Source organism: Rhinolophus ferrumequinum (genome assembly GCF_004115265.2).
Source record: "Rhinolophus ferrumequinum isolate MPI-CBG mRhiFer1 chromosome 15 unlocalized genomic scaffold, mRhiFer1_v1.p scaffold_54_arrow_ctg1_1, whole genome shotgun sequence".
NCBI classification, from domain to species: domain Eukaryota; kingdom Metazoa; phylum Chordata; class Mammalia; order Chiroptera; family Rhinolophidae; genus Rhinolophus; species Rhinolophus ferrumequinum.
In genome coordinates this window covers 3663295-3930218 of record NW_022680357.1, presented here as the reverse complement: position 1 = coordinate 3930218, position 266924 = coordinate 3663295, and the positions used below count along the sequence as shown (strand labels likewise).

Sequence of the window (266924 nt, the reverse complement as noted above, 5' to 3'; positions counted from 1 at the left end):
CAGGTAGGGAGACCCAAGTATATCACAATATCCACAGCAACCGTTTGTCGAGCACTTACTAATTTCTACTGTAAAGTGTTTTATTGATAGCATCACAATGAATCCTCAAATAACCTAAGGGGAGTAGCATTCTTACTACATTTTACAGAGGGGAAACAGACTCAGAAAGACAAAGTGACCAGAAAAACCCAGAAAGAGGCAGAACTGGGACAAGTGCAGAGGCCAGTGAGGGTTCAAAGCTCAGACTCATGACTTGGAGACTCTGGGACCTCAGGTGAGTCACTTGACTTCTCTAAGCCTCAGTTTCTTCATCTGTAAAATGGGCACATTAAGTCCAAGCTTATCTATGAAGTGACTACCATGGGTTCCTGACCCAAGATAGATGCACAGGAATTGGTCACAATAAAGGATTGGGGAAGGATCCTTGCATTTTAGGGACCCCTCTGGCAGCCCAGACCTAGTCTTGCTCCCTAAACTTCACAGGAGACCCAATGGAGGCGGGGTGGGGAATGACCACCTGCCTGGATCAGGGGATCCCAGTGCCCACCGCTTCCCCTCCCCCACCCTCTGGTCACCTTCCTTCTGGAGGTGCTTGATAGTCTGGGCTATAAGAAGTGGGGAATCAGGCCATCATATGGGCGAACTTACCAAATGTTCCTAACGGCCTTGATCTTCCCCTCCGTGCAAATGAAACTGAGCCTGAGCCAGAACACAGACCCCAAGACGGCTGTCTCTGGAAGGCTGCAGCCATGACAAGATGAGGCTTGTGGCCAAGGAGGTCAGAAAGGTGAGACCTCTGTATGTGCATGTAGAAGGGGGTCAAGTGTCTGTCAAGCAGGACTGTCCTGTCTGGCGATGCCAGAGTCTGTGGTTGGAGGCTGGAGTATAAGCAGGGTTGGATGAGGGCTCAGTTTGCTGCTGGGCTGGCCTGTGACCCCATTAGTGCTGGAGATGGGGGGTTGAGGCCCCCCCTTAGTAGGTGGGGGGCTGCAACCGTTGGGGGTGCTGCACTGGGGTTGGAGTTCAGATCGAGTGCTGTCGCCCTGTGTTGTTTGTGGAGAGAGCCCAAGGCGGCAGGGGAAGGTGCAGTTGTTAGTGGTGGTGGTGGGGTGGGGGTGCGGGTTCCCTGACACTGAATTCATTATTGGGAGATTCCTCTTCACAGTCCCGCGACACCTCCCACGGGCACCACGGGCCAGAAATGTCTGACAGCCTCTGGCGGGCCGATTCCCGTGCCGCCTCTGGTGCCCGGGTCTCTCTGTGCCCGGGTCTTCGCCTGCCCACTGCCGCCGAGTCCCTCCCCCCATTGGGTCCCGCAGCCTCTGGAAGCCTTTCTCAGGCTCAGCCTCGCGCCGCCGCTGCCGCCGCCGTGTCGGGGCTCGGGGTCCATTCTCGCGGTGGATGATGTCTCCAGCCCCCGGCGCTCGCAAAGGGTTGCGGTGTGTCCGCAGAGGCCGGGCCTGACCCGCGCTGCCCGCACGTGGGGAGGGGGCGTCTCGGGAGGACGCGGCCTGATGTAGGGGTGGAGCCAAGGAGCCTGGCGCGCGGCGGGCGCGGGCGAACGGAGGTCAGCGGCCGCAGGAGGGGGACCCAGGCGTCCGGGAGGCGGCGCCAGGTGCCGCGCCCCAGCCCCGCGCCCGCCGCCGGCCCCCGCCCCCGGGCCGCCCCCCGCCCGTGACGCGCTCCCCGCCCCCTCCGCGCCCGGAGCCGGAGCAGGAGCCCGAGGACGGCGAGGGGCGCGGGAGGCGGAGGAGGCGGCGGGGGAGGGAGGAGGATGCAGCCGGCGCCGCGGGGCCGCCGCCGCCTCTGAGCCGCGCCGAGCGCACGGAGCGCAGCCGCGTCGCTGCGGCCCCGACCGCGCCATGGGGAAGGAGCAGGAGCTGGTGCAGGCGGTGAAGGCGGAGGACGTGGGGACCGCGCAGAGGCTGCTGCAGAGGCCGCGGCCGGGGAAGGCCAGTGAGTGCGGGGGGCGCGGGGTGGTGGGGAGGGAGCCGCGGCACGCCCGGGGGCCACCTCCTGCGCCGGGCCCCTCACCCCTTCTGGCGCAGGGCGGGGAGGGGGGATGCTGTCGGTCCCCGGGGGCGGGGCGGGGCCAGCATCGCCCAGACCCTCAGTCCGCATCCCCGCCCCCAGCACTGAAGAGGGGCGGCACCCAGCGCCGGGCCGTCACCCTGAGTCCCCCCCTGCGGGCACCTGGGGCACCCACCTCCCCGGTCGCAGGTGTTTGCATCCCTCCCTCCTGGGCTGCAGGCTGACAGCTGGAGGTCTCTGCTGGGCCTTTAAAGGGCGAGGCGGATGCCCTCCCCATGGAGAGAGGGAGGGGGCCCTTGCGGTGAGGGGCATCACAGGGCAGACGGTCCCTGTCAGACCCCCTCCCCACCCCGTGTTTAATAACATGCTTTTCAGGGAAAGGGGGGCAGAACCATGCTGGGGGTGTGGCTGTCCAGGCATGGCTGGCTGGGGGCCATTTAGTGATGGGGGAACAGAGACCCAAGGTCGCCCAGCCCAGGGCAGGCTAAGCTCCAAGCAGGTGCAGACCCTGGTCCTCTTTGGCTTCCCTGCTGGGAAAAGGGGTTGTGGGGGAGGGGGATTCTCCCACTGGCTATCCGGAGCTTGCGCTGTAGGGGCCCCAGGGAAGGGTTGGGAGCTTGGAGCCCTGATCCCAGCACTCATCCCAGCTCAACCCGGAGCCTCCCCCGGGGGCTGCTGGAGATAGATGGATGGGCGTGTTGACCAGCTGCTTGTGCGGCTGCGCACGTATGGCTGCACGTATGGCTGTGTCAGTGTGTCAGGGCACCTGTAGGGGTGCGGGCAGGGCTTTGCAGGATGGCACGTGAAGTCTGGGCACCCCACTCCCCACCCCACCCCCACGGACTATATGTAATCCAGGGAGGCGTCCTCCCCACTCTCCAGGGGGGATGCTGAGAACAGACTGCTTTGGGACAGGTGGGAGGTAGATCCTAGAGCCCCAGGAGGACCCTCCTGCTGCAGCCTGCTTGGCGAGCTCCTGTCTGCTCTGTGCAATTAGAGAGCCGCACATCGGTGCCTTGCAGGCATGCATACTCAGGCTGGCTGTGCCTTCCACATCTAGTTGGGGCTGACTTCAGGGCCTCAGGGCGCAGAAAGGGAAGGCTTCCAGCCAGAGGCAGCCTCAGCTGAGCCTCCGAAGCAGGTGGAGGGATTGAGAGGTGGAAGGCAAGGTCAAGGCCTCCACCTAGTGGCGGTGCAACCTTGAGCACAGACAACTTCAGCTCAACAGGGTTCAGTCTCATTACCTATAGGATGGGGATGTTTGTGGTCCCTGCCTCCTAACTTTGTTGTAAGGACGGTGAAAGAGCGCACGTAAAGCCCAGGCTCTTACTAAGTGCTCAGTTAGCACTAACTAGGACTATTTCCTCAGCCCAGAGTGGGTGGGCCAGGCAAGTGGGAGCATCAGATTTGGGGGTTCCTCCTCCCTTCTACTCTGGCCCCCCAGGGAAGGTGTGGGGACTTTTACCATTACCTGGGCCTCACCTGGATCTCGACATCCACCCCTGCCTGGCCTGGTCTCTGGGCTCTGACTCACAGGGGCGGGCATAATAAATCAGACAGAGAAATCCCTCCATGAATTAGCTCAGTTGTCATGGCAACACTGGCCTGCTTTGGAGTAAGACTTATTTTGATTCAGCAAAGTACAGCTAGAGTTTGGGCCACGGGGTGGGGGGCACCCAGCAGTGCTCCACAGGGCTCCCCAGACTCCAGAAATATTCCCATGGTGCTCGTTCCCACGATCTCCCCATGCTGGCACCTTTCCTCCACCCCAGCCCCCAAATGTGGGCCCAAACTCTGTCAGTCCCCCATCCTGCCTTGAAGGGAGCTTCCCTTTACACACAAGGGCACTAACGAGCATGCTTAGCAGTTGTTCTTGGTGGGGAGAAGAGACTGCTCTGGAGGAAAAATGCCGGGTAAGGGCTGGCCATTTGCTGGGGGTGGGGGTACCCTACCCTTTTTTCTGGCCCAACCTCCCCTTTCCATATTCCCTGAAGACTTAAGGGCAGCATTCCTGTGCTCTCTCACCTGGGCCCACTAATAGTTCCCCTCCAGCATCTGGCCAGGGGCTCCCTGTCCGGGGGAGGAGGCAATGGGGAGCTGTGAGGAGACTGTACTGGCCCTGCTTCCTTGGGGAAGCTGGGAAGGTGCCTTGTCCCTGGACGCCACAGGGCTCAGCCACTCTGAGATGGTGCCAGAGAGAGCCAGGACCACATCCCTGTAGGGGACTGAAGTGGCCCTGTGCGGGTTACCTATGCGTGGTTTCTGTGGTTGGAGGAGCCTCTGGTCAGAGGGGTGGAAGGAGTCTGTGAGGGTAGGGTGGGAAAGGGGCTGGGGCCTCTGGAGTCTGGAATCTAGAGCGGACCTCAGAAATCGAGATGGTTCCAGGAGAGCCGTTAGAGGGCGGGGGTGACGAGAGGCTGGAGAGCCCAAGTCGTGGGGTGGGTTGTGGGGCAGTTTATGCGCTATGACTGGTGTGGAATCTGTAGGACTTCGTGCCCTTGTGGGAAGGGAAAGGGGGCTCCTGAGACTTTCACCTTGGTTCCTCCCCACTTGCCCCTTTCTCCCCCATCTACCCAGGCCCCCTCAGCCATGCTTTGCTCCAGCTTCATTCAGAGCACCTGTCTCCATGGGTTGTAGCCTCCCCAGGCAGGTTTCAGTTCTGGGACCTTCCTTGATATCGAGTGTTTCCCACAGGAATTGGGGGAGTGCTTTAAGACATCAAGCTCCTCTCCGTCCAATGCCAGTTATTTTCCTCCTTCAGGAGACGAGTGACAGGGAGAGGAGTGAGGTGACTTTAGCAGTTGCCCCTCCTCATGTGGGGATTGGTCCCCTTCGGGAAGGAGACTCCTCCTCCCCACTGGTGTCTGTGCACTTCCTGGGCCTTGACCTCCAGCCCTTCTCAAATTTCAGTGTCTGCAGGTATGGCCAAGTGAGCAGGTGGGCCTGGCTATGGGTTCTACTTGGAGCACCTGGCTCAGCAGCTGCCTGGGGGGCCCCGGATGTGAGAGAGAGGAGAGGGGCCCAGGCTGGCCAGTCTTGCAGGAGAAGCTGAGAACGGGCTACACTGGAACTAAGAAAAGTGGGGGTAGCAAACATTAGAGTTGGGCAGAGTGTTCCAGGGCCAGTGGTTGAGAATGTCTGAGTGTGGCCCTGGGCGGGGCGGGGGGATCCCACAGGACAGTCATGCTTTACTCTCTTCAGCTTAACAAGTGACTATGGCAGGCCAGGCTGCATAATTCACAGGCCCTAGTGCCACAGGAAAACATGGGTGCCTCGTTCAAAAATTAGGATTTCCAAGATGGACAGCAGAGCATCCAACCAAACCGGGGGCCCTTCTGAGCAACTACGCAGGTCATGTGCCTGAAGCTAGCCCTGGCAGCTGGACGGAATGTGTGGCACTAGGACGTGACTTCAGTTTCCAATTGACTGAGCACCTTGTATGCACTGTTTCAGCCACCAAAGTTACAGCAGTGAGCAAAATAGATACAACTCTTGTCTTCTGGGAGCTAGCAGTTTAGTGATAGAGGTGGATAATAAACAAGGTCCGTGGTGGTGAGGGGGGCTAAAGAGAAAAATCCAACAGACGTGGGGCGGGACACGAGTTATCGATTTAGATGGGGAGACCAGGGAGCCTTCGTCAAGCAGGTGACATTTGGATAAAGACGTGAAGGACATGAGGAAGTCACGGGGATCATGTGGAAGAACAGCTCACACACACATACACAGCATGTGCAAGGTCCCTGTGGCAGGGCGGCCGGTGTGTTGGAGCACCATCGTGCGGCTGGCACAGGGGTGCTGAGGAAAACCAAAGGCTGGATCATACAGAGCCATTGTCCAATGAGACAGGCTGGTGGAGGGTCTTTAGGAAAAGATCAAATGGATCGGATTCATGTTCTAACATGGTCTCAGTGACCTCGGTGTGTATCGCGGATAGACGGAAGGGGGCAAGTCGGAAGTGAGGATACCAGTGGGGAGGTGATGGCAGTGATCCTTTGAGAGATACTGGCCTAGCCAAGGGTGGTGACCATGTCGGTGGTGAGAAGTGGGGGGATCCTGAATGTGCTTTCAGAGCGTTTTGAAGGTAGAGCCAACAGGATTTACCAGTGGATAAGATTTAAGGTAGTCAGGAAGGGACCCATGGCTGACTCCAAGGTTTTGGCCTGGACCACCGAAGAAGGGTGGCATTGCCTGGACCACCAAGGAAGGGTGGCACTGCTGCCAACATAGATGGACTTCAGTGCCAGTAAAGTGTCTGAGCAGTGGGGGAGGGACAGGGAGTGAAGACACCTTTCTTCCTGGAGCCCCCGCCCTCCCTCTGCAGAAGCCCCTTTTGCTGAAGGGTGGGGGTGGGGCACCTATAGAGCTGCTATTAGTCATCACCACTTACTGAGCTGACTCTGTGCCAGACCCTTCCTGCTTTGTGTCTGGAAACGTCCTTAGACCTGAGAGACTCGCTTTGAGTTCCCTTAGCCCCCTTGGCGCTCAGTGCCAGGGCCATCGGGCTACTACCGTGCAGAGTGAGGATTTGAATTCAGGCCCGTCTGACTTCGTGCGCTTTGTGGGCCATTGGGGGACCCACATCCTGCCCCGAGCAGCCCTGCAGCAGCCCCTCTGTGACTTGACTCCCTCAGTTCCCCGCCCTTGGGCCCCCTGCCCCCATCTCTGTACTGGGTTTGGACAAAGGGGCTTCTGTCCTGCCAGCCCCTCCCTCACAGAGCAACTGACCCACAAATGGGTTATGTAACCATGGCCTAGACAGGCAGGGGCTTGGCCCGAGTCCGGCTGGACCTCAGCCCATGGGGAGGACGTCGGGGGGCTCCCCTCCTATGGCAGGCAGCTGGTGTGAGCTAGGACCAGGGAGGCCCCAGGAGGAGACTGGAGTCCCAAAGGGAGGGCTTAGGCCCCTTGGGCTTCAAGTATCTGACCCCATAGATGAGGTGGCCATTCTCGGGTGGTCACCCAGGGGCACTGGGGCACTTGCCTGCCCTCCCCTTCCTGCCCTGCTGTGTGGGGCTCGTCTATACTGGCCAGGCCCAGGGCTGGGAGTGAGGGGAGGCTGCATCCTAGAAATGCAAATCTTCTCCCAGAGATACCCTCATTTCCGGGTGTCCCAGCCTTCCCAGGCCACCCCCAGCCCATCTGGGTCCTTCTGAGAGACAGATTGGGCTGGCTCTCTCCCTCCCACCATCAGCAGGCGCTAAGCCAGCGTCCCAAGGGAGGGGGTACATGTGCACATGTGTGTGCGCCTGTGTGGGTACACAGCCCTGGCTCCTGTCCTCAGGTGGGGATAGACCTGGAGACCTTGGCCTTTTAAACCTCCCATCTTAGTTTAGTGGGAAACCAAGGTCCAAAAGCTGGTACCTGGAGCTGAGTGTAGGGAACATAGTTGAATGAATGAATAAATGTTTCTAGACTAAAGACCTAGATTTGGCCCCGAGCCTGCCAGGGAGCCAGCCAGCACCCTCTGCCTGCTCTTAGGCTGCCTAGAGGGGGCTGGGACCCAGGCAGGCCTCAGGAGGGGCTGGACAAAGCCTCCCTCACGTGTCTCCTTCCCACTCCCAGAGCTCCTGGGCTCCACCAAGAAGATCAACGTCAACTTCCAAGACCCGGATGGGTGAGTTCTAAGCCAGGGAGATGCCAGTCTGGGATGGGGGCTGGTCCCTGGGGCAGGCTGGGTGCCCTGGTCCTTTCCCACATGTGTTTGTCGCCTGCCCTAGCTTCTCTGCCCTGCACCATGCGGCCCTGAATGGCAACACAGAATTGATCACGCTGCTGCTGGAAGCCCAGGCTGCCGTGGACATCAAGGACAACAAAGGCAAGGCCTGTCGGGAACCTTGGAGCCAGGGGCAGGTGGCTGAGGTCGGGACTTCCCAGAGAACTGGGTGGTCCCATGACTGAAGTCTGCCCAGGGTCTCAGGCTGGGTCTAGGCAGGTCCTCATGGGATCCACGTCCTGGAGGTCAAGGGTGAGCTTGGACAGAGGCAAGCTCCTAATGGCCCCTGTCTGCCCCCAGGCATGCGGCCACTGCACTATGCGGCCTGGCAGGGTCGGAAGGAGCCCATGAAGCTGGTGCTAAAGGCGGGCTCGGCGGTGAACATCCCATCGGACGAGGGCCACATCCCCCTGCACCTGGCAGCCCAGCATGGTCACTATGACGTGGTGAGGTCCACCTCAGGGGTGGCAGGGTGCCTGGGGCGGTGTGAGCCTGATGGACGCCCTGGGCCTGACTGCACTCTGCGGGCCCCGCAGTCTGAGATGCTGCTTCAGCACCAGTCCAACCCGTGCATGGTGGACAACTCGGGGAAGACGCCCCTGGACCTGGCCTGTGAGTTCGGCCGCGTTGGGGTAAGTCTCCCCGGAGCTGAGCGGCACTCCGATCTTCTCTGCCTTCCTTTCCTGGGGCTGGAATTGGAGACAGACCTGCAACCCCGCACCCCATTTCTGGGCCCCCCTACTTTGACCCCTCCTTCAAGGTGGTCCAGCTGCTCCTGAGCAGCAATATGTGTGCGGCGTTGCTGGAGCCCCGGCCGGGGGACACCACTGACCCCAATGGCACCAGCCCCTTGCACCTGGCAGCCAAGAACGGCCATATTGACATCATCAGGTATGGCCGTGTGGGGGCGAGGGGAGGGGTACCCAGCTCCGGGGGGTCCTGCTCCTGGCTTGGTGACAAGATGGGAGCGGTCAGGGAGCCGTGGGCACGTGGTCAGGCTTCTGGATGCCGAGGACGCCTCTAGCCGCCCATATAAAGGCTTCCTCATGGCCCTGCCACTTGCTAGGTGACCTTGTGTTTAACTTCCCTGAGCCTCAGTTTCCCCATCTATATGGTGGGTATCACAGCAGTGCCTGTGTTGGGATGAGACGAGATAACCACCATGCAGGGTTAGCACAGAGCCAGTCACTGTCAGATACCATGTGGTCAGGGAGGTGGGCAGGGCTGGCTCATCCTCAGGCCCTTGGAAATTGGGGCTCATCTGTGAAGTGCTGGGGCAGAGGGCTCCTGCTGTAGGCCCTGCCTGCTCCCCCTGCCTTCCTGCCAGACTCCTCCTCCAAGCTGGCATTGACATTAACCGCCAGACCAAGTCCGGCACGGCCCTGCATGAGGCCGCACTCTGCGGGAAGACGGAAGTGGTTCGGCTGCTGCTGGATGTGAGTTGGGAGCCCAGGGGAAGCTGGGGCCAGGCGGGGACGTGGGGGGGCTCCTGACAGGCCTTACCCCCTGGCACATGCAGAATGGGATCAACGCCCACGTGAGGAACACCTACAGCCAGACGGCCCTGGACATCGTGCACCAGTTCACCACATCCCAGGCCGGCAAGGAGATCAAGCAGCTGCTGCGAGGTGGGCCCAGGTGGGGCCAGGGGACTGGAGTGGGGCCTGGGCCAGGCCGGTTTGCAGAACTGGGGGTTCCACCTCCTGTATCCCCAGAGGCCTCAGCAGCTCTGCAGGTCCGGGCAACCAAGGATTATTGCAATAATTATGATTTGACCAGCCTGAACGTGAAAGCTGGGGACATCATCACAGTAAGGAGGGCCTGGATGCAGGGATGGGTGGGACCTGGGACACTCACCCCACAACACCCCCTGCAGCAATTGGGGAGTCTGGGGGTCTGGGAGGGGGCCCAGGTCACCCACCAGCTTGACCCAGCAGTCTCCCTGAGTGTTCCCCACCTCACCTGGCCAGGTCCTTGAGCAGCATCCAGACGGCCGGTGGAAGGGCTGTATCCACGACAACCGGACAGGCAATGACCGGGTGGGCTACTTCCCATCCTCCCTGGGCGAGGCCATTGTCAAGCGAGCAGGCAAGTCCCACCCAGGCCTGGGCTCAGGGGCCGGAAGGAAGCAAGTGCATATGTGTGTTGGGTGGCAGGGCAAGGACCGAGCTCTAGCCATTGCTGGGGGTGGGGTCCCAAGTGGTGTCCAGCAGTGCGTCCTGCCAGCTGTCTCCTTCTCGGTGTCCTTCTGCCCATTCCTTCACTTATTCAGCAGACTGCCCACCAGCCACTAGGAATAAACGGAGACCCAGGTGGACATCATTTCTGCTCTCAAGGAGCCCTTCCCCGGGAGGGAGGAGAGCACGAAACAGTGAAGGAAACCCAGAAAGAAATGTACCAACCAGTGACACAGAGAACGTGGTTTAGACAGGGTGGTCAGGGAAGGCCCTGAGAAACGGAAGGGACCGGCCACAGGCAGAGCAGTCCAGGAGGCAGGAACTACATGTGCAAAGGCACCGAGGCAGGAAAGAGCATGACATGTGTAAGGGTCCAAAGGCCAGCGTGGCTGGCGCAGAGTGAGGGAGAGGGGTGCAGGACGTAGTTACAGGGCCGTAGAGTAGTTTCAGACAGGAGACTAGTGAGATCCGGAGATGGACGTATGGGGTGAAAGAGCAGAGGGGTCCAGTTAGAGGGTGTAGCCAGCCCACCCATGGTAATCCAGTTCCCTGGCCTCGGGCTCCTGGGTGCCTCTTCCCTCCCTCTTGCCCTCCTGGCACAGAGGAGGTTGCACCCTCTGGCAATGTGCACCTACCTCCCACAGGACTACAGGGCCACTGTTAGAACAGCCTGGCTTAGGTCCCTTTCTGCCACACTCCTGCCCTCATATGTCTGGGGTGAGGAGGGGTTTTCCGAGGGCCTCTCAGCTCCTTGGAGACAGCCAGGGCAGGGGGAGGCTGCAGTGCTGACCCCCGAGCCATGCACGTGCTCTGCTCTGCCCATGCTCCGGGGCTGGGTCAGGGGACGCCCTCCTCTCGGTGTTAGGCCCCCAGGCCTGGGCTGGTCCGGGACTCAGAGAGGCTGTGCTCGGCTCACAGGCTCCCGAGCAGGCACCGAACCAAGCCCAACCCAGGGAGGCAGCACGTCGGGACCCTCTGCACCCCATGAAGAGATCTGGGTGCTGAGGAAGCCTTTTGCAGGTAGGTGGGGGTCCTCTGGAGGGCAAGAATGGCAGCACTTCGGCAAGGCACCCCCCAGGCTGGGCAGGGCAAGTACCAGCTCAGGTTCCCTCGTGCTGGCAGGCGGGGACCGCAGCGGCAGCTTGAGCAGTGTGTCTGGTGGCCGGAGCAGTGGGGCCCACACCCTGCACGCAGGCTCTGAAGGGGTCAAGGTAGGTGGGGTGGTGGCAGGGCCAGGGTGGCTTGGGCTCCGAGTAGCGCTGGCCAGCCGGCCTGTCTGGGTTTCAGCTCTTGGCCACAGTGCTCTCCCAGAAGTCTGTCTCCGAGTCCAGCCCTGGGGACAGTCCTGTCAAGCCTCCGGAGGGCTCTGCAGGTAAGAGCAAGGACACAGCACGACGGGCCTGGCAGGGAGGTGGCCCCTGAGCAGCCCTGGCCCCACCATATGCTCTCATCCCAGGCGCGGCCCGGGCCCAGCCTCCAGTGGCCCACGCTGGGCAGGTCTATGCGGAACAGCCACCCAAGAAGCCGGAGCCAGCGGCAGAGGGCAAGGTATAGGGCCTGGGCCGGCTGCATGGAGGGGCACCCGGGTAGCCTGCCTGGCCTGGCCACGGTTCAGCTGGGGGCCCTGACAGGCCAGCCCCGTCCTTCTGTCTGTCAGTCTGTGTGTGTAGGTGTTGTCTATTGTGCAGGCTGTGCGTGTGAGGTACTGTATCTAAGAAACGTGATGCAAGTGTGAGGTGCATGGGGATGGACGTGCATGTGCAGGTGGTGTGACCACGAGGTGAGCACGTGCGCCTGTGTGTGTACGTGTGAAAGGGTAAGGGTGTGAAATGAGATAAGGTGTGTACGTGAGATGGAGCCTGTGTGCGTGACCTGCGTACTGGGGAAGGCGTGAGCTGCTGGCTGAGTCCTGCATACCTCCGGGCAGAGCCCACCTTCCAGGGAGTGAAGGGCAGCGCTGAGGCCCCATTCCCAGAGCCCCTCCCACGGGGCCACATTGCAGGGTGTTCCTGGTACAGGAACGGGGGGTAGGGACGGTCAGGGAAGCTGGACCCTCCTGGTGGACATCACGGAAGGAGGCTGCAATGCTGGGAGATGCTTGAGACGGCGGCATCCAGGACCACAGAGTGGCGGGAGCACTGGTGCCAGACTGACCGGGGCCTAGCAGCAGATGGACCAGCGGACAGCAGACTGAGCTTGCGCAGAGAAGGAGGCACCTTGGTGGCTGGGTTGCGAGCCTGGCGGGTGGGCGGGCACGTGGGCGGGTGGGCCTGCAGTGGGTGCCTTGTGTCTTCCAGAGCGCTGAGGCTGTTAGCCAGTGGCTCGCCACGTTCCAGCTACAGCTGTATGCCCCCAACTTCCTCTGCGCTGGCTACGACCTGCCCACCATCAGCCGCATGACCCCCGAGGTGAGCTGCCTGAACGCTGCTCACCAGCCAGGACCCAGAAATGGGCCCCAGCCCCCAGCTAAGGGGCCTCTCCTCTACCTAGGACCTCACGGCCATCGGGGTCACCAAGCCGGGCCATCGGAAGAAGATCACAGCAGAAATCAGTGGCCTGAGCATTCCCGACTGGCTGCCTGAGTGCAAACCCGTAAGGCCCTCTGTACCCTGGTGGAGGGGCCCAGGATGGGCAGACACACAAATCTGCCTCCCTGGCTACCGCGCTCCATGCCGTCTGGGCTCCAGGCAGAGGAGAGCAGAGGATGGCTCCCCAGCAGTGACCCGCCTGGACGGCCTCTGTCCATCACAGGCACTGGGGCCAGCCTCCCTGAGGCAGGGGCAGGGGTGGCAACCTGTGTGGGCTGTCAGGGCAAGGGGAGAGTCCCCCTCTCCACTACATGCTCCCGCAGACCTCCTCCACACTCAGGCACCCATACAGGGACACCTGGCACCCCTGTGACGCTGCCCATCACACACCCACTCAGACACCACAAAGGGGCCTGCATCTATGGATGTGCTTGCTTGCACACACCTGGGCACACGTGTGGGGATGATGTGTGTGTGAGCGTGCTGCATGTACCCAGACAGCACATGTGCACTGAGTATATTCAAGGTGCCCATTGATGATGGCACGCATACACCCACACACGCAACTGCACGGGCCGGCTGCACCGACGGCTGACACCCACATGGACTGCAGGCTGTGCAGTTTCTAACAGGCACCCAGGTGGTGGGACAGGTTCTGGGCCAGGAGAAGGCGGGCCCAGGGCCTGTTGCACTGATGCTGCCTCTCTGGTCCTCATGTCGAGCTGTGGTTTCCCATCCATCGATGGGGGAGATGCCATGGCCACCAAAAGCCTTCAGGGCCATGAGTCAGGACAGCCAGGTCATGCCCATCTGCCCCACTCAGTCAGCGGCTCAGGGGTCCTCCCAGCAAGCAAGTCTGGGCCTTACTTTGCTCCATGCACCCAGGGGTGACCGAGTATGCTGTGTGTGGGTGTACGAGTGATGTCCAGCTGGGAGTGTGGACAGGTGGATGCCATTCAGGAAGCCACTGGGTGGTTCTGGGTGAAGACCGTTGTGGCTGTTTGCACACGTGTGATGTGGCTGTATGACCGTGCCTGATGCAAGTGGAGAAATGGTGAGGGTGTGAGTGAGACACAAAGGCGTATCAGTGCCTGTGTATGGCTGGAATGTGGGTGTGTGTGTGTGTGTGTGTGTGTGTGTGTACTGTGTGTCTGTGTCCATGATGTGTGGGGTGTGTCCACCTGGGTGCTGTCCCCATGGCTGTCTCGGCAGGCGAGGAAATATATTCTTCCCCATCCCCTAAACGATGTCCTGAGCACAGGGTGGCCTCTGTGTGTGTTTGCGTGTGTTTGCATGTGTGTGTGAGCTGGCCGTGAGCTCCTGCTAAGGCTGCACTGTCTCCAAAGCTGACACCTCTGGCCTGTGTTTGTCCTCTGTCTGTGCCGGGCTGGCCCGGTGCCCCTCCCCCAGCAGCTCCAAGTAGCAGCCAGCTGTGGCTGCCCTCTCTGTGTCCTGCTCTGTAGGCTAACCTGGCCATGTGGCTATCCATGATTGGCCTGGCCCAGTACTACAAGGTCCTGGTGGACAACGGCTACGAGAACATCGACTTCATCACGGACATCACCTGGGAGGACCTGCAGGAGATTGGAATCACCAAGCTGGGTGAGGCCCTGGCCCCCGCCACCTCCCAGTCCTTGTCACCCTCCCCGGCCTGACCTGCCCCGTGCCCCACTCAGGACACCAGAAGAAGCTGATGCTGGCAGTGAGGAAACTGGCAGAGCTGCAGAAGGCAGAGTACGCCAAGTATGATGGGGGACCCCTGCGCCGGAAGGCGCCGCAGTCACTTGAAGTGATGGCCATTGAGTCACCGCCCCCACCTGAGCCTGCCCCAGCGGACTGCCAGTCTCCTAAGATGACCACTTTCCAGGACAGCGAGCTCAGCGGTGAGCTGCAGGCTGCCATGACTGGCCCAGCAGAGGGGGCCACTGCTACTGCTGAAAAGCCCTCCAATCACCTGCCGCCCACTCCAAGGGCTTCCATGCGTCAGGAACCCAGCCTGGGTGGGCGGGCACGGCACATGAGCAGCTCGCAGGAGCTGCTGGGTGATGGGCCCCCTGGGCCTGGCAGCCCCATGTCACGAAGTCAGGAGTACCTGCTGGATGAGGGGCCAGCCCCTGGTACCTCGCCCAAGGAGGCTCGGCCTGGCCGTCACAGCCACAGTGTCAAGCGGGCCAGTGTGCCCCCAGTGCCTGGTAAGCCACGGCAGGTCCTTCCACCAGGTTCCAGCCCTTTCACACCACCCCAGACTCCCACTAAAGCTCGGCCAGGTTCCCCCCAGGCCCTGGGGGGGCCTCATGGTCCAGCCCCAGCCACCGCCAAGGTGAAGCCCACCCCACAGCTGCTGCCACCAACAGAGCGACCCATGTCACCCCGCTCGCTGCCTCAGTCACCCACACACCGCGGCTTTGCCTATGTGCTTCCCCAGCCTGTGGAGAGCGAGGTGGGGCCAGCTGCTCCAGGGCCTGCACCTGCTCCTGCCCCCGTGCCCATGCTGTGCCTGCCCCCTGAGGCCGATATGGAGCCAGGGCGGCCCAAGAAACGTGCCCACAGCTTGAATCGCTATGCAGCGTCTGACAGCGAGCCGGAGCGGGACGAGCTGCTGGTGCCCACCGTTGCGGGGCCCTATGCCACAGTCCAGCGGCGTGTAGGCCGAAGCCACTCAGTGCGGGCACCTGCTGGTGCTGACAAGAACGTCAACCGCAGCCAGTCCTTCGCTGTGCGCCCCCGAAAGAAGGGGCCTCCACCACCCCCTCCGAAGCGCTCCAGCTCAGCCATGGCCAGTGCCAACCTGGCTGATGAGTCGGCACCAGATGCTGAGACTGAGGGGGCTGGGACAGAGGATGGCCGGCTGGGGGTCCGGGCACAGCGCCGGCGGGCTAGTGACCTGGCTGGCAGTGTGGACACAGGTAGTGCTGGCAGTGTGAAGAGCATTGCAGCCATGCTCGAGCTGTCATCCATTGGGGGTGGGGGTCGGGCAGCCCGTAGGCCCCCTGAGGGCCACCCCATGCCTCGCCCTGCTAGCCCGGAGCCAGGCCGGGTGGCCACGGTATTGGCCTCAGTGAAGCACAAGGAGGCCATCGGGCCTGACGGCGAGGTGGTGAACCGGCGCCGCACCCTCAGTGGGCCCGTCACAGGACTTCTGGCCACTGCCCGTCGGGGGCCTGCGGAACCGGCAGGGCCTGCAGATCATGGCCATTTTGTGGAGGATGGCACTGCCCGGCAGCGGCCTCGAGGTCCGGCCAAGGGCGAGGCGAGTGGGGAGGGCCCGCCCCTGGCCCGGGTGGAGGCCAGCGCCACACTCAAGAGGCGCATACGAGCCAAGCAGAGCCAGCAGGAGAATGTCAAGTTCATCCTGACTGAGTCTGACACAGTCAAGCGGCGGCCAAAGGCCAAGGAGCGGGAGGCAGGTCCTGAGCCACCCCCACCACTGTCTGTGTACCAGAATGGCACAGGCACGATGCGCCGCCGACCAGCCTCTGAACAGGCTGGGCCCCTGGAGCTGCCCCCACCACCCCCACCCGCCGAGCCCCCACCCTCTGACCTGATGCACTTGCCCCCGCTGCCCCCACCAGACAGTGATGCCCGGAAGCCAGCCAAGCCGCCTGTCTCTCCCAAGCCTATCCTGGCTCAGCCGGTGCCCAAGATCCAGGGGTCGCCCACGCCTGCCTCCAAGAAGGTACCACTGCCAGGTCCAGGAAGCCCAGGTAGGTGAGGAAGCCAGCTGGGGAAGGGCCCCCACCCCACCTCCCCACTCCATGGCCTCAGGGTTCTTCCCCTTTTTGGATTTGATGGCAGCCAGATGGAGTGGGGTGGGAAAGTGTCTTCAGACCCTCTCATCCCTCCACCCGTAGGGCAATTCTGCCAGCCCAGAGTTGGGAGGAGAGTGGAGTCACGTTGCTAGAGGGAGGCACAGAAAACCATGAAGGGTAGCAGCTGTGGAGGGAGGACAGGTGCACAATGCTGGATGGATCAGGGAGGACTATCACCCGGCTAGAGAGTGATCCCAGCACAGGAGGAAGAGGAGAAGCTTCCGGGTAGAAGGATCAGAGGTGCAAAGGCCCTGTGGCATTCAAGCAACCGAAGGGCCAGTGGCTGCAGCTGCTACACCTGGAGGGGGATACAGGTGGGGGTGGACTGGGCCGGGTTTGAAAAGCAGTGACGCGAGCAAGTTTGCACGGGGTAGCGCGCTCCCTGGCGGCCGCGGGCCGCCTAGGGGCAGAGAGGTCGCACTGCAGAGGGAGGTATCTCAGCTCTTGGGTGCGAGCTGAGGCGCGGCGGCAGGGCTTGTGTCGGGATGGGCAGCGCAGCCTACCGCCGCGGTGCGAGTTTCTTCCTCCTACCCGCAGAGGTGAAGCGTGCTCATTGCACGCCGCCGCCCGTGTCTCCCAAACCGCCGCCGCCGCCCACTGCGCCCAAGCCGACCAAGGCCGCGGCGGGGCTGCAGTCAGGCAGCGCCAGCCCGTCACCCTCGCCCTCGCCGGCGCGTCAGCCGCCCGCCGCCCTCGCCAAGCCGGCCAGCACGCCGCCCTCTCTGAGCGCCAGCCCAGCCAAGCCCCCGTCTCCCGGCGCGCCGGCGCTGCACGTGCCGGCTAAGCCGCCGCGTGCGGCCGCCGCCGCCGCTGCCGCTGCTGTCGTCGTGGTCGCCGCCGGGCCTCCCGCCGCGCCCGACGGCGCCTCGCCTGGGGACAGCGCCCGGCAGAAGCTGGAGGAGACGAGCGCGTGCCTGGCGGCGGCGCTGCAAGCCGTAGAAGAAAAGATCCGGCAGGAGGACGCGCAGGGCCCGCGGTAGGTGTGGGGCGAAATCTGGCGTGGGCGCGGAGGTGATTTGTGTGCCGCTCCGGTCCGTGCAAATCTGAAGATGCTGTGTACGGGCTGGGGCGGAGTCATAGGTGGGCGTGGTCGGAGAACCCGCCCTCTACACTGCGGGGTGTGGCCGAGGTGGGTGGGATTTGCACTCCACCCCAGGTCATTTACATTCTGAGGCTGAAGTGTACGAGCTGGCCTCGAGGGCAGGGCGGGGCCGAGATCGTGGGGGCGTGGTCTAATGCCCCGCCCCTCGCACCGCTGGATTGAATGAGGGCGTAGTCTCTGGGGGCGGGGCTTGGCGCGAGACCCGGGCGGGGCGTTCTTCGGCCCCACGCCTCTCTTCGCTCACACTGCGCGGGTCCCTAGCCCATCGGCCGCGGAGGAGAAGAGCACCGGCAGCATCCTGGACGACATCGGCAGCATGTTTGATGACCTGGCGGACCAGCTGGACGCCATGCTGGAGTGACGCGGCCCACGTTGAGCATGCCCGCGCCACCGGGGCTCCGGCCTACACACTGACCTTTACCTCAGGATGGGCACCTCTGGGCGAGGCGCGAGTGAGCAGGGCGGTGGGCCAACGGGGGGCCGGGTGCAGAGGACTGCCCGTCAGACGGCCGTGGCTATGAGGCGGGGGCGGGTCGTGCTGCCCAGCCCCTGCACAAGCACAACTCCTGCCCCCTGGGCCCAGGCAGGATGCCCAGCCTGGAGGACTGCCTGGCCAGGGGACCCAAGGGCTCTGGACAGATGCTGCTGCCCTGTGGGTGCCCGTCCCTGTCTGCTGCTCCCTGTGCAATAACTGCTGGGCCACCTGCCCACGCCCTTCCAGGCTCCGCCCACTGTATGTGCAGGAGGGGCAGTCCCTGGCCCCTGTCCTGAGTACAGGCTGGGCCTGCCCTGGCAGGCAGCGAGAGGGGACAGCTGCTGTAGGCCCCTTCCCAATCTGTGGCAGAGCACAGGCCTATGCCCAGCACAGAACTGCCCATTGGGGACCTCTGCCAGCCACTCTGGCACAGCACAAGGGGCTGGGGTCGGGCCCCCGGCCCCAACGTACCCCCCAGAATATAAGCTATTGAGAGTATTAATTTATTGGGAATGAGCTGAGGCAGATTTCCCCAGAGAAACAAAAAGGTATAACTTTAACAAATATATATTTAAAGAAAAAAATATTATTGATTCTATAGAAAACCATTTACCAACTGCAAGGACACTGGAGTCTAGCTCGAGACAAAAGCTGTTAGAGGCCCTGGCCGTTGTCTGTCCATCCTTCCGTCCAGGAGTGGCCAGACCCCTGGCCCAGTAGCACAAAAAGGAGGCTGGGGTCTGGGGAAGGGTCCATGCACCACCAGGGCCTCCTCTGCCCTCTCCTAACTTCTCTGCGTCTGAAGAACTCAAAGGATGTGCCTTGCTGCTGGGCTGTGTCCTCCATGCCGTGGACATGGGAGGGCTCCCTCCTTTCTGGGGGGTGCTGGTGTGAGGGTCCTCCTGGGCTTTACGGGAGCTGTGCACACCGCGTGGTGAACATGGCACGTCAGCCAAGTGATAGCAGTGGGTGCTGGGCGTGCATGCCAGGCTGTGTGGCACATGGGAGGGTGTGCCGGACCCTCCTTCTCCAGGCCCGGAGCAGGCAGCCAGCCCACCCCCCCCCTCGAGTTCCCACGGACGCTTCCGCTCGTGGTCCAAGGCTATGTTGTGTGGTTGTTCCTGCCTCTTTCTCTCTCTTTCCTCTCCCCTCGCCCCTCCAAAAAGTATTGACTGGCCTCCTCTATTGTGTTTGCTGATCCACGTGTGTTGGGCACAACTTTGACATTTCTTAAAAAAAAAAAAAAAGTTAAAAATGCCAAAAACCAGCGATTGTGATGTGGGTGGGTAGAAGGGGTCAGCCGAGGTGACGTCTGGGCATGTGAAGCCCCTTCCAGCTGTCACGCCACGATGCTTCCCTTAGTGGATGCTTCCCCTAGTGGACGGTAAGCACCTGGCCATCCGCCCAGGCTGGGGCTCCAGCAGGCAGGGAGGGGGGTCTGGGCAGGGAGCTACTGTTGGCTGGCTGTCAATAAACAGCAGAAAACGGAGCTGCTTGGCTCACTTTTTGGGGGTTGTGTTGGACAGAGTGGGGGGCTAGTCCGTTCCTGGCAGGAAGGGGAAGTCACCGAGTGCTACATCCTGGGGTCGACAGACAACAGGAGCCACTTTGTGGTCCCGCCCAAGTCCCCCCCACACTGGTTGCTGGTGCCTGGGAACACAAGTGTTCTCGGGCAGCCTCTCCATCCCAGAACCGTCTCCACTCACAGCCACAGTCTGTGCAGCTTTTATTTCAATGAGGAAGTAATCAAATCTATGTACAATCTAAAAACAGTAGAAAAGGTAAGTAAAAAGGCCCCGAAGTCCATCAGGGGTGGGGATGGAGTGTGGGCCAGGTGAGCGTTATACCTGGAGTGTGGAGAGAGGGACCTCTGTCCTGGCAGCAATGATGACAGAGCCAGGCAGAGGGAGGCTCACCGGGTACAGGGCAGGGAGGGCACTTCCTGGCCGGCTGAGCCTGCCCAACTGTCCCCAGTGGGCAGGCAGAGAACCCGAGACCACCCATGTGGCCAGCCTGGCTTGGACAGGCCTAGGGTGGGCCCAGAAGCCAAGACCTGGCTTGAATTCTGTTAGCAAGTCCAAACCTGCAGAGGAAGGGTTCTGTTTCAGGTGCCCCTTTGGCCATCCTGCCCCAACACCACCTGCTGTTTATACCTGCCCTCCCTGTCATCCATCCAGGGCTGCCGGCTCCTCACCCCCCAACCCCTGCTCCACCGGTGCAGCCAGCCCCTTTCGATGGCCCCAGCCACGGCACTGACCTTCACAGTACTGTCCACAGCCCCTGAGAAGAGCCGGCCCCGGGACACAGCCAAAGCAGTTACACTGCCCTGGTGACGCAGCAGGGTCTGTGTGCAGATCATATTGTCCATGCTCCAAACCTGGGGGCACAAGGGACGTGAGGACCTGCCCATGTCGGCCACCCGCCCTGAGCCTCCCACTGTTACCAGGCCAGCACGGACCCTGAGAGACCGGTCATAGGACGCGCTGAACACTTTGGTCTGGTCTGGCGTTGAGATGACCGCCAGGGCATACACAGTGCCGACGTGGCCTGTCAGGGTCCGTACCTGCTCCTTGGACTCGATGTCCCACACCTGAGGTGATGGCACAGGCAGGTCAGAGATACAGACCGGGGAAGAAGGGGGCCCAGAGTCAGAGCCTGCCCCTAGGTGTCTGCCCTTACATGGATGAGGTTCTCGTAGGTGCCACAGACAATGTGGTGATTCGTCACGGCGATAGAGTACACACTGCCACCAGACGTCTGCAGGACATGGATGCAGTCTAGGGTCCGGATGTCCCAGATCTATGGGCAATCGCAGGCCAGGCACCTCACCCAGGGCCTCCAGGACTCCGGACACGGTGGGCAGCCCACTCCCCACCCAGGGTATATGTGAGGATCTCCCTGCACTGGCAGGAAGGGGGCAGGGCAGATGGAGGCCTCAGGAACTGGCCTGGGCAGTGCTGAGAGCGTGGTGCAGGGGTACCTTGATTGTCTGGTAGGAGCCACTGTATAGATAGCTCTGGGCGGCCACCAGGGCCCGTACCCAGTGGTTGAGGCCTGTGAGCTCCTTCTTCAGCTTCAGCTCAGTGCCCACAATGTCCCAGACCTGTGGGGAGAGCTGGGAGTGTGGGCTGGGCGGCCAGGCATTCGGCACCCCGACACCCCACATGCATACACACTGCCCTGCCTGACCTTGATGGCCTTCAGGGAGCCGCTGAACAGCATGTTGTGCGAGGAGACCAGCGTGCATACAGGGTTGTCATGGGCCCGGATCGTATTCACCTTCTGCAGGTTCTGGATGTCCCACACCTGGTGGGAGGGAGCACAGGAAGCCTCAGGCACCGGCCCTGCTGCTCTGAGCCTGGGGCTCCCAGCTCCTGAGGCGGCCCAACCCCTCCTATAGCCCCCACTCACGATGATGGTACAGTCTGCCGAGCCGCTGTAGAGCTTGCACCTAGGGAAACAAGGCCAAGGTGTCAGGGTAGGAGAAACCACCATCCTCGCTAACATTGCCCTGCAGGCCAGCGTAGCAGTGGCCACCAGGAACCAGCAGCTTGGGCCAGTGCCAGGGCCACTGCTGCTTCCATGAGCCCAGCCTCAATATTCTAGTCTCAGGGAGGGGAACTCGGAAGTGGAGGCCCAAATCCGGTGCCTGCCTGGCAAGTGTCTGACTGCCAAGCGGGGAGCTGATTACCCCACTAGCACTGCTGCCAGTCAAGCTGCTGTTTCCTCTGCTCGAGCATCCATCTCTCTCTCTCTCCCTCTCTCTCTCTCTCTCTCTCTCTCACACACACACACACACACACACACACACACACACGCCCATGACACAAGATAGGAGGAAGGTCTAGAAAGGGTCCATCCCTTTCTAGATGGGCAAAAGGGTGGCTGGGCCATCTGCTCTGTAGTCCTGTCCCTGAGCTGTGCCCAGGCCAGTGATAGCTGAGCTCCTGCCTTCACTCTCTGATGTCCCACCTTTGTCCTCTGGCCACCTGAGGCGCTCCAGGGCCAGGGCTCTACTTTGGGAATGTACGATGTCAGGGATGGAGGGCCCACGTGCCACCATCCAGAGACCCAGCCCTGCTCAAGGTCGAGAGTGCCTCATAGGAGGGGCCAACACAGCCGTGGGACACATGTGGCCACACGAGCATGAACTCTGAGCCCACGGGGCAGCAGCTCACGGTCTCCGGTCCCCAGCTCCATGCGGGCCATGGTGAGTGGGTAAACATGTGCCTGTACTCACCCCTGGATGCAGAGCGCCAGTACAATGCCGTCATGGCCCTCTAGCGTCTTCTGGCACTTGTAGGTGGTACACGTGTCCCACACCTGTAGAGACCAGAGTTAGAGTGGGTCCCAGCCGGATCAGCCAGGTTCCAGGGTGGCGGGGTAGGAATGAGAACATAAGCCATCCTCGGAGAGAAAGCCCCGCCCATGGGAGGAAGCCCCGCCAGGCTGCAGATGCCCCCTAGGCAGGACCCCAGCCACCTTGATGGTCTTGTCGGAGGAGCCACTGAAGAGCAGGTCCCCCATGGAGTAGACACAGAGACACCAGACGGGGCCCTGGTGGCCCACGAACGTTCCTTTGCACTTGAAGATCTGCTGCGGGTCGTAGGCTGCAGAGACAGAACGAGCTGGTGAGGGACCGGGGGGGCCTCCGGGATGGTGGGGGCAGCAGCGGGCCCATACTCACATCCGAGGATGCCCATGTTCAGCCGTGCATTGATGTGCGACAGCTCATCCTGCAAGGCCAAGAGCGAAGGGCATGGCTGTGGCTCCACAGTCCCCTGCCCGCTGGCCTGAGCTCGGCGGGGGCAGGGCAGGTGTAGCCGCAGCCCTCCCCAGCACAGACACCTAATCCTGAGCAAGGCAAGCCTCCTGCTGGGGACCCCGCTGAGGGACGGTCCTGTGTCCCCCACCCCACCCCACCTCCCGGCGTCTGTCCCTTGCACGCTCACGTTCAACATGGATGCATCTCTCCGGAACTCCATGAGGTCCTCGCTGAGCTTGCTCTGGTTTTCATCCAGGACATCTGAGTGGCAGGGGAGAGGGTGTCAGGGACCAGGAGGAGGGGCTGCACCCCCACCCCCTCTGGGCCAGGCCCTCACCGAACTTGAGCTCCAGGCTCTTCTCCAACTGGTCAATCTTCTCTGAGAGCTTGCCCAGCATGGAGCGCAGGAAGGCGATCTCCTGGTCCTTCTGGGCCAGGGCCACGTGCATCTCGTGGAAGCGGTCATCTGTCTGCTGCAGGAACTCCTTCAGGCCCTCGAAGCGGCAGGTCTCCAGGTGCGTCTCATACGTGTCCTGGTTCCCGATGAACGTGCACCTGGAGGGACACGACAGCTGCCTGCCGCCCTACTCACCGGCCCACCGGTAGGACCCTTCCATCTGCCTCTCCAACCCCAAGAATCTCTGTCACATCCCACTTTTGTGCCCACTGCACCCCAGATGGGCCACCATCCTCTCCACACCTGCATGCCCGCCCACCCATCCTATTCCCACCAGCACCTAGCACCCAGCAGGCCACTTTGCAAGGGATACCCAACCCCTTTGCTCCTGCTCAAAGCTCTTCAAGGGCTCCTCCACACACCTCGTCAGCCTGCCTCTTTTCCCACCCCCAACCCCCTTTGGTCTCAGGTCTTGCTCTGCTCAAGTCCGCCCCTGCTGGCCCAGAAGTTCTTGCCCTGGTCTTTGCCCGGCTCAAGCCCACACATGCGTTAGTTCTCAGCTCACGCCTTCCCTGACCACCCCAGCTCCCCAACCACTCCGCCCCGTGTTCCCATGGGGCTCAGGTCTCTCCTTCGCGGCACCTGTACCTCAGTTTGTAATTACATAGTCGACGGTGTGGCTCCCGCTAAGGTCCATCTCCCCAGGGACCCTGGCTGTCTCCCCAGCGCCCAGCACACAGGCGGATCTCAACAAAGGTTTGCTGAAGGAGGGACTGTGAATGGCAGCCCAGGCCCCCCCGCCCATCCTCCTGCCCGCCCACCCCCACCCTGGGGCAGCCCCCACACACCCACCCCCGCCCACTCACCCGTACTTGGAGTGGGGACACTTGATGTGCTCGCACTCCTTGAGGTGGGCCTCCAGGTTCATCTTTAGGAGGGGCGGGCAGCTGGGGTTGTTGGGGCACCGCACGGGCCTGTAGTCACAGCTGCTCTCGTGGTCCCTGTGAAAGGTGACACATGGGACGGGCTGAGTCCCCAGAGGTGCTGCTTTTAGCACCCCTGGGAGGTGGAAAGCTGGGGGCCCCGGGGGGCACTTACTTCCGGGCGCTGAGCTTGATGGTAAAGGGGCACCCTCGGGGGTCCACCTCAAAGACGGTGGGCTTCCCCACCCGGCTGCCCGACAGCCGTGCCTGCAGTGGATGGAGAGCTCCCCGATCTGCTCGGCCACTGCGATGTTGTTCACCACCACCGTCAGCTTGGCGTTGTCCACAGGACACTTCTCTGGAGGGGAGGGCATGCTGACCCCACGGCCCACCAGCCACCCTCTCTCCTGGCACCTCTGCCCAGGGCACTGTGGCCAGGCTGCGTGAGCGGGAGACTGTTCCCTGGTTAGCTACCTGGAGCCTGCTTCCCCCAGCTGGGGGGATCGAGCCTCTGTCAGGGCTCGATCCACCCATCTACCTGCCCTCTGAGGTGCCCAGAACAGTAAGGGGTGCACGCCCAGGCCACCAAGAATAACCACTGGGGGAGTGGAGGCCTCTCTGCTGACCCGGAAGTCTGGGACAGGGCCAAGGGTGCTGGGGACAGAGTGGGAGGGGACCTAGCCCCGGGCCCGGCAGGGGTGCTGGCTGACTGCTCATGCCTGAGACCCAGGCAGCAGCCTTGATAGTAAGGGTGCAGAGCCCAGGAGATCCCCAGCTGTGGGTCTTACTGCTTTGCTCATCAACATCTTGAGCCTGGCCCAAGCGCGCCCAGGGGCCACCGCCACCCGCAGCAGAGACGCTGTGCACAGGACTAGGGAGAAGCTGCTGTGCAGCCAGGGGCACCGTCAGTGCTGGGCCTAGGCTGGGACCTCCCTGGAGGGTCCTCCCTCCCATCTGGGGAACAAGGTGGCCAGGCCTGGGTCTGGGAGGGCCCTACCTGACTTCAAGGCGCATCTTCGACAGAATGTGTGCTGTGGAGACAACGGGCAGACTTGGGGCATGGCCGCAGTCACCCCCACCTGGTGCTCAATGCAGAGGGCACCTGCTGGGCGGCCAGACCAGGCCTGTGACCAAGGTCCAGGCTCCACATGGACGGGGCTGGCAGCCCACCTGGCCCCACGGTGCACAGGTCAGGGAGGGGACGGGCAGCCTCACCCCACACGTGGTGATCACAGGGTCCTTGAACACACTGCAGCAGAGCTGGCAGCACAGCTTCACCGAGGGCTGCTCGGCAAATACCAGCGGCTCCTAGAACCAGGCAGGGCCGGTGAGGGTGGGGCCCAGGGGTGTTGACATGGGTGAGGGGCACCCAGCCCCTCCCCCTGCAGGCCTGGGCTGCCCTCTCAGGGTAGGGGCACCTCAGCTGGGGCATGTGCCAAGAGGAGCCCGCTGAGGCCCAGGGCCCAAGCAGGGAGGACCCCTGTAGCCATGCCTTCGGCCCACCAATGCCCGATTGGCTGAGAGGGCAACTAGAAAGGCCCCACACAGGTCCCACCTTTGCCTCCCGAAGCTGGTCCCTGGGCAGCCCCTGGGGTGGGAGTGAAAAGAACATGCCTAGGGGACCTGGCCAGGGCCAGAGAGGATGGGGACCCTGACCAGATCCGATCACCCTGTCACTGTGCCTGAGGGGAAGGTGCCCTCCCACTGCCACAGCACAGTGAGGGTCCCTTGGGCTCAGTCCTCTGAGCTGAGCCCACCCGATGGCCACCACACCTACCGGCTCCTCCTCCTCCTCGGGCAGCGAGAACGTGGAGCGCAGGGACATGCTGGACTCGGAATGCAGCGAGCGGACGGAGATGGCCGAGTCGGAGCGGCGCGGGGTGCTAATGGGGGGCTGTGGCACGGAGACGGCACCGGTCAGCCAGCGGGGAGGTCGGGGCCGAGCCCCTGTGCACACCAAGGGCAGTGGGCCCCCCCGGGGCTGCCCCGCTCTCCGGGTGCTCACTCAGCCTGCCGGGGCCATGGTGTGTGGCTGGCAGCCGGTGCAATGCCCAGGCCCCCTCCTGCCCAGCGGTCCCAGCCCTATTAGGCCGCCCACTCACGTCTGCCAACTTTCTTTGTGTAAATGGAGAGACTTCCTGCTATTCAATTCTACGAGGACACGCTAGGCCTGTTTCCTGCTTCCCGTGAGGGAATGTGGGCTGCAGAGGGGGCACCTCCACCAGCCAATCCTGGGGCAGCCGTGGCCCCCGGACTGCTGGAGGGAAGGGAATGGGAGGCTGGCTGGGAGAAGCTGTGGGACTCCGGGTGCCTGCTAGACTCAGCTGCCCGCCTGGCCTCCCTGGCCGGGGACACTGGGCCAGGCCAGTGGGGCTCCCAGGGAAGGTGACGATACCCCCACTGAACCCTGACCAGGCTTCTGCATGCAGGAGGGACAGCCACAGGTGCCTGCCTCTGCCTGAGCCACCGAAGATGAGGATTTGAGGGAGTCCTGGAACCCTCCGGGACAGATCCTTCAAGAGCCCTTACTCCCACACACCCCCTCCCGCTCCGAAGCCTCATTTGTGAGCCACAAACCTCCTGCCTCTATACCCAGACCATTGGCCCCTCCTGGTCCCGGCCGCTCTGGGGCCAAGCTGCCTCTGAGCCTCCGTGGGTGTGGGGGCTGTTGGAACGAACCCCTCCCCACCAGCCCAGAATGTGAGACCCGCCAAGGACAGAGTGGTGCCGGTCCAGGCAATGCCAGCTCTGCAGAGCCCAGCCAGTTCCTGGCTTCCCTAAGCGAGGGCAGCAGACACCCCTGTGACCCTCGTGTACCCACAGGAGGCACCTCCCTCATCAGCACCATGCCCACCTCTCTTCATAGCCTCCCAAGTGGCAAGTTTGCATGGAAACGCCACATGAGAAACAAGAGGGGAAAGTCAGAGGAAGTGAGTCAAACCGTCCCCATGGGCAGCAGTGGAAACCAGAGGGCAAGAAGGTCCAGATGGGAGCTGGGCCAAGCAAGCTGGGCCTGGCCTGGCTCTGCTCTCCTGCCCTCCTAAGCAAGGGGCGGATGCTGCCAGCCACCCAGGGCAGGCGGAGAGGCAGCCTGCGTGGCCCCAGCAGCCCACGATGAGGTGCCCAGGCGGTCATGGCCTCAGGGTCCTCACAGCACATTTCCACCCCCTTCAAGCCACCAAGCGCCAGGATCACAGAAACCACAGACACAGGGTATTCGCTTCCTTGGTGGCCCCAGTGGGAAGGCGGGCCTTCTTGATCCCAGCCATACTCCCGTGGGCAGGCCGGAGGTTGTGGAGACGGAGACAGGCAGAGCTGGAGGAAGTAGGACATGTCGTGTGACTTGTCTTTACGGAGGGCCCAGGGCAGTGCCTGGCACAAGAGTGTTTTGTCAAATCATTAAAAACACTGTTTTCTTCCTATTAAATAGGAAACAAAGGCCTGGCGGCCTAGCATGAGGAGAATTCTTAGGTCCTGGGAGGCTGGCAGCACAGGAGAACCAGGGGAGTCCGTCAGGTTGCCAAGGGAAAGCAGAAAGCAGGACACAGGACAGGTCAGTGGCGGGAGGGCCCAAATGTGCCGGTGTCTCCCCCACAGCCGTGGGGCAAGTCCTCGATTCCCCAGGCAGGCCCAGAGCCCAGCGATGAGTGCCAGCGGACAGAAAAGCAGGGCATATCCACTGTGACCCCAGCCACACAGCCCCTACTCTGCAGAACCTTTCTCACTGCAGGACCAGCAGCAGGGCCTCTCCGGCTCCCCTGCAGTCAGCACGGGCCTTGCAGGCCCCCTCTGCTGAGCCCCCAGCTTGGGCCTGTCCACCTTTCCCCATCTGCTGGGTCCCATCTTCCTCATCAGGAGCCCCTTCTTGGGCCTCCTGCCGCTACCTGGCAACTCACACTTCAACCTCTACTCGGCAGCACGGAACTTAAAAAATGGGAATTTGATCTTGCTGCCCTCCCGAATGAACCTTCAGCAGCTCCCACCTACTCAAGATGGAGCCAAACGCACTGTGCCCTCTGGCCCAGCCATCCCTGCTGGCCACCTCTCCCACGCAATCCTGCCTCGGTGCTTGGGCCTCAGGGTGTCCACACACACTAGCACTCTTTGTCTCACCAGCTCCTTGGGCTCAGGGCTCCTTGAGGCTGAGCCTCCTACCTTCAGCTCCTCCTGGGACCTGGTCCTGGGAGAGAGGGCATAACGGGAGGCTCCTGCAGGGTGGGGAGGGGTGAGTCTGGCCCAGACCTACCATACTGTCCTCCTCATCCCGAGGGGAGTAGGCAAGGGTGCTGGAAGAAGAGGGTGTCCTGCGGTGCTGTTTGTACGTGCTGCTCCCATCGGCTGCCAAGAAAAGAGGGCCGGATGCCGTGAGTGTGGGACTCGGAGGGAGGCCTGACCTTCCGGGGTGGGTGGTGGGCCAGGCAGGTGCAGAGACTGGGCTGGACATTGGGCTAGTCGTCTTCAGGAAGCCTTCTTGCCCCTGTCCACTCTCACTGCCGCCTTTGGATTTGAGGGCAACTCGGCTGGGGCTGGGCTCAGGGGCACCTGGGAACCCCGTCTCCAGCAGGTGCCTGAGCAGGGCACAGCATGAACTGGCCCCGTGCCCCCAGCAAGGGCCCCAGCTTGTTCTGTCATTAGCTCTCAGCCCTCTCCAGGACGAGGCAGGCAGGGCAGATGCAGGCGGGGGCTCAGGTACCCCTCCCAGTGCCTGAGCCATAGGGCTCCGCCTGCCCTGGACAGTCCCAGCGCCGAGCGCTGCCGCCCCCAGGCTGGCTGGGGGTGGTGGTTGGAGGAGTCTTCTCTCAGCCTCTACAACCAGCTCCCAGCACCCAATCTAACCGGGGAGCCACTCTGTGCCCAGCTGAGGCCTTAAGCCAACACGCGAGTGATTACACCTATGGTCACTCGGCAGGAGCTGGGACATCATCCTGTCTGACCTTCAAGGTAACCCTGCCAGGTGGGTTCTCTGATAACCTCAGGCCACAGAGGAGGAAACTGAGGCACAGAGAGGTCTGAGGCCCTTCAGCTGGCATGTGGACAGGCCAAGATGGCAGCCTGGTGGTCTAGGGCCATTTATCTCCCACCTCCTTCCCTGGCATGGTCACAACCCGAAATCGGCCACTGGCCTCGCTTCCCCCTGGGAAGGCTGCTGGAGGCCCACACCCTCCTCTTACAGGTCACCCTGGCTGCCCCAAGAAGGGGCTGGTCAGGGGTCCACGTGGGAGCCAGAGAGCCCCCATCACAGCCCTGCAGGAGGAAGCCAGAGGCCGGGAGTGGCGGCCACTAGCCTCAGGCCCCAGCCACACCCAGATGTCACAACCAGCCCAAAGACCTGGGTTTATGATCCAGACTTCAACTGGCTCCCCTGTGACTGGGCCTCAGTTTCCCCATCTGCAATGAGAGGGACCAGGTGAGGCAAGTGTTCATGCCCAGCTCTGACCCATCACTGCCATCAAGGGAGTCACTGGGCGGGACGAGGACACGAGAGGCCCCTGTCATTCACTGCCCGGGAGCTTTCACCTGCCCTGACAGGGCTGTGACATCTCTGAAGGTAGATGAAGAATTGAGATAGTTACTTGGCTGGTGAGATTAGGGGTGATGTTTATTTTCTTTTCCCTCAGGGGAAAAAAAAACTCTAAGACGAAAACAGGGCTCTTTCAGAGCCCCTGAGGGGGTCTCTTAGTGGCAAAGAGGAGCTGGTGTGAGCAGCTTGGTGAGTGGAGCAGCCCGGTGACCGTGGCACCAGGGGTATCCAGAGGAAACCGTGGAAAAGCAACTAAAACACCAATTAGCAGCTGGTGTGCTCCTATGAGGGGCCCAGTGCCAGAAAGGCAAAAGAACAAACCATCCCTGGAACCCTGGTCCTGACAGGAGGGGCCCCACACCCTTTGGGAAGGAGGGCATGCCCTCGTGTGCCAGTTCCTCACCACTTCCTTGAACACACAGCACTGGAGCCACAGCTGTGGGACCAGACTCGAGAAAGGACCCCGTGAGCACATCGTGTCCCTGACCTATCGCATAGTCCCCAGGTCCTTGGAGGCTGCTAGGAGCCTGGAGCAGGGCTCAGCGGGAGTCAGTGTGACAGGGACAGGTATGTGTGGGGTGTCGGGGAAGCTGAGGCAGCCCTCCCTGGAGAGGTGACGGGCAAGGCACCAGGAAGAAGGGACAGGGGGAGGGCCCAGCGGCAAAAGCAGAAACCCCGGGAGCAGGATGGCAGACTCCTGTCCAGCTGGGGGAGGGGGCCTAAGCCGAGCGGCCTGGTCTCCAAAGCTAGCTCCTGCTCCCTGCCCCACCGAGAAAGGCCCCACAGACCCTCGTGGTGTTAGAGGCGCCCAAATTATGCCCAGCTGGGCTGGCCTGGACTCACAGGCTCACCTTTTGTGATAGTGGTGACAGCTGAAAAGGCGGGCCCGAAGGTCGTTTCCATTCTGGTCTGGAGAGAGAACGGATGAGACTTGCCCTTGACTCCAGAAAGGACGTGGACACATGTGGCCATGCAATGGCATGCTGTCACCTAACGCACCCACGTGCACATACACACGGACACACCCCCCCACACGCACATCACAGCCTGCCCACAGGACCTCCAGAGACGGACCCCTCTGGAAGCTCTGCTGGGGGGCCCTGGGCCGTGGGGTGTGCACAAAGAGCAGACCCTTGCCCACGGGGTGCCCCTTACCCCAGTGGCGACGTCTGGGGTATGAACAGTGGTAGGCCCTCCAGAGAAGCGGTTGTAGCGGGCGCTCTTGCCTGAGCTCATGCTCTAGAGAGGCACCTAGGGTCCCCCGGCAGTGTCCCCTGTGGGTGGAGCACAAAGGGGGGCTTTAGAGATGGTGGCCAGGCCCCTGTCAGCTGGCCGGGCCTGCTCCACACAGAAGGCCTGCTCTGGCCAGTCCACCATGGGGCACACGTCTGCCTCTCTGCATCACCGGTACCAACAAGGGCAGGTCCATGCGGGCAAAGTCCCTTCCCCTCCCTCCTGTCCCAGGTGCGACAGGCTTGAGGAAGGGAGGAAGCTCTGGGTGTAGGCAGGCAGCTGGCACGCAGTTTTACCTTCCTTGAAGTCTTAACACTTCGGAAAAGCCCACCCAGCTCTGCCCGAGGTAGAGAGCACACCCACCCACCGTCCCACGCTCTGTCTGCTCTTCTGGGGCTGAGGGCCAAGTTTCCCTGGAGCCACGGCGGGGCACACAACGTGACCGAGTTACATGCCTATTTCCCGCCAGGGCAGGTCAGGACTGGGCCAGCCCAGTCTGCAGGATGGTGGAGACGGTGGCCACACCCCAGAGAACCTGTTGGGTGACGTACCTGGAGCCCAACTCCTCACCAGCCTCAACACACAGAGCAAGCACCTTCTAGGCAGGGGGAGGAGAGGCCAAGAAGGAGCCGACTCTTCATCTTGTGCAGGTCACCTACCCCAGGACCAGAGGACACCTCCGAGCCCCTCCACTGTGACTCAGGGCTCCGGGCTAACTGGCAGAAAGAAGCCACAGTGCGAATCATCCCAGGCCTCCAACCGCTCCACTCCCCAGAAGAGAGGGGCTGGGGTGGCCCAGGAGTGCCCACGGGAGAGGGAAGGGATTAGAGCCACTGAGGACAGCCCAGAGAGCTGCCCTACTACCAGACAGAGCCCACCCTCTGGTGGTCCTATGGGCAGGCGCCCTCCGTCGGTTTTCCCACTGTCAGCACCCACAGCTCTCTGCAGCCAAGAGCCCCGTCTGCCCCCACAGCGGAGTCAGACGTGTTCAGAGCCACAGGTCTGGCTTGAAGGTGAGGAGGGTGGCCAGGCTCATCTTGCTCCCAGTGGTGGGATGGGAAGCGGGGGGCCCACCCCGTGGCCTGGAGGTCCCTCAGGGCCGAGAAGGCTGCTGAGCCCCCCACACTGTGGGAGGGGGCGGGAAATGCTCTCTGCTCCCGCCCCAGGTGAGTACAGCCCGGGCGCAACTGCACAGTCTAGCTGGTTCTGGCACCTTCTCCATCAAGCAGTGTCTGCGCCCCCACACATACGACAGCCAGGCAGTGTGACTTGGGGTCCTCCCAGCGGTCCGCCAACCCAGCCTACAGTTCTGCAGGGAGGAGCTGGCTCCCACGCCCTGTGTCCCTGCTTTCTCTTTGTCCTTCTCTCTCTACCTGCCCTTTCAAATGCCACCAGCAATTCCACCCTCCAAGCGCTCATGACTCAGGACTCAACAGGTTGGCTCTCAGGCCCTGCCCCCACTAGGCACCACCCCCACCCTCATGCTCTGTCCACCCTGTGGATCCAGTTACATAGGGGGACCTGAGAGCTTGGCCAAAGCCTCCCGTCCTGTCCACCACTCCCCCTGCCGTGACTCGAAAGGCTTGGCTGTGTGCCCCAGACCAGTCTCTCTGGTGGCCTGTCTTCTCAGGGAAGAATGCGCAGTGCCAGGCCCTCGGGCAGAGGTGTGAATGTGGCACTTCTGGAAGCCTCACCTCCAGGGCGACTGCTGGTCTCCTCACTAACCAGGAAGTCTTGGGGACCTCCCTGCTTGCGGTAAAGAGGCCAGGCCAGGGGGAGGCCCAGACAGCCCGAAGCAGGAGCTCCAGGACTCCACCAGCAGTAGGAAAGGATCCACCCTCTTGGGAAACCCAAGGGTGGCTCCTGGCTCAGCACCACAGGGCATGGAAGGGGCGGGGTGGGGGGAGGTGGTCACAGGGAGGCAGCTGGCCGGCACTGACCTGCATCTTACAATCCATCTGCTACCTCCACTGCGAGCTCCCAGGGCCAAGAGGCCAGCTGCTGGCTCCAGCGAACAGTGCCCGTGGTCTGGGGTCAGGACCCCGGCAAGCACTCCCCACCGCCGGGACCACGGCCAGCCCACCAGCCTCTGTGGGTCCCGCGTGCCCCAAGTACCGCAGCGCCTGTTGCTACAGTCTGGGAGAGCAGGCCTTTGGCTGTCCCTCGCTCTGAAGTGAAGTAAACAGAAAGGCATGCAGTGCTCACAGGGTAACATGCAAATAGGCTGGAAAGTCCCAGACGGCCAATAGTGGACAGGCCTGCAGCCCCACAGCTCCCACACACAACCTTCTGGGGGACCTACAAGATTGCCCCGTGAGCCAAGCTGAGCCAGGGAAGGAGGGAGAACCATTTCCCAGTTCACCTGGAGTGGGCAGGACCCCGGGATGCAGTCCAGCACCCCACCATCTGTGTGCCCCACCCAGCCTGAACAGTGATTGCTTGCTAAGCATCTTGGAATCGAGCAAGATGCTCTCAGCCCCGCCCTCAGCCCGGTCCCCCAGGGGCTGCATTTTGCAATAACAGTCTTCCCCTGTATGGTATCCTCTGGCGCAGGAGGCCAGAACCCCAGCTACAGGGATGCTGGAGGCAGCTGTTCTGGAGGGGGGTGCCCTGAACCCCCATGGCAGGTAGGCCTCTTCCCCACCCCATAGTCAACTAGAACAAGAATCCTTGCCTGCCCGAGGGCCTGGCCTCTCCCAAACTGGGAAAAAGCCACAGGCTGGGTGGGCTAGGCAACCCGGCTGGGGGTGGGGAGAGCAAGAAGGGCTTTCAGCTCCCTCCGAACACCCTGCCACGTCCCCACCCTGCCTGTTCCCAGGGGCCTCAGGGGAGCCCAGGGATCTTTGTCTACCCATGTCCATGTCCAAAGGGCTCCAGGGGCCCTGGGGTGTGCTCACTGTCCAATAAGGAACCAGAGAGCCACCTCTGAGCAATGCTTCATCTCTTCAGGAACGCCCCCGTCACCTCGCTTCTCTGAGCAGCCTGTGAGGGAGGGCAGGCCAGCTTGTCGGGAACCCCTCCCCAACCCACCCCCTGGAGGCAGCCCAGAATCTACTGCTCACCCCTTTCCCTTGGGAAGCACTCAGAGGAGGTGTGGGTCAGGCGTGGCCTGGGTCCCCACCCACTTGGGCCCTGTGGCTGGCAGCCAGTGGAGTGGGCGGCCCAGGCGGGCCATGCTGGAGTCGGGACAGTGGGGTAGCCAGACGCAGGTCCCCACTAGGGCCAAGCCCCACCTCGAGGCAGGTCCTCCAGCAGCCCCAGGCAGCGGATGTGGTAGGGTCTCCTGAACAGCAGCTGAGCCAGCGAGGAGTAGGTGTGCCCTGGAAACAGGTTTGGCCTTGATTGCCCCTGGGAGGAGTATAGGTGGCTCGGGACACCTCAGCCCCACCTGCCACAGAGGCCGGCTAGCTGGACTTCTGCCAGAGTTCCAGGTGCAGCCCCTGGGTCAGCCCCTGCCCTGGGATTCCCCTGGCCCAAACCCAGGCCGGGCTGCCAAATCCTATAGAAACAGGCCTGGTTGCCACAGCAAACGCACAGACACACACTTCTCTGGTGTTCCTTTAGCACATCTTTTCCGTCTCAAACAGGTCGAGTGTGACACTCGGGATCCCCGCAGCACCCAGGAGGCCCTGACCTGAGGCCTGCCCAGCTTCCCTTCCCTCCCAGCACCCAGCCCAGGCCTCTGCGCTCACCTCGCCTCCTTTCTCTCTGCACACGCAGCCCCGACTCCACGGAGGCCGTGAGGCCTGTCCTGGCCGTGAGGCCTGACTAGACACCTGCGGTGGCCTCCCCACCCCGGGACTCTGCTCCCTTGCACCCCCATCCAGCCTCCTACCTGTCTTGTCCAGGTCCAGCCTCTCCAGAGTCCACGGGCCCGGGCCTCTGTGCTGGAGGGAGGGGGTTCCTTGTGCTCAACCGGCCCAGCTTTAACCCTACTTGGCAATGGAAATGCCTTCACTTCCCCGCCTGCCTCTCGGAGCCAGCCTCATCTCCCCGTCCTTTCTCGCCCACACCTGAGGGCTGTGTACAGGGCAGGGACCTAGACCAGCCTAGGGGACGGCCAGATCCAGACCAGGGAGAGCCTTCCGGGAAGAAGTGGCATTTGTCACCCATCTCACTGCAGGGGCCCCTTTTTCCTGCCCATCGCCTCCCTCCAGCTCAGCGCCCAGCCTGGCCTGGCTGCAGGGGCAGCTCTGGGAAGCGTGATCCTGGCTGTGTCAAATCCATAGGTCGAAACTTGTAGAAACAGGTCCTGGGCCTTTGCCCAAGAGCCAAGTGGCCAGCAGTGCCCGGGCCTGGTATACACCTCCAGGTCCCCTCAGCCACTTCCTCACCACTCCGTATAGCTTCCGTCTCCCTGGCTTCCTCTTTCTCGCTTCCCTGCAGAAGTTGGGGAGGTACACAAAGTCCCCAGGCCACAGCCAGTCTGAAGGTGCACTGGGAGCGTGGAGGGCAGAGACCTGGCCTGGCCCGCTCCACAGTTCACCCCACGCCCTTGCGGTCTGTGAACCACTCCTTCTGTACATCCCTCAGTCCTGGGTTCTTGCCAGGCTGCTCCTTCTACCTGGTGCCCTCCCACAAGGGTTCAAACCCGCCATAAGGCTTCCAGATAGCTCGCCTCCTCCTTCTTGGGGTGGCCAAGTGCCAGGTCTGCATAGTGACTTTAGCACAAGCCCCCAGGGCCCATTTCCTCCTTCATCTGTCCCCCCTGACACCATGCTCCTTCAGGGAGCAACCACATGTCTTCTGCCCAAGAGAACCCCGTATCTGTTGGAAGTCAAGGGGTTGGTGGGCCCCTCAGAGGGCCTGGTGGAGTCCTGGTGCCCACCCACCAGTGAGGCAAGGCCCATGGGTACACAGGTTTAGAGCAGGTCACATCCTGCTGACACCTACCAGGGCTGGGCGTGCGCTGGCACTTCACACACATGCTTTACACTGAACCCTTCATGTGTCCGTTAGGGAGGTGGAAGAGTACCGTGGTCAAGGCCACAGGCGCCAGACTCAGACAGACCTGGGTTCAAATCCCACTTCTGCCACTTAACAGCTGTGTGACTTTAGGCAAGCTGCTTGTCCACCTGGGCCTGAGATTTCTCACCCACAAAATGGAGTGGACATACCCACATCTGGAAGGAACCGTGAGAGATGACGCGTGAGTAAACAGTGAAAGAGCCGCAATAGCAGTTCTTCTTCGAGAGCTGAAAATGCAGGGTAAGAGGCTGTCCCAGGGACATCCAGCCAGAGAGAGATCATGCCGAGGCTGACCAAAGCCCTGTTCCTTCTGCTTTCTCCATTGCCACCAGCAAGCCAAGGAGTCCCACCATGTCCATAGGCCAGCTCCATGCCAAGTTATACCAGGGAACAGCCAAATCGCAGGGTCCAGGCTGCTTGGAACCTCCTGACCAGCTCAGGCCCTTTCACCACATCTTATTCCACTTCTAAACTGTTCATCCCTTTGTTCAACAAGCTGGCTAAGGGTCACACTGAATGCATGCCAGGCTCTATGCCAGCAAGTGGGGACAGGGTGACACCTAAACGTGAGTCTGACCCTAGAGAAGCTAGGAGCCTGGTGTAAGGGGCAGAGAGGGTTATGAGTACTACTAAACACCATACCACCTGTCAAAGGCACTTTTCCACAGGTTTCTGTACCACCTAAGTCAATACTGAAGACCCTGATCTTTTCCATTCGTTTCCAGAAAGATCATGACACACAGCCCCAGAGGGAGTGACTCCACAGGGAACCGGCAGGTTGGGCCCCTCCTTCCTCGCTGGTCACCTCCCTCAGACAGGCTGCCCATATTCCTGCTTCCCCTCAGAGGGAGGCTCTGGCTTCCTGAACACAGGGTAACTATAGGACGTAGAAACTTCGAGACACAGAGAAATGTGAATGCCCAGAGCAGCAAAAGTAGGGATTTACGACAGAGGTTGTGCCTGCCACAGGCCCTCAAGGAAGGGATGTGGGAAGGGAGAGGCCTAAAGAAAGAGAATGAGGAAGAGAAAAGCCACGTGCTTGGTGAAGGCAGCCCCCAAGAGAGGGAGCCTGGGTGTGCATTGGAGGGGTCTGAGGGGTGGGGAGAAGGGTAGGCAGACAGGCTGGGCAGCAAGGAGCTCTAAGCAAAGGAGGCAGCAAAGTAGACTGGAACCCCACCTCTTCCTGTCCACCCCACTCCGCCCCAGTGCAGGGACGTATCCAGTAGGACCCCAGATTCAGCCCCAGCTGAATACCCAGACCTGGCTCAAGACAACCAGGCCCAGTGAGGAGTAGGAAATGAGGCCCCCAACCCACTCTTCTCTACACACAGGCCAGCCTCCTCGCTCTCTCCTGCTTCCCCACTGACCCCCGTTTCTCCTCCGCACACAACCAGAGGCTCCTCACTAGACTTACATCTGATGCAGGCTCTCCTGTGGTTGAGTCCTCCAACGGCCTCCCTTGTAAGCACAATACAATCCCTGCCACCTCACACACTGGCCTGGCCTCATGGACTTCGCCTCTCACCACGTCCCCGATGGACGCCAAGCCCTTTACCCATCTTGCTCCCTCTGGCATGCTCTTCCAGCAACTTCCAGGACAGGCTGCTTGCTGTAGGTCTCCCCCACCCCAAGCCTTTCAGGAGCCTCCAGTACTCTTTCTCAGCGCCCTGTTTCTTTCATAAGCACCTACCACAATTCCTCATGATTCTGTCTGTGTATTGTCAGTCCCTTCCCCCTCTCTAGATCACCGGTTCTCAAGGGGGAAGGATTTTGTTCCCCTGGAGACGTTTGGCAATGTCTGGAGACATTTTTGGTTGTCATAACGGGAGTAGGGACGGTACTGGTATCTAATACCGTCCCTACATCCTACAAGACACAGCAGAGAATGATCGGCACGAACTGTCAACAGTGGTGAGGCTGAGAAAGCCCACGAGTACTGGGATCACGCTCTCCGCAGTCTCCCGGCGCCTACAACACCCCGGCGGCGCTCAATAAACGCAGGAGGGAGGAATGAATAAAGGAGAGAAAGGAAGGATGGAGCAAGCGACGGACCCGCTGACAGGCAAAGAGAGGAGGAACAGGAGCCGAGACCCCAGCCCATCTCAGCCCCGCCCCCCAGGCCTGACCCCTCGCGGGACTCCGAAGCGCCCGACCGCCGCCCCACCGCGCGGTCCCGAGGCACGAGCCACGACTACGGCGCGGACACTCACCCGCCCGCGGCCGCCCGGGAGCGGCAGCGCCAAGCTCCCGCTTCATCGTGCCCCCTCGGCCGCCGGCCGGGAAAGGGACCGGACGCGCGAGCCGGAAGTGCTCAGATGCAGCGCCCGCCGGGACTTGTAGTTCCCCGGCTCTCATGACCCTGGCGGCCGCCTCACGCTCAGCTCTTCAGAAACTACGACTTCCGGTGGCTCCGATGTCGCGGGGCGGGATTGGCGGCTTGAGAATCACTCTATGTTGCAGATCGAAATCTGATTGGTCGTGTGTATCCGTCGCTCACAGTTAGCCTCTACAAAAGGGAGGATCACCCTCTCCACACCCACATCCAATCCCCAAGAAATACCATCGCGCGATTGGTGAAAACAAAGTGTAGAGAGCGGAGCGTATCAGCGGCGGGGATAGGGGGCGGGTACTTCCGCCTGAATTGTCCAATCGCATTGTTGGGGCAGTTTCTATAAAAGCTTGAGCCTGGGACGTTCCCGCTCTTTCGCGGTGGATTGCGAGCGTGTGCTTTTTCCGTGCGCTCTGTGCGCTACGCCTGGAGAGAAACTGGTCGCCCAAACCCGCAGGCTGGCCTAGCCTCGTCCTGTGCTCCACTTTGGTCCTCAGCGTTGTGCACGTTTCTTGCTCCCGCGGCCCCCAGTTCGGGCAGGGAACTCCGAATCTCCAGACCTACAGTTCCCTCCAGGTAAGGTTGGGCCGGGCCTGGTTTCCCCCATTCCGCTCGGAGCCTGTGATGAATTGCTTTAATTTCTGACACCTCGTATGACAACTGCACATGCAGTCTGATTATATTGCAAGACTGAGGCTTCACGGTGCGCCCCATGGACGGGTCTGAGGATAAAAACATGGGGGAGAGTGGGCTCCTTTCTCTCTACATTTCGGCGCTGTCTGCTTTTCAGGGCCGTCGGTGACTTGCCTGGAGACCTTGAATGTACGTCAACGTCAGTCAGTCCAGGGACCTGGTGGTAAGGCGGGAGTAGTTCATATCTATCTGAAGTGCTTAGCAATAAAGCAAAGGTGGTATGAGTTGATGGGAGTGCAAGTGTCTTTATTTTCACGCACCATTTGCACCCCAGGGGACTCCATGAATTCCTCACTAACAGGATTAACTGGCCACTGAGCATGGCTTTCTATGTTGTTGGGGTTCCAGGAAGCCCTGCTGTGTTTTTTCCCCCACCCTGGTTATGAGGGAGTGCCACCCTCTTAGTGTTGAAGTTGGGACCTGGGCTTTGCTGAGATCTCTAAAAGGGGAAATCAATGGACGAGACAGGCATTCCAGAAAACACAACTTTATTCACTAAGATTGAAAACAAAGACTCTTCATCAACAGACTTGAAGATTTTAGTATAAGGTAGAGGGTACTGCCGGCCTTTTTAGGTTGACCTCGCCAAGCACAGGCCTCAGCTGTGGGCAAGCCATGCCCGATACCGCGGCCTGCCAAGATGGTACCCTGGTCAGCAGGCAAGGGCTGGTAGTCCTCGTTTCGCTGACATTTCTGTGATTTGCCACATGGTATCCCCTGTATTACAAAGCCAGTCTCGGCATCCTTCAAGGAAACATGAGGGGAAGACCCTGGTGGTTGAGCCAGAGCCTCTTCGTTGGTGGGCTGGGAACACGCAGCCCTGGATCTTGGCACAAACGCATGTGATTATTGGTGAAGCCCACTACCCCAGGCATGGGCACGAGTCCTGCCATTCCCTGCCTGGGCAGCATGTGGAGCTGAAGACATGGCTTTCTAAGGGGTTAGGCACTGCACACGTGGGGTCACTGCAGCTTCGCCTCAAAGCTGAGCTTATCCAGGAGGGGGCAGCAGAGGGCCGTGGTGAGCAGGGGACCCGACATCCCAGGCTGGACATTGCAGGGTGCCCCTTTCTGTACAGAATGCACTCAGGCAGGTGCAGGTGAACTGGGGGCCACAGACTCACTGGTTCCCTGAAACCCGTTTGTTAGGACTGAGGCTATAGATTGTCACCAGGACAAGAGAAGGGCAAGGCTCAGCCTGGGAGTCCTGGAAATGGGCACCCTGGGATTGACCACCGGGTGACATGCCCGAGAGACCTGTAGACCAGACTTGCAGGGGCTGGGCTGAGCCTGGGCCTCAACAGCAGGAACCCTGGTGGCTGTGCCCAGCCAGTTTCAGGATCTGCAGCAGGAGGCCCCACGGACCTCCCTCTTGACATAGTCGTGCAGCTGGAAGCGGGGCTCGCTGGGGGCCTTCATGGAGCGCTGTTTCAACTCCCTGTGGGGTAGGGGTGACCATGGAACGGGGTAGCCTGTATCCCCAAGGGGATTCAGACACTGGGTCTGGAGGCCTACCTGGTGACAGCCAGGACTTACTTGGCTATGGCTGTGAAGGCCAGGTCCACGTTGAGGCCTGTCTTGGCGCTGGTCTCCATGAAAGGCAGCCCATACTCCTGCAAACAGCTGCTGCCAGCAGGGTGGCAGCCTGGAGGGGACAACCCAGGCCCTACTGCCCCAGGGGGGCACCCCTGGGACAGCCCCTCACCCCAACTCACCTTGGCCAGCTTCTCCCCGTCCTCCCTCTTCACCACACGCTCCTGGGTAGAGTCCACCTGGCACAGGGGTCTTGGTGAGAGCTGGCCTGGGGCTCACCCCCCTGCAGAGCCAGGGTGGAGAGGACAGGCAGGGGTGCCCACCTTGTTCCCTAGCAGCATGAGCACCACGTTGTGCTGGGCATACTCCTGGATCTCCGTCAGCCAAGCCTGTTGGGAGAGCTGAGACCAGACTGGAGGTACCCTTTGCCCCTCCAGGGCACATTCTACACAGTTCCTGTAGGAAACTGCCCCCCATGTGCCATGCTGGGGTGCCCCTGACAGATACTTTATCCAAGGTGTTGGGCTGATGGAGCTGGAAGGTCACCCAGGCCACCTTCAGCTCATACTGTCACCTTGGGCCACCAGGAGCGCAGAGGGGCCTTTCCCCTCCTTGCTGTCAGTAGGGTCCTCGGCACCCTCTGGGGCCCTCATGCCAGCTGCCTGAGGGAGGCTGGGGATGGATGGGATGCCCACCTCACCCGGAAAGACACCACTCACCTGGATGTTGTCAAAGGAGGCCTTGTTGGTGACATCATAGAGCAGCAGCAGTGCTGGGGGCAGAAGGCCAGTGAGGATGCCTGCAACAGCCTGCGCAGCACCCACCACCCCGTGTATCACCCTCCAAGTCTCGGGCTGGGACCCTCTGCCCCGGGGCTCACCATGAGCGTCGCGGTAGTAGGCGTGGGTGACACTGCGGAACCGCTCCTGGCCAGCTGTGTCCCAGATCTGCGGTGACAGTACGGCCAGCAGTTGGGGCTGCCCACTCTTTCCTGGGTGTCCCCTGCCTTCAACCCCCCCCTCCCCCAGTTGCCTTACCTGCAGCTTCACCTTCATGCCATCCACGTCCAGAACTTTGTTCTGAAACACAACCAGCCAGCTCCAACAAAGGGCCCAGTGCCACCCTCTGGCAGGGGGCTCCCAAGTGGGCAGGCTGGGGGAGAGGCGGGCAATGCCAGGCCAGGACTGAACCTGAAATGGAGGGTTCCCTGGCATGCCCTGAATTCATTCTTATCCAGTCTGCCTCTCAGCTGGCTGGGCTCTGCCTCCTGGTTCTCTCACCATCTCACCTCCCTTTACCTGCAGTTAATGCTCCCCTTGAACCCAAGTCCTGAGGTCTACCTATCTCCCCTCTGCCTCTGGTGAACCCCTCCTGATAACCTGTGCACTCAGGGCACCCAGGCCCCTCTCCTGCTTGGATGGCTGTACTGATGGACATGTCGGTTGCTGTCCTCCATGGCCAGCGGTGTCCAATTTTGGGCCAGGTTCTCCCTCTGCCTGCAGGCCTGGCACACGGCCCCATCAGCTCCACGGACAGTCCCCTTGCAGCCACCGACCCCCAGTCACTGAATCCTGTTGCTTTGCCCCTCGCCTTTCCCCCAGCACCTTAAACCCAGTCCGTTACCCTCCTCTCCACTCCAGCCCTGCCCAGAGTGCAGACCCCACGCCCCTTACCAGCCACTGACACCTCCCACAGCTCTGCATGTGCCGCTCCTTTTGCTTAGAGCCATTTGCATGACATTTGAAATCACCTTTGTGACCACAGGCCTGTTACTAACACTGCCTCAGTTTCCCCACCTACAAATGGGGATAACCAGGATGCCCATCACATGGCTGCTCAAATTATGAGTTACTATATGCAAAGCACTGAGAACCGTGTCTGGCCCAGAGTGAGGACTAAAAACGTCTGTTCTGATTTAAAAGCCGCTCTCCAGCTCTCCATGCCGGGAAGGCAGTCGTTCCCTGAGGACAGGGCCCAGTGTAGTAACTCTGCCTGGTACACAGTGGGTACTCACTATGTTTGCTGCTTGGCCCTGCAGGGAGTGGCCCAACCCTGGTTCCCATCTGCTGGCTGGGGGTGGGGGGTGGCTGTAACGTCACTGCCTCCCTCTTCCCCAGGCTCCTGCTGTCAGGGTGCTTCTGGGTCTCTGGGGAACTAAACACAGCCATCTGCCGGCTAGAGAGGGACAACCCCACCTTCCTCACCCTGAAGGGTGTGAACCAACTGGCCTCACCTCCCTCACCACCAGCCCCAGAGCCAAGAGGGAGGTGAGAAGGGAGAGTCTGGATGAGGACAGGCAAAGGGCCACCTGCCCTGGGCCTAGACCACCCCCACTGGCACCTCAACACTTACTTCATCTCAGAGGATCTGAGGGGACCTGGTCCCCCAAATAAGGTAGAAAATGACTCCCAGGCTGGAGGGAGCCCCCCTTTCCTGTTGCCAGAATGGGCCTCTCTCCCACCCTCCTGCCAACTGGGTCTAATTAAAGGGTGAGAAAAATGCAAATTTGGGATTTGCAGAGAACACCAGCACCTCAACAGCACCCCAGCACTGACACATGGAATTCAGGCTGGTGGGCAGAGATGGGGGCTCCGATGCCGGAGGCCCGATCATTTGCTGCTGCTTGGGGTGCTGGAGGGTCTTGAGAGCCAAGAGTCCACGGACACCCCCCAGAACTCCAGTCCACAGCCCTCCAACTGGGGGTGGTAAAGGGCTTCCGGCAGGGGAGAGCACTCAGGTGGGAGCATTTTCCATGAGCCTCCTCACCCAAGGGCAGGGACTTTTCCCCCAAGCAAGCCCCCAGTCTCAAGGTGACACCCTTTCTCCAGCTGCAGGACGAACTGTGTGTGTGCTCAAGTGCCACAGCTACCTGTCTTGTAGGTCCTAGGTGGCCCACCTGGCATCTCAGGGCCCTCTATGTACAGTGGGTCAGCGATGTGGGCCTCCCAAGTGGACCTGGGCCTTGAGTTCCCTCTGACAGCCACCACCCTGGGGGCACCAGTGACCACCAACCCCGAGGCACTGGATTCAGCTCCAGAGTCGTGCTGGCCCCAGGCACAGGGTTACCATCTCTGCTTTAGTCAGATACAGCCACCACCTGTCTCCAGAATCCTTGGGGTGTCAGAGGCAGGCGGCTTGGTGGTTAAGGCACCCCACCTCAACCACCCTGACTCGGAGACAGGTAGTCCAGACAGTAGCTCCACCTTGTGAGTGTGTCACTGCCACGGGACAATGGAGAACCAGCTGCCAGGAGTGCTAAGAGAACTCAGTGACTGGTGTTAGGGACCCAGGGTATCAGCCTCCATTCTCACCCGGAAGTCGATGCCCACGGTGGAGATGAAGGTCCCCGCCAGGAAAGCCCCATCCTTGAAGCGCACGAGCAGGCAGGTCTTTCCCACGCCCGAGTCCCCCACCAGCATGACCTGGGGTGAGCAGGAGGGGCAGAGGTGTTAGGAGCAGAGGGAACCAGGAGGCTGGCCTACCCAGAGGGATGCTTGGACTTCCCTGAGCTGGTCTGGTCAGAGAGAGGCGGGAGTGGAGGGAGGTGTCACCAGCCCACAGGTTCAGCAGGGCCTGAGGGAAACCCAGCAGCCTTGGTCCCAGCCGGCCTGCACCTCCAGCTTTCACCTCTACAAGGTTCTGCCCATCTCAATCCGTGGGGAGTGGGGGCAGCTGCCTCCATTCAGGGTCCTACCTAAACCCCACCCCCGGCCCTGGACACCATGCTTGATCTGGAAGGGGAGCATCTGGGGTTTGGTGGGGAGCACAGCCTGGGGGTTGGCAGCTAGGGACCTCCTAGGAGGCCTGTGGGGGCCTCTGTACCAGGGGACTTCTTCCAATCCCAGCCAAACTCAAGAAGAATTTGCCAAATGAGGGTCAGATCTTGGCATGAGGAGAGGCACAAGCCAGGTCTGTGGGCAGGGAGGGTCAGTCAGGCCTTCCCCTTTCCCACCCCTCCCCCAGCCTGCCGCCAAAGCCTCCCAAACCTAAAGATGGTCTGTCCAACCCCCCACAATTCACAAGATTTTGCCTTGGCCTGGAGGAGGTCCCAGTGCTTCCCACCGAACTGGCAAACCTCTTCTTAGTCTCCCTGCCCCCTATAAATTAGGAGACCCACAGACCCTGGGGGTGAGGGAAGGCAGCATATGGGAAATGATGAAACTGGGGCTCCAGCGGGGTCGGAGGCATTAGGGAGAGGGGAGAGGGCACCTGGCTCTGACTCCTACGGAACCCCTTGTCCGGTCCTGCCAGCTGGAGGTGGGGTAGGGGGTATGCCTTGCCAGCTGTTGGGTATCCCAAACCCAGCTGACAGCTGTGTGTGTGCATACCATGCACCGTCTCAGCTGTACCAGCTGCGGGGTACCGCTCCAGCCAGCTCCATGCCGGGACTCTGCAGGGCCTTGCACCCCCCGCCTTGAACCCCCTCCCCAATCGGCTCCTGCCGGACGCCACCTGCTGCGCTCGCATGGGGTGGGGGTGCCTCGCTCACCTTGAAGGCAACGTCGTAGAAGTCGCCGCCGCCACCAAGCAAGGTCCGGCTGGGCTGCGGGGGCCCGTTGTGTGGCGCCTGGAGGCCAGGGAATGCAGTCCCGGGGTGCGCCGGCCGGGGCCCATTGGAGGCGGGAAGCGCTGAGGTAGCGGGCGCGGGGGCCCCCTTGCTCTTGGGGTTCTTCTTTCTGGACATGGCGGGCAGGCGTTCAGTGCACTCTCGCTGCAGCCGCCGCGCCCCGGGCCGCCCTTCTCTCTGCGCCCTCGGAGCTCGACCGGGACCCGAACCCGTCCCGTGGCGGCGGCGGCGGCGGCGGCATCCTGGGCGCCCAGCTCCCCGCCGCCCCGCCCCCGCCGCCCCACAGCCCCTCAGCCACTCAGCCCGGGCCTCCCGCCGCCGCCGCGGCCAATGGCCGCTTTGGGGTGGGGCCATGCAAATGAGCCGGCCGCCCCGGGGGTGGGGTCAGGAGCTGGCCGCCCCTGGGTGAACCCCTGCCAGGTGGGCGCGTCTTAGTGGCCGCCTCCGGGTCTGGGCCGGGGTGTGAGGCGGCGGGCCTGGGTGAGGGAGCACCCGGGATCGTGTCGCTCCTCTGCGCGCTGTGTGCCACTTCGCCCCGCGCTGCCCCTTGCGCAGTGACCCCCCCTCCACTGGAACATCTTAGGGCTTGGGTCAAGGGGAATGCCCTGAAGTAGGGAGTGCTGAAGCAGTGGGCCTGCCTAGGGTGAGCACCCCGAGATTCTGTCCCTTGTCTACCAGAGATGCCACCTGGCCTGCTGTGGGCCTTCCTCTCTTCCAAGGCAGGCGGGTCCAGGAAGCTCCAGCACTCCACTCCGGCTGGGCAAACAAAGGCTTGGGGCTCAACTGACAGCTGGTTATCAGAGGCCAAATGTAGCGGCACCGGCACCGCTGAGCTTCAGGGCTGAGCTGGCAGGGGCTCTCCACCTCCCTGCTGGGCCGAAGCCCCGGGATCCTAAGAAAAGGGAAGTCTGTGTCACAGCCAGCAGCAGGCTCTCTGCCCCCAAGGGTCTGATTGGTGAAGGAGGGGAGAGACCCCCACGCCCAGGCTGTGTCTGGCCTTTGGACTTCCAGTGCCAGGTTTTGGCCCCAAGCCGGCCAAGTGCTGATTGTCAAAACCCAACTCTGGTCCCTGGCAGACCCCTCTCCACGGCCTGACACCTCCTGTCCACCTGGACTGCCTAGGGCTGTGTCCCAGGACCCCCACCCAAGATGCTCTGGGTTTTGAGAATAAGGCTGAGGTGGTCATGGAATCCTCGGAGTGGTGAATCAAGATGCCCCTTGCCTGGGGCTTGGGGGCAGTGGGTACAGACAGAAGGGCAGCACCCCTGGGAGCAGTCTCTGGTCCATGCTCCTCTGTGAGCTGGAGGGGTGGCCTTGCTGTCCCCCCGAGATGTGACAACTATCCCTGGGACCCTGGGCCCTTCAGAGGCCTGGGCCCTGTCAGCTGGCAGTGCCCAGAGCTCAAGTAATTATTTTGGGTAGAAGCTGCCTCTCAAGGTCAGAGGTCTAGGAAAACACAGATGGAGGGATGTTTCCCCACAGAGCTATTCCTCGACAGGGCCTGGCAAAGACCGACACCGAAGAGGCTGTGGAAAGCTGCCCTTCATTGAGCACCGTCGTGCGTCAGGCACATGTCATTTTCAAATCTGTCCTGTGAGGTGGGTGCTGCTTTGATCCCCAATGTTCAGATGGGGAAACTGAGGCCCAGGGAGGGGAAAGGAGCTGTCCAAGGTCACCAGGCCAGAAAGTGGCAGAGCCAAGATTTGCACCTGGGAACTGGCTCCGGAGAGTTGAGACTCTGGGCCAGCCATCCTGACTTGGGCTTCTAAGGGTGGATCACCTGGTATCCCCAGGACCACAGCAATGGGAGCCCAACAACCCCACCTTAGGCCCCACTACCCTCAAATCTGTCCCACGGCAAGATTGGCCTGTGGGTCCCCTGGAGACCCATCCCTCAAGGCCCTGTCAGAGTTGGGGGACAAACTTGAGGAAGCCCTCTCAGGCCCCCTGGCCCCCTTTCCTATCTTTCTCCTCTGGCCCCCGACTTCTTCCCGGCCAGTGACCAGATTTAAGGGTAGTGGGGCCTAAGGCAGGGTTGTTGGGCTCCCACTGCTGTGGCCCTGGGGATACCAGGTGATCCACCCTTAGAAGCCCGACTTCAGGATGGCTGGCCCAGAGTCTCCGCTAGCCAATGCCCACTGGCCCCAGAGCTCTGGGACTCCCTACGCCTCCTGCCAGCCGCTGACCACAGCGTCTCCAGGGCATGGAGCCACAGCAGAGTTTATGTGCCCTAGGGGTGGTGGCTGCAGGTAGGGCAGCCTGAGTTGGGGGAGGGGGTAGCTAGTCCTTTGGGGTAACCAGGAAGAGAGAAGGAGGCAGGCATGCTAAAGAGAGTGGAAGTCCAGGAGAGGAGGGAATCTGAGAGCAGCAGAGCCAAAAGGCTTGACCTTGCAACCTTTAAAAATAAGAGAGTATATGTAAAACTCCAGGTCTCTACTTTTCCCTGAAAACAGGGAGTTCTGGACCCCTGCATCACAGCACCCCTTTTTCTTCTCTTGCCTTCCAGCAATCCTTCTAATCTTGGATCATTATGTCTCTTGGTTCCTCTGTTTGCCATCTGTTTCACCCTCTGGAATGTAAGCTCTCTGGGCACAGGAAGTCTCTTGTCTTGGTCATTGCTTTATCCCTAGCAGCTGGCTCTGGGCCTCAATAAACAGTTATTAAATTGGTAAAAAAAAAAATACATATATGAGTAAGAAACATGGAACCCACTTCAGGAGGACACGTCATGGCTAACAAGGATTTAAGGCAGGATGTGTCTCAATGTGCAAAGATAACAACACTAGTGTGATCAAGCAGTGAGAGCAAGGCTTTGCGAAGCAGGGGCATTTTCACTGTGCTTTGAAGGTTGAGCAGGAGTCCAACAGGAAAGGAGACAGAGAAACTTGCCAGGTACAGGGAGTGAATATATGCAGGCTCAGAGTGCCAGTAGGTGGGCACTTGGAGCAGAAGAGGCCAAAGTGTGGTCCAGTTGCTTGGAGGAAATGGGAGGTAATCCAATTGGTAACCTAGGAGAGGGCTAGATTGTAAAGCGAACGTGAATGTTTTGCCTAGGAGCTTGGAAATTGTTCACTGAGAAGTAGGGAGCCATGCCTGGTTTCTGAGCAGAGCAACAGAGAGAGGACGTTGCTATGGGAATATTGGAGAGTGGCCAAAAGGGGATGATGGATGGTGCAGCCTGGGGGCAGGGAGAGAAGTTTGAGGGGGATTGCAGTGACCCAGGGGAGGTAATAAGGACAGAGGGGACCTTCAGGAGAGACAAAATCTGCAGGCCTCAAGGTGAGGCAAAAAAGAGTGAGAGCCCAAGGGATGTAGACAGTGGGGTGCTCAGGTGGATTAGAGATGGCAAATTCTTTGCTAGTCCTCCCAATCAGGGGGAAGGGTCATGTCCCCCGCCCTTGGGTCTGGGGGGAAGCTGTGATTGCTTTGACGGCAGAAGTGACCCAGTGTCCATTTGTGGACCCAGAACTTACAGACTGGCAGCTCCCCCTTCCTGTCTCCTGGAACATTCATTTTTGGAACCCAGCTGCCGTACCGTGAGAGAGCCCAAACAGCCTCGTGGAGAAGCCCACGTGTAGAGGAACCCACTTGCCAGCCATGTGAGTAAAGAAGGCATCCTGGCCGTGGATGCTCTAGTCCTGGCAGATTCCATGGAGAGCGGACGTACACCACCCAACTGAGCCGTGCCCCAAATGCAGATTTGTGAGCATTTGTGGGGAGGGGTGTTCATTCCATAGCAATATAGAACTAGAATAGGCTGCCAGCCAGGAGGAGGAAAAGAGCCCGTTCGGTGGGAAAGGTCAGGAGGGGGGCTTGGGCCAGATCTGGGGATGCCCAGAATCTTGGGATCTTTAGACGTAGAGAGGAGAAGACCCCTGCAGTCCAGGACAGGTCCCTGAGGCAGGGCATGAAGGTGAGGTGAGCCATGTGGCTGATCAAGAGGTGGGGGGTGAGGACTGTCCCTTTGAGGAGGGTCGCTTTCAGCCCTCCATTCTGCTGGCATAAGGCTGGCTCCCCTGGGCAGGGGAGGGCCTACATGAGTCCATGTCCCAGCAAAGGGATGGAGCAACCCCAGCCTCCTGGAGGCCTCACTTGTGGACCCTCACGCCCAGCACCCTCTGATGGCCCCGATTCCTGATTCCCTCATGCCCAGGGCCCCCTGCTCCAGTGCTCTGCCCTCTGACTTATCTTTCTGAGTGTCTGACCCCCTTGTCCTGGAGTGACATGTGCCATGAGTCCCCAGACATGACAACCCTCTGGGATGTATGGTCTGGGGTAGTCTCCTTCTGGAATCCCGTTTTCCAAGTCCTCCAGCTTCATCCCCACATTTTGCTCGCCCATAGCGCACAGCCCTCAAGCCAGGCAGGCTCCAGAAGGAATGATCCTCCTCCTCGAACTTCCAGGCTCTGCTGAGAGCCCCCTCTTCCAGGCAGCCTTCTCTGGCTCCTCCTACCCCCACTTCTTGCTCCCTGGACACTTACAGTTACTGTCCAGAGGTTCTCCGGGGAGTGACACTGTCTCTACACCAGCCTGTGAGCTTCTTGAGGCCAGTGCCCATCTGTCCCCAACAAGCACTGAATGGAGAGTTCCATGACTGAGCAGGACAGAGCTAGGCTGGACTTCTGTGATCCTTTAGCAAGGAGGGGTGCAGCAAAGCCCCCAAAGTTTGTGTCCCTGGAGCATCTCCCAAGAAGTCAGTCCTGTGGAATTTAGCTGCCTGCAGTCTCAAAGAAAGAGACCCTAGCTGGGCATGGTGCCAGAAGGCAGAGGCTCCGGCTGGGTCTCTGGCTTGCTGTGTGACCCTGGGCATGTGGCGTCCCCTCTCTGGGCCTGCTCCCCACTCTGGGAAATGAGGGGGTGGAAGGAGCTGATCTTCGAGGTTCCTTTCAGCCTCAAACACCTTATGTTCTATGAAATCCACATGAACGTTACCATGGAGACGTCAGAGAGGAACTGCAGCAGCACTGAATTCGACTTCCACCCCAAAGAGAAAAGAACCCAGTCATGCCAGAAAGCAGCTGGTGTCAGAGGTGCACTCCTCCACCCCCCTCCATGTCCAAGTGCAGTACTCCCCTTTGACGAACTGAGGCCCTGCCAAGCAGGTGGCCAACTATAGGGGTCTATCTGTTCCTGAATGGGGAAAGGACTGTTCCATGGAGGGCTGGAGCAGAGGGTGCTTTCTTTGCAGGTGAGATTGCAGGTCTACCCTCTGCCATCACTCTCCTCAGCAGCTCAGGTCCTCACACATGAGTGCTCTTGACAGTCTCAGGATGCAAAATGTGCCAGCTGCAGAGCAGGGGATCAGGAGGACGCCTGGCTGTGATCCAGACCCTGCACTGAGGCCCCATGTAGGTGAGACCTCTGGGCTTGGGCTGCACAGAACACCCCCAGTTGCCTCCTACCCAGGCTCTCCAGGCAGCCTCTGAGTGCCATTCCTGGCCTCATGGCAGGGGGCATCGGTGTAAAGGAATAAAACAGACCCCTGTGTAGCCATGACGACTACTAAAGCCTGTGTACCCGCTGACCCTGGAGTAGGCCAAGTGCTTCGATTACCTTATCTCTTCTTTTACTTACTAATAAAAATATTATATGATTTTTGCTGGCATGTCAACAATATAAAAGGTAAAGGCAAGAATAAAAGTTCTGGGACTCTCCAGATCCTATCCTTCAGAGGTAACCACTACTAGATTTGGTAATGGCACCTGTATGCATTTCCTATTGCTGCTGTAACAAATTCCCACAAACAGTGGCACAAAACAACCCAAATTTATTTTTTTATTTTTTTTATTTTTTATTTTTTTTTAACCCAAATTTATTATCCTACATTTGGGAGGCCAGAATTTGTGAAATGAGTCTTACAGGGCTGAACTCAAGGTGTCAGGAAAGCTGGATCCTTGTGGGGGCCTCCAGGGGAGAATGCTTGCCTCTTTGGCTTCTGGTGGCTTTCAGCTTTCCTTGGCTCATAGCTATATCACTTCAATTTCCATTTCCATAGTCACCTGGCCTTCTCTTCTGCTGTCAAATCTCCCTTCCATAAGGACATTTAGAGCCTGCCTGGATAACCCCTTAACTCAAGATCCTTAAATGAATCACACCTGTAAGGTCCTTTTTGCCAGGTAAGGCAACATTCAGAGGTTCTAGGGATTGCACCCAGATAGCTTTAGGATCCATTTTTTAACTTATGCAGAGCTATTTGACTTTCTATTTGGGGGTTTTGTTTGAAACAAGAATTCTGTGGCTGGGACAGACCTAAAAATCATTGGACTATGGATTTCTTTTTCTGTGCTTTCTTTGTCCAGTTTGTTTAGTTATCTGAATTAGGCTATTAATCTACATTGCATATTTATGCATAAATATGCATAAAATACAATGAGATGTGACCCTTGTTCTCTGAGTATAAGTAAAATCACAATTGTTTGATCTTTCCACATTTGACAGGATTTACCCATAGAAAGATCTGGATTAAAGATGTTTCCCTGGCATGGTTTTGATACGTTTTCAATTTCTTCCTTTATTATTAGTCTATTTGGGTTTTTTATTTCTTCTTGAGTTCCTTTTTATTGTTTGTGTTGTTCTAACATATAATGATCTTATCTAGATTTCAAAAGTTACATAATTGCACATAATTTTCAACTTTTTATTTCTGTAAACAAAACTTCGTTCTTAATCTTAACATTCTGTGTTTTATTTTTATCTTTCTCTTTTAGCCACACTTGTTAGCAGGGTTTTTAAAATTTTAATAGCCTTATATATAAAAAATAGCTCTTGATTTTATTAATCAATTCTACTCTTTCTTTTAAGATGACTAGTTTATACTCTTATTTTTCTAATTTCCTTCCTTTTACTTTGCTTTAGTTTATTTTATAGTTATTTACCTAGAATGTTGACATGAAAACTTAGTTTATATACTAGTTTGATTTTTCATGCTTAATAATAAAAAAGTGATGTTATCATATAACTTTGCCTCCTAAAGACTTAGTACAAGGTTTGCTCACTACTATTCATTTCTAAATAATATGATTTTAATTTTGATTCCTTTGGCCCAAGAGTTATTTAAAAGAGGATATTTCAATTTCCACACGGTTAGACTTTTAAGTTAGTTTTACTGAGGCATTATTTATGTACAATAACATTTACTAATTTTAAGTATACAATTTGGTGAGTTTTGACAAGTAAAGTCATTTAAACATCACCATACTCATGATATAAATCATTTTTATCACCCCTGAAATTCCCTCTTGTTCTTTTGTAGTGATTTCCTCCCTCCAGCTCTAGTCCCTGGCTACTACTGACCTGCTTTTTGTCACTATACGTGGTTAGATATTTAAGAAATAGTTGTATTGAGGGCTGATTGACATCCAATAAATGCACATATTTAAAGCGTACAAATGCCCTTTTGTTAGTTTTTAGGAAGGACTGTTTCTGGGAGTGTCTGTTAATCTACCTCTTGAAGCTAGATGGAGTCCTGTGCTTAGTCATTGAAGTGGTGGAGGAAAGAAAAGAGGAAGGGTGAATGGAAAAGCTCTTGGCTAGTATCTCCACATCCAGAAAACAGTTTTAGGTTAGAGTCATAGGTCTATATGTGCATTTTTGTTTGTTTGTTTGTTTGTTTTTTCAAGGGGGCACAGCTCAGCTCCAAGTCAAGTCGTTGTTTTCAATCCAGTTGTCGAGGGCGCAGGCTCACTGGCCCATGTGGGAATTCAACCGGCGACCTTGGTGTTATGAGCACTGCGCTGCCCCTATATGTGCATTTTTTTTTTAATTGGGGAATATTGGGGAACAGTGTGTTTCTAAAGGGCCGATCAGCTCCAAGTCGTCCTTCAATCTAGTTGTGGAGGGCACAGCTCAGCTCCAAGTCCAGTTGCTGTTTTCAATCTTTAGTTGCAGGGGGCGCAGCTCACTGGCCCATGTGGGAATCCAACCAGCAACCCTGTAGTTCAGAGCTCGCCCTCTAACCGACTGAGCCATCCGGCCGCCCTGTGTGTGCATTTTTGTAAAGGACCTGTGTTGTGGACAAAGTTCATTCTTTATTTTGCAACATCTGAGCTTTTTAGATGTCCTGAGGTTACCGATAAAAGGTAGAGCTAGTAAATTAACCAATTTGTAAATATCTTTTTGTTATAATTGATAGAAAAGAGGCAACTTAGACATGGAATTGTTAAACCAGCTCTGAGAAACAGACATCAGGACTTGTTCATGAGGTTGGCGTCAGAGGGGCTGAAAGAAGGATCCAGGGAGGGATGTATGAGTTCGTATTCACATTGTGACAATAACCACTGATATGCTTGAGTCTATGGGCTTTACTATAAGAATACATTGTTAAGTATTTCCGTGGAACTTCGCCTTGTTAATATTTTAAAAGTATAGATCATAATGAATTCTTAGAATACTTTGTGTACTCTGTTGCTTCATGTCTCATTTCTTATTGAACATTAAGGGAATGCAATATTTTCATTGTAACTCTGCCAATGTCTATCGTAGAGGCCTGTTGCCATTTTTGTCCTTTATGAAATTTTTGTCACCAGGAAAGTCAGGATTACATTTTTTTTTCTTCCAGATTGAGTTGGTATAGCGTGTTATTGGTTATCAAAATATTCATATAGCTTCGGGATTTTGAAATGGTAAATATTCATGATGTGTGAAAAAGCTTCATACATAACTGTACAATTTTCATGACATAAAAATGGAAGCTTAGCTGTGCAGATACACACAGAGGACCTAGAAGGATACATCAAACTAAACTGCTTGTGATTATGGTGACTTTGTTCTCGTGTTTTTCAGTTTCCTATTATATACACATTTAACTTTAAAAAAAAAATAAATGTTATTTTAAAATCCTAAAATAAAATAAAGTGTACAATTTGGTAATTTTTGACATATGTATTATACACCCATGAAACCATCATTACAATCAAGATAATGAAGATATTCGTCACTTGCATATTTACCTTTCAATTACCTGGATTGTCAGGATATCCAGCCTTGTCCCAAGATCCTGTGCAGACAGCTCTTCAGGCTTCTACTCAGGTGGGCATCGTGGGCTAGAGTGGGCTTGGGGAAGCCTCAGCCATTGTCTGAACCCAAGAAGCTGGGGTGGCGCGTTAGCTCAGTTGGTTAGAGCGCAGTGCTCTTAACAAGGTTGCCGGTTGGATCCCCACATGGGCTACTGTGAGCTGCGCCCTCCACAACCATATTGAAACAACTACTTGACTTGGAGCTGATGGGTCCTGGAAAAACATACTTAAAATAAGTAAAAGTTAAAAAAAAAAAAAAAAAAAAAAAGAAGTGGTGCGGTGAGCAGGTGAACGGACCCAGAGCACCTCTAGGGGGCGGTGTTGTCTAAGGCCAGTGGCTTGCCTAAACATTTCCCCCGGTTATGCCAATATACTGTTACGTAAAGTAGAACTCAACTGTGCTGTTCAAATCCTCTATATCTGTACTGGCTTAAAAAGATTGCTTCATTTTTAAGATTCAAAGTAAGGTGTAATAAAGTCTCCCACAATGATTTTGTGAATTTCCAACAGTTTAGATTTGCATGTTGATGTTATATTTTTGAGAAAACAATGGGTTCACTATATATGTTCTACACAGATTGTACCTTTAATTAATGTACAAAAAAGGTGCCCTTTTCCCCATTTATTATCTTTTGTTTAAGGTTCTATTTTTTTTGGAATTAATACTGCCACCCCACCCCACCTGCTTTATGTCTTCATTTTCCTATCTCTTTATTCTCAGATTTCTGGGTTATTTGTCTTAGCTTCTTCCTGTAAAGAGCATTTACCCAGATTTAGTATTTTCTTTCTTTATTTTTTAAATATTGGGGAACATTGTGTTTTTCCAGGGCCCATCAGCTCCAATTCAAGTCGTTGTTTTCAATCCAGTTGTCGAGGGTGCAGCTCACTGGCCCATGCGGGAATTAAACTGGCAGCCTGAGTGCTGTGAGCACTGTGCTCTAACCAACCGAGCCAACCGGCTGCCCTTAGTGTGTTTTCTTACTATGAGAATCCTTGTTCTTCAACAGGGGAATTTAACTCATTCACATTTGTTATGATCCCCCACGTGCTTCATCTTATTTTGTGTGTTCTGATTAATACACTGACTTATTTTTTCCTTTTTAATCCTTTCCTTAGGTATACTTGTTTCTTTCCACCCCTGTAGTTCTCATATTATGCTAATAGTTATCATTAACTATTAATAACAATCTTAAAATCTGTATTTTATCAAGAATTGAGCATTTCTCCAATGTCCCCATCCCTGAATCAAACAAGATCTTTGGCAAATTTTATTTTCTCTGTTTCACACAGAGTTTGTCGAAATAGTCTAGAATTTCATTTCCAGATCATTAATTTCTTCTTTAAACATATGTATTTTCTGTTCCAGAAATCCTTTCCAAACAACTGCATTTATTCCACAACCACCTTCCAACAATCATTTAGACTTGATGAGTCTCTTTCCCTCATTTTGCACTACTGTTTCTTATGGGTATATCTTCTCTCATCTGGAGTCCTTAAATTGTATCAGTTTGTCATTTGACTGGATTTAAAATCTTGGGTTTGGAATATAATCCTAATTCTGGCACTTACCTGCTGTGTGACTTGGCAAATTTCTTAACCTCTCTGTGCCTTAGTTACCTCACTTAATAGAGGAAATAATAACAGTGCTCCCATCCTAGAGTTGGTGAAGACTCAGTGGAATAAGGCAATGAATGAATGGTTAGGGAAATGAAGGATGTGGGTTTCCTCCCATCTCTCAAGAAGCATTCACAGCTAATCCTCCCACTCGCTGTGCCCAACCGTCCAACTTTATTATTTCTTCATTGTTTTAAAAGCCGTCCAACTTTATTATTTCTTCATTGTTTTAAAAGTCGAGATATAATTCACATACCATAAAATCCACCCTTTTCACAGCACAATTCAGTAATTTTTTTTAGTATATTTACAAGGCTGTGCAACCATCACCACTAATTCCAGAGTATTACCATCCCAAAAAGGAACCCCAAATCCATTAGCAGTCACTCCCCATCTCCCCGCCCCCAACCCCACTCATCTACTTCCTATTTCTATAGATTTGCCTATTTTGGATTCCTATAAATGGATTCATAATAACATGTGTTTTTTGTGTGGGTCTTCTAGCATGTTTTCAGAGTTCATCATGTTGTTTGGCGTGGATTCTACCCACCACGGGCATTAGTTTCGTAATTAAATCCTGCACACATAGAGGAACAAAAGCTCCCTCTGCAGAGCCAAGCACCGAGTACTTCGAGGCCAGGAAAGGAAAGAGTGGGCAAGCGGCAGCCGGAGCCGGAGAACTCGGTGTCCGGTGAGCAGAGAGCAGTCTCCTGCCCTCAATCTGCGGGCTGGTGGCAGCAGGATTCTGCGCTTCACTGGCCAAGGTGAGTCCCCCCCACCTTGGGCGCCACCTCCGTGACAGCGGGGATTAGCAGTCACACCTTTCCCGCCCTGGTGTAACTCCACGAGAAGACGCGAAGGGTACCTATTGAGCGCCTATTGTACGCCAGGCGCTCGGGGTACCGAGCAGATCGAGAGGGACAGAGGCACTGGGGGTGGATGAGCGCGCGTAGCCAGCGCCCGGAGATCTCAGACCGCGGTGGTTATTATTGCTGGTTTTTTCCGTGTGACTGTGGTGACAGCAGAGGGCTGGGAGGCGCGGACTCCGCGGAAAACTGAGGCGAGCGCGCGCAGCAGGAGCAGGGAAGAGTGCCGAGGGAGGGGTGTGCATGGGAGGGGCGGGGCCATACCGCCCCGCTCATCTCCCCGCCCCGTTCAGCCCGCGCGGCAGCCACACTGCAGAGAGAAGGGCGGAGCCTCAAGACATCCCGCCCGGTGCCGCGCCCGACACGGTGGCGCGGGGGCAGAGCCTGAAGACACCGCCTCCCCGCGGGCCCTGGACTCCACGGCGCAGGGGGCGGAGCCTGGTGACGCCCCGCCCAGCCCGCGCCGCGCGGGGAGGAGGAGGAGCCCGCGGCGGCCCGCAGTGCAGCGCGAGCGAGCGAGCGGGCGGCGGTGGACTCAGAACGCGGCCGGGCTCGAGCGCCGACTGGGCGTCGCGCACGCCGGCAGGCCGCGGCCGCCCCTGGATCCTGCCCCGCGCCCCGCGATGCCGACCGCAGGCCCCGCCTGAGCCGCGGCCGCCGGCGCCGGGCGGGCTCCGGGCCGGGGCCATGCGCACGCTACCCTGACGATGCTGCCCGCCCGCCTGGCGCTCGCCCTGGTCCTGGGCCTGTGGCTCGGGGCGCTGGCGGGGGGCCCCGGGCGCGGCTGCGGGCCCTGCGCACCCCCTTGTCAATGCGGCCCGGCACCCGGCGCCGCCTGTCGCGTCAACTGCTCCGGCCGCGGACTGCGGACGCTCGGGCCCGCGCTGCGCATCCCCGCGGACGCCACCATACTGTGAGTATCCCGCCGCCCCGCGACGCGGGCCGGGCGGTTGCCATGGCGCCGGGCGGGCGTGAGGACTGGGGGGCGGTGAGGGCCTGGCGGGCGCAGGGCGTGGGGAGGCCTCGGCGCGCCTGCACCCTCCAGGGAGAGGCCGGGCCGGGCAGGCCGCCGGCCTGGCGGGCCTCGCAGGGCGTGGGCGCGTCCCCGGCCTCTAGAAGGGGAAACGGAGTGCCGGCCAGGCCTCTCCCAGGGCGAGGCTCCAGCGTAGTGAGGTCCGCCTGACTAAATAAGGAAAACCTGGGACCACGGCCGGCTTGTCAGCCAGTCTGGCCTAGGCCAGAGGGAAACAGAAAAATCCCGGTTTCTGTGAAAACAGAGACATCCCACCCGGTGGGACTCTGCAAACGCGAACTGATGGGGGCGCCTGTGGCAGCGTGCGGGGGCGGGGCGGGGCGGTCTCTGAAGGGAGACTGCAAACACTTAAACGCTAATTAGACACTAATAGGATGCGGCCTGGCGGGTACCCAGGGCATGGGAGCCCAGGGGAAGGAAGCGAGGAGGTGGAGAGCTCCGTGTGGGATGGCAGAGAAGGCTTCCCGGTAGAGGTGTCTGGACAAGGGTTTGATGGATATGTAAGACTTGGCTTGAAACTTCAGAAGGGGCAGGAAGGTGGGTCCAGGGGAAGAGAGGAGGGAATTGTCTACAAAGACCTGGAGGCTGGACTTGGTGGTTTGTAGATGTAGGGTTTCACTCCCAGTGTGGCAGCTGCAGGGCAAGTGTGAGGGAATGAGGGCACGATGGGAGGTGGGCAGGGGTCCTGAAGGGCTTCACGTGTCCAGTCTAGGGCTGTGATGTTATCCTGGGTGGGGTTACCACAGAGGTGTTTAAAACGCTGAAGAGCTGTTGTTGGGTTTGCCCGTCGGAAGTAGTAACGATCACCTTTATAGAAAGCTGTCTGGAGCGAGGTCCTGTGCCAAGCTCTGGCTGTGGTCATTGCACCCTCACTCTAACTCTCTGAGGTGGAGGTACAGTGACGATCCCATTTTACAGATGGAAAAACTGAGAAGCAGGTGATGCAATTTGTCCAAGCAACAGTACCAAGTAACAGCCAGTACATGGCAGAACTGGTTTTGACTGAGAGGTGCTCAGGACCCAGAATGAAAAGGGTGCAGAGGACTGAGCTTTCCAGACAGTTTTCCCTGCGGCTGGGAACAGGCTCAGGGCCCCCTGATCCATATCCCTGTGGCCCCGTTTGGATTTCTTGGGTACTTCCAGGCACCTGAGGCAGGACTCCATCTCTCCTTGACCACAAACTCTTGAATCTGGGGGGTGGGCCCAGGCATTCAGTTTTGTGACATTGTTCCCTGGGTGACTCCAGCATGCGGCTACCTTAAATTGTGAGGCCCAGTGGTCAGTGTTCAGATGAGTTTGGATGTTGGGTGGGTGAAGTAGGGGTGGGCGCTTATCCTGAGTGGTCCAGATGTTCTTGGGGCTTTGCCCGGTGGGCTCGGGGGTGGGGGAAGAGCAGGTTCTCCAGGGTCAGCTGGGAGCCATGGGGGCTGTGCATGGGGGGGGCCTGTCATCTTGCTTCATGACCACTGAAGCATGTGCCATCGCTACTGTCCCTTGAGATGAGCCTCCTGGCTGCCACCAGCGTCCACATAATTGCGTCAGACTCTCCTTCCCTTTGTTTCTTGATACTGTGTCTGTCCCCGGTGGGCTGGCAGCTGCTGGGGGTTAGACTCCTGCTGGTTAGTCCTGGCTCCTGCTGGTTAGTCCGAGCTGGCCTTCAGGAGCTGTCCAGGGAATAAACGATGCCCCAGGGTCCGAGGCCTGCAGCAGGCAGGGCACACTCAGGAGGCTCTTGGAGACAGTGATGGAGCCCGAGCCTGTTGCCTTGCATGTGTCCCCTCAGGCTCTGCTCCTGGGTTTTGGAGGTCCTGGGAGCTGATGGCCTGGCCCAGCCTGAGCTGGCAGGATTCCCAGGTTGTTGCCCCTCTGTGCAGCAGGACCCTGGGAGGCAGGTGGATGAGGAACAGAGGAGACTCCATGCTCTTTACACTTGAAGCTGCTTCTGGGAGATTTCCAGAAGGCTGGGGGAATTGAGGACCCACAAGAAACGGAACCCTGGGGTGCAGATGATAAGGCCCCCGCTGGTCCCCCATCTGCACTCTGGGCAGCTCCAGCCATTCTGCCTATCGACCCTGCAAAGGGAGATGGGTGAGTCTTCTCTTCTCCAAGGGGGAAGGGCTGAGCTCGGAGAAGCCAGGGAGCCTTCTGGGCGCAAGTGTGCTTGTGCAGGGGGCCCAGTAGCCTCTTCTGGGGGGGCTTGGGCCTGGTACCTCCGTCATCAGTGTCTTGCAGCCCACCTGTCCATTTGAGACTCCTTGGCCAGTCTGAGGTGTAGCAGGACAGCTGTGTCTAGACCTGGGTGGGAGGCTGGCCCCTGGGGTATTCCGGGCTCCCAGACCCTGGTCTTTCTTGGGTTAATCGACGCTGCTGGGAGGTGGCTTCCTTACAGTGGTGATGTCATGCAGCAAAATGCTGTTGCTGCTCTGCTTTTAAAGCTTTATTATAGAGAATTTGAACATACACAATGGACAGATGAGCCTGGCGAACTTCTCAGACCCAATGCTCTGTGGCCTGCCCTGGCCCCACCATACTCCTACCCATTTAGAACCAAATTCCAGCATCCTATTCTTTGATCTGTAAGCATTGTGGAGTCACACCTACAATGAGTAATTCCCTGATCCCATTACGTGTCCAATTTGTTCAAATTTTAGTAGTTTGAATTAGGATCCAAATAAGGTCCACACAGTGCAATTAGTTTTTTAAATCTCTGTTGGTGTATAGGCTTCCCCTCCATCTCTTTTTTTCCTCGTGCACTGTGTTGAGGAAATGAGCTTTGACAATGCCTGGGATTGGGTTGCGTTTATGTCACCTCCCTGGTGTCATTCAATGTGACCCTCTGCCTTTTGTGTTTCCTGTAGATTGAGATCTAGTCGGGTCCAGAGCTGTGTTGTGTGGCGAGTCACATTTCAAGTGCTCCAGAGCCACTTGTGGCCAGTAGCTACTGTGTTGGACAGGACAGCACAGAGGTGGAATGTGTCACCCCAGAAAGTTTTTGATGTGGCAGCGTTTCTCCAGGTGTGGGCTGTCCGTCAGTTTCAGGTGTGGGTGACTTTGGCCGACCACTTCTCAGGTGTTGGGTGTGCACTGCTGAGTTTGGCCCAGGGCCCATCCTGGGTTTTGGGTACTGACTGTCTTGTGCGTGTTTCAGGTCTGGGTCTAGGCTTGGAACAGGGATTCAATAAGGGACTTGGTTTGCTGATTACAATACTGGGGGCCTGAATGTCTTCTGTTGGCTGGGAGCACTCAGGGCCTCCCCCTTCCCTGCCTGTTCCCCTAAATGATAGGTGATTAGGGGAGAGGCTCAGCCCTCAGTGTCTGCACAGGACATCGGTGTGAGGGAAGGTGAGCAGACCCCTGGACTTGACCTGGGCCTGGCGTGTGCGTAAGATGTTCGACTGCAGGTGCCACATGCACTGCTGCATTCAGGGCTCGCCGAGCGACAGAAGAAGGTCGTGTCTGTGAGCCCTCGGCTGTGGGGAGTCTGACTGCTGTGTGCCGGCTCTGTGCTGGGAGTCTTCAAGGCCCACCTTTCAGAGGCTCAGTTATGTTAAACCAAACACTCAGCTGATGGGAGGGAACCACTTTGGAGCCGCTGCCCAGAAAGACCCCAGTGTAAGTGGCATTGATTCAGTACTTGCAGAAGAGTCATCTAGGGGCTGGGGAAAGCGTCCCAGGCAGAGAGGATCGCCTGGTGGAGCCTCAGGTGGAGGAGTAGGTGAGGCCTTTATCGAGCGAGCAGCTAGGGGTGACACCGGAGGGTCCAGGAGGGAAGTGGTGTGCTTGGCGTCTTCTAGAAGGAACACTGGCTGCTGTGTGGGGTCAGTGGCTACCGGGAGGACTCAGGAGTCCCGGACATTCTGCTAATCTCACACTCACGTTCCCTGCACTGCATACAGTGGCCGGCGCTTGGGGATTCAGACTATAAACGCGTGTGTCATGTGAGTTTCCTGGGGAGACACAGGATGCAAATTTGCCAGCACTGTGGACAGGAGGGCACACATGCCTCATGTAGGTGGTCCCCCGAATGGGCACTGCAGAGTGGAGAACATGTGCCAATCGTATATCTGATGAGGCGCTTGTAGCCAGAATATATAAAAAACCTTATGACTCCATGCTAAAAAGACAAATGACCCAATTAAAAAATGGGCAAAGGATCTGAACAGACATAGCTTTAAAAAAGATATACAAATGACCAGTCAGCACATGAAAAGATGCTTAGCCACTAGCTTTTAGGGAAATGCAAATCAAATCATGGTGAGATACCATTTCATATCCACCGTGGTGGCTGTCACCAGAAAGACAGACAGTAATGAGTGCTGGTGACTGTGCGGAGAACTTGGAACCCTCCTGGGCTGCTGGTGGGGATGTAGAAGGGGACAGGCCTGTGGAAAACCATCTGGCAGTTCTGCTCCCAGGTATCTACCCAAGAGAAATGAAACGTGTCAACACGCAAACTTGTGTACAAATGTTTACAGCAGCATTATTCATAGTAACCAAAGGTGGAAACGACCCAACTATCCATCAGGAGATGAATGGATCACTCAGCCGTGAAAAGGGATGGAGTGCTGACACAGGCTGCAGTCGTGGAGGAGTCTTGAAAACTCGATGCTCAGTGAAAAGAGACCCAAAAGGCCACGTGGGGAATGACTTCACGAATATTAAATGTCCAGAGTGGGCAACTTCATGGAGGCAGAGAGCAGACTAGTGTTGTCTGCAACCGGGGTAGGCGATGGGGCCGGGGGATGAGGGCCAAAAATGTGGGGTTTCGTTTGGGGTGATGAAAAAGTTTTGGAATTAGATAGTGGTGACGGTTGCACAACCTTGAGAATATACCAAAACCCACTGAATTGCATACTTTAGAAGGGCGAACTTTATTCGTATGTGAATTATGGCCGAATTTTAAGAAATCTCGGAAGAAACGGCCCAATGGGCAGCCCCCTCCCACCACTGCCTCGTCTTCTCCCTCCGTGGTTGCCAAGTGCCAGGCTCCGTGCTAGGCCCTTTCTGTCCTTTACCTCAGGTGCCTCACACAGTGCTGTGCTGTGGGGGTGGAACCACTCGGTCCCACTCTACAGACCAGGACACGGAGGCTTCCAAAGGTTGAGTCATTTCCTAGGGTCACATGGCTGGTGAGTTGTGGCCGAGACGTGATTTCATCAGCACGCTCTGGGGCATATCCTGGCAACTGCGTGGAGGGGCCTGGGGTACAACAACAGCAACCTGCTTCGTAAACTGTAGAGAGGTGGCAGTGGGGGTGTCCCTGCGTGGACGGGGTGGGCTTTGGGCTCGGGCCCCAGCTGCGGCTTAGCCCTGCTCTGCCCTTCCCGGCAGCTCCCCCTCAGGCCTCCCTTTGCTGTCCCTGTTCTGGTCCTTCCCGCTGACTTATGTTTGGTTCCAGGAGGAAGGTGTGGAAGCCCAGGAGTCGGGGATTCAGGCCCTGGGTCAGACCTGGTTTATATCCCAGCACCTACACTTCCTGTGTGACCTTGGCCGAGTCACTCGGCCTCTCTGAGTTTCAATTTCCTCACCTACGAAATGGGCACCATGAGTGGATACACCTTATGGGGTCACGGGGCCTCCGAGGTGAGGGTGTATGGGTTCCTGGTGGTCCCAGTAATTGTAACTTGCCAAAGTGGCTCCCTCCGTCCCCTCCTCTATGCTTGGTCCCCAAGCACTGGCCACCGGGAGATGGACCCCTAGGACCTGCCCTGCTGCAGAGCAGACAGGATACAAAAGGCGGAGAAGTGCCCCTGAGCCAATGCACATGTGCCCGTGAGTTGCTCAGAGCAAACACTGCGACAGACGGGAGAAGCATAGCTGAGCCTGAGCAGGCAGACTCCTACACACCCCTCAGCGCCCAGGCAGGGAAACCCCACGTCCAGAAGCCATCTGGTCTGACCTCGGGCGCCTTCAACACAGGGCCACGCGGCTGTTGGGATTCATCGCTCCTGGCACGGTCCCCTTCTGTGTTTATCTCCGTTTTAAGCCTTTGTGTTTTTGGTGCTTTCACGTGGGGTATGTAACAGTTATGAGGCGTGAACAGAGCACCGGGAGCTGTCGTAGGCCCCTTGTCCTTGATGATGTGGCAGCCTCGGGACCTGTGAGCACGCGAGCCACTCGGTGTCTCCCACAGCACGTTGGTCCGGCTGCCACCTCGGCTGTCGCACACGGCACCTCTGTGTGATTTCTCTGGGGAAGCTGACTCAGGCGGTTTTGGAGAAGGTGCGCCTGGCGCCTGCCAGACTCAGTTTCCCTTGCCCGGTTCTCTACATGCTCCTCCCACCGTCCTCCTCTTCCCTCAGGCCAGGGCGCCTCCTCGTAGGCTGCCTGTTGGGCCTCCTTGTCCGCTCTCCACAGGCTGTGCCTGGGGACCACCATCTTGTGACAATTGGCGGGGCTGGGCGGTGCTGCCAGATGTGGCCCCACCCCGAGCCCCTCCCAGCGGCCCCTGTGCCAGGTGGATGGGGAGTGTGGAGACCCTGGCCCCGAGGGAGACTCCGGCTGGGGTTTGGTTTCCAGTGAAGGAGCCATTTTGGATGGAGACGCACATTTTCTTTTCCGGAACACTGTGCGGTGGCCCGCGCCAGCCGCGGGACCCCAGTGGGCCCAGCCCGACGAGCACTCTGGGATGAAAACATCCCGTTTCTCCTGCCACTGTGGGGTGGCGCAGCATCTGGGCTCGGGCACCCGGAGGCCTGGCCCGTGTGCTGGGTTGCTCCTCTCCAGCTGGCTGAGGCCGCATGCGGCGGGGGCGCTGCTGAGTGAAAGGCAGCTGGAAAATGCGGCTCACGTCCTTTTTCCCGGAACACCTCGTTCTTTATGGCTTGGCAGCCGTCTCCGCCAAGGGGCCCAGTGGTGCCCAGCTGCTGGTGCCAGCGAGGGGGCTGCCTTTGGGGGCCAAGGTGGGTAGGGCTCTTTCCTTTCCAGAGATGCCTCGTGGGCCCAGGCCTGACAAAGCGGGGTGCCCCCGATTTTAGCAGCCCCCATGCCTTCAGTACCCTTGGGGCCACTCTAGAAGGGGCTTTGTCCCGAGGCAGGGAGAGCCAGCTTTCCCTTCTGGTCGAGGTGGGAATGAGGGCCAGGGCTCAGGGCAAGGCTTACGGCACCAGTGGCCCCTGGGTCCTGCGCCTCTACACTGCTCTGTAGCCCCGGTGTCGGTTGGATCCTGTCATCGGGTTGGATGCCAGCGGCTGAGTGGGTGCTGAGATTGCTGGCCACACTGAACTGATGCTTCTGCCCCTGGAAAGCCAGAGGCTCTGTGCCGGCTCGGCTCCCCGGCCAGGGTGGGAAGAGCCCCAGCTGCCTTTCTCCTTCCCTCTTCAGACTCCGGGGAGGCGAGGAGGGGGTCTCCCTGAGCCTCAGCATTCCCATTTGTGGAGGGGATGTCGCAGCCCCTGCCCTGGCTGGCAGTGACAGGCCAGAGTGCTGACGGACACGTCTGCTGAGTGCAGTGCCCTGACGCCCCAGCTGTAGGTCCTTTTCCTCCCCTTGAAGGGAGGCCCCAAATCCCCAGCTGCAGGTGGAAGGGTAAGCTGGCCCCCTCTCTGGGTGGGCCCCCTCCTTCCTAGCCCCTGGCCACCACCCTGGTCTGTTTATGCCCGATGGTGGCTGGTCTCAGTGCCTCCCCTCAGAGCTGGGCTGTGTGGAGGGTCCCCCACGGCCTCATCCCCTTCCTGAGGTTCCCCTCCCTGTCCTGGCCTGTGGTCCCAGGGGGATCCTAGGCACGCTTTGTCACCATACCAGACACCCATGTCTTATCCTGGTGACAGTTCAGTTGTGGGATGGCAAAGCGCCATGAGGGAGCCCCACAAAACACCCTGTGAAATGGGCACTGTTTGCTGTTCCAGTGCCCTGGGGCCGGGAGGCTGGGGAGGGTGCTCGTGCAGGCTTTTCCCTCTCGTCTTCAGGGCCAAGACCCCCTACCCGCTTCTTGCCGATTCCTTGGGCCCTGGTTTGCAGCCAGGTGGGGGTGGGAGCTGGGGTGCAGCGCCCCCAAGGGTCTGGCAGGCCCTCCCTGCCCCTTCTCCCTGGCAGGCCTACACCCTGCCCACCTCCCCAGCTCATCCCATCCGCGTGTTTGTTCTTTTCAAATCAGCTCTCTCCTAAACTTGAATTCATTAATTTAAACGTCATCATATCCGGCCCTGGAAGCCAGCCTCACTCTCCATAAATAGAAGGGAATGAAAGCAGAATGAGGTTATTAGACTCAGACTGGCGCGGGTGCTGGCCTCCCAGCTGCCTGTCCCCAGTGCTGAAAGGAGTCATTAGTGAGGTGGTGAGGTGGTGAGTGCGTGGCACTGCCAGGTCTGAGTGCCGAGGTGTTGGCAGGGATCCCCTGAGGGGCCCCGGACCAGCACTGTGGCCTCTCTTCCCTTCTTCCTGCTCCTGGCTTCTCAGGGGCCGTGTTAGGCGCCCCCCTTGCTTTGCTGAGGGGAACCTGTTTCTCTTCGGAGCCTGTGGGGCCTCCGGCAGCAGCAGGGCCCACTGAGGCTGCATTTCCAGGAACCAGGAGGGCTGGAGGAAGAGGGAGGAGCCTGGAGCCCTGGGCCCTGGATGGGGAGTGGGGTGCCTGCCGCCCACTGCGCTGTCCTGTCCTGCCAGAGGGAGGAGGCAGCTGCTGGCTCTGGAGGAGCCAGTTACATAACATGTACAAGCTACCCCTCCGGAGCCCATTCCCCTCAAGCCCTGTTTCCAGCAAGGCAGCCAGCACCGGGGTGGGGGTGCTGGGCTGGGGCCTGGCAGTCGCCCCCACCGCTGACCACATGCGTCTGGAATGTGCAGATGTTTCCTTGGGGGCTCCAGCTGGCCCCCAAACCCCGCCCAGCATCTGGACTGGGGAGCAGGCACCCAAGGCCACTCTCCTCCTTGGCAGAGGAGGAAACTGAGGCTGCTCTGGGCTGCAGGACAGGGTCTGGGCTTGTCTGGGGGCTCTGTTTCCTCAGCTCTAAAAGTGACGGCCCCGGAGCCACCTGGGAACGAACGCTCCAGACATGATGTCTCCGGGACCCGACCCTCTTCTGGCCTCCACCTCCCACACCGACTCACTCACCTTCATACGTGTAGCCCCCTTCTATCTCTCCCTGCTGTGGCTCTGAGACTCCCTCTTCTCCCCTCTCCCCCTCTCTTGTCCCCCTCTTCCCTGCCCCCCTCTTCCCCTTCCTGCCTCCCATCCCCTCTGTGAAGCTTGGGATGTGAGCAGGGCCAGAGCCCTGTGTGGGGAGGGCAGAAGGAGCTGCCTTTGTCCATCACATGGCGGGGCCCTTAGCACCTTCTGCTGGGTACCTGCAGCTTGGTGGTGGAAGCAGAGGTCCCTGACCCAGCTCTTGTTTGGACCAGGCAGGATGAGCCGGAGGCACAGGGATGCCCCCGTGGGCGCTTGAGTCCCAGGGTAAGAGTGCAGGCCCGCGAGAGGCTGGTCGTCCTCCCCTTGGTAACGTCTCATCTGCAAGGCAGGGGGAGTTGGGAGCACCCCTGCGTGGGGACAGACTGGGTTCCCCCGTGACTGCTGGGGCACTGTGGGGGTAGGAGGAGGAGGGCCCAGGTTGTGGGGTAGACCAGACGTCTTTCCTCCTTCCGCAACACTTGCCTGTCCTGAGCAGGAGAGGGGACGGCAGAGGGTCAGACTGGGTGTGAGAGCACCCATCTCTGACCGTGGGGTTCATGTCTGGTGCAGCAGGCAGTGGGGGCCACTCCCAGCCCTATCCCTGCTGCCTGGGGAGGTGACATATGTCTTGTGCTTTCATGGGTGTGTGCCTGTCCCCGGTCACCCCTACCCCCCAGCGGGCCTGACCCCTCCAGCCTTGGCTGTGTGTGTGTGTGTGTGTGTGTGTGTGTGTGTGTGTGTAGGCGGGGGGGGGGGCCCTGGAAGTTGCTGGCTTGGGCCTTGCAGGGGCCTGGGAGGGTCCAGCTGGCCCAGAGGGTGGGCCCTGCCTGGCTCAGGACCTCTCAGGGTGCTGTCTGGCCAGGCTGCTGGCTGTCCTGTGGGGCCAGCCTCTGCTGCTTCTGCCCACTGTCTGGGCTCCTGTACGCTGCTCCTTGGGCCTGCTGTGTCCTGTCAGGCCCCTGAGTGTGGGGGCAGGACTTCAGATTGCAGTGATGTCACCTGGGGGGGTGCAGAGGAAGCCCGAGGGGCTGGAGTGGGGATGGGGCTGGCCTGTGGCCACCTTGGCGTTCCCCCAGAACGTGGATGGCAAAAGCAGATGGAGATGTGGAAAGTGGCTGTGCAGGGCCTTGAGGCTGTGGGCCTGGGTGAGGACTCCACACGGTCCCCTCCAGGGGCCCCCCATAACCCTCCAGTGAACATAGTTGCCCATGGCTTGCCCCATGCAGATATTCCCATACGAGGGGAAGGTTGGGGGGGGCTGTGGTGTGGCCCCTGGCTCTGCCCTCGGAGGGGTGGGCTGGGCAGAGTCTGGCCCGCAGAGTCCCTGAGGCTCTTTGTCCTTTTCTCTGCACCGTGGGCCAGTCAGGCCCAGGTGAGGGCTGGAGAGAAGGGTCGGGGGCGTGCGGTGCAGGGAGCACGTGGCCAGCACCCGTGATGGGCAGACGGTCTGCGTGTGTGAGGAAAGTTCCACGGGGCTGCTGGGCCAGGCCGACTTGGATGGAAGACTTAGCTGGGCTGTGGATGGCCTGGAGCCGTGGGCCAGGGAGCCCAGGGACGGCTCTGGCCCCCACTCCACCCTGCTTTCTCAGGCACTGTAGGCGGCTCCCAGCAGCTGTCACTCATGAGGAATTTTGCAGAAAACAGGATGTAGGAAAACACTTGAGGGGTTTTCCTTCTTTCTTTCCTCCTCCGAGGCCTGGGCTGGGCAGCTCTCCCTGGAGCCGTGGGTGTGTGTTTCATGCCTCCACGTCCCCTCATGCCACCATCCTGTCCCCAGGCTGTCTCTCTGGACCATCGTACTCTCCAGGGCTGTTGCGTCTTGGCTTCTGGGACCTGATTCCTCGTCTCAGGCCCGATTCCACTGCTGTCTTTACTTCAGCCACTGGGAAGTGCCCACTTTAGGTCTAACTGAACTCCAGGGTGCCATTGATCAAGAGGTAGGAGCGTGGCTGCCTGGCCGCGTCCCGGCCTGTCCCACCCACCCCGTGTGGACATGCCAGCGTGCCAGCTGTGGGCACAGTGTGCTGTGCAGTGCTGGAGGGCCTTGGCCTGTGCCGGGAGAGACCACATGTCCTTTCTTTTTTTAAAAAAGCACACGTGACTGTCCTAAATCGTTTATTAGGTCAGAGTTTTACACCCGTTGCTCATATGTGTGGTACCAGTGGAGCTGGATAGCGTCGCCTTCTGCAGGTCATAAGGCGGGAACCACTGGTGTGGGGGGACCTGCCCCTTTAAGGCACAGCTGCGGTGCTGCAGCCCTGCGCTCCCGGTGCTTGTGGGCTGGCTTGGTGATCCGCTGTTTGTCAGGGTTTCTTTGGATAGTTGGGTGGAATGGATCAGTGAGCATAACCTCAGGGAATTTGTGTGTGGTGTCTTCACCAACACGCTAAGAATCCAGGACTCTCAGGGCCCCGCAGTAGAGTCTAGCTTTTGGCTACAGACTGAAGGCTTCGTGCAGACGAGCTGGTTACCACCATGATGGACAGGCCTGCCGTGGGTTCCCTTAGGAAGTGGGAGTGCGCGCCCACAGAGTCCCTTACCTGACAACCTGCTCTCCGAGTCTTGCAGCTGATTGGCGGCTGGGGCGGGACCTGTGGTGGAGTCCAGAGAGGGGTGGTTCTGCCCACTGAGCACCCTAGAAGAAAGCACTGTGCCCCCTCCATGGCTCCTGGAAGCACTTGTGAGCGCCCATCTGGGCTTCCCTAACGGCAGCTACCGGACTGAAAGGAAAACGCCTCCCTGTGTGGGAAAGGACCAGGGAAGCTAGCCTCGGTTGGAGAGGGCAGAGGCGGCACTGCCAGAGGGCCCATCCCTGTGGCACCTGCCCCCAAAGTTCTCTCAGCTGCTGGAATTCTTGGAACCCGTGCCCTGGGCATGGGCTCCCTGTCCCACAACCCCTAAGGGGAAGGGACCTGCATGTGCAAACATACACACCCTGTCTCCACGTAGGAAACAGAGGCTGGGTGAGAGTGGCAGCGTCTATGAGGCGGGCGGAGCTCTGGCCCTGAGCCCACGGGCTATGGCCAGTGCCACGGCTTGGAGTGGAGGGAGCCTCGCGGCCCGGACCTCCTAGGCTGAGTGGCTCCTGGCCCCCCTTGTCCACCCTCTGGACGTCTGCTGCCCTCTGAAGCCCCCACTCCTGGCCCTGGGTCCCACCCCAACCCCTGCTCCAGGCCCCCTTGGGCAGCCTGTCTGTCTCTTCCTGCACTGAAGCCTCCACACCCCATTTCTCCGACTTCAAGAGCAGAAAGAGTGTGGAAAATCTAGGGGATCTGCCTGCTCTTGAGAATGGGGTTGTTTCTCTGCATCCCCTTCCAGGGCTTTCTTTAGTTCTCCGTTTGAACAGTTGCAGGGGGAGGGGGTTGCGTTTTGCACCTGCCTTTCTCCTGACTCTGTGTGCCAAGAGGGGGTGTTCAGGGCTCTCAAACGAGAAATCATGTCACATCTTTTCAGGTGAGGGGAAAGAGCGTCTGTGCGTCTCGATGCGTGTGGCTACACTGCTTCGCAAAGCAGTCAGGTTCTCAGTGCGGTGGGTGGCATGAGTGTGTGAGCTGGCGCCTCCAGTGCCGTTTGAACTTCTTGCTGGGAGGAGAGCTTTGCCAAATTAGGTGTGCTGGCATCCTGCCACCTGGTCAGAGCAGTGGTGGGGCTGCTGTGGGTTTTTCTGGCGGAAGCCCCGTCCCCACCTGGTCCCAGCCGAAGCTCTGGCCCACCAGCACCGCCCCTCCCCACGGGACGCCTGTCCGTACCGTGGTCCGGCAGAGGTCCCACCACCACCAGGAGGACCCGCCCCCTGTTCTGCCTGCCCCTCTGACAATGTCTGAGGTTCCACTCACAGCCCGTCTCGTGGAGCCCCCGGTTCACTGGAGAACCGTGGTCTTGCCCACCTGCTGCATGTACTCCCCTACTGAGGCCGCCTGTGGCCTGCCTCCCCAGGCCGCCCGAGGCCGGTGTCAGGTGAGCACGTCATGTGCACATGCCATCTGCTCAGCTCTGAGTCCCCCGACGGCCGCTGCCTTTGCAGAGACAGAAAGACAGAGAGACAGAGAGAGACAGAGAGAGCCCAGGCTCCGGGCGGTTGGCTGACTGTGTGTACAGTCCATCTCCGCACCCCCTTAGTGGGAGGGAGCTGCAGGGGGCAGGAACTCCCCACACTGGTCACTCCAGAAGCTCCTCAGGTAGCCCCCTGCTGTACCGGGAGCCCGGATAGTGGGAGCAGCCTAGCTGAGACCCAGCCCCCCTTGGCAGGTTGCGAGTATTTGGATATGGCGGCAGCAGGTCTCCAGGGAGGAGCAGTGGTCCAGGGATGGGGTGGGCATCAGTTCCTGACCCTGGTGCCAGAGGTGGTCCCGGGCCTCGTGAGCTGCGCAGGGGGACTGTGCCATGCATCCCAGCCTGCCAAGCCCTGGGACTCTGTCTGTCTCCGCCTTGCCCATGTCCTTGGGGCCTGTGCGTGTGGGGGCCCAGGGGCCTGGGCTAGCAACGCAGTGCCTCGGCTCCCAGGAGGACCTCGTTTGACACCAGCCTACTCTCACTAAGCTCCTGCTGTGTTTGGAGCAGGCTTGAGAAAGCAGGGCCCATTCCAGAGGGTGGCTGGTGGGAGCTGGGCTTTAGGACACCCCCCAGGCTGTCATTGGGGTTTGGACCAGGCTGCAGCTGGGGTAGGGTGGGGAAGCCTGCGTTTTAGGAGCTGTGTTGGCAGGCCTAGAGGAGGCACCAGTGGATCCCCGGTCTCTGTGTGACTGGGTGGTCATTGGTGGGAAGACAGTGCTGGTGAGAGGCATTCTGGGACATGAGAGCATGAGTAGTGACACCTGGAAGGTCAGGGGCTTGTGGGTGGGAAGCCCAGGCCTCATCTGTTTGGAGACCATGGTGGGAGCCTGGGGAGAGGACAAGGAGGGTGGGGTGGGTCAGGTGACCGGAGGAGCTCACCAATTCAGGGTGGTCCACATGTCCCCGACCCAGGAGGTGGATGGGTGACTGTGACCTCCACCTCCAGGCTGGGAAGGCAGGTGGTACTGTTAGCTAAAGAGTGTGTCCTTGACGTGTCAGTCCCAACTGTCTTTGCACAAATTCTTGTGGAGTCACAGTCTGTTTCAGGAGGTTCCCTTTCATTGGTCAGTTTGTCCACTCCGACACACATAGCACCGTTTTACATAATGTCAATCCACGTTTCAGCCCTTCTGGACGCTTCCCATGGGGAGTTACGCTTCGCATTGAACCTGTGTGTTGTCTTGTTGACTGGAGTTTTCACTGGGGTCGTGTTAACCTCGAGGTTTAATATGGGCTGTCATTGTCACTGTGGTATGGCCTTATCCACCAGGGCCCCCTGTTCACCTAGTCTGTGTGCCCCACTGGAGCCTTAGGGGCATTCAGAGGCCCCCTCAGCTGGAAGCAGCTGGCCCCCTGGCCCTGGAGACCCCTGGGCTGCCCTGGTGTATTTTAAACCCTGTAGGGGAGGTGAAGTCTGCCCTCCGTGGACTGGTCCTGCTGGGCCAGGGCACAGGGGACAAGTGGGGCCTGGGCTCTGTAGGGGAATGGGACAGGGCGTGGACGGAGTGCTGAGGGGCCCCAGCCTTCTGCCTCTGTTTCCCCAGATGTGAATTCATTCCGATTCTCCATCCTGGGCTGGGAATAGGGAGCTCAGAGGTGGGAGGCCACAATTGGGGGTGCTGGGGAGCTTCTGGGACAGGCCCGAGGTCGGCTTTGTGCCCCACCTGGGGCTCCAGCACTGACCTGTGACTAATTTGCTTCCCAGAGACGTCTCCCACAATCTGCTCCGGGCCCTGGACGTTGGGCTCCTGGCAAACCTCTCGGCGCTGACAGAGCTGTGAGTGTCCTGTCCATTGTGGCTATAGGATTCCACGGGTGGGCAGGTGGTGGCTGCTTGTCAGCATTGCGGTTATGGGGGCATTGCTCAGACCTCACCAAATCGCCCCTTTCTTCCAGGGACATAAGCAACAATAAGATTTCTACGTTAGAAGAAAGAACATTTGCTAATTTATTTAATTTAAGTGAAATGTAAGTTGCGTTGCTTTCGGTGGGTGTTAGTGGCTGGGCCCGTGGCCTCCATACGTGTGAGACCGGACCCTGGGGGACTGTGTGCTTGCCTGCTGGAGCCCCCAACCCAGGGCCTGGCAGGCTGCCACGGGGATGGGGGGAGGCTGTCCATGTCGTGGGGCCCTGGCCTCCCCAGGGTGAGGCTGGCCCAGACCCTTCCTCAAGGCCAGGCCTGGTCCCCATACTTGTCGCACCGTCCGCCGAGCGTCCGGCCCTGCCTCCCACAGAAACCTGAGTGGGAACCCGTTGGAGTGTGACTGTGGTCTGGCGTGGCTGCCACGCTGGGCAGCGGAGCAGCGGGTCCATATCGTGCAGCCCGAAGCGGCCACGTGTGCAGGGCCTGGCCCCCTGGCTGGCCGGCCCCTCCTCCAGGTCCCCTTGTCTGATGGCGGCTGTGGTGAGTACAGGTGGGGCAGGGCCAAGTCAGCACTTCCCCGCAGGACACCCCAGCTGAAAAGGGACCCCACAGGCACTCAGGAGTCACCTGCCGGGCGGAGGGGCGGTGGAAGAGGGGGACCTGGGCAACAGATACACTGTGAATAATTACAGGGCTCAGACAGACTGACCGGGTGAGGTTCAGCAAGGCCCTCTGGGTCAGGGGGACCGGGCGGCGGGGGGTGGGGAGACCGGCCGGGGGTTGGGGTGGGGGGATCTGGGATCTAGAATGGCGGCTGAGAGACAGCTGTCTGCCGCTTCCAGGTGAGGAGTATGTCGCCTGCCTCCCTGACAACAGCACAGGTGCTGTGACGCTGGTGGCCTTCTCAGCTGCCCATGAGGTCCCGCTGGTGCCCGAGGCCTGCAGTGCCTTCTGCTTCTCGGCCGGTCAGGGCCTTGCGGCCCTCTCAGAGCAGGGCCACTGCCTGTGCGGGGTGGCCCAGCCCCCTAACACCTCCTCCGCTTGTCTGCCCTTCTGCTCTGGTCTCCCGCTGCCCCCTGCCCCTGCCTGCAGGGGCCCTACCCTCCTGCAGAATGTCTTCCCTGCCTCCCCGGGGGCCACCCTGGTGGGGCCCCATGGACCCCTGGCCTCTGGCCAGCCAGCGGCCTTCCATGTCACTGCCTCGCTACCTGTCAGCTCCACACGCTGGGACTTCGGCGATGGCTCCCCAGAGGTGGACCTCGCTGGTCCGGCTGCTACTCACCGTTATGTGCTGCCCGGGCGCTACCCAGTGACAGTTGTGCTGGCCCTGGGGGCTGGCTCAGCCCGGCTGGGGATGGAAGTGCAGGTGGAGGCGGCTCCGACGGGCCTGGAGCTCGTGTGTCCCGCCTCGGTGCACACTGGTGAGCCCCTCGAGCTCGGAGTCCGAAATCGCGGCGGCTCAGGCCTGGCAGCCACCTACAGCATTGTGGCGCTGGGCGAGGCGCCGGCCCAAGGTGGGTGCCTGCTGGGCCCCGGTCACCCCAGGGTCTGGGGCACACGGGGCAGAGTCCTGGGTGGGCATATACTGATAACCCCATCTCTCTGCCTGCCGGCCCCCAGTGGTGCATCCGCTGTGCCCCTCTGACACCGAGGTCTTCCCTGGTAACGGGCACTGCTACCGCCTGGTGGCAGAGAAGGTGGCTTGGCTGCAGGCGCAGGAGCAGTGCCGGGCCTGGGCCGGAGCCGCCCTGGCCATGGTGGACAGTCCTGCCGTCCAGCACTTCCTGGTCTCCCGGGTCACCAGGTGCCTGCCCCCACCCCCAAGAGGCTGAGAGGTTTGGAGGGGGGTCCCCAGAATACTGGGGTGGGGTCAGAGCCTGAGGCCGTCAGGAGGACAGACAAGAGTGGCTGGAGAGGCCTCAGAACCTTCCATGGCTGGTCAGGGGTGGTGGTGGCAGAGGCCAGATGCCCACCTCCTGCGGTCCCTGTGTGGGAAGGGGCCAGGTGGACTGTGAAATCCCACCCTGGACATATTCAGTGTCTAGAAGGGGAAACCGAGGCCCAGAACGGTCAAGGCCCTTGCCCGAAGTCACCCCGTTAATGGGCAGTAGCTTGGCCCCGCCCTGGCTCTGCCCACAGCACCTTGTTTCTCTCCCTGTGCCTTTCCCTGTCTCTGCCTTTCTGTCTGTCCCTATCCTTCTCCCCCTGCCTGTCCTTGTGTCTGTCTCCACCCCTAGCCATGTGTCTATAAGCCCTATTTCTAGAAGGGTCTTTCCACCTTGGCAGAGCCCGTTTGGGGGCTGAGGTGCTGGTGTCTTGGTCCCCACATGCCACACCCAGGACCTCCCCCTAGGACATGATGTGGGTCTGATTGAGGCAGAGCTCCCTTGGCTGGGCCCCTAGCCCCATGGCATGGGCAGCTGGATGGGCACTACTGTGGGCCATGCCCACCAGGTCTTGTTTCTGAGTCTCGGTTTCCCTATGTAGGAAGCAGGGACCGGGCCCACCTGCTGGGCTGCTGTGAGGGGCCTGCCAGAGGGTGGGCAGAGGGGTGCCTATCTTTGGGGAGCCCCCCTGAGTCTCCGCCCTCCCTACCATCTGCAGGAGCCTGGACGTATGGATTGGCTTCTCGGCTGTGGAGGGTGCTGAGGCGGGCCCGTCGCCTCGGGGCGAGGCCTTTAGCCTGGAGAGCTGCCAGAACTGGCTGCCGGGGGAGCCACACCCCGCCACGGCCGAGCGCTGTGTGCGGCTTGGGCCTGCCGGGCAGTGTAACACGGACCTGTGCTCAGCGTCGCACAGCTACGTCTGTGAGCTGCGGCCTGGAGGTGCGCTGGGGGGCCAGGGAGCGCCTTCTGCCTTGGACCAGGGAAGCTGCCCCCCACAAAACACACATCTCCCTGGCCGCCCTGGAGCTCCTCCTACCCTTGGCCAGGACTCCGTCCCCTCCTCCCGCCCCAGGCTCCTTCCTTAGCCTATCAGTGTTCATTAGGTGTTGGCTGAGCACCTACTGTCATCCTGGGCTTGGCCTGCACTGGAGGAAACAGACAAAGGTGGAGGGAGCTGGGGGGCCGCCACCAGGTGGGTCAGTCCCACCCGGGCCCCCGACATTCTCTTCTTCGGCCTGGGACCAGTACCTCATTGCACACTCGCCACCCCAGGCGCTGTGTGGGACTCGGAGAACTTCCTCGTTGGGGCGCCAACTGGAGACCTGCAGGGACCCCTGAGCCCCCTGGCACAGCAGGAGGCCCTCTCAGCCCCTCTGGAGCCTGTGGAGGTAGGCCGGCTGCGACCCTGCTCCAGGGTGCAGTCTGGAGATCACCCTTACCCTGGCTGCTTGTGCCTCTTAAAAACAGGCTGCTTTTTGTCTGGGCCTTTGGAACATCCTCTGTGCCCAGTAGAGATGGTTTGCCAAACAGGCCATTGTGCAGGGAGGAGAAGCCCCTGTCCCAGGACCCAGGAGAGCTCTGATTGCTCCCAAACCTTTCCTCGGTGTCTGGATTTTTAAAAAAAACCATGGTGGAGGGCTTGCTGCTCTCGCGTGGTTTCAACCTGACTTTTCCTCCCGACTGAAATTCGTGGGAGCCTCATGAAGCCCCATCTGGCTGTTCCTTCCCCACTTGGCTGGCCAGGGCTGAGGGCCGGGGTCTGTGGAGCTGAGCCCCCCTCCCCGCCCCCCACCAGGTGATGGTGTTCCCTGGCCTGGGCCTGAGCCACAAAGCCTTCCTCACCGCTGCCGAATTTGGGACCCAGGAGCTCAGCCGGCCCGCCCAGATGCGGCTACAAGTGTACCGGCCCGTGAGAGGAGCAGGTGGGCCCCGACCTGCGGTGGGAGTTGGGGGGCTTGGGTGGACTGCACTGTAATGTCTGCTGGTCCCTTGGCCACTGGACTGGTTTCCAGCCTCAAAGTGGACAGAGTAGGACCCACAGAGACTGGGGCCTGCCTGGGTTGGGGCTTCTCCCGAGTCAGTCAGCAGGCCCGGTGTTGGGAGGGGTAGGGGCGTGATGGGGGCTGGGGACACTGCCTGGCAGGGCCTCGTGTAGTAGTGGGCGTCCCAGACTGTGGCCTGTTAGCAAATCAGGGCCTCCGATACCCTGCCTCTCTTTGCAGGGGTCCCAGACAACAGCAGTGAGCCCGAGAGTAGGTCCTTGGAGAACAGGACTGAGTCAGCCCCTGCATGCACGCCAGAGGGTCTCTGGTGCCCCAGATCCAATGTCTGCCTGCCGCTGGACACCCCCTGCCACCCTCGGACCTGTGCCAATGGGTCTGCATCAGAGCCGTGGGCCTCCTACACACTGTGGAGGGAGTTTCTCTTCTCTGTGCCTGCAGGTCCCCCTGCCCAGTACTCGGTGTGTGTCACTGGCCTGGGTGCCGTCTGTCCTACCCCCGCCACCCGAGATCTGGGTCTCCCCATTAAACACAGACAAAATGCAGATTCTTCCGCATAGCCCAGCAGACCCCCGGCCTCATTGGAGCCCTTGCTCATCTCAGCATGAGAAGCTCCTGCCCCAGGGCCTTTGCACTTGTTATGCCTTTATCTCAGGAGGACTCACTCTACCTGTCTTGACGTGTCTGGCTCCTTCCTGCCAAGTCTTGGCCATAGTGTCCCTCCCTGTCTAGGGAATCCCTACCCCTGCCTGCATCCTGAGGCTGTCCCCACCACGAGTGCCTAGGTGGGGGCCCTGTGCAGTTTGGTGGTGCGTGAGTGACTGATGGGTGTTGAGACCCTTGCAGGGGAGTCTGGGTTACCGCGAGAGGATCCTGCCCCCCTGTTGGAGCCCCTGGCCCAGTGCTCCCCTGCGGGCCCCTGACCATTGGTGGCCCACTGTGAGGACCTGACACAGCCCCACCTCCCTCTCCTATAGGTCGCCTTCCATGACCAGGATGGTCCCCTGCTCCCTGGTGACCTCATAAGCTTACAGCACGATGCCGGCCCGGGCGCCTTCCTGCACTGCACCCCGGCACTTGGCCACGCTGGCCCCGAGGCCCCATACCTTTCTACCAGTGTCTCATCCTGGCTGGCCTGCCTGCCTGCTCAGCTGGAGGCTGGCTGGGCTGGCCAGGCCTGTGCCCTGCGGCTGCTCGCTGCCACAGAGCGACTCACGCCCCTGCTGGGCCTGACGCCCAACCCGGGGCTACGCCAGCCCGGGCACTATGAAGTCTGGGCCTCGGTGAGCAACAGTGTGTCCAGGCGCAACGTGTCCTGCAGCTTTGACGTACTGTCTCCACTGGTCGGGTTGCAGGTTATCTACCCCGTCCCCTATGATGGCCTCCTCTACGTGTCCACGAATGGCTCGACCCTGGTGCTCCAGGTAGACTCCAGTGCCAATGCCACAGCCATGGTGTGCTGGCCTGGGGGCAACATCAGTGCACCCTTCGAGGCCACCTGCCCGGATTCGGTGGCTGCCCTCGTGTCCAGCTGCACCAGTGAGGCCAACGACACCCTGTTCTCTGTGCTGTCGCTGCCCGGGCTCAGCGAGGGCAAGCATGCAATGGAGGTCGTGGTGGAGAATAGCGCCGGCCGGGCCAACCTCAGCCTGTGGGTGAAGGCGGAGGAGCCCATCTGCGGCCTCCGAGCCATGCCCAGCCCCGAGGCCCGCGTCCTGCAGGGCGTCCTGGTGGTGAGTGTGGCCAGAAGGTCTGCCCAAGCCCTCCTGAAACAAGGTGCTTGCCCAGAGACCGGCCCCTCCCTGTGAGAAAAGAACTTGGCTGCTGGGCCAAGCGGCTCAGTGGTCGGTTACTGGGCAGATCCTGTTAGGTGGTACCTGAGATGGGTCACTCATTTCTAAATTAGTGAAAAGTCACCGCTAGAGTAGTAGTTTTGAGAACGTTTCTTTCCACTCTCACATTTCATGAAACAAATTGTCAGACGCTTTGGTCCGTCTCTGACCTCATCAAGCCTGGATGTTTTCAGGGCTCCTGCTGTGTTCCCACCTGTCTAAAGTGAGCATTTTTTCAGGTGGGGTCTGATGCCAGCTGGCCACTGTCTGTGCTCCCCGGGAAAGGGCTCTCCTTGGCTTGGGGTGCCCCCCCTTTGCACAGGGGCCTTTAGGAGGGCTGTTTCTGATGACCCTGCCATTGCAGAGTTGTGTCCGCTAGCTTCCCCTGGTCACACCTGTTCTATCAGGGGATGCAGGTAAACATCCAGCCAGGATATAAACATCTGATGTGCCTTGTTAGATGGCATTGTGCAGGAGCCCTGGAAGGGGGGTACAGACTCAGAGATGACAGGTAGAGAAACTGAGGTCCAGAGAGGTCAAGGTGTGACTAAGCCCAAGCTCAGCCCCATACCACGTGGCTGCCTCGGTGGTGGTGGGCCCTGGAGCTCTCCTCCTCCTCCCCATTCTTACCTTCCCCCTCCACCACGCTATCTTCACGTCCTCCCAGGAAGCCCCACAGGGAGACGTGTCCAAGTGGGCAGAGGGAGTGAGGGCAGAGTTGGTCCTCCAAAACCCTGGCCTGGGGCAGGATCACTGTTGGCCGATGCCGTTCTCTTCTTGCAGAGGTACAGCCCCATGGTGGAGGCCGGCTCGGACGTGGTCTTCCGCTGGACCATTGATGACAAACAGTCCTTGACATTCCACAACGTGGTCTTCAATGTCATTTACCAGAGTGCCGCCATCTTCAAGCTCTCGGTGGGTGGGGGCTGGGAGGTGCGGGCAGGGGCGGGGAGGAGGCGGTGGCCAGTGCTCACCCTTGCCTTCTGTTCTGCTTTGCTCCCGAGGACCCCACGGCAGCCGTGGGTGAGTGCAGGGTGGGGCTCTGCCCACGCTGTCTTGCGGCCCAGCCCGTTGGCAGCCTGCTCACCCCCACCTGTCTCCACAGCTGACGGCCACCAACCATGTGAGCAACGTCACCGTGAACTACAATGTCACCGTGGAGCGGATGCACAGGATGCGGGGCCTGCGGGTGTCTGCAGAGCCACCTGTGCTGCCCCCCAATGCCACGCTGGCGCTGGCGGCTGAGGTGCTGGTCGACTCGGCCGTGGAGGTGGCCTTTCTGTAAGTGCACCAGGCCCAGTGGGGAGCAGGGGCACCAGGTTTCCCCCCAGCCCCCCGAGTCCCCACCTCCTCGTCTGCCAGGACCTGCTTGTATGTAGGACCTGGGAAGGGGTAGCCGCTAAAGCAGGGCTGGGTGGTCCCCTGAGTGGAGGTACAAGGAAAGGGTGACTGTAGCCGGGCCGGGGGACGCCCGCCTCCAGGACAGTGGCCGGCCTTCCCCGCCCATCCTTCCAGCCACTCACTGCCTGCCCCCTTCCCTGCCAGGTGGCTCTTCGGGGATGGCGAGCAGGTGATCAGCCAGTTCAAGCCTCCATACGACGAGTCTTTCCAGGTCCCAGACCCCACAGTGGCCCAGGTGCTGGTGCAGCACACCACCACGCACACCTACGCCTCCCCAGGTGAGGGGGGCCCATTGCCATGCCAGCCCCCACTGGGCAAGCTCTGCCCTGGGGGCAGCCCCCCTCGAGCAAGCTTGCGTTTATGGCCCAGGGCCTTACTAGGGTGAAGGAGGGATGTCCAGGGGTGAGGAGTGGATTAGACCACTGAAACTCCGTGATTTGCGTCTGCTGGTCAGAAACTGGACCCCGTCCCCTCTTCTGAGCCTTTTTGGGGGGGCCAAGGGGGTTATCTTTTAGTTTGAAAATTCTGGAAGCCTTGTGCACAGAATGCAAAGTAAACTGCGGGGCCCCCACAATTCTTGCCTTGCCCTGGCATTTGCTCTGTTAACCCGAGTGCGGTCATACTTGGGAGACAGTCCGCTCCTTGTCATGCTTCTGCTGTAGCCTTGTGTCCTGCCCCATGCTGATGGCACCCACACGTCTCGCTGTGGGATCCCCGGGGTGGGACCCAAGGGCGTTTCCCGCTCACGTGTTGACCGGGGGCCTGCTGTGCCTTCCCAAGAGGCTCCTGTGCGCGACAGCCGTCATGGGGTTAGGGAGGGATTGTGCTGAGCAGGCGGGGTGGTGGCCCTGGCCCCATTCCCACTCCGGGCCTGTCCCTCAGGTGAGTACAACCTGACCCTGCTTGTGTCTAACGCCTTCGAGAACTTGACCCAGCTGGTACCTGTGAGTGTGCGCTCCTCTCTGCCTGCCGTGGCTGTGGCTGTGGGCAGCGCTGTCCTGGTGGCTGGCCAGCCCATCACCTTCTCCCCACACCCGCTGCCCTCACCCGGGGGCGTCCTGTACACGTGGGACTTTGGGGATGGTTCCCCTGCCATGACACAGCACCAGCCAGTGGTCAACCACACGTACATCTTGCGGGGCACATACCACGTCCGACTGGAGGTCAACAACACGGTGAGCAGTGTGGTCGCGTGTGCTGATGTCCACGTCTTCGAGGAGCTCCGTGGCCTGAACGTGAGCCTGAGCCCGGCAGTGGAGCAGGGTGCGCCCATGGTGGTCAGCGCCACCCTGGAATCGGGTGACAACGTCACATGGACTTTTGACATGGGTGATGGCACGGTGCTCACGGGCCCTGAGCCCGCGGTGGAGCACGTGTATCTGCGGGCGCAGAACTGCACTGTGACCGTGGGTGCGTCTAGCCCCGCTGGTCACCTGGCCCAGAGCCTGCCCGTGCAGGTCTTTGTCCTAGAGGTGCTGTGGATCGACCCTGCAGCCTGCATACCTGCACAGCCCCAGGCCCGGCTCACGGCCCACGTCACTGGGGACCCTGCCCACTACGTCTTCGACTGGACCTTCGGGGACGGCTCATCCAACACAACCATCTGGGGGGACCCGACGGTGAGGCACAACTTCACGAGGAGTGGTACGTTTCCCCTGGTGCTCGTCCTTTCGAGCCACGTGAACAAGGCGCATTACTTCACCAGCGTGTGTGTGGAGCCTGAGGTGGGCAATGTCACCCTGCTGCCCGAGAGGCAGTTTGTGCGGCTCGGAGACGAGGCCCGGCTCAAGGCCCTCGCCTGGCCCACATTCCCCTACCACTACACCTGGGACTTTGGCACTGAGGACGCGCCCTGTATTGGCGGCCCCGAGGCCACATTCACCTACTGGGACGTGGGCTCCTACCTGGTGACAGTCGCCGTATCCAACAACATCTCAGCTGCCAATGACTCGGCGCTTGTGGAGGTGCAGGAGCCCGTGGAGCTCGCGGGCATCAGGATCAATGGGTCCCGTGTGCTGGAGCTGCAGCAACTCTACCTGTTCTCCACCGTGGGCCGCGGGCATCCCGCCACCTACCTGTGGGATCTGGGGGACGGCAGGCGGCTGGAGGGCCCTGCGGTTACCCACACCTACACCAGCACGGGCCACTTCACCATCACGGTGGCCGGCTGGAACGAGGTGAGCCGTGGTGAGGCCCAGCTGAACGTCTCGGTCCAGCAGCGTGTGCGGGGGCTCGGCGTCAACGCCAGCCGCACGGTGGTGCCCCTGAATGGCAGCGTGAGCTTCAGCACCTCGCTGGAGGCGGGAAGCGACGTGCGTTACTCTTGGGTGCTATGCGACCGCTGCACGCCCATCCCCGGAGGCCCCACCATCTCCTACACCTTCCGTTCCGTGGGCACCTTCAACATCATCGTCACGGCCGAGAATGAGGTGGGCGCCGCCCAGGATAGTATCTTTGTCTACGTCCTGCAGCGCATCGAGGGGCTGCAGATAGCTGGTGGCGGTGGTGGCTGCTGCTTCCCCACCAACCGGACGCTTCAGCTCCAGGCCGTGGTTAGAGACGGCACCAACATCTCCTATGGCTGGATCGCCCAGCGGGAGGGCGGCCCGGCCCTGGTTGGCAGCGGCAAAACCTTCTCGCTCACTGTCCTCGAGGCTGGCACATACCATGTCCACCTGCGGGCTACCAACATGCTGGGCAGTGCCATGGCCAACCGCACCGTGGTCTTTGTGGAGCCCGTGGGGTGGCTGGCCGCCACCGCCTCCCCCAACCCAGCCACTGTCAACACGAGCGTCACCCTCTGTGTTGAGCTGGCTGGCGGCAGCAGCGTCGTTTATACCTGGTCCCTGGAGGAAGGGCTGAGCTGGGAGACCCCGGAGCCGTCCACCACCCACACTTTTCCCAGCCCTGGCCTATACCTGGTCACGGTCACAGCCAGGAACCAGCTGGGCTTGGCCAACACCACCGTCGAGGTGGTCGTGCAGGTGCCCGTGAGTGGCCTCAGCGTCAGGGCCGGCGAGCTGGAGGGCAGCTTCGTGGTGGCCGGCTCCACCGTTCCTTTCTGGGGGCAGTTGGCCTCGGGCACTGACGTGAGCTGGTGCTGGGCTGTTCCGGGTGGCAGCAGGTACGGCCAGCACATCGCCGTGCTCTTCCCTGACGCCGGCACCTTCTCCGTTCAGCTCAACGCCTCCAACGCGGTCAGCTGGGTCGTAGCCACACACAACTTCACGGTGGAGGACCCTGTGGTGGGCCTGGTGCTGTGGGCCAGCAGCAAGGTGGCAGAGCCTGGGCAGCTGGTCCATTTTCAGATCCTGCTGGCCGCTGGCTCTGCTGTCAGCTTCCGCCTGCAGGTCGGCGGGGCAGGCTTTGAGGCACTCCCAGGGCCCCACTTTTCCCGCAGCTTCCCCCGGGTCGGGGAGCACATGGTGAGTGTCCAGGCTGAGAACCATGTGAGCCGGGCGCAGGCGCAGGCACGCATCCTGGTGCTGGAGGCCGTGGGTGGGCTCCAGGTGCCCAACTGCTGCGAACCAGGCATTGCCACGGGCACCGAGAGGAACTTCACGGCCCGGGTGCAGCGGGGGTCCCGCGTGGCCTATGCGTGGTACTTCTCCTTACAGAAAGTCCAGGGGGACTCGCTGGTCATCCTGTCCGGCCGCGACGTCACCTACACCCCCGTGGCTGCGGGGCTGCTGGAAATCCACGTGCGTGCCTTTAACGAGCTGGGCGGTGTGAACCACACACTTGTGGTCGAGGTCCAGGATGTCATCCAGCACGTGGCTCTGAGAAGTGGCCGCTGCTTCACCAACCGCTCAGCCCGCTTCGAGGCCGTCACGAGTCCTAGCCCCCGGCGTGTGGCCTACCACTGGGACTTTGGGGACGGGGCCCCGGCAGAGGATACAGACGATCCCTGGGCCAACCACTCCTACCTGCAGCCCGGGGACTACCGCGTGGAGGTGAATGCCTCCAACCTGGTGAGCTTCTTCGTGGCGCAGGCCACCGTCACTGTCCACGTGCTCGCCTGCAGGGAGCCCAGGGTGGATGTGGCCCTGCCCCCGCAGGTGCTGATGCGGCGCTCCCAGCGCAACTACCTGGAGGCGCACGTCGACCTACGTGATTGTGTCACCTACCAGACCGAGTACCGCTGGGAGGTGTACCGCGCCACCAGCTGCCAGCGGCCTGGGCGTATGGCCCGTGTGGCCCTGCCCGGTGTGGACATGAGCCGGCCCCAGCTGGTGGTGCCTCGCCTGGTGCTGCCTGTGGGCCACTACTGCTTTGTGTTCGTGGTGTCGTTTGGGGACACACCACTGGCCCAGAGTATCCAGGCCAACGTGACAGTGGCCCCTGAGCGCCTGATGCCCATTGTCGAGGGAGGCTCGTATCGCGTGTGGTCAGACACACAGGACCTGGTCCTGGACGGGAGCAAGTCCTACGACCCCAACCTGGAGGATGGCGACCAGACCCCGCTCAGCTTCCACTGGGCCTGCGTAGCCTCGACGCAGGTCAGCCCCACAGTGGGGCTCAGGGCGGAAGGGGCGGGGGTGTCCTCCCAGCCCCACTCAGTTTGCGCTAGTGAGCCGGGCATGGGAAAGGGGTCCACCTGCTGGTGGAGTCCTGGCAGGCTTATTCCCAGTGCGGGAGGGGTGTCCCCAGCTGTCCCTGGGCCGGGTCCAGGGTCTCACCGCTCCTGTTGTGGGCCACAGAGTGAGACCGGCGGGTGTGCGCTGAACTTTGGGCCCCGTGGAAACAGCGTGGTCACCATCCCACGGGAGCGTCTACATGCTGGCGTGGAGTACACCTTCAACCTGACTGTGTGGAAAGCTGGACGGAAGGAGGAGTCCACCAACCAGACGGTGGGTGCCACCGGGCCTTGGCCTTACACCAGCAAGGTGGAGCCAAGGGCCCGAGCTGTGGGGTGGTGGGGTGGGGGCGCTGCCAGGAAGGGCTGAGAGTACAGGGCCTCCTGCTACAGATAGCGCCCAACACCCTTTTTAAAGGTTTTCTAGGTGTTAGTGCTTCTAGAAGCTGTTGGTTCTCCTCTAAGTTACTACTTTTAATACAAATTCTGTTTAACAAGACATCCTGTTTTCGTATTGCTTCCTTCTAAACGGACTAGGGCCGCGCTCCAAACCTTAGAGGAGCTGCACAGCTGTCATGATTTATGAAAAACTGTCCCAACAGCACAAAGGCAAATAGAAAACACATCTCTTCCCTGAGTGGCTATCCTCGTTTCTGAACTGGGTGGGCCTGTTCTCCCCACTCCATGGGCATGGGCTCTGCTCCCCTCCACTGGACTGGCCAGGAGAGTCAGGACCACCACGCAGTGACCCCATGGCAGCCACTCCAGCTGCTGTTGGACAGGGCCTGCTGGTGGAAGCAGGTGTGCCAGGCTTTGCTGGAGCCTGGGATGGGGAGTCGGTCCCCATTGCCACGCCTCTCCCTGATGGCCTGCCCAGAGGGAGAGTATGGTGAGGCGGGAGCTGGGGGCAGGGTCCAGCCCAGCTCAGCTGTCTGAGGGGGGCCCCACCCTCCTCACCTGGCACAGCCGTCCTAACCCCAGGCGTGCATTGATACGTGAGCACATATCAAGTGTTTCCTTCCTGTGTGTCAGGCCCAAGCTGGGCCCCAGATGCTGTAGAAAATAAGCCCAGTGTAGTTTCTGCTGCTGGAGATGACACCCCACCACCCACCCCAGACTGGGACACACAAACCCAGATTAATGCACTGGGTGAGGGCTGGGCTCACCGTCGCTTGGGGACCTGGGCTTTGGGCTCAGTAGTTGGCAGGGCCCAGAAAGGGAGCTTTCCCAGCAGGGCTACAGCACGTGCAGAGGGAGAGGCCCTTCTCGTGGGCCCGTGACTGCCCCTCTGCCCTGGGCAGACGAGGTCTGGGCCTTAGAAGCCTCGGTCCTGTCTCGGGGCGTGGCCTCTCTATAATCCCGCCCCGTCCCCAGGTGCTGATCCGGAGTGGCCAGGTGCCCATAGTGTCCTTGGAGTGCGTGTCCTGCAAGGCGCAGGCAGTGTATGCAGTGAGCCGCAGCTCCTATGTGTATCTGGAGGGCCGCTGTGACAACTGCAGTGGGGGTTCCAAGCGAGGGGTGAGCTGGGTGGGCCCTGGGTGGGGGCGGGGCTCCGGTGGGGGCGGGGCTCCGGTGGGACGTGTTCAGGCCCTGGAGGTCGCAGCAGCGCCAGCCTCGCCCCTGAGCACCCATCTGCACCCCGCAGCGCTGGGCAGCGAGCACCTTCAGCAACGAGACACTGGTGCTGGATGAGAGGACCACCTCCACGGGCAGTTCAGGCATGCGGCTGGTGGTGCGGCGCGGCGTGCTGCGGGACGGCGAGGGCTACACCTTCACGCTCACCGTGCTGGGCCTGTCTGGCGAGGAGGAGGGCTGCGCTTCCATCCGCCTCTCCCCCAACCGCCCTCCCCTGGGGGGCTCCTGCCGCCTCTTCCCGCTGGATTCTGTGCGCGCTCTCACCACCAAGGTGCACTTCGAGTGTGCGGGTGAGTGTGGCCCGGCTGGGAGAGGCAGGGGGCCAGGGTGACAGCCCGTGGAGGAGCTGCAGTGACGCTGTTGGGGTCTGCAGGTTGGCAGGATGCGGAGGACGCCAATGCCCCGCTGGTGTACGCCCTGCTGCTGCGGCGCTGTCGCCAGGGCCACTGCGAGGAGTTCTGTGTCTACAAGGGCAGCCTCTCCACCTATGGAGCTGTGCTGCCGCCCGGCTTTGCACCCCACTTCGAGGTGGGCTTGGCCGTCGTGGTGCAAGACCAGCTCGGTGCTGCCGTGGTTGCCCTCAACAGGTGGGCAGGGCCCCTGGGAACGGCCTGGGAGTGGGAGCAGGGGCTACTGTCTCTTCACCTACGGCCTCTGTGTGCAGGTCTTTGGCCATCACCCTGCCAGAGCCCCCGGGAGACCCCCTGAGCGGCCCCCCAGACCTCACCCCCTGGCTGCACAGCCTCACGGAGAGCATGCTGCCCAGGCTGCTGAGACAGGCCGACCCCCAGCACGTCATTGAGTACTCACTGGCCCTGATCACTGTGCTCAACGAGGTCCGTGCACGGGTCTGCCGTCCGCGGGTGGGAGTGGGCCCCAAGCAGTGCTCCTGACAGGGTCCTCGCTCCCCGGCAAAGGGCTTGGCTCCCGACACCCAAAATCTCTAACCTCTTTGAAGTGACTGCTCTGAACAGACCCGTCCGTGGGCCCTCCCCACATCACGTCTCCCTGGGCCCCAGCCCCTGAAGGGGTCCTGGGAAAGCCTCCCTTTGCCCTTCAAGAAACACACCTCATGTTGCTGCCCATGAGACAGGCTGCACTGTGCCCACCCGCACTGCTGGTGGGGCTGCCCGTCACCCCCTGATGCCTACCCTGTGCCTTCCACCCGCAGTACGAGCAGGCCCTGGCCGTGGTGGCTGAGCCAGACTCCAGGTGGCAGCTGCGAGCCCAGATACGCAAGAATGTCACAGAGACGCTGGTCTCCCTGAGGGTCAACACCGTGGACGACATCCAGCAGATCGCAGCGGTGCTGGCACAGTGCACGGTAGGGCGGGACCCCGGCCCTGCAGCAGCCCTGGGCCTCCGTACCCCAAGTCTGGCCAGCCATGCCCTTTCTGGGCCACCCCAGTAGGAGCCATAGGTGCCCCCAGGGCACCCCTGCAGAGGGGCCTAGGGCGTAAGGAGCAGCCTAACACAGAGGCCATCGTGTGCCCTCCCCCCTTGGGCCTGTGATCAGACCTGATCTGGCTCTGCAGCCATCAGTGGCCTCCTGCCACTCACCCGGGAGCCAGGCTGTGCGGGGCACAGTCTTGATGTGGAGGGCACTGTGCTCAGGGTAGGGGGGATTGCTACAGAGGAGAAAGGAGCAGAGAGCCTTCCAGGTGGGGGTCGTCTGTCTGCCACGTGGCTTCTGTGATGCTGTGTGCGGCTGGGGGCAACCAGCAGGGCCATGTTTCCTTGGGCTTCGCTTGTGGGTGGGGAGAAGCCCCAGAAGGGCGCTCAGCGTGGAGGCAGGACTGGAACTCCGTTTGGGGTCGTTTCTCCGGCTGCCCTACAGAGGGTGGTTTAGAGACACTCGGCAGGCGGGAGGCCGTGGCCCAGGCGGCGCCCCTGGAATCACAGCAAGTGTGCCGTTACTGAGTGGGGCCAAGGGGCGGAAGAGGGAGCTGCCAGGTGGGAGCGAGGCTGCACACGGTGCCCGGGTTCCCCACAGGTGTTCAGCAAGGAGCCCGTGTGCCGCTCGTGCCTGAAGAAGACACTGCACAAGCTGGAGGCCATGATGCGCGTCCTGCAGGCTGAGACGGCCGCAGGCACCGGCACGCCCACCGCCATCGCGGACAGCATTCTCAATATCACAGGTGTGGGCGCGGGCCGGGGGGGCGCACGGTGCTCCCCACCTCCTTCTGTCTCTCCCTTGCTGACCTCTGCCCCGCCCACAGGCGACCTCATCCACCAGGCGAGCTCAGACGTGCAGGCCCCGCAGCCCTCAGAGCTGGGGGCTGAGCCGCCCTCCCTGATGGTGGCCTCCAGGGCCTACCACCTGTCGTCGGCCCTCATGTGCATCCTCATGCGCTCCCGAGTGCTCAACGAGGAGCCCCTGACCCTGGCGGGGGAGGAGATTGTGGCGCAGGGCAAGCGCTCAGACCCCCTGAGCCTGCTGTGCCAGGGCAACGCCTCGGGCCCCGGCTGCCACTTCTCCATCCCCACCGCCTTCAGTGGCGCCCTGTCCAACCTCAGCGATGTGGTACAGCTCATTTTCCTCGTCGACTCCAACCCCTTTCCCTTCGGCTACATCAGCAACTACACCGTGTCCACCAAGGTGGCGTCCATGGCCTTCCAGACGCAGGCTGGCACCCACATCCCGATCGGGCGGCTGGCTTCGGAGCGTGCCATCACTGTGAAGGTGCCCAATAGCTCCGACCAGGCTGCTCAGGGCCACCGCATCCCTGCTGGCTCCGCCATCGTCCCGCCCCGGGCCTCGGTCAGTGCTGTGGTCGCCCCTGAGCACAGCAACCCTGAGGCCGGGCTGCACCTGCAGCTCACCTACACGGTGCTGAATGGTGGGTGCCATGGATGGGGCCCTGGGTGGTGGGGGGGCCAGGGAAGAGCAGGTGCTGCTTCTAGCATGGGGGTCCCTCAGCCTCTGTAGCAGGGACAACTCAAGAGGGCTCCCAGGGGTGTCCCCCAGGTGGGCAGTCGTCTGACCTTCACATGTCCCCCCCAGAGCACTACCTGTCCGAGGAGCCTGAGCCTTACCTGGCCGTCTACCTGCACTTGGCACCTTGGCCCAACGAACACAACTGTTCGGCCAGCAGGAGGATCAGCCTGGAGGCGCTGGCAGGCGAGGACCACAGGCCCTACACCTTCTTCATTGCCCCGGGGTGAGGGCCTGGGCACGGCTGCACCGAGTCACTGGGTCAGACAAGCCACTCGTGGGTGTGGGTGGGGATGGTCTCCGAGGGCGGGCTGGAGGGATCAGATCCGTATGTGCTGAGGTCTGTGGGCTCCCTCTGGGAGCAGGCTTGGCAGCCGGGGGGGGGGGGTGTGTGGGGGGGTGGTGGCTGGGCCTGGCCATGCATGGTGAGCAAGGCTGTCGCTGAGAGATGTTTGGGCCAGGACACCTCCCTGACTTGGGACTGGGAGCTGGGCAGGGTGTGACCGTGACACTCCCCACTGCTTCTCCCAGGACCAGAGACCTGGGTGGGAGTTACTACCTGAACCTGACCAGCCACTTCCACTGGTCAGCACTGGAAGTGTCTGTGGGCCTGTACACGTCCCTGTGCCAGTACTTCAGCGAGAAGGACATGATGTGGAAGACCGAGGGGCTCGTGCCCCTGGAGGAGACCTCGCCCAGCCAGGCCGTCTGCCTCACCCGCCACCTCACTGCCTTTGGAGCCAGCCTCTTCGTGCCCCCCAGCCATGTGCATTTCATCTTCCCTGTGAGTGACGCCACATTCCTGAGCGGTGGCGAGACCCCTGAGACGGTGAGGTGAGGGCCGCACCTCCTGTTCCTGACGGCTCTGTCTCCCCAGGAGCCGGCCTTGGGCATGAACTACATCGTCCTGCTGACGTGTGCTGTGTGCCTGGTGACCTACGCAGTCATGGCTGTGATCCTGCGTAAGCTGGACCAGCTGGACGTCCGCCGGGTCCGTGTCATCCCTTTCTGTGGGAAGGGAGGCCGCTTCAAGTACGAGATCCTGGTCAAGACCGGCTGGGGCCGAGGCTCAGGTGAGGGGCAGGGTCTGCTCTCCCGAGCCCGCAGGCCGCTCTCTTTTGCTGTCTGGCCACCTTCCCTAAGAGTGATCGTCGTAATCGGGGTGTAAAACAAGGGCTCACTTTACCTAAGGCCGCGTGGAGTGAAGTAGTAGCTCGTTAATCCTTGCAGTGACCTATGGACAGGTCGTCATCCTTCCTCAGGATAAGGATGGTTCCTGCGAGAGTCAGGTGCCCTCGGTGTGGGTGGTTTTGCTTTGGACAGTCGTGCGGGACCTTCTCGCGTGTGCAAGCTGTGCCAAAGCGAGCTCAACGTTCCGTGGGGGATATGGTGATTGAGTGATAATAAAATCACTGACAACAACAGTGTTTACAAGACGTCAAGCACCATTGGTTACAAAGGTATCGTTAGTACAGCGTAGCTTGAAACAGTACAGTGTACTTAAAACATTAGAGGCGCTAGGGAATTAAAGTGTTTTATGTCCAGCGTTACCATTTTCCATTTCTTGGTTGTGCTTTCATCTTTGCTGGCCAGTCCCCTCTTTTGTAAAATACCGTGTCCAGTTATTACGGGGAGACAAGGAGGTGGCCCCACTACATGCTTGGTGGTCTGTGTGGGAACAGATAGGTGCACAGTGACAGGTCACCAGCAGGCTTTGGAGGAAGGGACGTGATTGGTCACCAGTCGGGATGTACATCCCTTATTTACCTAATAGACTGGAGAGCCGGTAGCCAAGTTTACACGTTACACAGTTGCTCACAGCTAACATACCATCGTAACTGACATTTGAATCGTGTCGTCGGGGGCTGTGTGTATTCAACAAATTGAGATAAGTGACTGTGTTCATTAGCACAGAGCAGAGTGTGGACTCCTGCTGGGGTCACGTGTTGGGTGGGCAGCAAACCCAGAGTCCTGCCCCCTCCTCTGCCACCCGCTAGGTACCACAGCACACGTGGGCATCATGCTGTACGGGGCAGACAGCCGGAGCGGCCACCGGCACCTGGATGGGGACCGAGCTTTCCATCGCAACAGCCTGGACATCTTCCAGGTTGCCACTCCTCACAGCCTGGGCAGCGTGTGGAAGATTCGCGTGTGGCACGACAACAAAGGTCTGGGGGCGGGGGCATCTGCTGTTGCCCCTTGGTCCTGCCCGCGCCCCCACCCCGCACCCCCTCAACCCCGCCCCTCCCAACTCCACGCCCATCCCACCCCTCCCGCTCCCCCGCCCCTCCCACCCTACCCCTCCCACCTCTCCGCCCCCCCAGCCCTGACCCAGCTCCGCCCCCTCCGCAGGGCTCAGCCCCGCCTGGTTCCTGCAGCACGTCATCGTCAGAGACCTGCAGACCGCGCGCAGCACCTTCTTCTTGGTCAACGACTGGCTGTCTGTGGAGACGGAGGCGAATGGGGGCCTCGTGGAGAAGGAGGTGCTGGCAGCAAGTAAGGCCCCGCCCCTCCAGCCCGGCTAGGCCGGAGGAGGTGCCCGCGCCCCTGGCCTGCTGCAGCCCCTCCTGTGCCCTTTCCCTAGGTGAGGTGGCCCTTCGGCGGTTCCAGCGCCTCCTGGTGGCTGAGCTCCAGCGTGGCTTCTTTGACAAGCACATCTGGCTCTCCATATGGGACCGGCCCCCTCGAAGCCGCTTCACGCGCGTCCAGCGGGCCACCTGCTGTGTCCTCCTCATCTGCCTCTTCCTAGGTGCCAATGCCGTGTGGTATGGGGTCGTGGGAGACGCTGCCCACAGGTGGGTGCCCGTAGGGGTTCAGATGACCCCCCTGTCTGCCGTCTCCTGCCCCCTCGCAGCCTAACCCAGCCAGGTCTCTTCTGCCACGCAGTGCGGGGCCCGTGTCCAGTCTGCTCCCGCTGAGTGCTGACACGATCGCCGTGGGCCTCGTGTCCAGCGTGGTTGTCTACCCCATCTACCTGGTCATCCTGTTCCTCTTTCGGATGTCCCGGAGCAAGGTGGGCTGGGGACCGCGGAGCTCCCGGGGGTGGGACATGGGCCGCATTGCCTCTGCCAAAGACGGTGCCGTCCAGTATGGCAGCCCAAGAGGGGAAATGAGCAAGGTTTCCCAGCTAGACTGACCCGGGAGAAAAAGAGAAATACAGATTGTTGAAATCATGAATGACTGAGGGGACGCATTGCTACCGGTGGCACAGAAACGAACAGGACTCATCAGGAAATCCCATGAACTGCTACTCTAGGCCAGCCTGTTAGATAACTTAGAAGAAACGGACAGGTTCCTGGAAAGACAAAACACCAAAAGTGACTCAAGGAGAAAGTAAAACATCTGAGCAGACCTGTAGCAAGTAAAAAGGTGGAATTGGTCATTTAAAACCTCCCATGAGGAAAAGCGCAGACACCCTTGCTGGCGATTATACGAAGCGGTTAAAGAAGAATGCACACCAGTCAATCCTTCACTGACTGAAAGATACACGGGAGGAGGGAGCACTTCCTAACTCACCCTACAAGGCCAGCACTGCCCTGATGCCACAACCAGACCAGGACAGCAGAAGAGGGAGCCACAGACCACTCTGCCTTAGGAAGACGCAGGCACAACTCCTTACCAAAACAGTAGCAAATCAAATCCAGCAACTCGTAAGAAAGGACTGTACGTGCGACCAAGAGGGCGGCCCGCCAGGCATCCAGTCCAGTGATGTTAGCCAGAAAGAGCTATTTATATTAACAGTAATTAAAATGAAATAAAATTGACACTTCAGCTCCTCAGTTGCTGCAGCCACATTGCAGGTGCTCCATAGCAGCGTGTGGCTGTGGCCACCACGCCAGACAGTGTAGATGTAGAACATGTACACCCTTCTAGAACATTCTTCAGGCAACACTAGTCTAGACTCTGCCTGCTCAGGAGGTTGCAACCCTCCCCGGGCCCCCCCACCGGAGCAGGAGCCAGAGCTGCCTCCTCCTGCTGACGGCTTGCCTCTCCCTGCAGGTGGCTGGGGGCCCAAGCCCCACCCCCGCAGGGCAGCACGTCCTGGACATCGACAGCTACCTGGACTCGTCTGTGCTGGACAGCTCCTTCCTCACCTTCCCTGGGCTCCGAGCTGAGGTGAGGGCTCCCCGAGGGCCCCTGCCGGGACTGGGTGGGTCCCACTGCCTCTGGGCAGCCCTGAGGCTCTGTCTGTACTTCTCAATAGGCCTTTGCTGGACAGATGAAAAATGACTTATTTCTGGATGATTCCAAAAGGTGGGGGTGCCTAGAGAAAATGTGAGCCTTGGTGTAGGTCAGTTGTGTGTGTGCCGTGTTATGGGGATCTGGGCGGCATGTGCCGTGTCGCGTGTCTTCGTCCAGTGTTTGTTGGCCGTGTGTGTTCTCACATGCTGTCCCGGGGTGTGTTTGCTCAGGAGCCCCCCGTGTCCATGTGTGACTGGGTGTGCAGACGTGTTCCCCTGGGCTCCCCTTGCTGACCTGTGTCACCTACAGCCTGGTGTGCTGGCCGTCTAGCGAAGGCACGCTCAGTTGGCCAGACTTGCTCAGTGACCCCTCCATCGTGGGCAGTACCCTGCAGCGGCTGGCGCGGGGCCGGATGAGCCGCACGCTGGGCCCAGAGGAAGATGGACTCTCCCTGGTCAGCCCCGCCTCACCAGCCAAGTACTTCTCAGCGTCAGGTGAACAGGGGTGGGGAGGGTGGTAGCTACTAGTTCTCTCTGAGAGGTTCCAAGGCTCGGGGTGGAAGGAACTCCTGCTCTCCTTGACACGTTCTGCTCCCTCTAGATGAAGACCTAATCCGGCAGGTCCTGGCTGAAGGGGCCAGCAGCCTGGCCCCTACCCAGGACACACAAGTGGAAACAGACCTGCTCACTGGCCTGTGAGTGCCTGGCTCCCTGGGGTGAATGCATGGGTGGGGGGGCCCAGGCCAAAGATGCCCTGCTCTCTGCGTGGGACTAGCCTCATGTGGTCCTGCCCCATGTCCCCAGTATGGCGCTGGGATGACGTTGTTTGACCTCTGAGCCCTTCATCTGTTGAAAGGACCTCATGGGGTTGCCCAGGGCCCAGCAAACATTCCCTTTAGTACAGCAGGAATGAGGGACATTTGAGGAAAAGAGAGGTGACCGGTGTGAGGCTCAGGGCCTGGCTGTGATGAGAAATTATTGGCAGGTTTTTAAATAGCCATTGTTTTCTTTTGAGACTATTTTGATTTTACATTTTTTAAACATTTTCAAATGCTTTGGCTGATTGCCAACTTAGTAGCAAGATTCATTAGGAATTACCTTCTCCTTTTTTTCTTGACTATATCTATTTTAACATCTACACTTCCATTCCTTTTAACTCTTCTAATTTTCAAGCAACCAAAAATTGCTAAAATATACGAACTGTCCCAGAACACAGAGAAAAAGAGAAAGCTTCTCCAGTCATTTTACGAAGACAGATATCCATGACATGGTAGCATTTTTATGAAGCAATTGCCAACTGATTAAAAACTATAACGTGGGGAGCTCCTGGGTAGTAATTATAAGCTGGCCACCCCACGTGTCTCTAGCCCACCCTCTTCCTGAAATCCCAGTTCAGACATCAACTGTCTGCTGAACAATTTCCTGTGGGTTCTAGTGCTCAGTGCAGACATGACAGCTACACAGAGCCCTTGATTTCCCTGCTGAGTCATTTCTGTCCCCGGCTGCCCCATCTCGGGGAAGGGCAGTGCTCTCTCCAGTTGATCAAAACGGAAATCCTGGGTTCATTCTTGACTCCACTCTCCATCCTTCCTCACACAAGCCTTTTCCGTCTGCCTTTGCACCTTCAATCCAAGCGTCATCTTCTGCCTGGAAGTTTCCAGGGCCACCTGAGCTGCACCAAATAGCGCCTGCATCCTGAAGCAGGGCCTGTCATGGCCTCCCTGGGGCATGGTTAGCTATCCCTGTATAATGGGTTACCCCAAAACTCGGTCCTTAAAATAATTCAGACAGCAGCACCTTGGTTTGGGGTGTCGTTGGGAGGCCTCAGCTTCTCCCTGTCTGGTTCTCACTACTGGGCAGCTTGAGTGTCCTCACAATGATACCCAGAGTGGGTGTCAGATACAGCAAGGCAGCAGCCAGTTAGTCACACACTGTCATTCTGTAATATCCTCGTGGTTTCTCCATGGGAGGAGACTATGCAGGGCTGTGATGCCAGGAGAGAAGTGTCCTTGGGGCATCTTGGAGGCGGCCCACCATGGCTGGGGGCACTCCCACATGCTCCACCAGCCGTACCCGGTATGGCCCACGCCTCCCCCGGCTCTCTCCTGCCACCTTCTGTCTGCTCCCCACTTCCCTTCAGCTGCAGCGGCCCTCACTCTTCTGCCTCCGTGTTTTGTATCTGCCGCTCCCTGTGCCTGGGCTGCTCCTGCCCGAGACGAGAGCCTCGTGGTTTGCTTTGCTTCCTCAGGTCTTCTGTCACATGCTACCTAACCAGAGCCCTCCTTCCTGCCCTATGCAAATGTAGTAAGGTACAGTAACCGGGCGCAGGCACGTGCGCACTGCATGCAGACCCGGGCCACTGTTTCCGGGTCCTCCCCTGCCCCCTGGACAGGAAGCAGTGCCCACACTGGCTGTCTGCTGCCCGCACTGGTGCATGTGAATTCTAAGGGCATGCACTTGGTTTTCTTTGCTCAATGCTTAGAACAGTGCCTGGCATTTAGTGGGGGATCCACATACCTGTTGAGTGATTGAAGGATTCAGTGAGTGTTATCCGTTCACTGACATAGTCGTTGCTGCCATGTCGCTTAAAGTGTGATGTAGAATTCTAAGTTTCCTGTGCTGTAGCCGCTATATGACCTGATACAACATGTGTTTATGTCCATGTGTAAAATATACACACATGCATGGGGAGAAAAAGAACTAGAAGTAACTATTACCACTACTGTTCCTTGCATGATGGAAAAGCTGGTATTAAACATCTGTTCTCTGTTTATTATTATGCTTTCTACAAATAGTCACTTTTAAGAAAGAAGCATGGTTTTCGTCTGCTGCTTCTCTGATCTCCCACCTCCGTAGACGATAGTGCCTTTTATTCTCTAGGAGACGCACAAACCAGAAACAGTCAGCGTAGCTCAGTGGTAGGCGCATGCTGGGATTTGGGGGCCTGTTCTCTTCTGCCTCTGAAATCAGGGCACAGCTGTGTGGACACCCCCCTAAGTGTGTGCACTGTCTCCTCAGTATCTGCCTGTCCCGGTCTTGCTTCCCTTTCTTCTTTCCCCCCCTTTCCTCTCACACTCTAGGGGAGCAGCTCTGGAGCTGGAAGGCAGGTAGCACAGAGAGACGCGCAGTCTCTGGGCCCTATGGAGCGCTGTGCACTGTTGGAAATTGGACATAATGCGCGTGCTCTTGTCCAGACGCTAGGCTTAGGTTACAAAGCTGCCTCCGCACAGCGGCCCTTTGTGTACCGTGTGTGCAGCGGGGAGTGGGAGGGGGCGGGCTCGAGGCGTGGGGAGTGCTTACTGGAAGCTACTTGAAGTTTGCTGGCATGAAGCGCAGGCAGTGGGACGAGACTAGAGGCAGCTCTGTGAGATGCGATGGCTGCTGGAGTGGTGGCAGGACAGGAGAGAGGTGGAACAGGTCACAGACATGTGGGGCAAGGTCCATGCAGGGAGCAGGAAGTGAGGCCGACAGAGGGACTGGCCTGGGGGTGGGGGGCGAGGGGGGAGCACAGGCCCACACGGGCTCAAGGAACTGCCCCACAGATGAGGTGGCAGCGTGCGGGCTGACAGGTGAGTGCTGGCTGCTTCCCTCTTCCTGTGCCTCAGGTCCAGCGCTCCTGGGGAGAGGACCGACACGCTGGCGCTGCAGAGGCTGGGGGAGAGGGGGCTGCCCAGCCCGGGCCTGACCTGGGAGCAGCCCCAGTCAGCCAAGCTCTCCAGGACAGGTGCGCTTGTGTGTCCCCCGGGGTGCCCCGCCCTGCCCCTCTTTCTGGGTCCCCCCAGTCACCTGTCTGTCTTTGTCTCCCCAGGGCTGGTGGAGGGTCTGCGAAAGCGACTGCTGCCAGCCTGGTGTGCACTGCTGGCCCACGGGCTCAGCCTGCTGCTGGTGGCTGTGGCCGTGGGGGTGTCAGGGTGGGTCGGCGCCAGCTTCCCCCCTGGTGTGAGTGTCATGTGGCTCCTGTCAAGTAGCTCCAGCTTCCTGGCCTCGTTCCTTGGCTGGGAGCCGCTCAAGGTGAGTGGGCTGCAGGGGTGCCAGGCTGTCAGCCTCAGGCACTCGTGGGCCCCTCTGATGCCAGCCCCGGCCCAGGTCCTGCTGGAAGCCCTCTACTTCTCGCTGGTGGCCAAGCGGCTGCACCCCGATGAGGATGACACTCTGGTCGAGAGCCCGGCCGTGACACCTGTGAGTGAGCGAGTGCCCCGCGTGCGGCCCCCTCATGGCTTCGCGCTCTTTCTGGCGAAGGAGGAAGCCCGAAAGGTCAAGAGGCTGCACAGGATGCTGAGGGTGAGCTCGGGCCAGCAGCTGCCCACCCTCTCCACCTCCGGGCCAGTGCAGCCCTGTACAGGTCCTGCGCTTCTCAGGGACCCCCATGTCCCCCCTCCCCACAGAAGGGCCTCCAGTGGGCAGCCTAGGGCTCTGCAGCCATGGCCAGTTCCTTCCCGTCACCCCGACTCCTGCTGCCCCAGTCCTTGCTCTGTCCCTTCTCACGCCCGGCTTCCGGCTTCAGTGCCCTGGGCACAACTTCCTTGGCCTTCAGTGGACGGCATGTCTGCTCCCCAGCTGGGCCGCTGGCAGGATGTAGTGCTGCCCGCTGTCAGTGCCAGGTGCCCTGGCCATGGGCAATGGCTGTCCGGAAGCCCTGCCCAGCGGCCAGGCTAGGATCGGCTGACCCCAGGGCCATCCTGCCCCCAGAGCCTCCTGGTGTACATGCTTTTCCTGCTGGTGACGCTGCTGGCCAACTATGGGGACGCCTCGTGCCACAGCCACGCCTACCGTCTGCAAAGTGCCATCAGGCAGGAACTAGACAGCCGGGCCTTCCTGGCCATCACCCGGTACGGACACCCCTGTACACACGTACACCTCTGTCTGCTGGGCCAGGGTGGGGCAGATGCCAGCCAGGGTCCACCTTGATCCTGCCCTTGGTCCAGGCCAGGCCCCAGGGGACATTGGGAAGGGTCTCGGTAAGTTTTCTGTTATCAGGATGGGAGTGGGCGCTGCTGGCAATGGGTAGAGACCAGAAATACTGCTAAACACGCTACTGCACCCGGGACAGCCCATAGCAGTGACTGCTCCCAAACGTCAGGAGGCCGAGCTCGAGGAGCAGGCCCTGCCTCATCCCGTGGGTGGCGCTGGCAGCCTCCTGTGGGCTGGGCCAGGGCTGCAGTACCTCTGCTCCCTGGGCCTCCGACCTCCAGCACGGCAGGGAGCTGAGGGGTGCAGCGTGTGCCTGTGTGTCTGGTGTGGGCAGGTCTGATGAGTTCTGGCCATGGATGTCCCACGTGCTGCTGCCCTTCGTCCACGGGAATCAGTCGAGCCCAGAGCTGGGGCCCACAAGGTTGCGGCAGGTGCGGCTGCAGGAAGGTGAGCTGGGGCCCGGGTTGTGGGGGTCACTATGGCACTTGTCCCTGATCTTTTCCAAAGAGAAGCCTTGGGCTGGGTTCTGGGTCAGGGTCCTGGCTGTGTGACCTTTACCCTCTCCCTGCCTCAGTTTCCTTCTGTCAGGGAGCTCATGACATCTGTCTTCAGGGCTGCTGGGAGGCTTCGGGGAGACTGTGGAGCTCACCCCAGGTGACTGGTGAACAGTCAGTGCCCCTGGTTTGCTCATGCTCACTCCCCGGCCCTCTGCTTTCAGCACTGTGCCCAGACCCTCCTGGCACTGGGGCGCACACGTGTTCAGCAGCAGCAGGCAGCTTCAGCACCAGCGACTATGGCATTGGCTGGGGCAGTGCTGCCCACAACGGCTCGGAGACCTGGGCCTACTCGGCGCCAGACCTGCTGGGGTGAGGACCCAGGGAGCTCTCCCGAGGCGCCCCCTCACCTCGGCATGACCCAGGTGCCTGCAAGGTTGGGCCATCCCTAAGCTGCCTCTCACCCACAGTGTCTGGTACTGGGGCTACTGTGCCGTGTACGACAGCGGCGGCTACGTGCAGGAGCTGGGGCTGAGCCTCGAGGAGAGCCGCGCCCAGCTGGGTTTCCTCCAGCTGCACAACTGGATCGACAACAGGTAGGCGCTCAGGAGACAGGCAGCCTCGCTCTGCCACTGCCTCCCCTGCCCTCGGTGGTCCTCCCATCAGTGGTCCCAGTTGACTCCCACCCCCAGCTTTCAGCTCCTGATCAGTCCCCGAAGTGGCCTCCACTTCCTCCCCTTCACACGCAACCCCTGCCGCCGGAGGCTCCGCCTCTCACCCTTGCCCTCCGCGCAGAAGCCGTGCCGTGTTTGTGGAGCTCACGCGCTACAGCCCGGCCGTGGGGCTGCACGCCGCTGTCACACTGCGCCTCGAGTTCCCTGTTGCCGGACAGGCCGTGGCGGCCCTCAGCGTCCGCCCATTCGCGCTGCGGCGCTTGAGCGCAGGCCTCTCGCTGCAGCTGCTCACCACGGTACGCTCCGCCCTCCCAGCCCCGCCCACACCCGCAGCCCCACCCCCCGCCCCATCCCACCCTGGCAGATGCCTAGCTCGCCCCGCCCCCAGTGTATCCTGACCGCCCCGCCCCCGCCCCGCCCCCGCAGGTGAGCCTGCTGCTGTTCGCGCTCTACTTCTCCTTGGCAGAGGCGCGTGCCTGGCGCAGGGAGGGGCGTTTGCGCAAGGCACGGCCCGGGGCCTGGGCGAGGTGGCTGCTGGTGGCACTGACGGCGGCCGCCGCGCTCGTGCGCCTGGCCCAGCTGGGAGCCGCTGACCGCCAGTGGACGCGCTTCGTGCGCCGCCGCCCGCGCCGCTTCACCAGCTTCGAGCAGGTCGCGCAGCTGAGCACCGTGGCCCGCGGCCTGGCAGCCTCACTGCTCTTCCTGCTCTTGGTCAAGGTGAGAGCCGGCCGGCGGGCTGGGTTGGGGCTGGGGGAGCTGGGCCAGGGTTGGTCGGCTGACGCCCCTTGCCCACAGGCCGCCCAGCAGCTGCGCTTCGTGCGCCAGTGGTCGGTGTTTGGCAAGACGCTGTGCCGGGCCCTGCCGGAGCTCCTGGGCGCAGCCTTAGGCCTGGTGGCACTCGCTGTGGCCTACGCCCAGCTGGCTGTTCTGGTAGGTAACAGTAGGTCCTTTGGGGGTGGCTTCGCCAGGGGCACGCCCGACACTTACGCCACCTTCCCTGCCTGCAGCTGGTATCCTCCTGCGTGGACTCACTTCAGAGTGCTGCCAGAGCACTGTTGGTGCTGTGCCCGGGGACTGGGGGCCCCGCCCTGTGCCCTGCGGAGCCCTGGCGCCTGTCCCCGCTTCTGTGCACAGGGCTCTGGGCCCTGCGGCTGTGGGGTGCCCTGAGGCTGGGGGCGGTCCTCCTGCGGTGGAGGTACCACACTCTGCGTGGGGAGCTCTACCGCCCTGCTTGGGAGCCTCAGGACTACGAGATGGTGGAACTGCTACTGCGCAGGCTCCGCCTCTGGATGGGCTTCAGCAAGGTCAAGGAGGTGGGTACGGCCCAGTGGGGGGGAGAGGGACGCGCCCTGGACCCAGGTGAGCCCAGGGCGCAGCCGGACTGACCGAGCCCCTGTGCCGCCCCCAGTTCCGCCACAAAGTTCGCTTTGAAGGGATGGAGCCGCTGCCCTCCCGCTCATCCAGGGGCTCCAAGTCATCCCCGGACATGCCCCCGCCGAGTGGGGACTCGGACGCCTCGCGCCCCTCCACCTCTTCCAGCCAGCTGGAGGGGCTGGGCATGGGCCTGAGCCGGCTGGGGCCGCGGGGGGAGCCCGAGCCCTCCCGCCTCCAAGCCGTGTTTGAGGCCCTGCTTGCCCAGTTCGACCGACTCAACCAGGCCACGGAGGACGTCTATCAGCTGGAGCGGCGGCTGCAGAGCCTGCACGGGCCCCGGAGCAGCCGGCCCCCGGCCTCTCTTCCCCCAGGCCCCTCCCGAGGCCTGCGCCCAGCCCTGCCCAGCCGCCTTGCCAGGGCCAGTCGAGGCATTGGCCTGGCTACAGGCCCCAGCAGGGCTTCCCTGCAGGCCAAGAACAAGGTCCACCCCAGCAGCACTTAGCCCCAGGGGCCCTGCGCTCATGCCCCTGCCCCACGGCGGGCCTGTGGCCTCACTCCAGCCCCTTGGAGCCGGAGACACCGCTCAGTATTACCTTCTGCCGCCCTCACGGTCTTGGGCTGAGCAGAACAGCTGCACGCAGGTCCCCCAGAGTGGGCAGCACTTGTCTGAGTCTCTGTGGGCTTCAGCACTTTAAAGAGGCCACGTGGCCAGCCAGGGCCCAGGGTCCCCTCCCCGGCTCCCTGTGGGAGGACACAGCAGTATTGGAACAAGTGCCCAGCCTCTGAGACACTAATTTATTTCCCGAGTCCTCAGGTACAGCGGGCTGTGCCCGGCCCCACCTCCTGGGCAGACATCTCCCCCTTGCTAAGGATCCAGGCTGCGGGGAGGGAACCTGCACTCCCGTTGTCCCCCCCTAAATTATTACCTCTCCTGTCCCCTGCTGAGTGCACTCTTTCCAGCTGCCGTCTGTGTGTCTATTGTCAGTAATTTATATGGGGTTAAAATGTATATATTTTTGTACGTCGCTGTATTTTTCACCAGGGCCACGGGGCCTGGTGGCTGACACAGCCCAATGCCCACTGTCGCCTGTATTGAGGGGGAGCTGGCCGCCCTCCCCAGACACCAGCCCACGTGGCCCTGGGCAGGTGCTGGGATGGGATAGTTGCTGGAGGGCACAGCCGCCTCCCAGGCAGTTCTTATCACCACCGTGGCCTTGTTCTCCTGCCCTGCTGGTGTCGGGTCTGGGTGAGGAACAAGACTAGTGTGTGTGGCAAAGGACCCCAGCGTGGTTAGGGGGAAAACCCCTCCTTGGGGCTGGCTCCCGGGACTGGGGAAGGTGAGCGTGAGAGCACGTGTGAGAGGCTTTCCTGAAGGGGCAAGGCGTTGACAGCCCCCTGTACCGCTTCCGTGGGCACAGCTGAAGCTACAGCCTTGTCCCGCCCCCAAGAGACGAAGTCAAATAAAGGAGTTGGCTGACTCTTATGTTGATCACTGAGGGCCACGGGCACAGCGGCAGGCCTGGCGGGGCCGCACAACCACTTTATTCATGTGCACAAATAAATACCGCCCAGTACCTGGGAGGGGCAGGGAGAGTCGGCCGCCTGGCTGCTCACAGCCACAGGGGGCCCCAAGGGACCAGGCACCACCCAGTCCCAGCCTCACACAAACTCGGTGAAGTCGTCCACCGAGGAGATGAGGCGCTTCCGCTGGCCGGTCTCGTAGGTGTGCGTGGGCTCGGCTGGGGCCTGCGCCGGGGTTTTGGCATGGCCCGGGGGGTGCATCAGGGGCAGGCTGGGGTTTGAGTACTGGGCTTCCTCACGTATCTGCAGAGAGGGGGTCTCAGCAGCAAGCCCAGAAGGGCGCCGGCCCCCACCCTGTGGGGAGCCCCGGGCCCATCCCTACCCGCTGACGGAGCCGCTTGATGTGGCGGAGCCTGGCAATCCACTTGGACGGGTAGATGTCGGTGGGGTTGGAGCGACTGTGGTGCACCTGCGACGCCATCTGGGGGGGGGGACAGGGGTGAGCCCGCCGTGGGGAGCAGCCGCGCTCGTCCTGCCCGCCCGATGCCACCTCTGCTCACATTGGCGTGCAGGGCCATCTGGCGTGCCACGAAGGGCAGGTTGCGGTCGGACGCGATCTTCGCCGCACTGGGGTCCACAAGGCCCTCCATGTCTGGGGAGAAACGGCGCTCAGGGGGGCTCGGCGCCCCGGGGCCGCCCCACCCAGTCCAGAGCCTCACCTTTCCTGCACTGCAGCGACACCAGGTTGCACTCATAGTCCAGGGGGGTGATAATCACGTGGACAAAGTTGAACTGGCCCTGCCGAGACAGCAAGGTCACCAAGGGCCACTTTCCGCCACTTCCTCATGAGGGCGGCAGCTCGGTCGGTGTTAAGACGCCTGCCAGCTCCACAAGCTGCCGTGTTCACCACCCCTTTGCACCCACATTTTCTCCTACCCAGCCTGGGGCCGCCATCATGTCTCCCTTTAACTGCCTGACGCCCTGAAACCCCACCTACTCCACACCCCATCCCAGCACCTGAACTGCCCGAGTTGAAATTCACAGGACCTCAAACAGAACTCCCCAACATGCACTACCTGGGACACCGCTGCCACTCAGCTGACACCTGCCTGTCTACTGAGCAGCGTGTGCAGCTCCCAGTTCCTGGCACCGATGTCTCCACATGCTGACAGCTCCCAGGAGCCTCTCTAGCCCACGTGTCCGAGTCTGCTCCCCCGCCAGTGACAGCGTCCCCCAGGGCCCCACCTCAGGACGGGCTCCACCACCCGGCCCTCGGCCCCTCCCTGCTTTCCCAGCTCTGCAGGAGGACGCGCTGGCCTCCCCTCAGGTACCCCTACCCTCCACCAGATTCTCCATCCGGCAGCCCGGGGATCTGTGTTTGGAATAAATCTGAACCGCCCTGAGCACCAGCGCCCGGCTCCCTGGCCCACTTGGCCTCGCGGCTACCTTCCACATCCCACCGTGACATGTGCCCACCTCAAGTCCTTGTCTAGGAAAGGGGACGAATACCAGGGCCTCCGCCAGAGCCCCGGGCCGTGTGATGACACGAGGAGGTACGGAGGGGAGAGGGCTCAGCATTGAGCACACTGAGCACCTACTACGCACCACGCCCTACTACGCTCAGCACATGCAGTCAGTCATTCCTCCAAAACCACAGCAGGTGCCACAGGCTCCACAGGAAACTGACAGGCTTGTCACCCTCATTACAGAGAAAGACTCAGGCTCAGGGGGACCTGGCCCCTCCAGCTGGCAGTGGGGGCCACTGAAGCGGGTCAGCGCTCCTGCTCGACTCCATGCTGCCTCCACCCACCGTGCACCAGGGGGCCCTTCCCCAGGATGTGGCCTCCGCCCCTCACTCACTTTGATGGTGCCCAGCTTGAAGTCCTCGCCAGAGTCATTGTACACAATGGACACGAAGTCATTGCCCAGGTGGCGCTTCTTGTCGCAGCGGTGCTTGTCCCCGTCCTTGGTGGGCATCAGGGTGGCGATGTGAAAGACAGCTGCGAGGCAGAATGGGGCCAAGTGGAGTGGGCACGGCCTGACCCAGGCAGGGTGCTGGCAGGGCTTGTTGGGATGGAGGGGGTGTGGCCAAGGTCGGGGGGCAGCAGGCCCTCTGCCTCTCGCCAGGGGCACCTCTTGGTTCTCCCAGAGGCTCAGAGCGCCTGCAGGGGCCACATCTGGTGCCCAGCCAGTAGCACTTGGCTTCTCTCCCCAAGGGCAGAGCTCCTGGAAGCAGAGCTGCCAGCCCATTCACTGCCTCAGTGCCCAGGCTGGTGGTGACCTTGGGCACCTCCACTGCTCCCATAGGTGGGCCAACAGGAATGGGGTGGGGGGGGGCACGTGCCACAGGAAGGCACGCACCTTGCATGATGTCATCGTGCCAGCAGTAGGTGAACTGGCCGTCCTCGCCGCACACGTCCAGGCCGCCCAGGTACACCTTGTCCGGCTGGCAGTCCTTGAGCTCGATGAGCTTGCCCAGGCCCGTCAGGAACTCGGTGTACCTATAGGAGCCGTGCTCGTTGGACAGGATGGCGAGCTCACTGTTGCTCTGCAGGGAGACAGAAGGGAGGAGCACGGTGGCACCTCTCCCAGGCTGCGCTGCCCCCGGCATGGCTCCCAGATGCCCCGAGGGCTTGTTGCTGCTGGGGCTGGGGTAGTGAGGGTGTGACTGGTGTGGCCTGGCAGAGTCCCGCTTCCATTGGCAACCCAGACTCGGTGCAGGGCAAATTCACCCCAGCAGCTGCCCAGGTGACTCCTGGATTTCTCTCAATTAATCTGCCAGCAAATTTCAGAGCGCAAACTGCACCCCGAACCCTAGCATTCCTTGGCACCCACTGACCCACTCTGCAGACCTGCCCCTCTCACTTGGATTGTCACCACCCCACTTCCACCGGTTCTCCACACGGCAGCCAGAGGGATGCTTTTGAGACTGGCCGAGTCCTCTCAAACCCTTGGCTCAGAACCATCCAACATTCTCCTGCCTCACCGGGGGCAAAAGCGCAGCCTCCAGCAGCAGGCTCGGCCCCTCCCCATTACGCCTGCTCCCCGTGCCCGGCGCTCGCTCTGCGGGCCCTGGAGCACACAAGCTGTGCCCGTCCCCGGGGCAGAGGCACAGGACACCCACACACCTGCACGCACACTCACCTTCACTTCCGTCACATCTCTGCTCAGTGTCACCTCCCTTGGACCACTGACGTGGAGATTCCCTGCCCCCCACCTGCATCTCCCAGGCCTGCTCCCTTCCCCGGCCCAGCCCCCTGCACTCGGGCGTAGCCTGTGTCCTGGCACCAGAACAGTACCTGGTGTGGAGCTCAATAAGCACTTATGCTCCTGCAGTGACAGCTCTGCGAAGGCTGAGGCTCAGGCCCCCGCCCCCACCCTGTTCTGCCCGGGCACCCAGGCCGGCCCCCGCCATCCCTGCCGCCTACCTGGCCTTCTCCCACGTACAGGACGGCAATCTTATGCGTGTCGTAGGACGGGATCTGGTCAAGCAGCTGCACTGATCGCTCGAAGGACTGTAGCCACAGAGTCCTGCCTGAGTCCGTAGACAGGCTGTCCCCTGCCACCAGCCCTGCCTAGCCAGCCTCCCCACCCTGGCAGATTACCACAGGCTGCCACCGGGAGCTGAGGGCTACGACCACCACTACCCAGAGCCAGGCATCCCACTGTGCCCCCCACCGGCCCCAGGGTCCCTCGCAGGGAAGAGAAGGCATGCCCACCTCATTGGGCAAAAGGATTGGCTTGTTGGACTCGTCACCAAAGAAAGGCGAATGGTAAAGCTGCAGAAACACGAAGCTGCGGAGGGAGAGCTGGTGAGGCCGGGCCTGGCATGAGGGCCCGACGAGTCCCAGCCCACCCCGAGCACCGCTGAAGGCCTGGCCGCTCCTGGGGCTCCGACAGCCCCAGGCAGAGCACACGCGGACCTGCACCCCGGCCTGCTCTGCCCAGGGCCTCAGGCGCCACGTCCCCAGCAGCGTGTTCAGGAGCCCAGCCCAGAGGCGAGGCTCACCTGGGGTTGATGCCTGGCACCTTCTCGGCATTGGAGGCCCCTGTTCTGCTCTTGAAAGAGTCCCTCTCCACCCTCTTGCCCCTGCGCGATGGGGCAGAATCGGAGATGGTGTAGCCTCGGGGCCGCAGGCCGCTGGGGGAGCGGGGACAGCTGGAAGGCAAGGGACCCTCGGGCTGGGTGGGGCCCCGGCTCTCTTCGCCGGGGGCTGACCAGGAAGTGCCTTCCCCATCCAGGATCCCCGACTGTGAGCGGGCCTTGGCCTCTGGGCTCAGCCGGCTGACGTCAGACTTGTCCCCAGGGTCCCCGAGGATGTCCTGCAGGGTCTGCAGTTCAGGCGACGAGCTGGACTTGCTCAGGGGCTGTGACGGCTGGAAGGAGAGGTCCACGGAGGGCCGGGCGGCCTTGGAGGCCACAGCCTGCTCGATGGGGATCCCACCAGAGGCCAGGTCCTCTGCGCGGAACGACTTCTCCTCCTGGCTGGAGGTGGAAGACGACTAGAAAGAACACATCCAGAGCACCTTCAGCAGGAGGGGCCACTGAGGCCACCTGGGGTTTTCCTGGAGACGACGAGGCCCCACGTGCCCTCCAGCCCAGGGCCACAGCTGCCCAGCACCAAGCTGATGGCTGCCACCGCCACCAGGGCAGCACCCGCCTATGTCCTACGCTGAACAGAGGAGCTGAGTGCCCCACAAACCAAAGGACAGCACCAGTGAGGAGCAAGTCAGTGACCCGCCACAAAGCCTGGTGTGGAGGCTGCCCTCTGCCTGCCCTACCCCACCCGCTGGCCCTGACCCCACCCCTCTGCCCCTCAGCCCCGCCTCTCAGCCTCCCCCCACTCCACGGAGCCCTCCCCCCACTCCGTGGCTCAGGCTGAGGCAGGCACTCGCAGGGACAACTCGGGCGGGCAGCTGGCGCCCAGCGGGACTCACCCTGCTGTACTCTCCAGCACCCCGACAGCGCCTGTCTGTGCCTAGCGTGGCCTCGAAGTCCTCCAGCTCCGGGGGCTCCACCGGCAAATTAGCCTCGCCTGGACTTCCCTCCTCCAGAACCACTGCAGAGTCTGGGTGGACAGACAGGGCTGCTGGGTGCTGGCCTGGCCCTGGGAGCTCACATGGCCTCAGAGGGACCAGCTATGCCCTGTGGGAGGCCACAGCAGCCCCCAGCAGAGCCGCTCCCAGGACCCTCCTTGCCTGTGGCTCCAAGCCACCCCCACCCATCAAGCCAGCTGGAGGAGGGCATTCTGAGGGGCCTGGCTGTGAGCCGGACACAGGGTGTCTCCGGCACGGGCTACCACGGGTCAGGACGAGGGGGCATGTGGCTCCTTTCATCCCCACCCGCCCAGCCCGGCATCCACAGAAGCTGCCTCTGCTCCTCCAGCCAGGCAGGCAGGCGAGGGCAGACGGAGCCCAAGATGAAGGAGCAACGTCTAGACGAGGCCTCAGCTCAGGAGGAACGGCTGGACCAGCCCCAGGAACCAGGTAAAGAAGCCTGAGCTCCTCCCTGACCGGACCGGAAGAAAGACCGACATAGGAGACGTCCCTGTGTGCGCACAGCCTCGGGAGCCCCTCTGGGAAGCCGAGACGTGCCTGCTGAGTCCAAGCCAAACCCAGAGCCAGGTGCGCTCAGGAGACGGCACGATGCCCAAAGCAGCCCTGTCTGAGCCAGCATCAGGGCAGGGGCAGTGAGAAGCAGCCACCGAGGGTTAGCACAGCCCGCGGCCACCTGCACACAGCCCTGCACGCGCGGTCTGTTAGCTGCTGCCAGAGCCCACTGCACACTGCCCTTTCCTCACTGGCTCCGGCCCACACGTGGGCATCCAGACAGGCCAGAGTCAAGCAGGTCAAACCCTCCCTGCCAGAGCCTTGGGGCAATGGGCCAGAGCCGGTCTGCAGGGCCCTCAGCCAGGCCATGACAAAAGGCAGATGCAGCCCAATTTGTGGGTTCACAAAGCCAATCAGACCATCAGAGACCAGGGCAAGGTCAGCTTGGCTGAGCCCCAGGGCCAGGCTCCCCTCCAAAAAGGTGTCCCCAGGCAGCATCTGCGGCTCAGCTGCCCTCTGTCACCTCCTCGGGCCTGAAGAAGGGGCTGGGAGGACCTGTCTGGCTTGGAACAGAGTTCAGCCACAAGGGTGCGAGGCAGAGGGTTTCCCGCCGGCAAAGCAAAGGCATTCTGCACAGACGTCCTCATGCGAGTCGGGGCCCTGCTCCCGGACGGTGATGAAAGGCTGACAGGATCATGACGGGATGAGCGGATGAGGGACAGTGAGAACAGGACCTGTGAGGCAGAGCAGGGCTCTGCAGCAAACAGCGCTTTCCTAAGGAGACGCACGATACCTGCCCAGGAAATGCTCCTGTGCAACTTTCCTTGGCAACTGGACTGGTACAGGGAGGAGAAAGAGGCCACTGCAAGGGAAGCCGTGAGCGGCCAGTCAGCAGAGAGACTATGCACATGTTGAGCAGAGAGGACAGGCACCACTAGTCCTGCACAGCCCCCGAGCCTGGAGAGAGAGAGGGGAGGGCCAGCAGGGTCCGGGCGGGCGGGCGGGTGGTAGGCAGGGCGCATGTGGGGTCCCAGCTCTCCAAGACGCTTAAGCGGACGACTCGGGGAGGGGGTGCGGCCCCCCTCCTCAGGAACAGGATCCTCAGCCTCTAAACGCCATCTGTGGCCAGAGGGCGGGCCTAAAAGGACGGCCCCAGGCCCACTGGGCAGGGACATGAGAACACGCAGGCAGGCTCAGGCTGTTCGGCGCATCCAGACTCGTCCCCAGCAGAACTGTGGTCACCCCTGGAGCCCTGAGCACTGGGCACCCTGAAGAGGGTGCAGGGCAAAGGCTCCTGCCCTCCACGGGTACTGCGTCTCCAGAGCCCCTTCTGCTGGAGTGGGCCCCACTCCTACATGTCAGAGGCCAGAGGGCAGGCGTTCTCCCACAGGCCAGGCTCCTGTGATGCCCAAGGCTGGTGGTGCCCAGGGAGGCTGAGGGACACCGCACCAGGCGCATCCACAAGCGGGGGGAAACCACCTGCCGTCACAGTTTGTACCTGGGCGGAGCTCGGCCAGTGCTCACCTGTGTTAGAACGTGGGGGTGGGGGGGGCTTGGCCGAGCCGGCCGTCGGCATGGACAGCGACTTGTACAGGGCCGTGTCGCGACGCTCCTTGAAGCGCTCGGCGGCCATGAGGGCATTGGACAGCTCCTGCAGCGGCATGTTGTTGATGTCCGAGGAGAAGGGGCTGAGTGGGTTCTCCAGGCTCATCAGCCAGCTGGTGTTCCCTGGGGAAGGCGGGCAGCGCCCCTCAGGCCACAGCCCCACGCATCCACCAGCCGCCCCCTCCCCACCCGCCCTGGGAAGCCCGATACGCCAGCCTCAAGGGCACATGCGGGGGCCTGCAGGGCTCCTCGTGCTCAAGCAGGGAGCGACATCGGGGGCAAGGAGCCGGCCCTACACAACGCCTGCCCTGGCTTTGTCCTGATGAGCCTCTGCTGCCCCATGTCAGGCTCAGGAGGCAGCAGACTCCTCCCTGAGGGCTGGGCGGGGCCCTCCTCTTGCCCACAGGGCACCGGGCCCCGCTTTACCTCAACCTTCCCTACCGAGCATCCTCTCATCCCAAGCGTCTCACGTGACCCAGACTCGCCTCCTCCCGACCCACCTGGACCTTCTCACCTGGTCTTCCTGCCTCCCGCTTGCCCACTCCCTAACAGGAACCAGGGGGACACACGAGGAGCCTGTCCTGGCCCCTCCCCCCACAGCATTGCAGCCCAGCACCCCGTCCTTCTCATCTCCCGGTCACCGTGACCGAGGGGCCTCCTGAGCCCTGGGCCTTGGTTTGTAAGTCCTTCCTTCAGCCTGAAATCGCCATTATGGGCTGAGCTGTGTCCCCAAAATTCACAGGTTGAAGTCCTAACCCTTACGTCTTCAGAATGTGACTGTATTTGGAGATGGGATCTTTAAATAGGTGATGAAGGTAAAATGAAGCCATGTGCGTGGGCCCTAGCCGATCTGACTGGTGACTTAGGAGAAAATGTGATGTGGACGCAGACACACACAGAGGGTTGACGACGGGGGAACAGGAACCAGCCCTGTCAACACCTTGACCTCAGATTTCCAGACTCCAGGACTGAGAGGAAACACATTTCTGTTGTATAAGCCACCGGCCTAGAGCACTTTGTTACAGTGCCCGGCAGACTGTTGGGTCCCCACTTAGCCTGCACACCTCCACTCTTCACCCCTGGGGACTTCACTCGAAGGTCACCTCCCAAGTGCTCCGGTGGGCCATTCTGCCTGCTGCTGGCTCCTGTGCATCCACAGCGCTTATGGGTTACTGTCCCACACTCCCTATGAGTAAGAGAGGCGCAGGCCAGCCGAGTGCAGGGCCACCCTCCGTACCTGTGGGCCTCCGGACCAAGATCTCCGCCCAGCCCTGGGTCAAGAGGGGTACGTAGGCTGCCAGGTTCGTCTTCTCTTTCTGCACCGGGAGCTGGGTGCCGGCTGAGGCCTTCTCAGGTTTGCTGACGGGGGCAGTCTGTGGGCCTGGCAAAGTGGGGCCACCTGGGAAGTGGGAGGCTGGAGCGTCCAGTGCACCAATGCGAAGGCCATGGCCCCCTGAAGGGAACGAGGGCAGAAGGGCTGGTGACCACTACTTGCCCAGTGCAAAGCCAGCAGCACAGACCGGGCCAAGAAGCCCGAGGTCAGTGCCCAGCATAGCTCAGCCCTCCTGGGCATGGCCCTCCTATGGTACCAGCCTCAGTGGACCCAGAGCCACAGGTCCAGGAAGGGGCTCCAGCACCTGCCCAGCTGGACCATGGCTCTTTCCAGCTGCACCAGAGAAAAGCTCCAGGGGTGGGCTGAGCTGAGGGCCAGGCATCCTGAAGGCTGGGAGGAAACATCTGCCTTCAGGAGTCCTGCAGCAGCAAGGTGACCTCGTGCCATAGCTGTGAGCAAGGTGCGCCCCCTCACACACACACACCTGTGACGAGGGCTCAGAGACAGCACCTGAGTGATTCAGGAAGTGGGCCAGGCTTGAAGCCGACCACCTGTCCCTTGGCCACCAGGCACCGTCCTGAGCACGGGGACCTTCAGAGGCACCCGTGAGGTCCAGGGAGGGCAGCAGCTCACCAGACATGGAGCGGACACGGTCCCGGGCCCCGCGGCACACCTGCTGCCCCGCCTGCGACTCCAGCTTGGCTGGTGCCTCCTTTGTCTGCCTCACGTGCAGGCTGGGGTCAGAGCTGAGGAAAGACGGGCCACGCAGGATGTCACAGGGTGCCCCGTGGGCTCTGGGCCAGCACAGCACTGCCCCACGCAGAAGCACCATGAAGGCTGAGCAGGCTGGGCACGGGGGAGCATCACCTCAGCTCCGGGCTGCCCTGTAGCTCTCCTGAGTCCAGGCCCAGCAGCGACCGGGTTCCGGTGCCCACGCTCGTTGTCACGGTAATGAGCTTGTTCCCAACCAGCCAAGTTTTGGTCCTGCCACCGGCCAGGAGGAACTCTCCCACGGGGGACCTGAAAGCACAGAAGTGTTGGCCACACCTCGCCCAGTGGAGTCTCCGGACAGGCATCTTGGATTCCCAAGACCCCTGGACCACGCACGGGGGTCCACAAACCCAGGGGGGAGACTCAGACATGCAGAGCTGCCCTGCTGGGGTGGGCCGGCAGGAAGGAAGCCCCCAGGCCATGCCTGCGGCCACTGCTTTAACCAAGTACAGTCACGGGAGAAAAGCTGGGCCCTGCACCTCCCATCCTGCCCTGGCCCTGGAACCTGGCCCACACCTCTTGGGGACCGCCGTGAAGTTGGAGAACACATATCTGGCCATCATGTCCAGACACGTTTCCGTGAGCTCCAGGTGGAGATTTTTCAAGTTGTCGTCAGCCTGGGCCATGGAATTCTCATCTGCAGACCCCAAGCTGGAGCTCGTGAGGGACGTCTGGATCCTGCTGAAGGGAGGGGCCACGGCAAGGTCAGGGCGCTGAGCAAGCTGAGTCATGTACCTCCAGGGCCGAGCTGAGGCGTGCACGTGCTGAGAGCCAAGCTCAGAAGACCCGCCTGGGCGCGTGGCACTTGAGCCACAGCCTGGCACACAGTACACATCACCCGAGAGAGAGGAGGAGCAGGAGCTCCTGGCAGAGACCCAGGCCCGCTCCTCAGAGCAGAGGCTTAGGAGGCAAGAGAGACAGACGTCCCCTCACCCAAGCACAGGAGTTAGGCGATGGCTTCGTGGCAGAACAGTTTAGTCATGCAGAGACAGGGCGACCATGGGACACACGCACAAAGATTGCATTCTGCCCACAGGGCCACCTCCCGTCAAGGACAGAGAAGGTCTGGGCTTCGTGTGTGGCTCTTCACCCTCACTCAGGCCACCCAGTGTTCCACCTTCCACCCAGTGACCAGGAGGGGCTTAAGCAGGTTTCATTCTGATACAAATTCCACAGCCCCTTTGCCATGTTTTGCTCAAAACAAAGAATGTGCTGGAAAAGAGCTAAGAGGGGAGCCATACTGACCACCCTCCCTCCCAAATCCCGCTCAGTGGAGGCCAGCCTGAGGCTGAAGCCCAAGCCAGGGGTCAGCGAGGAGGTGGGTCTCCGAGCTTTGGGACACAGAGACCTGAAGGGGCTCAGTAGCCTGGCCTGGTCGGCACAAAGCAGTGACTCCCGAGAGCCTACACCTGCACCCGGACACCGGGACTGCACCCCTCGAGGGCCCAGGCCTCCCCTGCCCAGCCCCTCCCAGGTTGGCCCCACCCCCCTGCCCTACACAAACGTCTCCGATCCCTTTCAGTTACCACGCAAAGCAGACCTTTTCTTGAAGAAAGCTCAAGAAGAAAGTCCACTCGAGAGGATATGAAAAGCCAAACCCTGGAAAGAGTGTTCCCACCCAACCTGTATGGCCGCTGTTTTAATTTGCAAGGCCCCTGACCACCCAGGACAGGTCTGCAGGCGGCTGCCCCTGGACACTTTCTCAGAGGAGCCACCCTGCTTCGGGCTTCCCGGCCAGCCGGAGGCCACCATGCAGCCAGCCCGTGCTTGTACGAGGCTTGGGGACAGAATGCAACCTTCCCCACCCTCACCGCCAGGCTCCTTGGACCGAGGGCTGGGCTCAGCAGGGCGGGTCCCTGTGGCCCGAAGGCTGCCACTCGGGCTCTCCTCCAGCTCTGGCCAGGGAGGGCGTGGGCAGACGACGAGGTCATGCAAGCAGCCCCATGCACCGCCACCCGGTGCTCCCGCCTGGCAGCGCCACTTCACGGACCCAGCTCCAGGGTCTGAGCCCCCCCCCGACAGAGCCCACTACCTGCGGACCACATGTTCAGACACACTGATGCTGCGGCATCGGAAGACATCGGCTGCAGAGCTCTCCTTGAATTCTTTGACGGGTGGAGAGTTATTCAAGCCTTGTTTGGGGGGTCTGGCTATCCTCAAACTACCAGGTGAGGAAGGAAGGACCAAGCCCCAGAGAGCCCAGCTCCCGGGAGGGGAGAGCAAGCCATTGGAGGGATGAGGAGGAAAGGTCACAGGCCACAGGGTCAGGATGGAGAGCCCGCGGGTGAGATGAACAAAAAACCATGCCAGAAGCCAGTTAGCAGGGGGAAGAAACAGAAAACAAAAACGCATGAAAATACATCTTGTAAACATGACAGAAAAAGTCAGGTTTCACGCATGATACCAAACAAGGAACACTAGTGCAAACTAAATGTGTGGATCGCGCCACACGGCAGATTCCAGGCTGTACTGACCAGGTGTCCCCCGCCCCGTGGAAGGCCAGCACTGCCCAGCTCAGGGACCAGGAAGCGCCGAGGCCCTGAAGGTAACTGTTCCAAGGGGCCAGTTCTTAGCTCAAGGCTCCTGGCCTCCAGCCACGGGGGCTTGAGAAAACAGCTTTAGACTTTAGGTCACGCTGACCTGGTCATTCTGGAAAATGCCGTATTCCCACCTCAGGAGAGCCAAAAAAGCTTGGGTGGGAAGGTAGGGGACGGGCAGGGGGGAGCTGTTTCAATGAAACACAAACAAGAACACAAGGCCTAGCACAGCTCTGTGTCAGATTCGGCAGAAGCGGCTGTGATGGGAAAGAGAGTGTCCCTGATGAGCAAGGGGCTGAGGAGCGAGGGCGGGAGGAGGGGCGCCCTGCCTGGCCCGAGGCTGGGCTGACCACAGGGCCCTCCCCATCCAGGCTGGGTGTTTGGCTTCTCAGGAGTCACAGCTGCCCTGATGCAACCCTGGGCTCGTTCAGTGGAGTCAGACCCAAACCCAGATGCCCTACAGCTGGCCCCCAGATCGCCAACTCGGCGCCTCTGGCACTGGCTGCCCAGGCACGCCAGGACTGGCTGTGACGCAGCACGCAGGTGCCCAGATACTGCAGAGCACAGTGCCCGGCTTCGTGAGGAGAGCGCTGGGCTCTCCAGCTGTGTAGGGCACTAGCCGCCTTCACAGGCCCTGCCCCAGGGCACCTTGGTACCCAGCACGGCCTGCACGGGGGCACAGCCTCAGCCACGCATCCCATTTTCACTCACTGGCCTGGGGCAGCTGGTCAGCCCCAGGCCCCGCATGCACCATGCTGCTCACAGGTCACAGCTTGCAGACCTGCCCGCCCACCCCACCAGACACCAGCCATGCCCACGGCAGGCCCCACACCTCTTGGGCCTCTCGTTGAGACTGGTGCTCCGTGCTCTGAAGCTGTCCTTCTCAGGGGTGTCATCAAAAGACCGGAGGACATTGGAGCGCAGGCCCTGCACAGTGGAGCAGACCTGAGCTGGAGGCCTGGGGACCCGGCCCTCTAGGCACCCGAACACTTCCTCCCTCTGCGCCTGTCAGCCCCTCCCAGGTATACTGCCAGCCTGGGATGGGCTGCAGACCCAGAGGCAGCAGCTCCTGCCCCCATGCCCACAGTGAGTGCATCTCAGCAGACCCCTGGGCGCCGTAAGCACAGCACCAAATGACACCCCACCTCTCTCCCCACCTGTCATGCTCTAGCCACAATCAGCCAATGGCAAACAGGTCCCAGCCCTGACACTGGCTTACCTTAGTGATAAAAGGAACAAAGTCTTTCCGGAAGGGCAGGCGGCACCTAATGAACCACATAGCTATGACATGATGGGCCAGGCACACGATGTACTGATTGAATCTGTGACGAGAAGAAAACGGAACTGCAGGACCTCCATCCTGACACTCGAGGGAAATGTGGAAGCGGGAAGCGCAGACTAATTCGAAAACACAGAGGCCAGCATGGCATTCCACTCCGAGAGGCCTGTCCGCGGCCAGAGCCGGGGGGGCAGGGCCTCCCAAGGGACGAACGGCCAGCACTTACTTGGAGGGGTTGGTATACGGTAGAGAGATGGCAAACACACTGGCGTACTGCTCTGCTGCGAAGTTCCTGTAGAGGTGAGGCAGCCTGGCCAGAGCTGTGACACAAGGAGACAGCCAGTAAGGGAGCCCAGGCCAGCAAGGCAGACAAACCCACGGCCGCGGCGGGGGCTGGTGTGGCCAGGGTCCTGGGCTGCGTCTAAAAGCCAGTGCAGCTACTGTGACCCAAGAGGGCTGCAAAGGAGTGCAAGTCATAGCCCACCCAAACCTGACCTTCCCCTGACTCCTGGCCTTGGCTCTCTATTCCAAGGGGTCCTAGGCCGAATTGGGCTGGTGGCCTGCCTTTGTACGAGCCATGAGCGAAGAAGCATTTTTACATTTTTAAAGAGTTGTAAAGGAGAATGTGCAGCAGAGGCCATTATTGTTCACACACCGGAGGGCCAGCTGACGGCCACACACACTAGGGGACTGGGAACCAAGGGGCAAACGAATCACCCTGAGCTCCTGGAAGTCACAATCTGAGGGGTAAGCCAGCAAAGCCTTGCCAAACTGTAGGGTGCGTGTTCAGGGAGACAAAAAGGAGGCTGTGAGAGCCCGGCCAAGTGCAGGGACGGATGTCAGGTGACAGGAGGCTTGTGAGCTATTTAAATTGATATTGAGGGGAAGAAAGGAGCCAACCCCTTGAAGACCAGGAAGGAGGAAAGCATTCAAGGCACAGGGACAGGAAGTGCAAAGGCCCTGAGGCAGCAGAGGGTGGCATGCCCCAGGCGCCCAGGAGGATGACGCACCTACATGTAACCACAGAGAGGTCACCAGGTAAGGTCAGAGACAGCAGCACGGCTTACTTCGGGCAGGGCAGGGCACAGCCCTAAACCCAAGGGTCCACCCCACACTTACACACGTGTGCAGACGTGGAAGTACATGGAGCTACAGACACTTACTCGACAGGAACTCGAGAAGTGGAATGGCCATGCTGGCCGTGGCCGAGATGTGCGTGAGCTTCACGACCAGGATGGGCAGGGCCTTGACCATGATGTCCGGCATCTCTACGCTGCAGATGGCCAGGGCCACCACGCACTGGCTGGCACAACGGTAGATCAGGCCTTGCTCCAGGCAGTACACCATCTCCCGCTGGGGGCAGCACACATGCTTCAGAGCCAGCCCCCCACAGGCTGGCCCTCCACACCCGCCTGTCTGTGTTGGCTGTTCTGGTGAGCCAGGGCCTTGTCTACCCTCACCCCACTCTAGAATGTTCTACAGAGGCAGCCAAGGCTTACAAAGGTGAAAGGCCTTGTCGCAGTTCCCTGAGAGTCTAAGCGTCAGAGCCACCAGCAGCTGACCCCAACTGAGCCACCTGGGTATCAGGGCTGCTCTGGTCAGAGGCTTCCTGAAACCTCCCCACCAGCCAACACCCTGGAGCCAGGACATGCTGGGCCCATCACCCCCTTGGTTCTGGGATCCCCAACTGGTTGGCATTATTACAAGAGGTGGCTCTGCCTGACACAGCAAAGCCACCAGGCCCCCGCCAACCATGGGCAGGTCCTCCATGAAGACAGTGCAGCTGTGCCCACCAGAGACAAGTGCCAAGCGTGGGCCTGGGCCTCAGCCTGAGAGCAAACTGCCCGGTGGCACAGGCCCCATAGGTGATTTTGATTTCCTGCAGCCGCCCCATCCCTCAGCAACATTTCAGGCCTCGAGAGTTCTCAGGGGACCTTTAGCCCAGCACGGCCAGCTGCCACTTGGTGGGTGTCGGGTGCGGAGGGAACGGGACGTGAAGTGGTGTGTGAATTCCCAACATGCCATGAGCAGGAGTGAGGGCTCAGAGCTCAGAAAGCCCAGAGTCTTGGTGGGAGCCCTCCCCTTTGCTGGCCCAGCTGAGCTGGAGCAGGCGGCCTGAACTCTCTACGGCAGAGTGACGAGGAAGGCGTCGGGAATTTAGATGCAATCGCAAATGTGATGGCTCAGCATGGGACTCACTCCTGACAGCAAGGGATAAGGACACAAGCCTTACGACGCAGATGTGGAGGGAGAAGTCGGGAGGGGCGCTGGCCTGGCCACACTGCCTCTTGGGGCAGGCCGGGCTCTGCCAAGAGGCTTGGCCACCCGTCCTAACGCTGTGAAGGCTTTTCAAAGAAAAGATGCTGTGTGTATGTTGGGGAGGGGAGTCCGGCGCTGCGTGACGCCCACACACCCAAGGGGCCTCAGGTGTCCGGCTCCAGGCCGGGCAGGGGTCCGGCAGGCACGTGGGCAAGCAAAGGCAGCTCCCTCATGGCCCAGCAGCCACCCAGGTTAGAAGGACAATGCTGGGCCCACTTAATTGAAGCAAACCTCCTGAGGCCCAAGCACCACAAAGGTTGACTGTCCCCCTCCCATCTGGTACCTGTCTGGCTTTGTCCAAGTAGTTGTGGTACGAGATCAAAGCTGTCAGCACGGGAACCACGGCCAGATGCAGGTCAGTTCTGGAGAACCCCTCCGGGATGCCTCGGAGCCGCTCGAGGGTCTTGGGACCTGAAAGCTAATGACCAAGGTCCAGACATAAAGCCCCGCCCGGCGGCTAGGTCACCTGCTGGGTGGCTGGAGAGTGCCAGGAGGCCCCCGAGAATTCCGGCCCAGTGGGAGGAGGGGTCAAGAGCCCGGGGGCCTTCCTGCTTCCTTTTCTGGCCAAGGGTCTGCCTTTTCAGGGAGGTGAGAGGCCACCGGCCCTGAAGCTAGAGATGTGACTGAGGCACTTGTCACAGCAGCCCCCGTGAGATGGGAGAGGAGACGAGATGTCACACTCAGTATCGCGCGTTCCAGCCCTACGTTGGGGACCTCCGGTTTTCTGCCCTATGAGCTGGGAAAGGAAGGACGGGGCCCTGGAGGCATGACCACTCCCAACAGGAATCACGTCTCTGAAGGATATGCCATCTTGTGTTTCACCAGTTTGTCTCCCAGGGCCTCGCAGCCTTGGGAGAGGGAGGAACTATGCTGCATCCAGGCCCATTACCCCAGCCCGCCGGGGACACAGGAAGCAGCCGTGTTACCATGGAGTAGAGGGCGGAGGACAGCTGGTCGACGCTGCACGGAGAGGTGAAAATGAGGACCTTGTAGCGCAGCGACTCGGGCAGCTTGCTAAGCACAAGCTTCAGCACCTTCCAGTCCGTCTCCTGCGGGAAAAGTGGGCGGTCAGGGGGCGACTGTGCTTGGGGGCGGGAGACGAAGTTCGCGAGCTGGAAGCTCTGTTTGGAGCTGGGCAGCTGGGGGGCCTCTGGGCCCCCTCTCCCATTTTCCACACTCCTGGGCTCGCTAGGGAGGGCTGAGGAGAGCTGGGCAGAGTGGCAGCTGCCCACCAAAGGCCACGCTGAGCAGGAGGCCCAATGCAGAGTCCACACCACCCCGCTCTTCTTAGCTGGACTTGGAACTTTCTCGCACACCTGGCTCCATCCTCCCCATTCACCCAACGGGGACCGCAGGACTCCCTACCTACAACACTAAACCCAAGGGGCCATGACTGATACCCCCCCAGAGCACAATGAGGCACAGCAGGAAAAAGCTATTCCCCAGCAGGCAACCCCCACAAGCCATAGCCCAGGTACCTGCTGCAGGACTCAAGTCGACCCAGGGCCACAGCTCCAGGGAGCACACAGCTGTGGCCCCACAGGACCGAGCCCGTGAGCCCTCCCAAGCTCCCTTCAGGGGGACCGCGACCCATGAGCTACACCAATGGACACAAGCCCCGAAAGCCTTTCCCCAGGTACCACCTGTGACACGGAGGCTTTGGGACTCACAGGAAATCCCCAACAGTCCCCTTTAGTGCCACCGCCTGGCACCGCAAGGGAACCTGGTCCTGCCTCGCCATCCAGCCGTTTCCCGCCATGGCCGCTGGGAGCCAGCCCAGCCCATTGCAGGCCGCCCTGCGTGGCCGAGGCACGCTGCAGACCATGGCTCCTCTCTCGCCGGCCTGGCAGGGCACAGGCCTAAACGCTTCTGCCCGCCCCATCTCAGCTCCAGCTGCGTCTCTGCCCATGGAACTGCGCCTGCCACTGGAAACTTCCTCAAGACGGACCTCACCTGCCCCTCCAGGTGCCCTCAACCACACGTGACTGCTCCCACTTGCAGCCCCACACGGCCCGCCTGGGCGTCCTTCTGAGGCGAGCGCTGCTCTGAGCCCAGTTACCTGCCTGTACACTTAGTCGTGCACCAAAACCACCGCCTGGAGGCAGGAACGTTCCCTCAGCTCCTCACCCAGATCCAGGTGAAGCGCTGCACACGGCAGGTGCTCAACACAGTTACAGAACCGCTGCTGGAACCTGCACACCTGCGCGAACCTTCCAAGGTCGCTGTATTAACAAGGGACTGCTTCCCTCTGGGAAGCATCCGGCACTGCTCAGTCTGACCTACCACAGCTCACCTGCTTCAAACACTGCAGCAGGACACGGAAGAGCAGGGAGTAGGGCAGAGAGCCAAGCCGCACGGTGGGGCCCGCAGGCACAGGGCTGGGCGGTCCGGTAGGAGGTGACAGGGGGCCACTGGCCTTCTTCTCCGAGCCTCTCTCTGGCTCCCTGTGGAAACAAGCAGGGGAAGCGCTGCAGCTGAAGCCCCTGCTCCACAGGGTAAGAAGACCCACTGCCACCAGGACCCCTCTGGGAGTGTCCCTCAGACGACCACCCTCGGGGTGAAGAGCAGCTGGCTCCACCCAGCTGCCCTGGGACCCTACTGCCCCGGACCCAGGGGAAACGGCGCTGACAGCGGCAGTCGGGAAGGATGCGGGCCCACACATACATGTAGTCACAGAGGCAGTAAGGGCTGAACCGCACGACCCCGTCCTTGGTGGGCAGGCCGAGGCGGTGCAGTGCGTCGGCCCGCAGCAGCAGCAGGAAGTCAAAGGCCTGCAGGGAACACAAGGCACCATCTACAGACCCACACGTCTCGCAGGAAGGGCTGCTCCCGCTAACAGCAAACACCCCAACTTCTCTGTGCAGACAGCGGTGTCGGGTAGTGAGGTGCAGCGTTCACGGCCTTCGCCCTCAGAGCCCAGGGCGGGCAGCTGGCCGCGCTCCCAGGACAGGGGCTGAACCCTCAAATGCTGGCTGGGCAGCAAAGCGCCGCCCTGAGTGCCGGGGAGCAGGCCTCTGCTCAGGACACTGTCACTTCCGTGAATGACGGGGCTCCCCAGTGACAGGGCTCAGGGCCCCATTAGGAGGGCCCAGAGCTTCTGTCCTGTGACCTCTGCCCAGCCTGGTGCCAGCACCCAGTGGAGCTCAAGGCAGTTGCCCTGCCCAGCCCACACCCTCTGCTGCAGACTGCTGACAGGCTCGGCAGCAGGAGTGATGGAAACACGTGCCACCCTGGAAGCTGATGCGACACCCTTTGTCTCTCCCCACCCCAGGCCACTGTGTGACTCAGACTGACGTGCCACAGAGGTACGAGGGCTGCAGGCAACGGGAAGGGCAGCAGGTGGCATTGCTGGAACTGAGGAGGGAGCAGTCTGCTGAGGGCTCCTCCCGGGGCCACCTGCCACTTCTCGAGCCTGTGGTCACTGTACCCACCGAGACTGAGGCAACTGCTGGGCCCCGTGGGGAGTCCACCCCGGGCCAGCCCCGAGGCTCCGCCGTACCTGCAGCCGGATGCTGCCGGCGATGGGCAGGGTGTAGTTGTGCTTGTAGTGCAGGTGGATGTGGTTGACCAGCATCTCGTACACACGCACGGCGTGACTGGCAGGCAAGGCATACAGCTTGGTCTGCAGAGAGCGCGCGCTGGTCACCGCGAGGGCAAGAGGCCACCCTGCAGCCCAGGAGCTGCTGCCCGGGAGGAGGCAGCAGCAGCAGCTTTGGAGGTAACTGGGCAGCATCTTTAAAAAGCATGAACCCTTCACGCCACCAGTTCTTCTCCAGGGCCTCGCCCCCCAAACATCCCACCCGCGTGCACTGCACTCTTGGTAATGGTAACACATCAGGGACGGCCACATGTTCCTGGCATCCACAGGGAGTCAGTTACTAAAACAGGAAGCCCACCCAGTGGAGCACCGTGGAGCCACGTGTGAGACGAGCCCACGTGGGCTGGAGGAGCACGCTCAACACCACTCAGCAAAGATGGATAAACCGGACGCACAAATCCACAGGGTATTCCACAAGGGGTCTCTGAAGGGATTTCCTCCCCCAGTTGTTGGGCTGTGATCCCCATAGTAAGGCCCCTCCCCGCCCCACCTCAACAAGGCCAAGGGCCCCTCCCTGACAGGTGAGCCCAGGTGTGAGAGTCCTTGGTGCTGCCAGAAGCCTGGGCGGGTGGAGCCAGCAGGGGGCAAGCGGGACCCCTTCAAGATACTCAACCTGAGAGAAATGTTTGAAATCCTATCACGTTATTGTTTTTAAAGAATAATTAACAAATCTGTCTCTCGTTTCGAAAACATAATATAAAAGCATTATCCCCATTTTCCACACACAAAAAAAGGGTGGGGGGAGGAGAGAGGAGGGCGTTTGGCACAATGCTTGACGACGGCCAGGCAGTTTCGGGAAGGATGCCCAAGGAGCTGGACAGCGGCTGCTCTACCGACCAGTTTTGACGGGAAGGAGGGAAGGAATCAACTTTTTGCTATGTTTATGCTGCCTGCATGTTTCACCCGGTTAAAACAGGGTGAATATACTACTCTTTCATTACAAGAAAAATGAAAACAACCTGGCGCAGGACTTCGCCTCAACTAAGAAACAGTTCAGTTCTGCGGCCCCTGGCCCTTAGGGCTGGATTTCCAAGGGAGGGCAGAGAACTATCTCGTCTTCCTCCTCCGTAGGAGGGTTTTGGGTTTGTCCAAGCCATGGGGCTCCCATAGGCCCCACGCTCCCCTCACAAGCCAGGGCAGTACACAGTGTGGGGCTCCAATGGACGGGACACCAAGGAGATGCTGTCCAGGTTTTATCAAACACTTTAAACTTCACGTCAGAAAATAAAAATCTATCACATATACACATTACAGGAAACTGTTCTACCGTCTTTATGAACTAGAAGTTTTTGAGACAACGCATTCAAATTTTACATTTCACACAATACTGATGCTAGCAAGTGAACTTGAGTGACACTATCGTGCTTTGAATATTGGTGATCAAGGTGTGGCGCAGCAGCAGAGGCTGATCGCTGCCCCTGGGGACATTAAGGGATGAGGTCACAGCACCAGCAACACTCAGGAGCCAGGCAGTGCCTGGGGGTACGTGAGGACAGCCACCGCCCAGGAGAGTGAGCACAATGCTGCAGAAATGGCTGGGGATGGAAAATGAACGTGAATCACGTGACTGATAAAGGACCTGTAGCCAGAATATATAAAGAATTCTTACGACTCAAAAAAAGGACAAATGACCCAATTTAAAAAACGGGCAAAGGATCTGAACAGACATTTCTCCAAAGATACACAAATGGCCAATAAACACATGAAAAGTTGCTCAACATCATTAGTCATTAGTCAGATACAAATCAAACCACAATGAGATATCATTCCACACCCACGAGGATGGATATAATTTTAAAACAAAACCCACAGGAAATAAGTGTGGATGAGAATGTAGAGAAATTGAACCCTCATTCTCTGCTGCTGGGAATGTAAAATGGACAGACCCTGGGGAAAAGTCTGGCAGTTGCTCAAATGATTAAGCACAAAGTTACCATATGACTCAGCAACTCCCCTCCTAGGTACCTGCCCAAGAGACATGAAGACATACGTGCACAAAGAAACCTGTACCTGGATGCTCGCAGCAGCATGATTCACAGGAGCCAAAAGGTGGAAACCATCCAAGTGTCCATCGACAGATGGACGGATTAGCAAACTATGCTTTAGCCACACAGTGGAATATTACTCAGCCTTAAAAAGGAAAGAAGTACTGACACGTGCTACAACGTGGGTGAGCCGTGAAGACCTTATGAAAGACGTCAGATGATGCAAAGGTCTGTATGATTCCGTGTCTATGAACCGTTCAGAATAGGCCAATTCATAGAGACAGAAAGCAAATTAGTGGTTTCCAGGGCTTGGGGGTGATGAGAGGAGAATGAGGAGTGACTGCTAATAGGTATGGGGTGTCTTTTGGGGTAATGAAGACGTTCTCAAATTGTAGTGACAGCTGCACAACTCTGAATATACTGAAAACCAGTGAATCCCATACTTTAAAACAGAGCAATTGTACGGTATGTAAATTACATCTCAATAAAGCTGTTTAAAAAAAAGAAAAAAATCAAACCACCCTGGGACCAGAGGGATGGCAGCCCTTCTGTCCTCCGCTGCTGGGAGAGCCGCGGGGATGGTTGGGGCCCTGACTCGGGTGGGTCCACACAATCCACAGTCTGCCTCAGGCTCCCTGAGGGCTCTCACACAGTCCCCACACTGTGACCAGGACTTGGGATCACACCCAGGCTGCCCAATTCAGCCCCTTGGGCGCACCCAGGTCTCCCAGGAGATGTGTCCCTACAGAGCGGCCCTCCAACAGACGCAGCCGGCTGTCACCCATCCCAGAAGAGCAGACGCCCACCTGAAGGATGACCAGCAGCCCCAGCACGGCAGTCTTCACGTCCTCCAAGGAGGCCGAGTACGCCGCCACCTCTCTTTCCTCCAGCTCGGGGGGTGGAGAAAGGGAACGGGCAATCACCTTTGGAGAGAAGATCTGTGTTTAAGGTCCAGCTCCAGGCTCCCGGTGGCAGCACTCATGCAATCCAGTACTTTCTACCAGCAGACACTTTCTCCCTTATTTCTCCAAAGGACTGATACACTTCATGCACCTGAGGGACCATGGAGACACTGCTAGGCATTTCGACATGACCAGAAAAGGGTGGTATAGGAGGACAACGGCCCAGCCCCACCCAGCCCAGCTGCGGAGCGTCACCACAGCCGTTTCCCAGGACCCCAGGCAGCAGAACACGGCTGAGCAACAGCAGGCCCGGCTGAGTCTCCAGACACCACCCATCACTGCGGTGGGGGGGGAAGCCCTGCCTCTGAGGAACCTGCTCGTCATTCTGCAGAGAACGGGACAGAGTCCAGAGGACGCTGCTGCCCGCAACACTTTGCCACAAAGGTCGGGGGCGGGGGTCCCCCTGGCAGCCCAGGCACCCCACACCCCAGGCCCAAGCAGCTCTCACTTTCTCGATGATGTCCAGCAGGCTGTTGAAGTGGTGGGTGTGACAGCCTTCGGCCAGGTCCACCAGCAACTGCGTGGCCAGCTTCCGGACCTGGTGGTCTCTGTCCTCAGGGATGTGGGAGAGCTGGCAAATGACCACCGTGTTGATCAGCTCCTCCTGCAGCAAGCACAGCGGGGAGGAAAGCCGTCTGTGACAGGTTGGAAAGCAGCTGAGGTCCCACTGGAGATGGGAAAAGCCACGGGAGGGATGTGTCCGCCTGAGGGGCCCAGCCCCTTCCCGAGTGCTCTGCATGGCCCCTCAGGTCAGGGGAACAGCGACGGCTGCACAATAGCCTGGCCTAGGTACAGGTCCACAGGCTCAAACATGATGCAGCGTGAATGTCCCCTGCTTGCTCTGTTACTCAACGTCACAAGTAAGGACGATGTAATGTGGGAGGCCCTATGTGTGCACCTGGGGGTGGGATAACCTCGCCCCTGACATCACCGAGTCCACTGCAATGGGGCAGTGTGACGAGAGCTTTCAGAGAGGCAGAACGAGACCGACCCTGACGTGAGGGACCCAAGAACCCAGAGGGGCTTCCTGAAAGAGGAAGCATTGAGCTGGACTTTGAAGGAGAGTCGGATACCAAGCGGGAGAGACATAGGGAAAGGGAAGGCTGAGAGAGCAGGAGGGGGAAGGCAGGTGCTGGGCACAGCAGGAATGCAGGAGGCTGCGGGAAAGCAAGGGAGGCCGTACAGAGCCTGAGGTCCATCTCCTGGAGGAAAGGGCATGGCGGGCAGGCACACTCTAGTGTTTCTGAAGGAAGGAGGGACTTGGACCACAAACACAGAGAAGGATGTACTGGAGGGAAGAATCCAGTAGTAAAGAGACAGGCAGGGCCTGGCACCGTCCTGGCAGTTACCGGTTGGGCTGGGGTCCAGAGGTGAGTGTGATTACATGGACATAAAGAAAGAATCACGCAAGACTGTACAGAACTCTTCTGTATTCTGGGTGACGACCAGGCTGGAGCTCCCTGAGGACAGGAACTGGTAGGGGGCCCCGTGAAATGGACAGACGGACGGATGGATGATGGGGGTATGGACGGACAGATGGACAAACGAATGAAAGAGTAAAAGACAAAGCTTGCCGAGAGAGCCTGCCAGAGGAGTGTGTCGGACCCCAGGTCCCAGGCAGACCCCCCAGGAGGCTCGCAGTACCTCTGGGGCGAACGCCCCCCTCCCCTCCGACAGCCCGGGCTCCCAGCCGGCCCCAGGACACGCACCTCATAGAACTGCCTGTTGATGAGCAGCACGAAGGACAGGACGTCCAGCACCTTGATACGTACAGCACTGCGAGCTTCGCTCCTGGGGGCAGGGGCACAGCGGCTGGGGCCAGGCACTGGTGGCAGCCTCACCCCCTGCCCCAGGCCCTGCTCGCCCTGCATCCTGAGCTCGGAGGGCTCCCCTGGAGACCCAGACCCCAGGCCTACTGCAGGAAACCAAGCCCCCCGAGCCTGGGTGGCAGGAGAGACCCACTCTAACTCTCCCTTCGTGGGGCCCAGCTTGTCAACATGCAGACCAAGAACTGGGCCCAGGGGCACAGAGCTCGGCGCTCAGAGACGGCATCTTTTTAGACAAGCACTCCACAGGAAGCAGCAAGCACAGAGCCTTCAGAGGACTGCCCTACCAGGAACCCACCTGGTCCTGCTCAGCAAGAATCGTTACTTTCAAGAATCCGCAAAGAAAACCCTGACTCTTGGTGTCCTAGAGGCCGTGCCAGGGCGCAGACACGGGGTCAGGCTCCAAGGCCCAAGAGGCCTCCAGAGGCTCCCTACCTGAAGAATCTCTCCATCAGTAACTGCAGGTTGTGGATCCAGCCATCCTTTGCTGGGTGGATTGACTGAGCTCTGTAGGTTATTAAGTTTAAGAGGGAGGACTCCTGTCAAAAGAAGAAAACCCTGGTGTGAGAGCCACTTCGCCTTTCTGGAGGTTTTCTTATGAACACAGCTGCCTGCTGTGGCCCCAGAGAATAGTTTGCTCGGTGAGACCAGTCACTTCAAGGCCCAGGTGGGGAGCCCAAGACAAAGCTCTACTGACAGCAATAAAAATCCATTGAAAAACCCACATAAAAGCCTTGGCATCAAGCTGAGCGTTTCTGGCACAAGGACCGCCTGCCGCCCAGGGAGCAGACGTGCTGAGCACCAAGTCTCCACAGGCAGGCCGACACCTTCCTCCGCACAGGTGGGAGGAAACTGAGTTAGGCTAGCGCTGTGCTCTGACCGACCCACACACCCGCAGCTTACTGACACCCTGACAGACTTGCCTGCTGGAGCACAAACGCCGGGAGAGCAGGAGCCTGCCTGGCCTTTTATTTCAAACTCGGTTTCAGACCTACACAACCAGGCCTCCCAGAGGCGAGCGGGCCCGCTCCTCCCCAGCAGCCTGACCTAAACCACCCTCTTGCCTGAGCCCGCCAGGTTGGGGGAAGAGTGGTCTTACAGGCCTCTGGTCTGCACATCTCTCAATGAGCTCAAAGTATCTCTCCTGTGAGCCGTGGAACTCGTTCTGGTCACACAGCTCTTCCACTGTAGTCAGCAGGTCATGGACGATGGCCTTGAGCTCCGGGCTCTCCAGGCTCTGGGACACAAAGGTGCAGTTACACAGGACTGACTTCCGCTTCCCTCAAGGACTCAAGACCAGCTGCTTCCAGACACCCCCTCAGGCCCTCCTGACCCCACCCGTACGGGGACACTTGGGACAGCAGGGCTGTTCCCGCTCATTCCCTAACCCCAAGGAGTCCTGGCTGTGTCCACACAGTGCAGTGGGCCCTGAAGGGACCAACTGCGAGTGCTTCCAGCATCTTCTGGAGGCCCCAGGGCCACGGTCTCCCAGCCCACCATTCCAGGATGAAGCACTACCTGGCCAGCTGGTGACTGACGACGAAGGGCAAGAGTCCGCACTGAGTTCCAGTCCTTCCTCCCCTGGCCCGGCCACCTACACATCGCCCACCCCAGGCCCCAGAAGGCCTAGCTCTGAACCCGTGATACACACAGCCTGGTCATCTCTGCAGCCCCATTGACAGGTCCCCCTTCCTGCTTTGGTCAGCGCTGTCCCCCAGTTATGCCAAAGCTGTGGGCGGCTTTCTAGATGCTTAGGGCGCTGTCTTCAGGGTGCATGTGCAGGCCATGGAGGTGATCTGGAGTGTAACTGTCAACCCTGACCAATGAGAGCCCTGCCCCCTTGCTCGTCTACTACACGTTCATGTTCCCAGTGATGGCGCAGGTTTGGAAAACCCTGGCCATCTTCAGTGGGTGGCGAGCTGACGCCACTGACAACCATCAGGCAACACGTCCAGCAGGCTCTGGGCAAGGTTGCCAGTGTGCAGGGAACCATGGTCCAGGTGAGAAGAGCCCCGCCATGGCTGAGCGCCCCCCAGGAAAGGGCCCTCGGACCAGCCTGTCCGTGGTCCCCGTCCTCCCTGTGCCCAGAGCACTCCCAACGGCCTCACCTGGAGCTGCTGAAGCAGGCGCTCGATAATGTTCAGCAGAATGTCCCAGGTCACAGCCTGCAGCTCCCTCCTGTACTTCTTGATGAGTCTGGTTATGGAGAGGACGATCTCATAGGACACCACCTCGTTTGGACAGGTCATGGCCTGGAACACAAGGCCCAGAGAGCAGGCAGTGGTCAGCCACTTGGGCCCAGGCACAGGAAGCCCCCATTAAGTCACCAGCTGAAGCCAGCGCCGGATGCCTGAGGGCCACGCCCCCATTCCCATCTCACGGAGCCCAGAAGTGTTTCCTACACCGGCTCCAAAGAGCCTGACTCGGCTGAATTCTGGGCCCCGGGCTTCCCGGCCTAGAGGAACCTGAAAGCTACTGGATGCCAGCAACACGCAGACTGCATGCTCCGGCGCCCGGTGAGGTGGGGGCCGGGCGCACAGGACAGCCCATCAGGAGAGTCTGTCGTCCGGACACGACACAGCTCGTCTGCGCTGCTCTCCTTGTGGTAAGATAAGGATGGGCCGATGGCCCAGCTCACCAGGATGCCAGGACGACTACATGAGAGCACACACAGGAAGTGCTCCGAACACCGCTGGGCCCCATGGAAACAGAAGTCCTATCACTGGCCTCAACTCGAGAGCGAGCGTGAGATTTCCAAGTGAAATCGTCGCCAGTACGACTGTCACCCTTCCTGGGGGCATCTTGAACAGTGCTAACGCTAACTGGCAGATGAAATTCATAAGCTATAACATTTGCTTGAGACTGAAATGTTCCAACGGCCCTAAACCTCCTCTCCAGCTGCAAAGCAAGGAACTGGAAATACCCTCACTGCTCCTGCAGCCAAACCTGTCTCGTGGGCCTACTCGGACCGGGTAGGCGGGCCTGACTGAACTGAGCTCCCCGGCTCTCACCAGCTCACTGCAGCACAAAACATGAGTCACCTCATAAAATGACGGCAACACAGACGTCGGGGAGTTCTTGAGCGAATAGAGTCGGTGGGCTCCCCAGAGAGCCATGCCGACAAAGAACACGGCTCCTCTCAGCAGCGGGGCATCTTCCATGTAGGCTCTGAAAGCATGGCCCAGAAAGACAGCATGTGAGCAGAGCCCAGGACCAGCGGCTGCCCTCTACGGGGCCCGAAGGTGGGCCCAGCCTCCTGGCAGCCTCCCCAGAGGTCCCTGCACTTATGGGGCAAAAGCAAGGCTGGGGGAGGGGCGCTGGTAAGGGCCCACAGAGGCCAGCAGCAACCGTTGGATTCCTCCTGCATTCACTCAACATGCTGACTGTGAAGCCACACTAGATGCCAGGGTACGGCGGTCAGAGAGAAGGCTCTTAGCCTCATGGAGACACAGACGTGAACCAAAGGGCCATGTAAGGAAATGGCCAGTTTCCACCTCGAATCACAGCTAAGAAGGGAAGCTACGGGATACGAGAGCCACCACCTGCTCAGGGCAGTCAGGGAATCAGTGACAGAGCCGAGATGTCAAGGAGTAACGCAAAGAAACTCAACCCAGGTGGAAGGATATCCCAGCAGGAGCAAAGGGCACATGCGGGTGCCCTGGGTGGGTGGGAGCATGGCAAGAGGGAGGGAGCAAGACGCTGAGGGCTGGGGCAGGGCCAGGCCAGCCAGGCCTTGCTATGGTGAGGAGTATGGTTTTGATCCTGAGTCCTGGGAGCCACTGTGGCTTCAAGCAAAGGGTGACATCCATCTATGTTGTTAAAAGAACATGTGGCTGCCGTGTGCAGGAATGGACTTCGAGAGGCCAAGAGTGGGTGCCGGGGAAGTGACAGGTGAGGGGGTGGCGTGGGGGGCCTAGGGGGACAGATTTGAGCCACCTCTCCAGGGCAGAAGCAGCAGGACTTGTGATGGTTGGGCTGTGGGAAGCGAGGGCAAGGGCCTCGTAACAAGATCAATGGTGAAGCCGCCCGACTAGACGAGACCCCAGCGTGGAGGGAGGTTACCAGCTCAGTTTGGAACGTTCTGATTTTACTGACACAAGTAAGAGGACAGGAGACCAGGAGCATAAGAATGTGCTCCCGTTTTAGTGCAATCACCCCAAGGGAACAGGAAACCAGCGCGTCAGCCTATGCCACACGAGAGCCAACACAGACTCCTCGCAAAGACTCTGCAGCAGCTGACCCAGCCACCTCGCCCTCACCGTCTGCCCCAGGCTCTGCCCACACTCGCCTGTCCTCCATGATTCGGCACATGTTGTAGATGGCACTGTGGCCCAGGTGAGTGCCCAGGAGGTTACGCATCAGCTGGGAAAAACACACCACTGTTAGACTGGCAGATACAAGCCCGAGGGGCCCCAACCACACCCTGTGTGCCAGGCCTGCACACAGCCACTGCTCCGAAGCTCTCTGTCCAGCCAGCGCTCTGCTATCTCCTCCCAAACACAGAGGCCACAGAGTTCTCAAAATGCCACCAAAACCCTGACCTCAGCTCAACCGCCTGGGAAAATGCCACTGGACTCCCTCAACAGGCCATTGTCTGGCCGCCCCAAGAATGAGATGGCCATTCATTGAAGACAAGATTGCCCTTGTCCGGTCCCTGTGCCCAGCTCCTGACTCCCTCCAGGGAAGACTCTGCAGGACCGCAGTGCAGACCCCCACCTTCCAGCAAGGCTCACAGAGCTCCTTGACATTGATGGTGCGGCAGAGGGTGACGATGAACAGGGGGAGGCTCTCGGCTGGTAGGCAGTTGTAACAGACTACAGCGTCCAGCACCTGCAGAGAGACCTGGGCGGGTGGAGAGAGGTCAGGCCGGCCCTGTCCGACTCCCGCCCGCAGGGAGGTGACACCCCCAGCTTCCTTCTCGCCCTCCTTTGGTCAGGGACTGCTGCCCCTCCCCACTGCCAAGGCAGCCTTCCTTGGAACCACAAGAGCAAGTGAGCATCCGGGAGGCACTTCTACATCGCAGTCACTGCGGGTCATCCCATCCCAAACTACGATCCCACAATAGAGGTTAACCAACCGCCCTCATTTACAAGACAGTCCTGAGGCTCAGAGGCCAGGCTGCTTGCCCGGGGCCACACAGCCAATGAGGGGCACCACAGGGCTTGACCCCAGAGCCCAGGGTCTCCACTGTTATGCCACCCAGGCTGCCCGGAAAGAGGGTGAAAGGAACTGGCCCTGGAGAGGGGCAGCTACTAACCTCTATGTCCACAGAGGACACAGTCTGGACACACAGCAGGCAGATCATGCTGTTGGAGGAAGCGTGAAGTCAGCTGAAAGGACATTTCCCCACAGGCTGCGTGGCCCGAGTTTCCTTTCTCGTTACTCTACAGAGTCAGTTACATTAGGGGCTCCACCTGCTTAGGGCCCCCGCTCACCCCCAGACAAGCAGGATCTCAGGGCTGTGTGTGTAACACCAACAGGACCAAGCCCCCGCCCTCATGGACTCCACGGTGTGTTGTGGAATAAATGACAACAAAAATAGTAATAAATAAAGCATCAGGTAACGTTATACATCTGTTAAAAATAAATATCAGATCGAGCCTCAAAATATCAACTGAAGTGGAAGATGGCCATGGCCGCCTCCAGCTTCCCCATTTATGTGATGGTTTCAACAGCTTTATTCACATCGCAGAGCTGAACTAAAGACCCAAGACAGTGGCACTACAACCAGAGCAACGTTACTGGGATTCTTTTCTTACTGGACCATGGATGCGATGTACTCGTCGAGGTAACAGCTGTTGAATTTCACAAGGTTCACAAGCACCAGAAGGAACTCTGAGGACAGGCCGACGTCCATCCACTGCAGGACAAACTCGGCTGTGGAGAAGAGCAGGAGGATGATGCACTACCTCCTCCCTGGGAAAACAGTACCCAACTCATTCACTGCTGGAAACCCGGTCATCGGTCCCCATGCAATGACAGGCGGGCGTGCACGCACAGGGCTGAGGGAGGCTCAGCTGAGCCCGAGGAGGTCAGCAGGGCCCAGACTCCGGAATTCACCAACCCCCCCCCCCCCCGGGATGCACTCAGGGCAATCGGGGCTGAGAGGCGGGAGCAGCGCTTGTGCACCTGATGCTCAAAGCCCTGACCGCGATGCTGGCATCCCAGCTTCAGCACCAGGGCATGTGTCTCAGAGGCAGATTCCTGGCCCCAACCCCCACAGAGAATCTCTTGAAGGAAACATAAGCAACGCTTGGCTGCTAGCTAAGTAAACTTAGACAGAAAACCTGACCTCCAGCACCTGTCCCGGAGGCAGACTGATAGTTGAGGCCCATTTCTGGGCAACAGAACAGCAAGGCCCGAGTCAGATTTACTCCTTCCTCCTTCCTCTTCTCTCCCCAGCAGTGACATGAAATCGCAAGACTCACAGAAACCTCACACCATCCGGACAACGAGGAAGGCCAGCAAAGGGGAGGGGTGGAAGTCAGGCCCAGGGCACGGAGAGGGCGAGGAGGAAGACACCGGCAAGGCGGCCCTGGCCCCCCAGAAACCTCGGGGTGCTCTGGGTAAGACATAGCCTGATGCCAGCTCAGCAGCACTCTCTCCCTTCAGCAGAGCTCAGACCACCACCTGCCTGCCTAAAAGGCACACCTAAGCCCAACTCCCCAAGGCTTCTGAGCCAGCAGATCTGGAGTGAAGCCCAGGACTCTGCATTTTTAACAAGCTCCCCAGGAGATTCAGGTGGCTGATCCAGCTTGCCCACAGGTAAGCAGAGCTGCGTGGTGCAGCGCCCTCTGCAGGCCATCCTGTGACCAGCAGCACTCCCTCTGAGCCCCAGTGGCCTTCCACATCCCAGATTAAATTTGATCACCAAGGCCAGAGAAACCTCACACCCAGTGTGGCACCCACCCAGTTCTTCTTCCAAGTAGGTGATGTGTCTCCCATTGTCCGTGAGGGCCTTGAAAACTTCCAGTCTTTCATGGAGGTCTTCATTGGACGGGTAATCCTTGATGACCTTGAAGAAGAGGGCCCTGAGAACACCCAAGCGGTCCCCCTGAAGACAAAACCACGAGGTCAGCAGCCCTGCCAGGATCCCCCGGCCACGCGGGCTTCCTGAGCAGATGTAAGAAGTCCAGGAGGTGTAGTGGGCTCCAAGACTCCCGACTCTGGGGCCCCTTCTCCTTCCCATGGAAACTGGCTATGAGGGATGAACTGGAAACACGGGAGCAGCTAAGGGTAGGGGACCAGATCCACTGGTCATCGGCGGACCGGTGAGTGCGGAGCACCCACTGTGTCCAGCTCTGGGCACGGGAGTGGGCACACCGCAGGGGCGGGGCAGGTCCGCCCCCTACCCCTACCCCACCAGGGTGGGCACTTTTGTGCTCACAGGACGACAACAATGGCCTAACCGCACCAAAAGTGACGGGGCCTCTCATACCCTCTCAGGGAATGAAAGTGTAAAGGAAAGAGGCAGGGGGTGGGGTGGGCAGCGGAGCCTTCCAGGCAGGAATGGGAAGAGTGGCCTGGACGTTCCAGACACAGCAGAGAGCAGAGGAGCCCGAGCACGGCGAGCACGGGCCGTGAGCAGCCGAGGGCGAGGGGAGCGAGGTTAGCAGGAGCGCCAACCAGGCACTGTTCTCACCGTTTTGCATAAACTGCCTCCTTTCCTCCCCAAAACATCCCAGAGGAAGGAGCCACAAGTATCCCCTTTTACAGGGGAGGAGATGGAGGCTCAGCAAGCTCCAGTGACTCGCCCAGTGTCACACGGATACAAGCGGTGACGCCAGGATGCCCACTCAGGCCACCTAGCTGCAGAGCCCCTGGGAACCCCAGATCCTGGGCCTGGTGCCCTCCCCAAAGACAAGAGTGCTGGTGGGACGAGCAGGAGGAGTCAGTGGGCGGCCCGACATCATCCCACACCCACCCCAGCTCCACCGGGGCCCAGACCCGCTGCCCCTTACCTGCCCCTGCACGATGGCCTTCAGCAAAGCCAGCACCGCGTGCCGGGCCTCTGGTGGCTTCTCTGGCTGCAGCAGGTCTGCAACGGCCTTCCAGAGAGCTTCCACTGCATGCTGCCGCCAGCGAAGAGGGGACGGCAATTAGGGCGTCCTGGCCCCCTCAACTCGAGGGCAAAGGACAGAGAAGAACAGCGTCTTCTGACTTAGCTCTTCGCCTCTAAAGTCCGCATCTCGTGTACCTGTCACAGCCCGTGGTGACCATGGTCCTGACTCGGGGGATAGCTCCAAGCCACTTCAAAACCCTGGCAGATCCCTTTAAGCCCTCACCAGGCTACAGGCCGGGGGACGGAGGAGGGCAGGCAGGATAGGGGAGCTGTCCTGGCTGCCCCCAGAGATCACAGGCAGTCCCCCTCAGAGCTTGCTCAGACTCTGACAGGGAAAGTCACTGAGTCTCACAACCTGAAGCACCACGGAGGTCCCTGGGCCTGCAGCCTGACCCCGAAATCCACCCCCTGGCTTCCCTGTGTAAACACAGCTGCCCAGTCACAACCACTCAGTACTATACCCCTGCCCCACTTCAGTTGCCGGCTTGACCTGCCAAGAACTCTGTGCAGGCTTCTGGAATCTGCCTCCTCTAAGTCCACCCAGCCCATGGGAGAGCTGGGTCCTGTTCCCCACAGCCACCCAGAATACGCTTCTCTTGTGTCACCTTCTCCATGGTAATCGTCCCAGATTCTGTTCAACAAGGGTTTTCAGACCACTCAACCTTTCCTGGGCTCCCTCCTCTTAGGAGCAGGACTAAAATGTCTTTTAGATGTTGTTTGACCAACACCCTGACCAGCTCGGGATACACTGAAACTTTCACCTCCTTTGCCCCATTCATAATGCTTCCATTAATGCAATCTAAGCCACAACAGACGCTGAGCCTGTTGTCTATCCCAGCCTCTTAGGCCTATCTGTCTATTCACGTGACGGCAGCCCAGCCATGCCTCACCTTTCTGTTCCTATACAGGCAACTTTAAGAACACAGATGCCTATTTTCACATTTATCCTTGGTAATGTGTAGTCTGCGTGTTTCAGATGACCTGCTGGGAATGAAGTGGTCACTCTCCCTCTTGGCAGATCTGAATCTGCTGGGTGTGAGGTCCACATCTCCCCCCGAGTCACTTACACAAACACAGGGCAAGACTAGAGCAGAACCCTTGAAATGCTCTCAGGACAATTTTCCACTCTCTTCAGAGGATGCCAGGAAGAGAGCCTGGATGTAGTTGGCTGAAATAAACACGCTTCCATCTGTACGGCTGCTTGACATCACCAACCAGATGCCCAAAAAGACACCAATACTGGTGTCCCTTAAACTATTCTGTGAGACCACACTCTTTCCTGCTGTTCCTCTATCTTTCCTTTCCCCAAATTTGTAATAAGAGAAGCGTGCATTTCTGCAACACACACACACACACAAACAACCTTTCTTGCATCGGATAGAAAAGCCTTAATTCCCTTGTTCCCCACCTCCACACATGACTGGCCCCTCAGGGTTGTGTTCAGGACATTCCCAAAAGTTTCTCCATCACTAAGCCACTAAGATAAAGGTTAATCTGCCCTAAAATAGTGTGTATCAGTTCATTAGCAAAGCTAGCTGTCCATCCTGTTCCTAGAAAGAGCCATATCAAGCTTCTGAACAGCTCACAGCTCTCCAACAGTCCAACTGAGACAGACCTACCTCTTCAAATTTCTTTGTTTTTGCGACTTCACAGATCTGCCCTATGACCCGGATACGATTGTTGAGGCCACTATCACCACTCAGTTCCTGGAGAGGTGAAAGAAAGAAAAGGGGCCCATTTTCAGGCAACAGGTCTCCTCAACTGCCAATCACAGACCACCCTAAGAACTGTACTAAGAATTGTACAGTATTTCCCACCCTGGAGACTCACAGCAGCCCTTCTGAAATTAGGAAACACTAGTTTACCACTCCACCTCACTGAAGTGACAACAGACATTTTTTTCCATCACTGAATTTTTTTTTAATTTTTTTTTTAATTGGGAAATATTGGGGAACAGTGTGTTTCTCTAGGGTCCATCAGCTCCAAGTCGTCGTCCTTCAGTCTAGTTGTGGAGGGCGCAGCTCAGCTCCAAGTCCAATCACCGTTTTCAGTCTTTAGTTGCAGGGGGCGCAGTCACCATCCCATGTGGGAATTGAACTGGCAACCTTGTTGTTGAGAGCTCGCGCTCTAACCAACTGAGCCATCCGGCTGCCCCACCGGCAGCTAAGCGACAGCTGGTTGTCTTCAATCTAGCTGTGGAGGGTGCAGCTCACAGGCCCACGTGGGAATCGAACCGGCAACCCTGTTGTTCAGAGCTCGCGCTCAACCAGCTGAGCCATCTGGCCACCCCTGAATTTTTTATTTTTGAGATAAAATTCACATCACATAAATCTCACCATTTAAACCATACAATCCAGTTTTTAATATATTTACAATGCTGGTAACCTCTTCTACTAATTCCAGAATATTTTCATCACCCCAAAAGGAAACCTGACACCCTATTAGCAGTCATGTCCTATTCCTTCCCCTGGGCAGGCCCTGGCAAATGCTAATCTGCGGATTTGTCGCTTCTGGACATTTCACATAAATGGAATCCCGCATCGCATGGGCCTTTGTAATTGGCTTTTCACTTAGCACGTTTTCAAGGTTCATCCATTTTGTAGCATATATCAATGTATCATTCCTTTTTTTGACAAATAATACTCCTTTATGAACGTATCACATTTTGTTTATACAGTTGACCCGTGAACCACAAGTGTTTGAACTGCGAGGGTCCACTTACACGTGGATTTTAAAAACCTGCATCTCAGTGAAACTGCAGTTCAAACCTTTGTTCGAGGGTCAACTCACCAGTTGATGAATATACACATTGGCTGTCTCTGAATGGGAATCTTTACAAGTGCAAGACCTCAACATTTATTTATGGACAAAACATGGTGCCCGGCATGTGGTGGGGGAGTCAAACACAGATTTAAAAAAAAAAAAAGAAAAGCCAGACTTACTTCTCACAGGGACTCACAGATTACCAATTATCACCTGGCCGTAACCCTAATCACCTGTGGAGACCACGGTGCTCACGCCCCATGTAGTAAAACAGGTGTTTTTACATAGGTCTGAATACTAACTCGTGCACTAAACCGTCACCAAGATTCTGACTTCCTGAATGTCCAGTAAAAAGACATGTTCGTCTCCATGGTACTGGGGACAGCGGCCCCTGCAGACAGTGGTCAGCAACCCGTCTCCCACCAAACCTGTGGAAAGACCAAACCTGGCGCCAGCCTGGTGGCTCAGGTGGTTGCAGCGCCCTGCAGGAGCAGAAGACGCCGGTTCGATTCCCACGTGGGCCAGTGAGCTGCGCCCTCTAGAGCTAAGATTGTGAACAATGGCTCTCCCTGGAGCTGGGCTGCTGCTGTGAGCAGCCAGGGGTCGGCGTGAGGGGCCGGCGGCCAGCCTGAGCGGCCGGCAGCCAGGGAGAGCTGCCGTGAGCTGCTGCGAGGGGCCCACGGACTACCGGTGACCAACTGCCTCAGCCCCGGGGAGCGCAAGGCTCCTAACACCAGCATGGGCCAGGGAGCTGTGATCTACACAACTAGACTGAGAAACAACGGCTTGAAACAAAGTGTGGGGGGAGGGAGGCAGAAAGCGGGGGAAGAAAAAAGACCAAACCCAGCATTCCCTGGACATCCCACGAGGCCAGCAGGGAAGCCACAGGCAGTTCACTCACTCTCAGGGTTTCCGCGGTGATAACAAACTCCGTCTGTTTGCCCTCTGCAGACCTGGGATTCGGCCTTGGCGTTCCCAGTCCCAAAAGGATCTTAAACTTCTCCTTCAAGCCTGAATCTTTGCTTGTTGGCTTGGCCATAGTGGGAAGGGACGCACCGAGGACTCCTCTGTGCCAAAGAAACAGGCAAAAAGATCTCAGGAACAACTCCCCACACCTGGCCCCTTCGGACCTCCAGCCGCCTGGCCTGGATCCCTAGGTCTCCGGTGGGCACCTTTCCAACCACAGCCCCTGGGGAGAATTCAACCGCAGCCAGCCTGTCCTGGCCAGGACTAAACCTGGGGAACGCCCGGCCGCCCGCCCCTGTCTCAGTGCGTGGGGTAAGGGAGGAGAATTGCGGGAGAGGGGCGGCCGCCGCGGGGCCCAGGGAGCCCTGACGTTTGCCATGTCTCTCCTCCCCACGTGAAGGACAACTGTCGGGAGAGGCGGCGGGGAGACGCCGGAAGCAGGGATCCCCTCGCACCCGCCAGGACTTAAAACCAAAGAGCGCTTGGAGCTCTAAAATTAGGCTAAGGTAGGCGCGGCCGAGGCCCGGACCTGGGCCACTGCGGGGTCCACCCCTGCCGCCTCAGCCCGGAGCAGGCCCGGCGCTGCCACCTCACCCCTGCCCAGTCGGGGCCGGGCCACACCACGGTCTGCGTCACCGCCAGCCGTCGGGGTGCCACAAGCCACTCACCCCGCGCCGCGCCGGCTGCGCGCCGGAGTGCCGGCGCGGACAAGAGAGCACACCCTCGGGCCCGAGCTACCGCCGGAAGCGCGACCGGCACTTCCGGTAGCGGGACAGCACGGAGGACCCTCGCAGAGCTAGCTGGGAGTCGTAGTTCTGGGCCGCTCTTTAGCGGAAAGGCTGGGCGCGTGTCTAGTCACGTGACGGGGCCTCAGGGTCGCCGGGATGTGTAGTCCGCAGGACTTCGGCATGAGTGCGGGGGGCGTGAGAATGGTCACACGCAGCCGGATCTCGGGACTTCGGGCCCGGCCTCGAGGAGGTAGAGAGGAGGCCGCGCCGCTCCGGAAGGGAGAGGCGTCTGCAGGTAGCGCCGCGCCCGGACCAGGGCAAGGAAGGAGAGCAGGGGGGAGGGGACTGCAAGGGATTTGGGCTGGGGTCCTGGGCCGCCCTCAACGGCTCCGGACGCAGAACGTGGCAGAACCCGCAGCAGCGAGCCAGTTCCTCGGCCCCACGTGCAGACCTGGGTTCCCACCTAGCACCCTGTTCCCGGGACGCAGGGGGTCCACAGGGGCTCACACCACCTCCACCCTCGTCCTGAATAGAAAGTTCTCCGCGTCCCACTAGTCTGCCCTGGGATGTTCCATTTATGCCAGGCTATCTGTGGGGCAGACCTGCCCTGTCCTCATAGGTGCTTTCCTCTTAGGGGGGGTTGTCCCCGCCAGAAGTCCTCTCCCCCTGCTAGAGGGTGCCTCACAGAACACAGGAAGGGCATGTCCCTAATTATGTTATCCTGTAGTCGTTAAGGACTTAACTGGGATTGGGGGAGGGCCTTCGGGCTGCTACTTGTCCTTGGGGGATGTCTGCAGATTGGCCAGAGGGGAATACCCAGGGTATTCCCCTCTGGCCAATTCTTTAGGGAATACCCAAGAACCCCCAGGTAATCCAGAAAAGGAGCCCACTGGGACGGAAGCATGCTGGAGGAACTGGGGCTGGAGAGAATAGGCGGGTGACAAGGCTAGTCAAGAAGGCAGGAGCTTTGATACCAAGACAGAGATTGGAGTTCATGAGTACAAGGAAAAACCAATGAGGAGTTTGAAACAGGAAGAGGTACAATCCAACTTGGGTATTAATTCTCTCTGACACAATGGGGAGACTAGATTGGGATGGCAAAGACTGTTACTAGAGTCCTCATGTGTTAACTTGGACTTGGTCAGGGGGCAGTCAAGCCTTTGCATGCTACAGAAAACAGCACACCCCCAGCTGTAGCAGATGATGGATGCTTGTTGAATGAATGATGAGACAGCACGTAGGGCAACATCCACACCTGTGACCCCCCCACTGAAGGGACCTAGTGTCATTTTTTGCAGAAGAAGAAAAAAGTCACCACCCTGTGAAGCGTCAACGGAAGGCACAAAGCCTGAATGTGGCCTACGAGGCCTCAGATGGTGAGAAAGGAGAGGGGACCAAGCAACTCAAGGCGCCAAGCTGGGAGCCTCAGGACTGGCGGCAGCAGCTGGCAAACATCCGAACCATGAGGAGTGGGAAGGACGCACCTGTGGACCAGCTGGGGGTGGAGCACTGCTATGACCCCAGTGCACCCCCAGAGGTAGGCAGGGGCCCCATCTGCCTGGTTGACCCCCTTCTACACAAGACACTTGTTTCCTTTCATGCCTGTGGTAGGGGACAGCCTGACACCTGGCAGGTCTTGGCTGGCACCTCCCCTGCAGGCAGCACCCTGAAAGGAGGCACACTCGAGGCCCAGAGCACTGGGCAGCTTCATTGTAGCCACTTAGCAGGTCAGGGTACCTATGGCTTGGGGCCTCATGCTCTGCCTTCTGCCAGCACAGTGCTGGCACATCAGGGGTGTTCAGTAATGTTTGCTGAGAGAGAAAGAATTCCTTGCACTTCATTGGCCTGGAGCCTGGTCCTTCAACCAACCTGATTCTAATCCAAGCTCTGCCACCGGATGACTTGGATACATGCCTCAGTGAGACTCAGTTTGCTAGTCTGTAAAATGGGTAATGACATCATTCACAAAGCAATAACAATAATGGCTACTGAGCACTGACACTGTGCCAGGTACAACTCTTAAGTACATTGACAGTTCATTTAAACCTCACAGTGATCCCGTGAAGCAAGTGCTGTTATCACCGTGTTATAGGTGAAAAGCAGGCCTAGGCTAGATCCTACCCCATCCCCGAATTGGCCAGGGTGGATGGGAGGCTGACATCCCATACATTTCCAGGTGGGTATAAGGGTTGGCAGGGCCTGGCCTACAGTGGAGCCCCCAGGACCTGCCACCATTCTGGTCCTTGTCACTGAGAGCAGGTGCGGAGGTACCAGGTACTGCTGTCGCTGATGCTCTCCAGCCAGACCAAAGACCAGGTGACAGCGGGCGCCATGCAGCGGCTGCGAGCCCGGGGCCTGACGGTGGACAGCATCCTGCAGACAGATGACAGCACGCTGGGCACTCTCATCTATCCCGTGGGCTTCTGGAGGGTAAGCCCAGCGTGTGGCAACCGGTGCCGGGGTGCCACTGGCCTGCGAAAGACGTCAGTTTGCTGAGGGGGGCTGTGGGGGCATAGGAGGCTGGTTTGGACATTTCTGGCCACAGAGACCTCAATAAGAATTCTCACTGGAGCCCCCCGCCCCTCTGACCAGCCCATAGGGCGCCGGGCCATGGAGCCTCGAGTCCAGGCCCTGCAGTTCCTTGGCCTTTCCTGTTTGCAGCCTGCCCCTTCCTTCCTCCACCTCCCCACCCAGCCGCCTGGCCCTTCCCTTCCTCACTGAGGCTGCCCACCCGCTTTTCCCTTTGTTTACTCCAGGCCTCCCTAGAGTGCATCACCCCCTCCCCTCTGGAGCCCTAAGAGGCCACAGAGCAGGGTGGCAAGTGGGTAGAACTGTGGAAGGTGGCTAGGCGGGTGTGGCTGCTTCCCCTTGGCACTGGCGTGGGCTGCAGTGTGTCAGATGGGTTTTAAATAGCCCTGTCTGCCCAGGCGCAGGATGGGAACCGCCCGGCTGGCTTGGCGGCTGGTGGGGGAGCCCCAGGCTCCAGCCTTCCTTCCTGAAGTCCCAGGTGCTGCTGAGTCCAGCTCCTGGCATGGCTGGCCCTGCTTTAGCCTGCCTGGCCTCGTAGGGAATGATAGGGCTGGGGGGGGTGCCCCAAGCCAGACCCCACACAAATCACGGACCCAGACAAGTGGAAGGCAGGGGGCCAGGCCTGCATTGGGCCTCCTTCAGGCTGCCTGCTGCCCTTGGCTCATTCCCACCTCATAGGGGGACAGGACCAAGCAGGTGCCTCTGAGTGTGTCCTGGGCAGGTGACAGGCAGCTTTGGGCAACTGTGAGTCTCCCTCAGGACTTGTCCTTCCAGGTTGGACTCCATCCGCCACCTCTGGCGCTGACTCTCCCCCTCCCCCATCTTTCAGAGCAAAGTGAAGTACATCAAGCAGACCAGCGCCATCCTGAAGCAGCGCTACGGCGGGGACATCCCAGCCTCTGTGGCAGAGCTACTGACACTGCCAGGCGTTGGGCCCAAGATGGCACACTTGGCCATGGCCGTGGCCTGGGGCACTGTGTCAGGCATCGGTGAGTGGCGAGCACCCACCCATGAGGAAGGAGGGGCCAGCTCTGAGCTTGCTGACTATGGTTAGGGTTCCCTAAATCCTGTGGGAACCCTGGATGAGGAAACTCAGGTTTCCTCATCCATGACTCAGCCTAAAGGGTCAGAAAGGTGTTCCCAGCACTAAGCCAGGCCTGCCCCACCCTCGGACAGATACTAACGGGAGAAGGGAGGAGCTCCCATTTGCTGAGCACCTACTTTGTGCTGGGCTCTGCGAGAAGCCCAGAGAATGCACTCAGGGTCTGTGCTGCCTAAGGAAGAGAGACATTGCACAAATCCTTACCAGTGAGGTAGAAACCCTGAGGGGGGCGTGCATCCAGGAAGACCATGGGAGGTGGTAACTCAGCCAAGAGCTGAAGGCTGAGGCCGGGCCAAGAGGAGGACGTGTGTTCCAAGCAGAACAGCACGTGCAAAACCACCAGGTGGGAGAAGGCCAGAAACAGAGGCTCTGGAGTGAGCATGGGCAGATTGAGGCAGCGTGGTAAAGGCGGGGAGTGCCCAGGAAGAGGAGGAAGGGCTGGGGGATGGCAAGGAAGAGCTGGGGGTGGGGAAGCCCCTTTCTGTAATCTCTTTCCTGGGTCCAGGCCTTGCATCATGGCACCAGAGGCCCTCCATGTAGAGACAGACCCTGGGTCAGGGTGTGGCTGCTTCCCAATGTCTCTGCCCAGAGAGCTGGGGCTTCTGAGGCCACCCTCAGCAGCAGGCCCAACCAGCTCAGAAACCAAAGCTTGACCTATGACCTCTCTGTGCCCTCATGAACCACAGTGTTTCTCTGGGACTCCAGGGGGGACAGCAGCAGGTGGGAGTCCCCCCAGCTTCTGTGGCTTGTGAAACCAATCCCCTGGGGTGGGAGCCCCTTTCCAGGATGGCCCATGGGCAGGCGGGCAGCTAGGGGTGGCAGTCCCAGATAACCAAAGCCAGGCCAAAGAGGGGTTTAGGGAAGAGCTTCCCCACCACTAGGGCTCCCAAAGCCTCTCAGCAGATACTTGAGCTTATCTGGGTGGCTGTCCTCAGCTGCCCCTCCCGGGAGTGGTCTGGCGGGTCTGTGGGCGAAGGGACCCTGCCCATGGCCCTGACAGGGAACAGGGATTTGGGCGTAGCAGACACAGGCAGGAGTGTCAGAATGTCCTCCTTTCTGGTTGTCTGTGGGCTCAGAGACCCTAGGGAGAGTGGGACCCACCTCCCAGGGGCTTTCCCAGGACAAGTCCCCTGGATAAGAAAGCTGACCCCAGCTCTGCCCCCCCACTCAAGCTGGGTGACGTTGGGCAAGGTATTTGGCCTCCTGGACTGGCCCACAGGAGGCTCACAGGGTGGTATGGCCCTAGGCTGGACCTCTGGGTGACAGGGAGCACGGTCACCTCCGTGTTACAGAGGAGGAAACTGAGGCTCAGTGACCCAAGGGTGTGACCCCTGTACCTGGGCTTGTTAGCAGTAGGGGAGGGAGCTGACACAGGGACTGGCTTTCTCTTTGGCAAATGGGAGGAAGTGGCAGGGACCGCAGCTGGCTGGAGAAGGAGGCCCCGTGAGTGGGTGCCCAGGCTGGGCCAAGGGAAGGCAGGGGCTTTGGCCTAGGTGGATGACAGCTGCAGCTGGCCTGGCCATGCTCCCCACTCATTCCCTGACAGGTGCACTGTCAGGTGCTGGCTCTTCAGGCAATGACCTCACGTTGGCCCACTGGGCCAAGCTGCTGCCACCCAGCCTGGCACCCACAGCCCGTGGCTGGGCCAGGAGGCACTGCTCCCTGCACCCCAAATAGAGGACCCAAGTCCTTTGGGTTCTGCCCAGCAGCAGGGGTGGCCTGGTGACATGCTCTTGTGCCTGTGGCCAAGACTGTACAGCTCTGGGTCCTCCTTGGAAGCTCAGGGTGGGAAGGAAGCCAGGGAGACTCAGGCCCCCCACCTACCTGGGCTCAGGGTGGGGCCATGGCCAGGGACGGTATGGTCTGGCCCTGCTAACATGCTCTGTGTTCCAAGCAGCAGTGGACACACATGTGCACAGAATCTCCAACCGACTCAAGTGGACCAAGAAGGTGACAAAGTCCCCAGAGGAGACCCGCATAGCCCTGGAGGAGTGGCTGCCCAGGTGCTGCAGCAGGGTGGGGGCAGGGCAGGGCTCCCCTCCTTCCCTCCTCCCTTCCCTTCGAATTGACCCACTCCCATCCCCACAGGGACCTGTGGAGCGAGATCAATGGGCTGTTGGTGGGCTTTGGCCAGCAGACCTGTCTGCCTGTCCACCCGCGCTGCCAGGCCTGCCTGAACCAGGCCCTGTGCCCAGCTGCACAGGGGCTCTGAAAGCCATGTCTGTTCTGCCACTTTGCCGGGGAGCTGCAGCCTGTTGTAATAAAGCTTGGGGGTTTGCAACAGTTGGGGTCTGACTTGTACCCCTGAGGGAGTGCGTGAGTTTTGCATTGGCCTGTGTCACGTGTCTGAACAGGCTGCCTGGGAGGCCAGGCTAGGGACGTGACAATCTGGGCTGTGTAGTGGAGGGGTGGGGGGGCGCGGGAGTTCTGACAGAGGAGATGGATCGTGGGAGCCAGCTGCAGCCAGCTGCCAGGAAGCCCGCTGGGGATGCTGGAGGCCTGGGCCTCCTCCCTCCCCCAGCAGTTGGCTGAGGGCCTGGAAATACCCCTGTCCTGAACTTGTGCACCCTGCGCCTGGCCTCTGCTAGGAGGCTCCACCCCCAGTGCTTCGAGAGCCACCTGGCCTCCAAAGGAACACCTCCAGCCTGGGCACCACAGGGCTGGAGGACTGAACTTTGTGTACCTGCTGGGATGGGGGCGCGGGGAGGGCTGTGCCACAGCAGGGGTTGCCGGGGGCTCAGAAGTCTTCACAGGGGAGGTGGCAGCAAATGAGCTGGGCCTCACGAGGCAGAGGAGGTGGGCAAGGGCTTCAGAGTGTGCCAAAAAGGGTGAGAGGAAGGCAGGGCTCCAAGGGCAGGGGAAGAGGGAAGCAGGGCTTGGATGCCAGGTGGATGGATTCAGGGAGAGGAAGCTTAGGAGGCCTGGTTTCCAGCAGCTGAGACTTGGGGAAAGAGCTGCCAGCCTTCTGCCTTCCTGCCTGGGCCATAGCCCCCCACCCCCCAACTGTGGGCTCAGAAAGCACAGAGGCAGCCAAGGGTCTGAGGAAGGCCTGTTTATTCCAAGGGCGCGCATGCGCTATGGCTTACAGGGCAGACAGCAACATCGGTGGGATTTAGGACAGAGTTGGTAGAGTCTTCCGGGGGAGGGCTCCAGGCAGTGGCTGAGCCCAAAGCCTGCAGTCCCCGCTGGGGGACGTTCTCACACAGCCACATTCCCCAGGCCTGGGGGCTGTGGCACAGGATCAAGGGGCCTGTCCAGAGGCTACCCTCTTTAGAGGCAGGGGGTCCTCCATCCTCTGGCCCCTTAGAGAGCTCAGGCCCTTCATCTAGACTCCTGGTGTGGAGGGGCCACAGGGGGCCTGGCCTAAAGAACCGCCCCCCACCCATACACACACACACACACACCAGAAAGGGCAAAGATGGGGTAGGGGAAGCTCCTGGGCCACATCTGGCCTCCCTAGCCTCACCTGAAGCTCCCAGAAACACGGCCTGGGCCCTCCCCCCACTCTGTCCCAGGAAGTCCCTGAGACTCCTATCAGGGGTGGCTGCAGCTCAGGGGGAGGGGGTGGGGAGGAAATGGTTTGCAGAGAAAGGTTTGTTTTATTGCAATTATTTAGAGAGCACGTCCTTAGGGGGGCGGGGGCTCTGGTATTAAGTGGAAACATGTGCAGAGCTGGAGCTCTTTTTTGGAGAAAAAGCAAAACCACAAATTCCTTTAAGTCAGCAGGCCCAGGCAGAGAAGCAAAGGCCTGGCCCCGTGGGTCACCGCTGCCTCTCTTTCACATCTGGGGGGGCTCCTTCTCCCCCCTCTCTCTCATATCAGGGGCTCCCTCTCCCCAGTCTTGCTGCCACACTCCCCCAAACCCCACCAGTAGGGGAGCAGGTCAGGGACTCACTGGGGCGTGGATGGATTGGTTTCTGGGTGGTGGTGGGACACCACTGCTTCTGGGGCTGAGGATGCATCCCCTCCAGTCCACTGAGGTTTGGGGAGCTCTGGGCTGGGCCTGAGGGGCGAGGCCCAAGGTCCAGCAAACAGGCAGGGAGGGGCTCAGAAGTTGCTGAAAATCTCACGCTTCCGGTTCCAGTCCATCTGTGGCGCCCGCTTGTTGACCCGGGTGGCTCTTGCCTTCTCCTTGGCCTCGGCTGCTGTGGGGCTCAGGTGGAGGCCACTCTCCTGAAAGGGGTCTCGCTTCCAGGTGCTGCCATCCTGGGGGTGGGCAGGTGTCCAGAGTGAGCCCTAGGTCCAAGCCCCCAGACAGGCTTCCTGGAGGCAGTGGCCCCACTGCCCAGGTTGACAGCTCCACAGACACCCACCCCAAAGGCCTCTGGCCCCCCAATGTGTGAGCACAGCTACCTCATTGTTCTTGTCTAAGCCAGGCAGGTCGCTTCGGGATGAACACGCTGAGCCACCATTGAGCTGGGAAACCAAGGGCAAGGCATAGCTTCAGGGGTCCTGCCCAAGAGCCACTGGTGCGCGCGTGCGTACGTATACACACACACACACACCCCGCCCCCCCCCCAGAGCTGCATTTATTCCTTCGTTTGGCAGTGAGCATCAAGCCTCTAATACGCTCTAGGCCTGGCCTAGGCAGGATGCTGCACTCCTAGCAGTGAATAGGCAGGTGGCCCGGCCCTGGCCGGCTCACAAGAGGGAGAGGCAGTTTTGATGCATGAATCACCCACCTAAGCGAGTCACCTGGGGTGAAGCCAGGCACAGCTTCCGGAGAAGGGACCGAGGATGACTCCAGGTAGCCAGACAGTGCTGGGCAGAGGGAATGGTGCTGGGCAGCAGCCCTGAGGCTGGAGGTGCCTGCCCGCCCCATGGGGCTGGGGTGTGACTGACCCATGATAAGATTCACAGGGGACATTAAAGCTGGGAGTGATGGGGCCAGATTGGGTGTCAAAACCTCAAACATACAAGGACAGAGATCTCAGCGGGGGAGGGGTGCTCTCTGGCCTGGAGACCCTCAGGGGTACCCCTGTGGTCTCCCGGACCCACCCTGTCCACTTCCACCCGCCCTCTCACCTGGGCACGGCTGGTCCCGTTGGTGACTGGGGATGGCAGTGGACCTGTGGGGACAGTGTGACAATGGCTGTCCAGCTCCCTCACTCCATCCCACCCCCAGCCTCCCAGGGCAGCGGCCCACCTTCCACATGCTGCTCCGTGGGTGTGACCCGAAGCCGCTTGAAGTACTCGTCTGTTTCTGGGTCCACCACCAACAGCTGGGCCTCGTCTTCCCGCGCCTTGATGCTGGCAACTACCTCCGCATGGCGCAGCCCCTCCACGTTCTGCCCATTCACCTGCACCGGCAACACGGGGTCAGCACTGGCTGAGGGCAGGCCCCCACCAGCCCCCCGAGCTGCCTGGCCAGGTGTGGCATCAAATATTCATCAACGTTGTCACCAGCCGTGGCAGCAAGAGGAATGCCAGCTCAGGTTCCCAGCATCTCCCCTCCTCCCAGGGAGGACCTGGGGCCCAGACACACACTGGTGACATGGGCACAGACATGCAGATAAGGAACACAGGCACAGACACACATGGGCATCCCAAAGCCACGGTGACAAGTACCTCGATGAGTCGGTCCTGGGCTCGGAGGCCAGAGTGGGCGGCGGGTGAGCCTGGGTCCACGGAGCGGATGTACTGTCCTGGCCGGGACTTGTCACTGTGCAGGTTAAACCCATATCCCTGGGGGCCTTTTCGCAGGTGGCAGAGCCTAGGTCGCAGCTCCCTTGAGGGCCCATTGATATCCTGCAGGCACACGGGACTCGGGGTCAAGCTCCAGCTGTGATCTCCCACCGCCAGAGGCCACTGACACCACCCCCAAGGCCTCTGGCCCTCAGTGTGCAGCGCAGCGGGGGAGGCGGGTGGGAGGGAGCCCCAACCCCAAGCTAGGCATCAGCCCCAGCCCAGCGACGACCCCAGGTCTCAGAGACAAACACTGTGTGCCCATGCCCTGGGGGCCCACTAGACTGCCCATGACTGAGTTCCAGCTTTGACATCTTGGGCAAAGCCTCAGTTTCCAAACCCAAAAATGACTTCTGCTGGGGCCAGGGGCCTTACAGGGGTGTTGGGAAAATCAATAGGCTCAAAGACAGCACTGAGCACAGGCCAGAAAACAGGCAAGACGAGGTGCCAGTCACTGCGGTGTCCCCGGATGGCTGTCCCCGTGGGCCTGCCTGCAAGCGCGGCCCCCCCCACCCCACCCCACCACCTCCCTCTCTGAGTGTGGGGCTGGCAGAATTCTGGGCCTGGGCAGTTTTGTTTTCTCTCCCATAGGGCTAGTGGCAGTGCTGCTGTGTTTGCTTTCACATTCCAGAGCAAACTGGAGCCGCCCCCATCCCCACCCCCACCCAACCCAGAGACGCAGGGATGGGAGCTGGCTGGGGCAGGAGCCCAGTGAGGGCAGAGGGTGGGGCCTGCCCCTCCTGCCCTCCCTGCTGGGACAGAGAGACCCATGGTGCCCTGAGGGGCCCCCAAAAACACCCCAGGGTCCTGCCTCGCTTTACCTCTGGCATCCTGCAGTAGGGCTCTGGGCCAGGGAGCCGAGCCGGCAGGGGCCAGGCCCCAGGACCCTGCCCAGCTGGGGCCTGGGGTAGTGACCACGGTGCAGAGTGGCCAGCGGCTGCTGGTGCTCAATTAAACATGGCGGTGGCCGGAGTGAGCGAGCGGGCAGCAGCTCAGGTTTCCCAGGACGCTCGGGGCTCCAGGGCGAGAGCAGGTGAGAGTGTGCAGGGTGGGGGTGCTCACTGGGCCCCTCCCTTACCCTTTACCTCCCTTTGGGTGGCCGAGGGATCCTGGGCTAAGCTGAGGCTGGGGCGGGGGGCACTGAACAGAGGGCCCCTCGCCCCTCAGGGCATGACTTCAGGCCTTGGGCACCTGTCCCCCTATAGCCCAGGCCACCCTCCAGGGGGTCCTGGACCACTCCAGCCTCCAGGCCAGCAATCTGGTTCCAAGCCCCAGAACTGACTGCGAATGCTCTGGCCTGCCAGTTGGTGGCCACCTGGCTATGGGATAAAGCATGTCTTTCCTGGTGGAGCAGGTGCCTTGCCCCAAGCTCTGGGCCTTCCCACCTATCGGAAACACCCTCTGCCTGTCCAGCATGTGCCCCTCCTCTGGGACCCCTTTCCTGATCCTCAAAGCCTGCCCAGACACCCCCTGGGAACTCCCACTACAGGCCACCACCTGGCTCCATAACCCCAGGAACGCCAGGGACAGAACTGCTGCTCGTCGGTGCCCTAGGGTCTCAGCTGGACAACATGGTCTGAACTGGAGAGAGTAAGACCCCCAAATTCTCCAGAGCGCCACTGTACAGACCCATGCCTTCTCCTAGACACACACCTGGAGGTACAGGTGTGCGGCTCTGAGGTGGGCTCACACCTCCCCAGAGGGACCTCTCAGGTACAGGCTATCAGACCACAGGCCCCAGAAACTGGCCAGGATGGAGCAGAGCTAGGGCCAGGGCGGTCCATGGAAGCTGGACGTGTGATATCACTACAGCTGGCATGTGGATAAGGGCCCAGGTGGCAGAAGCACATCCCATGGTCATAGAGACCAGACATCCAAACATACGCTCACAAACACACTACACAGACACACACGGCAACCCACACATGTGAAAGGACGGCCCTGTGGCATAGGGCCCTGCAGCCTTTTCCCATGCCCTCCACAGTGACCTCCAGGACGGGTTCTCTCAAGGTCCCCAGATGGGAAGAGGATCTAGGGGGGTATCCGGGGCCATGAGGCCAGGCTGAAGTCACATCCGGGTTCACAACCATACTGGCCATCTCGGCCCCAACCCAGTACAACCGCCTCTCACCACATACGAGCCATGAGGTTACTCTCCCAACGTCTAGTTTAAATCCTTCTCTTTACAATAGACCGGGGTCCTTGAAGCACCAAATCTGGCACTAGACCTTCAAGCTGAGGGCTGCAATGCAGGGACCCTGCAGGGAGGCCAGGAAGGGAGAACCGGCAACCGTGGGTCTGGAGGGGCTGCAGGCAGGACAGTGCATTGCTCACATTCCTTGCTCCCTGCCCTGGCTCAGAACACTTCCTGTAGCTTCCAAGCCAGGCCCTCTGGCTCCCACGGCTCCCACGGCTCCCACGGCTCCCACAGCTCCCAGCAGAGCCGTCCCAGAGCCGGACAAGCCCTGGCCTCCCAGCCCTGCCTATGACCAAAGAGGCTGGCATGGGGGTACCCCGGGAGCCAGGCTATGCCCCCCCAGATGGTGACTCACCAGCCCTGGCAGAGAAAGGCCCCATTGTTGCTCAGGGTCCAGCCTGTCCCCGAGTCCCCTCTCCTGACCCTGGGGGTCACGGGCTCAGCTGACTGCTGGGGTCCTCACTGCCCACCCTGTTCCCACTCCACTCCACCTAACCTGTACAAGCCGCTTGGATGGGCTCCGCAGAGAGGCTCCTGGGGCCGGGGCAGGTGGTGTGGCATTCCCACAGCGGGCCATGGAGGTGGGACAGAAGTGGCAGACAGCAAGCATCCAGCTGGAGTCGCGGGAGCTCTCCTGCCAGCTCAGGCTGCCACCCCATTTATCCACCTCCCACTGCATCCCAGGCTCCCCAGGGACGGGTGGGGACATGGGGATTGAGTCATTTTTTGGGGAGCAGGGTGGTGACTGAGCCACCCTCCCCTGCTCAGGCTCCAGCCTGGCGCCCCCCCACCAGCTAGGTTTCCGTCCCAAGAAGGAAAGGAAGGAAGCTGCTGGGAGGCCCTGCCCTGCTCCCAGGACCCAGGGCTGGGAAGACACGGAGGCAAGGGAGGGGACCCTGGTCCCAGAATAGAAGACAGTCCCTTAGTAGCTCATGGGGCTTGGGGGGAGCAGGAGTCAAGAAGCCCCAGAAGCTCTATTGTAGGCATTGGGTCCTATGCCAAGCCGTCACCCCCTGTAGGACTTTGTCATCTCACTCACTCTCAGCCCCCAAAGGCCTCCAGAACCAGAGGGTGGGGACACAGGCTGGATGTGATGGGGAGGAGGGCCCAGAGTCTATCATCACCCCCATGGCCCTGGCACCTCTAGTGGCCCTTGCTCTGCTTGGGGACTGTCCCCTACCATCACTCTCAGGATCAGCTGCAGTGCAGCTGCAGCCACCCCAGCCCAGTCTGGCCCAGGGCTGAGTCACCACTGACAAGGCCCTCACAGCCCCACGGGAGGAACTGGCCACATCAGTGTCCTCCCCTGCCCCACCTTCCCTTCCCAGCCCTGGGACAGGAGGAAACTGAGGCTGAGAGAATGCAAGTGGCCCACAGTGCCCTGACTCCATCTCAGCCCTTACCTCCCAAGGGCACCAGGGTAGACTCTTCATCATGCCCCAAAGCAAACCGCACGCATCCCGCCTCAGTTTCTACTGTCCCCTTAGAGCACAGCCCTGCATGCAAGCGTCACCCTTGCAGGTTCCTTGGCAGCCCGTGAGTGGGCAGAAACTAAGCCTAATTTGTGGAGGTCAGCCAGGCCCAGCGCCTCCTTCCGACGCTCTGAGCTCAGCTGACTGAATGGCGGGTCTCTGGCTGGGAGGGACAGGGAGACCTTGTCGCCTGGGCCTCCCCTGACTTTCTGGGGTCCCTGTCCCCAGACCAACACCAACCACAGAGAAACCAACCAGTTGGGCTCCACTCTGTTCCTCTAAAAATATGCCCAGAGGAAGCCCCCTCCCAGGGCTTCCTGCAGCCCCAGAGCCTGAAATAGCGGAGGGGGAAGGTCCCACCCAAGGACAAGGTACCTCAGCCACCCCACCCTGAAGATAAGACCCGAGGGCAGATTTTTCCACAGGAAGGTAAACTTAGCCATTTGTGTCTAAATCAACAGACAAACGCCCGTGGGGAGGGGTGCTTCCTGGGGGGGCTAGAGGGGGGATGAGACGTCCAGAAAGGAGGGAGGCTCCCACCCTCAGGCTGGGGAGGGGGCCAGCCAGCCCATCATCCCAGGACTCCCTTGAAATCAAATCTGACCCTAACACCCCTACTCCGGCCTTCAGTGGCCCCAAGGCCAAGTGCAAACTCCAGGGCTTGGCACCATGGCCCTGAAACCCCCATGGCTCTCTCCCCTTGGGCCCCAGAGAACAAAAAGCACAGGCCTGTGCTGGGGCCGGCTTGCCCCCTGGAATGCAGTCTCCCTCAGGATGAGTCCCGCAGGGTCCAGGTCACAGGCACGAACAAGGCGGATGTCAGGGGCCCCCGCACACCCCGAAACTTCAGATCTCACACCTCCACTGGACCTAGGCCAGTGGTTCTCAAATTGGGATCTGGGGGAACCGCTAGGTTTGAATCCCCTAAAGGAATTTGTTTTTCTTTAAAAAACAAAAAAACAGGGAGACGATAGGAGAGACAATATGGGGCTTCCAGGAGGGAGGAACAAGCAGCTTCAGGCTCTTTCTCCTGACCTCCAGGTGCTGCCCAGGTAGGACCACCACCCAGGCCCAGCTACCTCGAAGGAGGTGGAACAGGCCCCCCAATCCTACCCCATTCTTTTCCAGCTCTTCTGGCCTGGAGGCGGGGCAGGGAGGAGAAGGTGCCCAAGTCATATAGACTTCGTGAAGAGGGCCCAGCTTATAGAGTCTCCTCCACTGCCCCCAAACTTGCACTGCCTTCAGAGGAGGGCCAGCCCCCTACCCCCACTGCAAGGCCTTCACAATACAAGCAGTCCCCTTACACAGGCAGACGGAGGCAGAGCCACAGACAGACAGACAGACAGACACGAGACAAGCACAGAGCTGGGCACACTCAGTCCCGAGATGTCCCAGCAGCCCCTCCCCAGGTTTCTCAGTCCCTAGGCCTGGAGGGTGGCTTGTCAGAGTGACCCTCCCTATATCAGGTGGCTCTGACGAGCGTCCTGGGGAATAGAGCCAGAGGCAGGGGACCGGGGGCCAGGGACCAGACAGCCATGATCCCACCAGCTTAGAACTTAGGCTGACTGCAGAAAGAGCAGAACCAAGAGGGTAGTCACCAAGGGCAGAGAAGGGCCCTGAGAGGCCAAAGAGACTAAAACGGAGACATGCAGAGGTGACCAGAAACGAAGACTGCTCTGAGCAGGCTGAGACGGTGGTTCTGGGAGAGGCGAGGGTAGTCCCCGTGGGCAGAAAGCACCATACCTTCTGGCCAGCCTCAGAGCCGAGGCTACCTGCATGTGTCCAGTCCGGCTTAGGCTCCCAGGGGTCGTGGGCAGGTGGAAGCCCGCGCTGGGCCATCTCCTGGGTGCAGGTCAGCCGCCGCCGCCGCAGTTCCTCATCCGTCTCCTTATCCACCACCAGCAGCTGAGTCTGCCCTTCCACAGCCTTGATCCTCTGCACCACCTGGGACGGGCAGGTGGCGGTGGGTCAGCGGCCAGCTCTCTGGGCAGCACATGGACAATGGCACCACCCAAAGCTGGCAGGGCTCGTGGGCAGGCAGCTGGCCTATCAAGGGGGGGTCGCTGGGCTGAGAGGCCCGCCAGCTCCGCCCCCCACCCCCGGGCTCCAGCCGCTCAGTCGCTCCTCTCCCGGGGCTCCAGACACTAGGGCTCAGGCTGTAAGGGCTGCAGGTTGGTCCCAGGGCCTCAGCCCAGCATCTTTTCCAGGAGGGGCAGGGAAGTTGGGTGAGGCAACCAGTGTGGAAGTGACAACGATGGCACATGGCTGAGCTTCAGGTTTCGGTGTGTCAGTGTGTATGCGTGTGTGCATGTGTATGTTTGCATGTGTGCAGGCATGCATCCACCTATTTCAGGGTCTTAGTCGATTGGAGGGAGAGAGGCGTCTCCCTGGGTGTCACGACCTGGGTGGGTCGGTGCCCATTTGTGTCCTTCTCAATGGTGGAGCATGGACATCTACACCCCTGACTCTAAGCCCCCTATTTGATCCGGACCATGGACCCACTCTGGCTGGACCTGCAGAGAGGGGAAGCCCTGGGTTCCTGTGGCAAGGCACCTACTCAGGCATCACACAGCACCCCATAAACAGGATTCACACCAAGCAGGTGGAGGTGGGGAGGGGCAGGTCCACCTGTGGGACAAGTGTGGCATGTGGCCATCTGTGTGTCTATGCAGGTGCCTATGACGTATCTAAAACATGTGGGTGACCATGGGGCATGCATGCCACGGTGCCCTGCAGGGAAAAGGAGAAAGTGCCCACCGGGCCTTGGGGTAGGAAGGGTAACACACTCACACCCACCCCAAGGCCTTGGGGAGGGTAGATGGAGTCCCCATCTGCTGCTTGGCAGAACTTGTCAACAGAGAGGAGGGTCTGAATCAGGCCCATCTTCCCGCAGCCCTGCTTTGTCCCTCCTCTCCCTGTGACTCTGAGAGTCGCAGCAGGGCCCCAGCAGCCTGCTCCTTCCTGACTGTGGGACCCAGACCAGTCACCTAACATCTCTAAGCATCGGTTTTTTTCATCTGTTAAGATGGGAGCTATAACTGCACACCCTCCCTCCTGGGGCAGTGGGAGGGTCCCACAGGCTCCTGTGTGTGAAGTTCTTAGACCAGCACCCGGAAGCCTGGGACAAGTAGGGGCAAGGGTGGCAATGAGTGTTAAACAGAGGACAGGTACCAGCTCTGCCAGCCCCTCCCTGTGACCTGTCAAGCCAAGCCCTCTGGCCCTGACCCCCACCCTCCTTCAGCAAACAGCTTTATCAGGTTGACATTCTGGGTGGGAGACAGAGGACAGCAGACAGATACAGAGATAGACAAGGGCCCAGGGTGAGAGCAGGAGGTCAGCTCCTGGCCCAGCCAAAAACCACTACACTAATCTCTAGGCCCCAAGAGCTGGCCACACCAACATATCATGGATGCAGAGGCACTGGGGGGACACAGAGGACCCTAAGCAGAGGAGTGGAGGAAGGCTAGACCCAACTCAGGTGAGTCTCCAGCCAGTGGGAGATGGACACCCCTAGGGGTCAGAACCTGTAGAGAGGAGACTCTGCCCTCCCTCTGGCCCTCATCTTCAGCTGTAGGAGGCTGGGGGCTGCGGCTGGTGGTGCCTGCAAGGCCAGCAGCCTCCGAGGAGAGACATGCGCTGCCCCCAGCAGTGACCCTGGCACCATCAGCCAGGGCACACACCAGAGTACTGGCTGCCAAAAACGCACTGATGACTCCACACATCCAGGTGCGCAGACATAAATATTTTCACACATACAACTCAGCTCATACACACTCATCCAGCACGCATGCGCTCATGCACACACACACAGCCCAGCTCATATACACATGTCCAGGTGTGCAGATCTGTCCACACACACAAACCCAGGGTGCAGACGTGTATATTCACACGCACACAGTCCAGCACACACACTCCCTGATGCAGGAACACACAGGTGTGCCCCTACTGTGACACCCTCCAGGCACACACAGGCAGATGTGTGCACACATGGGTGATCCCCAGAGGGACCTGCACACTCACACATATACCCAGTTTTGTACACACCCGCGTGTGTACACACATAGAAAAGCACCCAGGGTCTTCCCTTGCATGGAGAGCCCCCCGCCAAGGTGTCCCACACCTCCACACTTAGCACACTGAGGCCAGAACAAGCCTAAAGTGCGAGAGCCTGAGCCAAGCTAAGGAGCCGCAGTGCGGGCCCCTCCCTTCCAGGATCTCCCCCTCCGCGGTGCAGGACCGAGCTTCCTGAGGAGTGGGGGAGGCTAGGGAAAAGGCTGGCGGCCCCTGCCTCCGTGGCCATGTCCCCCACCACCCGGAGGGAGAGGCACGCAGGCCCTGGTGCGACCCCCCTCCTGGCCTCCAACAGGGAGCTGAGGCCTGGGCTCGGGCAGCGCCGGACGGGGTGGTCGTTGGCGCCACCCCGCGCGCGCGGGACAGGGTCGCGCTCCCGGGGAGGGCGTCCGGCGGGCCCCAGCGGGGCGCAGGCACCCACCTGGTGGTGCGTCTCGCCCTCCACGTTGACGCCGTTGACCTCGACCAGGCGGTCTCCGGCGCGCAGCGCGGCCGCCTCGGCTGGGGAGCCCGGCTCCACGCGCCGGATGAACTGCCCGCGGCGGCCCTTCTCGCCGTGCAGGTGGAAGCCGTAGCCCTGCTCGCCGCGCACCAGGTGGCACAGGCGCGGCCGCAGCGGCTCTGGCGCGGCCATGGCGCCGGCTGCCCACCCGCCGACCACGGACCGGCCACGGCGCTGACGGCCGTCCGGGGCAGGCAGGAGCGCTGGGCGGCGCGGAGGAGGCTGCGGAGGCGCTGGGGACCCGGCGGCGTCCTCGGTGGCTCCGGCTCGGCTCCCGTCGCCTCGGGCTCGGACCGGAGCTCCGGCTGCGGCACCGCCCCCGCGCCGCCCCTTCCCCGCCCCCTCAGTGCCCCGCCGCCCCCGCCTTGAGTCCAAGCCATCCTGGCCTTCCCCTGTCCCGGCGCCCTGCAAGCCCAAAGGGAGTCGGGGGAAGACTGTAGGGACAGGGTACCCCGAATCACCGGAACCTCTCTGTCTCGCCCTCACTCTCGGCAGCCTCCTTGGCTCCAGCGCTTTTGCCTTCTATTCCAGGAACATTTATTAACCACCTACTGCATGCAGGGCTCTACACTTATAAAGTGGGAGAGGGATGGAGAAAGTGTTATAGAGCCTAAGGACCCCCGCACACACACTGGAGACAGCGGGTAACAAGGAGGGCCACAGCTCTCCCCATCCTCCTTGGGAAGCTACATTGCCACCACCACCACCACCACCACCACCACCACCACCACCACCACCACCACCACCACCACCACCGTCTATATATATGGATCCTTCCTGCACTCATTGATGCCCTGGCCCAGGGTGGACCCAGAGGCAAAAAGAGAGGTTTGCAAGTGACATGGCAGCAGCCCCTACTTATGTACTGGAGGTCAGTGACTGGGTGACTCCCTGGCCCTCCCCAGGCGTGTTTGTGCTGATCTGTGCTGTGCGTGTCCATCATTCCCTCCCTATGCCAAGGGCCCCCACTTATGACCCTGCTCATCCTAGGCCTGGTAGGTGACAGAAAGGGTGGGGGAAGGAAATGCTCGTCTGGCTGGGACAAGAGGGTCTTTGCTACCCCACTCCTGACCTGGGATGAAATGTGCTGAGGACTTTGGCCTCTGAGCTCGGGCCTGTGGTCAGCACTCACAGGAGGTGTTTCCTTGAGCAGAAACCTGTTGGATCCTCCACACAGAGCCCTCCCCTCCCTTCTTCCTCCCCACCTCTTAGCCTCTACCTCCCTCCCTTAACCTCTACCCCCTCCCAGGATGAGTGCCCTCTTCCCACAACTGGACAATAATCACAATGAAGAATCATTTATGCTTTGTCTTGCCTCTGAGAGCATTTTACCTGGAACAACCCTAGGGGCCTCAGGCCATTTTACAGATCAAAAGACCAAGGTTTGGAGAGGGAAGAGACCAAGGTGAGGCTCCCACCCTGGGCTCCTCTAGGGCCCAGGGCTGAGATTCTAAGTCCACAGTCCTCGCAGCCTCAGATACAGAAGACAACTGGCCCAGGCTTCCCCTCAATCTGCCCCTCCCCAGCCCTGCCCTGCCCCCTGCACATACCTGGTGCCTGGGGGTCAGGCACAGCCAGCCCAGACAGTTCCCCATGAGGGCAGAAGTAGGTTCAGATCCGGCCCAGTCCTTGCTGCTACTTCTCCCCTCTCCAGTGCCCTCAGGCTGGGCTCCCAACCCCCGCCCAAGCACAAGGCCCGCCTCTGGGCAGCCTCCTGGGCCCCAGCCCCTTGGGTATCCACACCCCAACTGCTGCCCCTAAAAGCCACTTAGGCCAAAGCTGCATGGCTGTTCCCCCACCCCCACCTCTGAGTTCCTGACTGATGCTGCCATAGACGCCCATATGGCTGGCCACCTCCATCTGTCTGCCTGTCCAGAAGCTGCCTGTCTGGCCTGCGACTGGCCTCCCCTGGCCCAGCCTGGTGCTTCTGCCCCAGGAGGCTGGGAGGATGGGTGTGGGCTGGGAGGTCCACCATATACCACCCCAAGGGATTACCCTATAGCAACCAGGACCACCCAGGACCTGCCAAACTGTAGCTTTGGGGCCACACCAGAGTTGAGGTAGCTGGCTGGATGGGAAATCACCAGAGAAGGTAGAGGCCCCTAGTTCCCTGGGTCAGAAGGCTTGGAGACCATCTCCCCCATCCATAGGAGAACCACTAATCAGTCTTGGGCCCTTTCGCCTTCCACAGCCCAGGACTCAGCCTGTGAGTGAAGATGGATGGGAACAGAACACAGCTGGAGGGAGGGGTAATGGCATGTGGTCACAGCCAGGGGCCAGGAAGAACATTGCATCCCACAATAACAAAGGAGGCCCCAAAGCCTGGAAAGTACCCAGGAAGATAACAGTAACAAAGGAGGTGGGTAACAGCAACAGAATAACCACCCAGGTTATTCTGGGTGGTAAAAGAACTGCTGGTAAAAATTACAAAGGGGGAGCAGGAATGAGTAAGAGAGAGCAGAGTCAGTTTCAAGGACCTGGAGTAACAGCCATGAGGAAGCTCTCAGGTAAACTCTCCCCTGCCATTCCCTCCAGCCTCGGGCTTCAGAGAAAGAGGCTAAGGCAGAGGCCCAGAGTGTGGGCTAAAAGGTGTCCAAGGGCTGTGAACTGTTTGGGGTCCCTGGGGAAGGGGTAGGGGAAGTGAGCCTTGAGGCCAGCAGGATGTCAGATCAGAGGTGGTCTGGGTGATAACCCACCCCCCACTCCCTCACCCACTCCTGCCATCTTGCTATGCAGACTTTGTGAGTGCTCTAGGCCCCTGATGGTCCTCCTGGGGTAAGGAGGGGACTTTCCTCTGAGTTTTGAGCCCAGCTCGCTGCTACAAGGCCCCCAGCGAAGGGCGGAGCCTGAGCCTGGGAGGGGACTTGGGGTGTGGCAGTGGGCAGAGGCTTGGTCACAGTCAGAGGAAGGGCTCCGGCCTGTCTGGGGGGTGGAGCCATTAGTCTGACGCCCCGCTAATGGCCCAGAGCTTCTTCGGCTGGCACCGCCTCCCTAATGGGCATTAATGGCCCCGCGGGATGACCAGGCCCCGTTTAGGGCCTCCTCTCTCAGACACCAGGCCTTACTTCCGAGCCCGAAATTGGAGCAGGCAGGACGAGGGCGACGGGAAGAGATGAGAACGAGACCCGGAGATGAGAGTGAGAGAGAAGGGGAGAACCGACAGGACCAAAAAGGGAAGACGCGCAGGAAACTAGCCCAAGACGCCCGGGGCGACTTGCCCCGCCCACTCCCCTCTGGCCCTGCCCACGAGCCACCCAACCCCTCCCATCGCGAGAGGCGCGGAGCGGGGCTCTAACCCAGAAGTGCGGCCGCGCAGCGCCCCTTGCGGGCTCTGGCTGAGATTGCATAGTCCGAGGGGTTGCCCTAGACCCCGCCCCTGCGGCTCTAACTGGGTCCTGCCCTGCCAGGTGGGGATTGGGATGCGGCTGGCGTCCTAGGGCTGCTTGCCCCACAGAGACATAGGGGGGCCATGAGGGTGGTAGGCGGAGAAGCCGAGCCTCTGCATAGCCCCTAATCAGCTATGCTCCCTCATCTTGGACCTAGCACCAATCTCTCTGAACCGGGGTACCTCCAGGCAACATGAAATCGGGCGCCTCACCAAGTGTTCCAGCACTTGGGGACAAATATTTGTGGACCACTTGGCGCCAAGCGCTGGTGAGCACTAGAGAAACATCTCGACCCATAGAAACAGGGATTTGTGTACCTTGGCAAGGGGAGGAGGCCCAGGGTTGGGGCAGCCCCAAGGAGGGGCAGTTAACCCTGCCTGGAACCTTGGAGTCCTTCAGGGTGGACCATAGAGTTGTTCTGGAATGCAGAGTGTCTGCAGGCTATGTGGGGTGGGGAGGGCGCAATGAGAGTGGGGCATAGGTCCAGCCCTGTGACCCAGACCCAGAGCACAGATTTAGTTCCACCAACAGTGGGAAGCCCTTTTTAGTGTGCACTGGGGGTGATAAGGTGTTTGTTTGTTTGTTTTAAACTTTTATTTATTTTAAGCGTGTTTTTCCAGGACCCATCAGCTCCAAATCAAGTAGTTGTTTCAATCTAGTTGTGGGGGTGCAGCTCACAGTGGCCCATGTGGGGATCGAACCAGCAACCTTGTTAACAGAACCGCATTCTAGCCAACTGAGCTAACTGGCCACCCCCAGGACACCCATGTTTTGAAAGGCCAAACTCGGGGAGTAGCAGGGGCAGCAGTGGGCTCAGAGGGGGAGAATGAGTTTCACCTGAGGAGTCTGGGACTCTCTCTTGCCCCAGTTCAGATCCTGGGGGAAAAAACTGGGTGGAATCAGGGTAAATAAATTCAAGGTAAGAATTGGGAGAATGAAGTAAAGAAAGAGCATCCACATTAGGGAACCGCTGTGGGAGAAGGATGCGCCCAGGAGATGAGATAGAATTGCCAGTAAGGAGAGATGAGGGCTTCCAGAGGCCAAAGGGGGAGTGTGGGGCTGGTTACACGTGGGCATCTGAAGCCAGACAGCTGGGCAGACATGAGACCCCTCCTCCAGTCCGTGCTGGGTGTCCCAAGGGAAGACCTTGCCACACGGCCCAAAGAGGGCTCCAAGGACACACAGCATCTGAGCACAGTGCCCAGGCTCTTCAAGGGCCAGGACAGTTGTGGGAGTCCAAGCCCACACTGAAAAGGGCTGAAGAGGGAGCAGGAGGGTGGAGGGCCCCAGACACTTGTGGGGGGGGCCCAGGTAGAGGGAGTTCTGTGTTAGTCAAGATGGCAGAGCACTTTACATGGGGGGCTGGAGCCAATAACCAGAAATGCAGAGAGAGGGATAAGAGGTGGAGGGATCCCCGAGGAGGCAAGGGGACCCTGGTGGAAGGGCTCTTCCCGAGGGGGAGAGTATGGCCATGAAGAAAGGGGCAGAGGGTTCCCACTTCCGCTAAGGGCAGGGAGGGGTTCCTAGGAGATCCAGGTTTGAAATGAATGCTGGCAGATTGGGGAAAGTTTGGGTGGGCTGCCAGGTCTGGAGGTCCTACCCCCTTGGGGAGGACAATCTCCCCAACCTGGCCAGAGGGCAGAGTGAGGGGGCACCATGTGGGGCTCCCAGGAGGCTGGGGGTGGGGGCTCCTGCTCAGCGGGTGAGGAAAGCGGGCTCCTGCTTTCCTCCTGCAACCTTGGTAGATGGTAGCAGGACCCCCGGGTCTCACTTATTCCTGCCTGGGGCAGACCCCTCCCCTCCTGGGGGACCCAGGGACCTGGTCTGATGACCCCCACCCCCGAACAGGAGGGGAGGCATTGACAGAAAAGGGAGAAGGGAACCCAGGGCTAGGCAGTGTTTCTGCCTCTGCCCCCCTTCTGTTAGGGCAGGGGCGTGGCTGCTTATGCCCCAAAGCTAGATGGCAAAGTACACATCACACTCTGGTCATAGGAACCAGGCAGGTTTTATTGACCAGACGGACCGGCCTGACAAGAGCTGTGCGCCCTGGAGGCCGAAGCGACTTCGCCTGGGTCAGGCGCAGGCGCGCCACGGGCAGAGGGTGAGGTCAGGTCGGCCGCGGAGCGAGGCGAGGGCCCGCGAAGACGGTTCGCTGCGCGAATCACTGAGCGGGAGACTCTCCGAAGGCTCTAGAAAGAACAGAGCAAGACTGTGGGGAAAAGGCTGCTGCGCGCCCTCCACTACCAACCCTCCCCAGGCTGGAAGGATACAACGTGCTCCAAGGAAGTGTTTTTCCCGCGCGGAGTCGGGACTGAAAAGAGCGGCGGTTGCTGGGTGTGCACGGGGATGTGCGCTCCGGGCTCAGATCTCCAGCGGCCCGCGAGCCCGCTGCCATCCCGTCCCCACTTCCTCTCCCCACGTACCTGGTCTGCTCCGAGGTCCAGGAACCGTCGCCCAGCCACGGCTCGGGTTCAGGCGCAGGCTCCGGGGCAAGCGGGCTCCGGGGCGCACGCACGGGGAGCCCTGCGCGGGAGCCGCTGTGTCGCACCTCCCACAGTTCCTGAACCCCGGAGGGAGGCAGTAGCGCATCACGGGCGGCGGGCCCCGAGGAAAGGGTGTCTCTGGAAGAGAGCCCCTGGGGGGCCGCGCCCAGGGTATCCCAGGCAAGGGGCCCCGCAGTGGGGCTCAGCGCGCGGCGCCACACGTAGGGCGAGCGGCGAAGCCCCATGAGCAGGCCCGCGGCGCGGCCCACGGTGTGGTAGCGGGGACTCGCCACGTGCTTGTACCAGGCGCCTGCGGGCAGCGGCAGCAGCAGAAGCAGCAGCAGTGCGAGCAGCGGCCGGCTCGCAGGGGCGCCCCGCACTCCTGTGCCCCGTGCCAGGGTGTTCATGTCGATGGCCACCTGGTAGGGAGGGTCAGGAGCGGGCTCAGCGGGGTCTGGCAGCCGGAGCGCAGGAACCTACAGGCGAGGAGTTGATCCCGGGTGGGTCCGACTATAACAGCTCAGTGGCCCCGCCCCTGCTCACCCCCGCGGTAGTCTCTCTGCTCCCAAGGGTAGGGGGAGGGATGGAGGGCTAAGAGGAGCCCAGGCTGCTGCGTCAGGGACGTGGGTTACTGGAGTACCTTAGCTGAGTGGGCCTTTAACTAGAACTCATTCTGGTGCTCCCCTGGGGGCGCTCTTCCTCTCCCCAAGAAGAGGAACCACCAGGGCACAGGGACTGGGGGATGGGGGTGGGGGTGGGACAGGGGCAAAGAAATGCCCTGGAGCCAGAGCTCATACAGGTACAGCACCGGGCAAAGACAGGGAGGCTGGCAGAGCGCTGATGGAGTAAAGCAGAGCTGATTTTGGGGGTCCCTCTGCACCATGCAGGTCATCTCTGTGTAGCTCCTCCATGGGGGCCTGTCCTTTGTCCTCACCTAACACATCTCTCAAATCTGTCCCCACGCCCTTTCCTCTTCTCACCCCACCCCAGCTTCTCCCGCAAACCTATTTCCCAGCTGAAGCCAGATGGATGCTTGCAACCACTTTTGGCCACAATGAAGCCCTCGGTAAGATGGTTAGTGGTTCCCCAAAGCTTCCAGAAAAGAGTCAGCCCCTCCTCATACCCCCAGCCCTGGTCTGGGCAGGTTAAGGCCCTAGCAACCTCTAGCCTCCTCTCTGGTGTGGGGGTGAGGGTCATGGTCCCCCTAAGACCACTTCCTCTGGCCAGTGTCTTTTTTTTTTCCGCCTCACCCAGAAAACCATGATTGTGCCCACCTCTGTGCTCTGTGCCTGGAATGTCGTTGCCTTCGTTCTCAACCTGGAAAACTCCTATTCATCCTTCAGGTTCCTGCTTAAATGGCCCTCAGCTGAATAGTCCCCCAGAGTATTCCTCTGTGCCTGTCTGGGCTTAACAACCCCCTCCCGGAGGGCAGGGCCTGCCTGACCCATTCTTGCCTGAGTCCCAGCCCAGGGAGGCTGCAACCCTCAAAATACTCAGACCTCACCCGGGAACACCACTCCTGGGGCACCCTCTAGATTTCAGACACCAGGGATCCTGAAACACCTTATTTTGACCTCTAAACAATGCTACAAGGTGGGACAATTATTGATTCCATTTACCAATGAGGAACCAGGGGAAATTGACTTGTTGCGAATCACCTGTTGGGCAAGCAGTGAGAGGAGTGTGGTCCAACCTAAACCCCCAGCCCAAGAGTTCCAGTTTGGGGACCCCAGCTGCAGGTCTCCATGGAAACCTCCCCTTGCCCTCTGCCTGTCTCTTCAATAAAAAGGAAGGGGTGATTCTGGGGCTGGGGGAACAGTCTGGGCCTGTCCTTCCTCTTGGTCTCCAAGTCCAGAGGGAGGGGTGTGGGTGTAGAGGATGGCACCTGCTTCTGAGGCATGGGGAGCCCTAGTAGGTTCTGGTGGTCCCCTGGATATTTAGAAGCAGCAGCCCTCCTTTCAAAGGCCCTGGAACCCAGCTCGTTGGTGGTGGGGTGGGGTGGGGGGAGGGGTAAGTGCCTCAACCTCTCCTGTCTCAGGTCCCTCGTTTGTAAACTGGGGATATTAAGCACCCCATCAGCGTGCTGTGAAGGTTAATAATGCAGGTGTGGGGCTTGGCACCGTGCCTGGTACACAATAGGTGCTCAGTAAATGGTTGTGGCTACCATTTATTGCTGTTGTTGTTCCAGAGGCTGCCCAGCCCCCCTAAACTGCCAGAGAAAACACTTTAATGGAGGGGTGACGGCGCAGGGACGGGTGTGGAGTGAGGGCGCAGAGGGAGCCGCCTCCATGCCAGGCGGGTTCTGAAGGACTGTAGAAAGCTGCTCCCACCGCGCTCCCCTGGGGTCCCTTGGCTTGGAGAGCCTGCTGGAGTGCGCGGTGGGCGGGCGGCGTGACATGACACAGGCTGCCGGAGTCCCCTGGCGCTGCCACCTCCTCCCTCTTTAGGGGCCGCGGTGCCCCCATCCCGGGGACTGCAGCCCCGCCTGGGAGAGTCTAGGGCGACCCATGGAGGCGGCCCCGGGGAGCTTCTGCAGGGAGAGCGTCATCAACATGAAAAGTGATCCGTTATAATCTATGCTGTAATGGAGGTCTCTGTGGCAGTTACAAAATTGAAGAGGGTTATCAATAAATTTTTGGATAAATCTCCAAAACACAGTGTTGAACAAAGGAAATACCCTGCACAATGATACATACAGTGTCTGAAATTTAAATACCAATGATATCTCTGGTTTCTTTCTGGCTGTGCACCCTAGGGAGCGAAAATGTCAGGGTGCAGATAAAGCATAAAAGCCACACTAGGACAGAGGAATGAGGGGTGCCTGGTAGATGAGGGGTGCAGAAGGCATGTGGGAGGAGTCCAGGGCTGGGTTAGGGGAGCAATGCATAAAATAGCTTGATGATTCCCTGGGGGCTCCTAATTTGGGGTGCAGAAGTGGGGCTTAGTGCCTTGTCCAGCCTGGAGCCCAGGGGCCCCGTGACAAGGCCTCTGCCCACCGTATCCCCACTGGAGGTCTGGAGCCAAAGTTCCATGGCAGGAGGTGACGTCGCTAACAGCCCATGAGAGCAAACTCTCCTTTCTGGGGCTCCCCTCTCCTTTCACCCCCCACAGCAGCCCCCTCCCAGACAGTGACTGATCATGGCTTCAGACTATTTGCACACCACCGTCCCCGGACACCAGGTCAAGCCCTCCACGGGCTGGGACCACATCTGCTTACTACTGTGCCCCCAACGTGAACTCTATCCTAATGACAGCGAATGAGTAAATCTCTTCGTTTTGTCATTAAAAGAAAGTATATATCCTATGCTAGCATAAGGGGAAAAAATAAAGCTGTCCCTGTGTCACCTTTTCCCATCCCAGACCTGCTCTCCGGGGGCAAGTGCTTCCAACTCCTCCAGCTGTTTCTAGTATTTACTTCACTTTAAAACCACAAACTTTTCTAAAAATTGGTGGTCTTTGAAAGGCGTACCATACTTTTGAGTTAAGTGTGCACATCTTAACAATTACATGTTTATATATACCTGTGTGTCTACAATCCAGATGAACAGATTTCAGTTACCCAGAAGGTTCCCTTTGGTCCCCTCCTCGCCAGAAGTGCCATCTATCACCTCTGTTGACATCTGTGGGGCTGTCCCGTGCACTGTAGGATGTTTAGGAGCCTCTGTGACCTTTACTCATTTGTGTAGGTAGAATAACCCCTCCCCAAAGATGTCTACACCATAATCTCTGGAGCCTGAATATTCACTTTACACGGTAAGAGGGAACTAACGTTGCAGATGAACTTAAGGGTGCGAATCAGCTGACCTTAATATAAGCAGATCATCCTGAATTACCCAGGAGGGCCCAATGTAGTCAGAAGGGTTCTTCCGTGTTGAGCAGACAGACAGTCAGAGGTGACGAGGGACAGGGTGGAGGGGCCATGAGCCATAGAATGCAGGCGCCTCTAGAAGTGGTTGTTGCCCTGGAGCCTCTAGAAGAAATGCAACCCACCTGCACCTTGATTTTTCATCAGAGACCTATGTTCAACTTCTGAATTCCCAAGCTGTAAGATAAGTTTGTGTTGTTTTAAGCCACGAAGTGTGGCAATTTTTTTACAGCAGCAAATACGGAAGTAATGCATTAGTAGATGCCAGTAACACTGTGGGGACAGAGTCCCAGAGAGCAGTTTCCAGGCTCTCGGCTTCACATGGAAAGGTGCTGGCTCGGGTAGTAGATGGCCATCAGCTGTGACTAGTTGGTCATCAGCTATTACCGGTTAGCCATTGGCCACTGATATAACTGCTGTGGCTAAGCTAGCAAGCGCAGATTACAGTTAGCAAGTGGGGTTGGTTGGCAGGCAGAGAAGTGGACGGCAGATTGCAGATCGTGTGGATCCTACTTCGTGTGTCTCGCCCGGCCGCCAGCAAGAATATACTGGTATGATTCCCCTATCTATGGCACCGTGGGTGTTCCTTTTTGGCCTCACCATATCCTATGTTCTTATGTGGGGAGCGGGACCCGAGACCCCGCATGACACCCTGCACGACAATCACTTTATCCTAATTTTGGTTAAATCACTAGCCAGTGTTTCTATCACCGCCTTGTAAATATTGCTCTCTGCTGAGCCAAACAGTATACTGATTACATGATTCCTTTCCTTTCTCATTGATAGTTGTCATTTTTTTTGCTTTTTTTTTTTGGTGTACTTATTTTGCTATTTTCCCTCAAATGTTCCAAGAGATATGTCAAGCTCCTTGCAATAACTTTTCCCGATTTTCAAGCACATAAAGTCACCTGCCATCACCTGGCATATTTACTCTAGAGACCATCCTCTGGGAGCTGGCGGCCTCCTGCCCCAATCTGGACATCCACTTTGTAAGCCTCTGCAAACGCACCATGCAAGTGGGGACACGGGAGCTCAATTTGTCCTTTTGATAAGCTCTGTGCTGGACGGGTCTCCAAAATGTGTGGATGGAAATCATATTCCCTCAGAAATTTGAAGGAACTTCTAGCTTCCAGTTTTCTAGGCTAAGTCTTGATTCTCAATACTTCTTCCAGGTTTGAACTCGGGTGCCCAGACCCAGTTTCAACGTAGGGGTGGAGGATTTCACACACATGCATTCTCAGATGCCAGCAGGGTGTCTAAGAATTCAGCTCAATTCTGACACTATCTACCTGGAGACAGCATCAGATTCCACAGGTTAAAAGTTCAGTCTTTTTTTGTTTGTTTTTTAATGGGGAAATATTGGGGAACAGTGTGTTTCTCCAGGGCCCATCAGCTCCAAGTCGCCGTCCTTCAATCTAGTTGGGGAGGGCGCAGCTCAGCTCCAAGTCCAGTTGCTGTTTTCAGTCTTTAATTGCAGGGGGCACAGCCCACCATCCCATGCGGGAATTGAACCGGCAACCCTGTTGTTCAGAGAGCCCGTGCTCTAACCAGCTGAACCATCCGGCTGCCCCAGGGTTCAGTCTTATGAGACTGCCCCCAACACACCTCAGACTCCAGCCACAAGCCCAGGTTGTTACCTGTTTTTTTTTTTTTTTTTTTTTTTAAATTTATGAGTTTGAGCCAAACTGACAACAATTGCCAGGAAGCAAAATCTCAACGGATTGAGAAAATGCTACCTGTGCTTCTAACCAACTGGCCACCAATTGGAGGTTTCAACTACCCCTGCGAACTCAGTATGTCAGTCGCAAGCCCAAGTTGTTACCTGAGCTCCTGACCAACTGGCTATAAATCAGATTCCCACAACCCTCTCCTCGGGTTCGATTCATTTGCTAGACACACTCAGAAAAATCAGAGAAACATTTTACTTACTAGACCACAGGTTTATTAAAGAATTCCTCAGAACAACCAGAAGAGATGCATGGGGCCAGGCGGGGGAAAGGGAACAGGCTCCCCATGCCCCATCCAGGTGTGCCCCTCTCCCCGCATTTCCACGTGTTCACCCATGTGGAAGTTCTCCCCCACAAAGCACCAACACGCTGTCCTCCCTGGTTTTTATGGAGGCTTTATTAGAGTCACAATTGACTGAGTCATTGGCCATTGGTGACTCATTCAACCTTCCGCCTCTTTCCCCTCCCTGGGGTGCATGTGGGGTGCATGTACGGAGCGGGGACACGGAAAGTCCAATTCTCTAATCACCTGGTTAGCTCCATGGACACCCAGCTCTCATCCTTAGGTATTTCCAAAAGTCACCTCATTAACTTAACAAGGTCCATGTAGGAAACTCCAAGTGTTTGGAGAGCTGAGACCCAGGAACTGTGGGTGAAGACCCAATATCTTATAAATCACAATACTGTAGCCCACCCCTGGTCTTAGAACTTGATCCCTCACAGCAAAACAATCACGTAAGTCAAAAGATACTGGCATGTTACTAGAAGCTCATTCAGTCATTAATAACTGTCCATTCCAGCATCATATATGTACATGTCTCCCGGGTGATGTCACTTGGTTGGCAGGCTGCCATTTAACGCTGTCAGGTTCGAACAGCCTGGGTGGTGTTGGCGAACCCATGACTCCACCGTCTCAGGCACCTGGTATAATCGAGCTAAGAGACAGTATCATCTCATGCTCAAGTCTCTCTTGAGGTACAAAGAAAATGTTGGGTTTCCCTTGCTGCATCACCCAGTTATTCATCCCTTTGCCCTCTGCTATTATTTCTCCTTTTCTCCATTCGTCATTTATCTTCACCCAGATTTTTCCACTGTTGGAGGGGATGTCAGGTTCAGCCACTGAATGTTAGGTTCAGTCTAGATTGCAGGCAGCGACGCTAATCTAGCAAGTGCCTCCCCCCCAGGCCACCCCCACTCACCTAGGGTGACACGGGTACAAAACGTCTGGGCTGTCCCGACCACTAGGCAACACAGCCCACCTGCTGTCAGCCGGAACTCTGCCTGACGGGGTGAAGGCACAACCCACCCCCATCAGGTCCTTAGGAATCCTGACAGTGTAGTTATAGTTTCTTGCTCAAGACTCCTCCTTCCTCCTGGCACCCGCAGTTGCAGGCCCGGTCCTGGGACCACTGCATCAGGTAGGACAAAAGAAAGCTGCAATGACATGGGGAAGAACTATCACACCAGCATCCTCCCCCAGCCCTTCCCTGGATCCCTGAAATCCCCTTCAAGTTGAATGTGAGCACACACTCAAGAAGGCGTGTAAGCCAGCACTTCATGCCTTTATTTCTTGCTGTTTTAGACAACCAATCAATGTTTTAATTGCCCATTTCGATTTTCTATCAAACCTGTACTGAGGAGGACACTTCTCTGCCCATTGTGGGATATTACTGGCTGTAAAGTGCATCCCGTGGTCCGAAGAAATGTAACATGGTGGTACACACTGGTTCAGTCTTTTCCGTTCCAATCCTTTAATAGTATTTTGAATGTTTGTATCTGCTACTGGGGACGTAAAACCCAGTCTGGCGTTCAGTGCCTACTCCTGTTAGAACCCATTTGGAGCTCCCCAGGACTAATGGCAACGGCCCAATGTAATCCACTTGTTGACAGAACATCTGTTGGCATTTTGTGCCTCGCAAGGAAAGAGGGCCATGTCCGGATTCAAACCATCTCTGCATTGCTGCACACCAGTTCATTCTTGCCATGGGTCCAGGTGAGTGCGCCAAAAGGTCCACGTGGTGGTTTCCATCACCTTCCAAACCTGGGAGGGGTTTCTTTGGATGGGCCGGAACGCGCCCCACTGTGACACGCACCTCAAATTCCCACGGGGAATTGCAGCGCCAGGCCCTATATGGGCATCTCTTGAACAGGCCGGGTTCGTTGCCCTTCTGCCTGACCAGAGGGCCAGGCCATTGGCCACTGCCCAGGAGTCGGTAAGCACCCAGACAAAGGGGGCTTTTACCACTGTTCACTTCTTCCATCACTGCTGGGAAAACAGCATGCCATTCAGCCCACTGAGCTGCTGTTTCTACCTCCTTCGATCAGAGCGGTGGCCTTCCTCACGGGATGCTGTCCGTTCTCTGTGGAACTGCCATCCACAAACCAAGCCGCTCTTTGTTGGTCAGTCGAGAGCTATTTATAGGGCACTGTCCGAGTGACAATCGAATCCAGCAGCTCCTCACACCGTTCCGAACTCGGTCCTAGGGGAACAGAGGCTCCCTGCTCGTGAGTATCTCCTTGCATGCATTCCCCAGGCAGCATGATCCTGTATAAACCATTTCCATTTCATGACTGAACTCTTCTGGGCGCTGCAATACCCGTTAGAGCATGTCTCTGACATCACCCAAGACACTGGGTATTTCAGGTTTCAAGATCATTTTATGTCCTTCAGTCATAGGAGTAGCTTCAATTTATGTCTGATAGCAAGGCAGTCAACGCCCTCACATGGAAACTCTCTTGTCCCAAGTCCCAGCAGTCGTCACTAGGAGGTGCCCGCGGGGTGTTGCCAGCAGCCCCAGTCCACACACCACACAGGTTATTGCAGAGAATCTGTCCCCACCCGCGTGGGCTCGGGCAATCGCACAGGTTCCCATTTAGCAATGGTCCATTAGGCAATTTAAAATGTCAGTAAGAACAGACTAACCTGGGTTATACATTGGACAGGTGGGAAAAGTAAGGTAGGTACTTTTCATGGCCTTATTTCCTCACCAATACGGATTCATAAGTGCTATCACTTTGTCAGTGGCTGTACAATACATGTACAGTAGTTAAGAGTGGAAACTTTAGAATCTGGTAAAACTGGATCCAAACCAGAGGTTTCTCTTTCTATCAAACCAACAATGTTTGGGTGTCTCTGGCCAGTTTTCCTAAGTTGTGAGCTGGGAAAATATCCCTTTGAACCCTGACAGAGGTTTGACTGCTGCTGGATCCTTTAAAGTCAGCCTTCCTTGTGGAAATGTCAGTGATCTCCTTTAGCTTCCAGAGTATAGAATGCCCTGGGAGTCTTGATAGCTAAAGCAGCAGGTAAAAGTACAGCATCTAATAATTCCTGAACATAAGGCCATTTTTAATTTTATTTACACTGGAAGTAAGGAAGCCATGTTGCTTCTGTAATACTCCCAAACCATGAGCTACTCTGGAGGCATATCCACTGTCAGTGGATATAAATGTTGACAGTTTTGCCTTGGGCTAACACACAAGCCCAAGTGAGGGCATATCATTCAGCTTGCTGTGCTAAAGTAGCCCAAGGTGAAAATGCTGCCTGGCCAACTTCAAAAGGGGTACAATGGCATATCCAGTACAATTTTCATTCTTTAAATCACGAGAAATCAGCATTACCCACACGGATCTCCGGCAGATACCCGCGAGGGGCCAGGAGGTGATGTCAGTGCCAGGCGGTCATGAGGGGCTTCGTCAGTATTGGAGGCGGAAGAGTAGCTGGATTAGTTATTATGTGAGGTCATTAACTGAAAGATGCTGGGTGTAATGAGAATTCAGGAGAGCTTCTATTGCATGGATACAAAGATGGTTAAAAGGGATCTCACAATTTCTTCTTTGGCTTTAACCAAAAGGGGCAGTAGCAGTAAAGGCTCTAAGGCGAGGGGGGTACCCAGGTGCTGACCATAATACCCTAGGGGTCTATGGTAATACCCATGTTTCTGGGTGAGTACCCCAAGGGTATTCCCTTCCTTTTCAAAAATGAAAAAGGGAATCTGACAATTAGAATGCCCGAGAGCTGGTGGGTTTATCAAACTCTCCTTTAAGGCTTTAAAGGTTTGGTCATCCCATTCTTCCCATAAGATTGGATCAGGACTGTCATTCTTTAGTAATACATACAGAGGTTTTGTCATGAGAGGTTTGGGATCCAGTTTTGATAATAGCCTACTAGCCCAAGAAAACCTTGTAACTGACGCTTAGTCTGGGGCCTTGGGAAACCTAGAATACCATCAAGCTTATCTGGATCCAGGCGTAGTCCTTGTTCTGATATTATATCCCAAATACCAAACCCGAATTTGGACAAATTGTAATTTTCTTTATAGAGACTTTAGGTCCCTGCAAGGCCAAAAGTTCTAACAGGTGGATGCTGTGTTCCTGTGAAGAGATCTGGGAGAAAGAGCAAAGAAGTACATCATCTGCATATTGCAACAAGGTAGAACCTTCAGAGAAACTTGTGTCATCCAGACCAGCCTCCAGGATTTGAGAAATCAGGGTTTTCAGTAAAACCTGAGGCATTACTCTCCAGGGAAGTGGTTTTCCTTCCCAAGTGAAAGCAGAAAAGTCTTGGCTAACTTCATCGACTGGAATATTAAAGAACGTACTACATAAATTAGTCAAGGGGTGGGTGGCCAGATGGCTCAGTTGGTTAGAGCATGAGCTCTGAACAACAGGGTTGCCGGTTCGATTCCCACATTGGCTAGTGAGTTGCACCCTCCACAACTAGACTGAAGGACAACGACTCGGAGCTGATGGGCCCTGGAGAAACACACCGTTCCCCAATATCCAATATTCCCCAATAAAACTTTAAAAAATATATATATACATAAAATTAGTCAAGAATTTCCTTCCAGTGGGATGGATGTTGGTAGCGTATGGGAGTTAGGAACAACAGGGTGTCAAGGGATAACAATGTTGTTTACTGCTTGGAGGTCCTGGGCAAACTGCCACCCTTGTCCCTTGGCTTTTCCCAGGTACGAGAGTGTTACTGGGTCTAGTGCAAGGGGTAATGAGGGCCCGAGTCTTGTGATCTATTATGGGTGTTAACGTCTTGAAGGACTTTATTACTCACGGGGTGTTCATTCTGGAAAGGGGATTTGAGGCATCTATTGGAATCACAGTAGGAGGCATACTGTGGATTCTGCCAGTATCAATCAAAGACTTTGCCCATAAAGAGAATGGCAGCAGGTCCAATAGGGACAAATGATGAGTGTTCCCAGATTCAACTGTAATGTGGTCAGAAATGGAACAAACAAAAGATGTCGAAGGGTTATGTAGTTCACAATTGGCTGTTTTGACAGCTACTATCCAATTCTAGGGTTATTTCTTTCTTTTTGGAGAAATTCTGGCAAGCTACTTCTCTAGTCTCAGCCTAATAAATGAATAGGGGCAGAGGTACAAAGGAAAAGGGATAGAAACCTGTTGAGGTTTACGATCCCACAATTAGAACTGTTTTATTACTCCCAGGCAGGGCTGCTTTATGGCAGTGGGGTTCAGCTCAGGACAGATTCACTCCCAATCTGGAGAGAAGTTCTCCAAATCGATTAAGAGGGAGGACTGGGAAGAACCCAGAGCCATGCCATTGGGGTTAGAAGGACTTTGGGAAAGCTGAAGGCGCCTGAAGCGCTGAAATTTGCGACAATCTCTTTTGCAATATCCTGGCTCTCTGCAGTAGGAGCAGAAGCTAGAGAGCTTTTTTTTTTTTTTAACTTTTAAAATTTATTTCAAGTGTGTTTTTCCAGGACCCATCAGCTCTAAGTCAATCTACCGTGTTTCAATCTACCGTGTTTCCCCGAAAATAAGACCTAGCCGAACCATCAGCTCTAATGCATCTTTTGGAGCAAAAATTAATATAAGACCCGGTCTTATTTTAATATAAGACCAGGCATGATATGATATGATATAATACCGGGTCTTAATTTTTGCTCCAAAAGACACATTAGAGCTGATGGTCTGGCTAGGTCTTATTTCTGGGGAAACAGGTTGTTGTGGACGGCGCAGGTCACTGGCCCATGGCGGGAATCTAACTGGCAACCCTGGTGGTACAAGAATCGTGCTCTAACCAACTGAGCTAACCAGCCGCCCCCAGAAGCTAGAGAGCTTTTGCTGTTGTGTGGGAGCCTTCGTTTGCTGGAGCTGAAAATCAAAATTCTTAGAAGCCTTACTTCTAGGTGACTCATCTAGGATGCAAGCAAGCTATTTGCCAAATTGACCAAATCTAGAGTGGATTTGGTTTCCCATTCCATCCCGGTCCTTTTAACTAAAAGGGAAAGTTCTCTATCCAGCCCAGTTGTCAACATAGCTACCGGAGTGGAATCAACATCTGAAGGCAGGCCAGAATTTTGTTTAAAAACAATCTGAAATCGATTATAACAGTCATGAACAGGTTCATTACGCTTTTGTGAGTAGGCCTGAATTTTGTTCTAATTAACAGGTTTTGTAAAGGCTACTGGAATTGCTCCGTGGAGGTCTCCAGCGAGTTTTCTAGCATTTTGCCAAAAACCAGGTTTGTTTTTCTAAATAAATCCCTTTTGGGATGTTGCCATCCAGCCAATCTCATCCAATGTCAAGCCTGGTCTTCACCGACTAGCCAAGCTGGTAGGTTTGAATAACTATGTCAAACTCTTCAGCAAATTTTTGAGGCTCCTCAGTTACCTTAGGAAATTCTCTAACTATGGCTCGTAATTCAGCTTTAGTCCAGGGAACATATGCAGCTTGAAGTTTGTTAGGATCCTCAGAGGGCTAAACTTTAAATTCAAAGAAGACATCAGAGGTGGAGCTGCCGGCAAGAAAGCTGGTAGTGGAAAGCTAGATAGCATCAAAGGAAGATTAGGGGAAGAAGAGCTGGAGGCAAAGGAGAGCTGGGAGGAGCAGGGTGGAGCCGGAGCCTGAGACAAAGGAGTTGAGGGCAAAGGGCTGGACAATGCTGGAGGAGAGGAAAACGCGCCTCTTGAAGCCATCTTTCTCTTTAAAAGTTCACTCGCTTGTTAGTTCTAAAACTTTGTTGTGCAATGAGGCAACTTCAGATTCTTGCTATACCACTCTAACTAGGCATTCCCTCCATCTTTCCCAATTTTAGCGCTAGGATAGTCCAATTCGGTTTTAAGAAAAGTACGTTTGGGAATCCCAAAGGTTCCCCATAACGGTCATTGGTATTCCCAATTACTTTTGGTTAGGTAAGTCCATTTAATATGCACATGACGAGTGACTGCGACAGTTAAACATAATTTCGGCAGGACTGCCTTTACGTTAGGAGGGACGTTCTGAATATACTTAGGTAACTGAGATCACAGTTTCAGAGGCTTTTCGCTATAGCAAGGGCCCCAAACAGTCTAAAACAGCTCAAGCAATCTGCACGTTAAAAGTCAGTTCTGTAGTGAAGAGAGTCAGTCTGTTCTAAAAGAGCCAAGCTAAAGGCAGAGACACAGCTTCTATGCAGCCCAAAAACTACTGCAGCCCCAAGAAGCCGCCTAGGGAGTCTGGTCAGAGTGCCCAACTAGCTCACCAACAAACGTCTTTTAACGACACTCCAAACAGTTCCTGAATAAAGCCTGGAGAGCTTCAGAACAAGAAGGGGAAGCTCAGTTCCAAGAGAAGACTTACCCTTTCCAGCTTCTGAATTGGGGAGGAGAGAGTGAGCTCAAAATAGCTTCTTGGGCGCCAGCACCTGTTTGCCGCCCCCCAAGCCCGGAGCTACCGGGGTTCTTCTCTGGATTCTGAACGACCCCAAATTTTGTCCATAAACAAAAATCGACTAGGCATTTCGTTACGAAAAAGTATTTACTGGTAAGGTGGGGAAAGGATTGCAACCCAATAGCCTGCAGACACGGTGATCCAGGAGCAAGTTCCGCCAGGACAAAGCTGCAGGAAGTACTTTATAGAGGAGCACAGGAAGTTAAGGGGAGGGGCTGACACACCATAGAGTTCTGTTGTAACGCTAGAGTTCTTCCTGTAAGACTTCCGGACTGATACAAAGTCTGACAGCTCCTCTTACAGGCCCTCCCGATTCCTGTCTCGGTTGAGGTCGCCGTCACATAATTTGACATTGACAACCCTAGTAGATGGAGCCCCAGGAGGTGAGGGCGGCCCATGACGAAGGGCTGGGGAGAGAGGAGCCCGAGACCTTGATGATGTCCGCTGAGGCTAGAGCGCCCGATGTCCCGCCGGCGCCTTCCGTGGGCGGGTCCGTTGCTGGGCGGGGCAGTGACGTAACCCGGAAGGGGCGGGGCCGCCCGGGAGCCAGGCCGTGCCGCGCCGGCCAGGAGGGGGCCGGAGCCCGGACCATGGCGGCGGCGGCGGGCGCCGATAGTCGGCGCGCTGTCCTGGAGGCGGCGGCCGCGGCGGCGCCCGAGCGGGGCGGTGGGAGCTGCGTGCTGTGCTGTGGTGACCTGGAGGCCACGGCGCTGGGCCGCTGCGACCACCCGGTGTGCTACCGCTGCTCCACCAAGATGCGAGTGCTGTGCGAACAGCGCTACTGCGCCGTGTGCCGGGAGGAGCTGCGCCAGGTGCGTCGCGCCGGCTGGGTCGCGTGTTAGGAGCGCCGGGACGGGCTCCGGGGCGCAGCCGGACCCGGCGGCCCTGAGCGGCGGGGCACCCGGAGGCCGGAAGGGGACTTTACCTTCCTGATGTCCGGCTGCGGGCCTGGCGGTGCCGGCTTCGGAAAGAAAGGCCTGGCGGGCCACTCGGGGCGGGGTCCCGACCGTGGGGCCTACTGTGGGGCGTCTGGAGCCGCGAGGCAGGAGGTGGCTGAGCTGGGTGCAAGAGGGAGCGATCCCTGTGGGGACAGAGCCTCGGGACTTTGCTCCTGTGCCCCTTGAATCCCTGCCTGGCCAGCAATGGACATGATCAGAGCAAGAACTCCTCGACTTGCTAGTCTTCGGGAGTTTATTATCCTCAGGAGTCTCCATTCTGGTGGAGGAGATAGAGCAAGTGGGCACCTCCAGGGGCTATCTTTTGGAAGCAGAGGGTCAAACGGGGTGATTCCAACGCAGCTGTGTTCGTGGGCCCCCCTGGGTTACTAAGACTGGCGTTTTTCTTCTGTTGAATGGCAGTCTCACTCAGACCTGCCCACCAGAGGAAAAGGCAGAACTATTGGGACCTCCTCAGGGTGTTTGATGGGTGGCGATATAAGTGTCATGAAGTCCTTGACGGTTCCGACTGGGGGGCTCCGCTCCCGAGCGAAGGGGGGCAGTTCCTGACTGTCCAGACATGGAACAGTCTGGAGGGATCAGAGGGCACCAGGGAGCTTTTCCCCACGTTCCCTGCCATGCCAGCTGCTGGCTGGGAGCACCTAGCTGGAGCTCCCTTGGTTTGCTGTGCTTTGAGATCTGTTTGCTTCCAGCGTTGTGAAATTCCCTGGGTTGTTCATGGAAGGGTCGGACTGGTGACATCTGCCAGGGAATCTGACTTTCTCCTTCCTAGAAGTGATGCAGATACGGCATATTTACGGAATGGGTTTCTTTCTTCTTTTCAAAGTATGTTAAAGGAGCCAAGCGGATGCTGAAATCCCATAGCACTCTCTGGGCACCTACTTTGTGCCATATGGGAAAAAGACATTGGGGGATGCTGTCAGTCTGTAATGGAGTTGACAGATGTACGCGGACCCAGAAGAGACCTGGGGTGCGGGAACAGTTGGAGAAACCTTCGGCCTATGGTTTACTCAGAGGGCACCTCCCAGCTTTGCCAGAGCCTGCCTTGCCAGTCAGTCTTGCGTAGCATGACGTAACTTGTGAATGTCCAGGTTTCCCAGCACACCTGTAGCTTCCAGGATACTGCGGGTCTCACTCAAAAGCGAGCAGACACCTATGTGTGGCTACTATAGCCAGCATCTGGCCTCTTTTACTGCTTGTGTGTCCTACGCCCTCCAAGTGCTCTGTGGCAAAGATTGTTGACATGAACTGTCAGCAGGCTCCAACTGGGTGTGGTTTGTCATCAGATGCCCCTGGCTGAGCTTGGCCTTCCTCTTGGGCCTGCCCCAAGTTGCTGGGCAGCAAGACATTGTCCCGGGAAGTCTGGGGAAATGAACTTCCTCTCTATTCATCCTGCTTCCCTCCCACTCGTGAACTTGTAGCTCCATCCTAGGCCTTCCTGTTCCCTTGTTGAGTCCTACACTGTCTCCTGCGTTCCTGTGCCCCATACTGAACCCCACCGAATCCTCAGGCCCTGAACGTGCCTCTGCTCTGCCGTCCCTGTGGGACTCAGGCTTTGAAAACAAGCTGGGAGGAAAGGGTGCCAAGATGCTGTATGGAGCAGGCCAGTTCCGTTTGCTGGTTGATTCCTGCCCCTTGACCGAGTGCCTCCCTGTGCCAGCCCATGGGGGCAGGCATTGGGAAGAGCACATGCAGCACGTGCAGCTGCTGGGCAGATGAGGAGCCAGATCAATCGAGATTGCTGGCAGGCCTCAGGGTGGAGGCCAGTCCCAGCACATGCAGGTTCAGTTCCCATCCCTTCCCTGGTCGCCTCTTTCCCGCAGGCCACTTGCTTCGGAAAGACCGTTTTCATGTGGCTTTCCACCTTGCCCTGATCCCCAGCCATGTTGAAGGATTTCATGAGGCTGCTGTACGAAGTGGGACGTGTCTGAGTTAGGAGGGGGCCCTGCAGGCCACCTAGTGTAGTCCTACCCCCCATTTTACAGGCAGGAAGTGCGGCAGAGGAGGCTGAAGGCCGGGCAGGAGGCGAGTCCTGCTGAGTTAGGTCGTGCTTTTCTGTTGGCAGTGCCTCCTGCCCACCATCCTGGTCCTGGACCTCTCGGCTCACTGGGTGCCTGTACTCTCTGGGTGGGACGATCTCCAGAGACCCACCCTCTATTGCCTCCCCTGCCCCAGGGCCATCCTCACTGCCCACCCCTCACTATCTGGTTCACTCTTGCTAGTCACTGCTGGAATCACCTGTCTTCTCATCCACTCACCCGTAGTGAGTGCCCACTGCATACCGGGAGTGGGGAGCAGCAAGGCCCCAGACTGAACCCCACAACCATCCCTGTAGAGTGCTCCAAGAGAGGTTCTCTCACCCCCATCTCCCCCGTCCTCCCCTCAGAGGATGGCCTGTCTCCAAGTGTCCAGGTCTGGCCTGGCCTCTGTCCTCGGACCCACGACCCCCTCCCATCCGGTGATCAGCAGGGTGGATGGGTCTGGCCACACTGCTTGGATCCCTGGTGGGTTCCTGCCTGTCCCTGGCTGGGCCACCATGCCCTCGTCCCTGTCCAGCTACTGAGTCTCACCACTTGCCTCACCCTCTGCTGGGGGCAGAGACACGAGCCACACCAGACTGCACTGCCATCCCCTTGTCTGCGCGTTGCTGGGCCTGGCCCCTGCTGCAGGCCTGGGGAGTCCATGACCTGTCTCACTTCCTGTCTGGGAGGGGCACTTAGCATTTCCCCACTCTACGCCCCCGGTTCCAAGCCTGCTCACCCTCATTCTCCAAAAAGCCCACGGTCACTTTTCTTTCCCAAGCCTCTTCCTATGGTTCTGGTCCCTTCCTGAGCCAACCTGGTGTCTCTCTTCTGGGCTAGTTCAGGACTGCCCCACCAGGCTGCTCAGGAGGGACAAGTGCCCACTCAAGCAGCCTGGAGCTTGGTCTTGAGACCTGTACCCCAACTCTGTCCACAGCAAGGGCACCCACAGCTCAAGGAGACACTGCCCACAGTGGGTCGGAGCTGACCCCTGAAAGGAGGGCGCCGGAGCTGGGAGGCATCCTGACAGGGTGGCCCGGCACCACGGGTTTCCTCTGCGGAAGAAAGTCGTTCCTCTGTTGAGTCTGTTGGGCTTGGGTGCTTCTTGTCAGCCTCGGGGACTCCCTGGCAGGCTGCTTGCCTGGCCACCTTGCAGGCAGACGCCGGGGCTCCGAAATCTGCTGCCTGTGTTGCCTCAGCCCAGCTAGGGCACCACGTCTGGCGGGTAACTCCTCCAGCAGCATCCTGCCTGGCTCGCTGCCCTGTGTCTGTGGGCGCCTGTCCCTGGGCCGGATGCAGAAGGGTCTGGGCTAGAAAGGCCCCCTTGGGAAGGGTCATAAGACAGGACTGGGTGTGAGCTTGCCCTACGAAGGCAGATTATTTGAGAAGAGGTCAGCTCGAGGCCCAGGCCTGAGAATACACTGGGGAGGGATGTGGAGGGTGATCCTTTGGTGACAGAGCCACAACTCCCCTCTGAAGACATGGGAGCACAGCTGGAATGAGACGCCCATCTAAGTTCAGCTTGTGGCAGAGGGCAGAGCCCCTGCCTGGCCAGACATGAGGACAAGGGGAAGAAAGGCCTGTTGGGGCCCTGCTCATCCCCCGCTCCCAAGAATGGGTGTGGCTGGATCATGGCACCTCGCTTGGGCTCCTGTGGGGGTGGAGTGGGGGACAGGCTTGGGTGTCAGCCTGCCCCCACCCCCAGCGTGTCCTCAAAAGTAGAGGTTGGGGTGGCCGGATGGCTCAGTTGGTTAGAGCAAGAGCTCTGAACAGGGTCGCCGGTTGAATTCCCACATGGGCCAGTGAGCTGCGCCCTCCACAACTAGATTGAAGGACAATGACTTGGAGCTGATGGGCCCTGGAGAAACACACTGTTCCCCAATATTCCCCAATAAAATTTTAAAAAACCCTGAAATTTATAAAGAAAAAGAAAGTATAGGTTGAGCTCCTTGGCTCCTCCCCCAAAGAACCAGTTTTAACTACGCTTAACTACGTTTAACTACGCTCGCTGCTGTGAGGGGACAGTGACCATAAGCTCACCCCAGCCAGCCCCTTGTTTTCCCAAGTTCATGGCCATTCAGGTCCCAGACATCCTCCCTGGCTGAGCCTAAACGTAGCAGGGATGACCTTGGTGTGACTTTTCCCGAAGTGAAGGTCCCCCCGCACCCTGGGTGTGCTGGTGAGGACTCAGCGGAGGCAAGCAGTCAGCGCCAGACTTGGGGGACAGTGGTGGAGCAGGAAGGAGCATGGAGGGGAGACGGGTGTGGCCTTGATCCAAGCAAGGGGAGTGGGGGCCAAAGAAACGGGGCTGGAGGACGAAGGTGCCCTTGTTGATTCGGGGGGGGGCCTGGGCACTAGGACAGGGTCTGGAAGCACCAAGTAGGCCCAGCAAGTGTCACCCAAGAGCGGTGGCGCTGCTGGGCTGTGGAGGTTTCCACGTTCAGCCCTGTCCAGCTCATCCCTTTGGCGCCTCCAGATAGCCCAGTAAACAGGCAGGAAGCTGGCCAAGACCAGGGGGTGCCGTGACTGAGTCCCGTGGAGGCGCCCCTCTCCTGTGGCATCATGGGCACATCGTGGGTGGATGCAAGGTGGCCAGGCCCTGACGAAGTCACCTGATGTGTCCTGGCCGGGCAGCATTGGTTATTTCCTTAGCTGCTTCTTGGACTCTGTTTCTCCCCGTGAAAACTGTCCTGTGCTCAACCCCCTTGTGAATAAGCCCTGGTTTGCCCGGATGTTTGGTCCCTGTCCCTGCCTCTGGGTGTCGCTGCCCCTGGGGCGCCCTCTGTCTAGGAGGTGCTTGTTTGGCCGTGATTGAGTGGGGAGCCAGCCGCCCTCTGGTGGCGAGGCTGGGCATTGCACCTCTGTCCTGGCAACCCCACCCAAGTTGGTGGGCTGGCCCAGGGTGGCAGAGGGTGCTGGGCCCTGCCTCTGGCCTCCCAGGAGGGACCCTGAGTGCCCCTCTTTCTACTCAGCCTGACATCGTCCTCTAGTGGGCATCCGCCCTGCTCACCACGCCTTCTCGCTTTGGGTTCCAGGTGGTCTTTGGGAAGAAGCTTCCTGCCTTCGCCACAATCCCCCTCCCCCAGCTGCAGCACGAGAAGAAGTACGACATCTACTTTGCTGATGGGAAAGTGTTCGCCTTGTACAGGTGAGCGAGGGCTCCTCAGCCCAGGCTCCGAGGGTCTGCCTCTGGAGGGCGCTCTGTGGCCGGGGTGGGCACATGCCCATTACGTCCTGTGCTCCTCGCAACCCTCAGGAAAGTGGGGGCGCTTGGTGCGGCACCGACATCAGGGCCAGGCAGCTGGTAACTGGGGATGCTCCCAGCACCCCTCCTGAGGTGGCGGCCGGGGATGAATTCAGGGAAAGCGCTCCTAGCACAGCACACAGTGCCTGCTTTCTGGGGCCCTCTGGGGTGCACGTGAGCTCCTGCAAATCATGCTGTTGGCCCATGGCGGGAAAACCCATGAAGGGGTACAGTTGTCGTGACGATGGTCCTCATCTTCCAGGTGAAGAGGGGTCCCTGTGTGGGCTCGTCATCATGTCCACCTGACGCAGGGGTCAGTCTCCTAGATTGTGCACCCAGCCCTGTCCTGTGGCCTCGTTTGATTTGGGCCCTGACCCCGAGCCCAGCACCGTCTGACTCAGAGGCCAGAGCTGTGGTGGGCATGGGTGGGAGTACGTGCCCTGGCTCCTGCTCCCAGGATGTCTCTGGGGGTGTGGAGTGAGGGGCCAGGCCAGTGCCCTCTCCAGGTGGCGACACTGAGTGCCCAAGGGGATGGGTGGCTCTTGGTGTCTCCCAGGCAGCTGCTGCACCACGAGTGCCCGAGGTGCCCAGAGCTGCCGCCCTTTGGCCTCTTCGGGGACCTGGAGCAGCACATGCGGAAACAGCACGAGCTCTTCTGCTGCAAGCTGTGCCTGAAACACCTCAAGGTGCGCTCTCACCCCACAGCAGCAGCCTGGGGCTCCCAGGGACCCAGGGAGAGCCCTGGGCAGAGGTAGATAGTGGTCAGGCCCTAGAGAGGGGATGGTGCCGGGGGTGGGGGCCGGGGCTCAGCCAAACAGCTGTGAGAGGCTGGTGGCTGCCTCTCACCCTGCACAGGCAGGACCCCTGCAGCCCCCTAGCACCCCCGCCAGCTCTCTCGCCTCACAGAACCCTGGGGGTGGGGGGGTGGCAATCAGGCTGCACATAGCCCAGGCAGGGAGGGGCTCCCAATGACTACATGGGCCTGCCAGGCTCCTGGTATCTGGGGGCTCTAGGACTGAGCTGGTGCCATCAGGGTCCCTCCTGTTGTGCCATAGGAAGAGGCGGGAGGCCTGGGAGGTTAAACCCTATAAGCCCCCCTGACTCCCCCGTCCCCGTTCCTTGCAGATCTTCACATACGAGCGCAAGTGGTACTCACGCAAAGACCTGGCACGGCACCGCATGCAGGGGGACCCCGATGACACCTCGCACCGCGGGCATCCGCTCTGCAAGTTCTGCGACGAGCGCTACCTGGACAACGACGAGCTGCTCAAGCACCTGCGTCGAGACCACTACTTCTGCCACTTTTGTGACTCGGACGGCGCCCAGGACTACTACAGGTGGGTGCGGGGCAGCACGGGGCGGCCCCTAGGACACCCGGAGCAGGCTGGGCAGGGCCACTGGCTAGAGGGTAGGGCTCACAGGGCTCTTGTGACACCTTGCCAGTGACTATGCGTATCTTCGTGAACACTTCCGGGAGAAGCACTTCCTGTGTGAGGAGGGCCGCTGCAGCACCGAGCAGTTCACCCATGCCTTCCGCACCGAGATTGACCTCAAGGCCCACAAGACGGCTTGCCACAGCCGGAGCCGGGCCGAGGCCCGCCAGAACCGCCAGATCGATCTGCAGTTCAGCTATGCGCCACGGCATTCGCGCCGGAATGAAGGTGAGCAGGGCCTCCCCTCTGCCAAGCAGGGCTCCCAAGGGCTCCAGCCTGGCACCCCCGAGGCAGGGCTCACATCGCCCTGCTCTAGAGGCCTCAGACCCAGAACCTGATCCGACTTGACATGTCAGCGGAGACAAGGGACACACCTGTCGAGCCTGTGTCTCCTCTGCGTGCGCTGTGACAGCAGAGAGCTCTTCCCCCCAGCTGGTTCCCACAGCGTCTCGAGTCTGTTGTTCTGGGGTCCCTGGGGCTCTCCCCATGTCAGAGGATTATTGAGTGCCTGCTGTGTGGGTCCTGACCTCAGGCTCTGCAGCCAGCAGGCCCAGGCCCCTCTCCAAGCCCACTTCTTCTCTGACCTGCTGTCCAGGCCATAGAGACCTGGGGCTGGTGTGGACCCCTCAAGGTGTCTGAAACCGTCCCCCAGGCTCCCATGCCATGGTGGGCAGGGAAGCCCGTGCTCTGCCCAAGCCAGAGCTGCTTTGGTCTGGCCCAGGCCCGTGACAGGCTATGTGCCCGCCACAGGGCTCATCGGTGGCGAGGATTACGAGGAGGTGGACAGGTACAACCGCCAGGGCCGCACAGGCCGGGCCGGAGGCCGCGGAGCCCAGCAGAGCCGCCGCGGAAGCTGGAGGTACAAGAGGTGGGAGGCTTTGCATGCCGCCGACACTGTCCTGGCGCCACCCCTGAGGCGATGGCAGCGGTCCAAAGCTGAGCTGGGAACAGGCATGGGGATCAAGAGTCTCTGGCCTGCTGGCGTCTGGTGTCCTGGGCATGGCAGCGGGTCTGCTCAGTGTCTTCAGCGAGCAGACGTGTCCTCCTTTCCTGCAGTTTCGGCCAGACACACCAGGATGTGCAGCTGGGGGTGGGTAAGGGGTCTGCATCACTTGGAGGGTCACTGCAGTTGTGCTGTGAAGCACCAGCGTGGCAGGCACATGCTCAGGCCGGAGGCTGCCCCCTGAGGCCGATGCCAGATGCTACCCCAGAGCACTGGGCCCAGGTGCTCCGGCAGCCATAGCCTGAGGCTGGCCGGAGGACTCCTCTGCCCCATAGCGCCCTCTCCTGGCCAGGGAGGGACCAGCACCCACCGCGCAGGCCTCAGGCCTGGCTTCCCAGGGATAAGGCCCCGCCCCAGCCCCTCGCCTGCGTGCTGCTGTCGTCCTGGGCTTCCCCAGCCTGAAGACCTCCCCATTCCAGGGAAGAAGAGGACCGAGAAGTGGCAGCTGCCATCCGAGCCTCAGTGGCTGCGCAGCAGCAGCAGCAGGAGACGCACAGGAACGAGGACCGGGAGGAGGGCAGCAGACTCAAGAAGGAGGAGGCAGGGGTGCGGGGGCCCGAGGAACCCCGGGGCCTCCGGCGCCCTCTCCGGACTCAGGGTGAAGGCCCAGGTGAGCTGGCCCTGCCTGCAGGCAGCTCTTTCTAGGCCTGGGGACTACCTGGGAGGTTCCTTGGTCACCCCGGGGGGCGCTTTGAAGTTGGTCGGCCCTGACGTAGCGTCCTTCGGTGTCTTGTAGGCCCCAAGGAAGCCTCGGCAAATGGTCCTGTAAGTCAAGAGGCCTTCCCAGCCACCAGCCCTGCCGCAGCGGCCACACTACAGAGGTAAATGGGGACATGAACTGGGGCGAGGGTGCAGAGCTCCTACGGAAGGTGGGTACGGGGCAGTCCAGGGCCTGGCGGGCCGCTGACCCTCTCCCCTCCCTGGGCTCAGCACCCTCCCGCCCCCCACCTCGAAGCTCAAGGATGAAGATTTCCCCAGTCTCTGCACCTCTGCTTCCTCGTCCTGCTCTGCGGCAGCAGCCCTGGGCCCTGTGGGGCTGCCACTGGCGTACCCCGTTCCCCCCAGGGGCAGGAGCACCTTCCAGGAGGATGACTTCCCTGCCCTGGTGTCCTCCATCTCCAAGCCCAGCACTGCCCCCACCAGCCTCATCTCTGCATGGAACAGCAGCAGCAGCAGCAAGAAGGTGGCACAGCCCACCCCAGGGGCCCAGGCTGCTGGTAGGGGCAGCCAGCCCTCCAGGAAGGCTGGGAAGGGGGGCAAGGGCAGCAAGAAGGGTGGGCTGCCCCCAGCAGAGGACGAAGAAGAGGAGGAGAGCCGCACCGGCCTCACCGCCCAGGAGCTGCGGAGCGGGCCCACCACGGTCGCTGTCTCCTCCCTGCTGGCGTTGGCCTCCAACCAGACCTTCACCAAAGTCGGCAAGAAGAAGAAGATGGGCTCTGAGAAGCGAGGTGCCGCATCACCCCCACCACTGCCCTCTGACAAAAATGGCCCCCCTGGGGCTGAGCAGGCCCCTGTGGGCAGAGCTGAGGGGCCTGTCGCTGTCATCGTCAATGGACATACCGAGGGGTTGGCCTCAGTTCGGAGCGTCCCCAAGGAACCCCCTGGGCTCCCGAGGCCCCTGGCGCCCCTCCCTTGTCCCACACCCCAGGAAGACTTCCCAGCACTCAGCGGCCCCTGCCCACCCAGGATGCCTCCTCCCCCAGGTAGGTGCACCTGGCTCAGGCCTGCTTCTGGGTGTCTGGGAAGGGGGTGGGGTGGTAGAGCCAGGCCGCAGTGCCCCCCGGGCCTAAGGTCGTGTGGCATAGGCAGCCACAGGACTGCGGGTGCGGGGAGAGGAGCCTGTGTGCAGCCGTTTCCAGCTGCCTCGGAAGCCCAGCAGATGTCTGTACGCAGGCGTCAGCGTCTGTGACCTCCGCCCACCACTTAACCTCCCTGTGTCTCTTCCTTTTTGTAAAACGGGGCAATCCCAGCACCCCCTCCTGATGGGGGCCAGGCTGAGCCTGAGGAGAGTAGCATGTGTGCTGGCTCTGGGCATCTCAGCGCCTGGGCCTGCTCTTCAGGGGAGGTGTGGTCAGTGCATGGAAGCCCAGCTGGCTGGGGGCCTTGGGAAGCAGGGAATGAGGCCGTGGAGGGTCACGTTCTGGCTCGTGCTGTGCCACCCCCGCAGGCTTCAGCACTGTGGTGCTCCTGAAGGGCACTGCACCGCCCCCGCCGCCGGGTCTGGTACCTCCTGTCAGCAAGCCGCCCCCCGGCTTCTCCGGCCTGCTGCCCAGCTCCCCCTCGGCCTGCGTCTCCAGCACTAGCACTACCACGAAAGCGTAAGCGTGGCGGGCTGCCTGGTCTTGTGCCCCAGGGGAGAGTGCCCTCCGCTTGGGCCACCCCAAAGACTGAAGCCTCCTCCCTTTCCTGACCCCCAGACCCAGGCTGACACCAGCGCCACAGGCCTACCTGGTCCCCGAGAATTTCCGGGAGAGGAACCTGCAGCTCATCCAGTCCATCAAGGACTTCCTGCAGAGCGATGAGACGCGCTTCAGCGAGTTCAAGAACCACTCGGGGGAGTTCAGACAGGTCAGGCTGGCGGGGTGAAGGGGGATGGCAGCCTGCCACCTGGGGCCCAGGCCTGGGCCAGGCGTGACCGGGTCTGGCTCTGGATGGCAGGGCGTGATCTCCGCAGCCCAGTATTACAAGAGCTGCCGGGACCTGCTCGGGGAGAACTTCCAGAAGATCTTCAACGAGCTGCTGGTGCTCCTGCCCGACACGGCCAAGCAGCAGGAGCTGCTGTCCGCGCACAAGGACTTCCGAGGCCAAGAGAGGCCTCCCGGCACCAAGGCCAAGAAGAACAAGAAGAACGCATGGCAGGCCAGCACGCGGCAGGCCGGCCTGGATTGCTGCGTGTGCCCCACCTGCCAGCAGGTGCTTGCACATGGTGATGTCAGCAGCCACCAGGCTCTGCACGCTGCCCGGGACGATGACTTCCCCTCCCTGCAGGCCGTTGCCAGGACCCTCACGTAGCTCCCGCCAAGTGAGCAGGAGTGGCCACACCCACGAGCCTCCTTCCTCCCTCGTCCTCCTGGGCTGCCAGGCAGCTGGGTAAGGCCCTGGTGAGGCCACCTGCTCAGGCCCCTCGGTTGGCTGGCCGGCCAGGGGTCACAACGACAGCCCACCCCGCTGTGTCAGCACACTGTCAAGCAGGTGTCCATCTGGCTCCCTCCTGGGAACTGAGCAGACACCCCTGCTTCAGTGGTGGGCCCGTCTTGGTTTGTGTCTCATGCTTTTGGAAGGTGCCAGGGTAGTGAAAGGCTGGAATGCTGGGACCTGCCTGTGCTATCAGAGCCAGTGGCCAGATCTGGGACCTCCTGAGCCTGAGGGCTACAGCACCATGGCCCCCAAGCCTGATGCTGTGGTCCACTGGTGCTGGAGTCAGGTGTTGAGTGTGTTGTGTAAACAGTTGGCTGTTTTGTGATTCACGAATGTTCAGGATTAAAAGCAGACAAAATCGTGCTACTTGAAGTTAAATCTTTCTACGAGACAAGCTGAATCTGGAAGCTCAAATTGCCTCTGACCTTTTATAAAAGTTTATCTTCAAATAAATTTATTTTGCAATAATGCACATAGCTGGTGTTCTGAACTTGTCTGCCTTATAAGGTCGCCCAGCAGCAAGGGAAACTGAGTCTTCAGACGCTACAGCTCAGGTGGTCAGCCAGTGAGCACCGGGGTGGAAGAAGGCCCATAGGGAAAGCTGGGCAGCTTGGCTTTGCTCACAGGAAACCCCAGCCAACCCGGGGCGCTGCTCCTAGAGTACCGGCACTGCCCAAGTCTTCCAGGAATGGACACAGCCATGCTTGACCCACACTTTATACCCAGTAAAACTATCCAGAAGGTGGGAGGCATACAGATGCAAGTTTTACATCCATAGATGGGTGAAAGAGCTACTAAAGATGAACTTCAACAAGAACAATTTAGAAACTGGGCGCACACCTGAAATATTATCAGAAAATAACTTGTGCTTAATTATTGAGATCTAGTATTTTGGAAAGGAATCAGACACACTGAAATCTCCCCTTTCTGCCCCCAACACATAAATAGAAAAAAGTTCAAAACATATAGCCATATCCAAATAAAGCAAAGGAAATGTCCTCAGATGAGAAGGAATCTTTCTAAAAGCAGAAGGGGGTACCCATGGTAATGAAAGGGCCAAAGTCAGTGGCCTGCAGAGGGGCAAGGAGAGAGCCATGTGGCTGTATTTCCACTACCCGCTTAAAGCCGAGGTCCTGGACAGTGCTGCTTGCCTGCCCGTGGCTGGGACTGGAGTGATGTCCCTGGGTGATGGCCATACTCAGGGACCCCTAAGACGGGAGCCTCCACCCTCTTCACCCTCCATCAGGCTGCCAGGCTGAAGAGAGGCCACCTGCATTACTCACCACACAGAAGTGGGAAAGAGTATCATCGCTGATGCTCTCGGCAGATATGAGCACAACAACCTCATAAAAGAGTAATCTAGAAACTGGGACAGTTTGTTAACAATATTGAAAATACCTATTCTTAAGAAGCAAAACCCATAATACTAGGCCACGCTTAAGTAGTTCTCGCAGTGCGACAAACACTGCCTTGAGCTCTTTACACATGGTAACGTGTTTACAAATGTTATCACACCACCTGATGTGATAGGAACTATTACCCTTTTATAGAAGGGGAACCTGAAACACAGACAAGTTGAGAGACTTGCCCAAGATGACCAAGCTTGAACATGGCAAAGCCAGCATTCCAGCTCCAGAGATGGTTCGTAACTGCTTCACTCAACCAGGAGGTTACTAATTAGAAATGTTAGAAATGAAAAACTGACACAAAACTCCCAATAGTTGGGTTCAAAAGTAAACAAGACCAAGTTGGGAAAATCTCTAAAGGGGAGTTGGTCATAGAAAGCAGCTCTGAAAGCCATATGGTTCATCTGATGGGGGTCCCAGGAGCAGAAGGTGGTGAGAAGGGGACATTTGGAGAAATCAGAACTGCTTTTCCCAGGCACTGACCAAAGATTAAAAAAAAAAAAAAAAAACACTAAGCAGGATAATTTTTTAAAAGGCCACATCTAGTTAAACAACTTAGAAAAAAATTCTAAAAATTATTACCAAAAAGAAAAGGTAACCTACAAAGGAATGCAAATCATACTGTTATCACTGCTCTCATCGGCAGTACAGGATGCTAAAAGATAATAGAAAAATACCTTTAAATTTCTACGGAAAATGACAACATTTATATACCCAGTAAAACTATCCTTCCAGAATGTAGGAGTCATATAGAGACTCAAGGTTTTCCCTCCATTGACTGACAAAAGTACTACTAAAGATATACTCCCACAAGAAATATGTAGTCCTCCTGCTATTAAAAAAGGGATAAAAGAGATGAGGATCTCTCCAGCATTTCAGAGATCCTGCTCTGAGCAACCCAGTTCTAGACCAGCGTGATGTGTGGTGAGGGGCTTATGGACCTGGTGCCCCAGAATGTGGGGTGTCAGCCTGGCCTCCACCTCCCTGTCCCTGAATTCTGGGCCATGGTGCCTATCGGATCACAACCTCTGGCCCCGGGAGGGGGAGGGGTAAAAATGAGTCCGAGAGTGTCTGGCTCACAGTAAACTCATTTACAGTCTTTATTATAAAGAAGTTGCAGTTGGAACATGGGACACTGAAATTACACAATCACGGATTGTTCTTTCAGAGGAGGGAGGCAGAGATCCATATATACAAAAATTGTAAACATGTTCACTTAAATATCCACACATAATTGATCTATGCTACAATGTACAGGGCTGTCACTCAACTACAACTCCAGAGGGAGGCATCTGTTTATAAGAATGAAATGTGGCAACCGCATTTGGTATTGACATAATGTGAAAAGCCAGCTTGGAGCAACGCATGAGTAGTCAGCTATGCAGAGGGACCCCAACCTCAGACTGGGCCTTAAAACAGGGTGCAGGTGGGGAGTTAAGTTCAGGAAGCCAAGGTACAGGGGTTTGCACGGAATGGCTGTCTCCGGGGCACTGTGGGCAGATGGAGCCTCTCTCCTCACGAGGGGCTTATCTTGCCAGGCACACGGGTGTCCCGAGTTTCCATGGGGCAAGGTCTGACTGAAGGGCTGGGAGAGGACTGGTGCCCAGGACTATAGCTGTGTGGTGCCTTCCTAACCAGAACTGCCCACACCTGGTCAGGGGCCTGGGCCAAGGCATGGAGGGGCTGGAGCAGGGGCCACAGACAGAGGGGCTGCTTGTAGGGGACTACCAGATGAAAGGTGAGACTTGACCACAATCACAACATCGACAGGGCCAGGCTACTCTAGCAAGTAGGTGAGAGGAAATGGAAGGAGGCTCCAGACACAGCACACGGCCCTACAGGGTGACCCACCATGACAGGATCCAGGACTGTCACAACCCATGAGGACACGGGATGGGGAACAGTGGCCTGGGCCATGGCATGGGGGTAGGGGCAGTATACCTGCCCCCATTCTGGGACAGCTTCTGCACCTGGCTATGGAGGGCAGCTGGATCTAACCCCACAGGGGACAGGTGAGCCTGGAGATGGCTGCCTCATGAGGGGACTGGCCCCCTGCCCAGGCTGGTCCACTAGAGGCTGGAGGACACATGTCCAGGGCTGTGTTGTCCCCTCCTCAAGACCTCAGACCTGGGTCTGGGGACTAAAGGTACAGGGGTAATTTGGGGGATACAGCCCAGGCACCCTGGGGGCTACCCTCTCTTGGCCCCGGATGGCCCACAGTGGCCACCCCTCCATCCCCCGCACTGGGCCAGGAGGACCTGAGGGAGGTCCCAGGAGGCCTTTGGGCCCTACATCGGTGGGGCAACCTTCCAGCCCGGTCTGGGCCTACTGGCCACTAGTAGGCAGGCACCTGGTACCCTTTTGGGCTGGTATCCAGGGTCTCGGTGAAGGGCGGGCTCTGGTAGGTCTCGGTGCCCTCCACACCGCTGCCCACAGGGTAGCCGGGGTAGGCCTGGCCCGCCCCAGTGCCCAGCTGTTCCGTGGCAAAGAGCGACATGTCGGTGCCCAGGCGGAACCGCTGCACGGCCTTCACGGTGAGCGCCACCTGAGGGGGAGCCCGGAGTCATCCAGGGCCGACCTCGCCCTGGCCCCAGCCTGGCCCTCACCGCCCGAACGCGGCACTCACCCAGCTGAGGATGGAGAAGAAGCTGAAGGCGATGGCGGCCCGCGCCGCATCTCCTGCCTGCGTGGTGCCCGGTCCGGGCGCCGTACGCTGCCACTGGTTGGTGAGGAAGCAGAAGCCCACGAACCACAAGAACGACCAGATCCCTACGGGTGGACAGGCGAGCGGGTCAAAGGCGCTCCACCAGAGACCTCGGCCCAACCACGCTGGGAACGGGTATGTGGACGCAGGGAGGCCCCGCCCACCGCCGGGCAAAGCGCTGACCTTTTCCCGCTCCACTCACCTCAGAGTCAGGACCCCCTCCCTCTGGCCCCGCCCCGGCCCCGCCCCTCTGGGCCCGGCCACGCCCGCCAGAGAAGTCCCGAGCATTTCCCTCCCGAGACCTGCCAATCTCGGCCCAGACACGCCCACCTGAGAAACCCAAGTCTAGCAGAACCGCGCGGCGGCGATCGCGGACGCTGCTAATCTGCTGGAAGCGCACGTCCAGCAGCAGGAAGGCGGCGCAGGCGAGGAAGGCCCCGAGGCCGAGCGCGACGCCAAAGCGACAGGCACCCGCGTTCCCGTTGAAGACGCAGCGCAGCTCCGGGCCGCTGTCGTTGTTCACGTAGCCCTCGTTGACTATGGGCCCGAAAACGGCGATGGAGAACACCTGCGGGTGGCGGGTGGCGCTCAGGCACTGGCGGTGGTGACCCTTCCAGCGGAGGGCCTAAGTGTCCGTGGTCCACCGCGAGCGGCCGCGCTGGTGGCCCTGTTGCTGCGTTCCCTTGCAGCACACGGCCCGTCTCTGGGTGAGGGTCTTTGGGCACCCCTCCCTAAATACCTCCCTCAGGTATTTAGTAATTATGGATAACATGTACCATTTAGTGAGCATCTGCTATGCCCAGTCTCCATGCTTTACACAGGTTCGCTCGAGAATCCTCCCCAAAAACCATGAAGGTGCGTGCCAGGGTTCTTATCCCCTTTATAGATAGGGCTCAACAGGTGAAGTGATTTGTCCGAGGTCGCATTGCTGATAAGAGCCAGGGCTGAAATTCAAGCTGGGTCCTCCGCACCACGTGGGGCCTGTGGTGTCTCACACTCCAAAGTGTGAGACTAGGAGCCTTCAGCTGGCCCGGTGATTCCAGGCTTGAGCCTGTATGGCTGGGGGAGGTAGGTGTGGAGCCAGCCGGGAGAGGTAGGCGGGGAGAGACAGGTCTGAGAGTAGGGGGTGCCCTGGAGGAACAGCTGCACAGAGCTGTGGCCCCTCCCTCAGCATTTGGGAGCTGTGCGGCCCTGTTTCCTAGCACGTCAAATACAATAACAGGCACAGCTCAGGAGGTGTTGGGGACAGAGAAATAATGCCCACCCAGCATCCTACATTTGGTGGGCACTCAAGGGATGATGACCCCACGTGACTGATTAATTATTAATACCACCCATAGTGTTTGGGCTCAAAAGGGGACAGGATTGACCTCTGAGGTTCAGTCAAACCTCAGCACCCTGTCCCCACCAGGGCTGGAATGCAGGTAGGAGGTGGACCACCGTTATTTTAAAACAGATGTGCTCTTTTAGCTCCGGGCAGCCCTATGTTTCTAAAAAAAGACCTCCGGTTTCAAGTTCATTTCTCTCCTTTCCCCCCTCCCCAGCTCCTAGAGACTTAGTCAAGAGGGAAACTGAGGCACAGGGTATGGACTAGTCCCCCCAGAGTGTTCCACAAGTCACCAGAATTAGGGCTCCTACATCCTGGTCTGGCCAGAGGCAATCCATACCGAAGGCGGAAGCCCACTGGCCCAACCTGGGCATCGCCCTACGCGAAGACCAGGGAATAGATGCGGCTGCCACCAGCCTCTACCCCTGGACAAAACCCAGAACTTGGCACCCCACCTCCCCATCTCTCCTGCCTGCAGGGGTGGAAATGAGCAGGCAACTGGGCCTAGGGTTGGTCCAGTAGGTTAGGCTGCCCCAAAATTTGCCCTCCCACACCACCTCCAGGAAGCCCTCCCAGAGCAGAGCCCCTTCTGGCTGCCCCGCCCAGGTTCCCAGAGCACCCCCGCCCCCAACTCACAGTTGCAACTGGGGGGGGCCTGTGAAGGGCCAGCTCCCTTCCAAGGAGCCTGTAGGATGTGTGCGGGAGAAGCAAGAAGAGGCTCTGCCTGATCCTCTCGGCTCCCGTAGCCCCCTCCTCGGGCTGAGGCTGAGTGCCCAAGCCCCTCCGAGTCCCGTCCCCACCCCTGTGCCTGCTTCCAGGTCGTGAGGACAGGAAAAACGGAGCGAGGGCTGAGGAAGAGGACAGTTAGACCTAAGGAGGAATTGGGGATGGGGGACGACGGGCAGTGACCTCTCAAGGTCCCAGGCTGTCGCCGCCTGCCCCTCCCCCGCCCGCAGGTGGGCGCGCCCAGCCGGGTGACGTCACCCCAACCTGCGGCCGGCGGGGGAGGGGCCGGCGAGGATGAGGATGGGGCGAGGGGCAGGGGAGGAGGACAAGGGATGTGAGGCGCGAGAGACGGGGTACCCGGAGGTGGGGGGCACTCACCCAGGACACAACCCGCAGCAGGGTCTGGGGCCGCAGCGCGAAGCTCACGGGGTCCAGGGCAGCCCCCGCGCGGCCCGCGCCGAACGAGGCTCCCTCCATGGCCGGCCCGGGCGGGCCACGCGCCCCCGGAGCCCTCTGTCCGTCTATCGGTCTGGCAGGCCCCGCCCGAGGCAGCCCGGGACAGCCGCGGATGCTGATGGTGCTGCCGCTGCTTCTGCCGCTTACAGAGAACGCGCGGCGGGGGCGCGCGGGGCGGGGCCGAGCTCGCGCCCCCCCTTCCCGCCCCGGAATGGTCCACGCGCGAGACTGGAGCCCTCCCCTCCCTCCGCCCCGCCCACCTTCCACCCCTCCACCCTCACCTGCTTGGCCAGGGTCAGAGATGGAGACCACCCGCCAGATCACAAACGAGTCAGAGCCGACGAGCTGGGTGCCCACTCACAGGGCATCAGGAGTCAGCTGGGCAGGCGGACACTGGGCTGCCTTCGCTGTTGCAAGGCTGGTGGACAGTGGGACCTGACCCGGCTCCTTTGTGCAGGGCCCTTTTATGAGTTGTGGAGGGGTACCTGAGACCTGGGAGCTCCAGCGTCTTCCCCAAGCCCTCAGGAAACGGGAATTCAGTTCCCTGGCTCCGTGGACCAGAAATAGGTCACTGGCGTCTTCCCCCCCCCCATACCCCCCACCTATCCTATCTTTTCCTTCAGAGGGAGAAGTCTCCCTGATAAGGAGGGAGAATGGCCTCTGCCCCCAGGGATACTTGTCCAGGCCAGCACGGGTGGCAGTTGGGGCATCTCTGAGTCCTCCATATTCCTGGGTCTCCCCAATTGACTTGGGGCTGACATATTTAGTTTGGGGTCAAGGGGTGGGGAGAAGCCTCAGTGATGAGAGTTTGGCGGAGCTGGGGGCTAGCAGCCCCATGTGACTGCCGGGTCTCTTCTACAGATCCCCTGGCCCCCAATTGGTGTCCCTTCCTTCAGGTTCCTTCCAGGTCAGCCTGGCAAGGGTCCAGATAACTCCTATGTTTCTGTCTAGGGAATTGGTAAGACAAATCTGCACTTTTTTTTAGCATTTACAGAGCCAAATGCTTCACAATGACTATGGGTAGAGTGTTATCACCCCCATTTCTTAGATGGTAAATAGTAGGCCAGCTGACGTCTTGGATCACAGAAAGTGAAGAGCTGGGATTCAAATCCAGGTTCCTGCCTTGCCATCTGTATGCATGGAGGGTGGTGCCTGGCCCAGGCCCTGGAAACCCCATCCCAGGGCAGGTGTGGCCAGAGGAGGTGCTGCCCACCAGTCTCTGTCAAGTCCATTATACTGTGTATCCAATCCCACCACCTCACCTGTCAGCGACTGTCCTGTCTACGTCTCTTGCATCATCCATTTCCCTTTTTTCCTTGATCATTTGCATCAGCACCCAAACATGTTACACTTTCTTCTGTCTTAAAAACAAACCTCCACTCTTGACCCCACTTCCTATCCATCTGTCCCGTCACTGCTCCCTTTAGTCCCAGGGGCAATTCAGACACTGCTGTTCCCACCCTGCTGGAAAGGCTTCTAGATGTCACCCTCTCCTGTTCCTCGTACTGCATAGTGCCTGTCTTGTCAACCCTTTTAGGTTCAGTCCTCTTGTCTCACCTGTGACCTTCAAGCCTTAGGGGATCCAGAGCATGCTAATGGCTCTTCTCCATGTTCTCCCCTTTGGTCTATGTGCTGACAGCTCCAGCCAGAATCTTCCCTTGAACTAGAGTCCCACTTGTCTAGCCTGGTTGCCCTGGAAAACAGTCTGCAGCAAAGTTGAATTTTATTGGGGGCTGAAACTTCAGAGAAGCCAGAGTTAAGGAAACAGGGAAGTGAAGCAGGGAAGGAAAGAGCAAATACAGTGATTCCCGAGCTGCACACAGTGGCGTGCAGGTGACTAGGGAAAGGCCAGAGAGGATCTCTGTGCTGGAAACAGTCCATCTTGGGGAGGGAGAACAACTTCTCCACTGGCTGCTCCCCGCCCATTTCTTTGTGTCACCTGGCCCCTCTGGGCAGCGCCTTTGCCTTCGGAAGCCAGCTCCCCCATGCGCAGTCAGGTGAAGGTGCAGAGGAGGCCGTGATACAGGTTGGCCCTTTGCCTAGGTAGAGGCTGACACACCACGGGGAGAGAGGTGACTGGAGCTTTATGACTAGAGAGCTGGGCCATTCCAGCTGAGAGCCAAGGTCTGGGAGCAGATGTGGCTGAGTGAATCAGGGAGGCTCAAAAGCTGGGTTCAGGTCACCCCCAAACCTGCTCCACTCACAGCCTTCTTCATCTTACTGATACAGAGTAATTCCATCCTTCCAGCTGCTTGGGCCGGAATCCTAGTCACCTTTGGCTTTCTCTTGGCTCCACCTTCAGAGTGTATCTGGTGTCCTCTCCCACCCACCCTGGGGCGAGCTTCCCCCTCATCTGCCACATGGGTGCCTGCTCTTCCCAGTCCCACCCATGCCTGCCTCATCCCAGCTCAGTAGCCAAAGGAACCTTTCTTCTTTCTTTTTTTTTTTTTATAAATATTTTTTTAATTGGGGAAGGGAAACAGGACTTTATTGGGGAACAGTGTGTATTTCCAGGGCTTTTTCCAAGTCAAGTTGTTGTCCTTTCAATCTTAGTTGTGGAAGGCACAGCTCAGCTCCAGGTCCAGTTGCTGTTGTTAGTTGCACGGGGCACAGCCCACCATCCCTTGCGGGAGTTGAACCGGCAACCTTATGGTTGAGAGGACGTGCTCCAACCAACTGAGCCATCCGGAAGCTCAGTGGCAACTCAGCTCAAGGTGCTGTGTTCAATCTTAGTCACAGGGGGCAGAACCCACCATCCCTTGCGGGAATCTAGCCAGCAACCTTGTGGTTGAGAGCCCACTGGCCCATGTGGGAATCAAACCGGCAGCCTTCGTTCGGCATTAGGAGCACAGAACTCCAACCGCCTGAGCCACCGGGCCGGCCCCAAGGAAACCTTTCAAAAGTCTCATCTTGCCATTCCTCAGCTCCAAATCCTTCAAGACCTTCCTGTCACAGGAGCTGGGTGGTTTTAACCGTCCTTGCTGGGGCTTTGATGACCTCATGCCATATGACCCTCCCTCACCTTTCTGACCCTCCCTCAGCTCCAGCAACTCGACTTCCTTGCTGTTCCTGGCATATCCTGGCCCACTCTTGCCCTGGGACCTCTCCTTCCTCCCAAGGAGCCAGCACCTGGACAGGAGGAAGCAAGCAGCTGACCACAGTGGCAAGGGCAGGCCCTGTCCTTCTCTGCAAGTTCCAGCACAAAACACACCGAAGCCAGGTCCTCAGCTTCTCCGGCATTTTATTTTGGTCCCAAGCTCCGAGGAAGCTGGCCCCAGAGGTGTTTTATTGGGGGTGAAACTGGTACAGCTATGGAAGGCCACATGCTAGACCGGAAATGGGCAGCAGGGTTGTTGGACATGCAGAGAAGAATGCTGCCTGCACTTTCCCTCAGTCCCTGCAAGGACAGAGCAGGGTGGAGAGTTTAGCTCCCAGGCCTCTTTCCTGAAGTGCAAACAGCACACATCCTCTGGAGCTCCAGTCACTGCAGCTGTCCCTAGCTACACAGTAGGGAGATAATGGCCTGGCTTTAGAGGTGTGGGGACCCCAGCCAAGCCTGACACCTTCCTGTGTGGGGAAGTGGGCACCAGGGTGTGGGGTGGGCAGGAGGCCATATCCTGAATGAAAAGGGACACTCCTTCACCTGTAGCCCCACAGGTCCTTGGCCGAAGAGGAAGCCACTGGGGTGCCTACAGCAGACAGCTCCAATTCCAAACCTGAGAAGGAAAGGGCTCCATGGGCAAAGTCTGGGGGTCACCCAACTGAGACACAACAGGCTCTGGCTCTGCCACACTTTTAAAGAGTACTCCAACGCACTTTAATGAGTGCCCTGCCCCTCTCTAACCAGGTCATCCATAGGCCCTGGCTGGCTGCCCCATGGGCTCCAGCTGGCCGCCCTCTAGTCACAGGAGCCGTCCTTCCAGCCGTCACGCCAGCGCTCGTCCACTTTGGAGCAGTCGAAGTCCGGCTTGCCGAGCTTGCGGTTCACTTCATTGTGCAGACGGCATAGCCACTGGGTTAAACAGGCCCGTGTGCTCGTGTCTGGCTCGTTCCTGCATATCCTGCATGGGGGAGCACATGGAGGACGGGGGGCAGGCAGTGGCTCCATTGCCCCTGCCCCACCAGCTCCTTGCCGGCTCAATCCAGGGAGGAGATGGGACCCTGCTGTGAGCTACACCCAGGAGTGCTCTCATGCTCTGAGACAGTAAGTCCCAAAACAGGGCAGACCCTGCAGCATCCAGACGGGGTGGACTCCTAAGCCTGCTCAAAATGCCACTTAGGGAGCTTGGCAAACACTGACAAGAGCCCAGGGCAAGAAATTAAGTCACAGACCAGGCAACTTTACAACCTCTTAACAATCAGGAAGCCTCACCCCAGCTTCCCTGGCCCCCGGCAGTGTGGAAGGGGTGGGGCGGGCACAAAGGCATAACTGAAAACCAAACCTGTTTCCTAGCAACTGGGGCCCTGGTGCCCCACCTCAGCAAGAGACCTGGTTCTAACTGCTCAGGCTTCAAACAGCAAGGGCTTTCCTGCCCCCCCACATCCAGCCCAGAAATGCCTATGGATGCCAAACAATAAAAAAAGTGGGTTCTCAAGGTCTTGAAACTAGCAGTGCTGCTCCAGAAGTCAGGCAAGGTGGAGTCCTCCTTAACTCGCAGAAGTTTCCATCAGTGCTAAGCAGGGACCTTGTGAGAGAAGTCCTGCAGACCTGTGGCTGCAGAAAGCAGCAGTGTCCAGAAGCAACCCCAGGGTGTTTGGCCTTTGAGAAAGATGGCTCAGATGACCCAATCCCCATTCCGTTGGTGGTCCCTGCTCGTGGCAACCCTCTGCCACCTCTGCACCTATTTCTCTAGGCTCCCCTTTATGACATCAGTGAGGGACCCCAGACCCAGGCTCCACGTGGGATGCTCTGCTGCCTGCAGATGGTGCAGACACAACTTACCTTTTCCTTATGTCTTCTGCACACTCCTCACAGGGGTAAAACTTGGAAAATAAATGTATGAACTGGGCCATGTCTTGCTGCTGTTCTGCGGTGGGCACGTCAGGGTAGTAGGCGGCCAGGGTGTGAAGGACAGACCAGCTGTGGCGGCCCAATTCCTCGCGATCCTGAGGACAATCTTCCCTAAACTTGCTGTCCCGCTGCAGAAGGAGGCCGATCAAGGGTCAGTTCGGTCTTCCCGGACCAGAAGCCTACAAAACTCCCCCTTTGCCCTCCCCAGCCGGATCCTGCAGCGGATCCGGCCCACTTGTGGCTGAAGGTCTAAAGGCCAACCCTGTGGGGCATAAGTCTGTCAGGCATAGGACCTGTGGCCGCTCGGCCTTCGCATTGGGAGATCTGCCCAGGGTGCCTGAGAACAAGATGTGGAGCCCGAGGTTGGGGTGGGGTGTATGCGGGCCGGGGTTAGGGGTAGGCAGGGCTTGCAGGCCTCTGTGGGGAAGTGGCGCCTCCCGACATCTGCACCTTCTGCTGCGTCCGCATCCACGTCTTGAAGTCCACGCAAGCCCGGCAGGGCCGCCTTCGGGAGGTGTCATCGACGACCTCAGAATCGGGGGTCGGTGCCTGGGTTAGCGTCGGGGCCGAGGCGGCGGCATCTCTCCGCCCTGCCCCCCGGCCGCGCGCGTCCGTCACCAGGTCCTCCATCGCCTCGGAGCGCGCGCCGCCTGGCAGGAAGGAAAAGAGGTTCCCGCCGCCGAAGCGCCCCCGATCGCTGGGCGCCGCCATATTGCCCGCGCAATGTCTGCCGGGCCAGCTCGGCCTCCAGCTCGGTCTCCAGCTCGGCCTCCAAGTCGGCCTCCAGGCCAGCGCGCGCGCCGCCGCCAGGGCGCGGCCACAGGAGCCGGGCGCGCGCGCCGCGGGTTCGGGCGTGGAGGCCGGGCCTGAGTTGGGGCTGAGGGCGGGTTCGGGGGCGGAGCCTGGGGCCGGGGCGGGGTCCGCCGTGGAGGCGGGGTCCAGCACAGAGGCAGGGCTGGGATGCGCGACCCGCACCCGGGAGGAGGCCGAGCGGGAGGACTGCGTCGGGTCCAAAAATGCGCCGGAGGCCCGGGTGAGGCCGGAGGCCCGCGTCCTCGCGGCACCCCTGGGGCTAGTTCCGCGGTCCAAGCCAGGCTTGCGTTGTCCAGGGCGGCGCTCCCGCTTTCTCCAGTAGAAGAGGAACGTGTTGTGGAAGGTGCGCCGCGGCCGAGCCGTGGACTCGGGCTGTGGTTTAGGCGAAGTCCGTGTTGCGGCCCTTGACGCCCCCATCGCTCCGCTCCGACTGTCCCACGTGCGGGCGGCCAGAATCTGTGCCTTCAGCCCCGGCTCGCCCAAGGGCCGGCTGCGCGGCGCCCTGGCAACGCGGGGCGGGGCCGTGAGCGCACAGAAGGCCCCGGCGCTCTAGGGCCGGGTCCCGGGATTAGCCTCCATGGCCGGTGCCACGGCAACGGGCGCCTGGCAAGGCTGGGTGGGGCCGTGCCTGCAAAGGAAGCTGCACATGTCTCTGGACTCCTGTGCGCACCGAACGGCCCCGGATCCTGTAGCCAGCATGAAAGGGTTAACTCCACGTCAGGAGTGGCCTCAGGGATACCTCTGCTTGCTTACGTACACTCATTCATTTCGCAAATATTTATGTAGTGCCTAATCTGTTCCGAGCACTGTTCCAGGCGCTGGACAGGGCGGGGAGCAAGATCTGACCCTGATCTTAGCTCATAGTCCGGTATGGTCAAGACGGAAACAACAAAAACAAAAACAAGTCACACTAATAAATGTTCATTTACAAACTGTGGTGGGGGTCCTAACAGGGTGTGGTAAATCCAGGTGGCCTCCTTTAGGTGACCTTTAGGCAGAAGCCCAAGGATGAGGAATCAGCTGTGGAGGGCAGTGAAGGCCAAGGCTGGAGGTGGGAGGGTCTTGGTCTCGCGTGGGCAGTAAGGCCAGTGGGATAGGACTTGTGGAGGAGATATCCAGAAGGGGGCAGGGGCCCGCCAAGGACTTGGTTGGCTATCGCGGGAATTGGGAATTTACTCGGACAGTGGGAAGATCCTGGACAGTTTTGAGCAGGGCTACCTCTGCCTGATCCCGATCCTGTTTTGCAGGTTTCTCTGGAGAGTCCATTTCATGGGAGCAAGTGAGGGACACGGTCATTGGATGGATAGGGGGGCTGTTTGCCCGGGTGAGAGAGGAGGGGAGGGGCTATGGAGAGGGAAAAAGTGGAAAGGACTCAGGGTTACTGGGGGTGTGAAGCAGGGGCTGTCGGTTGGGGCAGGGAGGGGGCCTCAGCATCCTTCTAGGTCCCTGGCTGTGAGTAAATTGTCCCTTCCCCAGCTTCTCTGTCTTCCAGGGGAGCAAGGTCTGTCCCACCCTAGACCCTGCCAGGCCCCCACTGAGGTTGGGGAGAGTGTGGCAGCTGGGCTGAAGGCACGCTGCAGATAAGGCCTATGTCAGCAGGTGTTCATTGTCTGGACCAAGACCAGGGTAGGTTTGAGGGCTTCAGACAGAGCCACTGGTCAGACACACAAAAGCCTTTTGTCTAGGCCATGGTCGGTTCCTGGAAGGATGCCCTGGAAAGTGACGTCTTCCTGGACGGCTTCAGGTTGGGGGCAAGGTTTAGCCAGCCCTAGGGGGCATAAGTCAGAGCTGGTGGCCCCAACAACAGGAAGAACCACTGTGCACCAAGGTTAGATGGGGCTCCAGAAATCTCCCCTATGAGGAAGCAGCCCAGTAATATGGGGCACTTGGACTTGGGCAGGCTTTCTGGGGATTCCCGTCAGTTGGGGAATAGCCACTCCTGATCTCAGAAGTTGTGTTTGCAGTAACTTGTAATAAATCATGAATTCCGAGTCGGTTCTCAAAACCACCTTAGTCACCACCTCCCCCACCCCAAGCGTCTGTGACGATAGAGATGGACCGTCTTCTTCCTGCTGCCCCAAGTCTACCCACCACAGGGGAACCTCTGGGGTGAAGTTGTGAGGCCTGCCTCTCCCCAACACACACAGAAATACTGACATAAATGATCCATTTAACACATTTCCTTCTCTGTGACTGTGGTGTTATTAAGGGATTTTCCCTTCAAGGTGAGGGTTAAGCAGTTCCTGATAAATGGGTGACCTCTCCAGGTGAGTTCGAAGACAAAGCAGTGGGCCACACCCTGGCAACAGGCTCTCACCATTCCCAGCATTAACAGGGTGTGGGAGAGCCGGGAGATGGGGAGATGGGCCAGGCCTGGCGGCCCTTTGATGGCTTTTCCCACGGCCAGTCTTGGGCAGGAGGGCCTCAGGCAGCAGTCCTAGCATCTCCACCGCCTCTGTGCTCCCCCTCCCACCCTCACGCCCTGTGCTTCAGCCCCTCCACCCAGATCTTCAGCTTGCAGTGCAGTGAGGAAGCTGCGAAGGGACACAGGTGTAGGGGCAGCGCCGCAAGGACCTGGCAGGTCTCAGGAGTCATAGGGGAATTCCAACCACGCTTCCGGTGCCCAGGAGTGCAAACCCTCCCAGGAGTGCAAACCCTCCCAGTGTGGGCAGGGAGACAGCAGAACCCTCCATCACATCCCGCCAGCTCCAGAAGCCCAGGACTGAGACCAAGGCCACAGCTATGGCAGGCCCTCGGCACCCAGTGTCAGTACGTGCTGCGGCTCTGGTGGAGACAGAGAAGTTCCAGGTATGACCCTACAGGTCCCTGCCAACCTCAAGGAGGAAGGAGGGAGGGAGGGAGTTCATGGTCTAGCCCCTCCCAGGTGCCCCCAGCATTTTCTCCAACAGACATTCGCCTTCTCTGTGCGCTGGTCGGACGACAGCAACACCTTCCTGCGCAGGAGCTGGGATGAGTTCAGGAGGCTCCATGTGAGTGAGCCTGGGGTGATCTGATTCCCCTCAACTGTATGACCCACCAATGACCCCGGCTGGGGTGCCTGCCCTCACGCCCACCCCACACGGGCTTCCAGTCCTTACAATCCCAGCAAGCGACCCCTGCCCTTTCCAAGGGTACCTGGTGGGCTTTCGGACACCAATACCCTGGTTCTCTCCCTTAGAAGAACCTCAAGGAGACCTTCCCGGTAGAGTCGGGCCTACTGCGGAGATCTGACCGCGTTCTTCCCAAGCTTCAGGGTCAGGCTGGCAGAGATCCCCGGACGGGCTGGGGTGGCAGCAGGCGGCCTGGTGGGGGAAGCCCTGGGGGTGGGGTTACATGGTCCGTCCCTGTTCTGCCCACAGATGCATCGCTGCTGGTGCGCGGGGGGCGCACGGGTCGTGGCCTGGTGCGCCTGCAGCTGCTGGAAGCCTATTTGCGGGCGCTGCTGGCGATTGAGCGCATGCCCTGTGACCCGGCTCTCACTAGCTTCTTTGCGCCGCAAACCCGGGACCTAGAGCCCAGGCTGCCACCTGGCAGGTAACTGACCAGCCCCCAACTCCCTATAGGAAGCACTTGGAGGGTGGGGGTGGCGCGGTGAAGGGGCCTTGGAGGTGTGAAGGCAAGCCGGCTAAGTGGACTTGCAAGGATTGGCTGGCCGATCCCCACACTTCCCACCCGCTCACGTCTCCTCCCTGCACCCACCCCCTTCCCAGCCTTGTCATCTTGCCTGTCCCAGAAGAGCCCGTAGCCAGCCCTGCGCGCAGCCCTTCCATCCACAGCCTGGAGGCTCAGAGCCTGCAATGCCTACAGCCCTTCAGCACCCAGGACACACAGGGCCGGCCCTTCCACACACGGGCCCAGGAGGTCCTGGATGTGCTGCTGCGACACCCCTCAGGTGGGGCTGGGCAGGAGTCTGGGGACTCAACCTTCTGCCTCCAGGATCCCAGTGGGCCTGGGGATCTGAACCCCTGGCCACCTCTTGCCCACAGGCTGGTGGCTGGTGCAGAACGAAGACCAGCAGACGGCGTGGTTTCCTGCTCCCTACCTAGGGGATGTGGCCCCAGGCCAGGGAGAAGAGGGGGGCCGGCCCCTACGGAGTAGTGGTATGAGACTAGCCTTCCTTCCCGTGCCTACAACCCCTACCACCTGTAGGCAGCGTGCAGCAAAGCTGGGCCACAAACACTGGGCCCAGGGGAGGGACGCCATGGAGTGACTAGGTGGTGGCAGTGGCCCCCTTAGCACGTGCTAGGTCCCCATAGTAGGAGGGAGCCACAGGAGGTTTTAGAGTTGTCCTGGGGTCAGCAGAGATGCAGAGAGGGAGCCTGGAGGGGGCGATTCAGTGGGAGGTAAGGGGACCAAAAAGTGGGAGCCCTCTGGTGACCCTCAAGCACCCCACTCCAGGGTTCCAGTTCTGTGCATCCCGTGCCTATGAGGGCAGCCGGGCTGACGAGCTGTCAGTGCCTGCTGGAGCGCATGTGCACGTCCTGGAAATGTCTGATCGCGGCTGGTGGCTGTGCAGGTATGCAGGTGTGGGGGCTTTGTGGGGAGTGGGGGTGGGGGTCTAGTTGGGGGCAGGGCCACGACTAACCAAACCCTGCTGTCTTCTCAGGTTCGGTGGCCGCACAGGTCTTCTCCCCTCTGTGCTGCTGCAGCCCGATGGACTGGGCATGCTCCTGAGTGGACCAGGGCTCCACTGTGGGGCAGAGGACGGAGAGAACAGGCCAGGCAAGGCCCAGAGCTCCCCTGAGCCCAACCAGGCCACAACCATTCCCCCCACTGTGCCTGCCCGCCCCCCACTGAGTGTCATTCAGAGTCGCTGCTGTACTATCACCCGCAGAGCACTGCGGCAGGCCCCAAGGGGTCAGGGACCCCCTTGAGGGTGTGTGGAATCACACGGAAGGCTGCACTGACTGCCTCACAGCTGGAGCGGCAGGCCAGAGGCTCCAGACCCCAGGGAGCCACACCACTCCCAGGGCAGAGGGAGGTGCCTTTGAGGGTGGGACTCCCTGGCTGGGGGGGGCCAGGAGGCTACACTCTCCCATTTCCTTTGAGTAAAAAGCTCTTCTGATTGACCCACACGCAGTGTCTGTGCTCAGGGGCAGGGCCTGCTGGATCACGGCCAGGCCAGGGCCCAGGGAGGGGGGGTTGGCCGGAGTTGTGATCTTGATGAGACAACGTCCAGACAGACACAGGGAGCTGGGATAGAAGAGTACACCTTCTGCGTGTTTCAGAGGGCTGAGGGGGCCGCAGGGAGAGTGGGCAGCTTCATGTTGTGCCACAGGAAGTCCAGGAAGGTGGCTGCCTGCAGTGTCCGGCTGAGCCGCTGAAAGTGGCGCTCTGGGGAATGACAGAGGTTGTCATGGGGTCCACAGAGTGTGCTGAGCTACTCCCTACCCCCAACCTGGGGCTGTGCCCACGTACCAGTGTAGGGCAGCAGGGCCTCCAGGGAGGCCCGAACACCCTCGTAGGCCAGCAGCTCTTCCGGGGCCTCGTGCCGCAGGAGCACACCTAGCACAGCCTGGGCTTCATGGCAATGCCGCGAGTTGGTGTTCCATGTGACACAGAAACGCAGCAAGGCCTCTGTGGATGACAGGGATGGTCAGAGCCGCCCACGGGCCAGCCCACCCATAGTAGCCACTGGCCAGCCTCCACCCGCCCACCCCGGACCTTTCTGGTCTCGCCGCAGTCGGAGCACTGTGGCTTCCAGCTTCTCACAGGCCTCAGGGTCCCTACGGATGGCTGTGGGAGGAGGAAAGATGAGCCCCAGGGAAAGGGCATGATGGACCCCAGAGGACCCCCCCCACTGCCACCTGTCAGGCCCCTGAGGTAGCACTGACCCTGGATAACAGTCAGTACAGTGTGGGGCCGGTCCAGGGAGATGGCCAGGCCCAGTGCCCGCAGGTACCGCTTCTCCTGGAGCAGGTTGTCCAGTTCTTGCTGCCTGGCGGGGGAAGGAGGGAGGGCAGGGCCACTCGGCTGGGGCTGGCTCAGGAGTCAGCAGCCTGGGCCTGAGCACCCCCTGGTGGCGAATGGTGGCACCACCCGGAGCCTGTTTCCCATGCCATAAAGCAGGGGCCATGCCAATATACCCTACCCTGAGGGGTGGGGGTGACGCTGACACACTGGACGTGCCAGACATGATGTGGGTGGCACTCCCAGGGAGGCTAGGTGGGACCCCCAGACCTACCTGACCACCTGTTCCTCTCGCTTGGCCTGCTCCTCTGCTTGCTCTGCCTCGGTTACATCCTGGGGTCAGACTGGCGTCAGACTGGCATCCCCAGGCTACCCTGCCCACTCTGTGCCCACCCCAGCCAAGCCCACACACCTTCCAGAGGATGACACAGGAGTCACTGGCGCCAGTGAGGGCGTGGTCGTCCAGCCGGCTGCAGTGCAGCCCCCAGACCTTGTCGTCGTGCGCATCCAGCGTCCTCACACACTCGTTGTTTTTGATGGTCCAGAGCTTCACGAGCCCATCGGAGCCGCTGGGTTGGGGTTGGGAGGGGACTTAGCACTGGGCCTATGTCAGCTTCCCCCAACCCTTGCCCTGTCTCCAGCCCACTCACCTGGACAGCAGCTGTGTGCCACGGCTCACAAAGGCCACCTTCAGCACAGAAGCATCATGTCCTTCGAACGTCTGCGGGGTTGGAATGGGTAGGACGTGAGATGGCATCAGGTGGGGGCCAGGCCTGGGGGTGGGGGCAGCTTACCTTGAGGCAGCTGAAGTCCTGTAGTGCCCAGAGCTTGATGGTGCCATCAGCTGAGGCCGTGGCCAGGACCTGGTCCATGGGTGAGAACTGGACACACCAGAGGCCACGCCGGTGGCCTGAGAAGATGCCCAGCAGCTGGCACTGTGGCAGAGCCCAGAGCTTGGCTGTGCGGTCCTGTGAGCCTGTGGCCAGCAGCTTATCATTGGGGGCAACGGCCACACTGTTGATGTCCTGGTGACAAGAGCAGGAGACAAGAGCTCAGACCCCCTGTACCAGTGAGGGCCCTGCCACACTCCCAACCGTGTGCCATATATGGTCACCTTATCGTGGCAGCGCTGTGTGGCCTGGGCCTGTAGGACGGCAGGGCCACTGTCTGGGGCTGTGCTCTTGGGTAGCTGGGCTTCGGGGAGGGGCCACAGCTTCACGGTGCAGTCCTGGCTGCCCGTCACCAGGAAGGTCTCCTTCAGCCTGAGCCCAATTGGGGAGAGGGGGAGACACGTGTTGATCCCCCCGCCAGGCCTGTCTGCCAACACACCACAGCTCCGGACGGCAGGACCGTAGCCCAGACCAGACGGCCCATCCCAGAATGCAGACGTCCTGAGTCATCCAAACACATCTCCGGGACCATTTGGCCCCACTTAAGACTGCACTGTCCACCCTTGGTGCTGCCACACCAGGTGACTTTGTCCCCAAAATGGGACTCCCAGTCCTAATGCAGGGAGCGCATCTTCCACCTAGACCTTGTTCAGGGTCATTCTCTCTGCCTCAATCCCCACCCTTTTTATCCACCCGGCAGCCCCAAGGCCACTTCCAGGAAACACCCCCAATGGAGCCCGGGGGTACCTCTGGCCCGTTCTTTGTTCTACCCCCCTGGGCTGGCACTTCAAAGAGTAAGGCCAAAGCACCTCCTCCTCTTCCCCATCTCCCTGAGCTGGAACGCCATTAGCGGGGCCTGAGCCTCCGTGAGCGACACCCCTGGATCCCAGCGCTGACCCACTACCTAGAGCAGCAGATGGTGCCCACGCTGTGTGTGTGCCCGGAGCCCTGAGCTACACAGGTCACCCTGCCAGCCTTGTTCATCCTCCAGACGCGGATGCTCTGGTCCTGGGAATGAAAGGGGTGAGGACAGAGGCTGGGCATCCCCACCTGGGACCCACTCCTCCACACCTCTCGGGGTCCCTCACCTTGGCGCAGCTGGCAAAGAGCCACCCCTTCCGGAACACATCGAGGGCCAAGACGATATCTGGGAGGAAGTGGAGGGAGAATGATCAGAGATCAGCTCAGGGAAGGGGGGCCAATCCAGTCCAGGATGGGGTTCCCAGGGGGCCTCAACCTGGCACCCTCACCTGTGTGGCCGTGGAGAATCTGGCAGGCTGATGTCTGCAGCTCAAAGACTTTCAGGCAGGGGCTGTTGGAGGCCACAACAATGTGGGAGTCCTCCGGCCCAAGGAACCGGACGTCCAACACCTCCTCACTGTAGCCAGCAAACTGGGGGGCGGAGGGACACAAGCCAGGATAGGCGTGAATGGAGGGCTGGTGCCCCCAGGCCACGGGCGGAGCAGGGACAGCGCTTACCTGTTTCTGCAGCTGCAGGGAATGTGCCTCGTAGAGCAGCAGGTTGTGGTCAGCAGTGACACTGAGGAGGAGGCCGGCGGCTCGGACCAGGGCACAGTGGGTCAGCTCCTGCCCAGGGCCTGACAGCTGCTGCTGTGTGTATACACACTGCCCAGAGGCTGCCTCCCACACGCGCAGCACGCCTGTGCAGGGACAGGGGACGTTGGGACACACAGGTCCACAGGCTACCTCCAGTCCTTGCTGCCCACCCTGGCCTGGCTGCACACACCTTGGCTGCCAGCTGTCAGGAAGTGCAGGCCTGATGACTTCACACCCAGCTTGGGGGCTGGCTCTTCTGGCAATAGGACTGCGGCCTCCACACTCTGGGGAGGAGCAGGTCAGAGGGAGCAGCCCCGCCCCCAGCCCCGCCCCAGTCACTAGCCCAGACCCTCTGGTGTCCCTACCTCAAACACTGGGATGGTCCTCAGGGCCTGGTGGCTCCGCAGGTCCCAGACAATGCAGATCTTGTCCCGGCCCGAGCTGGAGGAAACAGTTACCTCAGTTCCCAGCTCTCAGCCTTGGCCCTCCCCTTCCTGCTAAGGCCTAGGTGGCCAGCCACTGACCTGAGCATGGTGTGGCCATCGGCACTAAAGGTCAGCGAGGTGACAGCACTGTAGTGGGCAGACAGTACGGCCAGGCATGATCGGTCCTGCAGCGACCACATGCGGATGGTGGCATCTATGGCTGAGGAGAAGAGCAGCAGGCGGGCGGGGTCCGGGTGGAAGGCCACCAAACTGCAGGTGGGTGGGCGGGGCGGGTGAGCTGGGTACCCAGAGTGATGCCCCGCCCACCCAGCCTCTGCTCCTCCTACTCACTGCACGACACCGGGCGAGCCCCGAAAGTGGTGCGTCCCATAATGCCGCACGACGTCCCAGACACGTACAGCCCCATCACAGCCGCCTATGGGAATGTGTTTGAGGTAAGGGGACAAGTACACCCAAAGCCCTCTGCCCATGTGCCCTCCAGCTGGCCCACCCCCTCAGCTGGGGGTCCTACCTGTGGCTAACAGCGTGGAGGTGGGGTCGAAAGCCATGGTGGCCACAGGGGCTGTGTGTATGGCCTTCCACAGGCGGGTGATGCTACCCTCTCGCCAGGCCCACTGAGCCAGCAGCAGTGCCCGGCTGGCTGTCACCAGCACCTGGAGATTACGTAGTTCAGCTGGGGGGGTAGAGACGTGGACACCCATCCTCATAGATTCAAAGGTTGGTTGGGAGGTCCTGGAGCCCGTCTCCTGTTCCTGCCCCACATACCTCATCATCGGGGCTGAGGTCAAAGGCGGTGATGTCCTCCTGGTCCTCCTAGGGGGCAAGAATGGGCACACAGAACACCATGAGCATAGGCTGCCCTTCTACACTGGCCCCTCACCCTGGCTCTCCCCGCCCTCACCTGCTCCAGGCTCCGCAGCACAGCCCCCGAGGCCACGTCCAGGATGTTGACTTTGGTACCACAGACGCAGAAGAGGTGCTGCCCGGTCTGGTCCAGCTGGGGACAGAGGGGTCTCAGCCAAAGTAACACTCTGCAGCCCCTGCCTGTCCCACCACTCTGCCCCTCCCTGGGCTGGTACCTGCACCTTCCCGCCCTTGTAGAAAGGCTCAATCTTGCGTTCGACAGCATAGCTGGAGGAAGGACAGAGGGAGAGTGAAATACCCACCCCTTGGTCCCCAGTGCCCAGCCCTGTGCTGGGTGCTCTCCCAGGAGTCAACCCAATAGGCCCCTGTGATTGTGGAGTCCCTGAGTTCTTCTCACTGTTATCTTAATGCCTCAGCAGCACTGGGAAGTGGGTGTTGGTATCCCCATGTTACAGAAGAATCGAGACCCAGAGCTGGTTGGTGATCCACACTGGGTCCCACAACAGACAGCACAGGCAGTCCAACAGCCCAGTCTTCCCAGATTCCCCAGTACCCAGCAGGCCAGGCCTTGGGCGCCCCCTGCTGGCCATGGGAGGCCAGGAGTGGGTACCAGCTCATAGCAACATCCAGCCTGCCCCCTCCCCAACCCTGACTCCTTCCTCCGTCCTCAGCCCGGCCTGCATCCCAGTCCCCAAGCAGCCCTTTACCCTCCTGCGCTGCTTCCACGATGGTCCAGGCCACTGCACTCTCCCCTTTGGACAGCTGCTCCAGCCTCTGCAAGACCAGGTCCCTCCCTACCCACTGCCTCAAACCCTGATGCCAGAAAGATCTTTTAGTACATAATTCAGTTTACATCACCATCCTACCTTAAAACCCTCCCCTCTCCTTACATGTTTCCAAGATCCTGCCCAAAGGGCCACTGCTGACCTTTCCTGTTTCACACAGGCTGTTCCCGGTATGTGGCCTGGACCTCTCTTCTCCGATTTCAATGGCACCTGGCTAACTCCACTGGAGGAAGCCTTACTGCCAAGATGAAACAAAGTCTCCAAGCCCGTGAAGCCAGTCGACCATGCAACAGAGGTGCTGTCAGTACCAGGGCTTCCCTTTGCTAGTACTTATCACAGCCACTGATGGAAAGGATTTGCTTAATACGCTTATCCCATCAGAATGCGCTCCACACGCGGCGCTGAATCTGTCCTACCGTGGACACTAAGCACTTAGACATTTAGCAGAGGCTTGGGGATTGAATAAGCACAGGATTCCTGGCTTTTTGGGCCACTGCTGACCCGCCCATCTCCCGACCTCTCTTCCTGCTTCCCTGGAGAAGGACAGCAGGTGAAGCTCCCAGGCCGTCTGCCCCAAAAGTCGTTCTTCTCGCGCTACTTGAGGGAGGAAGGGTCCCGCTTCTGTCCAGGACCAGCCTCCATTTGTGCTCAGTCCTCCCCTTCCTTCTCTGGGATTTCTTGTCTCCAACCCCCAAACCAGCTCCTAGTTTAAGTAACCGACACTGGCTGCGCCCGGCCGGGCTCCAACGCCCGCTCTCCCCGAAAGCAGTCGGTGCCGGGTACTTCATCTTATAATACCGCAGCCGCCACGCCACGACCCCGCGGGCCAGTCTGTACACAGCCCTCACCGACTCCCCAGATCCGAATGGGCACCCGGTCTACGGGGGACGCCTTCGCTACTCCGCTGCGAACCCGGTACCCTCCCCCGGCGGCGCCCGCAGCCCCAGCGCCCCGGCTCACTTAGCCTTGAAGCGGCCCACTCCGGCCGCGGCTTCCTCCATGTCTCCGCCGCCGCCGCCGCCGCCGCCGCGTGAGGGACACAGGCACGCCGCTCCGCACTGCCGGCGCGCTGGGGTGGAGTCACAGCCGGCTAATCTGTGACGTCATAACACTGCGCGCTCGGCGCCATCTTTGCTGTGGGCAGTGGCTGCTGCGCCAGGAAGCGGAATGTCGAAGAGGCATTTCCGGTCTGGAGATGGTGGGGTTTAGAGCGGCTTGGGCAGGTAGGATAGACTGATAGGAGGCTGGGTCGCTAACTGTACGGCCTCTTAACGGAAGTTTTAAAAGGCATTCGTAGGAAATGTCGCGGGTCCTGTCCCCTTGGCATTCTGGGATTTGGGGGCAAGCGTGGCGGGGTGCGATCCGTGAGTAGATAGAGCCTTGAACCAGGCCCTGCATCGGGACTCACGGTCTGGTATGAGAAATAAAGCAGGTAATTGAATAAATCGGGTAACTCAGAGTCGTTTAAATATTTGAGCACATTCTATGTGCGAAGCACTGTTCTATGCACTTGGGAGACGGGCCGGGGGAACCTCTGCTTTTGAATAGGTCACGTGTTGGGGGGTGAGGGCTGTGCAGAAGGGCAAGGAATGATAGTTAAATGATTAGTACTGTGGAAAGAATCAGCGAGGAATGGAGCGGAGTTCAGGGGGTGCAATTTTAAATGGGTGGTTTTTGCTTCATGACACCTAAGCAAAAACCTGAAGCAAGGAGCCACGTGGTTATCTAGGGGAACAGTGCTTCAGGCTTAGGAACAGCCAGTGCACGGGTATGGCGTTAGGAGGAGCAACAGAACCCCGTGTGGCTGCAGGGAATTAGTAGGGAGAAGAATAGAAGGGTAGGAGATCAGAGATAATGGGGGTTCCTCGTGAGTCTCTGTAAGGAGTTGGCTTTTACTCTGTGTTGAGGGTTTTGAGACGTTTATGCTGCTGGCTATGAAGCTGGAAAGCACATTGGTAGAAAGTAACTGGGAAGGAGACTGGGAAAACCTCTGCGAGGAGACATTCACTCGAGTGGAAAGAAGCCGGGCAAACAAGAGTGAGGGGAAGAGCCTTTGGGCAGGGGGAATAGCCAGTGAGAAGACCAGTGATGGAAAAGAACTTGGAGATGTACAGGGAGAAAGGCCAAAGTGACCCTGCAGGGTGAAGGTACGTAGTAGTGCCTGGAGAAGTGGGGGGGCGGCAATTGTGATTAAAAGCGTGAGAGGCCAGTAAGCACACAGATGGTGGGGCGGGCCAGGCCAGGGCTCACGTTTATTTACCCCTATATTTACAAGATATTTTGGCCCTGGATCCCCCACACCTCAGCCCTACTGCTGCCTCTTGGGTTGGCCTCAGTCTCCTCTTGCCCAGCACCCAGAAACAGGGCGTCGTCCTCCAGGAAGTCTCCTAGCTGGGCCAACTGCTGGCGGATGAGGTTGGTGGCGTGGTGTACCTTGCGCATGCGCCGTAGCAGGCACAGCACCAGGGTCCGGCTACGCTCCTGGCGCTGACCCCACGTCTCACGCAGCTGGTGGTAGCAGTTGTGGCGTACACGCTCGGCTGGGCCCAGGGTGGCCCCGCAGCCGAGGGGGCAGTGCTGCCGGGTACCGTGCTGGCAGTGCTGCCGGTGCTCGGCCAGGACCCCACGCAGCACCTGCACCGTGCAGCCATCATTGGGGCAGGCCGTCAGCTCGAAAGGGCATGAGTCCTGGTGCCCCTTGCGATGGGCCAGAGGGCACGTCACCAAACAGCCAGCTTCAGCGTTCTTGCACTGGAGGTGGGGGAGAGGACTGTGTGAGCCAAACCAGGTCGGGCATTGCCAGCCCCTGAGCTGCCCATCCCCCAGAATATCCCCTATCCCACTGACCAGGAACCAGTGAACTAACTGGGAGCCTCCCAAGCTCTTACGGCACCGATGACGTAGTAGAGAGAGGGGAACAGTTGGGCAAATGCTTGGAGGTGGGAAGACTCTAATCTCTGAGAGGAGGGGTCAGGGCCTGAGGCTTAGAGAACAGGGAGGTACGTGGCTGGGCTGGTGTAGCGGGTTGTATGTATGCCAGGCTTTTTTTGGACCTCAGTTTTCCCAACTGTAAAATAAGGGGGCTGGAGAGTAATAGCCAGCACAGCACACGCTTTGTTATCTAAAATTTTTCTCTAATCCCCATTTTACATTTGAGGCCCCATGGGGTTGAGAGAGGTTAGGTAACTCGCCCAAAGTCACACAGCAAGTAAGCAGTAGAGATGAGACAGCTCAGCCAGGTCTGATGACCCTAAGGCTACAGTCTGTGTTGCTGCAGCAGAAACACTTGATTCTGAGGATATGATTCTCCTTGTCTCCTCTCTCCTGACTCTGCCCCATTCCTGAAAGGGGCAAGGAGGGTGGTGGCAGTGGATGCTTTGAGCTACCTTGACTTCCAGGCGGCCAATGGTCTTCCGGAGTTTATTCACATGGACCATCTTTTTATGTTTCACCTCTTTCCTGCAGCACGGACAGGTCATTTGTCTAGGAGGAGGCACAAGTGGGAGAGTGTTGTGATTGGGAAGGGAGCAAGTGGCGGTAACATACCTCACTGGTAGTCACTGCTCTCTATCAGGCATGAGAGGTCTTTATAGGGAGCTCTCAGCTCTGAGGCTGGAGCCTGGGGTACAGATACCACAGGGTGAGGGGGTGCCCCATATTTCAGTATTTCAGGAATTTTTTTTTTAACTTTTGTTTTTGCAGGACCTGTCAGCTCCAAGTCAAGTAGTTGTTTCAATCTAGTTGTGGAGGGCGCAGCTCACAGTGGCCCATGCAGGGATTGAACCGGCAACCTTGATGTTCTAAGCACCACGCTCTAACCAACTGAGCTAACTGGCCGCCCCCAGCAACTGAATCTTAAGACTCAGTGCTTTGCAGATTTTTCTCCCACTTCTGGGCCACAGGAATGGCGCTCTTGCCCATTGCTGCCCTCCCAGCCGCTTGGGTACCCAGTAGCACCTGGCTAGCCACTGCAGGATACAGTTCTTGCAGAATATGTGGCTGCATGGCAACCTCACTGGCCTCTTGAGAACCCCATGGCACACAGAGCACAGGAAGTTGCTGTCCGGAGGGCTGGCGAAGAGGTTGAGATCATACCCGCCACTCTGCAAAGGCCAGGCCAACATGAGGGCCTGGCTGGGACCAGGATCTGGTCCCCCATTCCACATGCTGAGTGAGACCCCAGGAATCTTTGGGTGGGGAAGTGGGCCACCTGAGAGCCCCAAGTGAAGGGTTGGGTCAGCACCCATTTCGAGGAGGCAGCTGTCGGGGTCAAGACCCCCAACTGCTAACCCCTAGCTGGAGAAGCTGGCCTCAGCCTGGAGTTACACTTGGCTGGAGCCCTCTGAAAGGTTTCCTTGTCTCATTTGCAAGCTTGTAACCTAGTGTCTACCCTTTTCTCAGTGTTAGACTTGGGGTCCAGCTCTGAGCAGGTCTCTGGAGTTAGGCACAAATCTAAGGGCCAGAGGGTCTTGGACTCACCATGATCTGTGTCTGGACGGCAGCTCCACTGACCCATGGGGCTGAGGAGCCTCCATTTCACAGCAGGAGTGGACCGACATCATAGTGGCATTGTCCAGCTCAGGCCAATCACAGCCCTGGCCCTCATTCCCCTCTCTAAAAGGTCGGATGGGGAGCAGGGTAGCCCAGACCTGGGACAAGTCCCTGGAGCCCCTGCCTTGGGTATGACTGATCCCCAAGCAGCACTATTCTGGGGGCAGTTTCCCCAAAGCTGAGGCTTCAGCAGGAATCGTTCCTATCTCTGTCTCAAATAGTGCTGCCAAGTTGGTTAGATTTCTAAGAGCTCAGGGGCTTTAGGATCTAAGACCCATGGTAGTAGCTTCAGGGTACAGACCTGAGAAATGAAGACCAGATTCCCAGGCAACCTGCAGTACTATAGCAAGTGTGTGTATGTGTCTGTGGTAACCCTGTGGGAAAACCTCCCAGAGTAGGTAGGCTCTGACCATCTGGACGGGTCTGTGAGAAAAAAAGTATGGAGTAATTCCAACCTGAGAAACCAGTGTTCCCACATGTGAGGCACTGGACACACGTGAGCTCATGAAATCCTGAAGACCTTAGCACCGTCCTGAGAGCAGTAGGGAGCCATGCAGGCCTTGGAACTGTGAATTTTACATTCCCGTTCTTGCTAGGGGCTTGCAGGCCCAGCTCAAGGTACTTTATCTGCTGATGTGGAAAAGTATGGGGATGTGGGACCTTAGGAGCCACCCGCCGCCGACTTTCAAGACGCCCAGTTCTACCGTTATGGCATCTACCCAAAGCAGAGTTGGGCTGGCCGGCAGGAAGAGTTGTCCCATCCCTTTCACAGCACACATTGGTCTCAGCATCAACAGATGCATTTTCCAGGCTGACGGGAAGGTGACCAAGAAACCCACACGCAGATGAGTCAGACCAACAGCTTTATTGGAAGATGAGGAGAGCCAAGCCCCCCTACCCCCACGGTGCAGGCGGTGTCGGCCTCAAGCTTGGGGCATCTGGGCGTCCTGCGGGCAGAAAACGAGTCAAGAATCAGAGGCCAGAGCACGCGAGCGGCAGCACCAGGGCCCGGAGCGGCGGCGCGTGTTGGGGCCTGGGTTTCACCTCCCCACACGGAGAGGTGGGCGGTGAGCTGAGGCCCCTGGAGGCTCTGGGCGCCGAATCTCACCCACGGCTACAGCCAAAGCCGCAAGTGATTTTCAACTAACGCCGATCGCACAACCACCACCCAGCGACGCACAGAGCAGCCATCACAGTACCGACGAACCTACCTGCAGCCGGAGGGGACACAGAGGTGGAGGGACTCACATTTATAGTACCTGCACCGTCACGCAGATTCCTGGGCCGCAGGCTCTCAGACGCGCAAACTCACGCAGAGCTCGGTGGGGGCGGGGCCTTACGAAGCCAATCACAGCCTATTTTATAGGCCCTTGGCGCATTCGCAGTCGTGGTGGGGCAATCTAGATATCGCGGGACTTGGCGCGGTATAAAAGCTCCTTCCTGGGCATCTTCGTCCTTCTCGGATATAACACGTGAGTGTGTTTGCTCGTTTATGTAGCGCGCGGTCCTGGGAATCCGCGGACATCGGGCTCCACCTGGGCTGGCGTACCTCCAGTCTCGGTGGGGAGCCCCAGTCTCGGTGGCCGCGGATGCCAGGACCTCATTGACTGGCTGGTTTTTGTCGTTCTCTTCAGCAAATGGCGGATGACGCCGGTGCTGCGGGAGGGGCCGGAGCCCCTGGGGGCCCTGGATTGGGAGGCCGCGGTGGCTTCCGTGGAGGATTCGGCAGCGGCGTCCGGGGCCGAGGTCGTGGTCGGGGTCGCGGCCGGGGTCGAGGCCGCGGAGCTCGCGGAGGCAAGGCCGAGGACAAAGAGGTAGGTCCGGGCCCTGCGCGCAAGGCGGGCCCGTGGGCGCCATCGGGCAATCAGCCCTCGTCATCTGCGCGTTGTCTCCGTTCCAGTGGATCCCCGTCACCAAGCTGGGCCGACTGGTCAAGGACATGAAGATCAAGTCCTTGGAGGAGATCTATCTCTTCTCGCTGCCCATCAAGGTAACGCGGGGGCCCCTTTTCCCTGTTGGAGCTCTGGGCAGGGGCAGCCTGAGGGAGTCTCAAAGGTCTGCGGTCGCCCACGCGTGAGAGGTGCGAGTGCATGGTTGTCCCATCTCTGATGTTGGGTAATCGGCCTGGAAAGAAGGCTGGAATACCAGTCCTAGTAGGGAGCCAGGTCAAGGCTCCCAATGATGGGTGTTCATAGATGGTGTCCGGTTTAAACATTTTTGAAACAAATAATCGTTCTTTGCAGGAATCTGAGATCATTGATTTTTTCCTGGGGGCGTCCCTCAAAGATGAGGTTTTGAAGATAATGCCGGTACAAAAGCAGACCCGCGCTGGCCAGAGGACCCGGTTTAAGGTATCCCAGCCATCTTGCCGTGGGGCTTTATGAGACTCTCTCAGCTCTGCACAGTTACACTTGTTTTTATACGTGTGACTTTCGTAATGGGGAGAGAGAGAAAGGCTCTCCTCGGGACCTCAGGTTGGCCTCACAGTGGCCACTCTTGCCTTGAGGGGTGCTACAGGCCCTGGCGGGTGGTCACTGATGCTCTGCTGGCCGGGGACCACCAGTCACTTCAGTCTCTTCACAGGCATTTGTCGCCATTGGGGACTACAATGGACATGTGGGTTTGGGTGTTAAGTGCTCCAAGGAGGTAGCCACTGCCATCCGTGGGGCCATCATCCTGGCCAAGCTCTCCATCGTCCCCGTGCGGCGAGGCTACTGGGGGAACAAGATCGGCAAGCCGCACACTGTCCCTTGCAAGGTAGGCTGGGCAGTGGTAACTGATGGGGTCTGCAGTACCAGATTTGGTCCAGCTCCGGTCTCGATTCCTCAACCCTTCAACCCTTCCAGGTGACTGGCCGCTGTGGCTCTGTGCTGGTGCGCCTCATCCCCGCCCCAAGGGGCACTGGGATTGTCTCAGCTCCTGTGCCCAAGAAGCTGCTGATGATGGCCGGTATTGATGACTGCTACACCTCCGCCAGGGGCTGCACTGCCACCCTGGGCAACTTTGGTAGGTAGTCTACAGACAGGCTGTGGCCTCTGAGCTTTGCTAAGTCAAAAAATGTGGTTGACGTATTTTCAGAGGGAAGTCCTCTTATAAATACACTGTAAACTGGGCCAAAGTGGAGTGTGACAAAGCTTCTGTCTGCATCTGGGGTCTTGTTTCAGATGAATCTATCAACCCCCTCCTAATGTTTTCCCTTTTCTAGCCAAGGCCACCTTTGATGCCATCTCTAAGACCTACAGCTATCTTACCCCTGACCTCTGGAAAGAGACTGTATTCACGAAGTCTCCCTATCAGGTACTGCCTGTCTGCTACCTTGTGAGCTTAGATAAGTACAGAGGATGGCGGTGTGTCTGGTCACAACTAAAGCCTTATTTCTCTTTGTAGGAATTCACTGACCATCTCGTAAAGACCCATACCAGAGTTTCTGTGCAGAGGACTCAGGCTCCAGCTGTGGCCACCACATAATTTTATACAAGAAAAATAAAGTGAAAGTCAAGCTTGTTAAAAGTCAGCTTCTGTTTATTTCTCTCACAAGTCTGGTGGTGGCTAAAACTGGAAGTTAGATGGGGCCAATCAAATGAAGAAACAAGGCGACACCAGAAACACGTTTTAATACTCTTTATTTTAGTGACAGTCAAGTGAGGGGGTGGCTCAAGGAGCTGCCTCAGGCAGCAGCGGCCTCTTTAGCAGCTTTTCTCTCTGCCAGCATCCTCTGCTTCTGTTTTGCCAGGCACTTCCTGGCAGAATAATGGGCCCCCAGGTCGTGATCTGGGAAAGAGATGGGGGAGAAGGGGAGAGTCACGGGCCACTTTCTCCATGATGGGAACAGGGCAGGGATCTTGACTACATGGCAGAGGGGAAAGTCAGGCTGTGAAGAGCAGTATTGAGCAGAAGAGGGACCCGGGGCACAGTAATGATTTGTTAATTACACCCCATAAAGCTAACCTTGTATTGGGCTTTGGGTGGTGATGTTTGTAGAACCCATCACAGATTCTTTGATTTGAGAATTAGTGTTAGCAAAGCTTTCAGCCCACAGCCAAGTGGAGACTGGATCGAGTTGAGTCAGGTAACAAGCGGGGATGCAGGGGACAGGCTGGGATGGGGCTCACTCACAGCGGTCCTGGTAGGCCTTGGCCACCTGGGCAAACTGCTCCAGCTCCTTGGCACAGTTCTGCCTGTGGCTTTCACCTTCCCTCTGCTGACAGGCTTTCAGTCTTTCCTGGATAATGTTGACGATTTCTTGATCAACTTTGCTGAAAGAAAAAAGGAACAAGATGGTGTTCCAAAAGGAATCCTTGCCCTGTACCCAGGGAGAGAACAAAAGCAGGGTCTTGGGAGCCCTGTGGTCTAGCCCCTCCACCCCCAAGATCTGGGCCAGCCCCAAGAAGCATTCTTGCTGACAACCATCCCATGGCATCCCCAGGGAATGATGGCCCTGCAGGACATGGCCAGCTCTGCAGGCCTCTGTTCCTTGGCCAAGGACAGGACATACTAGTCTCTTCTCCACTGCATTTCTGCTTCAAACATGCACAAAACGTCCTTTTCCTTGCACTCAGTGATGTCCGGCACGCGGCGGAACTCCCGGTGGTAGTAGTAGTACCTGTTCTTCGCATGCTGCTGCTCTATAAACTCTGCAAAGAGAAAACCCCAGAATCAATGGCCCCATTGGTTTGGACAGGCCACAGTTCTTTCAGCTTTATTTCCCTAAACTGTGTGAGGGGTAGATTTCCCAAATGTTTCCAGCTTTTTACAAAGACTTGACAACTGGACTCTCAAGCAACCATAGGCTAGCACATAAACAGTCCCAGGAAGGACTGGGCTACAAATTGTGACCTCTAGGCTTATGGAGAGCTTCCTGCCAGCGAGGCTTCTTCTCATTTACAGGCCCAGAAGAAAGGCAGAATTAAGAATCCAGGCTCTGCAAGCTCACCCTGCTGCAGGCCCTGCTGGCCAGTGACGGCCCCCTTCTCCCCTCCAGCACAGGGACTCCACTGTGTAGACAGTGTCTCCAATAGGGACCAACCAGGAGGGACTCTAGTCGCAGTTCTGCCACCGCTGACATGGCCTCAACTTACCCACTGTAAATTAACAAATTGGACCTAGTAAGATCTCAAACATCGAGATGTATAAACCACTTTCTAAGAAATTGCTACAAAAAAGGGAGCGAGTCCACTGTAGTGCCTTTTCCAGACATTGGAGTCTGGTTTGCTGACTATCCTCCCTAACAAGGGCCACTGGAGCACACGATGCACCCCAAATGTTCTGTTGTTGAATGAATGGATTAATCAAACGCATGGATGAATCACCTGGCATTAATGACTGAGGTTAAAGCCTGCTCTTGCTGCTGCCTCAGCGGGATGGCTGAACCACAAACTGGAAAACAACTTTTAAAACATTCCTCTGGCATGGACCAAAGATGGGGGCATTTGGGCAGCTTTGAAGCGTGGGCACACACGGAGGACAAGTCACAGCACGTCTAGGTTGAGGGAACCTCAGCCATCACCTGACCACTCCTGTCATTTTGCAGGCGTGCAGAGGGTTAGCGAAAACCCCTTCAATTGCAATACCCGTTTGCTGATCGCCGACTGTGCACAACGCAGGAAGCAAAGCGCGCAGGGAGACGGGTCTCACAAGCCCCAGGGCACAGATAACTGCGATCCGCAAATAACCCCTAATATTTGGGTGAGGTGGGCGACCAGGGGTGCATGGAGGGTCCCCCCAAGCGGCGGGGGGCGGGAAGCACTGAGGGGACCTGGTGTAGGAGGGAGGCGTCCCGGGAGGCGAGCTCTGGGGTGCAGTGGGGGCTCCAAAAAGGCGAAGGGGCCCGCAGGTCTCCGGGTGAGGGCCCCAGGCTGCAGCGGGGGTCGTCACGGGGGCGAAGCCTGAGGTGCGGCCGGGTGTCCAGGATGGGCCACGGGGCCGGGAACTCCGAGGGGCGCAGGGGGCCCCCCGGAGCGGCGAGGACCGGGTGGGGCCCGTACCTCTCACGAGGGTCACGGGCCGGTCCACGAGGAAGTCGAAGACCTTCGTCAAGTAAGTGATGGGGTTGGGCAGCGAGGTCTGCGGCGAGGGCGCCGGCGTACGACGCGGGGGCTCGGGGTACACGTCCTTGTCCCAACTGTCCGGCATGGTGGCGACGCACGGTGGCCTCCCTCTCGGACGAGCTGGCCCTGCTTCCCACTCCGTCCGGTGGCCTAGGTCGCCCGCCGTAGAGGACGCCCGAGGGCGGCCGCGCCTGCGCAGGGCACCCGGCGCTCGCGAAGCACCATGGGACTTGTTTCCCCGACACGCCTACGTGTGGCCTCTCGCAACGCCTCGCGGCGCGGGCGCCCCCTCGTGGGGCCACAGTGCCATCGCACGTGAGGCCTCCCTCGGTCTGTCTAGGAAGCACCCCTGCTTGCATTCTGAAAGGAGACTGACCCAAGAATAAGTCAACTATTCATTTAGTTCCAACGGCGTACAGGCACGTACCAAGTGCAGCAGGGAGCACGTTGAACACAGCTGGGCTCTTCTGGAGAACTCAGGCCGGTGGAGCAAACAAATAACACCTCAGTCAACAAGTGACACCTACTCCTCTTCCAGGATGCCTTCTTGGGTTGCGCATTCCCTACAGTTCTCTCTGGGGTCCACTGGGTCTGCCGGGGCCCCTTATGGACTGACTGCTGCCAGAATGCTTTGGGGGCCTGCCTGGGGCAGAGCAGAAGGCAGGTTGCTCCCTCAGAGTCCCCACCTGCAGGGAGAGGTGGCTTCTACCCTGGGCACAGAGTGCTCTGGGCTGGTTCCGATGGTTCCATCCTGGCCCTCAGCATTGTTGTGCCCCCGAGGCAGTTCCACGGACCAGGGTCCTGCTGGCGGCCCTCTGTGATCTCCATACCTGGCATAGCCCCTGGCGGGCACCAAGGAGGGTGTTGGTCACTTCTTGCCCAGAGGCTGGGACTAGGGACACAGAGCCATCAACTCTATAGACGCATAGAATCTGGAATCACAGAAACGTCAAGTCTTCAAATCACGCACTCTTAAACAGATACTGTCAGACCCAAAGAATCATACATAACATTGGACTGAACAGGAAATCCAGTGTTGGACCCAATGGAGGCAGAGCAGAGCTGCTGCCATCGTCCCGATCCCTGATAGCTCCGAGATGGTGGCTTCCTGCTGCAGCCTGGGAGCAGAGGGAGTTGGAGATCATGCAGCAGAAGCAGAAAAAGGCAAGTGAGAGGGAGGAACCCAACCAAGAAGTAGCTTTATGGATGCGTGTCCAACCCTCTGGCCCTTAACCTGTGTGCCTGGAGCAGGTCCTACCACCCCCAATTGTCCTGCAGTACTCATGGGTCCCAGCACAGATGGCATTCCCTCTGCCCTGGGACTGCAGCTCTCCCTTCTGTGCTTCCTTCCCTCAGGTAGCCTCTCTCCCCAGGGCACTCTGGGGGTGGAAGGGGTTACGCCTTCCTAGTGATTTTATTCCCATGGGGCTCAGCCTAAGGTATTAAAAGTTAAAAGTAGCTTTGTAATTCAACAACAACAACAAAAACAAAGAGTCGTGACATTTTAGTACCACAGAATCTTAGCATTGAGTGATGCAAAATCCATAGACCCTTAGAGACTTCTTAGGCCTATACAACTCTGGTTCTGCAGCTACAGAACTTTAAAACCATAGAATCTTTGAATCAAAAAATGAGATTTCAATGCCCTTTTCATTCAAATCTCAAGTTCATAAAAGTGTCTAAATGTTCTTGGATCACAGTTATTAGAGTCTAGGGATCCTTGCACAGACTCAGGGCCCTGGTGATCCTCCAGACACAGAGTCAATACTCCCCATCACCCCCCTTCCCTTTGTGCAGCTCAGGCTCACAGCACTCAGGACACAAATCCCCGCTGCCTCAATGCCAGCAAACTGGCCTCAGAGTCTCCTTGCAGGCAGCTGCCTGAGAGAAGGCCCCAGCTGGGGTTTCTCGCTGTCCACCAGGCCAAGTTGTTCCTGTCCTGGGGGGTTTCTCAAGAGACAGAAAACAAAGTGGGTGTGACCGCATCCCAGGGCCCTTGAGAAAAGGAGTGCCAGCCCTAGATCCAGGTGTCTTCACCCCAGGTTGCCCATTTGATGCCTCCCCCCAGTGCCTCCCCCCTGGGCCAGGCTTGCTTCTGGCACACCACGGGAGACGACCAAGCTCCTCTGCCAGGGGCTAAATCTGGGAGCTGGCTGCTGTGTGTCCTGGCCCTCTCACTCGACCTCTGGCGCCTGGTGGGGAGGCCTCTTTCTTTCCTGATCTGCAGGGACCGGCCGCCATGGTCAGTGGTTCTGGGGGGCTCGAGCTGGAGCAAGCTGGCTTCCTGGGGAGGGGCAGGTGGGCTTCTGGAGTTGCCCCCAGCAGGGATGGTCCTTGGGCCTGTGAGGGACTAGGGGGTTGGAGGGGACAGCAGGAGCCAGAGCTCGGGCTGCCAGAGCTAGAGCAGGCAAGGAGATGGACGGATGACAGCAGGCCCACCCCTGTAGTCCTTGCCACCGTGTGGGCCTGCCCCTCCTGGGCCTAGCCAAGTGGAGCCCACTGAGTCAGGAAGCCTGTGGGTGAGGAGGGCGTGGTGCTGGCTCCATCCCTAAGACACTGCCCCTGGGTGTAAACCTTCCCCTCCTTTCTTGTAGAAAGATGGAGGCACTGAAGACCATTGGGCCTCAGCCTGGGGTCTCTAGCTCACTTCTTTGGGTCTGGGCTCTGGGATCATCCAGTCACCCCAACCAGGGCCACCCCAGCTCTGACCTCCCTCTTGTCCTGACCCCAGTCCCACCGGAAGTTCTCTGCCCCTCGGCATGGACACTTGGGTTTCCTGCCCCACAAGAGGAGTCGCCGGCACCGGGGCAAGGTGAAGACGTGGCCTCGGGACGACCCTAGCCGGCCTGTACACCTCACGGCTTTCCTGGGCTATAAGGCCGGCATGACACACACTTTGCGAGAGGTGCACCGGCCAGGACTCAGTGAGTGTCCACAGAAGGATACACGGGGTGGGGGTGGGGGGTTTGGACAGAGCATCCCTGACGACCAGAAGATCTGGAGAAACTTCCAGATGCTAGGAGCCACAATTGGAGAGGGGACATGGCCCCAGAAAGGGCCAGGCCCTGCCCCCTGGAATCTCACTCAGGGCACTGACTGTCATTAAGCGCTGACCACTAGCCACCCCTCGAGGTGGGTTCTGTCAGTGCCCCAATTTACAGATGAGGAAACGGAGCAGTTATGAAAATTGCCAGTGCCCAAGTTAGTAGGTGGAGGAGCTAGGATTAAAAGGCAGGCACCTGATATACTGTTTGTTTTGAGATCATTGTAGATTTTTATGTGGTTGTAAGAAACAATACAGAGAGATCCCATGTTTCCCCCAATGGCAACCTCTTGAAAAGCTACATGTCACAACTGGATGTTGACTCATGTTTCCCCAGTTGTGTGTGCATGCACACATGTATGTATTTAGTTCTATATAGCTCTGTCCCTGTACATGGGTGTACCCACCACCTCAGAACATTCCATCCCCACGTGGGTTCCCCTGGCGCCCTTTTATAGCTATAGCCACTTCCCCAACCTTCTGGCAACCACTCACCTGCTCTTCCCCTCTCCTAAGATTTTTTTAAGACATACACTTCTTTTACTTTGTATCAGCCTCAGTCATAACATCTGTAAAATCATGGGTTTTGGACACATTATATTAATAGGTTTTTTTCCTAGAACTCTTCAACATACATTCATAACTATTAAAATAAAAAATGGTTGTTTGTGCTCCACTAAAGGAGGTCCAGCCCCACCCTTTGGGGGATGCTGCCCTGGTTGTTGCTCTCCTAGCCACTTCCCGGATGGCCTAGTGGGGAAACTGAGGCAGGGGACAGGTCAGGCCTTGCCTGAGACCTCAGAGTCAGAGCTAGCATGGACATCCATGGGGCCCCAATCAGCAGCTGCTCCACACCCAAGGAAGAGCAGGGAGAGAAGGGGCAGGGAGCAGGCACGCTGAGGGCTGGAGGTCAGCGGGACCCCTGGTCATGAGGGACTGTGGTGCCTCTTCCATGCGTAAGGGTCTGTACCCATGGGCCCTGGAGGCTCCCCTCCATGCCCCTGTCTCTGGGTCTCATCCAGAAATTTCTAAGCGGGAGGAAGTGGAGGCTGTGACGATTGTGGAGACACCACCTCTGGTGGTGGTGGGCGTTGTGGGCTATGTGGCCACCCCTCGAGGCCTGCGGAGCTTCAAGACCATCTTTGCAGAGCATCTCAGCGATGAATGCCGCCGGCGCTTCTACAAGGACTGGTGAGGGTTCTGGGGTGGACCATGTGTGGGCCGCGGGGACCACTGGGGATGGATGGGGTGGGCAGGAGAAGTGTCAACAGTGTGTGGAAGGGAAGGCAGGAAAGTTTGCGTGTGTGTGTGTGTGTGTGTGTGTGTGTGTGTGTGTAGGGATGCCTTCAATTCAGTAAAAGATGGGTACTGGCAGGCTGGTGAGAAAATTGGGATAGAGGATAAAGAGGAAGCAAATATCCTAATCCTCAGGGTTATTTAAGGAACTAATTTAATGAAATATCAGAGTTGGCTCTGAGCTTCCTAGTAGCCAGGGTGAAAAGGGAAAGAGCCAACTGATAAGCTACTCTCATCAGAAAGAAAGGTATTGTCAGGCCTCAAATCTTCCCTGGCACAGGTCCTGAAAGGGAGGGCCCTTGCCTGAGGAACCTCAGACATCGCCCTCCTTACAGAGGCAGAGGAACGGCCCTGCCCTGGCCCTCTATGGGAGGTGAAGAGCTTGGGCCCTAGAGTCAGAATGGGCTGTGTGCCAAGGGGAAGCTGGCCGATTTCTTAGAGCCTTGAATCACCTCTTCCCCTCCCCAGGATCAGGCATGCCACAGACACCATCGAATGGAGATGGGAGTGGTTCCTGCGTCTTGGGGCTGCTGTAAGGATTAGATGAGCAAAGTGGGTCAAGTGCTCAGCACAGAGGAAGTGCTCGGCAAATGCCAGCTGGCCTTGTTTTCCCTGTTTTTATGGTTATCAACTTGCTGCTCATCCCGGGGCTTTGACCTTTGTGAACCACGGCTTTTTCATCTGTAAAATGGGGATAATGGTGTCCACCACCCAGAGTCCCAGGGAGGGTTAGGAATGACGTGCGTGGCTCCTGGCCAGTACCGTCTATTTGCTTTAGAAGTGGGTTAGCGCGTAACAGTATGGGCAGGTGGCTGGGACATCCCTTCCCCAAGTTCCTGCACATTTGCCGCTCGCCCTCAGGCCCTGGGGAAGCAGGGAGGGTGCCCATTTTACAGAGGCGGAAACAGGCCCAGAGAGGGAGGGGCAATCTCTGCTTAAAAATGGTGACGGCAGCCAGCCTAGGGACTCCAGGGAGGGCCTGGCAGTGACCTCCCCTGGAAGGAGAGGAGGAAAGAAGGGGACATTTACTATTCTAAGACCCATGCCTGGTAGGTGGGGGGCAGGTAGGGGCAGGACAGGTCCGGGGAGCTGCGCTGGCTGGCCCCTCTGAGCACCCTGTGTGTGTGGCTCAGGCACAAGAGCAAGAAGAAAGCCTTCACCAAAGCCTGCAAGAGGTGGCGTGATGCCGATGGCAAAAAGCAGCTCCAGAAAGACTTTGCTGCCATGAAGAAGTACTGCAAGGTCATACGGGTCATCGTCCACACCCAGGTCAGCCCCCTACCCACTACCCCCTCATCCACACCCGGTCAGCCAGTTCACCCCCTGGGCACCCTCCCCCACCCCAGCCTCCGGGAGCCCTGGCAAATGTCAGCCTAAAAATACCATGAGCAGCAGGCACAGGCCCAAAGGGTTGGTGGCTGAAGCCCCGGTGGGCATCCGTGCACTCAGGGCCCTGGGGCATTGGCCACGTCCAGGGGTCAACCAAGGCCCTGAAATGCCCCAAAGGGCCTAGCGCTCCTGCCAAATGTCTGGTGTAGAGGGCTGGCTACCTCCCTGTGGATTCTGGCACAAGTGTGTGTGTGTGTGACTCCGCATTCGTATATGCGGTCTGGCTTGATGGGGGCTGACAGTTTACCAACACTCTCTGGCTTATCCTCGCACATTCCCTGGCGACTTGTCCTCAGGGGGAGCCTTTTGTAGGCCCTGAGCAGGGATGTCCCCCTCCCCACCCCACTTACTTTCACACTTGCAGCTCCTGGTTACCTGTGTCATTGGTTGATGTACATCTCCCTTGAGCTGCATGAGGGCAGAGGCCACAGCTGTGTCCCCAGAACCCACCAAGAGCCCTGTATGCAGTAGGTGCTCCCTAAGTACTCATCGTTGAGCACTATGCTGTGATCTAACAGTGTCTCTGCTTCCACCTGTGTGTCCCCACAGCCTGTGCCTCACACAGCAGTAGCCAGAGATGTTTAAAAACACGAATCAAATCGTGTCAGACCCTGCACTTGGAAGAAAGCCTGAGTCCTCCCTGTAAGATTTGCCAGCCAGGCCCCTGCTCACCTCTGACTCCATCTCGCACTCCTTCCTTCTTGCTCCTCACGGTCTAGACACACTGGACTCCTTTCTGTACCCCCAATCACCCAGGATCTTCCCTGTCTCAGGGCCATTGTACATGCGGTTCCCTCTGCCCCCAAACTCTCAGATCTTCACCTAGTGGCTCTATCTTGTTACTGGTGTCACCTCCTCGGAGAGGCCCTCCCTGACCACCCTAGGTGCAATAACTGTCCCCTCCACTCTCTGTATTACATCAGAACACAGCCCTCTCCAAGAGTTTACTTGGCTTCTGTCCCCCAACTAGATGATGGCTTCACGAGGGTCCCTGTCTGCGTCATTCCATGCTCTACCCCAGTGCCTAGCACAGGACACAGCACATAACCAGACCAGGCAGGGGAACACCTGCTGAATGAATGCAGGCATGCAAGCCTGCCAGGGGTCACCAGCTGGTGATACCATGTGTGCACATGGGGGTGGGACCCTCTGGGAACCGACTGGTCATGTGTGTCCTGCAGATGAAGCTGCTGCCCTTCCGGCAGAAGAAGGCCCACATCATGGAGATCCAGCTGAATGGTGGCACCGTGGCTGAGAAGGTGGCCTGGGCCCAGGCCCGGCTGGAGAAGCAGGTGCCGGTGCACAGTGTGTTCAGTCAGAGTGAGGTCATTGATGTCATCGCTGTCACCAAGGGCCGGGGCGTCAAAGGTAAGGCCAGGTGGGGTTGGCAGCTCCTACCCTGTTTCCCCAAAAATAAGAACTAGCCAGAAAATCAGCTCTAATGTATCTTTTGGAGCAAAAATTAATATAAGACCTGGTATTATATTATATTTTATATTATAATTATATTATATTATATTAAAGATCTGGTCTTATAGTAAAATAAGACTGGGTCTTATATTAATTTTTGCTCTTAGAGCTGATCGTCTGGCTAAGTCTTATTTTTGGGGAAACACGGTAGAAGGCTGCCTGGAGGGGATGTGGGCCAGACTAGCCTCTCAGCCACCAGTCCCTCCCACATGCAGGGGTCACGAGCCGCTGGCACACCAAGAAGCTGCCCCGGAAGACCCACAAGGGGCTGCGAAAGGTGGCCTGCATTGGCGCCTGGCACCCTGCCCGCGTGGGCTGCTCCATCGCCCGGGCTGGGCAGAAGGGCTACCACCACCGTACGGAGCTCAACAAGAAGGTGTGTCTGCAGTCCTGGTGAGGGGGGAGGACACCGTGACCAGACTCGTCAGGGGGTGCATGACCCAGACACTGCCTGGCTCCCCAAAGGCTCTGAATTGTCCCCACCAGAGCCTGGGTCTAGGCCCATGTGCTGACGGGTGTGGATATATTGCTGGTCCCAGAGACTGGCTGCCCTCAATGTGCCCTGTTCTCCTGGCAGATCTATCGCATTGGACAGGGGCTGCACATGGAGGACGGGAAAGTGGTTAAGAATAATGCGTCCACCAGCTATGACATGACTGACAAGTCCATCACACCACTGGTGAGGGTGGGAAGCCAATTTGGCTGAGGGGGCCTGGTGTGCATGTGTGGGGCACTGCTATGCCCGAAGAGTTCAGTGCCCAGTGAACAACTGCCTGGTAGAACAAACCCCTGTCTTCCTGCACCTTCTGAGCCTTCTCTGCCGACAGCTTACCCTCCAGCTGCTGTCACTGGCTTTGACTGTGGCCTCAAAGTCAGACCGTCTGGGCTTGAACTCCAGTTGCAGTATGTGCTGAAGCAGGTGACTCCACCCCTCTGAGCCTCAGTTTCCCCCTATGTAAAATGCAGATTGTTAAATGAGATAATACACAAGAGGACTTAGGGTGTGGCTCAGATGCTGGTCAGATAAGTGATTGAGGAGTCACAGGGGGCCAGCGCTCGCTCTTTCCAATCACAGCCGAGTATGGGAGTTTTCCCAGGGTTCCCAGCTGCCCCCTGCCCCCTGACTCGCCGTCTACCTTGGCAGCCCCTTTCCTCCTCTGGACCGTGACCCACCTCTTTGCAGGGAGGCTTCCCCCACTACGGGGAAGTCAAGAACGACTTCATCATGTTGAAGGGTTGCATCGCAGGAACCAAAAAGAGAGTCATCACGCTGAGAAAGGTCAACACCAGCAGTGGGCTGGGAGCTGGGGAGCGGGAGCCCCATGGCTTGTGGGAGGTGTGGGTGGACTGGAGGTGACTGGAAGCGGTGGATTGAGACCTCGGTCTTGAGGCTCTCCTGTCCATGGATTCCCCAGTCTCTCCTGGTGCACCACAGCCGCCGGCTCCTGGAGAATATTGAACTCAAGTTCATTGACACCACCTCCAAGTTCGGACATGGCCGCTTCCAGACAGCCCAAGAGAAGAGGGCCTTCATGGTGAGCCCACCCCTCGTTTTCTGGGGCTCCGACCTGACATCCCACCTGCCCCAGAGTGGGGAAGCTGGAGCAGATGGGGGTGGCGGGACGCCCCGTACACGCTTCCACAGGATGGGGCTTTTAGGAGTCCAGCCCTGGGCACTGATACTTGCTGGAAAAGACGGTAGAGGAGGGACTGGTGGTGGGAGGGGGCGGTGGGAGGGGGCGGCAGGGCCAGTTCTAGGTGACTTAGGCGGCTGGCCAGGGGCAGTATTCTGAGCCAGACCCCTGTGAGTAACGCTCCTGCGGCCCCCACCTCCACAGGGTCCCCAGAAGAAGCATCTTGAGAAGGAAAAGCCGGAGACCTCGGGAGACTTGTAGGCGGCTTGGGATGGAGGGAGCCTAAAAGAAGCACATGCGACCCACGCTTGTCCTCCATGTCTAATAAAAGCGGAAAGCAACTCTTCCCACGGTGTCTGAGTTGAGGGCATAGAAAAGCCGCCCGACGGCCGGTGGCCCGGGGCTTAGCGCCGGCGTAGGGAGAGCACAACCGGTTCCGAGGGAGAGGCGTGGCTATCACCCCAAACCCAGCGCAGCACAGAGGCATCCGTTGGCACTGGGCCTCGGTGACGCCACACAGTAGTAGTCGATGGGCGGGGCCTGCTGGAAGACCGGTGAGGGCAGGTCCTCGGGAGGGGGCGGGGCCTCCTGTAGGCGGAAGCCGGAGCCCTCGTCCCGATTGGTCCGCAGGAGGGCCCCTGGAGGCGGGCCCCGCGGGTATGTCCCGGCGCTCCTGAACGTGATTGGTTTCCTAGAGGGGGCGGAGCCTCAGGGTGCTGGGGCCAGGCGCAGGGCCGAAGTGGTGGGGTAGTTGGCCTCAGGTCTGTCCCAGGCACAGAGCGCGCTGCGGTCCTGTCGGCGCCATGTCGTTCTGCAGCTTCTTCGGAGGCGAGGTTTTCCAGAACCACTTTGAGCCGGGTATAACCTGTGACTTCCTGGGAGGGCAGCGGGGCGGGGCGCACATTGGAGGGGGCATCGCTGCCCTAGCTCTGGAAATGGGGGGCGAGGATGACCGCTCAGGGAGGAGCGCATAAGGTAAAGGGGATCACGGAAGAGGGAGGAGTCTGGGGGCTTCGGAGAGTAGGGGTACCTGAGGGGAGGGGAACGTTAGAGAGAGGGGTTCACTGTCCTCGGGGAAACACCTTGAGTGTGAGCGTGGCCGTTTTTTTGGGGAATCTGTGGGGTTAGGGTACATTGGGGTGGTGCGCTGGTAGGGGCATCCGGGTCAGGATCTGAATTTAAGAGGGGCGCTGTGAAAGAAGGTCTCGTCCAGGGGCAGCTCCTGTGACAAGGCTGCCCCTCCTGGAGGCTGCTCCCTCTCCCTGCCCTTTCCCCTCCCCTATTCCGGGGTCTCAGGGATAAGCCAACGAGCATAGGATATGCTGGCCTACATGCCTCCCCCACCTGCCCAGGGCCCTGGGGTTGGGTAACCAGGAGAACCGCCAGGCCACCAATGGCCAGTGTAGTGAAGTCTGACCAGACAGCCTGGGCCGGGAGAGGGTTGTTTGTGCCATGGCCAGCCAGCTGTTGGCCCCAGCCTCTGAGAAGTCCTGGTGAGTCTCCTTCTGGGCTGTGCTGCCTGGTAATGGACTAATTTGGTAAAAACAGGCAAGACTGGGGCAGCAATGGACTTGGGGTGGGATCTGTTGGGTGTCAGCTGTGACATAGGACCTTCTGGGCAAAGTCCTCCCGAAACCCTGTGGCTGTGGGACCCTCAGGCTGCTCTGCCAAGCTGGAAACTTCACTCCCACAGCCGCTGCTGGTTTCTCTTTGCTTCCTCCTCCAGTTACTGGTAAAGGCTGAGTAGTTCACTCAGGCTGAGCAGTGGGTGAGGGGTACCTGCTTCCTGTTCTGCAAGTCCATTTCACAACATTCCCCCGCCCCCCCCCCCAAAGTGATCTTTTGAGGATAGGTTAAAACCTGTCCTCCGGGTTGTCCTCTCTTCCTGGGTCCTCTTTCTGGCCTGGAGGCTTTTTTGCTGGGACCGTTCTCTTCCTGCATGGAGAGGAGGCCAGCGGCTGGGCATCCAGCTCAAGTCTTTGCTGGGTAGCAGGACAGCCACTTGGGAAGGGTGGGCTAGGTGGTGGTGCTGGCCATGTCAGAGCCCCCACTGTGTGGGGCCTGCAAGGGGTGGGAATGCTGTGTCCTCATCAGATGCCCTGGGTTCCTTCCTGGCTGCTGAGTGTTTTGCATCACCGAGCCTCAGCTTCCTCATCTGTACAATGTTAGGTCAGCATCGCAGGGCTGTTGAGAGGAGTCAATGAGATAAGTGTGAACATTGGCCCTCCTGGTCTCTGGTACATGCTAAGAACCACTAAATGAGAGCCCAGTGGTGTGTCTCCCCCACAGAGCCAATACTCAGGCCTGTGGGTGGAGGGTGGGGGCATGGGGAGGCTGTGCAGCCTCCCCTGAAAATGGGGACAGTACTATGTTCTCCTGGATCTGAGGATTTGGGAGCTCACCCCACAGAGGCTGGAGGCAACGTCTTTGCTTCCGCCTCTCCTTCCACCTCTAGGCGTCTATGTGTGCGCCAAGTGTGGCTACGAGCTCTTCTCCAGTCGCTCGAAGTATGCACACTCATCCCCATGGCCAGCCTTCACTGAGACCATCCATGCTGACAGTGTGGCCAAGCGTCCAGAGCACAATCAACCTGAAGCCTTAAAGGTGGGTGGTAGCAGCAGGGGGAAGCGAGGGGCGTGTGGGCCACCCCTTCCTTCTGTTCCCCCTGAAGCTCTAGGGGCTTAGCATCTGTCTATCCCAGGCCTCTGGCCTCAGCCAGGGAAGCTGGCACCCCAAACTATTGGGAGAGTTGGAGATCTGGTGGGAAGAGGGAAACAGGGCGACTTTCCTGTGCAAGCTCTCCTGCCAGCAGTTAACCTTGGGAAATGGGCATGGAGAGGATACTGTCTGTTGTGGCTGTTTTGTGGCTAGAAACTCACATTGCTGTTTGTGGTCTTCCCAGGTCTCCTGCGGCAGGTGTGGCAACGGGTTGGGCCATGAGTTCCGGAATGATGGCCCCAAGAAGGGGCAGTCCCGCTTCTGAATATTCAGCAGCTCGCTGAAGTTCATCCCTAAAGGTGAGCTTGCCATCCGATAGCTGGGCACGGGCCTGTCGTATGTTTTAGAGGCCCTGGGCACGGGGCACACTGTTTTCATCCACTTACAGTGACAAAGCATGGAGTGCATTAAAGCACGCTCCCCCAAAAGGCAGCTGCAGGATAGGGATGAGGGGGTAGATGCCGTGCCTCCTGTGCCCCATTCATCACCTGTGTCCCTAAAAGGGACGGCTGTGTCAAAAGATTTTCTCCAGAGGCCTGGCTCTTTCCTGTGAATGGAGTGGAACGGAGGGCCAGGTGGAGGCTGAGGGCGGGGCTGTGCCCCTGGGACCTGGCACATGGTAACAGCTCAAATATGCCCTCCTGTTGGCAGTATTCTTAGTATTGGTACTTTGTTTTGGGGAGCTGTGTTTTATTTTTGTGCATTTTATTTGAGTTTAGCCACCCCTCTGGCCTTTGCTCTCCTGCTCACACAAATGCTTACAAGTCACTGAACGTCTGTTTGCATACCCAGACGCCCTTGGGACTGCTCCCCAAGTTTTGTAACTCAAATCCCAGCCCTTACTTGCTGCTTGCATCACTGTGGTCAATCCCTAATCTCTGTTTTTTTTTTTTTTTTTAGTTTCAGGTGTACAAAACAACATAATGATTAGACATTTACACCCCTGACAAAGTGATAATTACAACAAATCTACTACCCACGTGACACTGTACATAGCTAATATAACATCATTGAACTGTATTCCCTACACTGTACTTTATATCCCATGACTATATATATATATATATATATATATATATATATATATATATTTTTTTTTTTTTTTTTATTTATTTTTTTTTTTTTGGAATTATTGTTGACCTTCAATATTATTTTATGTTAGTTTCAGGGTTACAGCATAGTGGTTAGGCTTTTATGTAATCTATGAAGTGATCCTCTGGACAAGTCTAGTACCCATCTGACACCATACATGGTTTTTACATTATTGAGTATATTCTCCATAAACAATATGGCACGCGCCACAAATTTGCATGTTATCCTTGAGCAGAGGCGATGCTAATCTTCTCTGTATCGTTCCAATTTTAGTGTAAGTGCTGCTGAAGCGAGCACCCTAATCTCAAGTTTTGTCCTCTGTAAAATGGAGCTCCTGACAGCAGTAGCTGGCTGCTGTCACTGTGGGATTCAACGAGGAAGTCCAATGATGCTTTTGTCCTTTTGTAGTTATTTGTCCTCTGTGGAGGAAGAAGAGGCTCTGGGTTCTCCTCAGATCTTGACATGGGGCACACACACTCCCTCACATTGGTTGTCTGGGTCCTCCCAGCTCCCCTGGCCTGCAGGCTGGAGTGGAGGAGCGAGCCCAGGGAGTGCTGTCTGAAGCATAGTTAGGCAGGGATTGGCTTTTATCTCCCCTCCTTCCTTTCTTTCAGACAAAGAAACTTCTGCCTCCCAGAAGAAGTAGGTGGGCAGCCCTCACCCACCCCAGATGGGCACTGCATGGTGGCCACAGTCCGGCCATCCCACCTTGGAATTGGAACCCCAGATATCCAGACAGGGAAGAGAGGTGGCTGAAAAATCAGGAAGTCTCCCAGGACCTTGGCTCTGCATAGATTCTTCTTGGGAAAAGCACTGGTTTGCCGCCTATGGGCCATATTCCGCTACCAGGACAGGCCTGGATGACCCAGCTGTTGGCTTATCTTGGCCTCTGGCTCACAGGAGCCTCAGGGAGGTGGGCCGTAGGCTTGGCTCATCTGTGAATTGCGGTGCACCCCCACCTTCACTTCACCTCAGCCCAGTGTCCCCTCCCTGCCTGTCTGGACTTACCCTTTTGGGTTCTAATTCTGAGATGGGTTCTGGCCCTCACCAAAGCTGGTGCCTGTCTCCCTCAGGCTGTGCTAGGAAACAGAATGCAAACTGAGGTGGCCCCAACTGGCTGCTCTAACCCCAGTCACTACATGATTCACTCTGGTTAAACCCTTCTAGGCAGCCAGAGTGCTGATGTTCCGTGACCCAAGGGGGAGCGGGCTGATCTCTGGTCTCTCAGTTACGAAAGACATCCTGACCCCCATTTCACAATCTGTGCAGCTGCTGCTTGCCTCATGCGGGCGTAGGAAAGCAGCTGTTCCTCCATTACCTTGACTGCACAAAGTGGGGGGCCCTTTAGCTTACAGCCTGCAGTTCACATCTTCCCAGGGCACAGTGATTACACCTTATCACATGTGTGCTGAAATTCTTGCCATCCAGGAGGGTGGGTGATGTTGAAACCCTTCCCTTCCGTCTTGAATCCTGTCCAGAGTCATCAGAATGAGATAAAGAAACAAGCAAAACATAAGGCTGTTCTGTTTGTTATCAACACCAGAAATGCCAGAATATAAGGGTCAGGCTTTGTACAACTGTTTCATTTGTTCCGCAAATATTTATTGAGTATCTACTTCATGCCAAGTTCCAGCTTTGCTGCTGGGGAAGCCGCCATGAACAGGATAGACAGGGGGCCTGCCCTCAAGGTGTTATAGCATAGTTGAGACAATAAATTCATGTCAGATGACAAGGGCTGTGAGCAACTACAGCAGAGTAACGATGCTAGGATGTGTGGTAGGGGTGATTGCAGGGGGTGCTTTGCCTCCATCCCAGCTCATCAGTGACAGGTGAGAGAAGCAAGAAGAAAGTTTCCCAGGCAGAGGCACAGCACGTGCAACGGCCCTGAGACAGCAGCAAACTTGGCAAGTCCCAGGCCCTGTATGAGGAGGTGTGCTATAGTCCAAAAGAACTACATGATTTTTGCAATTTAGATTGACAGAAATCTGGGGAAAATGTGTGGGAATGAGTGATAAGGGGTGGGATAATGGTGGAAAGAACATAAACTTGGATCAGGCTGAATTTATTGATAGGGGCTCACTAAGCAGAGATTCTGGATTTCATGTTGAAGCTCATGGGTTTAGAAAAGGTTCTAACAGTTTGTTTAGCTGGTTGACACACGGACCAAAAGGTGCCCCACACTAAATGGAATTGAAATGCCAGACCTGCCTTGGTTTAGTAGAGAAAGGGATCCAAAGGCTTTGGGAGATTAGAATGTTAGAGTGGATTTGTCATGTAAGACTTGCTCATCCATCCTGGGAGGGTCCGGAGGACACACCTTTCACCACCATCGTGTGGAATAAATTTGTGAGGGGAGCCCCAGCATCCTATAAGAGCTCTGGGATCACTCTTCTGTGTAGGTCAGAACTTACATGAGAACTGCTACCATGGATCCCCCCCAAGCCTAAATGCAATGGAGGTCATTGTATCACCAAATTCAAGGTGGGTGTGGTTACCGTAGTGGACAGCAGAATCAAAGCAGCAATCAGGAGAGTCCGACTCCTGCTGACCTATGGCGTTGACTAGATCATGACTAGAAGTTGAAACTAGAAGTAGTCAACTAGAAGTGAAATAGATGGAAAGCCCACTGAATTCTTACTTGATCTGGATAAGCAGAATTCTAGGTCAAGTAAACACAAGTCTAACTTGAATCGTAAAAGCAGTCATGACCCCTGAATCAATACCCACACTTGAACCAGTTTACAGACCCAGAACCCCTTGAATGAAGGGGAGGCCGGGACCCCTTAAGGAAGAACCTCGGTACACTGCCAAAATGTATACCATTAATCTTTCTCCCAGCCTTTGTTAAAGGGGCCCGTATTGGGGAAAAGGGAATAATCAGACATTTCAGGGACTTCTGGACACTGGCTCTAAACATCCAGGAGACACAAGTGTCACTGTGTCAGAGTAGGGGCTTGTGGAGGTCAGGCGATCAGTGGAGCTTTAGCTCACGTCCATCTCACAGTGGGCCCAATGGGTCTCGAAACCCATCCTGTAGTTATTTCCCCAGTTCTGAATGCATAATTGGAATAGACTCACTCAGCAGCTGGGAGTGCCCTTACGTGGGGAGGAGAGAGGAGCAGGCCCCAGAAGTGTGAGGGCAAAGGTGTTCCGATAAGGCTGGAGTGGCTGGGGAGGGAGGAGGACAGTGGGGCCCCAGTGTCCCTGGCCTGTTCAGCCTGTCATTCCTCAGTGATGGGACTCTGCCCCTCATTTGATCCCCAGCCACAGGCAGGTGGGGGGTCACTGGCCTGTGTGGGCGGGGTGGGGGGGCGGGGTGCTGCTGGCTCACTTGTCCGGCCTTGGCAGCCTCTGCTCACTGCAACCTTGGGTGGAACACTTAACCTTTCTCTGTCTGCGGAACCTAGCCTGTCTCCTTGTTGGATGAGGGCACAGGAGAGCCACAGCAGGCAGGTGATATAGATGCAGTGATTCTGAGATCCCCTCACATGTGGAGCCGGGAGATGGATGGCCACGGGCTGGGTCTGTATGCCCGGGGGCAGAGGGTGGGTGTTTCATGTGGAATCATAAATTTACCCCCCTCCTCCTGTGGATTACACCATAACCTCTGGCCTGCAGCTCCAGTTCCTCCTAGAGAAACAAAAGATTCTTTGAGAGCCCAGCCCTTTCTCCAACGCCCCCCCCCCCCTTGCCAGGTGGCCTCCAGTCACAGCCTTGCGAGCCAAGGGCTGCGTTCAGGGGCAGACGGCTCCTGGTATTCTATACCAATATTGGCCAATAGCAGCGGGCAGGCTGGGGCACGGCAGGCCAGTGCACTCTGGGCAAAGGACCCGTGGGAGAAAAGAAATTTGTGTGGACCCGGTCCATCAACTCAGAGGGGCGCTCAATAAACGCTTGTAGAATGGATGAGTGAATTGATAATGCATGGGACTTTTGCTCACCCACGGCTTTCTTTTCTTCTGAGTGACAAGTGCCAGGGCGAGCCGAGATTCTGGTGGGGGTGGCCCAGGGCAAGTCTGGTGGTGGGTAGGACCTGGGAAGCCTCTGACTATGCCTGAGGGCAGGGCAGGCAAGTCGGCGAAGGTCACCGCCAAGCCAGACGAGGGTCACAGTGCCCCTACCTCATACGAGGTCTTAGTAGGGGCCCAGTGCGATGACTCCCTTCCAGGTCCTCTGGTTCTGAAGGTCTCCTCCTCGAAGGGTGGGGCAGGAACTATGAGCAGGACCTACCGGCAGGGGGCGCGCTCGCTCCGCGCCGCCCTTGCGCCCGGGCAGGTCCGGGCGCCGTTTCAGTTCCCCGAGGCGCCTCCGTGGGCGCAGCGGCGACAGCTCCGACGACACGGTTGGGTCCTAGTGCACTACCCCGCCCCTAGGCCCCGCGCTCCCCTCGGCCGCGCTCGCCCAACGTACCAGTGCCTGGGACACAGTCCGAGGCCACCTGGCGTCCAAGGATGCGGAGGCCAGTGGTAGCAGGGCGCCATTTGGTGGGCTTCACGAAAGTGTCGGGTCCCGGGAGAGCAGCCGCTGGCCGGGGTGGCCCTTTCTGAGTCATCCTGAGAGGGACAGAGAAAGGGGGAGCAGGAGGTAGGAACGTGGGTGCAGGCAGGACGCTCCAGGCCCCACCCCAGTCCCATCTCCAGGACACCTGGTTGGGACCCCCTTGCACTGATGCCCTGGCCTCCTCTCCCTGAGGCCCTTCCATTCTCTAAATTTGCACCTGCTACCACCCTGGCCCACCCGAAGGTACCAGGTTCTGGGGTTCCACCTGCCCACTTGTCTCCCCCACAATAGTGACAGCTCCTAGCTAGCCGCCCCCAACCAGCGTGACCGTTGCAAAATAGTCATCAGACCAGGAAACTTCCCTCAGTGGTTCCCACAGGCTTTGCTTGCTAGGCCCCCACAGACCCCACTTCTCTGGCTTGACTTCCCACTCCGTGAATGACATCAGAGTTATTTAACATGACGACGCTCTTTTTATTATCCACACCCCCTGTACCCAAACCCTTACAGCTGGGCCTCTAGACCAGTCGGACTCCATTCTAGAAACATGCCCCTGTGTTCCTGTCACCTAGAGTTGCTGTTTCTTTTTTCTCATTCCCTCCCTACGTTTCAGAATCCTTCCAGAAGCCATGCCTGGTGGCTCTGTCCCCGTGGCTGTCTCCTTCCCCCACACTGTAGGGGCCCTGGGTGTGTCTCCCATATGTGTGCATAGACTGGGTTCCTGCTATCCCCTTGCAGATTTCACCCACCCCAGGGTGAACAGGTCAACAACAGCTCCTCCGTGCCAGTGACCATGACGCATTCAGTGCGTTCACTTACTTCCCCACACGCAGAGCCGGTGGAGGCTGCACACAGTAGCATCCGATGAAGGTAGGTATGTCAAATTGCACTGCCTTCTGCCCACTCCCTCTGCACCCCATCAGCATGAGTGTATCTGGGGGTCTGGGGGCTGCAGGAACCCCAGGACCACCTATCACCCTACCCTGGCCCTGGGTGCTAGGATTCTGCTTAATGGAGCTTAGGGGCAAGATGTACAGGGAAAACAGTTGGTGAGCCTCCCTGGCAGGCAGGAGGGGGGCTGCTGGGGAGGGGGCGAGGGTTACCTGCAGATAAGCTCCCTTCACCCCAACCCCTCACCCTCACCCACTGCCCCCCGCACCCCCTCCGTGCTCTGTGCCTGTCTCCAGGCGTGATTTGTTCCTTGTAAAACCCCAGAGATTATCCATGGTTCAGCCCCTGGCTTCATGTCTTATCATGTTTCATCTCCAACCAGGACGTTTACAAGCTACTCTTGGCTTCAAAGGGCTTGGCTGCAGCATTGCCAGAGAGAAGAGAGACAGAGCACAGAGGAGATAGGGTCCTGCACGCCATGGTGCAGGCTGCCTGTTGTCCTAGGCTCTCCCTTCCACCTCCGACTCCAGTGGCTTTCTGCTCCCTTAGTGTTGGGAATATGGCTCTTTGCTGGACCCCTATCTCGAGCCCCTGGTGTGTGTCTGGATGTGTGGGGAGGGCAGGGAAACTAGAGTCGGAAGGAGGACAGCAGTGACCTGTACAGGGGACCTGGATGGAGTCATTGTTCTCTGAGGAGGGAGTGGGGGTCAATTTTGAAGATCCTGTAGTCAGAGCAGGACACTTGTAGTTTAGGAAGGGTTCTGCTGGGGAGGGGGGAGGAGTTTGAGGCACTTGCCGAGATGCTGTGCCCCCGGGGTTCCTGCTCTCCCCTTGCAGGTTTTCTTGAGCACTGAGCCAAACAAGATTGGCCCCGTGCCTGTCTATATGTCTGTCTGGCCAACTGTGGGGGTGGGATGCTTCCCCTGGAAGTGAGGGGGGATGGAGTGCGGCCCTCCCTGGGGGTCCTGTCTGCTGGCCAGCCTGGACTTGCTCCTGGAAGGAGGTCACTGGTGTATGGAAATTCAAACTTAGGGCTTTCCACACTGGGAGGATGGTGGTTGGGACCTGGTGGCAGGCCTCTGAACCACACACACACACACACACACACACACACACAGGACATATACACGTGGTCCTGTGCCCTCTTTGGAGCAGGGGGTTCCTGGGCCTGCATCAGGCCCCTTGCTCATGAGGGAACATGCTGACAGTCACCTTCCAGTCCATGGGGACCCTCACCAGGGCACAGACAGACAGACCTGGCCACAGAGCCCCAGTGGCCCAATGTGGGGCCACTAGGATGATACCCAGCTGTGGGGACACAGCCAGGAGTGCAGTTTCCAGGCTCTCGGCCTCACATGGAAAGGTGCTCACTCGGGTAGTAAATGGCCATCAACTGTGATCGGATGGCCATCGGCTGTGGCTAGTTGGCCGTCAGCTGTAACCAGTGAGCCATTGGCCACTAATATAACTACCATGGCTACGCTAGCAGCAAAGGGGGCTAGCAAGGAGATGGTGGCTGAGTTAGCAAGCGTGGATTGCAGTTAGCACGGCGGATTGCAGTTAGCAAGTGGGGTTGGTTAGTTGGCAGAAAAGCGGACGGCGGTTTGCGGATCACGTGGCTCCTGCTTCCTGTGTCTCCAACCCAGCCGCCAGCGAGAATATAGTGGTATGACTCCCCTATCTATGGCTCCGTGGGTGTTCCTTTTTGGCCTCACCATATCCTGCCTCCTTGTGTGGGGAGCGGGAGTTGAGACCCCACATAACACCTTGCATGACACCCGCCTTCTCCATCATGCTGGGGGGCTTCCATTCTCAGAGGCCTGGCTTGAGACTGTGAAGGTGGGTGAAGTGGGGATGGGGTAGGGTCAGAGAGAGTCCTTTTCTGTGGGACCCTCTTCTCTTGCCCCTTTAGACTTAGTTGGAGATAAAGGCTCTAACCAGCCCTCCCCTCTTGCAGAGCTGGGACTGCCAACCTAGAAGGACTGCTACATTGTTATACATTGAGCTGGGCCAGGTTGATCGGCGAGAAGCAATTTGGCAGAGTCCAGTTATGCATCCTGGGAACCTGGCTCCCTGACCCCTCCTGGAGAAGCAGGGGCCAGTGGCAAACGGCTCTCCGTTTGGGCTGATCCCACCAGGAAGACTCAAGGGAAAGGAGTGAGGGTGGTTGGAAGCAAGTTGGGGCCCATCCCTGCACAGGGAGGGGTCTGGCTCCTTCTGGCAAACCCTGCAGCTCCAGGCAGGCTCCCTGCAGGTGTGTGGCTGCTTCCGGTAGCTACTGAGCTGGAGAAGGCCTCTCTTCTCCCTACCCGTGGGCAAAGGAACCTTTTCATGTGTCTCTCCTGACTGACACTGGGAATCTTGTCTTCCCTGGCAAACCCTTCTGTGCCACAGTGTCCCTAGGTCTAGCTGGTCCTCAGGAATAAGAGCCAGGTTCTAGCAAGCCAGGCTGGCTGGCCATTTTAAATGGATTAAGATCAGATATTACAGTTGATCTCAGCCAAAAGGCCAAGAAGTGATGAGTGGCCTCTTTAAGACCAGGGAAGGCTTTCCTGTCCAGCCTTGTCCCAAAGGAGGATGAATTAAAAGTCCCCAGGTCTCCTAGAGTGGAAACAGCTTCAGGCACTGCTTCTTGTGCTGGGGTTACTGTCACATGTTCACTGCCTCCTTCTCATGAAGCGCTTAGAAGCTGGGCATCCAAGAGATGGAGGCCAGTATTACTTTTATTTTATAAAATAGGAAAGTGAGGTTCAGAGACTGGATACCTGCCAAGGTCACCTGCTTGGGTCATGGGGGCACAGCTGGGCTTAAATCAGCCTCCAAAGTCCTTGCTGCCTCAGCACTGTGCTATGTTGCCACCTCCACCCAGTTCCCCACCAAGGGCAACTGGGAACAGTGGGCTCTGGCAGAGGCCCCTCCCCAGGAGGAAACCACATCCTCTATTGCTCAGGCAAATCCGGCATCTGAAGTAGAAAAACCCCACATAAATCAAGGACAGCTGGGCCTGCCCTCGGCTGCAGCCCTTTCTCCTTGGAATCCCAGCAGGCTGTGGGAGTGGGTCTGGGGGGGTGAGGGTGTGGTTTTATGGGAGGGAGTTCCTGGAAGCTCCACAAGGGTGAAATCTCCCCCAGCTGTGCCCTATGGAGGGGGTTATTAATCACTTTTCTGAATGGGGCAGCTGCTTGCTGCCTGTGGGTCCCCAGGCTGGGGGTACCCATCTTGGGGAAGGGACAGGCTGGGAAAGAGGTGGAGAGGGGCATAGGAGAGGAGCCCAGACATAGACTCTGTCAGTCACACACACACACACACACACACACACACACACACACACACACACACATTCAGTCACTCAGCAAACACCATGATTAGGTCTGGAGAAGGGATCTGCACTGACCCATTTCTGCCCTTGCCGAGCTCGTGGGTAGGTGGAAGAGACATGTGGGGATCCAAATCACCCGTAAAGAAATAATTACTGTTTGTGAAAGGGACACAGACGTAGCTTGGCAGCTGGGTCATGCATTTGGGAAGCTAGGCTGGGTCTTCCTCCCACAGTGACCTTGCTCCCCAGGATTCCCTCCCTAGACTTGTCCTCTCTGTCCCCCTCTGCTCTGGCCCTCCTTGTCACCTCCCCCAGGGATGGTGTTTACTTGGTTCAGTGGCCGGAGCAGCTCAGCACACCCCCTCTTCCAAATTCCCTTTACTCCCGGCCACCGTATCAGACCTATCTGCATATCTGATAGCTGGACTAAGGGGGATGGACAGAACGACCTCTCCCTCACCATCCTGCGTGGGGAGGGAGTCCAGATGAGGTGAGAAGGCAATTGCTCTTGGGCCATGCTGGACCCTCAAAGCCAAGGGCATCCGGGGAGATCCAGTTGGGCAGGAGGGACTTGCTGACTGGTTTCCTGCCCTGTCCAGGTAGGCGACCCTCTCAGGATGCAGGGGTAGCCACCCACCTTGTGCCCCCGTGGCTTGATCTCTTTTGGGGCCCCCAAATCCCTTTTCACCGTGTGGCTCAGAGAGGGGAATGCACTGTTCCTAGGTCACCCAGGAGGGAGTCAGTGGGGAGCTGGGGCTGGACCCTGATGGCAAGGCAGGACAGAGGCAGAGTGGAGCCATTCAGACATCCTGGGGAGAGGGAAGGCAGATTCTGAAATTCCCAAATTTTCATCTTCAAAAGACTCTTCAGAGAAGGCTAAACAGAGTTACTGTCTGACCCGGCAATTCTACTCCTAGGTGTATACCTAAGAGAAATGAAACATGTCCAGACAAAGACTTGTAAACGAATGTTCACAGCAGCAGTATTCAAAATAACCAAAAGGTGGAAACAACCCAAGTGTCCATCCACTGATGCATAGGTAAACAAAATGTGGTCCATCCATATAGTGGACTATTACTCAGTCATAAAAAGGAATGAAGCTCTGACACAGGCTACAACGTGGATGAACCTCAAAAACACCATGCTACGTGAAAGAAGCCAGACACAAAAGGCCACATAGTGTGTGATTCCATAGATAGTAAATGTGGAGAACAGGCAAATCCACAGAGACATAAAATAGATGAGTGGTTCCTGGGGGAAGGGAGAAAGGGGAGTGATGGCTACTGGGTATGAAATTTCTTTCTAGGGTGATGAATATGTTTTAAAATTGATTGTGGTGATGATTGCACAGCATCGTGAATATACCGAAAACCTCTGAATTCTACTTGTTCAGGAGCTGAAACGCATGGTGTGGGAATTATGTTTCAGTGAAGCTGTTACTTCAGAGTCAGGACTGAGGTCTCCATCTTACAAAGGAACTGGAGGCTTGGGGTGGTAGGAGCCTGAGGCCATGTGCTAGAGCAAGGTGGCACTGGGACCAGCCTCAGGCCAGACTCTGAGAGTCACTCCCTCTCACACTGCGGATAGGCTTCGGACTCTGCCCTGGCTCTGTACCCACTCGCCCCACTGCGCTCTCTGACGCTGAGTCTTTGCCCATGACAGTGGGACGCTGACAATGGGATGCTGTCCTCCTGCTTCTGGCCTGACCACTCCAGAAAGGCAACCTTGATTTTCCCCTCTATTCACATTCTGCCACCAGTGGCCATTATTGAATGACTATTGGGTGCCAGGCTTTGTTAGGTGCCAGGGTGACACTGGTGAACAAATGTCCCAAGGCTGTCATCCTGGTGTCATTAGATTTGTAGCCAGATGGTGGGTGGAGATAGGGTATCCACTGCCAAACTCTCTGAGCCAAGACTCCTTGTCCCTGGACAGCACTCCCTTGCCTCTAACGCATTGGGTGTCTTGTTGTTCTCGGTAAATTCCCCCTGGAATGTCCTCCAGCAGGTTGGGGGTCCTAAGGAAAAGATATTCTCAGCAGGGGGAACAGCATGTGCAAAGGCTAGGAGGTAGAAATGACTATGCCTGTGTTGGGGCAGGGAGATGGAGGGGCCACCAGGGTTTAATGCTGGAACTTAGAGCCCTGAGTGGTGGCTGCTGGGACTGCGTATGTGGGGGGCGGGGAGGGCGCCGCTAGACCAGAAGCACAACTTCCTGTGACCCTGCGTGTGCCAGCTTGTACCCCAGACACTGCTTTGCCAACAACCCGCCTACAGGGCTCCTGGCTGAGTCTTGCCCTGACAAGCAGGTGCAGGCCCTGGTGTCGGTCAGTGGTCTTTACCCATTGGCTCTGCATAGACCCCTCTGGCCAGGGCTGCCTCTGCGTGGGAGCTCTGGAAATGTGTGTGGGACACGGAGGCTGCCTTCTCCTCAGAGGTGCCTCGGGCTGCTGGGACTTGCCTAGATGCCATTAGGCCCTGGACTGACTCATTAATAAGCAGAATCCAGAGCAGAGGCCTCTGGGTATTGACTGAAGAGAGACTGGCCTCTTTGGGGGGCCCATGCACACCTGGCACAAACCGTGTTGCCAGGAAGGCTGGGGCAGAGGCGGAGAGAGGACATGGGTCCCAGTCCATTTGCACCTGGGATTGTTGCTCAGTTTCTCCGAGCCCAGCTCTCTTCTTTGCCTTCCTTCTCTGTGCTGTGCTGGAGGTTCAGTGAACTTAGGGCTTCGTAAAGCTCCTGTAGAGCGTCCAGTGCCCAGCGGGTACCAAAGCTGTGAGTGGCCCCTGAATCTCACTGCCCCTCAGAGGGAGCACCTCGGCCAGTATCTGGGCTCCTCCTTCTAGTTCCCCGAGCAGAGGTCTCCTGAGTCTTTCACATCTCCAACAGGAGCCACTTTGCCAGTGTCAGAGATGGGTCACTGACACCCCAGGGGGAACATGGACTAGGCTGTGCAGAGAGATGGTGACACTAGAAGGAGCAGAAGACTTAAGTCGGAATTTCACTGGGCCCTTGGGCAAGATACCTGTCCTCCCTGGGCCTGTCTCCCCAACTCTAAAATGGTAATCCCGCTCCAGACACCAGGGCTGTGACCCTTATGAATGGCAAGCCGACTGTCGGCAAGATGCGCCCCATTCCCGCTGCAGACCTCCCAGGGAAACGCTCTACGCACTGGGGCTCGGGTCCACGCTCCTGTTTAGCTCACTTGCTCAGCTGGCGCACCAGTGGTGCCTCCCTGGTCCGCGAGGGGCGGGATCGACCTTCTACCAGCGGTGCTGGGGCCCACGCGCAGCCGGGTCACTGCTCTGTGTCCTGACCCGCCACCGCCCCATCCCGGAGTGCAAGGGTGAAGACCTGGAGTCGAGAGGGCTGGAGCCCAGGGTCTCCCAGAGGGCGCGTCCGGGTGCTCTCTGAGGCTCCGAGTCGCGCCGCGGCGACCGTGGGTGCTTGCTGGGCGCAGGAGGAACAGGGGCGCAGACGGGGCGGGGCTTCTGGTGTGGGCGGGGCATCCCGCTCACGCCCCCGGCCCCGCCCCGCGCCCGCTCCCGGGCGGCAGGGCGGCTGGACTCAGAGCAGAAGCCGGGCGTCAGCGGCCCGAGCGCGGCGCGGACCGGGATGCGCGCCCTCTTGCAGCCCCCGCTTGCGGGCCTGGGCGCGGTGCGGCTCGATGGCAGGTAGCGGCGGCCAGGGCGGCGGGGCCGGGGGCGGCCAGGGCGCGGGGCCAGGGCCGGGGGCCGCACTACGGGCTCCTCGTGCGCCTCTGCTGCTCGCCGCTCTGGTTCTGGGCGCCTACTGCCTCTGCGCCCTCCCCGGCCGCTGCCCGCCAGCTGCCCGCGTCCCCGCGCCGGCTCCCGCGCCCGCTGAGCCGTCCCGTGCCGCCCGCAACCTGGAGGCTCCGGTCTTGCCGGTGGCCAGCGGCTCGGGCCGCCGGCGCTTCCCGCAGGCGCTCATCGTGGGAGTGAAGAAGGGCGGCACGCGCGCCCTGCTGGAGTTCCTGCGCCTGCACCCCGACGTCCGCGCCCTCGGCTCCGAGCCCCACTTCTTCGACAGGTGGTACGAGCGCGGCCTCGCCTGGTACAGGTGAGCACCCATGTCCTTCCGCTCCATCGGCTTCTGTGCGCGCGCTGAGGGTGCCTTCCGGGAAACAGCGTGGTGCGCCCCTGGGGTCTCCCCCAGGACGCGGCGGGGAGACGTCTGGGGTATCGCGGGCTGAGACCAGCCTGGGTGGGGTGCCCGAGGCTTGACCCTGAGGACGCGGCCCTCCTGGAACGGGTTTTACGGAAAGGAGGGGCAGTCACTGGCCGGGGGATCCCAGAAACTTTGAAAACTCCAGGGAAAGCCCTGGTGCGGGGCTGCTGAGGCGGTCTCAGCAAGATTGGAGGCGAGGGGTTGCGATCCCAATGGGGTTTGAGGAGCGTTAGAAATGAGTCTGGCTCAGCCGCCCTCCCCTGCTGGCCAGTTACCCTAGGAAGGGGCCCTCAGGATCCTTGCAGTCTCCTAGAAAGTGTCTACCCCCCAAGACTCCGGATCCTGGGAAGAGGAGTCCTCCGGGGTCCTAAGGGTTTGGAGAAAGTCTGGCTTTAGGAGGAAGGGATATGCCTTTAAGCCAGTGCCCAGAGGTGGGAATTAGGTCCCCAGCTTCATGTCATGGGGTTCTGTAGCTGCCCTGCCTCCCACGTGGGATGGACTTGGGGTGTGGTGTGGAATGTGGGGGAGCACCCAGCCCCAGCTGATGCAGCCTGCCCTGAGGGCTGGTGGGAGGCCAGCTGCTCCCTGCTGAGGTTGGCACGGAAGCCCTCAGTGTGTGAGGCCCTGCCTTCTGCCTCCAACAGCTACACACAAGCCCGCCGTGTGGCCTGACCCTTCCTGGGGGGGAATGAGGGCTTACAGATGGAGAGTGAGTCACCCCACTCCCCACTGCTCTCAGCTTATCCCCAAGCTTGGGACCAGCCCCTATGAGGCAGAGAAGACCCTGCCCAAGGTCACCCGGTGAATTAGTGGGGAGTGGAGGGTGACAGGACCCAGACTCTTGACCTTCAGGTGCACCAGTTTCTCTGTTCCCAGATTCCTCACCCCTACCCCCATTGACTATTTTTGACTTTTGCATTGAAACCACTCATGGGTTTGGAGGAGCCCCATTAAGAACAGGGGTCCTGGCTCCTGAGCTCTGAAGGGTTGCTGCTGTCGGGGGTTCCAAGGGAAGTCAGGTGGTGATGCCGGGTGGGGCTGGGGGGAGGTGAGTCTATCCTTGGACCCAACTGGCTGAATGCCGGCATCCTCAGAGCTCAGAGAGACCGCTCGCTACCCACTCTGACTATGCCGCTGGCCTCCCAGTGCATCTCTAATCCCTCATTGCTGTAGGGAGGATAGGCCGGAGGCGGTAGGGAAGCGGGGAGGAGGAGGGAGATGCCAGGAGACGGGGGCCAGGTAGAGGACACACTTTTAACTGTAGTGCAAACTTATGAGCCCCCACTGATCCCAAGAGCTTTGACTACAAAAAGCTGGGGGAGACGCTGAGCTGGGTTCGTCAGGGGCTAGAGGGGAGGCTCGAACCAATTTTGCCCTAAAAGTGTTTTCAGAGACCCGGGGCTCCTGAGGCCCCGTCCAGGCTATACGGGGCGCATGCTCCAGCTCTGAGGGACAGGACAGGGAGGGCAAAGAGCCTCAGAGGTAGCAGGTGTCAGACCCAGACTGGGGGTCAAATCCTCAGCTCTGAGGAGGGGTTCTTGGGACAGTGGGGTGCTCACGATGGAAGCCAGGGGATTTAGGAGTGTGTTTAACTCTGGTAGAGAAGAGACTTTCTCCTTCCTCATGTTGAGAGCTGCCTCCACTGGGGGAGGGGTGGGTGCAGAGGATGCAGTGTCAGGGCCTGGTAGCCTCGTCCCGTTCATCCAGAGATGTCCATGGCGCTGGCTAACCCCGACCCCTTATTGGCTGGTGCAGAGCAAGTGAGAGCCGGGCTGGCTGAGCTTCTGGAGTGTGTGGGATCCAGTGCTGTCAAAAGGACTATGGCCATGTACTGACAAGGACAGATATGGACTTGGGGTGCTCACAGGTATCCTTTGCCTCTGCACCTGCCTGTCCTTCAACCTGTTCTGAGTGTGCAATGAGCCTCTGAAAATGCCCACTCCGGCTTGTATCCCCAGCCTGCAAAGAGGGTGCCCAGCTCCGGGGCACAGTCTGGCGGCATTGTCTGCTCTCAGAACCCTGGGCGGAGCCTCCAGCCAGTGCAGAGCCCTGTTATGGGTGGGGGTTTGGGTGGTGAGTAGAGGAGGAGCAGGCTCATTCCAGGCAATGACCCTGGCCCTTCTGGTGGCCTCAGCAGGTGGACCCTGGGGCTGCCCAAAGTTGGTCTTGGCCAAACCTTTCCCCCTCCCTGGGTCTCAGCCCATCTCTCAGACTCTTTAGGGTCCTCCATCTTGGGGACCGTGACCCCCAGGTACCTCCAAACTCAGTTAGCATTTGCTCATCTATTCACTCACTCACTGAGCACCTTCTGTGTAGCAGGTGCTGGGGTGCCCTAGGCAAGCACTCCAAGATCGCATCAGGAGGACTGCCCCACCTGGGGGCAGGTGGGGCTGTACTTTGACCATAGTATTTAGAAAAAATGAGGAGACAGGAAGGGTGCAGGGGGAGGAACCCCATCGGCTCCCAGGGCTGACACAGGGAGTGGGGAGAGGGACCCTGGCTTCTGTGGGGCTTTTCTCCCTGTGTTATCCCAGGGAGAGGCTCCTGTGACCAAGACCTCACCCCGAGCACCCTATGGTTCCACACAGGAACCCTAACTGGTTTCTGCTGGATCCCAGGCAGGGCTGGAGGGGCCCAGGCAAGGTGTGGTACATGAGGGGGAATGAGACTGGGGAGGGAGAGTGGCCAGGGCCTGGATGGAAGCCGCAGGGAAATGCAGACCAGATGAGCAGGGAGGGAGGGCCCATGGAACAACTTGTCAGATGTTTGCCGTGTGGAGGTCAGAGTCCTGTTCCTCTCATTCTTTCCCCGGTTTCTCCCACCCCCCAAAACCCCCATACCCACCCTCCTCTGTGCCTTGGCCAGGACAGGCTTCTGAGGGTGGGGGAGGATAAGTAATTGATCCCAAAGACCTCCGATCTCAAAGCTGGTTTGTTGCAAGAGTGGGCCTGGAAAGTCGGCCTCCCCTCCCCATTTCCATCCCCCTTCCATGGTGGGGGTGTCCTGGAGGCACCTCCCACCTCTGCCCCTCTGACTTCCCTGGCATCCTTCCTTGCTGCCCCCTCCTCTCAGGCAAGAGCAGTGGTGGTGGTGGTGGTGGGAGAATGTTCAGAACCCAAAGTGCCCCATCTGGGAGGCAAAAGAGGGGGGTCCCCAGGGTCACTTGGTGCCTAGGGAAAGAAAGAGATGGGAAAGGGTTGTCAAAGGTGGGACAGCAGGGCCCGTGAGTCATCTGGGCTCGTTCCTCTCTTGAGGAAGGCCATGAACAGAGGGACCGTGACTTCTGAGCCACCTGTCAGTCTGTCCTGGCACAGGCTTCCCTTCACAGGTCTCAGCAGCGAGGTTCAGTGGGTGCGACTCCCCTTCTTCTGACTCTGTCTTGTGGAAAGGGGGGGTCCCCTGAGCTTGCCACTCCAGGCAACAGCTCTGGCCTCAGCCCTTGGCGTCACCCTCCACCCCCCAGTCTCACCGAACTTACCCCAGGCGGGCTGGGTACGTTCTCACCTGGAGCCCCAGGGCATGAGACAGGGCATGGGTGCAGGGACTCTTGGAGCAGAAGCCATGCTGACACCCCCCTTCCATCGGCTACAGTCCAGGGGTGGGAGGACTGTGGATCCGTGTCGACACCCAGCACCTCCCGCTTCCTCTCTCAGTGTGCCAGTCTATCCAATGGGGCAGTAAGTAGAGCGGAGGGAGGTTCCAGCTTGCTCTGTCAACATGATGGGAAAACAGGATTGTCTCCTGTGACGTCTGAGGACCAGCTCTGCCCAGGGCCTTGTTTCGAGGAGTGGGGGAAGCTCCCAGAAGCCAGAAGAACACGCAGCTCCCCCATCTCCCCTGAGTCCATGGGGTGGTGTCAGGGGAGCCACTGGCACGCCAGGGACTCACACCCCCAGCACCCTCCAAGCCAAGCACCCCAGTGTGTGGGTCTGGGCACCTGTGTGTTCCCTAGGCTTGAGTTTCACTGTGGGGTGAACTGAGCAGGAAGAAGAGATTGGGGCCTTGCCTCCCAGGGGCTAGAGTCGGGGCATCCCTTGGGCTGTATGAAACTTGAATTTTGCCTTGTGTATCACTCTCCTGTCTGGGGCCAGACCTGGAGGCTGCCCGTGGGGGTGGTGGCAGTACCCTCAGAGGACAGGAGGCAGGACAGGGCCCCAGGGGCAGACTGCCCCATCCTAGCACAGGCCCCACAGCCTCTGCCTCCGTTGACCTAGTTCCCAGCCCTCCTTCCAGCCCTCCCTTGGAGCTGTTTGTTCAGCTGGCCCTGCAGCGCCCCACCCAGCCTCACCCTGCACTACCTGGCTGGCTGGCAGGGGAGGCTTGGTCTTGGGACACTGCTCAGGGTGCCCGGCGTGACCCATTTGGGCGCTCAGGAGGGGCTTCCACAAGTTTGGGGCAGTTGGGGCTGTCATCAGCTGACTCTCCCAGAACCTTGGGACAGGGTTAGTGCCCCCCGACCCCCACCCCATCAGAATGAGAGGAATGAGTAGGAACACTGCAGTCACAGCCTTGCGTCCTGGGATCTGAGCCAGGTCTGGGAGGCCCTGGTGACTACGGTCTGGGATGGGTCCTCAGGCCACCTCACTCGCGGTTCTTCAATGTGCTGGGCTGTGCTTCCGCGTTTGGATTAGGCCCAGGTCAGTGAGAATTAGCAGGGCTGTAATCAAAGGGTGAGGGGAGGGAGAGAGTGGAAGCGTGGTGTCCTTTGTCGACACACTTGTCCATCATTAATGGCCTAATTTAGGGACACCATCAGCCAGTTAATGAAAGTGTGACCTGGGGTAATTACAGTGCAGGGGCCTTCAGGGTGGGGAGGGTGGGCAGAGCCCTGTGTGTGGTAAGTTCACGCCGCTGGCCTCTTGGGTGCTTGGTCTGGGGTGAGAGGCACAGCAGTGTCAGGGCTGGGGTGCAGGCTAGCTAGAGTGGGCAGCCTGGTAGGATGGGCCCCCACTGCCGGCCTGTGCTGGGGCTGGGTGCGCTCACAGCCCACATCCGGGGCTGTCTACCCTAGCACTGTAGGTGGGTGGGTATGGGGGGGGTGACTCACCTACCTTGGAGGTTTGGGGCTTCCTTGGGGGGAGGAGATGTGTCTCAGGTGCCTGGGGCTGGTCTGTAATGGAAGGGCTTAAGGGGAATGAGCACCCATTCATGCCCACCTCTCCTCAAGCCCACCTGTCCATCCCACAGGAGCCTGATGCCACGAACTCTGGATGGACAGATCACCATGGAGAAGACGCCCAGCTACTTTGTGACTCGTGAGGCCCCTTCCCGCATCCATGGCATGTCCCCGGACACGAAGCTGATCGTAGTGGTGCGGAATCCTGTCACTCGGGCCATCTCTGACTATGCCCAGACGCTCTCCAAGACCCCGGGCCTGCCCAGCTTCCGTGCCCTGGCCTTCCGCCACGGCCTGGGCCCAGTGGACACAGCCTGGAGTGCCGTACGCATCGGCCTCTACGCCCAGCACCTGGACAACTGGCTGCGCTACTTTCCCCTGTCCCACTTCCTGTTTGTCAGTGGTGAACGCCTGGTCAGTGACCCAGCTGGAGAAGTTGGCCGTGTACAGGACTTTCTGGGCCTCAAACGGGTCGTCACAGACAAGCACTTCTATTTCAATGCCACCAAGGGTTTCCCTTGCCTCAAGAAGGCCCAGGGGAGCAGCCACCCCCGCTGCCTGGGCAAGTCCAAGGGTCGGCCCCATCCCCGAGTGCCCGAGGCCGTGGTCCAGCGTCTGCGGGACTTCTACAGGCCCTTCAACCGCAAGTTCTACCAGATGACCGGCCAGGACTTCGGCTGGGACTGAGAGGCCAGGCCCGCCTATGCTCTGCCTGGGGACACTCAGTAACCTTAATTTATGCCTGCCACCTTGCCAGAGCAGGCTGTGTGCACATTCTGGGTAGAGAGAACTATTTAAGAAATAAAGTTTGGCTCTGTGTTCTTTCACATGACCTTAAGGTTGGAGGGTGGGGCTAGCGGTCTACTGCCCAGGGAAACGGTAATCACACCAGCTAAGTCTAGTGGGCAGTGTTGGAGTGCCAGGAGTGGTCCAGAGTTGATCCCTTATAAACCCTTTGAGGTGTGCAGTGAGCTTAGCCATATGTCACAGATGAGCAACTGAGGCTCAGAGAGTTTTAGGGCTGCCCATGGACACACAGCTTCTGTGATTCTGGAGGCCGTCCTAGGGCTCTCTTCCCAGCCCTGAGACACTGAGCTGGGTTGTCCCGTGTTCGGGATGGGGAAACGCCCCACGTTGCCCGCCTGAGTGGTGGGGCAGGATTAAAGCTGGGTACGTTCACCTCTTCCGGCTGCTCTCATGACCTCAGCTAATTTGTCATCCTAGCGCCCAGTAGACGCTCCCTCCTGGAAGCCTGGTGGGATTGCTGGACAGTGAGTGTGAGCTGACTCCTGTGTGCAGGCAACGGTGCTTCTCACAGCCTCCTAGCAGCTCCTCACGCAGCCCGGCACTGCCTGCCACAGCCTGTGCCTACAGGTAACACCCACACCACAGGCCCCACCCCCGAGATCCCGCCCCCACTGCAGGGTGCCCCCACTCAATGGGCCTGCCCCCTGCCGCAGGCCCTAGATGCCCCAGTTCTGCACTCACCCAGCTTGCAGGTGCAGGGAGGATGGGCAGAAATGGAGGCCCATCTGCAGCCCAGCTGCCTGCTCAGCTCCTAACCTAGTCGGCCAGAGCGAGGCAGGCTGGGATGCGCTGTCCACCCCTCTTCCCCCAGGAATGTGAGGCTCCTCGCTAATGACTGTCTTGCTCCTGGCCATAGTGCTGTCTGCCAGGTGCCCACCAGTTGCTCTGACAATGACTTCCAGAACCCCTGCGGCCCAGACCTGGCATTCCCTTACTGCGCTGAGCTCTCCTAGGACCCGGCGGTGGGCTCTGCTCTGGCCCTGATGTGGCCTTTCCACCCCTGGGCTCCTTGGAGCCACTCGCTGTCCAGGGCCCCAGGGTCAGAATGAGGGAGGATTTTCAGGGGAGCAGGAGCTTGTCAGTCACCATGCTCCTTTCTGGATGACGGTGAGCCCGTGGCCCCACCAGTATCCATTGTCACTCTCTTTGTCACACGACCCACCAGTGGTGTGGAACATGGGGTCCGCTGATGGTATGTGAGAAGAGGCTCAGCAGCAGGTGGGGAGGGAGATGGGGGTGTCTGTCTCCAGGAGACCTGTCCCTTTCCCTCCTAGTTCTGGGCCCAGAGGACATTCTCATCTGGAGCTGCCCTGAGGGGCCAGCAGTCTCTCTGGTCCACATCTGGGCCAGGCCAGGGCAGGGCTGGGGCCTGTTCCCAAGCCACTTTGGTGAAACTGGTGGCAGATGTGGGTGAGATGTACCCATAGCTTCCTCCCCAACTCGGACCTCAGATGTGGGTGGAGGGCAGTGTTGCCCCAATGTACAATAATGATGGTGAAGAAGGAGCGCTCTTCATTTTGGAATCCCTGCTGGGTGGCGAGCATGGGGCCTGGCAGCTCTGTCCTCATTCCTTGTGCAGGAGCCCCACTCAGGGACAGCATGCACCCCGCCTGGTGGCAAGGGCAGGGGGGAAGGCAAGACAGCCCCTGGCCGAGTTCCCAGCCTGATCCGTGCACGTTTCTTCTTCTCCTTGGACACACCCTCGTCCAAACTTCTGCCATTTCATGCCCGGATAGCTTCAGGGATCCCTCACTGATGCCCTGGCAACTGTTTTATTCTCCTGCAAAGAGCAGTCCACATGCATGGCAGCCAGAGAGGTGTCTTCAGAGTAAACTAGATCCCACCATTTTAAAACACTCCAATCTTCTCCCCTACCCCATTGCTTCGAGAATGAAGACTAGATGCCTGATCGCAGCTGTTAAGCCCTCTGAGGTGTGCCCGCTTCCAGCCTGTGTGTTCCTCTCACCCCTAAGCTCTTGCCCCTGTCAGCTCCTTCTATCTACTGTAATCTTTCCAACCTCATAGCCTTTGCACATGCTGTTCCCTCTGCCTAGAATACCTTTCCCCACAGAAGGTGCACACTGAGATGGAACCAGCCTTAGAACAGGGCAGCTGTACTCTCTGGGCTTGTTTCCTCCCTTTACTTAGAGTCCCTTTCCCAAGACTGCTAACGTGACCCATTTTCCCCTTCCTGAAGCTTCTTGGGTACAGAGCTGTGGGGGCCACTAGTTAGTCTGGCTCTGGGCCCAGGCCCAGCTCAGAAGGCAGACTTTGGAAGCTGCGGGGAGAAAGAGAGAACTCGTTTATTCTACTCACCCTCCTCCCAGTGGAAACCGGGCCTAACCGCCAACGCCAGTGCCAGGTGCCCAACTGGGCCTCAGAACACACTGAGGGCAGATGTGGTGGGTCCTCCCAGCTGTGTGTGGGGGTGGGGCTCTGTGGGAGAGTCATCAGCCTTTAATTAAAGTCCCTAAATTGCTTCCCCAGCTGCTCAGTGGGTTTTCCATGTTGGAATGTTCCAGAAGGGGTGAGAAGTGCTGATTCAATTACTCTCTTCCTGTTCCTTCCAGTGGAGAAGGGGCCAGGGACCACTTTTCACCCTCTTACCCCAGCCAGACTGGGATGGGGTGGGTGGGGGTGAGGGGTCCTCATGGCCGCGAGAGTCCAGGAAGGGTCCCGGAGAAGCCTGGGAAGTGGCTGCCTGATTGGATGGCCATCAGCTGTGGCTAGGTGGCCGTCAGCTGTAACTAGTGAGCCATTGGGCACTAATATAACGGCCATGGCTAAGCTAGCAGAAAATGGGGGGCTAGCAAGATGGTGGCTGAGCTAGCAAGCGGCGGAGTGTGGATTGAGGATTTCAGAGAGGCGGATTGCAGCTAGCAAGTGAGGTGGGTTGGCAGAGAGAAGGGGACGGCAGGTTGCGGATCATGTGGCTCCTGCTTCCTGTGTCTCCAACCCAGCCGCCAGTGAGACTACAGTGGTATGACTCCCCTATCTATGGCTTTGTGGGTGTTCCCTTTTGGCCTTACCATGTCCTGCATTCTTATGTGGGGAGAGGGACCAGAGACCCTGCAGGCCGCCCTGCACGATACTGCCTCTACCTTGGGGGTCCTTACCTGGCCCCATACCTTTTGGGGTATGGGCTAGGGTCCGTGGGGCCCTCCTCCCTGACCACTGGGACAGGTGAGCATAATGTTCCCTGCTGTGGGCTGTGTCCCCGCCTGCGGAAACACCAGCAGACCCTGACCTTGTAGCCCATTTAACCAGCTGGGAGATATCGGGAGCTGGATCCACCCCCCTGCCTCAGGGTCCACAAAGTACTTTCCTAGTATGAATCTTCCTTCTAGATGAGGAGAGGAGACCCAGAAAGTTCCAGGGCCTTGCCTGTCCTCCTCCTTACCATCGTGTGCTCATTGCATCCTGTCCTCATCCGAGGTGGCCCCTCTGCCCAGAGCTGGTCCAGCCTCCCCGTGATCCCTTGTGGGACCCCAGCCAGATCCAGAGGCACTGCCAAGCTTTAGATGGTCCTATTCCTGGAGGAGGCCAGGCCACGGACAAGAGGGGCTTGAGTGACATGTGGAGGGAGAGCCAGCCTTCAAATGAACTGAAAACTCGGCGGTAGAGGGAAAAGGTTCTGGGAGATGTTTATGAGGGAGGTTCGTTAAGAGAGGTGCAGACCACAGATGTACCAGGATGAGATTACAGGGAGGCCTGGTTCTGGGGCGTAACAGTGAGGGGGTGAAGGGAAACTACATGGCGTCAGCTCCCCTGCTGAGAGCTGCACTGTTTGCAGCCCCGGGTGACACCTGAGGTTGGTTCTTCTGCTCCTTTTGGGGTTGAGAGGGGCATCCTGCTGGAGCCTCAGTTTCCTCCCTCACCTGCACCCCTCAGTCCAGGTGAAGATTCTAGGGGGACCCTCAGCAGATCTCTGGGCTCAGTCTACAAGTGGCTCAGTTCTACAGGACTCAGACCAACAGATTCTAGCCACCTGGGTCCCTCGAATGTTCTGGCTCGTCATCATGGGAGTCAGGCTCATTGCCCCTCCCTGCACCTGGAAGCCCTCTCTGGACAGCAAGCCTCCCTTTGGGTTTTGGAAGGAGCATCAGAGCAGAGCAGCATAGCAGGATTGGCTGGTTTGAATCATTCCAGTGAGCTTGGGGTGCAGGAGTTGTCCCTAGTCACCTGATAGCTGGCCCTGGGTGATTTAGGGCAGGGCGGTATTGGTGTAGTGTGTGTAGTGTGTGAGGGTTAGGTACAGGGTTTGCAGGATGGGCTCTGGGAGATGTAAACACCTATGGCTGGTAGTTTGGCCCTGTGATGAATGGATGCCAAGCAGACAAATACAGAATCAGAATCTAACAAAACAGAGTTAGAACACCAGCCTCAGGTCCTTCGGGGGCAGGAGCTGTTCCCTTTGGAATCCCGGTCCCTTGCCAAGAGGTGGAACACCGCCCCCACCCTGGGGACTGGTCTCAGACACGAACTGTGCTTGGGGACATTCTGGGTTCCAGGTTGCTGGGGCCTTGGGCTGGACATGTGACCGTGGCCCAGGGCCCACTGGCCAGTGCAGCAGCTCCCTCGTGGATCATGAGCTTGGGGAGGCTGGCTGACAGGGACTTGTCCCGTCCCACCACACCCCACCCCACCCTGCACCCCTTGGGGTCTCCATGGCCTGCTCCCAGGGCAAGGGTGGTGAGGCTGGGGGTGTATGGAACAAGCTGGGGGCACAGTCTATGCGAGGCAAGCCGGCCTGGGAAGAAAATATTTGCTCAAACCCCAGGTAGGGTAGAAGGTGGGCATGGGGAGACTCACGATGGCACTTGGAGGCTGGCCAATGTGTTGGGGTCCAGAGGCAGGGCCCACCTTCTGGACAAGACTTCCAGGGATGTATCTCCAGACAGGCTGGTGGCAGAGCCTGGCTGGGAACACCCTGCAGGCCTCGTTGGCTGGGGTCTGTCTATGATGGCCACCAGAGTGACCCAATGGACGGCAGGCCATCGGAGCCAAGGAGACCCTCCAGGTGAGCATGCATTGCAGCTTTGGGCCACGTCCCTGCCCCTAAGCCCTGCTGCCCTGGGACGGTTAGCCCTACCTTTAGGGAAATGATGAGACTCCTCCAATGTGACCCCCAACATGGGCACTGCCCACGCTGCAGGGACATCAAACAAGATGCCAGGGACCCTTCTGCTGCTCACAGCCAAGCCCCTGGCTTTGAGGCCAAGGAATTCCTTTCATAATGCTTAATCTGAGCCACATTGCGTGCACTTTTCTCTGGAAGAGCCGTATGAAAAGTCAGTCAACCAAGACAGTTAATGCAAAACTTGCCAGGAGGATTTCATACACGAGGATTTTGATTAAGGGGAAAACGAGATCTGCACTGGGCAGTAGAGAACTATCGGGGATCTTGTTCTCTCTGTCTCTCTGATCCCAGCCCTCCCTGGCGGCCTCCAGCGCTGTGGGAAGAGCTGGCCTGGCCTGACAGCCGCCCACGGGTCAGATCCTATCACTCCCTTCCTCTTCCACGAGAGAGGACAGGATATCTGATGGAAAGCCAATCTGGAGACAAACGCTTTGACTGCCGCAGGGAAAGCCTGTCTCTCAAAGGAGAGGATGGAGGATTGAGGGGCTGTACTATGGGGGAATGTCTCTGCCAACTGTACCAATTTTTTTGGGGAGAAGCATCCAGAAACTGCCTGACCGCCAGTCTCACTGTCTGAACTCTGGTTGGGGAGTGTGGAGAGCCCCTCATTTAGGGAAGGGGTGCTTCCATCAATGGTTGGTCTTGTCGCATGCAAAGTAGAGAGATGCAGACAAGCTAGGAAGAGCGTTGCTGGGGGCACAGAATGTCAGGCAAGGCCCAGACGATCGAGAAGAAACAAACCCATCATTCCTTTGTCGGTAGGAATTTCACTGTCTCATGGTTTGCCCAGAAAGAGCCCAGAAGTCTGGGGAGTTAGAATGCATGGGAACAAAGGAAAGAAGCCAAATGCCAATGATAATACTAAGCTAGTATTTCCTGGCCACAGAAGGATGTATTTAGAGTACTTAGCATGGTGCTAGCCTCAGGCAAGGGATCAATCAATGTTATTTTATCTATCAGGTACGTAGCTATGCTTAGTATCCCCATTTCACAGGTGAGTAAACTGAGGCTGAGAAGGGCCCTGTGTTACCAGGAGCTGGCAGAGCACATACATCCAGGTTCATCTGCCTACGGCTCAGACCCTCAACTCTCATATTGCCGTATGAGATTGTTCAAGTGGACCCCAGCTTAGAGCAGAGGGAGGAAGCCGTCCCTCAGGGCTGGTCATTGGGTAGGCAGAATTCTGAGATGGCCCCCAAGATTGCCAGTCTTTAGTGTATGTCCTGTAAAATGCCCTCCTCTGAGTCTGAATTTGATGGATGTCACTGTTGCGATTCAGTTGGCTGTAAATTTGTAACAGAGAGCATCCTGGGTATGCCTGACCTGATCGGGTGGGCTCTTAAAAGGGGGTCTAGTTTAATGGGTACAGGGGTGACGACATGTTGTGGAACTAGATAGAGGGGGTGGTAGCACAATATTGTAAACGTACTAAATGCCACTGAGTTGTTCACTGTATGTAAACAATGTTTGTTTTCCATCACAGTTGACGGAATTGTTCACCTTAAAATGGTTAATTTTATGGTATGTGAATTTCACCTCAATTAAAAAAGATAAAAAGAGTGTTTTCGCATGGGCTGCTATGACAAATATAGACTGGGTGACTTAAACAGCAAAATTTATTTCTCACAGTTCCGGAGGCTGGAAGTCCAAGATCAAGGTGGTGACAGATCTGGTGTCTGGCAGGGCCTCTTCCTGGCTCGCAGATGGTTGTTCTCTCATGTTCTCACATGGATGGAGAGCAGAGAGAGGAAGCAAACTCTCTCTCTTATAGGGGCACTGATCCCATTCAAGAGGTTCCACCCTCATGAACTAGTCACCTCCCAAAGGCCCTGCCTCCTAATACCGTTACCTGAGAGAGGAGGATTTCAATGTATGGATTTGCAGGGGACGCAAACGTTCAGTCCGTAACAGGAGGTCTGGAAGGCAGAGACAGAAGAAGTCAGACGCTCCCTTGCTGACCTGGAAGAAAGCAAAGAGCGTTCTGTGAATGGCCTATGGGGGCCCACGGGAAGGAACCAGAGAGAGCTGAGAGCTCTTGACCAACATCTAGCAAGAAAACAGGGACTTCAGTCTTACAAATGCAAGGAAATGAATTCTGCCAACAAGCACGTGAGCTTGGGAGGGGTCCCTGGACCTCAGATGATGTGAGGTCCTGAGCTAAGCTTTGCCCAACTTCTGACTCACAGAAGCTTTGAGGAAATAAATGAGTGCTGTTTTAAGCGGCTATATTGGCGGTCTTTTGTTATGCAGCCTAGAAAACGAATACAACAGGGTGGGCCTGCCAGGAAGAATGTTCTGGAAGTAAGGAGCAGGGCTGAGACAAGATTCATGGCGCCCTCCCTTTTTGTGAGGTTTGGAGAAGACTCCAGAAGTTACGAGATGGTTATTGGGTTTATCCCAGTGGTTTCCACCCTCGGGCCCATGTGGGTGGGCAGCTCTCCCAGGTTACCTATCCTACCACTCCTCCCCAGAAGTACTGGGAAGGCTGGCGCCACTCTGGGTGAGACCCCGTGGGTGCAGTCTGGTTTTTATTAAGTATCATAAGCTCAGAATTAATTCCTGCCAGAAACAAATGTTGAGTCCCTGTTCCCTTGTAAACACAAATGCTTTAAGACAGTTTCTCAGGCCAGGGGGGAGATGTGCGTGGTCCTTCAGAAGCCCCCTGGCCACACGGCAGAGCCTCTGGTCTGCAGGACAGAGCGGAGAAACAGAGAAATGCCATGATTTCAATGCCCTTCTTGCGGCGACATCAAGTCAGGGCTGGCAGACTGTGGCGGGAACAGTCTGTTTCCTCATCCAGGCAGCAATTAGGAGGGGTTGTGTAAGGTACATGCTGTCGCCAGGAACTTTCTGGTCCTGTGACATGCTTGGCACGATTCAGGCAGAATTCAGTCTTCAGGGCCTGAGGTCGTTCCTTCTATGAGGGACCTCCCCACAGCCCTGTCTGTGAGCAAGGCTGGAAACTGAGGCTGGAACTCAGGCCTCCCATAGGAGGCTCCTGCCCCAGCAAATAAGAAGTGAGGCCATGGCAGCTTGCCTTCCGAAGGGTTTAAATAGTGTCCCCCCAAATTCATGTGCTCCCAGAAACTGTGACTGTGACCTTGTTTGGAAACAGGGTCTTTGCAGATGCAATTAGTTAAGGATTTTGAGATGAGAGCATCTTGGATCAGGGTTGGTCCTAAATCCGATGATTAGTGTTCTTCTAAGAGGAGGTGAGGACACAAAGACACACAGAGAAGAGGTCATGTGACGACAGAGGTACAACTGGAGTGATGCTAAGAAACTCCCAGGATTGCTTGCAATGCCAGAAGCTGAAAGAGGCAGGAAGAAACTCTACAGGTTCCAGAGTGAGCGCAGCCTGCGACAACTCGATTTCACGGTTCTGGCCTCCAGAGCTGTAAGAGAATAAATCTTTTTTTTTTTTTTTTTTTTTTTAAGCCACTTAGTTTGTGGTCCTTTGTTACAACAGCCCGGGAAACTAACACAGGGTTGAAGAAAAAGAATTGGTGCTTGCCCTCTCCTGTGTGGCTCCTGGAAGAGGGTAAATTGGATGGGCTGCCTGTGTGTGTGTGTGTGTGTGAACAGCAGGGCCTCAATAACCACGAGTGTCCTGAATGTGGGAGAGAGGCACTGTTTTCCATCCAAGGGCCACTGACAACCTGAAGCAGCTTGTTGGCGTTGCAAGAAGGAGCTTTGCATTCATTTTCTCTCGCTGCCTTAACAAATCACCCAAAACTTAGCGTCTTAAAGTGATGCAAATGTGTTATCTTACAGTTTCTTTTTTTTTTTAAGGAGGGCGCAGCTCACAGTGGCCCATGCGGGGATCGAACCGGCCACCTTGGTGTTATCAGCACCACGCTCTAACCAAGTTAACCGGCCAGCCTTGTCTTACAGCTTTGGAAGCCAGAAGACCAGCATGGGTCTCACTAGGCTAAAGTCAGCGTGCTGGCAGGGCAGTGTTTTCCTGGAGGATCCAGGAAGGAAGCTGTTTCCTGCTCAGTCCGTTGACAGTATTTAGTTCCTCGTGGTTGTCGGACTGAGGTCCCTGTTTCCTGATGGCTGTCCAGGGAGGGCTAGTTCCAGCAGCCCCCCTTCCTCCATCTTCAAAGGCAGAAACAGGTAGAGTCCTTCTCATGCTTCAGATCTCTCTGACCTTTCTTGTATTGTCAGATTGCTCTCTGACGGAAGCTGGGAAAAGGTCTCCGCTTGTAAAGATTCTTGTGATGACATTAGGCCCACCCAGATAACCCTGAATAATCTTCCATCTCAAGATCCTGAATTTAATCCCATTTGCAGAGCCCCTTTCACCATATAAGTTGCGTATTTACAGGTTCTGGGAATTAGGATGTAGACACCTTTTGGGGGGGCCATCATTCTGATGACCATGGACCCCAAAGCAATGACCCAGGATGACCTCGGGGGCTCCAAGGCATGAGATGAGCAGTCACAGGCCAGCACCTGGAAGGAGCAGCGGCCTCCCTACTCTTGGCTGGCCCTGTCTCTACCTCCTGGGCTTTCTTTATTTGCAGCCTTGTCCCTGGCAGCTGTCAGGCAGTGTCCCAATCTCTCCAAGTCTGGCCATGTCACACACGCCTGGGGACCTCAGGTCCCCTTCCAAACATTGAGATTTGGCAGGTTTTTGCCTAACAAGCTGTCAGGTGGTTCTGATGCCGGGCCGGGGGGCTGCTGCCTCGCCCCCCTACCTTGTGCCCGCCCTCCCCCATACACACACGTTGACACAGAGAATCGGACCTGGTTGGCCTTTCCCTCAATGCCAGGTCAGGTTCCTCATTCATAGCCCCTCACCGACAGCCCCTGAGATAGGTGTATCTTGTTTCCATGGAAGGCGGGACCTTGAGGGTAGAGCAGGGGTCTCATTCTGTCTCCATGTGGGCCCAGGTCCCTGGACACGGTTCTGTAGATGCTGGCACAGTAGATGCCCAGTGGACCTCCGGAGGGCATTTCTCTCCTGTAAAAAAGGAAGAAAAGCTGATGGGCAGGGAGCCCCTGTAGAATAAGACTATGGGGGATGGCTGCCAGTGGGCCATGCTGTCAGTTGCTGTCAGTAGTCCCCTCTCTGTGGGCTCCATGGGCAGAGACCCTCAGAGCAGCTCCCCTGGGCTGGACTTCCTCCTGCGCGCTGCCAATGCCAGTGGTCCCTCAAGAAACTGAGACCCACGTGGGGCTATTTGGAGCCTGGCTCTCTGTCTTGGTGCAACAGGCCTAGCACCATCCACACTTTCCTGAGCTTGCTCTGCTCGCCCTCTCTTCCAGGGAAAGCCTGACTCTAGCTCCCAGGCCAGGCTGGCTTGCCTTCTTCCAGCCTGGACTCAGGGGAGAAAGCTGCACGGTCTACCGTCTGATAATATCACCGTGGTACTGATGATGATGGTGTGATCCTAGCTGCTGGTTTACTAGATACTTACTGTATCCCATCACTCCTGCCGGATGCATGGATTGTCTCTGCAGCCTTAAATGACTTCATGAGGTGGGTGTCACCATATTCTCATTTTACAGATGAGAACACTGAGGCTCTGAGGGGCCAAGCGACTCAGTAAAGGTCATGCCACTGAGAATAAGCCCCAGCCAGAACTTCAGCCCAGATCTGCCTGCCCCAGAGTCCAAACCCATACTCTCTCAGGATGCTGATGGTGTGTGTGGGGCCCAAGGGATTGCAGCAGGATCGGGGAGGCAGAGGGTACAGTCAGGGGTCACAGTGACCAAGGGATCCAGGAGGAGGTTGGAGCTAGGTTTTTAGGGAAGTAAGATGGGGCAGTGCTTGGTCTCCAGGGAGGGTCCTTCAGTGCTGGGGAGGACAGGTAGTGTGGAGTGAGGGTGCGGGTGGCTCTGGGCACAGCTGTCTGGCCCTCAGTTGGAATTCACCTGCATTCACATCATGGGATGATTTGTGTGTCTGTCCCCTGTTGCAGCCGAGGGACTCCAGGAGAATGTGATGGCTCCAGCACCCTTTCCCCCAGACCACGGGGGAAAAAAATCAAAGCTTCGTCCTACTTCTGAGAGAGAAGAGGGGAAATCTTGTTTCACAAAAAGCCTCAAGTCTCGCCAGGGACCAGGTGCAGGCTTTTCAAATGCAGCCCTGAGCTCCTTTGCATCAACTTCATTTCCTACCTGCACAACATTCTTTCTCTCTCCAGTCACATCCTTCTCCTGGAGGAAGGGCAGAGTGCACAGGTTGACCACATTCTTGAACTGTTAGGGTGCTCACGGTGGCAGGGGGATCATGACTGTCTCCCCACTGTGCACAAACTGTGCTGAGATGTCACGTCTGCTGCACTTGCTGCTGAGGCCTCGTTTCTGGTGCGGTTCTGCTCTCACGGCCTCTGGATGCCAGCTTCTTCTCCTTGGACGTGGGACTTCTGCTCCGACCCTGCTAGGTGAGAGCTCTTGGGGAAAGCCCATTGACAGACCAGAGTCAAGGCCAGCCCTCCCTCTGACACCGCTGCTGCATCCATGCATCTCTGTGCAGAGTGAGTTTTAGTTTCCCAAGGAGGTGGGATTGTGGCTCCTGTGCAGCAAAGATTGCTTCCCTTTGTCATTCTGTCTGTAGTGAAAGGAGGAGGAAGAGCAGGGACTGGGAATCTTGGCCTTGGGAAGCAAAGGGAAGGCGGCTGTCCTGGAAGGTGCACTGGCCCATCAGGCAGGACATGTGGCCCTGGAACCCACCCTGTCCCCCCCGCCCCCAAGGTTCTTTATCTACCACTTGGACTGAGGCGGACTTGTTGGCTGTTTTCACAGGTAATTTTTATTTCAATCGTTCCACAAATATTCCCCCAGCATGTACCACGTATCCAGCACTGTGACAGGTTTGGAGGTGCCTTCGAACAGAGTATCCCTGCTTGGTAGAGCTTGGGGTCTGGGATGGAGACAGACAATAAACAGATAGTCACCCCATTCACATACAATCTGGTGTCAGGAAGGGGGAGAACTTCAGATGGGGAACTGTGGTCGGCTGAATCATGTCCCCCGAAGATATCATGCCCTAATCCCCAGAATCTGTGAATTTGTACCTTACAGAGTAAAAGGGGCTTTGCAGATGGGATTGAGTTAAGGAGATGGGAAGATTGAGATCTGGAGATGATATTATCCTGGATTATCTCAATGGGCCTAATGTAATTACAAGGGTCCGTATTTTTATTGTTTTTTTAAAGATTTTATTGGGGAAGGGGAACAGGACTTTATTGGGGAACAGTGTGTACTTCCAGGACTTTTTTTTTCCCCAAGTCAAGTTGTTGTCCTTTCAATCTTAGTTGTGGAGGGCGCAGCTCAGCTCCAGGTCCAGTTGCTGTTGCTAGTTGCAGGGGGCGCAGCCCACCATCCCTTGCGGGAGTCGAACAGGCAACCTTGTGGTTGAAAGCCCATGCTCCAACCAACTGAGCCATCTGGCACTGGCCCATGTGGGAATGGAATCGGCAGCCTTCAGCGTTAGGAGCATGGAACTCCAATTGCCTGAGCCACGGGGCTGGCCCCACAGGGTCCTTATGAGTGAGAGTCAGAGGAGCTGTGAGGATAGATCTGGGTGATGCAAGGTAGGAGCCACAAACCCCATATTATTGACTACATTACCGTGCTGGGTAGAGAACCTTTGGTTGTAGGTCCTTGCTTTTCATCACATTAAATATTTTGTGCCAATCCCTTCTGAACTGCAAAGTTTCTGTTGAGAAATCAGCTGACAATCTTATGGGGGCTCCCTTATAAGTTACAACCATGTTTCCCTGGAAATAAGATCTAGCCGGACAATCAGCTCTAATGTGTCTTTTGGAGCAAAAATGAATATAAGGGCCGGCCTGGTGGCTCAGGCGGTTAGAGCACCATGCTCCTAACTCTGAAGGCTGCCGGTTCGATTCCCACATGGGCCAGTGGGCTCTCAACCACAAGGTTGCCAGTTCAATTCCTCGCGTCCCGCAAGGGATGATGGGCTCTGCCCCCTGCAACTAAGATTGAACACAGCACCTTGAGCTGAGCTGCTGCTGAGCTTCCGGATGGCTGGAGCAAGTCCTCTCAACCACAAGGTTGCCGGTTCAACTCCCACAAGGGATGGTGGGCGGCGCCCCCTGCAACTAGCAACGGCAACTGGACCTGGAGCTGAGCTGCGCCCTCCACAACTAAGATTGAAAGGACAACAACTTGACTTGGAAAAAGTCCTGGAAGTACACACTGTTCCCCAATAAAGTCCTGCTCCCCTTCCCCAATAAAATCTTTAAAAAAAAAATGAATATAAGACCCGGTATATAATATATATTATTATATCATATCATATCGTATCATATCATATCATAACATATTATATTATATCATATCATAAAGATTGGGTCTTATATTATAGTAAAATAAGACTAGATCTTACATTAATTTTTGCTCCAAAAGACGCATTAGAGCTGATTGTCCAGCTAGGTCTTATTTTTGGGGAAACACGGTAGTTGCCTTTCTTTTGCTGCTTTAAGGATTCTCTTTTTTTCTTTAACCTTTGCCATTTTAATTATAATGTATCTTGGTGTGGGCCAGTTTGGGTTCATTTTGTTTGGGATGCTCTGTGTTCCCTGGACTTGTATGTCTATTTTCCTTACCTGATTAGGAATGTTTTCAGACATTATTTCTTCAAATAGGTTCTCAATTCCATGCTTTCTCGCTTCTCCTTCTGATACCCCTATGATGCGAATGTTGTTATGCTTAACATTGGGTGTTTTCTGCTACTTGGTCTTCCAAATCGCTGATTTGATCCTCTGCTTCATCTAGTCTGCTGGTGATTCCTTCTAATGTCTTCATTTCAGTTATTGTATTCTTCACTTCTGATAGTTTTTTTTTTGATGGGTTCTATGGACTTTTTAAATACAAGCCATCTCTCTGTTGAAGGTCTCACTAAGTTCCTTGAACATCCTTATAACCATTGTTTTGAACTGTCTCTGGTAGGTTGCTTGCCTCCATTTCGTTTATTTCTGTTTCTGGAGTTTTCTCCTGTTCTTTCATTTTGGACGTATTTCTTTGTTTCCTCATTTTCGTTGCCTCTCCATGTTTGTTTCTATGTATTATTTAGATCTTCTATGTCTCCCAGTCTTGGCCAGGTGACCTTATGTTGTAGGTGCCCCGTGGGGCCCAGTGGCACAGTCGCCACGGACACCTGCTATGTGTGCTCCAGGAATGTCCCTTGTGTGGGTTGTGTGTGCTCTCCTGTTAGAGTTGAGACTTGATTACTATTGGCACACCAGTGGGTGGGATTGGCCCTCAGGCTGATGGGCTGTGGGGTTTGGCCCCACCCACACCTTATGGGCTGCTGTGTGAGGAGGCTTACCTCAGTGAGTGGCTCTAGTGCCTGTTGAGTTTGCCCTTTGTGTATGCCACTTGTGGAGCTAATTGGTTGGTGCTCTACTATGACCTGAAGCCAACCTCCAAGTATATTAGTTCTGGCAGCTCTTGGGAGGGGCTCTGGTGCAGACCCAGGTTACCCACTACCTGTGACTGGCTAGGGACTACATGGTAGGAGCTACAAAGAAATCCATGGTTTTTTGCTGCCTGTGCTAAATTTCAAGGCACATGGGAGAAGCCACCCTGCAAAATGAGGATGGCTGCCACCAGTACTGGGCCTGGGGTAGCTCCGCAAAAAGCCAGGACATCCTGAGGCCTGTTTGCCACCTGCAGGCTTTTTAAAGTTTCAGCCACTGATAAAGCCACCTGTACACAAGTTGGGTGAGGCAGGGTTTCAGGGAGTCACTAGAGTGGAAAGAGTTGTGGTCACTAGGTTAATGTAAATTCTGGTTTGGTGCCAGTGCTAGGCCTGGAGTGACTCAGCAAAAGTCTCAGAGCACCCTGAGGCCATGTCATGCAGGGTCTCAGCTCCTGCGTCCCACACAAAAATGCAGGATGTGGTGAGGTCAAAAAGGAACACCCACAGAGCCATAGATAGGGGAATCATACCACTATATTCTTGCTGACAGCTGGGTTGGAGACACAGCAAGCAGGAGTCACATGATCCGCAACCTGTAGTCCACTTCTCTGCCAACCAATCTCACTTGCTAACTGCAATCTGCGCTTGCTAGCTTACCCATGGCAGTTATATCAGTTCTAATGGCTAACCGGTAACAGCTGATGGCCAGCTAGTCACAGCTGATGACCATCTACTACCCGAGCCAGCACCTTTCCACATGAGGCCGAGAGCCTGGAAACTGCTTGCTGGGACTCTGTCCCCACAGGCCAGTTGCTGCCAGCATGAGGCCCATGGACTCAGATAGTTTTCCAAGAAAGAGTGGGACGTCAGTGGGGCTGGGGGCTCACCAAGAAAGTGTCTCTTGGGAGAGT

The 266924-nt window shown here is 58.6% G+C and overlaps 19 protein-coding genes, 1 long non-coding RNA gene, 5 other non-coding genes and 1 pseudogene across 47 annotated transcripts; 12 read left to right on the top strand and 14 right to left on the bottom strand.

Moving 5' to 3' along the window:
* Nucleotides 1–1782: 1782 nt before the first annotated feature.
* On the top strand, nucleotides 1783–19324 carry CASKIN1 (CASK interacting protein 1). Of its 2 annotated transcripts, none has more exons than XM_033101428.1 (20): nucleotides 1783–1956; nucleotides 7594–7645; nucleotides 7749–7846; nucleotides 8045–8190; nucleotides 8281–8376; nucleotides 8505–8635; nucleotides 9072–9180; nucleotides 9264–9372; nucleotides 9460–9554; nucleotides 9715–9832; nucleotides 10840–10941; nucleotides 11044–11132; nucleotides 11209–11293; nucleotides 11378–11469; nucleotides 12219–12329; nucleotides 12412–12513; nucleotides 13913–14051; nucleotides 14126–15852; nucleotides 16022–16153; nucleotides 16796–16931. In XM_033101428.1, exons 1-20 carry the CDS (start codon nucleotides 1863–1865, stop codon nucleotides 16799–16801), a joined length of 3633 nt encoding a protein of 1210 aa, XP_032957319.1. In that variant the 5' UTR covers nucleotides 1783–1862; the 3' UTR covers nucleotides 16802–16931. The 2 variants fall into 2 exon arrangements, with proteins under 2 accessions (XP_032957319.1, XP_032957318.1); XM_033101427.1 differs by adding an exon at nucleotides 17622–19324 and having other exon boundaries at nucleotides 1863–1956; nucleotides 14126–16153; nucleotides 16796–17234.
* Nucleotides 19325–19544: 220 nt separating this feature from the next.
* TRAF7 (TNF receptor associated factor 7) lies at nucleotides 19545–37982 on the bottom strand. The gene is given in 25 exon segments (XM_033101429.1): nucleotides 19545–19918; nucleotides 20093–20212; nucleotides 20294–20425; nucleotides 20515–20634; nucleotides 20816–20938; nucleotides 21025–21141; nucleotides 21247–21286; nucleotides 22076–22158; nucleotides 22318–22445; nucleotides 22523–22571; nucleotides 22788–22861; nucleotides 22938–23155; nucleotides 23864–23998; nucleotides 24096–24165; nucleotides 24168–24278; nucleotides 24918–24951; nucleotides 25136–25228; nucleotides 25698–25814; nucleotides 28167–28258; nucleotides 30293–30350; nucleotides 30597–30715; nucleotides 33908–33994; nucleotides 34510–34561; nucleotides 35568–35797; nucleotides 37853–37982. Coding segments are annotated over 21 exon segments (2010 nt in total). The 5' UTR covers nucleotides 30678–30715; nucleotides 33908–33994; nucleotides 34510–34561; nucleotides 35568–35797; nucleotides 37853–37982; the 3' UTR covers nucleotides 19545–19903.
* Nucleotides 37983–38342: 360 nt separating this feature from the next.
* LOC117019759 (uncharacterized) lies at nucleotides 38343–38893 on the top strand. Its single transcript, XR_004422551.1, has 2 exons — nucleotides 38343–38547; nucleotides 38762–38893. It is a non-coding gene; the product is annotated as an uncharacterized LOC117019759 (long non-coding RNA).
* LOC117019900 (small nucleolar RNA SNORD60) lies at nucleotides 38588–38670 on the top strand. The gene has a single exon (XR_004422585.1). It is a non-coding gene; the product is annotated as a small nucleolar RNA SNORD60 (small nucleolar RNA).
* Nucleotides 38894–39141: 248 nt separating the features above from the next.
* On the bottom strand, nucleotides 39142–45015 carry RAB26 (RAB26, member RAS oncogene family). Of its 2 annotated transcripts, none has more exons than XM_033102102.1 (9): nucleotides 44686–45015; nucleotides 43508–43618; nucleotides 41234–41275; nucleotides 41077–41143; nucleotides 40916–40968; nucleotides 40520–40585; nucleotides 40379–40435; nucleotides 40200–40286; nucleotides 39142–40101 (listed from the first exon to the last, which is right to left on the bottom strand). In XM_033102102.1, exons 1-9 carry the CDS (start codon nucleotides 44878–44880, stop codon nucleotides 39961–39963), a joined length of 819 nt encoding a protein of 272 aa, XP_032957993.1. In that variant the 5' UTR covers nucleotides 44881–45015; the 3' UTR covers nucleotides 39142–39960. The 2 variants fall into 2 exon arrangements, with proteins under 2 accessions (XP_032957993.1, XP_032957994.1); XM_033102103.1 differs by having other exon boundaries at nucleotides 40200–40276.
* Nucleotides 45016–56952: 11937 nt separating this feature from the next.
* PKD1 (polycystin 1, transient receptor potential channel interacting) lies at nucleotides 56953–101687 on the top strand. Of its 4 annotated transcripts, XM_033101223.1 has the most exons (46): nucleotides 56953–57170; nucleotides 72152–72223; nucleotides 72343–72414; nucleotides 72681–72850; nucleotides 73153–73824; nucleotides 73931–74114; nucleotides 74915–75135; nucleotides 75469–75584; nucleotides 75992–76118; nucleotides 76419–76657; nucleotides 77174–77929; nucleotides 78812–78943; nucleotides 79134–79309; nucleotides 79574–79707; nucleotides 80312–83928; nucleotides 84130–84279; nucleotides 85380–85523; nucleotides 85651–85930; nucleotides 86014–86227; nucleotides 86305–86476; nucleotides 86812–86964; nucleotides 87634–87778; nucleotides 87860–88480; nucleotides 88645–88801; nucleotides 89107–89359; nucleotides 89453–89648; nucleotides 90573–90743; nucleotides 90928–91071; nucleotides 91160–91370; nucleotides 91462–91588; nucleotides 92575–92691; nucleotides 92780–92829; nucleotides 93067–93251; nucleotides 93358–93451; nucleotides 96362–96480; nucleotides 96565–96767; nucleotides 96843–97037; nucleotides 97446–97585; nucleotides 98002–98114; nucleotides 98386–98533; nucleotides 98632–98757; nucleotides 98957–99131; nucleotides 99262–99552; nucleotides 99631–99765; nucleotides 99843–100148; nucleotides 100244–101687. In XM_033101223.1, exons 1-46 carry the CDS (start codon nucleotides 56965–56967, stop codon nucleotides 100709–100711), a joined length of 12897 nt encoding a protein of 4298 aa, XP_032957114.1. In that variant the 5' UTR covers nucleotides 56953–56964; the 3' UTR covers nucleotides 100712–101687. The 4 variants fall into 4 exon arrangements, with proteins under 4 accessions (XP_032957114.1, XP_032957115.1, XP_032957117.1 ...); XM_033101224.1 differs by lacking the exon at nucleotides 85380–85523; XM_033101226.1 differs by lacking the exons at nucleotides 97446–97585; nucleotides 98002–98114; nucleotides 98386–98533; ... (4 more) ...; nucleotides 99843–100148; nucleotides 100244–101687 and adding an exon at nucleotides 95005–95065 and having other exon boundaries at nucleotides 96843–96984.
* A 7-nt stretch (nucleotides 101688–101694) lies between these two features.
* Nucleotides 101695–138069, bottom strand: TSC2 (TSC complex subunit 2). Of its 9 annotated transcripts, XM_033101229.1 has the most exons (43): nucleotides 137876–138003; nucleotides 137816–137845; nucleotides 137222–137387; nucleotides 135177–135263; nucleotides 133457–133567; nucleotides 132405–132549; nucleotides 131255–131372; nucleotides 130753–130801; nucleotides 130212–130337; nucleotides 129784–129857; nucleotides 128537–128663; nucleotides 127604–127747; nucleotides 126595–126732; nucleotides 125931–126034; nucleotides 125379–125460; nucleotides 124118–124273; nucleotides 123514–123630; nucleotides 120624–120746; nucleotides 119789–119895; nucleotides 119418–119568; nucleotides 118051–118173; nucleotides 117408–117542; nucleotides 115969–116158; nucleotides 115032–115125; nucleotides 114746–114848; nucleotides 114359–114453; nucleotides 113022–113150; nucleotides 111506–111670; nucleotides 111086–111238; nucleotides 110852–110964; nucleotides 110123–110338; nucleotides 108805–109008; nucleotides 108074–108142; nucleotides 106669–106799; nucleotides 105740–106233; nucleotides 105450–105525; nucleotides 105159–105245; nucleotides 104092–104278; nucleotides 103591–103730; nucleotides 102450–102528; nucleotides 102291–102382; nucleotides 102113–102211; nucleotides 101695–102033 (listed from the first exon to the last, which is right to left on the bottom strand). In XM_033101229.1, exons 3-43 carry the CDS (start codon nucleotides 137357–137359, stop codon nucleotides 101869–101871), a joined length of 5436 nt encoding a protein of 1811 aa, XP_032957120.1. In that variant the 5' UTR covers nucleotides 137360–137387; nucleotides 137816–137845; nucleotides 137876–138003; the 3' UTR covers nucleotides 101695–101868. The 9 variants fall into 9 exon arrangements, with proteins under 9 accessions (XP_032957120.1, XP_032957118.1, XP_032957121.1 ...); XM_033101227.1 differs by lacking the exon at nucleotides 137816–137845 and having other exon boundaries at nucleotides 101696–102033; nucleotides 137955–138069; XM_033101230.1 differs by lacking the exon at nucleotides 137816–137845 and having other exon boundaries at nucleotides 101696–102033; nucleotides 111506–111667; nucleotides 137955–138069.
* Nucleotides 138070–138079: 10 nt separating this feature from the next.
* NTHL1 (nth like DNA glycosylase 1) lies at nucleotides 138080–143921 on the top strand. 2 transcript variants are annotated; one of them, XM_033101237.1, is made up of 6 exons: nucleotides 138084–138309; nucleotides 139313–139551; nucleotides 140274–140444; nucleotides 141373–141532; nucleotides 143543–143648; nucleotides 143734–143921. In XM_033101237.1, exons 1-6 carry the CDS (start codon nucleotides 138171–138173, stop codon nucleotides 143855–143857), a joined length of 939 nt encoding a protein of 312 aa, XP_032957128.1. In that variant the 5' UTR covers nucleotides 138084–138170; the 3' UTR covers nucleotides 143858–143921. The 2 variants fall into 2 exon arrangements, with proteins under 2 accessions (XP_032957129.1, XP_032957128.1); XM_033101238.1 differs by lacking the exon at nucleotides 143543–143648 and having other exon boundaries at nucleotides 138080–138309; nucleotides 143734–143919.
* A 761-nt stretch (nucleotides 143922–144682) lies between these two features.
* NHERF2 (NHERF family PDZ scaffold protein 2) lies at nucleotides 144683–155839 on the bottom strand. 3 transcript variants are annotated; one of them, XM_033101849.1, is made up of 7 exons: nucleotides 155492–155839; nucleotides 152743–152943; nucleotides 147214–147393; nucleotides 146792–146945; nucleotides 146671–146714; nucleotides 145999–146061; nucleotides 144683–145851 (listed from the first exon to the last, which is right to left on the bottom strand). In XM_033101849.1, exons 1-7 carry the CDS (start codon nucleotides 155702–155704, stop codon nucleotides 145693–145695), a joined length of 1014 nt encoding a protein of 337 aa, XP_032957740.1. In that variant the 5' UTR covers nucleotides 155705–155839; the 3' UTR covers nucleotides 144683–145692. The 3 variants fall into 3 exon arrangements, with proteins under 3 accessions (XP_032957740.1, XP_032957742.1, XP_032957741.1); XM_033101851.1 differs by lacking the exons at nucleotides 152743–152943; nucleotides 155492–155839 and adding exons at nucleotides 148152–148276; nucleotides 150931–151028; XM_033101850.1 differs by lacking the exons at nucleotides 152743–152943; nucleotides 155492–155839 and adding an exon at nucleotides 150024–150309 and having other exon boundaries at nucleotides 145693–145851.
* A 5192-nt stretch (nucleotides 155840–161031) lies between these two features.
* NPW (neuropeptide W) lies at nucleotides 161032–163906 on the bottom strand. The gene is made up of 3 exons (XM_033102117.1): nucleotides 163772–163906; nucleotides 161382–161917; nucleotides 161032–161167 (listed from the first exon to the last, which is right to left on the bottom strand). Exons 1-3 carry the CDS (start codon nucleotides 163904–163906, stop codon nucleotides 161032–161034), a joined length of 807 nt encoding a protein of 268 aa, XP_032958008.1.
* An 11370-nt stretch (nucleotides 163907–175276) lies between these two features.
* On the top strand, nucleotides 175277–186981 carry ZNF598 (zinc finger protein 598, E3 ubiquitin ligase). 3 transcript variants are annotated; one of them, XM_033101910.1, is made up of 12 exons: nucleotides 175277–175531; nucleotides 180732–180844; nucleotides 181497–181626; nucleotides 182066–182277; nucleotides 182384–182601; nucleotides 183124–183232; nucleotides 183796–183986; nucleotides 184113–184197; nucleotides 184307–185079; nucleotides 185544–185694; nucleotides 185794–185944; nucleotides 186035–186981. In XM_033101910.1, exons 1-12 carry the CDS (start codon nucleotides 175310–175312, stop codon nucleotides 186386–186388), a joined length of 2709 nt encoding a protein of 902 aa, XP_032957801.1. In that variant the 5' UTR covers nucleotides 175277–175309; the 3' UTR covers nucleotides 186389–186981. The 3 variants fall into 3 exon arrangements, with proteins under 3 accessions (XP_032957801.1, XP_032957802.1, XP_032957800.1); XM_033101911.1 differs by having other exon boundaries at nucleotides 183124–183241; nucleotides 184442–185079; XM_033101909.1 differs by having other exon boundaries at nucleotides 183124–183241.
* A 2848-nt stretch (nucleotides 186982–189829) lies between these two features.
* On the bottom strand, nucleotides 189830–193297 carry SYNGR3 (synaptogyrin 3). Its single transcript, XM_033102118.1, has 4 exons — nucleotides 193056–193297; nucleotides 190955–191192; nucleotides 190547–190689; nucleotides 189830–190465 (listed from the first exon to the last, which is right to left on the bottom strand). Exons 1-4 carry the CDS (start codon nucleotides 193152–193154, stop codon nucleotides 190256–190258), a joined length of 690 nt encoding a protein of 229 aa, XP_032958009.1. The 5' UTR covers nucleotides 193155–193297; the 3' UTR covers nucleotides 189830–190255.
* Nucleotides 193298–196357: 3060 nt separating this feature from the next.
* On the bottom strand, nucleotides 196358–201306 carry GFER (growth factor, augmenter of liver regeneration). Its single transcript, XM_033101578.1, has 3 exons — nucleotides 198595–201306; nucleotides 198076–198272; nucleotides 196358–197194 (listed from the first exon to the last, which is right to left on the bottom strand). The coding sequence occupies exons 1-3, from the start codon at nucleotides 199372–199374 to the stop codon at nucleotides 197032–197034; spliced, it is 1140 nt and encodes a 379-aa protein (XP_032957469.1). The 5' UTR covers nucleotides 199375–201306; the 3' UTR covers nucleotides 196358–197031.
* Nucleotides 201307–201603: 297 nt separating this feature from the next.
* NOXO1 (NADPH oxidase organizer 1) lies at nucleotides 201604–203861 on the top strand. 3 transcript variants are annotated; one of them, XM_033101577.1, is made up of 8 exons: nucleotides 201604–201765; nucleotides 201867–201947; nucleotides 202136–202211; nucleotides 202317–202491; nucleotides 202668–202849; nucleotides 202944–203057; nucleotides 203356–203473; nucleotides 203564–203861. In XM_033101577.1, exons 1-8 carry the CDS (start codon nucleotides 201700–201702, stop codon nucleotides 203829–203831), a joined length of 1080 nt encoding a protein of 359 aa, XP_032957468.1. In that variant the 5' UTR covers nucleotides 201604–201699; the 3' UTR covers nucleotides 203832–203861. The 3 variants fall into 3 exon arrangements, with proteins under 3 accessions (XP_032957468.1, XP_032957467.1, XP_032957466.1); XM_033101576.1 differs by having other exon boundaries at nucleotides 201628–201947; XM_033101575.1 differs by having other exon boundaries at nucleotides 201628–201947; nucleotides 202136–202491.
* A 289-nt stretch (nucleotides 203862–204150) lies between these two features.
* On the bottom strand, nucleotides 204151–210474 carry TBL3 (transducin beta like 3). Of its 3 annotated transcripts, XM_033101572.1 has the most exons (22): nucleotides 210370–210474; nucleotides 208840–208891; nucleotides 208662–208757; nucleotides 208526–208573; nucleotides 208272–208413; nucleotides 208091–208175; nucleotides 207839–208009; nucleotides 207680–207755; nucleotides 207505–207598; nucleotides 207237–207418; nucleotides 207008–207149; nucleotides 206846–206904; nucleotides 206662–206765; nucleotides 205982–206129; nucleotides 205662–205892; nucleotides 205518–205588; nucleotides 205280–205436; nucleotides 205142–205200; nucleotides 204792–204895; nucleotides 204622–204693; nucleotides 204376–204534; nucleotides 204151–204291 (listed from the first exon to the last, which is right to left on the bottom strand). In XM_033101572.1, the coding sequence occupies exons 1-22, from the start codon at nucleotides 210408–210410 to the stop codon at nucleotides 204182–204184; spliced, it is 2403 nt and encodes an 800-aa protein (XP_032957463.1). In that variant the 5' UTR covers nucleotides 210411–210474; the 3' UTR covers nucleotides 204151–204181. The 3 variants fall into 3 exon arrangements, with proteins under 3 accessions (XP_032957463.1, XP_032957464.1, XP_032957465.1); XM_033101573.1 differs by lacking the exon at nucleotides 208840–208891 and having other exon boundaries at nucleotides 210370–210455; XM_033101574.1 differs by lacking the exons at nucleotides 208526–208573; nucleotides 208662–208757; nucleotides 208840–208891; nucleotides 210370–210474 and having other exon boundaries at nucleotides 207839–207959; nucleotides 208272–208411.
* A 1180-nt stretch (nucleotides 210475–211654) lies between these two features.
* Nucleotides 211655–213612, bottom strand: RNF151 (ring finger protein 151). Its single transcript, XM_033101893.1, has 3 exons — nucleotides 213367–213612; nucleotides 212796–212892; nucleotides 211655–212160 (listed from the first exon to the last, which is right to left on the bottom strand). The coding sequence occupies exons 1-3, from the start codon at nucleotides 213573–213575 to the stop codon at nucleotides 211678–211680; spliced, it is 789 nt and encodes a 262-aa protein (XP_032957784.1). The 5' UTR covers nucleotides 213576–213612; the 3' UTR covers nucleotides 211655–211677.
* TRNAL-UAG (transfer RNA leucine (anticodon UAG)) lies at nucleotides 213173–213246 on the bottom strand. The gene has a single exon. It is a non-coding gene; the product is annotated as a tRNA-Leu (tRNA).
* A 1369-nt stretch (nucleotides 213613–214981) lies between the features above and the next one.
* On the bottom strand, nucleotides 214982–215108 carry LOC117019904 (small nucleolar RNA ACA64). Its single transcript, XR_004422589.1, has one exon. It is a non-coding gene; the product is annotated as a small nucleolar RNA ACA64 (small nucleolar RNA).
* Nucleotides 215109–215310: 202 nt separating this feature from the next.
* Nucleotides 215311–217470, top strand: RPS2 (ribosomal protein S2). Its single transcript, XM_033101891.1, has 8 exons — nucleotides 215311–215432; nucleotides 215595–215774; nucleotides 215861–215950; nucleotides 216204–216311; nucleotides 216544–216717; nucleotides 216807–216966; nucleotides 217166–217257; nucleotides 217348–217470. Exons 2-8 carry the CDS (start codon nucleotides 215598–215600, stop codon nucleotides 217426–217428), a joined length of 882 nt encoding a protein of 293 aa, XP_032957782.1. The 5' UTR covers nucleotides 215311–215432; nucleotides 215595–215597; the 3' UTR covers nucleotides 217429–217470.
* LOC117019899 (small nucleolar RNA SNORA64/SNORA10 family) lies at nucleotides 216346–216479 on the top strand. The gene has a single exon (XR_004422584.1). It is a non-coding gene; the product is annotated as a small nucleolar RNA SNORA64/SNORA10 family (small nucleolar RNA).
* A 96-nt stretch (nucleotides 217471–217566) lies between the features above and the next one.
* Nucleotides 217567–220210, bottom strand: NDUFB10 (NADH:ubiquinone oxidoreductase subunit B10). Its single transcript, XM_033101892.1, has 4 exons — nucleotides 219945–220210; nucleotides 218456–218594; nucleotides 218077–218216; nucleotides 217567–217731 (listed from the first exon to the last, which is right to left on the bottom strand). Exons 1-4 carry the CDS (start codon nucleotides 220090–220092, stop codon nucleotides 217628–217630), a joined length of 531 nt encoding a protein of 176 aa, XP_032957783.1. The 5' UTR covers nucleotides 220093–220210; the 3' UTR covers nucleotides 217567–217627.
* Nucleotides 220211–222140: 1930 nt separating this feature from the next.
* Nucleotides 222141–229185, top strand: RPL3L (ribosomal protein L3 like). Its single transcript, XM_033101692.1, has 10 exons — nucleotides 222141–222249; nucleotides 222739–222931; nucleotides 224073–224241; nucleotides 225480–225615; nucleotides 226917–227103; nucleotides 227421–227581; nucleotides 227783–227884; nucleotides 228389–228484; nucleotides 228621–228740; nucleotides 229044–229185. Exons 1-10 carry the CDS (start codon nucleotides 222247–222249, stop codon nucleotides 229098–229100), a joined length of 1224 nt encoding a protein of 407 aa, XP_032957583.1. The 5' UTR covers nucleotides 222141–222246; the 3' UTR covers nucleotides 229101–229185.
* A 356-nt stretch (nucleotides 229186–229541) lies between these two features.
* MSRB1 (methionine sulfoxide reductase B1) lies at nucleotides 229542–236574 on the top strand. Its single transcript, XM_033101772.1, has 4 exons — nucleotides 229542–229697; nucleotides 231295–231443; nucleotides 231742–231856; nucleotides 233264–236574. The coding sequence occupies exons 1-4, from the start codon at nucleotides 229643–229645 to the stop codon at nucleotides 233293–233295; spliced, it is 351 nt and encodes a 116-aa protein (XP_032957663.1). The 5' UTR covers nucleotides 229542–229642; the 3' UTR covers nucleotides 233296–236574.
* On the bottom strand, nucleotides 232840–232946 carry LOC117019908 (U6 spliceosomal RNA). The gene has a single exon (XR_004422592.1). It is a non-coding gene; the product is annotated as a U6 spliceosomal RNA (small nuclear RNA).
* A 3873-nt stretch (nucleotides 236575–240447) lies between the features above and the next one.
* Nucleotides 240448–240560, bottom strand: LOC117019905 (uncharacterized; annotated as a pseudogene).
* A 4384-nt stretch (nucleotides 240561–244944) lies between these two features.
* Nucleotides 244945–254268, top strand: HS3ST6 (heparan sulfate-glucosamine 3-sulfotransferase 6). The gene is made up of 2 exons (XM_033101098.1): nucleotides 244945–245442; nucleotides 250738–254268. The coding sequence occupies exons 1-2, from the start codon at nucleotides 245030–245032 to the stop codon at nucleotides 251351–251353; spliced, it is 1029 nt and encodes a 342-aa protein (XP_032956989.1). The 5' UTR covers nucleotides 244945–245029; the 3' UTR covers nucleotides 251354–254268.
* Nucleotides 254269–266924: the final 12656 nt, after the last annotated feature.

Excerpts from the sequence above, each read along its gene's own strand:
- CASKIN1 (XM_033101427.1), top strand. The coding sequence starts at position 1,863 with ATGGGGAAGGAGCAGGAGCTGGTGCAGGCGGTGAAGGCGGAGGACGTG. Across the intron at positions 11,133-11,208 it reads CAGGCTCTGAAGGGGTCAAG|CTCTTGGCCACAGTGCTCTC; the intron begins GTAGGTGGGGTG and ends TCTGGGTTTCAG. Across the intron at positions 14,052-14,125 it reads GATTGGAATCACCAAGCTGG|GACACCAGAAGAAGCTGATG; the intron begins GTGAGGCCCTGG and ends TGCCCCACTCAG.
- RAB26 (XM_033102102.1), bottom strand. The coding sequence starts at position 44,880 with ATGTCCAGAAAGAAGAACCCCAAGAGCAAGGGGGCCCCCGCGCCCGCT. Across the intron at positions 41,276-43,507 it reads CCGTGGGCATCGACTTCCGG|AACAAAGTTCTGGACGTGGA; the intron begins GTGAGAATGGAG and ends GTTGTGTTTCAG. Across the intron at positions 40,287-40,378 it reads ACGGGGAGAAGCTGGCCAAG|CTGTTTGCAGGAGTATGGGC; the intron begins GTGAGTTGGGGT and ends TGCTGGCAGCAG.
- PKD1 (XM_033101223.1), top strand. The coding sequence starts at position 56,965 with ATGCTGCCCGCCCGCCTGGCGCTCGCCCTGGTCCTGGGCCTGTGGCTC. Across the intron at positions 72,415-72,680 it reads TTATTTAATTTAAGTGAAAT|AAACCTGAGTGGGAACCCGT; the intron begins GTAAGTTGCGTT and ends TGCCTCCCACAG. Across the intron at positions 76,119-76,418 it reads CCGGCCCGTGAGAGGAGCAG|GGGTCCCAGACAACAGCAGT; the intron begins GTGGGCCCCGAC and ends CTCTCTTTGCAG.
- TSC2 (XM_033101227.1), bottom strand. The coding sequence starts at position 137,359 with ATGGCCAAGCCAACAAGCAAAGATTCAGGCTTGAAGGAGAAGTTTAAG. Across the intron at positions 102,383-102,449 it reads GTCGCTGCAGTGCAGGAAAG|ACATGGAGGGCCTTGTGGAC; the intron begins GTGAGGCTCTGG and ends GTTTCTCCCCAG. Across the intron at positions 102,034-102,112 it reads TCAAGCGGCTCCGTCAGCGG|ATACGTGAGGAAGCCCAGTA; the intron begins GTAGGGATGGGC and ends CCCTCTCTGCAG.
- NTHL1 (XM_033101237.1), top strand. The coding sequence starts at position 138,171 with ATGTGTAGTCCGCAGGACTTCGGCATGAGTGCGGGGGGCGTGAGAATG. Across the intron at positions 138,310-139,312 it reads GAAGGGAGAGGCGTCTGCAG|AAGAAGAAAAAAGTCACCAC; the intron begins GTAGCGCCGCGC and ends CATTTTTTGCAG. Across the intron at positions 140,445-141,372 it reads ATCCCGTGGGCTTCTGGAGG|AGCAAAGTGAAGTACATCAA; the intron begins GTAAGCCCAGCG and ends CCCATCTTTCAG.
- NHERF2 (XM_033101849.1), bottom strand. The coding sequence starts at position 155,704 with ATGGCCGCGCCAGAGCCGCTGCGGCCGCGCCTGTGCCACCTGGTGCGC. Across the intron at positions 152,944-155,491 it reads AGGGCGAGACGCACCACCAG|GTGGTGCAGAGGATCAAGGC; the intron begins GTGGGTGCCTGC and ends TGCCCGTCCCAG. Across the intron at positions 146,946-147,213 it reads CCCAGGACCGACTCATCGAG|GTGAATGGGCAGAACGTGGA; the intron begins GTACTTGTCACC and ends TTGCCGGTGCAG.
- NPW (XM_033102117.1), bottom strand. The coding sequence starts at position 163,906 with ATGGGGGCACCGCGGCCCCTAAAGAGGGAGGAGGTGGCAGCGCCAGGG. Across the intron at positions 161,918-163,771 it reads AGGGACCCCAGGGGAGCGCG|GTTCCTGCGCTCCGGCTGCC; the intron begins GTGGGAGCAGCT and ends CCTCGCCTGTAG. Across the intron at positions 161,168-161,381 it reads TGGACCTCGGAGCAGACCAG|TCTTGCTCTGTTCTTTCTAG; the intron begins GTACGTGGGGAG and ends TTTTCCCCACAG.
- ZNF598 (XM_033101909.1), top strand. The coding sequence starts at position 175,310 with ATGGCGGCGGCGGCGGGCGCCGATAGTCGGCGCGCTGTCCTGGAGGCG. Across the intron at positions 182,278-182,383 it reads GGCGCCCAGGACTACTACAG|TGACTATGCGTATCTTCGTG; the intron begins GTGGGTGCGGGG and ends ACACCTTGCCAG. Across the intron at positions 183,242-183,795 it reads GGAAGCTGGAGGTACAAGAG|GGAAGAAGAGGACCGAGAAG; the intron begins GTGGGAGGCTTT and ends TCCCCATTCCAG.
- SYNGR3 (XM_033102118.1), bottom strand. The coding sequence starts at position 193,154 with ATGGAGGGAGCCTCGTTCGGCGCGGGCCGCGCGGGGGCTGCCCTGGAC. Across the intron at positions 190,690-190,954 it reads GCTAGACTTGGGTTTCTCAG|GGATCTGGTCGTTCTTGTGG; the intron begins GTGGGCGTGTCT and ends GTCCACCCGTAG. Across the intron at positions 190,466-190,546 it reads TCTTCTCCATCCTCAGCTGG|GTGGCGCTCACCGTGAAGGC; the intron begins GTGAGTGCCGCG and ends GCTCCCCCTCAG.
- GFER (XM_033101578.1), bottom strand. The coding sequence starts at position 199,374 with ATGGGGGCGTCAAGGGCCGCAACACGGACTTCGCCTAAACCACAGCCC. Across the intron at positions 198,273-198,594 it reads GGATGCGGACGCAGCAGAAG|CGGGACAGCAAGTTTAGGGA; the intron begins GTGCAGATGTCG and ends CTCCTTCTGCAG. Across the intron at positions 197,195-198,075 it reads GCAGAAGACATAAGGAAAAG|GATATGCAGGAACGAGCCAG; the intron begins GTAAGTTGTGTC and ends TCCCCCATGCAG.
- NOXO1 (XM_033101575.1), top strand. The coding sequence starts at position 201,768 with ATGACCCTACAGGTCCCTGCCAACCTCAAGGAGGAAGGAGGGAGGGAG. Across the intron at positions 203,058-203,355 it reads CCGGCCCCTACGGAGTAGTG|GGTTCCAGTTCTGTGCATCC; the intron begins GTATGAGACTAG and ends ACCCCACTCCAG. Across the intron at positions 203,474-203,563 it reads CGCGGCTGGTGGCTGTGCAG|GTTCGGTGGCCGCACAGGTC; the intron begins GTATGCAGGTGT and ends CTGTCTTCTCAG.
- TBL3 (XM_033101572.1), bottom strand. The coding sequence starts at position 210,410 with ATGGAGGAAGCCGCGGCCGGAGTGGGCCGCTTCAAGGCTAA. Across the intron at positions 204,896-205,141 it reads CGAGAGGAACAGGTGGTCAG|GCAGCAAGAACTGGACAACC; the intron begins GTAGGTCTGGGG and ends TTCCCCCGCCAG. Across the intron at positions 204,535-204,621 it reads ACTGCGGCGAGACCAGAAAG|AGGCCTTGCTGCGTTTCTGT; the intron begins GTCCGGGGTGGG and ends TGTCATCCACAG.
- RNF151 (XM_033101893.1), bottom strand. The coding sequence starts at position 213,575 with ATGTGGAATGGGGGACCAGATCCTGGTCCCAGCCAGGCCCTCATGTTG. Across the intron at positions 212,893-213,366 it reads ATCCTGCAGTGGCTAGCCAG|ACAAATGACCTGTCCGTGCT; the intron begins GTGCTACTGGGT and ends GCCTCCTCCTAG. Across the intron at positions 212,161-212,795 it reads TTGGCCGCCTGGAAGTCAAG|TGCAAGAACGCTGAAGCTGG; the intron begins GTAGCTCAAAGC and ends CCCCACCTCCAG.
- RPS2 (XM_033101891.1), top strand. The coding sequence starts at position 215,598 with ATGGCGGATGACGCCGGTGCTGCGGGAGGGGCCGGAGCCCCTGGGGGC. Across the intron at positions 215,951-216,203 it reads TCTTCTCGCTGCCCATCAAG|GAATCTGAGATCATTGATTT; the intron begins GTAACGCGGGGG and ends CGTTCTTTGCAG. Across the intron at positions 216,718-216,806 it reads CGCACACTGTCCCTTGCAAG|GTGACTGGCCGCTGTGGCTC; the intron begins GTAGGCTGGGCA and ends CAACCCTTCCAG.
- NDUFB10 (XM_033101892.1), bottom strand. The coding sequence starts at position 220,092 with ATGCCGGACAGTTGGGACAAGGACGTGTACCCCGAGCCCCCGCGTCGT. Across the intron at positions 218,595-219,944 it reads GCCCGTGACCCTCGTGAGAG|AGTTTATAGAGCAGCAGCAT; the intron begins GTACGGGCCCCA and ends TTCTCTTTGCAG. Across the intron at positions 217,732-218,076 it reads CAAGGCCTACCAGGACCGCT|ATCACGACCTGGGGGCCCAT; the intron begins GTGAGTGAGCCC and ends TCTCTTTCCCAG.
- RPL3L (XM_033101692.1), top strand. Across the intron at positions 227,582-227,782 it reads GTACGGAGCTCAACAAGAAG|ATCTATCGCATTGGACAGGG; the intron begins GTGTGTCTGCAG and ends TTCTCCTGGCAG. Across the intron at positions 228,485-228,620 it reads GAGTCATCACGCTGAGAAAG|TCTCTCCTGGTGCACCACAG; the intron begins GTCAACACCAGC and ends TGGATTCCCCAG.
- HS3ST6 (XM_033101098.1), top strand. The coding sequence starts at position 245,030 with ATGGCAGGTAGCGGCGGCCAGGGCGGCGGGGCCGGGGGCGGCCAGGGC. Across the intron at positions 245,443-250,737 it reads CGCGGCCTCGCCTGGTACAG|GAGCCTGATGCCACGAACTC; the intron begins GTGAGCACCCAT and ends TCCATCCCACAG.